A 288,358-nucleotide genomic window follows, 5' to 3' on the forward strand; every position below is an offset into this window, starting at 1 on the left:
AATTGTCCTATCTTTGACAATATTTTGATGTTTCTATATTTCGTCCTTGAGCACGGCATCGTAATTATCAGTTGCATTGTTCAATTCAGGTATTTTCTTCTCAAGTTTCTCTATATCCTCTCTCAGTTTGACTGATTTTTTTTCGACATGTTTCACTAAAATGTTCATCATTTTCGCTGAACTATTCCCATTCTTGCAAATTCTCACTATCCAGATCATCAAATTGTGGAATGTTAATATACGTAATCCCCTCAGCACTTTTATGTTTAGAGATTTCCTGAGTGTGACTCCATCTCACCATTTAGAGAGCTCCTGAGTTTTTAGCTTCTCTAATCTGGCAAATTTACTTTCCAAACCCTCTTTGGGGTTGATATTTTGTGGCTGCATTTGATTAGATAAGCCGGGGGTGCTGCTAAAAAGAGCCTTTGCCATTTCCTCTCTGTTATCATCATATAATGTAATCTTTAACTAAACGTCTTGTTAAAGAAGGGAAACTGGTGTTTGTTGTAGGATCTTCCACTGCTTTGTTATCAGGGTATATGCTCTGTTCTACTACTTTGTTCTCAGGGTCTATACTCTGACTGCCATGCTGGGGTTGGCGCTGGGCTTATGGGCAAGTAGGAACATAAGGTTTCAAGGAAAATGAATCTGTGTGCTAAGGGACAGGTCCCAGTATGTTGATGTTTAGACAATGCCACCACAGTGTGGCATGCTCTAAACCTCAAACATTTTACACTTGACCCTAGCATGCCTGATCCAATGAGGCAGCTGCCTGTCAAGGGGTCCTCACATCTCCACAAACATCAATCTAACAGTGGCCTCATTAGTTAAAATGTAAACTATGGAGTAAACTACGGGAATGTCTGTCAGTTTATTGTCTATGCGTGCTTGGTAATTCCACCGACTCAAGCATCATTCCATCCGTCCATCCAGATTAGTGTCCTTGAAGCCATTGTGGGTCATATATTAAATATTCTGTCTCATGAAATCCACGTTTTCCTCCAGAGATTTAGGAACTATTATTGGCTTGGAAACTTTTTTAAGATCTTGTCCCAATTTCCCTGGGATATCCTGCAAGTGTCATTAAATTGTAAAATATGTCCCACCCCTCTAACTTATGATTGTGAGAGATTCATCTAGGGCTAAACCCAGGGCTAATTTTGCAGTGTCTGGCTGGCTGCTAAACCTTAGAAGTGATGGGCTTGCTGAACTTGCGCCAAACAACTTGATAATTTTTTGTCCTTCACTGCTGTTGATGTCCTGTTTGGCACCGTACAGTACCTCAAAGCACATATAACTCAACAAAGAATAACACAGACAGGAGACAAATATGAGAAACCTGCACAGCATCTCAAGTGCCCTTTTCCTAAATGTGCTTCCAGGACGCTTTTCCTATTCCTCTAAGATGGAATGAGAAGAATCAATATCCATGCCAGCAGTCCCAGCCACATGGCCTGACAAGAAACCACAATGTTTTCTACAAGTTAGAACATTGGACTCTCTCTCACTGAGAAAGGAAATGCCTTTCTCATCACAGGGAAATGATCTTCAGACATTAACACGAACGACACGTACAGCGTTATACATTTTCATAACTGTGGCTCATTCAAACCCAGGGTGACCCCGCAGGTCCATGTTGAGAGAGTCTTGGCCAATCCCTGGTCACGTAATATGAATATGATGGACCTTATGTGGCTGTTCACTGCTGGGATGAGTATGTCAATAAATCATTTTGCTTTGTGGCAAGACATTGGATGTAGGAACTTGGTATATGGGATGTATCAACATTGTGTAACATTGTCAATAAACTTGGCCAAAGAGCTTTGAAACATGTTATCAACATTAAATATACAGATCTTACCACTGAGAAACAAAACAATCAAGGCTGATAAAACATGTGTATCTGATCATTTTATGCTAGGACTAAAGAGTTTGCAGGGGCTGTACAATATCCAAACACATTTATACATTTTTGATATTTAAATTAGTAACAGAAAACACTGTTTGCATAATGGGTAGGATCTGAATATTGACATACAAGAATTTTGAGGACAGAATAACGGGGAACAAAATATTAAAAGGTAGGAGCACATAGGGGTATAGATGTACTATTCCTTACTCTACATCTATGTGCCTTAAAGAAATATGTATCTTGTGAGTTAGGTATTGGAAATCTATACTTACTAACCTGTCATTATTTATTTTTGATATTTTGTCCTCGATATTCAGTACCACCGTTATTCTGATTTCGATATCTAATATTCACATCTTAAGCACAAAAATACTTACTGCAGGCAATGTATCACTCATAGCCCATAGTTATCACCACACAAACATGCAAAGAACACATTGGACCTGCAAAATGCAGCTTGTCATAAAGTTAATTTGAGACTCCATACATTGCCCAAGGAAAAAAAGGTATGGTGCAAGGGTACATTTAAAATCTTCTCTGTTCTGCTTGACTTTCACTGTAGAATGGTAACATTTCAGGAGTGGCACACTTGAGAGGGTCTACACAATGGTCACCAGGATCTAATGCAAGCATTCTGTACAAGTTGTTTTGGACAAGAATGTATGCCGTTACAATGCATACATTTGCAACGCATGACTTTACAGCACCGTTTTTACATCGCAACATCCTTTACAGTGCATACATTTACATTGCATGCCGTTGCACCACATTTTTTAAAACTACATTTACAACACATTCCATTACACTGCATTATACCTTTACAACACATACTATTACAACGCATACCATTACATTGCATTCAAGGTAAGTGTTGGATAGTGTAGGGGTAAAAATTACTATTCTAACTCCAGGGGGTGCAACAGTAGGGTAAGTGTTGGATAGTGAGGGGTAAAAATTAATATTCTAACTCCAGGGGGTGCAACAGTAGGTTAAGTGTTGGATAGTGTAGGTGTAAAAATTACTATTCTAACACCAGGGGGTGCAACAGTAAAGTAAGTGTTGGATAGTGTAGTGGTACTATGCGTTGTAATGGTATGCGTTGTAATGACATGCAATGTAATGCCTGCATTGTAGTGACATGCGTTGTAGTGTCATGCGTTGTAGTGACATGCAATGCAATGGCTTCGTTGTAGTGACATGCATTGTAAAGGATGAAGGATGTTGCGATGTAATGACTGTATTGTAAATGTAGTGCGATGTAATGACTGCATTGTAAAGGTTGTTTCCAGTTAGACAAACTAGTTGTCACTGTGGCCAAATCAATGTATCCAAAACGTGAGTCTCTCTGTCCAAATCTCTGTGTACTTGGTAGCCAGCTGCGACTAAAAACCACAAAGCAGGGGCAGGATGATCATGTTTCAGAAGTTCAATGTAAATTATTCTAGATCAAATCCCATTCAACCAGAGTCAGGCAAACCGTAGGGTAAGAGAGAATATTAGCTACCCATCGGGGGTCACAGGCACTTATTTTGGGGCTGTCAATGCTCCTGCGATCCCTGGCTTAAGAGGTTGTTACAGTAGGAGTGATTCATTTGAGTTGGTGGTTTCCAGTACTCAGCGCAGTCACTTAATCATCGACACCAGCACTTTTCATGAGCACTAGTTAAGGACACATTAATTTATGGGTAGATTACGCAATTTGCCCAAAATCACAGGATGTTGAGCCCACGCTGAGACTCGAACCTGGTTTCCCTGCCCCAAAGTCGGCAGTTCTGTCCATTACGCCACATCCTCAGCTCACTTTCATGGTTAGTACTTGCTTCTGTTTTAGGCAGTGCTAACAGGAAAAATGGGCTTGTGCAAGCTGTCTCCTGAAAAGAGCACCACACCTCTGTTTTTTTAAAATAAATTAACCACTATACGGTAGTGCTGGGATCAGAGGTTTAACAGTGCTCTCAGGAGCTTTTCTAAACTCACCTTAGCTAGCAAGTGAGAGGGCAGAGTGCTGTGAGGGCAGCAGAGTGTGTTCTTAAGCAGAAAACAAAATAAACTTGCAAAATAATTAATTTATTGTTGCTGGTTGAGCAGGACAGACAAAAAGAATTCTCAATTTCTGTGGCTTTCCAGGGGTGTTGTCAGTAGAGGGAGAAATAACTAAATGGAGAGATGAAAGACACCATGGAAAGTAGATGTAATTGTGAGTGGGAGAAATAGAGAAAGAGAGAAACAGCTGAGATAGATAAGGGGTACAAAAGGGGGTGGTGATGGACGGAGCATCTGAATCAATCAAACACTCCCACCCACTCAAAAGATCTGGGTTTAATCCATCACCGTTCTTTAGCCCACTCTGCCACCCCAGTTCAGACATGGCTATATGCAAATCAGTCTGACCCTGTGCCTCATGGGAACAGTCCAGCCCGAACTGCAAAGCCATGTCTTCCCTGGACCGGAAACAAGTTTCAGCCGTCTTCAGCCCGGCTTGCTTGAATCCAGTGGCAAAGTGAGCAAGGGACTCACGTCTGGCGGCCAAAAGCGGTACAAAAGGGGGTGGTGATGGACGGAGCATCTGAATCAATCAAACACTCACACCCAGTCAAAAGATCTGGGTTTAATCCATCACCGTTCTTTAGCCCACTCTGCCACCCCAGTTCAGACATAGCTATATGCAAATCAGTCTGACCCTGTGCCTCATGGAAACAGTCCAGCCCGAACTGCCAAGCCATGTTTTCCCTGGACCGGAAACAAGCTTCCGAGGACCGGTTTCTGGCATTCCAGCCGTCTTCGGCCCGGCTTGCTTGAATCCAGTGGCAAAGTGAGCAAGGGACTCACGTCTGAGCATACCCTGCCACACTTATGGCGGCCAAAAGCGGTACAAAAGGGGGTGGTGATGGACGGAGCATCTGAATCAATCAAACACTCACACCCAGTCAAAAGATCTGGGTTTAATCCATCACCGTTTTTTTAGCCCACTCTGCCACCCCAGTTCAGACATGGCTATATGCAAATCAGTCTGACCCTGTGCCTCATGGGAACAGTCTAGCCCGAACTGTCAAGCCATGTCTTCCCTGGGCCGGAAACAAGCTTCCGAGGACCGGTTTCTGGCATTCCAGCCGTCTTCGGCCCAGCTTGCTTGAATCCAGTGGCAAAGTGAGCAAGGGACTCACGTCTGAGCATACCCTGCCACACTTATGGCGGCCAAAAGTGGTACAAAAGGGGGTGGTGATGGACGCAGCATCTGAATCAATCAAACACTCTCACCGAGTCAAAAGATCTGGGTTTAATCCATCACCGTTCTTTAGCCCACTCTGCCACCCCAGTTCAGACATGGCTATATGCAAATCAGTCTGACCCTGTGCCTCATGGGAACAGTCCAGCCCGAACTGCCAAGCCATGTCTTCCCTGGACCGTAAACAAGCTTCCGAGGACCGGTTTCTGGCATTCCAGCCGTCTTCAGCCCGGCTTGCTTGAATCCAGTGGCAAAGTGAGCAAGGGACTCACGTCTGAGCATACCCTGCCACACTTATGGCGGCCAAAATCGGTACAAAAGGGGGTGGTGATGGACGGAGCATCTGAATCAATCAAACACTCACACCCAGTCAGAAGATCTGGGTTTAATCCATCACCGTTCTTTAGCCCACTCTGCCACTCCAGTTCAGACATGGCTATATGCAAATCAGTCTGACCCTGTGCCTCATGGGAACAGTCGAGCCCGAACTGCCAAGCCTTGTCTTCCCTGGACCGGAAACAAGATTCTGAGGACCGGTTTCTGGCATTTCAGCTGTCTTCAGCCCGGCTTGCTTGAATCCAGTGGCAAAGTGAGCAAGGAACTCACGTCTGAGCATACCCTGCCACACTTATGGCGGCCAAAAGCGGAACAAAAGGGGGTGGTGATGGACGGAGCATCTGAATCAATCAAACACTCACACCCAGTCAAAAGATCTGGGTTTAATCCATCACCGTTCTTTAGCCCACTCTGCCACCCCAGTTCAGACATGGCTATATGCAAATCAGTCCGACCCTGTGCCTCATGGGAACAGTCCAGCCCGAACTGCCAAGCCATGTCTTCCCTGGACCAGAAACAAGCTTCCGAGGACCGGTTTCTGGCATTCCAGCCGTCTTCAGCCCAGCTTGCTTGAATCCAGTGGCAAAGTGAGCAAGGGACTCACGTCTGAGCATACCCTGCACACTTATGGCGGCCAAAAGTGGTACAAAAGGGGGTGGTGATGGACGGAACATCTGAATCAATCAAACACTCACACCCAATCAAAAGATCTGGGTTTAATCCATCACCGTTCTTTAGCCCACTCTGCCACCGCAGTTCAGACATGGCCATATGCAAATCAGTCTTACCCTGTGCCTCATGGGAACAGTCCAGCCCGAACTGCCAAGCCATGTCTTCCCTGGACCGGAAACAAGCTTCCGAGGACCGGTTTCTGGCATTCCAGCCGTCTTCAGCCCGGCTTGCTTGAATCCAGTGGCAAAGTGAGCAAGGGACTCACGTCTGAGCATACCCTGCCACACTTATGGCGGCCAAAAGCGGTACAAAAGGGGGTGGTGATGGACGGAGCATCTGAATCAATCAAACACTCACACCCAGTCAAAAGATCTGGGTTTAATCCATCACCGTTCTTTAGCCCACTCTGCCACCCCAGTTCAGACATAGCTATATGCAAATCAGTCTGACCCTGTGCCTCATGGGAACAGTCCAGCCCGAACTGCCAAGCCATGTCTTCCCTGGACCAGAAACAAGCTTCTGAGGACCTGTTTCTGGCATTCCAGCCATTTTCAGCCCGGCTTGCTTGAATCTGGGTGTGAGTGTTTGATTGATTCAGATGCTCCGTCCAACACCACCCCCTTTTGTACCGCTTTTGGCCGCCACTGGATTCAAGCAAGCCGGGCTGAAAACGGCTGGAATGCCAGAAACCGGTCCTCGGAAGCTTGTTTCCAGTCCAGGGAAGACATGGCTTGGCAGTTCGGGGTGGACTGTTCCCATGAGGTACAGGGTCAGGCTGATTTGCATATAGCCATGTCTGAACTGGGGTGGCAGAGTGGGCTAAAGAACGGTGATGGATTAAACCTAGATCTTTTGACTGGATGTGAGTGTTTGACTGATTCAGATGCTCCGTCCATCACCACCCCCTTTTGTACCGAGATAGATAAGGGGACCTGTTCGAAGGCATGGATGGGGAGAGACAGATGAGAGAGATGATAACGACAGACATAGGTTAAAAAGAGGCTGCACAGAGCTGAAAAGGTGGAAAAGTGAGAGATGAGAAGGGCATTTAAACAAGAAAGGTGCAGCTGTGATGTGAGACTGAAATAGATGGGTAGACAGGTGTTGTAACGAGGCACTAAAGAGAAAGCATCAAAGAGGGGGCTGCTGAAAAAGAGACATGAGAGACGGGTTGTCGGGTGAAAAAGAGACATCACAGAAGGGGAGATAGAGGAGAGGCAAGGAAGAACAAGATAGGGAGGAATAGTAGTGGACAGGTGTAAGAAAAGTAATTAAGAAAGACTGATGTGAGAGAGCGTGAACAGAGAGAGAGAAAGAGAGAGTTGGATATAGGTTATAGCGACGTGTAATTAAAAGATAAACTGGATAAAAAGTAGGAGCTGAGAGGAGAAGGAATGGACTTGGGTCACTAGGACTCACACTTGCAACCCCTAAATTGCCCCTTTCGACCCTGGCATTGCATCTGCAACCCCAGGCCTCAGAGACAGCAAAAACAAAGGGGTGTCCCACTCTTTTGTGCATTGGGTCTCCACCCTCCTTGTTTTCGGTCCTTTTTCTATTATACTGATAATAAATTATAGATTATTCACCTTAGTGTACTTTATATAGTGCACCGTTTGCTGGAAGGGACATTCGTTTACAGCGAAGGTATTACAACATTCTTTTACATTTCTGTTTTGTTCATGCGTGCTGGGAAAAGTGTATTTGTGTAAGAGAGAATTTCTGCATGCGTGAGCATATGTCCATGTGTAAGTGTGTGTGTCTGTGTGTGTGTCTGTGTGTGAGACAGAGAGTGGAAGTGAGATAGAGTGACAGGTAGAGAGTGAGACAGAGAATCGGTGATAGAGTGTGATTGAGTCAGAGTGATTGAGAATGAGCGAGTGAGCAAAGGAATTACTGGAAAATGAGTGGGAATAAATAAGAATGACTGCGGGAAGTGTTAGATAGTGTGAGGGAATCAGAATGAGAAAGAGTGAATGAGAATTATTGACAGTTTTGGACAATGAGTGAGTGTAACTGTGAGGCAGATTAACTAAGAAAGAGTGAGAATGAATAAGTGACGGTAAGAGTGACATGGAGACAGTGTGAGATTCACATTAAGAGTGAGTGACAGTAGGAGTAGGTGTGCGTGACAATGAGTGTGAGTTAATGAATGTAAGTGAGTGTGAGTGGGAATGTGTTATGATGTTTTCCAGTCTGTAGTTGACCCTGGCACACTGAAGGTGACTCTTGGCTTATGATGGCACCTGTGGCAAAATGCTGGCACTGGAATACTGGAGGCACGTTTAGCATGACAGGCATCTGTGACAAACTACTAGACCTGACACACTAGAGGTAATACTTGGTTTATGGGAACAACCATGACAAAATGCTGCTGCTGGCATATTGATGGTACATCTGGCATGGAGGCATGATCGGAAAAATGCTGGCGCTGATTACTGTGGGAAATTCTTGGCTTTAGGGGACCCATGGCTGAATGCCGGTGCTGAGATATTGGAAATAATTCTTCACATAAGGGAGCACAGCAGTGAAACTGTGCCATAAGGAAAGGAGGCAATGGGCAAAATTACATACTTGAGATACCTTTTGACACAAGGGCCATCCGTCTGATCTGGACGACACTAATGACAAAATTCTAGGTCTGGCATATCTTACACCATTTTTTGTCCAAAGGGGTCGCACAAGGCATACGTATGACAAACTGGTAGACCTGGCATAATTAAGGTATTTTGGACATATGGGGGAACATTCACCACATGTTTAAAAAATATAGTCAACTTATAGAGAAATGGCCTAGTTCAGCACGAAAGATCTGAATACTTAAAAGCGTACTTTCAGGGCCTTTTGTGAGATTTTTTTTTTAATTTATGTGAAAATTGTGCTTGACAATGCACTGTGTGGCTTAATTTTTTCAATATTTTCTGGGTGGAAGAATCACTCCCTGGCCCCTCCTGGAAGAGAGTTGGCTCACTCTCTATACTCTCAACCACGTGTCATCATGGTTAAGGTCATGTGACATCACTTACTGGGATGAGTCAGGGTCAAAGGTCATATGATGTTACTTTCTGTGATATAATTAAGGTCAAAGAGCGTGTGGTGTCACTGCCACTAGCCCTGGCATTCAACCTAATAGAAATCTAGTTAAAAGGTAACAGAGCAATGTACAGTGTCACAGGCAAAAACTAGGTTTACATGCAAATGTAAGGGTAGCTTGTTTCAAAGAGCAAATGTGGACTGTGCATCATGATGTAGTGTTCTTGAAAGATTTGTACCATGAGCTCTTTCCTGCATTAGACATGGTTGGTTGAATGTTATTGGTATGGGTTCAATATCATGAGAGAATTGTTGGAAACACTTCATACCTTGTTTTTTTGTATTGCACTACTTTATCTCTTGTTTGATGTTTTTCTGAGTGCAGAGTGCCAAGCCAAGAGCCACCAGAGACAGGGATCTTGTCAGCCAGATAGGAAGGTGTGCCTTCATGATGACTTTGTAGGTGATGCAACTGGTTTTCAAGATTGGGTGGGCCAGGCAAGTGGAGCAATTAGAGTTCTGGGTTGCATGTAAGGTAATCATATTTCCTCAGGTCTTTAATGAGGCACGCTATGACATTTGCATGCTCATAGGGAACACGTGCGGAGTCGTGGAGGCAGTGAAGCAGAATATTACCATATTCCAGATGCAAGAATGAGAGGGCCTGAAGAACAATTCTGAAGCTTCTGGCAGGAATTGAATTTGAATTTAAAATATTTATAAAGTGCACGACTACCAAGCGGTTTCTTGGCGCTGGTATGGTTGGAATGGTTTCTCTCTCTTTAGCAGAGAGAGGGTTAGTGCCCAGCTGTCTTGCCTTTTTCGGCGACACGTTCCTGAGGGTGATATTGGTATCCCTAGTGAATCTGAGAGACCTGGCAATGAGTGAAAGTTGAGTCTGATTCCAGCCAGGTTCAAGTATTTGTTGTTCATTGTTAATGATGAAAAGCAACAATTCTGTTTTGGTGTGATTCGTATCAGGTGCTTGACATCCAGGACTGAATAAGGTGTGAGCAGTTTGTGATGTTGGATGTCTGGGGCTGAGAAGACGGTCAAGTATAGTTGAGTGTCATCAGCACATTGGTGAATTTTTATGTTGCAGCATTGATTGCAGACAGGGTTAATTTTTCTCTACCTAAGGGCTTCTTATGGTTCCTAAACTCTGGTCCCAAACAATGTACTTTGAGAGGGAAACCTGAATTTACAATCACATTGAGCATTTCACTGCTTAAAATTGAAGATGATTTAAGAAAACAGGAAAATCAGGGTTTGCCCACAAAGCAGCAAAATATTTGCCCTTCACACACATATAGATCAGGTTTAGCATTGGTAGCAGTATTGAAAGATTCCTTAAATCAAGAGTAAGTACACCATGAGCAAACACAGTGTAAGTGTCCCTTGTCCCTAATCATAGAACAGGAGCACATACCGACACATACACGCACACACCTCACAGATACATGACAGAGCAGTATAAGCTTCCAAGGTAGGCAGAACAGACACAGCAAGTGCACTTCAGTAGAAGTTTCATTCATAGAGGGAACAACATAACCGCCTACTTTACCCATGTCTTCTGTGACATGTTCTTCCAGTCCCGGATTTAGACAACCATACTTTGCATGCTGGGGCTGTTAAGTACATACTTGAAATGGGGAAAGTGATATAATGTAAGGTCCAGTGGGATAAAGCCCAAGACTGGCTGAAATAGGTGAGGCTACTTGACAACACTGTAACAGACAACAGCATTGTCTGTTTTTTCCAGACACCAGTACAATTGCATTCTATTTCTATTTCATTTATGCTTGCAGTGTCACTGCACAGTTCCAATGCATAATAAACACATATATTCTGGTCAGCAGGAAGGGTACAGACCTCACTGTCACACACTGTCAGACACACTGCAAACACATTATATGCAGAAGCAATACAAGCTTCACTCACACAAAACAGATACACAAAGGCAACAGGACAAGTAGATGACTCACAAACTGACCAGGTACAATACAGGTAGCAGTAGTGCCATTCTGCATGTGCCCACACACTCACACAAATACATAATGATGCACAAAATTGTTTTGCTCTCCGTCAGTCCTAACAGCCACACTTTCCTCTTGCTCACTACATTCCCCCCGCATGGCTTCTCTCTCACGCACACAAACTCATTTTCTCATCTTTACCATTTCCCCAACCATCACACTTTCTCTTGCTAACTACACACTCTCATTTGGCCTCCAACATGCACACGCACTCACGTACATGCACTCGCCCTCGAACATGAGTTATATTAGTTTAAAGTTGTGATGGGTTTGGCAAGGGAATGAGAAGATAAGGCTGAAGGCAGTCAGTACCTATAGGAGTAGAATCTTTACATACACTTGTTTAGGGTGCCATACATTAGTGAGTCCCCCTTGATTCTGAGGCTGTAGAGCAAGCTCCCGTAAATAAATTTTCCAACCTTTAGTCTACATGTGCGATTCCGCTCATATTGATTGACTGGGATCTACCATCAATAGTTAACTTCCACTGGGCATCTAAGGATTTAAAAAAGGACCTCTAATGAGATTCCCATCAACTGCTGATGTTCATGTTACCATCAACAATTATACACATTTTGAATGCGCGTCCACTGGGTCCTGGAACGAGTGGGCCCAGGAAAAATAACTTTTGTTGTGCTGCTCCACGTTTCTGACTGGCCAGAGCAGCAAGACTTAAGAAAGTAATTTTGTAACAGCAGTGTCTTCTGTTTTTTATCTTGAGATTGAGTCATATTGTACCTCTGTGTTTCTGTGCGATTCATATTTAAATACAAGTCTAGGCCTTCTACCAACCATCCTGCTGGAAATTAGTGTTGTCTCTCCCTCTCCAATCCTAAACCCTCTATTTCCATTTTTAGAATCAGGTGCTTCCTACTTTTCAGGAGTGTGATACAGAGAAGTAAGACCAACTAGTTGGGGAGAAGCGTGGATTTACCTCGCTATCCTTTAACCTGAGTCTCAACGTTGTGACACAGTTATACCTCAGTGTCTTTCTAACAATCACATCTAATTTAAAGAGCTTTGACTACCTGACTATAGCTACACACCATGTCAGATGCTCAAGCATTCTACTTCATTGTTTATGGACTGGTCCTAGTTCTTAGGAAGAAAGGAGCCTTAGGCTTATTTTTTAAACAGTATTTTAATGCCTTTCACGAAAGGAGCAAGGAATGTTAAAAATTTCAAATGGAATCACTAGTTAAAAGTATCTCTTTAAGAGGAGGCACTAAATGGGCCTGACATTGGCAAATTGAGCAGCCTGGGATCGGGGATTCAGATATTATTTAAACCCAGTGAAACCAGGTCTACATGTTAGCTCACAATTAGGGCAACATAATTCAAAATGGCTGGATTTATTGGGGTAGTATACTGGAATTGGAAATTCCTTCCCCGCCACATTGATACATCTAATCTGGCCTACTCATAAGGAGGCCCATAGTGGCTTGTACAACACAGTATCAACAGTGCAACAATATTGGTTTACTAGAATATAGTGTCATAAGTATGGTCTACAAAATTATTGAGTTTCCATACTTTGAATGTAAAGTACCAAAGACTTGTGTCAAAAATATTATTAACCTAGATATTAAAAAAAGGTAAATATGCAGAAATGCCACTATATATAGCTGTATAAGTAAAATGTTAAGCTACAATATAATAAAAAATATTTTAAACACGTAATGTAAATAATATAAATAAGCATATACATACATGTAAATATATAAATATATATATATATATATTCTTTGAAAAATATAAAAAAATTAGCAATTTTAAACAGAATGTTTAATTAAAAATATTAACATAAAAGTAAAAATAAACAAATATATAAATAACCAGAACATGTTTTACATAATTTAAATATTAAACTGACAACAAAAAAATAGGTTAAATTAATACCAGCCTTTGCAGTGGTTCAGTAGCGGTCTCATCGCCGTACTTGTATTGCTGCGGGTGGATCGCCAGTCTGGCAGTCCAGGGACCACCACCATGGGTTTGGCGCCCCCATCGATCGCCCAGCTCATAATCAGGCTAATAATCTTCCTATGCCTACAAAAATGTGAAATGTATTTGTGCACTTGATGGTCCCAATGATCTCCCAATACAATCTCTATTGCTTTCTAGCTAGGTTAGCGCTATATAAATACCAATACATACACGCATACGTAAATACATACATACCTCAAATGAAGGAGTCAAAACAACTGATATTGCACGACATTGTCTTCTGCATCCACAAACCCCACTGACAGCTATACTCTCTCTAACCTGGAAGTAAACTAAGAGTTCTCAGGTGTTTGGGCTATTGTGTTTCAGACCCTATCCTGGAAGCTGTTGTCCTCCATGACTGTAAACTCCATTGCGGCTTTCTCCATCATCTCCTCACAGTATGTTTCCTAACTCTCTTGTGTGGAATTCCACAATTTCCCATTCCAACTTTACCTTGTTTCCTGCTTAGTGCAATGCACAGAAAGACAAGCCTGCAAATAAAGATAATCACTAGTTAATGAGAGCTTATCTGCAACAACTGAGGAAAGTAACCAGTCTCAGGCTCTAGAAAAGGAGTTTGATCCTTAGACCTACAAACCTAATGAATTATGAACCTGCTTCGTGAAGAGACAGTTCAAGAAAATGAGTCTGATTTCGACATTGGCAGGCAGAGTAATCCTATTCAAATGTACCTTGTTTGCCAAACTGATGGTCCCCCACCCCTATTTTGAGTCAGTGGCCCGTCATGTTTCAGACACTGGTGCCCTCAACTGACACTGCCGTCAGAAGCCCTACATCAATGGCCCAACAGAATTGTGAATGTCGGTGTAGGTGGTTTAGACCATTCAGCTTACTTAGGGCCTGATTATGAGTTTGATGGTCCACGGACCGCCAGACTCATGGTGATGCAGCGGTGGTGGTCCAGCCTCTGTCCGCACCGGTGGTCTGACCGCCCCATTACAAGTAGGACGGTCGGATCGCCATTGTACCACAGCAACCAGTGGTTGCTCTGTAGTCTTGAGGCCACAATGTGCTTGGCGTGAGTGCTGCGGTCCCACCAAGCATGTATTAGTTTCCTCTCCACCACGGTTTTCATGGTGGTTCCTCCTCCATGACAACCATAGCCTCTGGGCCATGGGGTGCATGCAGGAGGGCGCAGCATAAATGGCACGAGCCATGCCGTGCAAGTACTGAATTTGATGTTTCCATTGCGATGCCTATTTCATAGGCACTGACATGGAAACGCCAAAGAACCACCCACCAGGGACTAAAAAAGTAATAATCTGGCAAGCAGTGCATACACATGTTTCGGCGGTGTAAGAGAGGGGTGGCGTTGTGCCGGTTCCGCTCCTGCACCGCCCAACTCGTAATTAGTTCCTTAGAGTGGACTGTCCCTTTTTTTGCAGCCCTGGACAGAAAGGGAAATAATAATAATGTAACAAAGAATGGAGTTTAATAAAAATGAATATATATTCTGATTTGTAATGTGGCAAAATGTAAATAGGTGCACAAAACTAATCCCGCAGACTATCACTCAAACCTGGAATCAGGTGGTTATAGTTTACAGTAAATACTGCACCCTGATGTGCTGGTATTAACTCTTTCGATGCTGATGACGAAACCGCTCCGTCATCAGCTGCGGTGGCGCTGTGCTGATGACGGAGCGGTTCCGTTATGGCCCGGCCGCCGCGCCTGCGTGGCATGGATTCTGCGCCTGCGCTCGGCGTTCTATTGAGCGGGCGGGGCCATGACGGAACCGCTCCGTCATGAGCACAGCCGAACCGCGGCTGATGACGGAGCGGTTCTGTCACCAGCATGCGCCCGACGTGCGGCCGCCCCGCCTCCTTAGCGCTGCGACGGAATAGCCGCCGCAGCGATGTGGTTAACAGGATGTGGTATTACTGCATCAAAGACTGGTGCACTTAAAGTGAAAACCTCTTATGGAAAATGTCTTTATTTCTGTAGTGTCATCTGCCGAATGCGCTCGCTTCAGTCATATCATCACTGGCCTCAAAGATTGGAATTTGAGTTTCCATCAAATAAAATTCAACATCATTGGATGCAGAAAGAGACTCTTTCAATGTCTAAACACGGGTATGAACGTCATCAACGAAATGCCTTTCAATTGTGCACCACTGATCCCATAGACCCTAATGGAATGTATGCCCATAATTCCAAAATTCACTCTTTATGCCATTTCATGTGTGTTTCGGAAAAGATAAAGCACACTTTACTTTGTGGATTGGAAATTGCATGAGACTATATCGAGCGTCAGTGAGAATAGCACAGAAGGTTTTAACAAACAAATTGAGGTTAACTCTTCACACTTTGGTCAGTAAAAATATACTCTTGGTCTCTGTTGCCATGCCAGCTGGGAAGGATTGTAACCACAAGCTGGTGCCCCCTCCTGCCTTATGTGATTTCATTTTAATCGGGGAAAGAGGGTGGTGTGTTTTACGTTGCAGAACACACACAACAAAGATTGCAATGCATCATCACAAACACAGGTCTGTGTGTCATGCAGCCGTGTGAGGGTTGATGTAATGTCTGGCTGGACACAGGGGCAGTCCAGGCGCGGACAGGGCGATTCTTTTCCAAGCTCAGCTCGGCAAAGACTGTCTCTCCTGATTCACTCTCGTGGTCCAGGCAGACACCTCGCCCTGAGCAAGTTATTGTGCAAGCCTGCAAGTGAATAACCTCATTCAGCGAGGGAAATAGCAATGGAGAGTTGGGCCAGGTCCTGGAAGCTCTTGCATGAGTCAGGGTTGAGTGTCCCCCTTTAAGTGTCAGTTTCTTCCTGAGTAATTAGTGGAACTGTTCATAATTCTATTCCATTTTAGAGCAATAACACATTCAGGGCATAGACTTGTTGAATGTTTCTTTCTGATTGAGCTGAATGGCAGTGAGCTCTATCCAACACAATCAATCAATAGACCTGGGACCTCATTTATGAGGCCGTGCGTCAGTTTTGCGCTTCCGATGCGCCACTTTTTGTGACGCATCGGTGGCGTAAAACATGCCTCCTGTTGCGCACTATTTACAAAGTGACGCTTCTAAGCAGATGCGTCACTTTGTAAACCCCTGCGCTACATTCTACCTGCGTCAGGTATAATGTATGCAGGTGGGGGCGTTCCCCCGCAAAAAGCCTCGTAGAAGTGACGCAGTGAAATCTATGAGATTTCACTGCGTCACTTCTAGGACGCAAATGCGTCAATATCTTATGCCTGCCTCACAGAAGGCGTAAGACTGACTCAGGCCCTTTAACATGGGGCTTGCCCCATGTGAAAGGGCGCGTTGCTGGAGTTGCATCACTTTTGTGACACACTCCAGCAATGTGTCACTTTTGCGCCATAAATATACGTCAGAAATACTGACGTATCTGTAACTCCTTGAGACATGATGCGTCATATTATAAATATGACGCATCCAGCATGTCGCAAGGAGGGCGCAATGAAAAGTGACGCATCGCTGTTCTCACGCAGCGATGCGTCACTTTTCATAAATGAGGCCCCAGGGGAGCAAGGACCAGGCAGAGTTTGTTCCAGGTCACAAATGGACAGCCTCGAGCTCAGCTTATTCCACTCTACCTGGTTGATCTATGGTGACAATGTTAGTGGAGATATTGTGCAAGAAACGAGGCCCTTGTAAGCGGAGTTGTCTTGCTCAAATTACCATAACCATCACTGTCGAGTGTGGAGCTTACCAAATGGTACAGTCCACAGACACCCAAGCTGTACATTTAGAAAAGAGGCCCTTCATGATGAGGCTTTAATGCGGGAAGTGGCACATATTCGACTGCATTGAAAATACGGGCTGATAGAGGAGGGGGCAACTCTCCCTTCCTCCAGTCCCAGAAATGCCACAACATTCATGTAGAGTAAATGTAAAGCTCTTCAACTGATGTGATGACCTTGCACAGTGCACAGTGTACAGTAAAATATTGATAATTTCTAGTAGATAACTTAGAATCAATGATGTCTCAAGGGTCATTTAATTTGGTCAAGTCAGGATTCAAACTTGGATTCTTGATCGCGAACTCTGAAACCAAATCACTCAACTCCATGTCGAAAAAAAGAAATCAGATAAGTCACTCAAGCACGAATCAGACAAATATATATATATGTATATTGCATGGGTTCTGCACTATTCAGCACAACTCCATTGAGCAAAATGTTTTTAAAATTGTCTAAATGTAGGATTTTGTACTAGAATGGCATACCTCCTATGCAAAACCTACACTAGTCAGCACTTTGCACTGTAAGGCAAAGATGTGCATGTGTCTGAAAAGGAGTCCCAGACTTACGTAGGTGAGGAACATATGTTTAATGTACCATCAGTATCCACAGTACAGCAGCAACTGTCAACTGTAGAATTCTTCACTCCTTTCTGCATTCTACGCAGGGAACTTGTTCCAACATTCTATATTCTTTTCATTACATAACCCTACATACACCCTTCCTTCACAAAATTGAAGAAAAAACATCATTAGTTACAAAAATAAAGATTTTGAAAAAATATTGAATCATAAAAATATGCAAAAAATGTAAAATCGGGATTCTAACACAAAAAGTAATCACACCAATTTCCATAATAAAAAACTATATATAGTAAAAGATATAAGGTCATTCCAGCTGGATTCCGATGGGCTCAAGGAGCCCGTCGGCAAGTAGGAGGCCTCACCTTAAACCCTCTGGACTGTGTTTCCGCCATTGGGATTACGTTTACGATGTCGGTTTTGTTGATTTCTTTCATTTACAACTGAGCATGTTCTGTGCTTATTGCCATTGTTAATGCTGTTTCTAAATCTAGATCTTCCGTGGACAATAATCTCTCTTGAACTTTCTTATTGCCAGTTCTTTCTATAAGTTGGTCCCGTTCAATCATATCCATCCTTAAACTCCCTCTAGATGCATGTGCATGCTAGTGTTCTTAATCGGACAGCAAACTCATATACGGATTCAGTGTGCTGTAAAAACTTGTGTCGCTCTAGGACAATATTCTTTTCTTATGATTGAATAGTCTGTTAACGGTCTTCAGTACCGATGCATATTCATCAACTATGTTTACAGCATTGCCATTTTCATCTGTTCCTATGTGTGCGCTTACTACTTCTATAGGCAGAAAGTGTCTCCATCAGTGGCTTATAAACAAGCTTCAAAAGCTTCCTGCCACTGTTGCCAACTGAATGTGGTAGACCAGATACTTGAAGAAACAGTGAAGGTGCAGTTATTTTCTTCATTAAGGTGATCACCCATTGGTGAGTTGCTGCTCCCATTAACTATACATAGTTGATAAAAATCACTTTTTATTATATATAATTTCAACTTTATTTTCAAGTCAACCTAGATACTCCTAAGTTTAAACTTTAAGTGTGTCTTTCACTTCACTGATATAGCAAGCAAAGTGTCTGAATTTGTGTTGACAAAGGTATGTTTGTCACTGATTTGCAAACGTGGGCCAAATTCATATTTATGTATTTGCCTCAAAGACTTCTCTCACCAATCTCAGCCTCTGACTCTTCTCCCCCACCTACCGCTCTCTACCCCTATTGATTTTTATTTTTTTCCCGTTAACTCTGTAAATATGTGACATATACTTGTCCAAGCCTAATCGCTGGTAAAATGTAATCCTGAACAAATCTACTATTTGTATATATATATATATATATGTACTAGCAGCCCATCCCGACGTTGTCCGGGTATGAATTGCTGCCGGCCAGTAGTATATTGTTTTGTAGGATTTCGTTTTGATAGCATATATTATCTGTGTCAGGCCTGTGAAACGCTCCGATTCACAGTGCACTGCTGATGCACTTAAGAGTGCGCGTTCAGTAGTGTGAGAACTCGAGTTTCCCTACTTTATTTTTCCTTGCAATATTATATAGCGCAAACTCGACAACATGGCATGAGCACAATTTACATTACAGAAGAACACATTCATTTGTGGTAGGCACGGGGAGACAAAGCGATTTGCGTGGAATCACAGGATGTTGAGCTGATGCCGAGATTCGAACGTAGCTCCACAGCTCTAAAGTTCACAATTCTAGAACTTGTGGCGGGAGGTGTGTCTAAAAGTGTATGTCGGTGCTGGCCATCAATGAGAGAGACCTGTGCATTTTTCAAATCGGTGGTGAAAAAATATGAGTATGTTGCTGGAGATGTGGGCCGCCGTGCCACCAATGTACTTACCGGGGGGAGGGTAAACACCCATTATTCCGCAACTTTCTTTCCGCATACCATCACTCTGCATACTTTCATTACGAAAGTAACATGACTCCGCAATGCCATTATAACGCATGGCATTACATTTTTTATGCTTTTACCACGCATACATTTACAACGAAATTCGTTGTAAATGCATGAATGGTAAAAGCATGTTTTTTTTAATGTTTGGATAATGTAAGTATGGGTATAGGGGTATATGTTTTGGGCTACTGAGGTATATGTTTTGGGGTGTTTGGGTATTTTAAGGGTTCAGATATAGTTTTGGGTTATGGGGTACAGGGGTAATTTTAGGGTTTAGGGATAGGTATGGGTTTTGGGGTACAGGGGTATTTTTAGGGTTCAGGGCTAGGTTTGGGTTTTTTGGTATAGGGGTATTTTTAGGGTACAGGGGTAGGTTTGGGTTTTGGGGTACAGGGGTATTTTAAGGGTTCAGGGCTATGTTTGGGTTGTGGGGTACAGGGGTATTTTTAGGGTTCATGGCTAGGTTTGGGGTACAGGGGTATTTTAGGGTTCAGGGGTAGGTTTGAGTTTTTGGGTACAGGGTTATTTTTATGGTTCAGGGCTAGGTTTGGGTTTTGGGGTACAGGGGTATTTTTAGGGTTCAGGGTTAGGTTTGGGTTTTAGGCTACAGGGGTATTTTAAGGGTTCAGGGCTAGGTTTGGGGTTTGGGGTACAGGGGTATTTTAGGTTTCATGGGCAGGTTTGGGTTTTGGGGTACAGGGGTATTTTTAGGGTTCAGGGCTAGGTTTGGGTTTTGGGGTACAGGTGTATTTTTAGGGTTCAGGGTAGGTTTGGGTTTTGGGGTACAGGGGTATTTTTAGGGTTTAGGGATAGGTTTGGGTTTTGGGGTGCAAGGTATATTTATAGGGTTAAGATGGGTTAGTGTTTAAGGGTGTTGGGGTATTGTTATGATTATGGGGTGCAGGGGTATTTAAAGGGAGCAGGGTGGACACCCGGAGCTGGAATGTACAGAACCTGGGAAGAAAAAAACAATGAAATATTGGGCACAACACTCGCTTTTTTTTCCCGTAATCCCGCGTCCAGCACATGCCCACACGCCCACAGCACACGATATGAGACATGGCATGAAGGGCGGAACGTACCACACGCCCCCAGCGTTTGTCACGCCCCCAGCACACGCCCACAGCACAATGCAGACACGCCCTCAAGGGACTACTTTGCTGGCACGGTTCTTTTACCTTTTAAATGTATATGGTGGGCGTCTGCATAGCCTATGTCCTTCTGCTGCAACTGCCCTTTCCAACGCTGCATTGGGTGTTGTGATTGGTGCTGTGGTTCCTGAGATTACCCGCCTCAAAGGTTTGGGCTCTCTCTTTATTATATTAGTACTAGCAGCCCGTCCCGACGTTGTCCGGGTCGGCTTTGCTAGAGTACTCACCAGCATCGCCGCTCCTCCCCCAGCAGCATCGCCGCTCCTCCCCGCCGCTCCTCCACGCGCTGGGCACTCCAGTATGTCGGGTGTCGGTCCCGCGCCGCCGCTCCTCCCCGCTTGGCAGTACATTAGCTGGGCACTTCAGCATGTCCGGTGTGGGTCCCTTGCTACTTCCAGCGCTGCTGTCCGGACCCCGAACGGCGCGTTTCCGTAACGCCCCGCCCACACGCCATTGCGCCGACGCATCTCTACGCTCTAGCATGTCCTCGCATCGTGGACAATGTAAACGCCCACATCTTGCCCCTCTTAATGTTAACCCCCACATCTCCTCGCACACGCTCTAATACTGTTTTGTTTTGTACTGTTTTTTACCGTGAAGTGTGCACTGCGCTGTAATCCTGTTTGGTTTACCTGTTGTAATACAGTTTGGTTTACCAGCATCTCCTCGCATCGTGGACAATGTTAACGCCCACATCTTGCCCCTCTCAATGTTAACGCCTCATATCCTTGCATCGTGGACAATGTTAACGCCCACATCTTGCCCCTCTCAATGTTAACGCCCACATGTAACGCCCACATATCCTTGCATCGTGGACAATGTTAACGCCCATATCTTGCCAGATTAACGCCCACATCTATTCACACGCCCACAAGGGACTACTTTACCACTGAGGGTGCCCCCCCTTTTTAATGTATATGGTGTCCATATATATAGCCTATGTCCATCTCCTGGACCTCCCCTTTCCAACACTGTATTGGGTGTTGTGATTAGTGGTGTACTTTTCGAGTTTACCCGCCTCAAAGGTTCCAAGTTCTCGCTTTATAATAGTAGTATAGATAGATATAGAGATAACTCTAACCACGAGTATATGTAGTAGACCCTTGTACTCACTACCATTCCTATGTAATTCTTAGAGTTAATCCATTTGTATCTCTTCCTTAAGTGACTTTTCAACTTGTACATTTGGAATTTTTTTCTGTTTGTATCTTTTATGTAATTCATGTAATCCTAAATCCTTATGTATTGCAACTGGTTCTTTTGTAAAGCGCTCTGGCACCTCTGGGTAATATTCACGCTATATAAAATCGCATTAAATAAAAATAAAATAAAATAGAAGTGTATTTACAATGTGTTTCTAATTATATTCAACGGAAAGTTTACCAACTTTCCAAAATGGCCACTGATAAAGTAGCTGACAAGCTGTTTCAAAGGTTAGTAGAAGTTAATTCCTTCCCAACCTCTCAACTTGTCCAAACATTCTATATTCTTTTCATAACATATCGCTACAGCGTCACTAAGCAGCCTGTTTGTGCATCACCGCAAGGAAGGAGAGCAGAAGCAGGCCATATTTAGAAAACATGAATAATCTGTGCTGCTCTCTCCCCCTTGCACAAAGCAACACAGGAAATTTGGTCGATACACTGCATTGAATTATAGTAATTCTGCCCCAATGATTTTACAGATATGGGATTCTTCCAAATTCAAGGGGCACAGGGGAGGTGGAATGCAGCTGAGGTACAGGCTCCAGTTTGACCTACCCTGTCTAGGCCACGGAGATCCAACAGAGTAATGGTGGACATAGTCAAGAAGGTTTTTGGAGAAAGTATGTTGGGGGCTTCACAGCGATCTGGCCTTCTGTCATTTCTCCATCACCGTACAAGGTCTCAATCATATACGTATTTGAATAGTTATCTTTCAAATGCTTCCTAAAAGGTACATAGTTATCTTGTGTTCTAATTGCTGGTCCAAGGAATATTCAGATTTTGGGACTTTGCACAGTGAAGGTACTGTTGTCTCAATTTAGATTGACGAACATGTGTTTGCTTGTCTGAGTTTTCTCGATAGGCTGTAGTAAGGTGGCCAGATCCATGATTAGATGCAGACGTAAGAATCCTTGTCCGCATAGTGTCAATATATTAAGGGCAAGTATAGAAGATGATTAGACCAATATCCTCTGGTGGATACCATTCCACTGGATCACGAGATCCCGTACCCATATTTACCACATGCAAGAACACTGAATCCAATTTTACAAGCTGGAAAAGCCGGTCTGAAAAAACAAATGCAGATCGCACAGAGGCTGTGGGCATAAGTGCAGCCTGGCCCTAGCTTGACACCACCTTATGACGAAAGGGAGTATAAAATGCTCCTCTCAGCTGGCCCACGGTCTACACTTTACCCTTCACACCATCCTGTTACTGCCCCCACTTCGCAATCTACTAGCCCCCACCCCATTCTCAATGACAGCCTGCAAGTCCCCAAAGTCCCCAAATTTGGATATACCCATGTTGATCTGGAAGACCTGGTAATTCTGGGCCCACATTGTAATTTCCCATTCGCAGATAAAACTCATAATTGTGTGTTAGAGTTAAGGGTTAACACCAGGCTGGTTTCCTACCAGGACCACTGGTATTTTGATGGTTTGGCTGGTACAAAAATAAGCAAGTTCACCTAAAGCTGGTATTTTTAGCCTTTATCTGTACATACTTCAAACAACAAATAGAAATAGAAAACACTTTTAAATGTGTTCTAGATCTGTGCTAATTATCCATGACTAATAGGTAAATTTAATAGGGACAGAAAAGTCATATTACAAATGAATGCATACGGTTTTGTTTACAGTCCTATGTAGTAATCACGTCCACGGCTGTGCAGACTATTTAAACAGCAACAAATGGCCTGTGTTTTTGTCTCTCGGAAAGGTGGCAATGCCAAGTGCAGGATGCAGTCAGTGGTCAAAACCAGTCATTCTAGCCATTTAGGCATCCAGCCTCAACCAACTCGTTATAGGAGCCTAGCTTTATTTGCAGCGGCCAAGACCTGCCTGCCCTTAGCTCGAACACTCCTTCACATCGCTTGCAGGTTTTTTTTTTCCCTTTCCCTGTTTTCCTCGTTGACATCACCTCGTTGCTTTACTTTCCTATCAAAGCCCACACTGTGTGCGCTCGCGGCTCCTGTGTGCCTTCCGGAAAGAGCTGTTTCCTGCGATTGGCCCTTGTCCGGTGTTTGCGAGAGGGTTTCCCTCGCCGCATAACTCAGTACAGGAGAGTTGAGAGGCCAGGAAATGTTGATTCTCTTCCCAAACTTCCCTCTCTCCGTGTGTTTTGCAGAACAAAATTATTTGGGGAATTTTCTAAATGAGGAGCAAACTGCTTCGTCACAAACAATCTGTTAAAAAAGTTCGAGTTCTGGGATAAGGAATAATAGCCCAAGTGCGGTTTAAAGCATTATATTAAAATCAATTATTGTTATTACTGTTTAATGGAAACGAATAACGGAATTCTGCATTCTGAAAGAATAAGCACTGCGAACCTCTTCAGAGAAAGTCATAAAAATAGTTTTTAATTAAACGGGTGCACATTTGCATGTATGTTTTGGTATGATAAATCTGAAAATGTGCATATGTAGAATTCACTAAAGTACCTCCTTGATAGAATGACCATGTCAACATTTATTTGTGTTTGCACAGAAAAATGCAGAGAAGCAGTGCTTCAGTTATAAAAAATAAAAAACATGAATACGCTCAGGCCCCAGAGTCTTTCTTAGGAGCCCCGCCACCAGCGCTGCAGAATGCTGTCGTTGTTGAATGGCAGTGCTGCCAAACACTTGGGGGCAGATTTATGTGGCTCAAGCGCCTCCTTGCGCCGCAATTGCGTCACGTAATGTGACGCAACGGCGGCGCAAACAATGCGCCCTATTTACAACGTGACGCATCTAGGAGATGCGTCACGTTGGAAACCCCTGCGCCATAAGGAGGCGTTCCTGCGCAGGGGGGGGGGCGTTCCTGCGCAGGAACGCCTCCTAAAAGTGGCTGAGTGAAATCTATGAGATTTCACTCAGTCACTTTCTACGTCAATTCCTTACGCCTGCTTGAAGCAGGCGTAAGAGTGACGCACCATACATTGAATAGGTGGCCCCTGTGCATTGCAGGAGTCATGTCGCACTTGCGACATGACTCCTGAAATGCGCCGCCCGTGCGCCGAGAGATGCGTCACGCATCTTCACTTCCTTGCACCATGGTGCGCCGCATCATAAATACGGCGCACCATGGGTGGCGGAGCAGTGGCGCATTGTGGTGCATGTTAACTGGCGCATCCCTGGGGATGCGCCAGTTAACATAAATCTGCCCCTAAGTCTTGATTGCACATTACGCCTCTTTCTACCACTACCCTATGCCTTCGTGCACGGGCAGCTCCTCTAAGGTGGAGGAGCGTCGCCCCACTGCTTTTCAGCACAGCAAAAAAGGAAAAATAAAATGATACTAATGCAATGTTATTATAATTTTGTTTCCCTGAGCTTAGGCAGTTCTGCATGGCAGGGCTGGGTTGGGCAGTGCAGGGGGGTAGGAGTGGTGGCACACTCTAAGTGTGCAAGACTGTTTATCCAGCCGTCCTGGCCAGACAAACAGTCATGCATGTTCTCCACCGGCTGTATTGTACAGTTTGTGTGGTGAACATGCGCCGGCTCCCTGTTCCCATCTGAGCGGTGAACCATGGCGCTCAGACCAATCACAATGCTCAGTGGCGTAGCTGGGTCAGGTGGTACCCGGTACAGAACATTTCTTGTCACCCCCCCCCCACACTGAATATTGAATACATATATTTTTTTAATTGTCGTAAGCCTCCAAAAATGTTTTTATTTTAAAAACACATATTTTGTCACCCTCTTCAGTGATGACACCCGGGGCGGCCCACCCACCTTTCCTACGACCCTGACAACGCTGCATTGTGATTGGCTTAGGGTAACCTGTGTGCTTCTACTTCCGGTTCACCCAGAAGGAAGAACAGAGGAGAGGTGGCCCGGCCGGCAGGTAAGTGATGTTTTTTTAACCCCCCCTCGTCCTCACCCCACTACAGATGCCCAGGAGGTGTCTCTTTATCTCACTCATGTAGGTTCTAATTCTATGCATTTCAGAACAGGTAAGTTAATATATGAAAGGAGACACTCTCCTGAATCGTGTTTATTGACATGTTTGTATTCAGTTCAGGCTTGTTAAATGTTAAATGTTAAATGTCGTATACTTGTAAAGCGCACAGCTGCCCCAGCAAAGGGGCGTCCCGGCGCTGTATACCGCTGGGGAACCCGTCCTGGCTTTCCCTGTGGGATGGTCCCTACTGGGAATCCCCAAGGTGGAGCCAGGCATCCCCGGCGTTGATGGGGCCATTGTGGAGATTAGGCAAGCTAATGCCCAGAGTTGCCGAGTGTGATCCCTGGTTAGAGTAGGCACCAAGGTGAGAATTGTTGAGTCTGCTGACCCTGGTCCACAACCCTGCCGCGTTGGGAATTGAACCCTGGTCCCAGGCTGACTTCTGCTCCCGGGTCTGCTGCCTCTAACCAGTGAGCCACACCACTCCACCTTGTCACCTTAGGATTGCCACTAACACACTATGCACTGTTCCCTCAATGAACTAACTGCCACTCAATCAATCAATCAATCAGGAGTTTATAGAGTGCACTACTCCCCTGTGAAATGCTGCGGGGGCGCGGGGTACAGCTCCGTGATCATCCGAAGAGCCAGGCCTTGCGGTCCATTCTGAATAAGTGTAGTGCTGCGCGTCATCTGATGCTGAGGTGGAGTTTGTTCAAGGTCTTGGCCTCCATGTAGGAGAAGGCTCTGCCACCCATTTTGGCCCTGTGGGTGCGGGGTACCGTGTCTAGGGCTAGGTCGGAGGAACGAACGATTCTCTTGAGGGCGTGGAAGAAGATTCTTTCGTTGAGGTAATGGGGTCCGGTATTATGGAGGGCTTTTTAGGCATGTGTGAGCAGTTTGAAGGTTATTATTTTTTTGATGGGGAGCCAGTGGAGGTCGAGGAGGTGCGGAGAGATGTGGTCTTGTCATGGGATGCTGAGAACGAGACTGGCTGCAGCGTTCTGGACGGTCTGGAGATTGTGAAGGAGTGTTTTGTTGATTCCGGCACAAGAGCGAGTTTCCGTAGTCCAGTCTGCTGGTGATGAGTGCATGGGTGATGGTCTTCCTGGAGTCGGGGGGATCCATTTGAAGGTCTTGCAGAGTACACGGAGGGTGTTGAAGCATGGGGAGGACACAGCGTTGATCTGGTGGTTCATGGTGAGTGAGGAGTTGAGTATGATGCTGAGGTTGCAGGCGTGGTCCGAAGGGGTGGGTGGGTTTCCGAGGGCAGGGGGTCACCAGGTGTTGTCCCATGTGGAGGGGGTAGACCAGAGGCTGAGGACTTCCGTTTTCTCTGAGTTGAGCTTCAGGCAGCGGCTGCTCATCCAGGATGCAACGTCCTTCATTCCTTCTTGGAAACTGTGCTTGGTGATGTCGGGTTCCTTTGTGGGAGAGAGGATGAGCTGAGTGATACTATGTTGAGTCCGTGTTTTCTGATGTTGGTGGCGAAGGTAGCCATGTAGATACTGAAGAGCATGGGGCTGAGGCAGGATCCTTGGGATACTTCACATCTGATCTCTGTGGGCTTGGAGAGGAAGGGGGAACCTTATTCTCTGTGTTCTGCCTGAGAGAAAAGATCAAATCCAGTCTAAGGATGTTCCCTGGATACCGGAGTCGTGGAGTCTGGCGGCTAGTGTGTTGTGAAAGACGGTGTTGAAGACTGCTGAGAGGTCTAGTAGTATGAGGGCTGCAGGGTGAGGATGTCGTCAATGGTGGCTGTGAGGACAGTCTCAGTGCTGTGGTTGCTGCAGAATCCAGATTGAGAGGAGTCAAGGATGTTGTTGATTTCTATGAAGTACGCTAGCTGGGTGTTGACGACTTTCTCAATGACTTTGGCGACGAAGGGGAGAAGGGAGAAGGGAGATGGGCCTGTAGTTCTTGAGGGCAGTCGTGTCACCGGAGGGCTTCTTGAGGAGGGGTTTGACTACGGCGTGTTTCCAGTCATCAGGGAAAGTGGCTGTTTCAAGGGCACTGTTGATTGTCCATTGTAGTTCTGGTGCGGTGGCAGCCATGTGGAAGATGTTCGGTGGGCAGGGGTCAGTGGCTGCTCCGGAGTGGATGCTTTTCATTGTCTTTGCAGTGCCGTCTGTTGTGAGAGTGGCCCAGGTGAGGAGGGTCGGCTGGGTGGCATTGCTGATGGAGGGTGTAGGGTCTGTGCTGTGGTCTTGGTAGTCGAAGTTGTCATAGAGTGTCCTGATCTTGTGGTGGAAGAAGGAGCTGAGTTTGTTGCAGAGGTCTTGGGATGGAGGGGCGTCAGCAGTTTTGCTGTGGGGTCTTGTCACTTCTCATAGAAAGGCAAAGATTTCCTTGGAGTTGTGGATGCTCGAGAGAATTCTGTCCTGGATGAAGTTCCTCTTCGTTGATTTGATGAGTTGATGGTGTGCCGTGGTGGTGACATTGTAGGTGGTGCATGCATCTGAGGTTTTGATGTTTCCCCATGCTTTCTCCAGTTGTCGGCACGAGCGCTTGGATTCTTGGAGGTCTGTGGTAAACCAGGAAAGAGACCACCTTCCCCCCAATCTCCCTGATACGTTTTGTTTTGTTTTTGTAGTTGCCACATGTGGTGCACATCCCTATTTGTACTAGGGCGCCCACCATGCACCCCTTAATCTTTTTTTAAATTCTTTTATGAGGTACCCTCCATACACCTGCTTTTCCCCTCTGATTTGTTTTCTCAAACTGCACCTCCTACGACGTACTACCTCACAATGTGGTGCAAGTGAGAAAAACTCCATTAGAAAGATGGAAGTGGTAACTAGACCACATAATTAATTTTTCTTTCCTGCGTTCTCCCCTTGATTTCCTGTATTTATCTCTGTCCTTTTTTTGTCCTTTTCTGCTTTTCACCACCAGCTGTTTCCACTGCAGCGTCCAACAGCCACTCCAACCAAACAAAAACATCTTCCTTCACACCATGTCAACTACACATTTCACTGTAAGTTTTCTGCCACTCTACCCAACAACCTTACCAGACCTACCACCCGTAACCACCACCAAAGTTTAATCACTAACTATCTCAAAGTAAGGGCCAACCATAATGTTGAAATGAGGTTGGTGTGTGTGTGGGATACCAACCCTTAGGACCAGCAGTCTTAGGTATCCTGCAGGTGGACCAAAGTAGTAGTCACCCCACCCAACGCATCCTTGCAACTCTTTGCTTGGATAGGTCGGAACTGAATAACCATGGTCAGTGCAGTCACCTCCAAAAGCAGACAGTCCTAGTGGACCCATAAACTAGAGCTTTTTTTAAAGAAAATGGAGAATCTTGTTATATATGTATCCAGGACTCCACATTTTATTTAAGGTTATCTGTAAGCAAAAGACCTTTAGACAAAATCGTTTCTTTTGGTGTGTGATTCTTTTTAAAAAAAATATTTGTATTCATTTTTCTTGAATAATACAGCGTAACTTTTTTTGAAGCATATACAGTACATTTTGCACAATATCTTCCCACCAGAAACAGTTTCAAGTATAATAAAGTCACAAATATACATTATTCCAACAGTTGAGGTCAGACTTCTCACAGCTCATCGTGTGTTCATGGGTCTATTCCGAATCTGAACTATCATCCTCATTATCTGATGGTGGTTCGCAGATATTGCCTCTGTAGGCATTCCATGCCCCCCAAATTTTCTTCCATTTTTTGGGGCAACCCCTGCTGCTAAACACCGCCCTTTCTGTTATCATGGCCGCATCCATATCCCCTCTCCATGCGGCTAAGGTAGGTTTCTCTGCTCCACCCCATCTCTGTGCTATATTTCTTTTAGCCACCATCATACCCAGTGTCACCCAACTCTCTCTGAACGTGTAAGATCATTGGGTTCCCATACATTTAGAAGACAACGCCTGGGTTCCGGCATCAGTGAGATTCTCTCTGATTGAGACATAGTCCTTAATACCTGTGTCCAATATTCAGCTATTCTGGGGCAGTCCCATATGGTGTGGTAAAAGAACCCCTCCTCACCACATTCCCTCAGGCAGTAGGGATGATCTATCCTTCCTATCTTATGTAGAGTGCTTCTAGTGTAATAGGAGCGGTGTAGTATGCGTAATTGTACCAAACGGAGACGTGAGGGAATGCCCACTTCCTTCGGGGATGCCAGTGCCTCCTGCCACTCCAATTCATCAAGCTCCCCACAGTTATGAGACCATTTTTCACGTAGGGTTCCCGTTGGATCAGGTAAATTATTTCCCAATTTACGGTAAATTAGGGATGTCGCCCTCTTTGGCATGTAGTCAGTTAATAACATGTCCTCTAGAGGAGACGCCTCCGGGACTTCCGTGTCAGGTGGTAGTGCTGTCATTAACGCGTGTCGTATCTGTACATATCTAAACTGTTCAGTGGGGGCCTAGTCGTATTGCTGTCTCAGTGTATCAAAGGAAATTACTTCTCCTTTCTCCCACATATCCCCAATCGTCGATATTCCTATATCATCCCAACGATCGAAACCCTTGGTGTGCCTAAGTTTCCCTAGCCGCTTTGTGTCCCACAGTGGAGTAAGCTGCGTTAATACCCCCTGCCACCCCAACTTTGCCTGTGCTGTATGCCATAGTGTAAGTGTGTGTCGCAGTGGCCCAAACTTTGTTAGGGATAATATTTTATCGTAAAGAGGAGCTAGTATACCAGACTCTCCTAACTGCTCTCTGTCCGCCTTTAGCGCCGGTTCCGATTGTGGAAGATGTATCCATTGATTAATTACTTTTAATTGTGCTTCCCAATAATAAAGGTATATGTCTGGAAGCGCTATACCACCATCGTACCAGCTTCGTACCAGCTTGGCCTGTGCTTTACGTGCGGGCTTATGGCCCCATAATAGAACAGAGTCCTGCGCCGCAATTGTTTTGAAATAGGAGGCCTGCACGGGATAGGGCGTATTTTCTAAGTTATATAGAAAGCGAGGCAGAGCCATCATCTTAAAAAGCGCTGCCTTGCATAGCAGGGTCAGTGGTAGCGACTCCCAGTGTCGTACGTCTCACTTGAGACGTTCGAGTGGTGGCTGCAAATTCCTTTTGTAGAATTCGTCAGAGTTAGCTGTGATGTAAACCCTTAATTATTCAAATGTGTTTTCTGCAGTCTGTAGTGGACAGCCGCCTGGTAGGCACGGTGGCGGATGATGGAGTACGTACATGGTGGATTTAGACCAGTTAATGGAATACCCGGATGCCCGCCCATAGGCCGTGCAGACATCCAAAAGTGTGATTATAGAACGCGTAGGGGAAGCGAAATATAGCAAGATATCATCTGCGTATAGGAAGATTTTATCCTCCCAATCATATGTCCATTTGACGCCCTTAATAGTCGGCTCCCATCTTATCCATTCCGCCAGGGGCTTCAATACCATGGCAAACAATAGTGGCGACAGCGGGCAGCCTTGACGCGTGCCCCTGGCCAGGGGAAAATCTGCCGATATATGGCCATTAGCTGTGACATGTGCCATGGGCTTCGTGTACAGCAGTCGGACCCAGGCACAAAACTTCGGTCCGAATCCCAAATGGCGCAGCATCGCAAAGAGAAAAGGCCAATGGACCATGTCAAACGCCATATGTGCATCCAATGAGAGTATCACCGCCGGCTCCTGCTGATATACTGCACGTGCCATCACCCCGTGTAGTCTTCTTAAATTTAGTGCTGTGTTTCTGCCGGGCATAAAGCCTGATTGGTCCCTATGCACTAGCTTAGGTAGGTGTGGCGTGAGTCGTAACGCTAATAATTTGGTGAGGATTTTGGCCTCAGCATTCATGAGAGAAATAGGCCGATATGATGTACATTGATCCACCGGTTTCCCAGGCTTTTAGCTACTATGGTGCCCCTGCGTTGGTCCGGTGGGAGTTCTCCTACCTCTAGGCTTTTAGCAAACATATTTAACAGGTGGAGTGCGAGTGAGTCAGTCATTTTTTTATATAATTTGACCGGTATGCCATTGGGTCCCGCCGCATTGCCCGATTGTAATGCCTTAATAGCTATTGCCACCTCCTCTGTCGTGAGGTCACCTTCTAATAATTGCGCTTCTTCAGGGGTCAATTTGGGCATTTTAAGTATGTTAGCGCTTCCTCTTCCGTGATTGTCGAATCGAAGGAATATATTTTCAGGAAGTGTCATGCTAACATGCTTACTATTGTGTGTGGTTCCGTAGTGAGTTGTCCTCCCTCCATTGCAAGCTGCGCTATCCACCTGACCCTCTTCTCTGGTTTGTCCAGCCACGCCAATAGTTTACCTGGCTTGTCCCCAACATCATAAACTTTATGTCGCGTGCTTGCAAGTTGCTGTCTGGCCACTTCCGTCAGATATTCCTTGTGTCGGCGCTGTGCAATCTGCAGGTTACGGGCCGCATCGGGGGTTGGGTCATTAGTTTGTTGTGCCTCTGCAGTAATCACCTCAGATTCTTAAGCTTGTAGTTCTGACTGTCCTTCTCGTTTATGAATTACAATGGAGGCTATTGCCTGCCCTCTGAGAACTGTCTTATATGCCTCCCATAAAGTGACAGAAGAGGTTACTGAACCAACGTTATCTTGAAAATAATGCTTCGTCACCTTTTTTAGTTCCCTCCTAATCTTGGGATAGTGGAGATATTCAGAGCGTATTGGATAAGTCCATCGCCTTTTCTGCTGGTGAAGTATGTAGCTAATCACCAGTCAGATATGCCCCTTGGTTTGATTTCTACACTGCTGATATTACAAAGGCTACCCAACGACCCCATGAAATAATCAATTCTGGTGAGGCTGTTATGAACACTGGAGTGATAGGTAAATTGACGGTCAACGCGGTGATACTTCCTCCAAATGTCACTAATCCCATAGCTGCCATGAAGCTTCCCAAACGGGACGTCCCTGATATATTTGCTCACCGAATTAAAGTCTCCCCCAATGATCATCTCACCCTCTGGCAGCCCCAGTAAAAATGCACTAAGATCCGGGAGGGCCATCGCCTGTTATGCTGGAGGTATGTAAACAGAAACAATATTTATAGGTCTCCCTTCCCACTGCGCATGTATGGTGGCAAATCCACCTACATCGTCAGATTTAACGTTGCTGACAATTAAAGGGAACTGCTTCTTTATCAATATACCAACCCCTCTAGAGCCTGAAGTAAATTCGGAGTGAGCCATCATTCTATAACCCCATCTATCCATAGCCTTAGTAGATGTGCCTGTGAGGTGTGTCTCTTGAAGTAGTACCACTGCTGCGCCTCCCCATTTTATGCATTCTAAAACCAGGCCTCGTTTGATTTTATCGCCTAGCCCGCGTACATTCCACGTGAGTATGGACAGGGATGGGGTCACGGCATCAGAGCCCCCCTGCAAGCTAGCTAGTGAGGCATATTCAAAGGATCTAGAACTGTAAGTGACTTGTCCTATATTAGGGCTAATGTGTTTTGAAAGGGGAAGAGTGTGTATTCCGTTTCTATGACCGTATTATTTTTAAGGCTAAATCCTGTTTTCAAAGTGTTCCATTCAAGAAACAAGATTGTTCCAAATTTGAACAGGAAATCTTTATTAGTGCATTTTTGAACATGGACAGGACATGGATAGGGCTAATGTGTGTTTCTGTGAGTAGTGACATCGTGCAACAATATCCACATCTGTTATGTTAATACTGCTCTTTTTGAGCGCACGGCTACCCAGGACGGGTGTCCCGGCGCTTTAGCAAAGAGGCCTGAAACATAACCAAGAAAACCCAGAAGCGGATACACTATCGACGCACAGGTTATGCAGAGAAAAGGACGGTCTTCAGCTCCTTCCTAAAGGCCAGAAGATTGTTAGCCTTGCGAAGTGAGAGAGGGAGCTCATTCCAGAAACGGGCTGCCATAAACTGGAAAGACCGGCCTCCCATCCGCACTCGTTTGATCACTGGCACCTCCACTTTAGCCAGGTCGGCAGATCTCAATTTCCTCCGGGGAACGTAGAAAGCAATACGCTTCCTGAGGTAAGCCGGGCCCGTCAAGTGGAGGGCTTTAAACGCCAGCGTGAGGATTTTAAACCTGATTCTGCAAGGCATTGATAGCCAATGCAGCCTGCCACGCAGCAGAGAGGCGCTGACTCTCCGTGGGAGGCCAAAAATTGCCCTGGCCGCTGAATTTTGGACAGTTTGTAATCTGGACACCAGATATTTAGGCAGTCCGGCAAAAAGTGCGTTAGCATAATCTAAACGCGATCCCACAAGCGCTTGAACAACATTCTTGCGGTATTGTAGGGAGAGCAGTGGGAGAAATTTTCTCACCATTTTAAGAATGCCGAAGCATTTCCCCGCTAAACCCGTAATGTGTGGACAAAAAGAAAGACTGTCGTCAAACACAACTCCCAGATTTTTTACTTGGGAGGAAGGTTTCTCGGGAGGAAACATGTCAGGGGGCCACCACGACTTCCAGCCAGGGTCAGGGGCACAGCCGAAAAAGAGCAGCTCGGACTTATCCGAGTTGCATTTCAGGCTCTGGTGCTGAAACCATGCAAAGACTGCACTCAAACAGTCTCTGATTCTGCCGCCGTCAAAAACCTCTCCCTTCCTGCAGGTAAACAGGAGCTGGGTGTCGTCAGCGTATGAAATGACCCGGGCTCCAAATGCCTCCGCGACCTTCGCCAAAGGGGCCATATAAATGTTAAAAATGGTGGGGCTCAGGATAGATCCTTGAGGCACCCCCACCTCTAGCGAAGGCATTTCCGCGGAGAACGGTGGAGCCCAGATCACCTGTCGACGGTCGGCTAAGAACGATTGGAACCAATCCAACACCGTCCCCCGCAGTCCTACCTCCTTGAGTCTTAAAAGGAGGCCTGCGTGTGGGACGGTGTCGAATGCCGCCGACAGGTCCAGCAAGACCAACATAGCCTTTCCCCCAAGATCAAGCGTCTCCCTGATGGCGTCGGTCACCTCCACAAGAGCTGTCTCCGTGCTATAATTGGCACGGAAGCCAGATTGGGAGTCATGCAGCAGTTTGTTATTCTCAATAAAGGTGGTAAGAGTATGCTGAACATGTTTCTCCGCCACCTTCGCCAGAGCAGGGAGGAGGGAGAATGGTCTATAGTTGGCCAGCTGCAAGGGGTCAAGCAGAGGCTTTTTAATCAGCGGGAGAATGAGAGCATGCCTCCACTCTCTAGGGACCACTCCGGAGCTCAAAGACATGTTGAGCAGGGGGTTCAGCAGGTTGTTTACAGCTGACGCCACATTGCTCAGGCATTTAGCCGGACAAGCATCCAAGGGGGATCCAGATTTCAAACGGGAAAGCAGCTCAAGTGAGGTTTCGCAGGAGAGCGGGGGAAACGCCGATAGCGTGGGCCCAGACTCAGTTTCAGCAGAAGGGGGGAGCTTTAGATCGCTCTCCAAGGCCACGGCAGCTTTCAGAGGCACCACCCTACCAAAAGAGTCCTGAATCTTTAGGATCTTAGCCACAAAGAAGTCAGCGAGCTGCCTGATCCACTCCTCCGTATGGGAATGTACACGGGCGCCTGCAACAGGATCCACGAATTCTTTCACAATTCGGAATAGTTCCCGGCTCGTATTGTCAGCCTGGTCTATTCTATGCTCGAAGTAGATCTTTTTGGCTTCGGCAATCTGTTTGTGATATAATTTTATAACACCCCTGTACTTCAGTTTCTCCTCAGGGTCGTACTTGCACCGCCAGAGCCTTTCCGCCCTTTTACAGTCCTGGCGCGCTTTCCGTAAAGTGGAGGTAAACCAAGGAGCAGAGTCCTGACAGGGGGCTGTCCTAGCCGGCTTTCGAGGGGCAAGCTCTTCAAATCTTGCCTGAAGCCAGTCTTGGACTAGCAGCAGATCGGCTTCTAGGTTACCTGTCATGGTACAAGGGTGTGAACAGAGTGCGTCAGCGAGCATATCAGCTGTCACCAGGTGGAAAGCTCTAGATTGGCGAGACCCATCCTTGTGAGTTCTATGGCTAGTCTGACACTCGGCCAATAAAACGAAATTTATTAAGAAGTGATCAGACCATAGAACCGGTAAAGGGAGGGACACCTTAATCGGCACGGTGGAAAAGATTAAATCAAGCGTGTGCCCTTTGACATGCGTGGGACTGTCGATAAAAGGAACCAGCCCAAACATCTCGGTAATATCCCGTACTTTGGACGCTTCAGCGTCAGTTGTTGAATCCATATGCAGATTTAAATCGCCCAGCAGCACACAGTGCGCCAAGCGCATACAGGGTACTGACAGCGCCGCCTGCAGGTCCTCAAAGAACGAGCCTGTAGGCCCTGGAGGTCTGTAGACAAGAATCCCTGTGCAGGTATGTGAAGCTGACAGATGGAGAATAAAGCCAAGAGCTTCACATCCAGCGATGTTGTCCACAGGGAAAGAGGAGCATTCCAGGGACTTGTCGACAACCAGGGCCACTCCGCCACCTCGGCCTCCCGTTCTGTCTCTCCTTAAGATGGTAAAGTTGGGGGGAAGGGCACTAGCGATGTCCGGTTCAGAGCCCGCCCCCAACCAAGTCTCTGTCAGAAAAAGACAGGAAATTTTAGAGAGCGCAAGGAGGTCCCAGATCTCCACCGAGTGACGCGCCAGGGATCTAGTATTTAACAAGGCGCAGTGACATTCTAAGGGAGGAAAGGACAAGATACGAGGTGGTAGAGGTACAGGACGCCAAGCACAACCAGGACATCCTTTGCCCAGTTGGCGACCACCAGGAAAAAGAGATTTACAATCACGCCTCACAGGGCGAAGCGCACATAAAGCGGCCGCGCTGTAGACAATCATCCTTGACAGCCTACCCGAAAAGCCAGAGTCCCGCCTCGCCCGCCTCCGAGACGCTGACGAGCGCAGACGGGCAGGACTCTGGCACGACTCAGGCGCAGGGAAGGCGCACCGCTGCGCGTCACCGCTGCGCTGGTCAGGCGAGCTTTAAATAGCGTCGTCTTGGCGTCCCAGGTGACCTGGACGCTCAAAGATGGCGCTCGCACTACTCCCCTCACAAAGATGGCGCTCAGTCCAAACCCTCCCGGTAACCCGGATCCGCCCAACAGCGGTGGTGTTCACCAGATTTACAGTGCAGGTAAGGGCCAGAAAGAATTAGTAGCAGGGAGGCAGGCTAAAAAATTAATAAACAAAATCCACAAAAAACGAAGGTTTTTTTAAAATTGAAGAGCAAAAAAACGCGCGACCAGCGCGGTCAAAAGCGAGGCGCCAAGTGCAATCTTGGCCTCAGGAACCCTAAGCAGGCTCACCTTGCAGCAGTCTCGCCCTAAATAGCGTCGTCTCGGCGTCCCAGGTGACCTGGACGCTCAAAGATGGCGCTCGCACTACTCCCCTCACAAAGATGGCGCTCAGTCCAAACCCTCCCGGTAACCCGGATCCGCCCAACAGCGGTGGTGTTCACCAGATTTACAGTGCAGGTAAGGGCCAGAAAGAATTAGTAGCAGGGAGGCAGGCTAAAAAATTAATAAACAAAATCCACAAAAAACGAAGGTTTTTTTAAAATTGAAGAGCAAACAAACGCGCGACCAGCGCGGTCAAAAGCGAGGCGCCAAGTGCAATCTTGGCCTCAGGAACCCTGAGCAGGCTCACCTTGCAGCAGTCTTGCCCTAAATAGCGTTGTCTCGGCGTCCCAGGTGACCTGGACGCTCAAAGATGGCGCTCGCACTACTCCCCTCACAAAGATGGCGCTCAGTCCAAACCCTCCCGGTAACCCGGATCCGCCCAACAGCGGTGGTGTTCACCAGATTTACAGTGCAGGTAAGGGCCAGAAAGAATTAGTAGCAGGGAGGCAGGCTAAAAAATTAATAAACAAAATCCACAAAAAACGAAGGTTTTTTTAAAATTGGAGAGCAAACAAACGCGCGACCAGCGCGGTCAAAAGCGAGGCGCCAAGTGCAATCTTGGCCTCAGGAACCCTAAGCAGCATCTGTTCATTGCACAGTCATTAAACAAAAAACATGTATAAATCCCCCCCCTCCATCCCCCCTCCCTGCCTCCCTGCCTTGCGGACTTAAAACTGCCTGCCACCCCAACTCAGCAGAGCGCTTAGTACCCCCACCCTGAAACTTTGATAGCATGTATGTACAGGGGTGGAAAAGTCCAAGGAAGGCCAATCACCCCCCCAGTCCCTGAGTCCCGAGCTATCAATAAATCCATTGTCGTTAACAAAAGGAGGTGGGCCCTAACAGGCAACTAGGTGTGTTTCTCCTATACAGAAAGAAAAAGGAAGGGAGATACTTCCCTTATGCGTGGGTAATTCAGTCCCTGGAGTCCTTATGTATCTGTGCCCACTTGTCTTCGCCTCCTTCCCAGTCGTCCTGACCTCTCCGCCGGTCACCACCCCTCAAGCCAGTCGTGTGCTTCTTCTGACATGTCGAAAAACCAAGTTTTTTTGTCCGCCACCACTCTGAGTCTTGCTGGAAAGAGCATAGAATACGGCAGTTCACAGGACCTCAGTGTCTTTTTTACCTCAAGAAAGCTTCTGCGGCGCGCCGCGACCGCCGCTGTGTAATCCGGGAAGAAGGAGATCTCCGAGTTTTGTATCCGTATAGGCGGTGCCTCTCATGCCGTTTGGAGAATAGCGTCTCTGTCCCGGAACTTAAATATGCGTGCTAGTACTGGCCTTGGAGGAGCTCCTGGTCTTGGACGCCCTCCTGCTACCCTGTGAGCCTGCTCCACAGAGAAGAAGGTTGAGAGGCCCTTAGGTTGAAGCTTGGTCTTTATGAGATCTTCAACGTAGAGGTCCATGGCAGGTCCCCCCTCAGATTTCGGCAGCCCAGTTATTCAAACGTTATTACGGCGGGGGCGCCCTTCCTGTTCGTCCAGCTTCGCCGCCATATGCCTGTTGTCCTCCTCTAGTTGCGTCACTCTCTTAATCAGGAGTGTAGTGTCCTTAGTGAGGGATGTCGTCGCTTGTTCTACTTCAGTTACTCTTGTCGCCATTTTCTGTAGAACTGTTGATAAGAACGTGAGGTCCGTTGATATCGTACCGACCGTGGTCTGTACCTGGTGGAGGGCCGCCATTACGTCTTCTAGTGTCACTTTGGCGCCTCCTTCCTCCTCCGCGCCCTTAGTCCCAGCCCCTTTTCGATCCGGCAATGAGGGAAAGTCCTTAGCATATGCAAACTTGTCAAGTTTGCCTTGTTGGGTCGTGCGAGAGCCTTTGCTGCTCATTGTGGAAGGAGCAGTTTCTACAGTTCTTTACAGCACTTCCACTGAGTCGTCGCGGACTTATATGGACTGTATAGCTTGTAGGTCGGCACCAAGGGGTCTCCGTGTCTGCTCCGCAATTTCCTGAGGCACTGGTCTCGTGCTTTGATTACTTTTCTTTTTGTTTCGCTGTTTATGTTTCGCCCCAAATTATATATGCCTTACATTTGCACTGTTGCGCGGCTCCGTGTATCTCTGCGTTGATATACGGTCCTTCCCTTCCGTGAACCATGCAAAATGGGGATATCGTATGTGCTGTCGTTGTTCCAGGCACTCAGCAATGCCGGGGGTAGCCCTTCCTCTTTCACACGTTGGGGTATCTCTTGCTGCCGCTCACCCCAGGCCCTTAGGAATGTGCACCGTACTGCATTGCTCTTAACGGGAGTTCTGCGGGTATATCGTTGTGTCTCCCGGTGGCAGGGGTCCTTCTCCCACTGCTAGGCCTCTCTGACACCGCTGGTGTGCTGTTAAGTTTACCCCAGTCTCGCTCCCCGAGCCTTCCCGGCTGGAGCCGCCTGAGACAGGTGTGCTGTATATGTCACCATCTATCTAAGCACCCTGTAGTTTTAGGGAGACTGTCCCTCCTCCTCACTTACCGGAGCTCTTCTCGCCTTCAATCAAGCCCCCACAAGTGGCCGTTACATTGCGTGGTGTGCTATGACTGTTCTGCAAGTATGTTGTGGTGACCCCCAATGGTGCTGCCCCCAGGCCCTGCCCAACGCTGGTCTTCACTCCCGCTGTAAGTCCATTTTTATTAATGCCTGCCATTCGTCACCATTAGTACTGGGGGGGGACAACTCTCACGCCGTCACTCTGTTTTGCAGGCGGTCTCCGTCTGAGCTGACAATGGGTGCTTCTGCCGCGTACTCTCACCTCTGGTATGCAGCGCCGCACTGTCCTCGTGCTCAGCCGGCCGTATTGTACGCGCGTCTGGATACCTTCAGAATTGAGCCCGTGGCCTGAAACGTGCATACAGGCCGCAGTGGTTCACCCGCCGTCACTCAATGGTCCGGGAACGGAGAGGCCTCAGACTGGGATCATCCGGGTCCGCTTCACCTCCACAATATAAATATCAGCTCTGGGACGATATAGTAAACGGATGAATGCCCGGATTTATGGGGGGAGTCGGTCTAATCCTCGGAGCTCCTCTATGTTGCGGCCATCTTGGTTGGCTGCAAGCCACGCCCCCTCTTGGTGTGTGATTCTTGTAGCTAGTTAAATACCCTGCGAAGAAAACTGGCTTGAAAAATACAACCTTAAAGTTTAAGATACTTGTGAAGTCTAGATCATTATTACACTGGAACATGAAGTCTAGAAAATTCTCATGTTTCAAAGATTCTCGTGTCCGATCATGACGTCTCAATGATTCTCAGACTCAGTCTCAGAGAAAGCAGAGGTGCAACAGTTGCAAAAGAGAAGAGTGGACATTTTCCCAAACCGAAGGATGAATCACAATCAAGGCACATAGGGCGAGACGTACGAAGCTATTTAGCATTACTAATGGACCGAATCGCTATTTAGGCCCACTAAGAAATGCTAAATAGCCTTTTGCCATGTACAAAGGCAGTTTGGGAATCTCAAAATGCGATTTCTACCCAGTGGGTACCCAAATAGTAAATCTCAAAAGGGGATTTCCTATTTTCGATTTCCAACGCACATGTACATAGTAAATCTTAAATGCGAATTGGGCATTTAGGAAATACTATTACAATTGACTCAAAGTCAATGGTAACCATTCAATTTTTTAAAAAGCACTCCAAAATGTTTTTTTAAAGTGCAATAAAGTGCACTCATGCCCCTAGGGCATTTGTGCGCTTTACATGTGCACCACTTTTTTCGGGGTACAGCAGGGGGGCATAAGGCTGAACATCACCCTTGCTTCAGCATTTCCTATTAGCGGTATCCTGTTAGGAAATCGCAAATTTGACAATGCTAAATTATTCATACATATAGGCTTTTAGGCCAATATGGACGAATGGTTTGGTATTACCTCAATAGCATTTTCCTACTCTGTAGGAATCGCCATGAGGTAATCTCTATTTTTGTACATACCATTTTGCATTTCCTAAATAGCTATTTCTAAGGATTTGCTCTTCACGAAATACAAAATGAGTATTTTTTACATCTGACCCAAGCTCTTAATATTCATTCTGATTCATACCCGCTGCATAGACAGTGGACTGGTATTAGCACATCAAGGGCACCGATGATGGAACTTGTCCCACTTTCCCAACCACATACCCAGATCATCTTATAGTTCTGGCATAGACATCCATAGCCCTTTCTGCTTACCTGTCTGACCTCACCGGATTGTCACAGAAGAAATGAAAGCCTGAAACAGGAGGCAAACACATCTCACCTTAATTGTCACACAAATCTATGAAGCCACATGTGAATAAAAGTGGTGCCATTGTATATATGGTGACAAGAAACAAATGTAAGATATAGTTGTAAAGGATATGATGTATATAATTGAAGAGAGGATAAAACAAGAGAAATAAAAAATGTGATTGATTTCAAATATTAATGATTAAACACAGCAGTTTTGAAAACAAGTAATTGCCTCCCTATTCATCAGAGACAGCCCACGGATCCGACGAGCCAACAGCGGAGGACGCTCCTTTTCGGACCTGGCTGCCAAGGCATGCAGGGGCGGTGCGCCACTTAGGGTGGGAATCGTTGCCCCACTCATATTTTGGGGCCCTGGCCCCACAATTAAATGTGAATATTTAAAGCAGAAAACTACTAAACATAAGGTCTATCAGCTACTGAAGAGTGACTGAGTCAGGTCCTGTAGATACCAGGCCCGGTTCCAGAAATTTTTATTTGGGTGGGCCAAGGGTGCATTTGGGTGGGCCACTGCGGGCTCGATTTGTCGCATATATGTCTAGGCAGGCCTGCTTCAGGGCCTTTCTTTATCTCTTCTTAGTCCTACAAGGCCCAGTAAAATGCATTCTTTCCCAAATCTCTTTCTAAATGTGTTCACTCTTAAAAAGTTTTTTTTCCATGTAATGTGCCTTTGATGGGGAGAGGAGGTTTCTGAGGTGACAGTATCAGGCAAGTGACACTTTTCGGGCTCCCTCTGTGCGAGCCTTCAGGGAGAATCTCTCTTCATTACTACCTCCACCTGACCCCGGACTCTGCAGCGCACTCCCTTACAGGCTTGAATATCCACAACTCCTCTCCAGTGCACCTTATCTCACAGATGGCCTTGGGCCCCAGCCCCATATCAGGCACCATCAGGCTCCACTTTAATTTTTCCCCGGTAAAAACATTAGTAAAATCACCTTCTAACTTAAAACATTGAATATTGTAGTAAATATAATTAGCACGCACTTTAAAGTATGTGCCACTGAAGCCCTTATGACCCGACTGCTAATTAAATGAACAAAAACAGAAAGGCCGGCTTCAGCGCTGATGCGAAAGTCTATTTTGGCATTGCATCAATAACCTCTTTCTCAGTAAATACCTTTACTCCCACCTTCCAACAGTGCCCCTCATCTCCCAACGGCCCCCTCTATTGACCTCCTCCTCGGATTCCCTCAAAGCCACACGCCACAAGGGCCCCTCATCTCCCCATAGCCCCTCCCCCTATTGACCTCCTCCTCGGATTCCCTCACTGCCACCCTCCACCAGTGCCCCATATCTCTCCCTAACTCCCCCCTCAACGGCATGACCTCTTTCTCGGATTCCCTCACTACCACCCTCCAACAGTGCCCCTCATTTCTCTATGTAGCCCTGCCCACTACCTCCTCCTCGGATTCCCTCACTGCCACCCTCCAACAGTTCCCCTTATCTATATACGTAGCCCCTCTCTCATATGGATTCCATTTGTTGTATAGCGCTACTCATATCAGTGTAGTGTGTGTACTTTTCACAACGCATACATTATACAGAGACAATGAATCATATAAGCATGTAAATCAGTCTATAGGGAATGTCATATAAGCCAATGAGGATTACAAGGTGTATGAATCACATGTCATCCATACTGGTGAGCAGGCTATTTTAAGAGGGTTTGGTCTGGTGAAACAGAACCTTAGGATTTAAAGAGTATTCCATGGGGTCAGCTTTACTGATAAAAATGTATATCTGCCCAAACATACTCATTTTAGCAACATTAGAATAATGGAAGACTGGGTAAGTTCTAACTATTTCACAAAACAAAAAAAAGCGACATTCTAACTATACCATTCATGTTTGTATGCAGCTCTTTGATGACAGTTTATTGGTTACTGTCCTATGTTAGGATTGTAACTTCTGTACTGCAAGTAACACAAAGATCTATGTGACAAAGGCAGTAACCCACTGAGCTATCCAGGGCTTTAAGTGGGCCTGGTCTCACTCGGTCTGAGCACCGGCAGTTTTTTTAAGGGGTCTCGAAACGGGTCTCTATCGGGCTCATTTTGTGCGCTGGTCGCAGGAAGTCAGTTTTTTCCGAACTGCAGTGACAGCAGTCTGCTGTCACTGCATTCAGGACAAAAGTACCAGGGCACAAAATGGAGCCCGATACAGACCCGTTTCGAGACAGCAGGCACATTGGTGTACCCTGTTCACACTACTCACAAGTGGAAAGTTACATCATGAAGTCATGCCAGGTGAGGGTTGAAGGGGGAAGCGAAATCCTTTAAAGAGAGTCATTTTCTCTCTGGATTTCGCTTCTCTTTTTGAAACCCAGGAGCAGCAACATTGTTGTGATGTCACCGGTGCTTTAAGTGGAAACTTTTGCAATATTATATACAAGCCATAGTTGCTGTTTTTATCTTATGCAACTAACAACCATTGACAAAGCCAATAGTCCTGACTTGTAGGTATGATGTTACTTGTTGTATCATATACCTGGATGCAATGACAGACACAGCAAAATACAAGTCGGGCCGCACACTGCTAAACACAGATTTATAACGTACTGTTTTTAAGCCACGTCCTCAATTACATTGGCCACGCCCCTTTGAGAGACCCCCCCCCAGTTTATTCATCCCACTTAAAGCCCTGGAGCATTCCACATAAAATACAGTTCATCAAAATTAAAAAACTACTAACAGACAAATTATTGCTCTCCAGCAGGATCATTAATCACCAGCGTTATCTGGGCATTCTGTATTATTATTGTTGTCATGCATTGGCCACTATGATGATAAAAACTGTTTAAAAGAAACACACACACAAAAGGTTAAAAGGTAATACTTTCAACAACATTTAACAACCAAACAAGTACAGTAAAACTAGCATATGCACTATTTGTGGTAGGCAGGGTCAATACTTCTGATACCCAACTAAAAGAGATCCTTCATTTACATAGTAAATTCATTTTAAGTATATAAAAAATATTGCCCAAGACGGAAACACCCGTAGCAATAATTGCCAAACTATTATTTGCTAAGGCACCAAAATATTTAGTTTCTTTCCTTGCTTGCCTTGCATGATAAAGTACAGCAGCATAACTAGGTTAGTGCCTCTTTCGACTTAGAGAGAGGGTCAGTGTGTTAGCTCAGTGTTTTTACACGCTTAGCACGTGATAAAAACAATACAAACAGAAACGAAGGAAAGAAAAGTTAGAGGTTGTGACAGTGCAAGTGAGAGCTGCCTTTCTTTGCCCCAATGGGTAATGCCAGAGTGATGGCCAATCCTTCCACAAACAAGTGCTAAGGCACAGATAAGGCATTACAATTACCAAAAAATGTTATGTTACCAGTCAGAATACTGACCTTTTGAAAATGGGACAGCTTTAGATTTCCATTGTACACCTATAAAGTGAACAAATCCAGCGCAAATTTAAAGAATTTAGAAATCTCAAATTGCCTAAATGATTCTGTCGAGATTCGTTTTGAGTGGAAAGACGGGGAACCACAGTACCTGTGTTCATCATACTGACCTTCTTCTTAGTTTACGCACCAATATAGATGAACAAATGTTAATTTGTAGAAGTACAATTCCCAAACCCTACTCAAGTTTTTAGTGTTAGATTCCCAACGACAGTCTACAAGTGTCATCGCAGCACCAACCGACACTGGTCCGGCTTGAAGTTAGAGTATCAGTGCACAATACAGAGCTAGCACTTTTTCATTGTGCAGATTTTAAAAAGAAAAAAATGTTGGAACACATTCTCTTGCCTACTCCATTAGTCAAACTTGGTGTCAGAGACGCACTGCAGGGGTCAGGAAAGGTGAATAGAAATGAACAAACTTCTTTTCTCCTGCACTGCATAGAAAAATAAATATCAATGCAGCAGGACAGTAGGCAAAGGCTACCGAAGGTTACCGTTGTCAAAGGATTTGTCACCTTTCAACATGCAGAGATGAAGGGGTGAAAAAATGAACAAAGCCTCGTTTACATGCTAATGGTCTTTAACTACCTGTGAAGTACTCGGGTGCGGCTGCCATCATCTCTAAAACTGTCTGTGTGTGTGTGCGCCCGGGAGCTGTCTCGGTCGGGGCTGACACACACGAGGGGGAGGGTTGAAGCACTTTGTTCTCAAAGGCGCTGCGCGCCTGCCCTCAAGCCCTCACTGCGAGGGCCAAGGATCCTGTTTGGGTAGGCCAGGCTCATGTTTGGGTGGGCCTGGCCCACCCGGCCCACCCGCTAGAACCGGGCCTGGGAGATACCAGTGCAGCGGGCCTGAGGGGGTGGGCTTACATTGACAAGCATGTATTCGGCAAGTTAGTACTGTACAAGCCAGAGGCAGCACGCTGCGCACACCTGGTCCCAAGTGTGCACGTCGGGTTGGACGCTGCTTTTTTCTGGCCAGCCCGACATTTGCACTAGAGGCATCTCAACCTGCGCATTAGTGAGCCGGGGGTGACTCAAAGCTGCAGCCCCTGGTTTCAGAAATGAGCGGTGAGGCTGCAATTCCCGAGCTAATCCTGGTGCTGCTGTAAAAGCAGGAGCAGCGCCTGGATTGGCTCAGAGAGACGCAGTGTTTTGATTACTACGGGCCTCTGTGTACGATGTGCTCGTGATGTCACATGAGGCAGCATGGCGGTGGGGGGAGGCTGTCTCTCACTCCCCCATTTTCGTGCGACACGATTAGAAAGTTGTTGGTTGTTACAGGCCTAGGGCATGCATTTAAAAAAACGGAGCCAAATCAGCTGAGCTGCCTTAAGTTCCACACTTAAGTAAACGTAAGTTTAATTAGTGACTTTGTTGTTGGTGACCGTGGATCGGAAAATTAATACACAGCATACATGCCAACATTTCAGAAGAGCAAAGAGGGAGATTAAAAAGCATGGAGCGCAATGGGAGGCAGAGAGAGGGTGATGTAAGTGTTGTGCACTGGCCTGGCAGGTTGCTGTCAGTGCATGCTCCCCCCGCCCCACCCCCCTGTGTGACAGCCCGGGCTGAAACAGCTTCCTAAGCACACACACAGCTGCCCCCCCCCCCCAGTACTTCAAAGGTCTTTAAAATCCTATTCCCTTGTTAATGAGGCTTTGTTGGTTTTTCACCCCTACTAGAGCCCCTGCATGGCCACTCTGACTATTGCTGGAAGAATTGGCACTTTACACAATACCAAGCCCTGTCAGCTGAAACCCCGAGGAATCGGGTTTTTGCTTGTAGGAATCGGGAGGCGGGAGACTAGCCTTCAAATCGGTAGTCTCACGCCTGAATCGGGAGGGTTGGCATGTCTGACACAGGAATACACTATACACGTCACAGAATGGAGTTTGAATCACCCACCTTGCTGTTTGCTTGACTACCAGAATTTGTGTCCGACCTGTGGTGGCGCTTTTAAATTAAAATGCCAATCCTCGTGTTCCGCTTTGCAGTGCCTGGTGGTGAGTAATGCCCTGCTGAAACTCCTTGTGATTGGATAAGATTTTACTCCGTACATCGTGTGCTGCAAGGTAGCTAAATGGGCTCCACGCCAACGCAGAAATCTGTGTACTTTGCAACCAGATACTTGCTACGGGCCGCAAGGAAATGGGTTGCCACTAGGGCTGACCATTCTTTAAGATGTGTCTTCGGAAACCGCGCTCTCATCATCGCCAAGAATGTAATCATTACCAATAAACTTTAATGTTTTGGAAATTGTTTTTTTCTGTGCAACCAATGTGCTTTCATTTGAATCTGGTTGCGACAGATTTCTGCAGCAGGCATGGAGTATATTCAGCCTGAATGGGCTCCGCACCTGCTGCTGTAATCTTCTGGCAACTAGATTCAAATAAAAACTAAGTGGTTGCACAGAAAGAAACGATTTCAGTAACATTCAAGTATCATGTTTCAAGTTTCTGCACGATTGACTTTGGGAACAGAAGGGGAGGCTTATCACCTGAGGAATTGCAAAAATCTCACGCAACAGCAATTAAATGGCAGATAGGCAAGGGGAGAAGGGAAGGTGCGCCTGGTCCAAATGGAATACCACCAGCTTTATACAAACAGGAGGCAACCTTCTGGGCAGAAGCACTGGAACCACTGTTTAGTGAAATTAGGACACTAAACACCCTGCCTAATTCTTGGAAAGGGTCAATCATTTCCCCAATTTTCAAATCTGGTGAAAAGTCGGCTCCACAAAATTATCGACTAGTGGCTTTATTAGACAATGAGGCAAAATATTTTGCTGGGACGTTATTAGAGGATCTCCAGGCATGGGCCACAGACAAATCCCAAATCCCTTTACAACAAACTAGATTTTTAAAACCAGTCGGGAACACAACCAACATTCTAAGCATAGCAATGCTCATGGACAAGGCTGAAGACACACGGACACCTCTATATGTATGTTTTATTGACTATAAGGCTGCATTTGACCATGTCAATCGCACCAAACTATGGTCCAAGCTGCACAGTTGGGGGCTGCCACAGCCACTATTAAATTTGCTAATAAACTTGCACACGGACACATGGCTGCAGGTGAAGTTGGGTGACGGAACTTTTTTGTCGAGACGCATCTTAATGGTTAAAGGGTTGAAACAAGGCTGCGTCTTAGCACCGACTCTCTTCAACCTATATATAGCTGACTTAGTACCACTCCTAATCAGCTATAACTCACATGCCCCAAAACTAGGAGATATTTTGATACCCTGCCTCTTATATGCGGACAACATAGTCCTGATTAGTAAAACAAAAGTAGGGCTACAACGTCTCATAAATGCAACTCGGGACTTCTCCAAAGCAAATTACCTAACAATCAACTTGGCTAAAACAAGAACCATGATGATAAGGAAAAAAAGGAGACAAACTGGAGCCTGGTTTTTGGGGGAAACCAAAATTGAGGATACAGCGGAATATAAATATCTGGGCGTGAAGTTGGACAGTGGGGGTCGTTTCGCATCACAGAAAAACAGCATTAGGCGCAAAGGCCTAATACTGGCTTCCACTTTAAAAACACGAAATTCAAGGTTGATGGGGCCATCGATCCTCCCTTTGATTGAGGTAGTTCGGGCAAAACTGCTGCCAACAATCACCTATGGCAGTGAAGCTCAGAAAGGCAGAGACGCTAAAATACTTGATGCTGTAGTAACAACTGTATACAGGATCATCTTTGGGCTGACCAAACATACCTCACCGGCACAAATTAGGCTGGAATTCGGTGTTAAAAAACAAACAGTTGCAAGGCAAGGAGCATTCATCATCTCATGGGACAAAGTACGAAAAGCTCGACATGGTACACTAAACGAACAGCTATAGAAGGAGATAGAACAACATTCCATATCACATACTGCGGAATATCTTTATAGCAGTTTAAATGGGTTGGACCTTTGCCAGCTTTGGGAAACATCAACAACTATGACTATTTTCAAAAAACTAGTGTGGAAAACAGTGAAACATCTTTCCTTGTTGGAGGACAAGGCCACATTGACAAAAAGGGCCCATAGCTGGATGACATTAAAGACATATACGGACTCGGTCGCCCAAGCCTATTTCAATCTGGGGTATGAGAAGAACATAAAAATTGCTTTCATGAAGTACAGACTAGGGCTGTTACCCTGCAGTCAACATCTTCCTCCCTAGTTAAGAGAGAAAGCGGGCACTGTGGCACTGTATGCCGCTTATGCGGTTCAGCATCGGAAGATCTGCTGCATTTACTGTGCTCCTGTAAAAAACTGCTTAAAGAACATAAACAACTGTTGAGGCTACACATTAATCAGCGGGGGATTCGCACCAGGAGGCAAGCTCTACTGGCATGCTTTGCACCACACGATCCACAACTGAATTGTAGCCTGGTATCTGAAATTGTGCGATAGTAAAATGCCTGAAATAGAGACCTAAGGAATTTTTGTAGGGAAAAACACATGGGCCAATGTTCTGAGGCGTACTCAAGAAAATTCCACTCAAAGAAATCAACATCTACATCTGCAGTTCGCGGAGATCGGACAGTACAGTACCTGAGGGCATGGTATGCGGAAAAGAAAGATTGGTTCTCCAAGGTCAGAAGGGCTTGTTAATGGTCGGCAAAAAGTTTGGCTGGATAGTATGGAATGCGGTGGCAGCAACTGGACTGAAATTATACATTTTGCTGTTAAAGCTGCTTCACATTGGAAATTTCATTCTGTTTTATTTTTAAGAAGCTTTTAAAATTTATAATTATGAAGGAATGGGTTGTAAATGTATATAAATTGAATTTTTTATCTTTTGATAATGTTGGCATTTTTGCAACGGTTTTAATTAACTATGCAAATAAATGTATACCTATACCAAGTTTCTGTGTAGTTCAGCTCAGTTTACCTCGCACCTTTTACTCTTGACCTAAGCAATGGACAATGATCCATTTTATTTATACAAGTACGATTATTCAATGTTTAATTGTATTTTATGCATAAACATGGTACATTTGAAAATTAATTATAATATTTTTTCAGAATGGAACATGTTACTTGTTGACTAATTAGGTTGCACAGTAGTTTTGCTGTGGGGGTCTGTAGTTTTGCTGTATGAGTCAGTAGTTTAGTCTGGTGAATTCTTCTATGATGACAAATATTTCCTTGAAGTTGTGGGTGTTGGAGAGGATTCTGTCCTGGATGAAGTTCCTCTTCCTTGATTTGATGAGTTGGTGGTGTGCTGTGGTGGTAACATTGTAGGTGGTGCGTGCTTCTGAGGTTTTGATGTTTCTCCATGCTTTCTCCAGTAGTTGGCACGAGCGCTTGGATTCTTGGAGGTCTGTGGTAAACCAGGAAAGAGACCACTTTCCCCCCAATCTCCCGAATATGTTTTTGTTTTGTTTTTGTAGTTGCCACTTGTGGTGCACATCCCTATTTGTACTGGGGCGGCCACCATGCACTCCTTATCCTTTTTTTAAATTCTTTTATGAGGTACCCCCATGCACCTGCTTTTCCCCTCTGATTTGTTTTCTCAAACTGCACCTCCTACGATGTATTACCTCACAATGTGGTGCAAGTGAGGAAATCTGCATTAGTATGAAGGCAGTGGTAACTAGACTACATAACTTATTTTTCTTTCCTGCGTTCTCCCCTTGATTTACTGTATTTATCTCCGTCCCTTATTCGTCCTTTTCTGCTTTTCACCACCAGCTGCTTCCACTGCAGCCTCCAACAGCCACTCCAACCAAACCAAAAATTTTCCTTCACACAATGTCAACTACACATTTCACTGTAAGTTTTCTGCCACTCTACCCAACAACCTTACCAGACCTACCACCTGTAACCACCGGCAAAGATTAATCACTAGCTATCTCAAAGTCAGGACCAACCATAATATTAAAAAGAGGTTGATGTGTGTGTGGGATATCAATCCTAAGGACCAACAGTCTAAGGTATCCTGCGGGTGGACCAAAGTAACATTCACCCTACCCAACGCACCCTTGCAACTCTTTGCTTGGAAAGGTCGGGGACTGAATAAACATGGTCAGTGCAGTCATCTCCAATAGCAGACAGTGCTTGTGGCCCCATAGACTAGAGCTTGGTTTAAAGAAAATGGAGAATATTGTTATATATGTATCCAGGACTCAACATTTTCTTTAAGGTTAACTGTAAGCTAAAGACCTTTAGACAAATCGTTTCTTTTGGTGTGTGATTCTTGTAGCTAGTCAAATGCCCTGTGAAGTAAACTACTGTCTTGAAAAATACAACCTCAAAGTTGAAGATACTTGTGAAGTCTAGATGATAATTAAACTGGGACATGAAGTCTCGAAAATTCTCATGTTCGATCATGAAGTCTCAATGATTCTCGTGTCCAATCCTAATGTCTCAATGATTCTCAGACTCAGTCTCAGAGAAAGCAGAGGTCCGACAGTTGCAAAAGAGAAGAGTGGACATTTTCCCAAACTTAAGGATGTATCCCAATCAAGGGACATAGGGCCAGACGTACAAACCTATTTAGCATTACTAATTGACCAAATCGCTATTTAGGCCCATTAAGAAATGCTAAATAGCTTTTTGATATGTACAAAGGCTGTTTGGGAATGGCAAAATGCGATTTCTACCCAGTGGGTACCCAAATAGTAAATCTCAAATGGGGATTTCCTATTTGAGATCTCCAACGCATATGTACATAGCAATTCTTAAATGCAAATCGGGCATTTAGGAAATACTATTACAATCGACTCAAAGTCAGTGGTAACCATTAACATTTTTAAAAAGTGCTCCAAAATGTTTTTTAATGTGCAATAAAATGCACTCATGCCCCTAGGGCATTTGTGCATTTTACATGTGCACCACTTTTTTCGAGGGTACAGCAAGGGGGCATAAGGCTGAACATCACCCTTGCTTCAGCATTTCCTATTAGCGGTTTCCTGTTAGGAAACCGCAAATTTGACAATGCTAAATTATTCATACATATAGGCTTTTGGGCCCATATGAACGAATTGTTTGGTATTACCTCAATAGCATTTTCGTACTCTGTAGGAATCGCTATGAGGGAATCTCTATTATTGTACCTACCATTTTGCATTTCCTAAATAGCTATTTCTAAGGAGTTGCTCTTCAGGAAATACAAAATGAGTATTTTGTACATCTGACCCAAGATCTTAATATTCATTCAGATTCATACCACCTGCAGACACAGTGGACTGGTATTAGCACATCAAGGGCACCGATGATGGAACTTGTCCCACTTTCCCCACCACATGCCCAGATCATCTTATAGTTCTGGCATAGACATCCATAGCCCTTTCTGCTTACCTGTCTGACCTCACCGGATTGTCACAGAAGAAATGAAAACCTGAAACGGGAGGCAAACACATCTTACCTTAATTGTCACACAAATCTATGAAGCCAGATGTGAATAAAAGTGGTGCCATTGTATATATGGTGACAAGAAACAAATGTAAGATATAGTTGTAAAGGATATGGTGTATATAATTGAAGAGTGGCTAAAACAAGAGAAATTAAAAATGTGACCGATTTCAACTATTAATGATTAAATACAGCAGTTTTATAAACAAGTAATTGCCTCCCTATTCATCAGAGACACCCCACGGATCCGACGACCCAACAGCGGAGGACGCTCCTTTTCGGACCTGGCTGCCAAGGCATGCAGGGCGGTGCGCCACTTAGAGTGTGAGGCGTTGCCCCACTCATGTTTTGGGGCCCTGGCCCAGTGTTAGAAGTGGGCGGGAACGGAAGGGCACGGCGTGCCCCTACTTCTAAAAATTATGCTAGTCCGTTCCCCTACTTCTTGTTTTTGAAAGGGCGTACCGGGACTGTAGGAATAGCCACTTTAAAATGACACCTTTTGTTTGTTTGAGTGGTGCAACGTGAATATTGACGAAGGTCGGGCGCGTGGTGCAACGTGAATATTGACGAAGGTCGGGCGCGTGGTGCAACGTGAATATTGACAAGGGCCTCTGCACTGCGCCCGACCTCCTCCCCTTCCCTGCTGTGTCTCGGGGCCTACAAAGTGAGACTGAAAGGGCCATCAGTGTAGCATAGCGCAAAAGCGGCTACCTCTGATGGCCCTGCTGCTGCCGTGAGACCGTGATTCACACATCATTTGTGAGGACACTGCCTGCCTGCCCCCCTGTGACCTGTGACAAAGGATTCTTTGGTGTCAAGCAGACTGACGGACGCCACCTGGGGGACTTTGTGACTTGCTGTAAATCTGCTCTTTCAATGTGTAGTGCCCTACTCAGAAGCCAGTGCAGTTGGCGGCACCACCCATGCCAGGCTCACTACGGGCATTTAAAATTCCTGGAGAGCACTATATGTAAAGCAGTGCACCGGTATTATTATATATAGAACTGTGATTGGTGCACTGGCGAGCACTGTATATAAACAGGGCCCAGGAGCGAGTACCTACAAATCTGCTCCCCAGAGGACGTCATATGTAACGCAGTGTACTGGGGTGATTATATATAAAAGCATTGTAGGAGAGGTACTGTATGTAAAGTGGTGTGCTGCCTGATTATATGTAACTAGAACAAAAGCAGGGTTTGGGTCCTGTATCCGAACTGGCTTGGACCACTCTAATATGCAAAACACAACAAGATAGCCAGACAGATTTCTTTTTTGGGATATGTTGATCCCACCCAGCAGTTTAGTTCTGGAGGGTCACCTATTTTATTTTAGTTATTTTATATTTTTAGAAAAAAACATTACACAATCTCATTTGTGTATATCTTAAAAAGGACAATCAGCAGACTGTGAAAATATACATACAAACCAGTGAAATGTGCATAAATGTACAAGTGCTATACAAGTGCTTGAAGAAGTATTATCAATTGGTACAAACAACACCGAAAACAATGAATCAACTAGGGCTGTTAAAATCTACATAGTGTTTTCCCTAGCTTTGCAACCCATCAATTTATTTTTCCCTTATTTTTCCCTTGGCTTAGATAGACAGGCAGGAAATGTTGTTGTATTGTTTTTTCCGCCTGTTTTATTGTACCTAACGTAAAGGACTGGTTTCTAATGTTAATTGATCATTAGTTATTTGATTCATTGTTTTCGGTGTTGTTTGTACCAATTGATAATACTTCTTCAAGCACTTGTATAGCACTTGTACATTTATGCACATTTCACTGGTTTGTATGTATATTTTCACAGTCTGCTGATTGTCCTTTTTAAGATATACACAAATGAGATTGTGTAATGTTTTTTCAAAAAATATAAAATAACTAAAATAAAATAGGTGACCCTCCAGAACTAAACTGCTGGGCGGGATCAACATATCCAAAAAAAGAAATCTGTCTGGCTATCTTGTTGTCTTTTGCTGATTATATGTAAAACACTATTTTAGGGCCCGTCCTTCTGTTTATCTTTGCCGTTTTGCACTAGCATCGCGCTGCCTTTTCTTGATCCAGATGTATCTATTACTTATTTCGTGGTTCATTATATCGTAATATATACTGTATATATTTCTACTTGTCATGTAAAGTGCTCTGATACTCGCAAGAGTCTTGTTCGCGCTATATAAAACCTTCAAAATAAATCAAATAAATACATGTCAATAGGCCCGATTTGGGCGGGAGACGCCCAACCTTTAAAGCCAAAACCAGCTTTATTTCTGCAGCCTGCGGCCTCTGCTTCTGCAGAAGTCAAGTTTATTTTAAACAAATCTCCCTCTTTACTCTTCTAAAATGTTGGCATTTTGCTCCACCGAAGGGCATCTATCCCAATCTGCCACTGCTCTCTGTGCTGCTGGTAGGGGCCCGACACTGCTGTCCTTGCCTATCTCAATCCAGACGTGCAGTTTAACCTGCAATTACAGTACAGAGGCTCTGCTGATGCCCTTCAAGTCTTTTTCATGCCCTCGCCCTATGTGCCCCATGGGCAGTTTGCAGTCTATGGATGAAATGCCAGGAAGTGAGGGTGGTGAGGGAGGCCCGGATGTGGGTATGCTAGAAGCAGGGTAATGAGTGATGCCAGGAAGTGAGGGGGAGCGAGGGGAGGCCAGGATGTGGGTATGCTAGAAGCAGGGTAATGAGTGATGCCAGGAAGTGAGGGGGAGCAAGGGGAGGCCAGGATGTGGATATGCTAGAAACAGGGTAATGAGCGTTGCCAGGAAATGAGGGTGGCGAGGGAGGGCTGGGCCCGAGTATACTAGAAGCAGGTTAATGATATGCCAGGAAGTGAGGGAGAGCGAGGGGAGTGCTGGATGTAGGTATGCTAGAAGCAGGATAATTCCAGAGAGCATGGGTGGCGAGGGAGGGTTCGATGTGGGTGCGCTAGAAGCAGGGTAATGAGCGATGTGAGGATGAACAATTGGGTATGCTAGAAGCAAGGTAATGGGTTATCCCAGGAAGTTTGGGTGGCGAGGGAGGGCTGGATCCAGGTATACTAGAAGTAGGGTAGTGAGTGATGCCAGGAAGTGAGGGGGAGCGAGGGAAGGCCAGGATGTGGATATGTTAGAACAAGTTTAATGAGTGTTGCCAGGAAGTGAGGGGGAGCGAGGGGAGGCCAAGATGTGGGTATGCTAGAAACAGGATAATGAGCGTTGCCAAGAAGTGAGGGTGGGGAGGGAGGGCTGGGTCTGGGTATGCTAGAAGCAGGATAATTCCAGAGAGCATGGGTGGCGAGGGAGGGTTCGATGTGGGTGCGCTAGAAGCAGGGTAATGAGCGATGTGAGGATGAACAATTGGGTATGCTAGAAGCAAGGTAATGGGTTATCCCAGGAAGTTTGGGTGGCGAGGGAGGGCTGGATCCAGGTATACTAGAAGTAGGGTAGTGAGTGATGCCAGGAAGTGAGGGGGAGCGAGGGAAGGCCAGGATGTGGATATGTTAGAACAAGTTTAATGAGTGTTGCCAGGAAGTGAGGGGGAGCGAGGGGAGGCCAAGATGTGGGTATGCTAGAAACAGGATAATGAGCGTTGCCAAGAAGTGAGGGTGGGGAGGGAGGGCTGGGTCTGGGTATGCTAGAAGCAGGGTAATGATATGCTAGGAAGTGAGGGGTAGCGAGGGGAGTGCTGGGTGTAGGTATGCTAGAAGCAGGGTAATTCCAGAGAGCCTGGGAGGCGTGGAAGGGTTCAATGTGGGGACGCTAGAAGCAGGGTAATGAGCGATGTGAGGGTGAACAATTGGGTATGCTAGAAGCAAGGTAATGGGTGATACCAGGAAGTTTGGGTGGGGAGGGTGGGCTGGAGTTGGGTACTCTAAATATAGGGTAATGAGCGATGCCGGGAGGACGGTTGAGGGGGATTGCATGATCTGGGTATGCTAGAAGTTGGGTAATGAGGGATGCCAGGATACAGAGGGGTGAAGAAAGGGCTGAATCTGGGTATGAAGAAGCATGGAAATGAGTGGTGCTAGGAAGTAAGGGTGGAAAGAGGAGAAAGGAACCATGTAAGCTAGAAGCTGGGGGAATGAATGATTGTAGGAAGTGGGGGTTCCGAAGGGAGGGCGAGATCCAACTATGGCTAGACCTAGGGTAATGAACGATCCCGGGCAGTAAGGGTGGCGAGAGGAGGGCGGGACGTGGGTGTTCTAGAGTAGGGCAATAATAAGCGGTGCAAGGAGGTAGAGGACGAGGGAAGGGCTGAACCTGTCTATGCTAGAAGCAGGGTAATGATGTCTAAAAAGTAAGGGTAGTGAGGGGATGGTTGGATCTGGGTATGCCAGAAGTAAGGTAATTTGGGATACCTTTAAGTAAGGTTAGCAAATAGGGTTTAACTCTAGTAATGCTATAAGCAAGGTAACTAGCAATGCCAGGAAGTAGCGATGGCACCGGAAGGGCTGAATCACTCCTAGAACTAAGGTAAAGAGCAATGCCAGGAAGTAAGGGTGGTCAGAGGAAGGCTGTACCTGGGTATCCTCCAAGTTTTGTAGTGAGTGATTTCAGAAACTAAGCAGGACGAGATGAAGGCTAGATCTAAGTTTGGTAGAAGCATGGCAATAAACTATAACATGAAGTTAAGGCGGTAAGGGTAGAGCTGAAGCTGGGTATGCTAGAAGCAAGGTAATGAGTGCCAGGAAGTAAGGGTGGTGATGGGAGGGCTGTATTTGGGTATGCTAGATGCATGGTAATGAGCAGTGCTAGAAAGTGAGGAGGGTGAGGGGAGAGCTGTCTCCTGACATCCAAAAAGTAAAGTAATTACCGTTGCCTTAAATGGGGTGGCAGCAGAATGGTTTGATCCTGGGGTGCAAGAAGTAGGGTAAAGGACAATGCCAGGAAGTAAGGTGACAGGAGGGATATAACCTGTATACAAGGAGTTGGGTAGTTAGTGAAGCCAGAACCTAAGGCTGACGAGATGAGGGTTGGATCTAAGTATGGTAGAAGCATACTAACGACTATGCCAGGGGCTAAGGGTGCAAGGGTAAGGCTGAACCTGGCGATGCCAGAAGCAGGATTGTGTTCAATGCCAGGAAGTGAGAGTGGGAGAAAGCAAAGCTGGATCTGGGTATGTTAGAAGCGGAGTAATGTGCGATGGCAGGAATTAAAATTGGGGAGGGCTAGATCTGGGTTTGCTGGAATCAGGGTTAAGAGTTAGGCCAAGATGTAGGTTGGCAAGGGGAGGGCTCAACCCTGCTCTGCCAGAAGTACGGTAATGAGCGATGCCAGGAAGTAATGGTGGCAAAGAGAGGACAGAACATGGGTATGTAAAAAGCAATGTATTGATTGATTCCAGAATGACGATGGGAAGGGGAGGCTCGATCTGGGGATGATACACAGGACTCTTGAGGCCAGTCCACCTCACCCATTGGTGCCTCCATTTTGCATTGCAAACTCACCAGGGATTTGCAATGCAGGAAGTGCCAATGAAAGAAACTGCATGGCTCGAAGACAAATGGCTTATGATTCCACTTATAAGCGTATTTGGAATATTCTGTGATTGGAAACATGTCCCACATTGTAAATGAATTAAATATAAACAACTTATATATTAAACCTCAAATGAACATGTTTATCGATTGTTTGAATTAAATAACGTTATAAGCTGTAACTGGTCAGTGAAATGCCAAATGCACTAAAAATTGGTATGTTTTGCTATTTTTAGCCACACCTCCGACTCCGCCCACTAATCCAATCCTCAGTTTATTCCCGCCCCCTGAGTCTCCGCCCACAGTTCCCCTACTTTTTTGTCCCCACTTCGACCACTGCCCTGGCCCCACAATTAAATGTGAATATTTAAAACAGAAAACTACTAAACATAAGGTCTTTCAGCTACGGAAGAGTGACTGAGACATGTCCTGTAGATACCAGTACAGCAGGGCCTAAGGGGGTCGAGCTTACATTGACAAGCATGTATTCGGCAAGTTAGTACTGTACAAGCCAGAGGCAGCACGCTGCGCACACCTGGTCCCAAGTGTGCATGTCGGGTTGGACGCTGCTTTTCTCTGGCCAGCCCGAGATTTGCACTAGAGGCCTCTCAACCTGCGCATTAGTGAGCCGGGGGTGACTCAAAGCTGCAGCCCCTGGTTTGAGAAATGAGCGGTGAGGCTGCAATTCCCAAGCCAAGACTGGCGCTACTGTAAAAGCAGGAGCAGCGCCTGGATTGGCTCAGAGAGACGCAGTGTTTTGGTTACTACGGGCCTTTGTGTACGGTGTGCTCGTGATGTCACATGAGGCAGCATGGGGGTGGGGGGAGGCAGTCTCTCACTCCCCCATTTTCGTGCAACTCGATTAGAAAGTTGTTGGTTGCTACAGGCCTAGGGCATGCATTTAAACAAACTGAGCCAAATCAGCTGAGCAACCTTAAGTTCCACACATAAGTAAACGTAAGTTTAATTAGTGACTTTGTTGTTGGTGACAGTGGATCGGAAAATAAATACACAGAAATATAGTATACACGTCACAGAATGGAGTTTGAATCACCCACCTTGCTGTTTGCTTGACTACCGGAATTTGTGTCCGACATGTGGTGGCGCTTTTTTTAATTAAAATGCCAATCCTCGTGTTCCGCTTTGCAGTGCCTGGTGGTGGGTAATGCCCTGCTGAAACTCCTTGTGCTACGATAAGATTTTACTCTGCCCATCTTGTGCTGCAAGGTAACTAAATGGGCTCCACGCCAACGCAGAAATCTGTTTACTTTGCGACCAGATACTTGCTACGGCCACAAGGCAATGGGTTGCCACTAGGCTGACCATTGTTTGATGTGTCTTCGGAAACCTCTCATCATCGCCAAGAATGTAATCATTACAAATAAACATGAATGTTTCGGAAATTATTTCTTTCGGTGCAATCAATTTGCTTTTATTTGAATCTGGTTGCGAACAGATTTCTGCAGCAGGCATGGAGCACATTCAGCCTGAATAAGCTCCGCGCCTGTGCAGAAATCGTCTGGCAACTAGATACAAATAACAAGCATTTACAATGCAATGGTTTCGCCTTTTGAAAAGTTTGAGCTATTGGCATTGTAAATGACAACATTTTTATTTATGTGCTAGTTTTGAAAACAGATAAATAAATGGCATTGTCATTTACAGTGCCAATAGCTTAATCTCTCGCAAATGCACACACTTTGGTAGAGAGAATAACACGCAGAGCAGCACAGGCTAATACAATCAATATCCGCACAGTTTTCACCCATTCCAAGAGGTGTAAACTCATAATAGGAGTGTAAAAGGGCAGAGGCGCTTTAACAGTAATCGCGGCTGGCCGGGGTCTCTGCCCATGCACTCCTGACTCATGATCTGAGCCTTCAGTTTATACTATGGTGGAGAAGGCACGCCTCAAACTCTCGCAGTCTAACCTCCTTCAAAACCCGAAAGCTCCAATGCATAGAGCTTCAGTAACGTACCATACACATACTGTTGCTTGTATTCTCACCCTTCTATGCCACCCTAAACAGTTACCCCACTAGCTGTTAACAGCGCTATATAAAGAAATAACTTGGCAGCAGTCCCCTTGTCAGCCGCTCCGTTGGCCCCCACCAATGTCGGCACCACCTGCGCCCCAGAAGCAACTCTGTTCGGTGTTGACGCATCACCAGCCCAACAAACTAAACACTACACCACAACAGAGCCGAAGCCATCTCCACAACATGCACGACAGCAGGGGAATGTCGGGGTGCAGCCGCCCGCTGTCCTGAGCCCTGCACTTCACTTCAGCATCCCAGTCACACATTCGCCCCCTCCTGATCCCGCAGTGAGATCACGGCCTGGGCCTCCCATCACTGCTGTTGCCGGGGTAACTGAGAACACAACATTGGCACGACTGCTGCACTGCGAGTCCGCGCGGAGTGGGAGGGCGGGGGCCACAGTAGAAGACGAGGCACATTTCTGAATGAGAGAGGTACTATTATGAAGCCGTGCATAATGGAAGGCGAAGCCGTGCATAATGGAAGGCAAATCGCAGTTGTCTCCGAATGACATGAATAAACAGCCCCTCAGTATAGAACTTCCTATTTGAAACCGGTGTGCAGCAGTCCTTCACCCATGCGGATTGCAGATCAAGTTAAGTCTATTACAATGCGCACATGCCAGAAGGCTAAGAATACCACATATGTGCAGAAAAAAGTAAAAAACTAAACCTTCAGAAACAACAATCCCTGGCTTTCAAACATATATTACAGATTGTGTAATGAAAGCAGTCACCCCTGCGGATAGACTTGATAACATAAGGCAATACAGGAAGCATGCCAGAATGGATTCAGCATAGTAGAAATATAGATGCCGCCGAAATTAACAATCGTGCCTTATAACCCCTATTAACTAAATAAATCTTCACTTACAGCAAGTCCGTGGCAAACAGTCACCATGCCAACGAGGTAGAAATCAACTGACCAGTTGGCGCCGAAGAACTATAAGGGCATACGTGAGCTGAGTAAGACGTGCGCTGATAGGTTAGCGCTATTGTCAATGGTAAACAAACACGGAACATTAAAGAACGCCGCGTCGTGAAGTAATGAAGCCATTGTGGGACAGTGAAAAATGAAAATAACGGTGCATAGACGTTCGCTGCATAGTGATGATAACAATGTCATCCTGAAATGGTAATAGTGAAAACAAAATAGAAATGAACCAGTGACGGTGCCGAAGAACGTGAGCTTAGTAAGACATGCGCTGATAGGGTAGCACTATTGCCAATGGTAAACAAACACGGAACGTTGGAGTCCGCCGCGTAGTGAAGTAATGAAGCCATTGTGCAATAGCGCTAGTGATGCGCACGCGTGCGCGAAAAAGTGAAAGTAATTGCCTGTGTGGAATAAAGTGGAATAAAATGCTGTTCTGCAGCGCTAAACAATGGGGCCACTGATTTACCAAGATCGAGAAGCAGCCATGGGCACCCTACAGTGACTGCACGAAGCTACTGCCCAGGCGCCATCTTCGGCGAAATGACCAAAAGAAACCCCCAAAAAAAACACCGCCCACCGCCGCATGACGTACGAAAAGGGGTGGGATGAGTAAAAATCGCGGGAACGCCAACGAATCTGCTCCGGCAATGACGGACAGATCTGTCTTCCAATGGCTACCCTCCATTGATGGAGCTAGTCAATGGAAGACAGAGGCGAGAGAAAGCTACATACTTGTAAACAAAAGTTTTCGCCTGCGCGATATTGCTTGCGCAGTAAACGCCAGGCGAAACCTAAAAACACAGTGGTTGCACAGAAAGAAACGATTTCAGTAACATTCAAGTATCATGTTTCAAGTTTCTGTGTGGTTCAGTTCAGTTTACCTCTAACTTTTTACTCTTGGCCTAAGGAATAGAGAATGACCTATTTTATTTATACAAGTACGATTATTCAATGTTTTAATTGTATTTTATGCATAAACATACATTTGAAAATGGATTATAATATTTCTAGAATGGAACAGGTTACTTTTTGACTAATTAGGTTGCACATGTGATAGTTTTGGTTAACGCATCGATAGGTTATAAAGAGGAAAACAAACAGTAATACCAAACATTAAAACATTGTTATTTTATGTTATCTTCAGGAGATAGTAATTAGACTTCACCTATCTAAAGAAAACATGAGTTTCAGCAACGTTCCAAGGAAGGACCAACCATCAGTAGATTTAATTTGTAAAGGTATTGTTATGTTCTAGTGTTGTGTTCTAAGCATCCTTGGCAGCAGGGTTCCTAGGTGACTGTAAGCTTCTACTATTGGAATGGAGCTTGTTGGATTCCAATAGGGAGAGGTGGCCGTAGCTGCAGGGAGACTGGCTGCTGAGGGCTGTTGTCCTTAACTCATTAAAACCTATTCAACATATTTAATGAGTCCGTGCTTCACAAAAATGGCGACGAGGATGGGATGGCTAATGTGAAAGGGATTCGTGGACAACGTACTTGAAGTGATTTCTTTTCTAAATCAGTGCCGGTAGACAGGGCCGGTCCTAGAACTTCTGGGGCCCCGGGCGAAAGGGAAGATGTGAGGCCCCTCTAATTTGCATGTAAAATCCTGTCGCGGCTAGCATGACTCGTGGGTGGGAGGTCCCACAGAGGTTCGCGCGCGGGGGGTAATTTAAAAATAAAATAAACGTACTTTCCCAGGTCTCGCGTCATCTCTGCTCCTGACCTGCTCTCTTTCTTTCCTGCCTCTGGCAGGAACAGGAAGCAGGCAGCCTCCCTCCCCTAAGCCAATCACAACGCTGCAATGGCAGCATTGTGGTTGGTTGGGACACCGACCAGCCAGGCACCTATAGGGAGGCCATTTTCTCCATGTAGGGTGCATTGGTGCCTTCATGGAGAAAGGCCAGAGTGTGCATGACCAAACAGTCAGGGCCCTTAGCAGAGGGCAAGGGACTCCTCCCCTGCCCTAAAGCAGACCCGCCTGCCCCCAACCAAACACTTCTGCTTTCTCGCAGTATGAGTAGCAGAAACATAAAATGGTAGTTTTAGCATTTTATGTTTCTGCTTCTCGTTCTGTACATGATACAATTTCCAGTTCTGCCTCATACAGGGGGGAGATCCTGTGAGGTAATGAGGCGCGGGAATCATTCAAAATATAAAATGACACAAGAGAAAACCTCACTCACTATGGATATAATTGCAAATTTCAAAAGGCTCCCTTATCTTTATGTGCCATTATTGTGCTACCTTAGGATGACATTAATACTTCGTAATTTGTTTTAACATAAATCCTCTCTCTCACCAGTATCCCACACGCACACGCTAAGAGACGTAGGACAATCTTTTCCGTGTGTAGGCTCTTTACTCGCCAGAATTATGTTAAGTGTAAAACACAACACATATAGTAAAAAACATAAGGCCCAAGGGAGAGAATGACATTTGGACATCGCAGAACAGGATCATGGCTGCAAGGTGTAGGAAAGCAGGCCAGCCGTCGTGCAAGCAAGGCAAATTGTGACTCCCCACTACCCTCTGGTCACTGACTAAGCAGTAAACTACAGCCATAATTTGGGTGCATTGGACACATAACCCCACAAGACCATGGTCCCATTGCATTTTCTACACTATTAATAGCTATGCCCTTCAGATGTTGCCTCTTGCCCTAAGCATGGAATTCATGAATCTGTGCTGTCTCTCGGCATTGGACAATGACAGTGAGGCCTAGGGGAGGGTAGGCCTTCCGTGAGCTGCACAGCAGTACTGGATCATGGCTAGGCAGTGCAAGGGAGAAGGAACCAGTGACATAGTAATGTTGTCATGGACCGTGATGCAAGAAAGAGCCCTGATGCCACTGCACCTGCTGCACTATTGTTAACTACACCCCCTGAGAGAGGATCCATGGGCCTCATAGCCATCTTCCAGTGCTGCTTATCTCATAGGAGGGTGCCTCCTCTTGTGAGTGTCAAACCATGGCTGTGATGCCCATGGGAGGTAGGCCTCTCGCAGGCCTCACGGCTCTGTCAAATGGCTGTGAGGCCCACGAAAGAGAGGGCTGTAGCACACCAGTGGTGCCATGGTGCAAAGTGAAAGCATCTCTCACCCTCGTCCACTGGCTGCACAGTACAGTAAAGCATAATATGGGAACATTGAGCTCTTAATATGCCTGAGCCTGGTGCCACGCCACCTGCTGCATTACCGATTGCTATTCCTGTGGTAGAGACATGTACACAGGGCCAGAGTCCAGCACTAGGAGAAAAATTTAATTGGACCCAGGGGTGGGGGCCCACACAATGTGCGCCCCTCTCCTGTGCCTCTCAGACATGGTGTAGCATTGAGAGGATTAGGATAGACCCATAGGCCTATCAGCACTGAAGTATGGCTATGAGGCCCAGGGGAGAGGGTATCTCTGCAAGGCCTTTCAGTGCTACACCATGGCTTCAAGATGTGGACCCCCCACGATGAGCCCGAGCTGTAAGGCCGAGGGGAGGGTGGTTCTTCCCCTTGCATGCACAAAGTTACGGGCCTAAACGCAAACTACAACAAATGGCCAAAAAAAGGCTTAGCACGGGGGAAAGGCCTAGCAGCAAAGGGAGTTAAGGACCTTGTACCCCCCAACAAATCACATTAGCCAGTGCTTGAACATGGGTGATGGAGTCCAAGCTCTAGCCTAAGAATTTGTACTGGGATAGCAGAGTTTAGGCTACAAACTTTTTGTAAAATCTTCCCTTTGTATACATTTCAAATAGGCCAATTAAAAATGGGAATATACTCAAGGGCTTAACTTGGGGTAGGCAATATTTGTATTTTATATATTTGCATTCAATGTTTTTCTCTCCATAGATTTGTTTTAAAAAAAAGTTGTAAAACGTAGCCTATGGCTTAAACTACTAGACGCGGTACTCCTCAAATAGACATAATTTTTCACAATCAAGTTTTTTCGTAACTACTAATTAAAAGGTAACTTTTTTTCCCCTCAAAGCTTTGGGGACGCCGCCTAACATTCATACAAATGAGGAGTAGTATGAACTCTCCACCAGTGGAGCCAGCCAAACATTTGCAAAACACTTAACATTTTTATCTGACCTGACACACAGCCCCTGGACTGAGAGAGCTCTTTGGAACTCAGAGATTGAAAAATATTGGCATCTAAATTACGGAATGTGCTCCTGACCCTGCATGGTGCATGCCCCCCTCGTGTGCCACAATGCCTTCCTTTCTGCCACTGACCAGCATCTCTTTCACAGCTCATCAGCATCTGAAAGAGTGAGAGTTGCTTGTCTTTCTAAATCATTACAACTGTCAGGCCCCAAAATGCGTGCTAATTGGCACTGGGGTGGGAAGTGGACGGCATCCCCAATCAGGGTCGGATTGGGATTGCAATTAGGCCCGGTCAGTCCCTAAAAAGTGGCCCACATTTGCAGGTCGTGCTCTTTCAGAAAACATCATTTGATTAGTCTCATTGGACTCTTTCTTTAGAGAAATGTTTGGTAACCTAAGCACTTTAAAGCCTCTAGAATTAGAAAGATTGGTGAAAACTAGAAGCACTGCATTTAGACCAGGCGGGCTAGGTGAAATAAAATGGCACAAGGGCCACATTACCTGATTTGGCTAGGGTTGCCAACTGGCTGACTTTTTTACTGACATGACCTGTATTTTAATATCCTGGCCGGTGTGAAAATTAAGAAAAATGCGGAAGTCTCTATTTTTTTCTCTGATCAGTATGTAAACAGTCAACGTATTTTTATTTATTTTTTATTTATTTATGCGATTTTATATAGCGCGAACTTTACCCGAAGGTGTCAGAGCGCTTTACATAGGACCCAGTTTCAACCATAAGAACTGATGGTTACATTCGGAGGAACAGATTTGCATATTTTTGACTTACATAAGAACCAGTTGAAAACATACGGATTTAGGATTACATGCGTACACAAGGAAGATACACAAATGGATATATTCTAGGCCTATACTAGTAATATCTCTATCAACATAGGGAGGGGATACACAAGGATATACTCTAACAGTCATATAGGGGACTAGTCGTTAGAGTTATCTCTATATACATAGGGAAGGGATATGACTGGATAAACTCTAAGAGTCACATAGGAATGGTGGAGAGCACAACGGTCTACAGCATATACTAGTGATTAGAGCTATCTCTATATACATAGAGAAGGGAAAGGACTGGAAAAACTCTAAGAGAGGGCAGGCACGTGAGATAACGAACTTTACCCGAAGGTGTCAGAGCGCTTTACATAGGATCCAGTGGACAACATAAGGACTGAAGGTTACATGCGTAAAATGATTGCAAAAATTTTGCATTACAAAAGAACCAGTTAAAAGCATACGGATTTAGGATTACAAGTGTTACAAAAAGGTATACAAATGGATATACTCTAGGCCTAAACTAGTAATATCTCTATCAACAAAGGGAGGGGATAGACATGGATATACTCTAAACAATCAAATGGGAGACTAGTCGTTAGAGTTATCTCTATATACATAGGGAAGGGATATAACTGGATATACTCTAAGAGTCACATAGGAATGGTGGAGAGCACAACGTTCTACAACATATACTAGTGATTAGAGCTATCTCTATATACATAGGGAAGGGAAAGGACTGAATATACTCTAAGAGTCACAGAGAAGGCAGGCACGTGGGATAAACGAGAGAGGGAAGCAGAGAGTGATGAAAAAGACAGTGAGGAGTGTGTCAGAGGCAACAGGAGAGACAATAGGAAAGTCGAAAGGTCAGTGGGCGATCACTAAAAAGGCGGAAGAGAAAGTTAGAAGAAGAGGCAAGTCATACAGAGAAAATGGCGGGGAGCACGGAGGTCCATGTCCGAAAGCTCAGGAAGAGGGCTGGCACAGCCAGCAGGTCCAGGGGGAGAAAGGCAGTCTGTAGCAAAGTCGCAGCCTCATTGTTCAAGAGGAGCTGGGGCAGAGGAGATCAATCCGGAGACCAGAGGAGGGTCAGGGGAGAGAGACCACAGGCGCCCAGGCAGAGATGGAGGGCAGCAAAGTTTGAAGCAAAGGGAAGGAGGGGCCTCTCACCAGAGCCCAGTTAAGCATAATGTGGGTGGTGGCGTTGAGCGTGTGGGGGGGGGGGAGATCGTGTTGGCGCTATGGATGCGGTCGCGCTGGCTCCCGGCGAGTTGCGTGTGAGTTCATCCTCCCTGGCATGTGTTCATGACCCTGGAGCCTGTGTCCGCCGGTCGCAGGAAGCGTGACCCCAAGGGCGCCATCTTGGAGTCAGGCACCATTGGCGCGAAACAGCGTGGTCAGCAAGGGGGGGGGCACATCACTGCCCTCGGGCCCAGGCCCGTCTGTGGCGGAGAACGGATGTATGGCCCCCGGAGCAGGTAAGTGGGGATGGTCACGAGGCGGCGCCGTCATCAGCAGAGGGCGCCGCCGTCAATCACCTGCCCTTTTCTGGAGTGCCCCTGGAATGACCGCAGAGTCTCGGCGGGTGGCGGCGGGTGGCAGCGGGGGACGCGGTAGGAGCCCTACATACCGCTCGGGTGATCAGCGCCTGTCAGACTCGCCCCCAGCAGGACGCCACAGGCTCCGCTCCTCGTCCTTGTTGTTTAGCCCGGGCTGGTATCGGGCGGCCGCCATGTTGGGTCCCAGGCAGGGATCGAGAGGAATCAACCAGCGCCGCTCCACTCCGGCGGGTGGCAGCGGGGGACGCGGTAGGAACCCTACATACCGCTCGGGTGTTCAGTGCCTGTCAGGCTCGCCCCCGGCAGGACGCCACAGGCTCCGCTCCTCGTCCTTGTTGTTTAGCCCGGGCTGGTATCGGGCGGCCGCCATGTTGGGTCCCAGGCAGGGATCGAGAGGAATCAACCAGCGCCGCTCCACTCCGGCGGGTGGCAGCGGGGGACGCGGTAGGAGCCCTACATACCGCTCGGGTGTTCAGCGCCTGTCAGGCTCGCCCCCGGCAGGACGCCACAGGCTCCGCTCCTCATCCTTGTTGTTTAGCCCGGGCTGGTATCGGGCGGCCGCCATGTTGAAAGCACTTTAAAATATGTTCTTAAGCTGCTTTACATAACTATGACTAATAGTTAAACAAAGACAGATAAGACATGTTAAAAATAATATTGATATTTATATATAAATAGTGCTCTCTAATTATCATGCTCTGGCCGTTGTAGAATCTTATAACATAAATAAATTGCCGTTTTATTTTCTCTTTGCTTTGAATGCTTTGCAGCATTCTCTTCATAGACAGTTTCTGTTCCTACACTGTCTCACCAAAAAAACACAGTTAATTTTACTCAGAGGCAACAAACATGCAAAGTAAAGAACAAGCATTCCGACTTTTTGTTCATGTTTTATTTTTATTAAAATACATAGTTGGAGAATAGCAAAGGCCAATGTGGATAATGCATGGAGTGCTATGTGCCAGGTGTATATGCAAATCTACATACGGTGCTATACGCATACATCGACACATTGAGCACAAAGCAAACTCAAGGCAAGTGGAAACTATGGCTTGGGGATTAAACTCCTTGTCGTTGCAGTGTGAGCAGATCAGGCAGTTAGTGTGCATTAAAATAGCTGGAATTGAGTAAAAAAAATGACTTTTTTTGCGATTGGTCCGTGATTTTTATTGTTTACATAAGGTGAACTCGGTGCTAGGGCATTGGGGTGATTTACATGGGCAACATTTACACTGCACAAGATCAAATGTATTTTTACTTTAGTATTTGGTGAGATTAAGTGATTTGCCCAAAATGACAGGATGTTGAGCTGATGCTGGAACTAGAACCTGGTCTCTGACTGCCAATATAGGCAGCTTAGGACACAACGCCACATCCTCTCTAGTTTAATAAAAGCCTAACAAAGGTTATCTCACTGCGAGGCCCATGTAAATACACCCACACCCTCCAGGAAGGCTTATCGTAGTTCACTTCTTCCTCAGCCCTCCATATCCTCAGGGTGATGAACTTGCAGGGGAGGGGGGTCAAGAAAAAGGGCACAGCTACTGCTGCTACCTTGAAGACTAAGGTGTCAATTATCCATAGTCAAAAACCTGCTCCCTCAGTGACGCCCCCTGCATACTCTCACCTGACCCCACCCACCATTGCCTGGCAAGGGAGCCGTATGGGGCAAGACACTTTTTTTGCCGGCTCCAATGGGGGGCTGAGGGAAGAATGACACAATAGAGCAATAACTGGCCACAATTACGGCATATTGCCACGCTTAACACTTTCGCCCCGCACACCATAGCCAGAAGTGTGATGGCCTGGGAGGCAGGAATAAAGCTGAGGCCCTTTAACAACCAGCCCACATGTCACACCTTTCAGCACCGGCCCATCGGCCAATACCCGACTGCTTGCCTTCGTAATCCGACCCTGTCCCCAATTATAGGTCAAACATGCAAATGCAGACGGGCCTCGCGCTACATGTGGGCTGCACGGCCCTGGGGAAAAGGGGCCCCCTCCCTGGGGATTAACAGCCATTGCCCAGTGCTGCGAGGCACCGGGGAGGGGGGCCTCTTACCCTATTCCTACACATGCCTGCGAAGCCCAGGGGAGAGGCAGCCCTTCCCTGGGCCACGCAGTGCTCACCGAAGGCGCAAAGCTGGTGGAGAAACACTTTTGCGAGGCCCCCTGTTGATGGGCTGAGCTCGGGGCCCTGGGCAGCCGCCCATGCTGCCCATGCCTAGCGCCGGCCCTGCCGGTAGAACTGCCAACACAAAAACAGAATTAACTCTTGGAGAAACTCTTGGAACATTATGGAGACCCCCGGCCGCCATTGAATCAGCAGTGTGAGTAACATACGTAGACTTCCACAGTAAAGTCTATTCAGAAGCAACAAGTAAGAGAGCTTACTTTTGAATTTTACCAATGTCTGGAGCAGGTGAAACGTTGTAGTAGCAGCATTTTGAATCATCACAAGTGGATGAAGTCATGCAGGGGAATCTTCGGTGAGTTCCTATGTTCTGGTGCTGCGAGGAGCGAAGTGTTCTGACAGGCGAGTGTGCCTCGGACGTCTGCCGTATGCTGACTGTGCATGACCTCATGTTGGCCGTGACCCCGCGTTGATCGAACCGCCATTTTTAATAAGGAGGAAGTATCTTCCAAAGCCTTTGTGTAAATGGGAGCAGTCCGTTTTTTTTTTTTAATCGTAGTGCGTGAAACTGACACATCTTCACGGCTGGTGGAGACAGTGAAGATTATCATCGTTCTGGATGACAATCATGCTACGAGAAGATTAAAAGATCGGTGCTAGGCACACCGCCTATCCTCAGATGGTAAATTGGAATTCCGTTTCCTGTAGTCACATTGTAAATTGCAGCTTAATTTTCTACTTCAATTTAGTAATAATTCAATCAATTTGGTAACCTGGGAATTGATATTTATTAACTGACTGTATTGCAGAGCAATTATTATTATCATAAACATACTTTACTGATTAAAGGTAACAATGGCAACACAGTCAATACCTCCACCGCTCACATTTCTGCAAGAGCCTGGTCCTACTTGCATGGACTGTGAAGACTGGAAAGAGTCATTTACCACCCATCTTTAAGCAATAGGAGGAGATGTGTACATAGCCAAAAGGAAACTGGCTATCTTAAATTAAAACATAGTTTGGGGGCAGAAGGAAGGATAGTATTAAAGACGCTTCCTAGACCAATATTGGAGGAGAGAAATGCTGATGCAGGATCAGACGATGAGGAAGAGGATGTCTATGAAATTGCCATAGCTGCATCAATTGATAAACTGAACAAATATTATAAGAAATCAAGAGAAATTATTAGATTTGAAGGATACTACATTAGAGAAATCTATTGAATGGTCTTGTAGTATGAGGGCAGTGTGGCCTTGATCAAGGAGGATGAGGATATCATCAATGGTGGCTGTGTGGATGGTCTCTGTTGTAATCAACTTGTATTCATGTCACGTGCTTCTGCCAGCGCATGACAGTAACTGCCTCCACTCTCCTGCGCGAGAGCATCCTCTATGTACACCTTCTCCCATTGGCTCTCCCAACATTCCAATGCCTCCTCTCCTCTGCCCCTATTCCCAACTGTCACCATTCTCTCCTGAGCCTAACTGAAGCACACTCTCTGTGGGGCTGTATTGAATAAAACTTGAACCTATTACCGTGTACCTTTTTTTTACCACAAGAAATCCCATCCTCGTCGCCACTTTTCTTTTGGTGTGTGATTCTTGTAGCTAGTTAAATACCCTGCGAAGAGAACTGTCTTGAAAAATACAAACTCAAAGTTGAAGATATTTGTGAAGTCTAGTTGATTATTACACTGGGACATGAAGTCTCGAAAATTCTCATGTTCGATTATGAAGTCTCAATGATTCTCGTGTCTGATCAGGACGTCTCAATGATTCTCAGACTCAGTCACAGAGAAAGCAGAGGTGCAATAGTTGCAAAAAAGAAGAGTGGACATTTTCCCAAACCGAAGGATGAATCACAATCAAGGCACATACGGCCAGACATACGAAGCTATTTAGCATTACTAACAGACCGAATCGCTATTTAGACCCATTAAGAAATGCTAAATAGCCTTTTGCCATTTACAAAGGTGGGTTGGGAATCGCAAAACACGATTTCTACCAAATAGTGAATTGCAAATAGGGATTTCCTATTTGCGATTTCCAACGCACATGTACATAGCATTTCTTAAATACGAATTGGGCATTTAGGAAATACTATTACAATCGACTTAAAGTAAATGGTAACCATTGAAATTTAAAAAAAACACTCCAAAATGATTTTTTAAAGTGCAATAAAGTGCACTCATGCCCCTATGGCATTTGCGTGCTTGACATGTTCACCACTTTCTTTGGGGTACGGCAAGGGGGCCTAAGGCTGCACATCACCCTTGCTTCAGCATTTCCTAATTTACGATTTCCTGTTAGGAAATCTCAAATTTGGAAATGTTAAATCATTCGTACATATGGGCCTTTAGGCCCATATGAACGAATGGTTTGGTATTACCTAAATAGCAATTTCCTAATAGTGATTCCTACTCTGTAGGAATCGCTAAGAGGGAATCGCTATTTTTGTACCTATCATTTTGCATTTCCTAAATAGCGATTTCTAAGGAATTGCTATTTAGGAAATACAAAATTAGTATTTTGTACATTTGACCCAAACTCATATTATTCATACAGATTCGTACCCGCTGCAGAGACAGTGGACTGGTATTAGCACAGAAAGGGCACCAATGATGGAACTTGTCCCACTTTCCCCACTGAATGCCCAGATTATCTTATAGTTCTGGCATAGACATCCATAGCCCTTTCGGCTTAACTGTTTTACCTCATCGGATTGTCAGAGAAATAATGAAAACCCGAAACAGGAGGCAAAGACATCTCACTTTAATTCAATCAATCAATCAATCAAGTCATTTATAGAGCGCACTACTCACCCGTAGGGTCTCAAGGCGCTGGGATGGGGGGGGTGCCGTTACTGCTCGAACAGCCAGGTCTTGAGCTTCTTCCTGAAGGAGAGGTGGTCTTGGGTCAGGCGCAGGTCGGTCGGGAGTGAGTTCCAGGTCTTGGCAGCCAGGTAGGAGAAGGATCTTCCTCCTGTTGTCGCTCTTCGGATGCGGGGGACGGCGGCGAGGGCGTGGCTGGTTGATCTGAGGAGGCGCTTGGGAGTGTAGAAGTTGATCCGGTTGTTGAGGTAGCTCGGGCCTTGGTCGTGTAGGGCTTTGTGCGCGTGGGTGAGGAGACGGAAGGTGATTCTCTTGTTGACCGGGAGCCAGTGCAGATCTCTCAGGTGTCCGGAGATGTGGCTGCGTCGGGGGATGTCGAGGATGAGTCTGGCCGAGGCGTTCTGGATCCGCTGGAGTCTCTTCTGGAGCTTGGCGGTGGTTCCGGCGTAGAGGGCGTTGCCGTAGTCCAGTCGGCTAGTGACGAGGGCCTGGGTGACCGTCTTCCTCGTCTCGGTGGGGATCCACCGGAAGATCTTACGTAGCATGCGCAGGATGTTGAAGCAAGACGAGGAGACGGCGTTTACTTGTCTGGTCATGGAGAGGGAGGAGTCCAGGATGAAGCCCAGGTTGCGTGCGTGGTCCGTCGGTTTGGGTGCGGTGCCCAGGGCGGGGGGCCACCAGGAGTCGTCCCAGGCGGAGGGCGAGGAGCCCAGGATGAGGACCTCCGTCTTGTCCGAGTTCAGTTTCAGGCGGCTGGTCATCATCCATTCGGCTACATCTCTCATCCCTTCGTGCAGGTTGGCTCTGGCGGTGGTGGGGTCGTTGGTCAGGGAGAGGATCAGCTGGGTGTCGTCGGCGTAGGAGATTATGTTGAGGTTGTGTTGGCGTGCGATGGCCGCGAGGGGGCTCATGTAGACGTTGAAGAGGGTGGGGCTCAGTGAGGATCCCTGGGGGACGCCGCAGATGACTTTGGTGGCCTCTGACTTGTACGGTGGTAGGCGGACTCTCTGTGTTCTTCCGTCGAGGAAGGAGGTGATCCATTCCAGTGCCTTGTCCTGGATTCCGATGTTGCCGAGGCGCTGTACTAGGGTGCGGTGGCAGACAGTGTCGAAAGCCGCGGAGAGGTCCAGGAGGATGAGGGCCGCTGTTTCTCCGTTGTCCATCAGAGTTCGTATGTCATCGTGGCAGCGATGAGGGCGGTCTCGGTGCTGTGGTTCGCTCGGAAGCCAGACTGTGAGGGGTCGAGGGATCCATTCGTCTCGAGGAAGGCGGCCAGCTGTTTGTTGACGGTCTTCTCGATGACTTTGGCCGGGAACGGGAGGAGCGAGATGGGACGGTAGTTCTTGAGGTCGGTGGGGTCTGCTGTGGGTTTCTTGAGAAGAGCGCTGAGTTCGGCGTGCTTCCAGCTCTCAGGGAAGGTGGCGGTGTCGAAGGAGGTGTTGATGATGTCCCGCAGGTGGGGTGCGATGACAGCGTCGGCCTTGTTGAAGACGTGGTGAGGGCAGGGGTCAGTCGGAGATCCGGAGTGGATGGAGTTCATTGTGCGGATGCTGATCGGAGTCCAGGTGCGGAGGGTGGTGGTGGGTGGCGTTGTTGCGGTTGTGGCTTGCGTTGGTTGGTTGCTGAAGCTGTTGTGTATGTCCGCGATCTTGTTGTGGAAGTAGGACGCGAGGGAGTTGCAGAGGTCTTGCGACGGGGTGATGTCATTGTTTCCGGCGTTGGGGTTGGAGAGCTCTTTCACGATGTTGAAGAGTTCCTTGCAGTTGTGTGCGTTGTTGTCCAGCCGGTCCTTGTATGTATTTTTCTTGGTGGCGCGGATCAGTTGGTGGTGTTTCCGGGTGGCGCGCTTGAGGGTGGTCATGTTGTCCGTAGTTGGTTCCCTTCTCCAGACTTTCTCGAGGGCTCGACAGTTCTTCTTGGAGCTCTTGAGTTCGTCGGTGAACCATGGTGTTTTTCTGCTGCAGGGTCCGCTGGGTGGGGTTCTCAGAGGGGCGAGTTCGTCTGCGCAGTTGTTGATCCACTTCGTGAGGTTGTCGGCGGCCTGGCTGGGGTTCGCTGAGCTGGCGGGAGGGTGCTGGCTCAGGGAAGCGGTGAGCTGGTCGGCTGTGATCTTGTTCCAGCTTCTTCGGGCAACCTGTTGCTGGTGGTGGTGGATCGTCGTTCTTTTGAAGGTGAAGTGGACGCAGCTGTGGTCCGTCCAGTGGAGTCCTGTTGCGTGGCTGAAGGTGACGTCTTTGCTGGATGAGAAGACGGCGTCGAGTGTGTGTCCGGCGAGGTGGGTGGGGGAGGTCACCAGTTGCTTGAGTCCGAGGTTGGCGAGGTTGTCGAGCAGGCTGATGGTGTTGCGGTCGCTGTTGTTCTCCAGGTGGAAGTTGAGGTCCCCCAGGAGGATGTAGTCGGCGGAGGGGAGGGCATGCGGGCTGACGAAGTCGGCGATGTCCTCGCGGAATCGTGTACGTGGTCCCGGGGGTCGGTAGATCAGGGTGCCTCTGAGGGTGGTCTTTGGGTCGGTGTGGATCTGGAAGTGCAGGTGTTCAGCGGTGGTTAGGGTGTCGTCGGTGTTGGTCGTGATGCGGATGGTGTCCCTGTGGATGATGGCGATGCCTCCTCCCGTCTGGTTGGCGGTGCGGTCCCTCCGGATGATCTTGTAGCCCTCTGGGATGGCGATGGCGATGTCTGGGGCTGAGGAGGCGTTCATCCAGGTCTCGGTGAGGAAGGCAACGTCAGGGGCGGTGGTGTCGAGGAGGTTCCAGAGTTCTACGGCGTGTCTGTGGACGGAGCGGGTGTTGAGCAGGATGCACTTGAGGTGGTTGCTGCTGGTGTTCGGCTTGGCGGGTGCAGGGTAGGTCCGGATGCAGGTGAACTTGCAGGCGGGGCAGCTGAAGGGTCCGTGGGTGTGCTTCGGGGCAGCTCGATGACATCCTGGGATGCGGCCGGTGTTGAGTGCGATGAGATCGGCGGCGTTGTAGGTTCGTCGGGTCGGCTTCCGTCGGTGGGGGCCAGGGGTCCTGGCACTGGGCGCGGTCCAGGCGCAGACGGGCTTACCTTTGGCGCGCCTTCGGCGCACAATCGGCGCGCCCGCTGCGCGTCAACGCTGCGCGTTCGCACGGTCGCCATATAAGGCGAAGTGCGCGGGTGGGCGGAGCAGCTGGGAGGCGGGAGCGGGGAGGGAACAGAAGAGAAAGGGGCGGGGCAACTGGCGGTGGCGGGAAGCGGGGAGGGAGAGCGGCGAGGACGGCGGGAAAAGGGGAAGGAGCTGAGTGAACAAACAATAATAATACTACAGGCCCTGATGGGGGGGGAAACAGATCGAGAACAGGAGGAAAACAACGTTAGCAGAGCACAATAAAATATCACAAAAAACAAGCACAAATTACGGCAAAAACAGCTGGGGCAAAACACAAGGGGAGACGCAAGGCGGCCGCGAGGCCGGCGCCGAGGCAGTAAGGCACAGCAGAGCAGAGGGGCACACGCAGCAGCTGGTGGCCGTGCGGCGCGGGGGTGTCCCACAAGTGGGTCATACAAATCTATGAAGCCAGATGTGAATAAAAGTAGTGCCATTGTATATATGGTGACAAGAAACTAATATAAGATATAGTTATAAAGGATATGCTGGCCCATGCATCAAGCATAAATAATCTTGCAAAAATTGTCATCGGTAAGAATCGTTAGCGACCGCAAAACAACACTTTACAATGCGAGAACCAAAATACCGAAAATGCAAGAAAATCGCAAAAATACCTACCGCAAAATTAGCGAGAAGCAACATTGCGAATCCTTAACAGCGACACATACAACAGCAACTGCAAATTGCGATTAGCAAATAAAGAATCGCAACGCAATGCATGGAAAATCGCATTTAGCGAATACCATGAAATTCCCTATTTAGCAAGTGCAGAATAAGGGGAATCACAATCAGGTGGTAAAGTAAAAAAAAAAAAATCGCACAGGTGCCTCTAATCAGAAACCCTTTAAAACTGACTCAGGACACCCCTGATGCCTTTCACAATGGCAGCCCTCTACATGATGGCAAAGAGAATGAATATCCATGCAGCAGCCCAACGCAAAAGGAGAATGCTTCTGCTAAATCACCTTGATGTGTGACTGAAGATGTGGTGCTGCCCGCACTGCGCCTCCTGGCCGTGGTCTCTGGCAACGACAGGCTACTAAGGCTCTTCACTCCCCTCCTCCCTTGTCAAGGTGATGCCACCCACAGTCCCGGCCTGGATATGTTCCACAGCAGTGGTCACTTGACCTAGGGCCCTGGCAACATCCACACAGAAATGTCCAAGATCTATTTGCATTGCCACGGAGCACCGTGCCAATAGCGCAGTGGTGTTGCAGAGCTTCTTGGTGGCCCTTGTATTGGCTGACATGGGGATCTTGCTCGGGCAATGCCTTCTCCGCTTAGAGCTTTTTCCCGCAAGCAGCGCCCGGGTGACCTCCTGTAGGCTCGAGTTTGTCTGCCTATTACCCTCAGCAACCACTATGGTCACCTCACGCACACTGTCTGTCATTGTGCTGATGTTATTTGCAAGTTTTGATATCTGGAGATTAATTGAGCCCATGTGTCTTCCCTGCAGGTGCTGCATGCGTAACATCTGGGACTCTACGCCTCCATACATATTCGGAGCCTGCTCTTCATGTGCAGCGATACGGGCCCTGGACCTGCGCCGTTGTCCCTGTTGGACCTGTGCTTGTGGTGTAGGTGGTGTTGCAACACGAGGCTGGTTGGTCCCTGTAGTGGGTGCAGGAGTCAGCTCGGCTTCCATTGGCTGCAGTGAGGGAACATGTGCCCTGCGTTTTGGTGGTGGGGTGGTGTGCATGCTGGGGAAACTGGAGTCTCAACATCGGTCTCAGCAGGTGTCTCTGATATGTGGAGACGGTCACTATCTTCAGAGTCTGCCTCAGCTGCATCTGTGATGTGAAACAGTGCAATGTTAATTTTGGTTAATCCTACAATTGTTTTACATTTGGCATACTTTGCTCACATTAAATCACTGACAGAAAACACTGGCTGCCATGCAGTGTTGGTGTGTTTTGCTTGCCATTGTTGCTTTGGAATGCCCACTTGGCTGACATGCCTACAACTCCCATGATGCATTGGTTGTATGAGGGAAAACGAGAACTGGAGTTTGATCTCTACACTGATTTGCCTGGGTGTATGTGCATGATTATACATTACGCAAAGGATTATGTTTGTATGCATCTTACCTAGTGGAGTACTTGCACTGGATGTGTCCCGCTGTGTGACTCCAACAACTGTCTCAGGCTGGAATGTTGCCTCCACAAGGTCCTCCATGGCTGTCTTGTTGGGTGCAGTTGATGGTCCTCCTCCTGTGGCACCTGCCTACTTCAGCCTTTCGGCAATGCGTTCTTTGGCACGTATCCTCAGGTCATACCACTTTTTTTTAAGTCATCGATGCTGCGGTGTGTGACACCCACAGCATTCACTTTGGTCTTGATGCGCAGCCATATCTTTCTTTTTTCTGCCTCTGGCATTTTCAGAGACATTTTACCAAAGAGCTTGTCATGACTTCTGCTGACCTCCTCAATGAGATATTCTAGTTCTCTCTCAATTAACTGTATCTTCCTCTGCCTGGGTGTGGCACTCTCCCTTGATGCTGTTTTGTCCATCTTGTGTCACACAAAGTTGCTGGATACAGATTTGGAAGTGTTTAAGCTCAACTCCAGTACTCTGCCTCCTCCTTAGTGCACTGAATGAAGCATGGACTGGATGACTTCCTAGCTGTGATATCATCAGCCTGCTTCCAATGCGACACTCTTTTTGCGACTTGCGCTAATAGCGATTTCGCAAATAGCGATCTCGCTAACTGCGATATTGCAATTTGGGGTTTCCAGTTTTTGCACCTTGCATTTGTGTCCTCGCAATTAGTTTTTGCGTTCATTTGCGAATCGGTAATAGTTTGCGATTGGCTTCATGCATTCCGGATAACGATTTTTCTAATTGCGATTCCTTATTTTTCACAAATAAAAAATCGCTATTTTGGCTTTTGATGCATGTGCCTGATGATGTATATATTTTGAAGAGAGAATAAAACAAGAGAAATTAAAAATGTGATCTATTTAAAATATTAATGATTAAACACAGCAGTTTTAAAAACAAGTAATTGCCTCCCTCTAAATCAGAGACACCCCACGGATCCTAAGAGCCAACAGCAGAGGACGCTCCCTCTCGGACCTGGCACATAAGGCTTGCAGGGGCGGTGCATCCCTTAGGGTGTGAGGCGTTGCCCCACTCATATTTTGGGGCAGACAACTACTAAACATAAAGTCTTTCAGCTATGGAGGAGTGGTTGAGGCAGGTCCTGTAGATGCCAGTACAGCGGGGCCTAAGGGGGTGGAGCTTACATTGACAGGCATGTATTTGGCAAGTAAGTACTGTACAAGCCAGAGGCAGCACGCTGTGCAGACCTGGTCCCAATTGTGCATGTCGGGTTGGAAGGCTGCCTTTCTCTGGCCAGTCCGACATTTGCACTAGAGGCATCTCAACCTGCGCTTTAGGGAGGCGGGGGTGACTCAAAGCTGCAGTCCCTGGTTTCAGAAATGAGTGGTGAGGCTGCCATTCCCAAGCCAATACTGGCGCTACTGTAAAAGCAGGAGCAGCGCCTGGATTGGCTCAGAGAGACACAGTGTTTTGGTTACTTGGGGCCTCCTTGTAGGGTGTGTTTGTGACATCATGTTAGGCAGCATGGGGGTGAGGGGAGGCAGTCTCTCTCCCCCCTATTTTCTTGTGACACATTTAATAAGTGGTTGGTTGCTACAGGCCTACGGCACACATTTGAAAAAACTCAGCCAAGTCAACTGGGCTGCCTTAAGTTCCACAGGTAAGTAAAAGTAAGTTTAATTAGTCACTTTGTCATTGGTGTCTGTGGATTGGAAAATAAATACACAGGAATATAGTATACACATCACAGAATGGAGTTTGAATCACCCACCTTGATGTTTGCTTGAGTACTGGAATTTGTGTCCGAACTGTGGTGGCGCTTTTAAATTAAAATGCCAATCCTCGTGTTCCACTTTGCAGTGCCTGGTGGTGGGTAATGCCCTGCTGAAACTTTTTGTACTTGGATAAGATTTTACTCCGCCCATCCTGTGCTACAAGGTAGCTAAATGGGCTCAACGCCAACGCACAAATCTGTTTACATTGCAACCAGATACTTGCTACAGGCCGCAAGGCAATGGGCTATCGCTAGGGCTGACCATTGTTTAAGAAGTGTCTTCAGAAACCGTGCTCTCATCTTCGCCAAGAATGTCATCATTACCAATATACTTGAATGTTTCAGAAATTGTTTATTTCTGTGCAATCAATTTGCTTTTATTTGAATCTGGTTGCAAACAGATTTCTGCAGCAGGCATGGAGCACATTCAGCCTGATTCAAATAAAAACAAAGTGGTTGCACAGAAAGAAACAATTTTAGTAACATTCAAGTATCATGTTCCAAGTTTCTGTGTAGTTCCATTCAGTTTAACTCTAACTTTTTACTCTTGGCCTAAGGAATGGAGAATGATCCATTTTATTTATACAAGTACGATTATTCAAGGTTTTACTTGTATTTTATGCGTAAACATGGTACATTTTGTTGTGTCATACTTTTCTCTTCCTTACTTATTGTCCCCTGTAGACTCCCGTCCCCTTCCACGCGTGTCCGTGCCCTCGCACATGCATTGTCATGACATCAGCTGGCATTCTAGAATGCCAGCTGACAGTTGCTCATTTGACAGTTGACAGTTGACGATTGATTGAGACCCAGCCAGTAACCTGTACGGAACGCTCCTGTTGTGCTGGTGAGTTGTAACCTATATCTTAATAAAGCTTAGACTCCATTTTAAGCTTGGCTACGATTCTTCTTAATAATTATGGCGACAAGCTGAACTCAACAACACACCAGGGAGTCCACGCAAAATCACAGTAATAGCTACAAGCATATGAATCAAGACTGTTACTTGATCATGGGCCACAGCACTCCGCTGTGATTTCACAACAACATTCTACCGAACTACAATCAGCGCGAAGGTAGGTTTACCTTAAAAGATAAACCTCTAGATTGAATTCTGGTGCTGTCCGTGCCTTCGACTGAAGAACGGAATACATGAAGAATGTAGCAACGTGATCATGAGAAGACGACAGGAGGATGTAAGAAGAAGAAGTGAGTTGCGCTGCTTTAAGAAAAAAACTGGCTTGAAAAATACTGTGAGGAATGAACACAGCATCTATTGAAATCAGAACTTTCTCCTCAGAACTGAAGTGCGCAGAAAGGCTAGACATCGTGCTTATGTAGCACGTTAAATGGTGCCATCTTGGAAGGTAAAAAAAATAGGCAGTCCAGACTTTCTCCTGATGCACAGGAAACATGACTGCCACCATGTTGAATGCATCTCAATCTGTGAAACCATCGCAGATTCACCGGTACCTATAATCTCTTCACTTGGCAAACAAGAGTACTGCAGGCTGCACCGGAGCACAAGATACAGAGGCGAGGACAAACTGACCACCACCCTCGCCCTGGGACCACCTGCCGACCCCACCGACCCCGACACTACCGCCATCAACCTCAAACAGAGGATCAACAACTGCGCCGACACCCTCGCCCCACTCAATACCCCCGCCACCAATCACACCAACAATAAAGCCGCATGGTTCACCGAAGACCTCCGGACCTCCAAGCGCACCTGTCGGAAGCTGGAGAAGAGCTGACTCCACGACCAAATACCAGACAGCTACACAGTTCACAAGAATGCCACCTGCAGACACCACCAACTCATCAGGACCACCAAGAGGACCGCCTTGAAGGACCGCCTAGACAACAAGGCACACAACAGCAAAGAGCTCTTCAACAACGTGAAAGAACTCTCCAACCCCAGCTCCAACACCAACGACATTCCACCATCACAAGACCTGTGCAACTCACTGGCCACCTTCTTTCACCGCAAGATCACCAACATCCACGACAGCTTCAACACCGCCACCCCCACATCCACCGCCCAGGCCACCACCCCTGCGACCACCACCCGCACCAGTCGCCTGACCGCCTGGTCCAACGTCAGCGACGAAGACACCATCAAGACCATGAACTCCATCCACTCCGGATCCCCATCTGACCCATGCCCTCACCACGTTTTCAACAAAGCCAGCACAGCCATCGCACCCCAGCTCCGGAAAACAATCAACATCTCCTTCGAGACAGCAACCTTCCCAGAGAGCTGGAAACACTCCGAGATCAGTGCCCTACTGAAGAAACCCAAGGCGGACCCCAACGACCTCAAAAACTTCCGGCCCATCTCCCTGCTCCCTTTCCCGGCGAAAGTCACGGAGAAGATCGTCAACAGATAGCTGACCCGCTACCTTGAAGACAACAGCATCCTAGACCCATCCCAGTCCGGCCTCCGCAGCAACCACAGCACCGAGACCACCCTCATCGCCGTCACCGACGACATCAGGATCCTTATGGACAAAGGAGAAACTGCCGCCCTCATCCTTCTGGACCTATCAGCAGCCTTCGACATGGTCTGCCACCGCACCCTAACAGCACGCCTCCATGACGCCGGAATCCAAGAGAAGGCCCTGGCCTGGACCACATCCTTCCTCTCCGGCAGAACCCAGAGCGTCCGCCTCCCACTCTTCCGCTCCAATTCCACCGAGATCATCTGCAGCGTTCCAGAGGGATCATCCCTCAGCCCGACGCTGTTCAATATCTACATGGCACCACTCACCCAGGTCGCACAACAACATAGCCTCAACATCATCTCCTACGCTGACGACACCCAGCTGATCATATCCCTCACCGAATACCCCCACACCGCAAAAGCCAACCTCCACAGAGGAATGAAGGCCATTGCCGAGTGGATGAAGGACAGCAGGTTGAATCTGAATTCAGACAAGACAGAGGTCCTCATCCACGGCCCTACCCCCTCAGCCTGGGACGACTCCTGGTGGCCAACATCACTAGGAACAGCCCCAGAACTCACCGACCAAGCACGCAACTTGGGGGTCACCCTCGACTCCACCCTCTCCATGACCAAGCAGGTCAATGCCGTCTCTGCTTCCTGCTTCAACACCCATTGAATGCTCCTCAGGATCTTCAAATGGATCCCCTCCTACACGAGAAAAAATGCCACCCAGGCCCACGTCACCAGAAGGCTGGACTACGGGAACGCCCTCTACGCAGGAACAACAACCAAGCTCCTGAGACGACTGCAACGCATCCAGAACGCCTTAGCACGATCCTGACCCTCGACGTCCCCCGACGCAGCCACTTGACACCCCACCTGAGAGGCCTGCATTGGCTCCCCGTCAACAACAGGATCACCTTCAAACTCCTCATCCACGCACACAAAGCCCTACACAATGCCGGACCAGCATACCTCAACGACCGACTCAGCTTCTACACCCCCCACCCGCAGCCTCCGCTCTGCCAACCTCACCCTTGCCACAGTTCCACGCTTCTGGCAAACCACCGACGGCAGCAGATCCTTCTCCTATCTCACCACCAAGACCTGGAACACTCTCCCTACCAGCCTACCATAGACCCAGGACCTGCTGGCCTTCAGAAGACTTCTCAAGATCTGGCTTTTCGATCAGTAGCAGCCCCCCTCACCACGCCCCCCCAGCGCCTTGAGACCCTCACAAGTTTGTAGCACGCTTTACAAATGGAATGATTGATTGATTGATTGATTGATTGATTGAGCACTTAACAAGTGAAAAACAAAGGAAATTGGAGAATTAAAAAAAAGTTATACAGTGGGGTTAGCCTTACTCTTGGAGCTCTACGTTTTTAACACAACAGTAGCAGAGCTTTACACACTTTTGGAGTATCAATAAGAAGACTGTAGAATAGTTCATGGTTCGTATATTCTAGCGGACTTGTGCTTCTTTTGGGTTTGACAAAATATACAACATGGCAACTGGCAACAAATATAACTTGACGCTCCCGCAATCACTTTTAGCTCGATCTGTGGAACCTCAAATAAAGTGGGAAGAATGGCGGGAGTACTTTAATAACTATATCTCCACCTTTGATAAGGCAGATGAACCTCTTTCAGCAGGTGAAAAAAAATCCTACTTTATTTGCTTGGGTGCTGGTGGACTGAGAGTGTATAACAGCATTAACAAGACGGTGCAAGTAGGAGAACAGGGAGATGTTTTTCCTAATGCCATGGATGACTTGGATAGTTATTATAAGCCCACTGTCTGTGTTGCTGTAAAAAGACATACATTTTACAGACGGAAGCAAGGGAAGGAAGAGAGTATCGAGGACTACGTCTCTGTACTTAAAAATTTGGTGCTCAAATGTAAATTCGAAAACATGCATGATGATCTCATAAGAGATCAGATAGTGATGTGTGGAGAAAATCCCAGCATACAGGATGCACTGTGGGCCAAAGGTGAGAAACCCCTCCAAGAAGTGATTGAGATAGTTAAAAAGCAGAAATAACAGGAAGAAGTGCAAAAGCTGTTCTAAATGAGGGTAAAGGCAAACCGGATGAAGCCAGTGTAGTGGCGAAAATAAGTGGCAGCAAGAAAAAACACACTGTTAATAAAAGCAGTGTAAATGTAGAGACTGGAAATAAAGGAGGAACGAAAACCTTTACGGAACTTAAATGCTATCGCTGTGGTAGCAATCGACATTTAGCGAATGACTGGAAATGTCCTGCACGGAACAATAAATGTACACAATGTGAAATGGTGGGGCATTTTCAAAAAGTGTGTTAAAGGAAAGTAAGAGCAAACGTAAAATTGGTAGAGGAGAATGATGAAAATGAACAGGATTCATCTGATGACTCAGAGTACAACCTGTGTGAGCTCAATGTAACTGAAGCATCTGAAAATGACACACAAGAGAAAGGTAATAGGAAAAAACCTTTGTGCATGGTTGACATTGGAGGATTGAGCATTGAGATAGCAGCGGATTCAGGGTTACCTTGTACTATTGTCAACAGAAATGTATGGAGGGAGAGATTTCAACATTAACTAGGTAAGTTCTTGGAATCACCAGATATCACCTAAAGAACATTTACGGGGCAACCCATTCAGCTGGTAGGTTGTAGAGAGCTTGAGTTCACTTTCAAGGACAGAACTACCACCAGTAAATTATACATCTCTGCCACGGGTCCCACTGTACTAGGATGGAAGGATCAAGGAAAAGTAGGAATCACTCTCAATCCCAACAGTTCAGAACCCGTACTTGTTATGCTACAGGACAATCTATGCGAGTCCACCATTCCGGCTAGGTTCCCCAAAGTCTTCAACGGCACCATAGGGAAGTTGAAAGGATTTCAACATAAAATAAAGCTAAAAAAAACCACTGACCCATGCATACACAAGGTAAGACACATTCCGTTCTCACTCAGGGAGGAGGTGAAAACGCAAATTAGTAATTTACAAGATGCAGGCATCATAGAACCCACGGAATCATCAGAGTGGGTCACACCCTTGGTCGTTGCCCGCAAGCCCGACGGCAAATTGAGGTTGTGCATAGACTTGCGCAATCTCAACAAAAGTATCCTGGTTGACCAGTACCCCCTCCCTAAAATAAATAAGATGCTCTCCCTGACAAAAGGCATGAAGATTTTCTTTACAATAGACCTTGCTGCGGCATACCATCAGGTCCCTCTGCACCCTGAATGCAGGCACCTCACCACCTTCATTTCACCATTTGGGTGTTACAGGTTCAAGAGGGTACCCTTTGGGTTAGCTTCGGCTGCAGCATTATTCCAGAGGTTCATGCATGAACTTTTTAAAGGAATCAAAAAGGTGTTCATTTTTCAAGACAACATTCTTGTAATGGGCAAAGACCAGGCGGACCATGACCAAAAATTGTTATGTGTTCTAAATATCTTGGAAGCGTGTAGAATAACTGCAGAGTAAAGAAAATGCAAGTTTGCAGAAAAAACAGTCACGTACCTAGGGCATGAAATCACACCTGAGGGAATAAAGCCCAAGAACGAGTTACTCAATGCTATCAGAGATGCACCAGTTCCACGGAACAAAGAGGAACTCAGAGCATTTTTGGGGCTGGTGGAATTTTATTCTAAGTTTGTGAGAAACTTTTCCACAAAAACATATAGCATTAGACAACTTTTAAAATCAAGAAACAAGTTTTAATAGTCTCAAGGTTGCAATGAGAGTTTCAATGCCCTTAAGCAGGAAATTTGGGAGGCACAGATCCTGCAAGGCTTCGACACTAGCCTAAGCAGCATTGTCACCCTAGATGCTAGCGGAAGAGGTAGGTGCAGTCCTCACATAGGCAAGAAGCACAGGAAAGTAAGTGACCATCACGTTTGCATCCCGCTCACTAACCCCCATGGAGGAAAGATACTCTGTAATTGAGTGGGAAGCATTGGCTTGTGTGTGTGGACTGGAACACTTCCGGCTGTTAACTGGGGAAAAAGGGTCACTTTATGATGCGACCACTCACAAAGGTATTCATCATAAAAGGATTATACAATGCATCACCTAGGCTGGCACGTTTGTCTGTGAGACTGTTAGACTACAATTATGATGTGCAGTACCTGCCCAATGGCAAAAATGTAGTTGCCGACTTCCTAAGTAGACTACCCCTACCAGACCGTGAGGATCCAGGGGAAAGGGAGGACGAATTTTGCGTGGCAAGCATCAATGAGGCATTCCCCAGCATATAAAAAGATGACTGGACTAATGCATACCTAAAGGATGAAACACTACAGGAAGTGCACAGACTCATTGTTGGTGGATGGCCCAGCAAGAAGACTATAAGAAAAGAGCTGAGACCATTCTGGAAACTCACAAATGAATTGTCTGTGGAAGGCGAACTTATTTTGAGAGAGGGCAAGGTGATACCAGCTGTCACACTAAGGAAAATAATACTGGACATATTCCATGTAGGACACCCGGGCATCAACAAAACAAAAAACAGGATTAAGAGCTGGTATTGGTGGCTAGGCTGCGACTTAGAAATAGAACGTACAGTGAGGAACTGTGTCCAATGTGAAAATTCTGACAAATCTCAGGTCACAATGAAACCCGCTCTGCAACCATTACACTATCCTGGTATGCCATGGGAGAGACTGGGCATAGACATTATGGGACCCATATGGTACAAGGAGGAACAGGTATACATAGTGGTCATGGTGGACCATTTTTCAAAGTGGTCAGAGATAAAGTATGCCACAAGGTTGAGACACAGGACATAGTCACATTCCTTCATGGCGTTTTCATGAGGGAAGGCATACCAAAAACAATTGTTAGTGACAACGGCAGCCAATACACCTCTGTGTGCTTCAAGAAGTTCATGGAAAGGAATGGAATAAAACACAAAATGACTTCTGTGTACCACCACGCTGGGAACGGTGCGGTGGAACGTTTCAATGGAGTAATGAAAGGCACTATACAACTAGCAAACAACAATTGGCTATGTTGGAAGAAGGAAGTGTACAAAAGGATTTGGGCATACATGATAGCACCAGGGAAGAGTAAACACTTCAGCCCTTTCGATTTTATGAGAGGCAGGACACCCTTATCAAAGGACAATGTTGGATGGTTCAAAACAGCCAGGAGAGCAGAGTCGTCTAGTGAAGTGGTAAGGGAGAGCATCCAACAGGCACAAGCTGCATGTAAGGAAAGATATGATGCTTAACATAAGAGCAAACAAATCAACATCAAAGAAGGAGACAGTGTGAGAGTGAAAAGAAGTGGCTTTGTTGAAAGAGACAAAATAGGTTTACCACGTCGTTAGTGGTGGAGAAAGTCTTTTGTAATCCCGCCCGCTCAGTGATGGGAGGGTGTGGCATGCCTTTGCGCTTTCTGCCTGTGCCCGAAGTGATGGAGGTAGAGGCGGATGAGCAAACAATCAGGGCGCTGCCAGATCACCACAATACGAGGCACATGAGTACACTAACAAGAAGGACAACTTTGACTGGTTGCTCAATGAAAGATCAGGGTTGGATGAAGAAGAGAACGGCACACCTGTGCTATCCCAAACCAATGGCACTGAGGTTGGCACCGAGCAGGAACACATTGATTCAATTGGAGAATACAGAGACATAAGCACTAGTAGCTCGGATGATTCACATGGTGTGGAGAGTCCTTGCATTCAGAGGAAGAACAGGATCCTGAGGAAGTTATTGCGGAAGTGGGACACCCAATCAATAGTGATACTATGGATCCTCCTGGTGCAGAGAGCACCATCGAGTCAGAGGAAGATTACAATCCAGAAGGGGATACAGCAAAGGAAGCAGGATGTATCAGTAGACATGGCCGAAGCGTTGTAAAACCCAGCAAGTACAAATATTTTGTTTGTGAATAACAAACCTAGCCGCACTGCGCTTCTTTCTCCTTGCAACGGACCCTACCTTTGTTTTTCTCTGTGAGTTGTGTCGTAATTTTCTCTTTCCTACTTTTTGTCCCCTTTAGGCTCCCCTTCCACTTGGGTCCCTGCCCTCGTGCATGCATTGTCATGACATCAGCTGGCATTCTAGAATGCCAGCTGACAGTTGCTCCTTTGACAGTTGACAGTTGATGATTGATTGAGACCCAGCCAGCAACCTATACGGAACGCTCCTGTCGTGCTGGTGAGTTGTAACCTATATCTTAATAAAGCTTATACTCTTCGTTAAGCTTGACTACGATTCTTCTTAATACATTTGAAAATGGATTATAAATATTTTTCAGAATGGAACAGGTTACTTGTTGACTAATTAGGCTGTACATGTGATGGTTTGGGTTAAGGAATCAATAGATGATAAAGAGGAAAACAAACAGCAATACCAAACATTAAAATGTTATTTTATGTTATCTTCAGGAGATAGTTATTAGACTTCACCTATCTGACGTTAAAATGAGTTTCAGTACGATTCCAAGCTAAGACCAATCATCAGTAGATTTCATTTGTAAAGGTAATGTTATGTTCTAGTGTTTTGTTCTAAGCATCCTAGGCAGCAGGGTTCCTAGGTGACTGTAAGCTTCTACTATTGGAATGCAGCTTGTTGGATTCCAATAGGGAGAGGTGGATGGAGCTGCCGGGAAATTGGCTGCTGGGGTTTGTTGTCCTGAACTCATTAAAGCCTTTTCAACATATTTAGGGCCATATGTAGGTAAATCAAGAATACCGAATCCTTAATACCGAATTTTACCGATTCGGTATTAAGCATTCGGTAAACGCGATGTAGATAAAAATTCGGTAAACATTACCGATTCGTTAAAATTCAGTAATAAATACCGAATGTGAACGAATCGGTAAAAAAATAAAAATACCCAAAGACAAATACCGATTCGGAGTTACAGAATACATTACCGATTCGGTAAATACTGAATCGATAATTCAAAAATTCGTAATTCGTGGAATCAGCCAATCCTGTGCACCCAATTACCTCCCAAACAGGAAGTGGCCACACCCAGGCAGGTGCACAGGACCTGGAGCTCACTGTGAGGCAGGCAGGCAGGTGAGCTGAGGAGCCAGCAGCAACAGAGCCTCACAGCTACTAGCAAGAAATTCAAAAACAAGACATCAAGCATTGAAATGGCAAGCCAGGACAGGGAGAAGGAGGGAGGTGATAGGAAAAAAACTGAAGTTCAGTGACAAGGAGCTGGAGGTACTGATCCAGGATGTCAGCCAAGACTATCACAAGCTTTTTGGAGCCCAGTCCCACCAAGTGCCCGAGTCACAGAAGAGGCAAATCTGGAGTGGCATTCGGGACAAAATCAATGCCATAGGTGTGACCCAGCACACCATAGAGGACATCAGGAAGAGGTGGTACGACCTCAGGAAGACAGCAAAACTAAGGATGGCAGAGAGACAGAGGCAGGCTGGCAAAACAGGTGGAGGAAAAAACAGAGCCCCAGTACCAACACCACTGGAACTGATGGTGGAGTCCACCATCCAGCCGGAGAGTGTGAGTGGCGTGGGAGACGCAGACAGCTCCGCCAGAGCAGCAAGAAAACAAGGTAAGAAGCATGCATGCTGTGCTACCCCCTCCCCAACCCCAATCCCCATAGTGGCATGTGAGCTCCCACTCCACACCATGTCTTACTGATTACCTGCAATGCATCATGGGTGATGTAGTCAGCGTGAACTAATGTATAGGACAGTCAGGCTAGCAAACACAAAAGCATGGTAAAGTAATTGGCTACGTCAGGACAATCACTGTGCTCTGTAGGCAAGATGTTTAATGTAATTCAATTGCAGACAGAGCAGTGAGTATATGTACATTTGTGTCATTACAGGCGAGTCATCTCGCAGTGCAGCAGAGGGCAGCAGAGCCAAGTCAGCCAGGCCAGAGGGGAGGCAAAATGAGGATGACAGCATGCCTGCAGGGACCCCAAGCTCGGCCCCATCACAGCCATCAAATCCTCCACCACAGCCATCACCACAGCGCCAGGGAAGTCCGCAATCCCCTCTCACCCAGTCCCCACTGCGACAATCACCAACACCACCCCCACCACCACAGTCAAGCAGGAGGCATGCCGTGGCCACCCTCCAGCAGATGGAGGAGTCGTCAGAGGAGGGCACAGTGGGCGAACAAAGTCCAATACGTGAGAGATCCACCAGGGAGAGGGCTGGTACTCCATCCGAGGGCGCCCACATTTCATCCAGACGCCGCGGGGCAAGGCCGGACAGTCCAGAAGCATCCGAGCAGGGTGAAAGTGTGTTCGCTGGACTGGAAGGCAACATGCTGAAGGTCCAGTGCCTGCAATGGAGGGAGATTAAATCAATCCACAGGGAGGTGGCACACATGAACAAGCACATGCACAGGATGGAAAAGGGCATCAGTGCAATGGGAGAAAACATGTGTGCGGGAATGGAGAGAGTAGCGACCTCTGTGGACAACCTCTGCAGCCAGCTGGAGCAGGACTGTCTTGGCAGGCGCAGGAGGAGAGGCAGAGGCTCCAGGCCTATGCCAAGTCTGTGAACCGGCTGGCCACTGCAACATCACTGATGTGTCGCAGGTCCATCGCCATGCAGGAGGAGATGGCGCATTGCAGCAGGGATGTGGCCAGGGGGATGGTGTCTATGACCTCAGCTTTAGAGCTCCTGCAGACTGCTAAAGTAGCCACAATGGAAGGGGGGGGACAGTGAGGAGGCTACCAGCCGTGGTAGCATTACGCCCTCACCCACGGAGTGCAGGAGGCGCAGTGAACGCCACGGGGCTGCACAGGAACAGTCCAACACACCAGACAGTGTTGATAGGGAACATGCACGTGCAGCGCGTGGACGCAGGAAGTAGAGACCTATGCCTGTTGCCATACTTTCAGGGTGATGTAATCCAAGTCCAATTGGACATTGTTCACAATACTGGAGGTGTGCTTAATAAACACCTTAACATGTAACTGTTACTGGCTCTGTCTCGTTACTCACTCAGAAACAGTTTAACGTAATCTCTGCCCGTCTCTGTCTACTAAGGGTGGGCGTAAAATCCGTTTCGCAGGCGAATTTGCGGATTTTCCGCAATTTCGCGATCCGCGAATCTCGCGAAATCGCGGTAAAATCCGCGAATCAGCGGGGACGAATTTTCAGCCAAGCAAGGGTTACAGCAGCAGGTGCAAAAGTTGAACCTAATTTCTTTGTAACCTTTTACAAAAGGGTTAGAAAGAAATTAACTTCAACTTGTGCACCTGCTGCTAAGTGCTTCCTGGCGCCTCGTTGCCTACTTGCAACTATTCTCTGACCCAGCTCTGACCCTTGAAGCAGGGTCAGAGAATAGTTACAAGTAGGCAACAAGGCACCTGTCCCAGGAATTAAACCTCCTCAGGAAGCACTTACAGATATAAAAAAACAGGAAGAAGGGAGAGGATGGCAAATACACCCATTTTGAGTTGTCAGGAGGGGTTAAACTAAAAGAGACCTTTACAGCACAATTTTCATATGCATTTTGCTAAAAATAAAAAGCTGTATGTTCTGTAGGGGCAACTCAGGAATCTAGCCCTTCAGAGATCCGGCCTCTCTTTCTTTCTCTCGTTCTCTCTCTCCCTCTCTTTCTCTCACTTTCTCTCTATCTATCTCTCTCTTTCTCTCCTTTCTTGCTTTATTTATCTCTTTCTCTCTCTCTTTCAAGTTCTTCCTCTTTCTCTGCTTATCTCTTTCTTTCTCCGTTGTTCTCTCTCTCTTTCTCTCTATCTCCCTCTCTTTCTTTCTCTCTCTCACATCCTCTCTTTCTCGCTCTCTCTTTCTCTCTCTTTCTTTCTCTCTCACTCTCCCTCTCTCTCTCTTTCTTTCTCTTTCTCCCTCTCATCCTCTCTCTCTCTCTCCCTCTCTGTGTGTCTTTCTCTCTTACTCTCTCTCTTTCCATGTCTCTCTCTCTTTCTCTCTCTCTCTTTTACTTTCTTGCTCTTTCTCTGTCTCTCCCTCTCTTTCTCTTCCTTTCTCTCTCTCACATCCTCTCTTTCTCGCTCTCTCTTTCTCTCTCTCTCTTTCTTTCTTTCTCACTCTCCCTCTTTCTCTCTCTCTTTCTCTTTCTCTTTCTCTCTCTCATCCTCTCTCTCTCTCTCCCTCTCTGTGTGTCTTTCTCTCTTTCTCTCTCTCTTTCCATGTCTCTCTCTCTCTTTCTCTTTCACGTTCTTGCTCTTTCGCTGTCTCTCTCTTTCTTTCTCTCTCATTATCTCTCTCTCTGTTTCTTTCTTTCTTTCTTTCTTCCTTTCAGAAGGGCACAAAAAAACAGTCTAACAGAGGACAGAAGGGCAGAAAAACAAGGGAGAAACGAGTCTAACAGAGGGCAGAAAGGCACAAAAACGAGTCTACAGAGGGCAGAAGGGCACAAAAAGTGAGTATAACAGAGGGCAGAAGGGTACAAAAAAAACAAGTCTAATAGGGGGCAGAATGAATCCCGCCCTGCATGTTTGTCCACGAAGATGCCACCTTTTTGTGCAATACCTCTACTCAACTGGAGTACTTTCTACTGTCTAATCAGTAAGTGCTCCCTCGTTGGCTAAATGTATAGGGGCAGATTTACAATAACTGGCGCATCCCCAGGGATGCGCCAGTTATTGTGCGCCGCAGCTCCGCCACCCATGGTGCGCCGCATTTACAATGCGGCGCACCATGTGGCAAAAACGGCACAGATGCGTCACGCATCTGTGCCGTAAAAGCAGCGTATTGCTGGAGCTGCGTCGCGCTTGCGACGCAGCTCCTGCAATGCTCTGGGGGTGCCCTATCTCCCCAATGCTGCATCAAGCCTTGCGCCTGCTTCAAGCAGGTGAAGGGTTTTGACGCAGCATTGGCCTAAAAGTGACTGAGTGAAATCATGTAGATTTCACTCAGCCACTTTTAGGAGGCTGAGTCGGAGCGCCTCCTGATGGCGCAGGGCTTTACAACGTGACGCATCTCACAGAGAGATGCGTCACGTTGTTAATACCCAGCACCATGGTGCATCTTTTGTGCTGCCGCTGCGTCACAAAAGCTCTCGGTAGAGGGTGGCAGTGGTGAACCAGAGGGTGGCAGTGATGAACCAGAGGGTGACAGTGATGAACCAGAGGTTGGCAGGGGTAAACCAGAGGGTGACAATGCTGAACCAGAGGGTGGCAGTGCTGAACCAGAGGGTGGCAGGGGTGAACCAGAGGGTGGCAGGGGTGAATCAGAGGGTGACAGTGCTGAAACAGAGGGTGGCAGTGCTCAACCAGAGGGTGGCAGCGGTGAACCAGAGGGTGGCAGGGGTGAACCAGAGGGTGGCAGTGATGAACCAAATGTTGGCAGGGGTGAACCAGAGGGTGGCATTGGGGAACCAGAGGGTGGCATGGGTGAACCAGAGGGTGGCAGTGGTGAACCAGAGAGTGGCAGTGGTGAACCAGAGGGTGGCAGTGCTGAACCAGAGGGTGACAGTGGTTAACCAGAGTGTGGCAGTGGTGAACCAGAGGTGCTGTGATGAACCAGAGGGTGGCAGTTGTGAACCAGAGGGTGGCAGTGGTGAACCAGAGGGTGACAGTGCTGAACCAGAGGGTGGCAGGGGTGAACCAGAGGGTGCTGTGCTGAACCAGAGGGTGGCAGTGGTGAACCAGAGGGTGGCAGGGGTGAACCTGGGTGGCAGGGGTGAACCAGAGGGTGGCAGTGGGGAACCAGAGGGTGGCAGTGGTGAACCAGAGAATGGCAGTGGTGAACCAGAGGGTGGCAGTGCTGAACCAGAGGGTGACTGGTGAACCAGAGGGTGGCAGTGCTGAACCAGAGGGTGACAGTGGTTAATCAGAGGGTGGCAGTGGTGAACCAGAGGTGCTGTGATGAACCAAATGGTGGCAGTCGTGAACCAGAGGGTGGCAGTGGTGAACCAGAGGGTGACAGTGCTGAACCAGAGGGTGGCAATGGTGAACCGGAGGGTGCTGTGATGAACCAGAGGATGGCAGGGGTGAATCAGAGGGTGGCAGTGGTGAACCAGAGGGTGGCAGTGCTGAACCAGAGGGTGACAGTGGTAAACCAGAGGGTGGCAGTGGTGAACCAGAGGTGCTGTGATGAACCAGAGGGTGGCAGTCATGAACCAGAGGGTGGCAGTGGTGAACCAGAGGGTGACAGTGCTGAACCGGAGGGTGGCAGGGGTGAACAAGAGAGTGGCAGTGCTGAACCAGAGGGTGGCAGTGGTGAACCAGAGGGTGGCAGGGGTGAACCAGAGGGTGGCAGGGGTGAATCAGAGGGTGGCAGTGGTGAACCAGAGGGTGACAGTGTTGAACCAGAGGGTGACAGGGTTGAACCAGAGAGTGGCAGTGCTGAACCAGAGGGTGGCAGTGGTGAACCAGAGGGGGGCAGTGGTGAACCAGAGGGTGTCAGGGGAGAACCAGAGGGTGGCAGGGGTGAACCAGAGGGTGGCAGTGGTGAACCAGAGGGTGGCAGTGATGAAGCAGAGGGTGGCAGTGGTGAACCAGAGGGTTCTGTGCTCATACACGACTGCATGGGTAACTTCGCCACGCAAGCGGCCCGCGAACACGCAAAAAGCCGCGCGGACATGCAAAAAACCCCGCGAACACGCAAAAAAACAAAAATCCGCAAATTCGCACGAATTCGTGGATTTTGCGGATTGCGAATTAGTCCATACCTACTGTCTACCATCATGTTCAATTGCAACGCCAGCTGCGCAGGGCTCTGGCTGAGGATTGTCCTCGTCCTCATCCTCTGAGTCAGTTAGTTCCACTGCTGTTCCTCTTTTTGTGGCCAGATTGTGTAGCATTGCACATGTAGCAATTATCTTGCAACATTTGATGGGGCTGTACAGACGTGCACCTCCAGTTTTGTGGAGGCAACGGAATCTGCTTTTGAGCAATCCAAATGTGCGCTCCACCACGTTGCGTGTGCTCCTATGTGCCACATTGTATCTCCTCTCCCTTGGGATGGTTGGGTTGAGATATGGTGTGAGTGGATAAGGCCGGAGGGCATATGCGCTGTCACCTATGTACAGATGAAAGTGGCATTAATTTGTGTGACCAACAGCTCGAGCCAGGGTGTACATCAGGGTGTGTCACGTTGACTTACCTAGTAGGTATCCGTCTCCAAATTCACGAGCAAGCAGACGTGTATGGATGCCACTGTTCCCGAAGATGTACGAGTCGTGGCTGCTCCCGGGGAATTTGGCCACCATGTCAGTTATAATGTACTTGGCATTACATAACACCTGCACATTGATGGAGTGGGTGGATTTGCGGTTTCTGTAGATGTATTCACTTGCTGCAGGTGGGCAGATGGGTATATGGGTCCCATCGATGCAGCCAATTACGTGTGGGAACTGCGCAAGTTGGTAGAACTCCAGCTTGGTCCTCTGCAGCTCCGCCTGTGAACTGGGGAAGGTAATATAATGTTCCATTCTGTCCATCATGGCATCCAGGAAGGTGTTGAGGAAACGGGATAGACAGCTCTGTGACACACCACCCACTGCGGCAATCACACCCTGAAAACTTCCTGATGCAAGGAGGTGCAGGCAACAGAGTACCTGGACATGGGTGGGGATTTCGTGGGCCCTTGGTGTCTGATGCTCCATATAGGGTTTTAGGTCCCTTATTAGGTCAAGGATGGTATCTGGGTGCAGTCTGTACCTCTCATGGATTTCTGGTTCAGTCAATTGGAACACTGTGATGCGCAGTCTGTACACCTGCTCTTCCCATCTCCAGATCCTCACTCCTGCTGCTCTCAAGCGTAGCCGCCTTGCTATGAGGTAGAGGGCCGCCATTGTGTTCTCACAGATGCATTTTGGGCCTGTTTTTATGCACTGCACCTGATTACCACTTGCTCTGGAAAAGTGGTAATTACCGAATCGGTATTACCGAATTTGGTCATATTCGGTAATACCGAGGTTTGCTACATCGCATTTTTGGTGGTTTTACCGAATCGTTATTTCCGATTCGGTATTCATTGTTTCTGTACTCTCCAATCGGTAAATAAGGAATCGGTAATTCTTTACCGATTCGTTATTATAGATTCAATTCAGTATTACCTACATCTCACATGGCCAAATACCGGTCGGTAATGCCGAAAACGACCCATTTTTGGTGTTACCGACCGGTATTTGGCCACCTACATGTGGCCCTTATGAGTCCATGCTTCACAAAAATGGTGACGAGGATGGGATGCCCATTGTGAAAGGGATTCGTGGGCAATGTATTTGAAGTGATTTCTTTTCAAAATTGGTGCCAGTAGAACTACCAACACGAAATCAGAATTAACTCTTGGAGCAACTCTTGGAGCATTAGGGAGACCCCCGGCCGCAAGTGAAGCCGAGTCACATATGAAGATTTGCACAGTAAAGTCTATTCAGAAGCAGCAAGTAAGAGAGTTTACTTTTGAATTTTACCAACGTCTGAGTTGGAACGGGCAAAACGTTGTAGTAGCAGCATTTTGAATCATCACAAGTGATTGGAGTCATGCAGGGGAATCTCCGGTGAGTTCCTATGTTCTGCCGCTGCGAGGAGCGAAGTGTTCTGACACGTGAGTGTTCCTCTGAGGTCTGCCGTATGCCGACTGTGCGTGACCTCACGCTGGGCGTGACCCCACGTTGAACGTGCCACCATTTTTAATAAGGAGGAAGTATCTTCCAAAGCCTTCATGTGAATGGGAGCAGTCCGTTTGTTTTTTTCAATCGTAGTGCGTGAAACTGGCACATCTTCACGACTGGTGGAGACAGTGAAGATTATCATCGTTCTGGATGACAATCGTGCTACGAGAAGATTAAAGCATTGGTGATAGGCACACCGCCTGTCCCCACATGGTAAATTGGAGCTCCGTTTCCTGTAGTCACATTGTAAATTACAGCTTCATTTTCTACTTCAATTCAGTTACAATTCAGTCAATTGGGTAACCTTGGAATTGATATTTACTAACTGACTCTATTTCAGAGCAATTATCATTATTATAAACATACTTTACTGATTAAAGGTAACAATGACAACACAGTAAATACCTCTACCTCCCACTTTTCTGCAAGACACTGGTCCTACTTGCATGGACTGCGAAGACTGGAAGGAGTAATTTCCCACCTATCTTTAAGCAATAGGTGGAGATGTCTACATAGCCAAAAGGAAACTGGCTTTCTTAAATTAAAACACAGTTTGGGGGTAGAAGGAAGTAGGATATTAAAGACGCTTCCTAGACCAATATTGGAGGAGAGAAATGCTGATGCAGGATCAGGCGATGAGGAAGAGGATGTCTATGAAATTGCCATAGCTGCATTAACGGAGAACTATGGAGAGAAATTGAGCATTGTTGTGAAAAGTTATTTTCCCGCAATCAATTACAGGGGGAGAAGACTGAACAGCATATGGCAGTTTTAAGGAGATTAGCTGTCATTTGCAAGTTCAAAGATCTTATAGGTGAAATTATTCGGGATCAGTTGATAAACTGAACAAATAATATAAGAAATCAAGATAAATGTTTTGATTTGAAGGATCCCATGTTAGAGAAATCTATTGAAGTAACCAGGCGCATTGAATATACTTCACAATATGTAAAAGAAATAGGAAGTGTGGAACCTAAGGTTAATTTAGACACACATAAGGTGTGTGAAGTAAGTAACACTAAGAAAGGTTTTGCGGGTAGAGGAAGGTAATAAAAGCAACAATAAGAAACAAGTTACAAGTTTCAAAAGAATGTGCTTTAGGTGTGCTAGCAACAGGCATACTGCTGAAGTAGTCCATTGTCCTGCTTTGAAAAGGAGAAGGTTAAAGTGTAAGAAACTAGGTTATTTTTCTAGAGTATGCAAAGCAGATAACATGTCCAGTGCTAAACAAGCTATAAATGTGATAAAGAATGACACTGACGCTAACCGAGAAAGTGAAAGTGACATAGAAGTATTAGTGGTTAGTGATCTAAATTATAACGTTGAGGATATGTGCAACATGTATTGTCCACCTGAGTGTAATATATGCATTGACAATGAGGAAGTACAAATCTGGGCAGAATCCTGTTCATCATTTACGGCTATTGACAAACATGTTTGGGAGGGTTTAGGTACGAGGAAATTTAATGTTTTGGATGTGAAACCAGAAGGGTATTGTGGTCAAAAGTTACCTGGTTATGTGTTCTTGGGTATTTTTCTGCCAAAATTGATTGCATTCCAAAATAGAGAATCCTTGGCTAAAATGTATGTGGTAGAAAAAGGTCGATCCTTGCTTGGATGGAGAGAGCAAAAAGCCTTGGGAATCGTGCTTAATCCTAATCATAATCAGCCGGTGTTGTTAACGGAGTCACACAGTGAGAATTAATGGATTTCGGATTTCCAAATCTTTTCAAGGCGGAGTTGGGTTGTCTGAAGAAATTCGGACATCGCATTATTCTTGAAAAAGGGGTTGCTCCTAAGGTGCTTAAAGTGCGGAATGTACTCTTAGCTCGAAGAGAACCTCTGAGTTATGAATTACAGAGATCATGTAAGGAAGCCATTATAGAGCCTAGAGAGGCATCGGAATGGTTAAGTCACATTGTTATTGCACGCAAACCCAACGGCTGCATCCGCATGTGTGTGGATTTTAGGGATTTAAACAAATGCGTTTGGGTGGACCATCATCCACTACCCCATATAAATGAAATGCTAGCCAGTGTGGATGACGGTATATTTTTCACCACACTTGACCTTTCCAGCGCATTTCACGAGGTATTATTGCAACCAGAATCTAGACATTTGACATCCTTTATTACTCCTGAAGGAGCATTTCAAGTCATTTGTTTGCCCTTTGGTAACACAAGCAGTTTTAAAGGATATACCCAATGTGCTAGTATTTCAAGATGATGTTTTGGTTTGGGGAAAGGATAAGCATCAACATGATGATCTTTTGAAGAATGTGCTTACCAAACTAGAGGATGCTGGGCTTAGCATTAGTTTGCAAAAGTGCAAATGTTGCAAATCACAAGTAGATTATTTAGGCCACACGTTGTCTCCTGATAGTATCAAACTAAAACTGAGTCTGGTGGACGATTTTATATTTGGTACCAGGGCCCATTTTCTGTCCCAGCCCAACCCTGGGTAGAATAAAAGAGATTTAGAGCGTGGGTGTGTAGAAGGGGTGGCGAAAGTAAGCTCCTCAGGCTGATCACTGGTCTTGTGCAGTCCTGAATCGCATAAATAATGGCAGCAGAATATTAGATGGTGCAAGTTCAAACTCTTTTTAGTCTTAAGAATTACAGATAAAGCCTTCTCACTATAATCCATTTGTTGACTTCAGTCTGTCCAGGAATGATTGTGCTGCTTCCACACATGAGGACAAGTATATCTTGTTCTTTGTGCCAGACTCATAGGGCCAGATGTACTACCACCGTACATGAGAAATCAGCCAGTTTGCAGCCGCAAAATTAGTCTGCCTCAAGTACAACCCCTATTTTGCAGGTCGGTAAGCAATTACCGACTCGCTACATAGGGTTTGCAACTTGCTATTAGGAAGAGGAGTGCCAAGGGCGTCCCTTAGTAATAGCGGCTCGCACTTCAATGTATGATTGTTTTGTGACTGCAATTGCGGTCGAAAAACACTTGCAATTTACCACCTACTTCGAGTAGGTGGTAAGCCACTCGCTAATGGGAAGAGCAAAGTAGACCTGTAGAAGGGTAGGCAGTGGTCCCACAGACCACTGCCTTCTCTTAAAAATGTGAAACAGAAACTTTCATTTTTTTTTTTTAAATGCATCCCTTTTTCCTTTAAGGAAAATGGGCTGCAATTGAAAAAAACTGCTTTATTTAAAAATCAGTCATAATATGGTGGTCTGCTGACCCCAGCAGGCCACCATCCCTCGGAGTGCTAGCCATTCCTAATGGGGTCGCAAATTGCACCTGCATCATGGATATTAACGACGCATGCAATTTGCGACACCATTAAGAATCATAAACAGTGTGTGAGACACTGTTGTACATTCCTATTTGCAAGTTGCAAATTGCAAGCTGCAAAAAGACGGAATTTGCGACTCACAAATTGATGGGGTCGTACATCTGGCCCTTAGCCTTGCTGTGCTCCACACTGCTGGTCTTACTTCAATCAGATTTCTTCTTGAGGGTCACATCATCACAGTGGTGGAACAGAACAATGTGCTAACTTAACTCTCTGCTTTAAGATCCTCTCAGAGAGAGGCTACCCTCCACAGAATCGGGCCTCTAAGACTACTGCAGCTGGGTGTAAATCTACATTATTTTGCTATTCACCATTTCTGAGTTTAGATTTATACTTAAATATAGAATTATATGTCTCTTCCCCCTTGTGGAGCCGCATGCAACAGGATTTACAAGTGTAATGTTACTACTAGTAACTTTTCAAACATAGGGGAAAGTAGAGGGAAAAATATTAAAGTTTATTACTCTACTAATAACATTTTTGGAGCAATGAATCTTTAAAAAAGAGTACCCTTATTTTTATATAACTTATAATTGTCAAATTAATTACAATTTTGATTATAAAGCTAGAACTGTTAAAATATAATGTTAGAGCACATTAACTCATTCAGATAAATGTGTATTAAGTTACTAATTCATGGAAATAGATTTACAAAACATGATCCTTAAAGAACAATGGGGCATATTACCAAGGGCCATTATCGCCGCTTTAGCAGGACTTTTTCCCGCTAAAGCGGCGATAATTTTATCGCCCTATTACCAAGCTGTCACTAACACCAGTTAGCGACAGCTTGTAGGCGATAGCGGGCATTTTGGAGCCGCTTTGCATGTCAGCGATAATTATCCCTAATGACATGCAAAGTGGGCGTGCCAAAATGTCAGCGACTGAATACAGTCGCTGCAATCGCTATCGCCTATGATCAACACAGGCGTAGTTTTGGAAATATTCGCGCTAAGCGCGAATATCTCCAAAAGCTAACGCCTGCCCTGACCACTTCTGAGCCATGTTATCCAATGAGAGGTGGATAACATGGCTAAGAGCATTGTCACGGTAATGCCTGAATATCGCTGCATTGACAGCGATATTCACGCATTTCGCCTGTTTTTTATCGCTCCTGAGATAAACCTTGCTAATATCAAGGTATCTCAGCGATAAAAACAGGTGAAGGGCAGCAATAGAAATATTCCCGCTAAGCCAACTCAGCGATAATTATCGCTAGTTGTTGGTAATATGCTCCAATGTTTTGTAATTTGCACCTAAGTAAAAATTCCTATTTGTATTTTTATTTGCTTTGTAGTAAATGTTGTGAAACTTTAAGTGTAGAATACATTGAAATCATTTTTCATTTTCAACAAAAGTTTAAAAGTGCATTTTCATTGTATTTTTTACATCACATCCTCTGATTTAGAAACATTCATAAACTACACCACGCAATCTTTACTCCCACATGTGGTTATAATTAGGGGGGATGCTAAGTTTTTACTATGCATGCATAGTTCAATTTAAGTTGAGAAACGTTTCCCTTGGCAAAGGCAGGGTAATTTGCCCTAACTAGTCCTTTTGTGGGACATCCAGAGCAGCAAATTGTTATGGCAACAAGCAAACCTCAGTCCTTTCATCCAGGTAAGTGTGCCGGTGACAGAAGCAAGAAACTGCCGAATACATTAGGTGTAAAGGGGCGGAGGTGGCAGGGGCCTGGGACTTTGCTAGGTTGGGACAGAGTGCTCTGAGTATGATGTTGGGTAGCTGCCAAGTGGTTAAACCCCGTAGTTACCATGAGGAGCTGCTTGCAGCAGTCGGAATGTTTTTCGCTACCCCAGCATGCTTCAGTGGCTGGCCCCTGGTTTTTTTTGTTTTTTTTTTACTTTGCAATCTTTTCACTTCATGAAGTTCACAAATGTTTAAAGGAATTTTTCAAAATTGTTAATCAGAACACTTCCCAGTGTTCAGCAGACCTATGCATAACGTGTACCTGTTGGGATGAATTCCAAACATTTCTACCTTATGCGTGGATATTTTTCCAAAGAAATTAATTACTAGTACAAGTATATACTATACTACTCCTTAAAAGTGTTGCTTCTTTCCTGTTATTGTCCATCGGAATGTGCACTCAAAACAGTCTACAGAACAAATGCCTTTCGCTTGAATGTTTGTGGAATTCAATTTTTTATTGTTATTAAATATTTTTTCATTGCAGATTTCCCCTTCCTATGCTCATTCTACGTCGCCTGAAAATTTTCTCATACTTCCAACCACACTTATGCCTTTACTTTCAGTTCAAATTAGATATACAGACCATTATGAGTCATAAATTGTAAAATATTTGCAAAATACACAAACCTGTCGCAGTGTGTCCGTTCACCTCATTTGTACTGTATTTCCCGGATATCTCCTGTGACGCTTCTCTGGGAAACCAACAGTAAATTAAAAACTATGTATGAGAAGAGTACACATGCAAAAATAATTCTTAAGTGCATGCCCTTATACATCCTGTTTCAATCTTTGACAATCATGTGAGATGTAAACATGAGCATTAAATATGTGGCTTTACCAAGCATTAGTCTGTGGAGAAATATTTGTTAATTGGTCCATTGATATTTGATTGCTTATTTTGTTTTTCGTGTTTCTGATTTGCAGTTCCAGAGAAATAGTTCATGTTTTTTCAAAATGTATTGTAACACATCTTACTCTAATTTTGCCATATACTGCTGATGGACCATTTTGTAGGCCTGCCATTTCTTCAATTGTACTATGATCATCCATGATTCATCTGCACTGCCAAGAACAGCATTGAAGGCTTGCCCCATGCTACCAACTGGGTGTGTTGCTGTGAGTAACTAAAACTAAGACGTTTTAGACCGAGGCCACAACAATACATGTAATTGCAGCGTGCAGCAGCTTATTTCTATGTATAGCCATGGTCTTCAGCTACTAGTGTTTGGCCAATTTACAAACATTTAATTCACAGACTTCTCTAAAAATGATTTCACTTATTTTTCTAACCATAGATATGTATTCTGTATGATACTCAATTCACATACAGACACACAAATATCCAACCTGAGTGCAAACATACTACTTTTGTAAATTCTCAAATCTATTGCACTTTACACCCAGAAACAGGTGTGGCCGGTACAAGTAAGAGCGGTTGGGCGGGTGGGGCGCGGGGAGTCCGCATACAACGGGATAGGGAAAATAAAATAAATAAAGAAAAATACTTACCAGGCATTCACCCCTTAGCCGCGTCGGCAATGCGGCGAGCGCAAGGTAGGTGGTTTTATTTATTTATTTATTCTATATTGACTATCCTGGAGTATGTTGACTTCCCCTGTGCCCGCCCACCACCCCACTGCTCTTACCGGTACCATGATATGTTTTGAGAAATATATTTTTGCATGAGGAAAAAAAGAGCAGGTACACTTTGCTTACTTTGAACTGGTAGTTGCGGGCACTTATTTCTCCTCATCAGATTTTGGCCCAGAGCAAGGGAGAAAAGTACAAAAGGAGGAAAGAAGAAGGAAGAGGAAGTCGGAAAACAGTAACAAAGACAGAAAGCAGTAAGGAAAAATAACATATGTGTGAGATAATTTGGCAGGGAGTTTCTGGTACTGGACTACAGAGGCATGGGGTGGAAGGAAGTCTACCCAGCCTTGGGAGTCAGCACCTTGACCTTCAGTAGTGCTGGCTTCTGAACAAAATCTTAGGTCTGGCACTTATTCATTTACAAATTAAGCACAGCTAGTGTAAAGGTACTTGGTTAATGTTTAGCTTTTTTGGACTTCCTGGGCAAATCCTTTACCTCACACTTCTCCAAATGTAGGGTTGTTCCCATTGCCTCACAGTACCAAAAAGGAGCTTACTTCCACCATATGAGGTGTAAATCTCCAAAAATGTACAGGGTGGGAATGGCTTACAGTGGTGCTTGTGAATGCCCTCACACATGTAAGTGTGTAGGTGCTCTCAAACTGCCAGGCATTAGTTTCTGGAACTTTTACTCCCCTTCTGTAGGAGATGTGCTCAAAAACGACTTTTGTCAAGTGCAAAACTCAATTTGAACGTATGAAATATGTTATTTTCACCAGAAATCTTGATGTGAAAGCTACATGTGAATATGAATGTATGAAAGAATCCTTTGCTCTTCCGGACACAGGAACTGAAGAGTTAAAAAGACACTCTCAGACCCATGTGGTCCGGTGAGCTCGGGCCTGCCAGCATCAGCATGTCTCTGCCATGTTAGCCAGGTGGACACTGAGAGCAAATGAATTATATAGCAGTACGAGGTTGAGTCAGGAAAGGCATAACAGAACTTGCACTGCCCACTTGGCTTTCCTCTCTGCTTGCAGGGAGATTGCACCTGCTCAATCAGGAGGAGAAAAAGGTCATAGTATATGTGCTCATGGGCGGAGCTTCCATTAGCGCAGCAGGTTATGTTATGTTATGTTAGTCCCTTTTTTATAGCGCACGAATCACCTGGGGGCATCTCGGCGCTTAACTCTAGAACAACCCAGAAAGCAGAAAGCACGGAAAGGTAAGGAGAGCGTTAGAACAGTAGGGCCTTAAGATGTTTCCTAAACATCAGATAGGAGGGAGATTCCCGCAGGGATAACGGCAGACTGTTCCAGTATTTAGGCGCAAGGCATGAAAAAGCCATGCCCCCAGATCTGCGAAGTCTGGAACGAGGTACCACCAGTAACTGTTTGAGGCTTGATCTCAAAGAGCGTGAAGGGATGTATCTTCCCAGTTTCTTCTGGAGATACTCAGGACCTTGCCCCTGCAACGCACAGTAAGTAAGGCAGCAAATCTTAAAAAAAGACCTCTGTTTTATAGGTGCAATGGCCACTGATTGTACGACTGTAGTTCTGTGCATCTTCTCCTTAAACAATGCCTCTCGAGATCAGGCGAGAAATGTGGGTTGATCACAAAACTAAGATGTTCATTTAAGACTTAGTGGCATGGCTAAAACAGTCACTAGTTTAGCAGAGGAATTGTTTCCACCAGACTGGAAGCAGTTGGGTTTCCAAATTTAGAGCTGCCCTCTAATGCTCCAGGTATTTTCTGTTAGGGAGGCTCCCTCCTAAACTGGTGAAAGCTGCCTCTGGTGATAAAGGTTTATGGTAGAAGGACCACTTCCATGCTGTGGGGGCATGGAGGGGCCGTTAGTACAACTATGGATTCCCTAAGTGGACTCCTAGTGTGGGGTTCCACTTTCAGGTCCCACATACAACATATCTCTCATTCCCTGGGAGTTTTCTTTCTTCATGTGGGTAGTACTGCTGTAGTGTAGTTCCTCTATTACCAATAGGCTCTGCGCATTGGAATAATATATCCTATGGATTAGACGTAGGACTGCCCTCAAGAACGCCACCCGCAAAGACCACCAGCTGATCCGCACCACCGAAAGGTCATCCTTCAGAGAATGACTGGACAACAAAACCCACAACAGCAAGGAACTCTTCAACGTCGTGAAAGAACTCTCCAACCCCAACGCCAGCAACAACGACATCACGCCTTCTCAAGACCTCTGCAACTCTCTGGCCACCTTTTTTCACCGTAAGATCGACGACATACATGACAGCTTCGGCGCTCACAACTCATACCCCACCACCAAACCTACACCCCCCACCACCACCCTGTGCGCCTGGACTCAGGTCAGCACGGAAGATACCACCCACACGATGTACACCATCCACTCGGGCTCCCCAGCCGATCCCTGCCCACACCACATCTTCAACAAAGCACCCAAACTTCGGGACATCATCAACAACTCCTTCATATCTGCCACCTTCCCGGAGAGCTGGAAGCACGCAGAGATCAGCGCCCTCCTGAAGAAACCCACCGCAGACCCCTCAGACCTCAAGAAGTTCCGCCCCATCTCGCTCCTCCCCTTCCCTGCAAAAGTAATCGAGAAAACCGTCAACAAACAGCTGACAGCCTTCCTGGAGACGAACGGCTCCCTCGACCCATCGCAGTCCAGATTCCGAGCAAACCACAGCACCGAGACCGCCGTCATCGCGGCCACCGACGACATCCGGACCCTGCTGGACAATGGAGAAACCGCCGCCCTCATCCTGCTCGACCTTTCGGGTGCGTTCGACATGGTCTGCCACTGCACCCTGACAACCCGCCTCTGCCACGCCGGGATCCAAGGAAAGGCTCTGGAATGGATCACCTCCTTCCTCTCCGACAGAACCCAAAGAGTCCGTCTCCCGCCCGTCCTCGCAGAAGCCACCAAGATCATCTGCGGCATACCTCAAGGCTCCTCGCTCAGCCCCACCCTCTTCAGCATCTACTTGAGCCCCCTCGCAGCCATCGCACGCAAGCACAACCTCAACATCATCTCCTACACCGACGATACACAACTGATCCTCTCCCTCACCAACGACCCCACCTCCGCTAGAGCCAGCTTCCAGGACGGAATGAAAGGCATCGCAGACTGGATGAAGCTCAGCCGCCTGAAACTGAACTCAGATAAGACGGAAGTCCTCATCCTCGGCCCATCCATCTCTGCTAGAACGACTCCTGGTGGCCCCCTGCTCTGGGCCCCTCACCCAAGCCCACGGACCACGCACGCAACCTGGGCTTCATCCTTGACTCCTCCCTCACGATGGCCAGGCAAGTTAACGCCGTTACCTCCTCTTGCTTCAACACACTCCACATGCTCCGTAAGATCTTCCGCTGGATCCCCACTGGAACCAGGAAAACGGTCACCTAGGCCCTCGTCACCAGCCGTCTGTACTACAGGAACGCCCTCTACGCTGGGACCACCGCCAAACTACAGAAAAGACTCCAGCGCATCCAGAACGCCTCAGCATGACTCGCCTTGGACATCCCCCGACACAGCCACATCTGCACTGGCTTCCCATCAGCAAGAGGATCACGTTCAGACTCCTCACCCACGCACACAAGAATCTCCACGACTTGGGCCCCGAATACCTCAACAACCGCCTCACGTTCTACACGCCAACCCGCCAGCTCCGCTCCGCCAGCCTCGCCCTCGCCACCATCCCACGGATCCGCAGAACCACCACCGGAGGAAGATCCTTCACCTACCTGGCGGCCAAGACCTGGAACACCCTCCCCACCCACCTATGACTCACCCAGGACCATCTCTCCTTCAGGATGCAACTCAAGACCTGGCTTTTCGAGGAGTAGCAGTCCCCCCCCCCCCCAGCGCCTTGAGACCCTAGCGGGTGAGTAGCGCGCTTTACAAATACTCTTGATTGATTGATTGATTGATTGATTGACTAAGGTCGATTAGGTTTCTATCGAATATACTAGACTTAATTGTGTGTGCCAGCTAGCTCAGAGGTCACTAGAAACTTTCTCGAATTCACAAGAAGGGATTAGTCTCTGACAACTGCATAAACATGACAACTTTGTTTCCCCAAGATAAAACGTATCTTCAGAGTCGTGGAAACAATAGATAGATATTTCACTCAGTCAATCGTGCATGCTTCTTTTCACTAGAGGTGCAGAGAAAGTAGAAAGACGGGTGTTTTCAATCAAAGTTTTTATTGAACAGTCTTCTTTCTTAAGCATAAGAAATGAACTGCTACAATCGTAATACTATTTGTAAAATATAATGCGTACAGTATAAATAGTAGAATAAAATAATACTGTAAGAGCATTGTATGGTTCCTAAACCATATATAAATACATACATAAATAACAGAGGCTAAAAGTACTCAACTGGTGCTTCTAAAATACGCCTACCCTGGTGTACCTAACCTAAACTTAGTACAAGGGAGGAAGTAAGTGAGGTCTAGCATAAATGTAGTATTGTTTTGCCCAGAATCGGCCCAAGATTTCTCTAAGGGTCTAATCAGCTCCGTACCTTAGTTTAGAATGGAGAAGGCCAGTCTCGGGACTCGATTTCCCAATCCGCAAGGGTAGCTTGGAAACACTGGAGCTGGATTTCTCGGCAGGAGAAAAGACAGTGTCTCTCTCAGTGCGTCTGCTGGAGGGTCAGCTTCCTTCAGCACTTGCTGTAGCAGGGCTCATCGGGCAAGTAGATAGTCGAACTGCTCCAAAGCACTGTGTGTTTGCTTGGGCGAGTGTGGGCATATTTATACCTTGAAGGTGCCGAGTTTGACCTACAGTTGGACATAATAACGTTATCAAAGAGTCTCAGCTCTTTGAAAACTCCATGAGTTCTTGGACAAATCAATATTCAAGCAAGGGGATGTCCCCGGCTGCTGAAGCTGAGTTTTCAAGAAATCGTTGTGGATTTTCCGAACTAGTGGAAGTATCCCTGCCGTATTTGGGCTGCATGAGCTATGCCTAAATATGGTTATGATTTCTATGCCTATATAAGGATATGGTGATTTATACCTAAATAAGGGCATGAATCTGAAAACTTACAATAGGGTCCTAAAATGATACATAACACCTACTCCGCGTTATCATGTTCATCTAAGTTCAAGCACTAAAACATATATTCTAGAGCATGTGTTTACAACACCCAAAAAATCATATGAAATGCATTTGAAATGGTTGCACACGAAAAAATGATATAGTATAGTACACATTTAAGAAAAATTACTTCACAGTAAGCATATGATATGACATTAGTAGTGCTAACTGAATGAATCACGAAAGTTACATTTATGAAATGGCTCTTAGTTACAGAAGAAAAAGGTCGAGACCATTCCATAGCAGAATATACAAACTGGTTTGGTTTGTGGATTACGCTAATATTGTTTCTAGGAAGTGTTCAAGGAATTCTTGTTCTCTAAGAATAGTTCTACTTTAAGCAGATTACTTTTTTTGTGCCAACATTTTTTTTTTGGGGTGGGGGGTTAAGTCAAATAAATCTGTCGAAAAAATAGAGTTCCAAACTTGGTAGCTTTTGTTTTGAAAAAAGTGATGGTCGAATTTCAGAGTTCGAAAAGAACGCTGTGTGCTAATTTCAAAAGTTATTCTCGGTGTCAGGAGAAAACATTAAGTCATCAAGGCTGGCAAAGAAATCGTCTACCACGGTAGATGAAAGTTCGACTACTTCATTAAGAAGGTCAATTGTGCACATATGTGAAGCATCGCCGTCAGTGTCAGTTGCCGCGTAAACAATGTTCATAGCAGATGGTACCTGTGTGCCTGTTGATCTGCGTATCTCACCTCCTGTTGGATTTGCCGGTGAGATCTCAATGAATGCCGTCATCAGGATTGGTAGCCGTTGGGGCAACACAACACATGAGCCGTTACCAGACCCAGTAATGCGTCAGCATCCGTTGGCATAACCGATGGTAGTGTTAGACAGACATCTAACACGCATTCCTCTCCACAAAGCAGGCATCGTAGAACAGGTAAGATGCAATCTTGCCAGATTGGTCTGAATAACAGGAACCATGTGGTATTCAGATCTCTCAAACGAGCCAAGCCAAGGATCTGTGTTATTCTGTCACAGTACTTCATAGCCTGCAGCGCATTTTCCATGCTTGCTTGGGTATCGCTGGTGGCCTGATTTGCCATAACGAAGCAGGAGAAATAAAAATAAGATCCCTGCTACGAGTCCCAAAATGAGAGGCAGGCCGCCGAACACAGAGTGGACGAAGTTAGGAAAAATGCCCAGGACTGCTTCAAAGGGTGCTAACAGTCCCGAAAAAATCGTCTTAAATACATGTGCAATACCGCTGGTATCAGACATGTTAAAGGTACGACCTAACATTTCTGAGAAATGTAGTGGGCAGTTTGTTGATAATAATGCATGTATCTCTGCAGAGGACCTTGTAACTTGCAGATCATACGACTCTCCGGACGAGGTCAGTGGCACAGTTTTTTGCAAAAGAATGGCTTTCATTCTGCTTAAAGTATCAATTCGTATAGAAGAGATGTTCAGTAAAAGCCATAGTGGTGACTCCACGTCTGTCTTGGTTTTAGGAAACAATACTTGCATACAACAAATGATCCTGGCTGACACAGTAACCAGATAGCTTATTCCTGGCATCATTCCACAACAGCTGTGATCATTTAATATAACGTAGCTACCATTGGAAAGCGGCCTGAAAATTGGATCTATCACCGCTGTGGGCGAACCATGCAGGTGACAAGAAAGTTTATTGGAAGAACCTTCGCTGGCTCCGTGTAAATTAATACCTTGACACAATAGTCTACCGCTTAGTGAGTTTTCACAATTTTTACCACGAAGTAATACTTCCTTTACCCCACTCCAACATTTGTATGTGTATGGTAAATCCCAGGTCGACTTAAAGTATTCTTTACCCAACCCTTCATACAGGCCTGCTGGTATATGTTTTAAGCAATACTGAAACTGGAAAGTTGTCACTGGTATCGAGATGGTGCCATGTATTATCCATTCAACTGATGGTTTCTCAGAAACGGTCAATGGTAATCTCGCCAGTTTTTCAATGCTCAGCACCGTATAGTCTGCTCTCCTTTGTGCCAACGAGATTTGTTTATCTGTAAGGTTAAATACAGTAAACAGTGACGTAGTGTTGATTAAACACCAAGGCACATAGCCAGAACGAAGGTTTTGCTACGTCGAGCCTAATAGCATTATAGAACGTAATTGAGACTGGCCATGTTGTAGCATTAGCAAGTCCAGTTCCATTATGTCTATGGCAGATGATACAATGCTGTCCAAAGAATATATTCTGGATGACAGAGTTGTTAACCCATTGTAAACTACAGAGAGTGATTTCTATAAATGAATACGATCAATTTCTCGTATTCGTTCAGCTGTTTCCATTTGCGTGACTTTCCAAGCTTCATTGTAAGCAGCATATATACCATCGAATATGAAATATTTATGACGTGGATTACGAGGTCCAAGTAAGAATTCTCATAAATCAACGCCATCTTTAAGCAAAGATAAGTGTTGTTTTATATCCGGTAGTGTGGAGTTCTGTAGCCATACAAGGCATAGTTTTCTTACACTATAAGCTGTTATTATCCCTGGATGTTGTCTCTGGACATATCTCGTAAACCCTTGTGTCTTGTTCAGGAATCTATCTTGACAGTTATTCGTGTCTGTCGGCCAGATTAACCATTTTTTCCATTCAGGATGTGTTATGTTCTGTTGTAAAATATAATTTACGTCTACCTCCTCATATGAAGTAAAATTTCTATCAGGTTTGGGTTTAGATATGGACGGTTTGTTTAAATCTTTTATCTTAGCAATGCCAAGACAAGATGTCTGTTGATCAATGTCATTTAGGAACATCTTTTGTTCTGGGATGATGCAGGCTCTGAACAATGCTTCTAAGCCTTGTACCTGCCAGTCTTTTGTGCCCCAAACAGTTTTTGTCTCGATTTTGTCTTTCCAAAAGTCAAAGCCTAAGGTGGACAATTGAGCATAAAAGGCAGCAGAATAAATTTGTTTAGTATTTGTCAACTTACTTCTCATGCCTGTCTTATTCACATTTTTAAAGTAAAACTTTCCGAGTTTGTAACATTAAAAACTGTAAAAAATTGACATTTTCTAGGAAACGTTTTAGAACTACCCTTTGGAGGTGTTGGACAAGTTCCCACTGATTATAAGTTAAAACATTTCTAGGGTTTGCAGATTTATGCAAGTAATGATGGCCAAAATGATTAAAATAATACATTTCTTCATAATTTGATGAACCTTCTAAGTATTCATGTTTTGTACATTTTGCTGACATTTCTAAGTCTCACATCATGTTATTAACAGTCTCAAAGTCCCAATCATCAGAAAATGTGCTAGGTGAGACAAAATCGCTCAAGGAAACCTGAAATTGATGAGGAATCTTTAGCAGCTCAACAAGGCCATAAATGTCATAATCAGTTGTATCCCATGCTATTTCACCATATAGTGGGACCGCTGTGATGTTCACTGATGACAGGTCTTGTTGTTCACGATGAGATGATTTGTGTGGCTTCAGGAGCAAGTTGATGTTCTTACTTGCTGTGTCCATTTTAATGTGCTTTCTATCTATCAGCTTTCCCAAACTTAACACAAGAATGAGCCATAGCAGGAGATAAAGTACACCTAACACAATCCAAAGTTCAACTCAAGGTGAAACCAGATATGTATTTGTAAGCTCTTGACCAAGTTCCTTTACTTTTTCCTTGAAAGATTTGTTTGCTGTTGTAGTTTCAGGTTCACTGGGATCCTCAGAAAAGTTATCCAAGTTGATAAAATAGCCAGAGGCAGTTCTGTCAATTGTTGGTATCGCATCCGGATTCTTTGAAATCGCTGGAGCTGTTTTTTCCCTTGACATGTTTGTATGCTCAGATGCTACATCATTGTAGACTGGAGTTTCTTGACGAACTGTTATTTGGGGTTCAAGAAGCACAAGTTCCATGGCTTTATTGCATAGTCCTTCTTTTCTTACTTTAGAATCTTCAAAGGTGATGAGTCTTTCAGTTTGAACCTCTTGGATAGTAGCAAGATTTAGTCGTCTGCTACATCTTGGGAGTCCACTGGGCCTACTACTTATTATTGGCCACATGGCGTGGTTTTACCAGGTCAATTGACACAGAGCGGTTCTCCTTTTTTCCAGCAAGGGGTGGCAGTAGTACTGTTCTTGATCCTTGGATTGCTAGTACAGGTACTGGTTTTCTGTAAGAAGGCCCAAATTCCTACTTGTCCGCTATTTTCTCCCTGACCAGATCCCCAATCTTTGGAATCCAGACAGGTCTTGCTGGGACAGGTGGTTTTTCTTCAGTGGTCGTTGGCTTTTTGCTGGTATTGCTTAGACTTCTTTTTGTTTCATTTAAGTCCTGTAAAACAACCAAACGATCTTTGATATCAAGGGTTTTTTGTTCCACCACTGAAGTGTGATGATCGAGGTCTTCAACCAACATTCTAGTACCAAAAACGGATTTCATATGGAGTGATTCCACCCAGAGAATCTGTTGGCAGGTTATTAAGACTACGTTGGACATTTATTAGATGTTTGAACCACCCATCACCCAAACCTAATACCCTAGCTGTTATAGATTGCTTTCTGTCACGGTTTTTACTCTCCACACCGAATTTCCCTCAGGATGGAATGGACTCGAAAATCACGATGCAACGCCCAAGCTGGCCATGGCCTCCTTGTAAGCCCTAGAGCTAACGCAGGACCCTGGTCAGAATATAGCGTGCTGATTGCGTATGTGCCGATAAAGACTCGCAAATCTTTTATAACAGTTCGGGTGTCAGCTGAGCGCTGAGGCCACATCCAAAGGAATCTCGAGCATGAATCCACTGCGTCCATGATATATTTATAGTTGCCATCCCTTTGTAAGGGACCACAGTGGTCCAGGTAAACACACGCTAGTGGTTTATCTGAAATCAGAAGGGGCGTCTGCACCGGGCATTTCACTGTAGAAACTTTCATTTTCGAGCAGATTTCACATTCCAAAACATAGTTTTTGGTTTATTTCCTCATGCGCGGCCACCAGTATCGTTGTTTTAATAATGAAACTGTGGCAGAAACACCTGCATGTGCAGAGGCAAGACCTTTGTGTGCTGCTAAGATTAGTCCTAACCTGTGTTCCATGTTTGGGATTACTCTATCCCCCACTCCAGGAATTCAAGCAAAAGGAACATTATTCGCATCAGTTATATATGAGTACTTGAGTGGAAAGCCCTTCGGTAGTGTTTTACCGCTGTCTTTTATTGAAGCAGTGATTGCTTGCATTATTTCGGTGTCTATTTTCGTTTTTGAACAAGTAATTGCAGCTACGGAAGCCGTTTGCACAGCTGCCTTTGCGGCTTCATCAACCAATGAATTCCCTTCAACGTGAACGCCATCACGCTGATGACTCAGTGTATGGATCACATGAGTCTTTTGTAGTTCTTTCTGCAAAAGAACTACTTGTTCCCAAAGCATTTTATGCTTGATTGTGCCACCTTTTGTGTCTTTAAAACCATTTTGAACCCAGGTCTGCAGATATTCATTGTAAGACTGGATGCAGTAATACGAATCGCACACTATGAGTGTGAGGAGTTCGCGATCGGTATTTTCAAGCGCCACCTTGAATGCCTGTAGTTCAGCTCGCTGAGCTGTACAGTCTTCAAGAGATTGAGTTTGTGTGACCATAGGTCTGAATTTACCATGGTGCCAGCGACCTTTTACAATCGCGTACGCCACTATAAGCTTTTTTACCCCCAATCGCGGGCTGTGCTGATCCGTCTGTATATATTATACAGCCGAAATGTTCTAGAGGCAGAATTTCAGTAGGCAGAGGACATTGTTGTTCGTATTGGAGAAATTCTTGTGTCTTCAAGTAAGGGTCAAAAACATATTCAACTTATTTTGCAGCAAGAGAATTAACCCATTGTATCCATCCTGGATGTAGAGCTTTTGCATTTGGAATGCTTGCCTTCGTCACTGCCTCTAAGGCAGGTACAGGTGTAACGACTTTAATGCATTTACCCTGTGCAAGGGCTCTCTCCTTTGCTACAGCAGTCTGAACCGCTATCAGAATTTTTTCTGTTGAAGTGAATTTCATTTCAGCTTGTGTGTACAAGTGTGATTTGTAAGCTATTGGTACCTTTTCATCTTCAGTAAAGGTTAGGTATGTGAATCCGCATCTCCCTGGGATGATTCGGATAACAAGGTTGTGTACATTGTCGCGTGTTTGTTGCCAACATGTCTGTTTTTTCTGAACGCAAAATTTCTGTGTGTTTTTGAGTCCAATTAGTTGTTTTGAAATCAGGTTTGATTCGTTCGTAGAGAGGTTTAACTCTTTCTGCATAAATCAGAATGTAAGTTCGTCCGAAGTTTAGGAATCCTAGAATTGACTGTAAGTTTTTCACCATTTTTGGAGTTTGGAGCAGCGCACATTTTTCTAAAAAATTTGCTGCCAGGGTTTTGCCTTCACTCGAAAGTTCGTATCCCAATAATAAGATGTTGAGGTGGGCAATTCTTAATTTTTTAAAGTTGAATTCATACCCTTCTGAGGCGAACCCAAGTATTATGGTGTTCACCCTGTTCAAGTGCCTGTCCAAATCATCATCTGTAAGGTAGATGTCATCGACATAAGATAATGCCTCATCATCATACGTTTGTAGTAACTCTATTACTCTGGCTGAAAATAACCCAGGACTGTTCTTGAATCCCTGGGGGAGACGACAGAAGTGTTGGTGTGTCCCCATTATTGAGAAAGCGGTCAAGTACCTGCTTTCTGGTGCAATGTTTTGACAGAAGAAACCGTTTGAAATATCTAAAATAGTTTTATATTTCTTCCGAACGATATTATTCATCAGTGCTGTACTGTGTGAATTTTGTACTGCAAAAGTTTTGCAACAAGAGTTTAAGGGCCATATGTATCATCAAACTATTTTGCATTTCCTAAATAGCGAATTTTAAGGAATCGCTATTTAGGAAATGCAAAACGGTATGTATGTACAAAATCGCTTTTCAATAGCGATTCCTTAGCATTCCTAATTTGCGATTAGCAAATTGCTAATCGCAAATTACCCATTCATTTCCATGGGAATGAAAGTGCAATTTGCGATTAGCAATTTGTTAATCGCAAATTAGGAATTTTTTCAAGGGTGCAGGGGTGTCTCAAGAACACCCTGCTGCACCCCTGAAAAAGACATTTGGGGCATATGGCGCACATACACGCCCTAAGGGCATGTATGGGCGTCATATGGCACCTGTGTTTTTTTGTAAAAAAGCTTTTTGAAAAGAATTCGCAACTTACCACCAACTAGAAGTTGGTGGTAATTTGTGAATCCTTAATGGCAATTTTTGAATATTTTTTGTTTGATACATTGCATTTAAGGAATCGCTAAATTTGCGATTCCTTAAGTGCAATCGCAAAATAAGGAATAGCAAATTTTGCAATTCCTTATTTTGCATCAAACATGTTTGATACATACCATTTATCTAATTAGCATTCGCAAAGGCCGAAATTCGCAGAATTTCGGCCTTAGCGAATGCTAATTAGCTTGATACATATGGCCCGAAATGTCTGTAATCCAAAACTAGATGATATGTATTGTCTGGTTTGGAGACAGGAAACAAAGGATTGTTCATTGACGAGGTGCATGTTTCAATCACCCCTTGGTATTCAAGTTGATCTAAGATCTCCCTGACTTGTTTTTTAGCTTCCTGCTTTACTGGATATTGCTTCTGAGCAGTAGGTTGATTTTTCAACTGGATTTTATGGTGAGGAGAATCCTCATCCCATCCCACATGATTTTTATATAATGCTGGAGCCTGGGCCACAGCCCATTTTCTGGCATAGGTGTATTTTTTATGAATAGGAATATGATTAGAGAAGGCTGGCATAATGATCTCTTCGCATGTGGGAAGCTCCCTGACAAATTCAGGTGGCCAGTCTTTTTCAGCTAGAAGGAGTTATAACCCTTAGATAATTTTTCCCAAAAGAGTGCTTTTATCTTCCTAGTTATATCCCCCTCTATTCAGAATGTTACTTCATATAACTTATGGGGTACACTAACCATGGTGTCTGCAGTTTCAACCTGAATGCATTCATTCAGATCCACTGTCTCCAGATGATGTTTCAGGATCCTGCGAGCTATGGTGACCTCTGCTGCGCTGTCCAGCATTGTCTGGGCCCACCCCCCGTTCTTGAGTTGTGTCCTGAATATCCTCGGCATGTCTAATTTTAATACTTGCTACCTTCTTTTTTAGAGAATTGAGTTTTCTTATTATTTGGAACGTGTTGTTCGTCTTTGGACTTCAAGCATTCTTCTTTTTGTTCTGATCATCCTCTTCTTTCGGATTTCTGCGAGGAAGTCTGAAAGGTACGAGAGGATCGTGTATCAGTATCTTGATATCTATCAGGTTTTCTTAAATTATCCCTATTTCTAAGGTTATATCTCTTTTCAGAGTGCCCCTTTTGAGGAGATCTACCTCTGGACTGAGAGCGCTTCTCTTTAGGAGGTGACTGTCTACTATTTTCCCATTTCCTTTTAGGAGTAGTTAGATTGTTTTTGATAAAAACTTTTTCAGGATTTTCTGTTAGTTCCGGCTTTACAGGTTTCCCTCCAAAACTATCTCTTCCTAGTTCTTCATAGGATTTTTCAATAATTCTGGCACGTTCATACGGTTGCTCAGCAATATCGAGTTCTTTTAATTTTTGGCGGATTGCCACTGATGCTGCTTCACCTTTAATGTTAGCTAATAAGATAGCTGAAACCTGTTTGACATCTTTCAGTAATTTCATACCAAGATTCAAGGTTGGTTCCGGACCGTATTCATTTTGAATCTGTCTCAGAACGTCTGGTATTACCGCATAGACGGGACACCATGTGTTTTTGTGTAGATTGAAGGAAAGACTGTACCCCAAGTGTCACAGTCCTCTACGTGTGGTGCAATCCCCATTGGTAAACAGATTGTTAGAATCCTGTGTTTCTCATGAGGTGTACTATCGGGAAATACTGCCTCTATTTGAGTAATTTTCTGGGCTAACCATTTTGTTCCCTTTTTGCGGGCAGCTTACCGATTACTGGCTGTATAGTCTGTGGTGTGATTTTGTTGATGTTCCCCTGATGAGGGGTGTGCTGTGGAATTCTTATAGCAGGTTGGACTATTAAGGTCGGCATGACATATGGTACCAATTGTCGATGTATTTTAATTAATTGTTTTAGCTGAGCTAACAGTTCTACATCTGACATTCTTTCAATGTTAGGATGTGGTGTATAGCTGGCTAATACCGGCCATGTAGCTCCTGGTCTACCTAGTTGACCGAGCCTGGTAATGTGATTTTGATGTTGTAGGGCACCATTAAACCAGAGCTAATGCTCTTGGTAAGTTAGTGGAATTTCAACGTCCTCGAAAGGAACGTATTCCGCTGGATGTTCCTCCATTTTATAGAAGTGGAACTCATGTGTTACTGGATTTGTTTGTGGAAAGACAATCCATGAATAGAATACCTCTGTCTGACGATATTCATGTGCTCTATTACAAATATTACCTTTCCACCTCTCGATGATACTCCATTATTTATGAGTTTGTAAGTTATCATTTTTCTTACATTTGCATGGATGTGTATAACATCTGGGTCATTTTCATTAAAACCTGTAGTATTTAGGTTTTGTGCAAGTGCTGCTGCTGCAGCTCTAGCCAACTCTTCGTCACTCTCCGTAATTTTTTATGTAGGTTTGCAGAGCAAGTTTCAAGAAAATAAAGATAAGATGCACAATATTTTGGAGCACTGTATCCTTCAACGTTGCACAAAACCAAAAACTAATACATAGGATTTTTTTGTCCTACTCAGTTTAAGGTGTATATTTTACCCTTTAACCCACTCCAGACGTCTATTGGAGTTTTTACGGGATAAAGGGGTCTCTGTGAAAAGCACGACTGAGTTACTCTAGTATCTAGCGTTAAATTAGTGCCTTACCAAACGTTGGGCGCCATGTAGTGTAGTTCCCATATTCCCAATAGGCTCTGCACATTGGAATAATATATCCTATAGATTAGACGTAGGACTGAGGTCGACTAGATCTCTATCGAATATACTAGACTTAATTGTGTGTGCCAGCTAGCTCAGAGGTCACTAGAAACTTTCTCGAATTCACAAGAAGGGATTAGTCTCTGACAACTGCATAAACATGACAACTTTGTTTCCCCAAGATAAAACGTATCTTCAGAGTCGTGGAAACAATAGATAGATATTTCACTCAGTCAATCGTGCATGCTTTGTTTCACTAGAGGTGCAGAGAAAGTAGAAAGACGGGTGTTTTCAATAAAAGGTTTTATTGAACGGTCTTCTTTCTGAAGCATAAGAAATGAACTACTACAATCGTAATACTGTTTGTAAAATATAATGCCTACAGTATAAATAGTAGAATAAAATAATACTGTAAGAGCATTGTATGGTTCCTAAACCGTATATAAATACAAACATAAATAACAGAGGCTAAAAGTACTTAACTGGTGCTTCTAAAATACGCCTACCCCGGTGTACCTAACCTAAGCTTAGTACGAGGGAGGAAGTAAGTGAGGTGTAGCATAAATGTAGTATTGTTTTGCCAAGAATCTGCCCAAGATTTCTCTAAGGGTCAAATCAGCTCCGTACCTTAGTTTAGAATCGAGAAGGTCAGTCTCGGGACTCGATTTTCCAACAACCCGCAAGGGCAGCTTGGAAACACTGGAGCTCGATTTCTCGGCAGGAGAAAAGACAGCGTCTCTCTCAGTGCGTCTGCTGGAGGGTCGGCTTCCTTCGGCACTTGCTGTAGCAGGGCGTGTCGGGCAAGTAGATAGTCGAACTGCTCCAAACCACTGTGTGTTTGCTTGGGCGAGTGTGGGCATATTTATACCTTGAAGGTGCCGAGTTTGACGTACAGTTGGACATAATAACGTCATCCAAAGTGTCAGTTCTTTGAAAACTCCATGAGTTCTTGGACAAATCAATATTCAAGCAAGGGGAAATCACCGGCTGCTGAAGCTGAGTTTTCCAAGAAATTGTTGTGGATTTTCTGAACTAGTGGAAGTAGCCCTGCCGTATTTGAGCTGCATGAGCTATGCCTAAATATGGTTATGATTTCTATGCCTATATAAGGATATGGTGATTTATACTTATATAAGGACATGAATCGGGAAACTTACAATAGGGTCCTAAAATGATACATAACACTGCCATTCTTTGAATGGGCCACTTGAATTGGGGGTTCTGTCTACTACCATCCATGGTAGTCTTCGTTCTACCAAACGGGTGTTCTTCTTGATGAACACGTTGGCTGCTCCTCCATCAAAGTACGACTTGGTGGAGCAGGATTTCCGCAAAATAGACCTGCTTGGATTAAACCTCCTTCTGTGTGGAAGGTATTAAGAGTCATGAAAATTAACTGATAAAAATATGAACATAGGGTATTTGAAAAGGGAATCGAGAAATGTGCAGGAGAAATTTACAAAAGATGTTTGTAGGCCGCAAATGATCTCTGCATAAAAGGTAGCAGAGAAATAATGTTAAAAGATTTGAGCTTTAAGAGTGCAAAGTAAATGAAACGTGTTAATAAAATAACTTTACATGAGTGATATTAAGTAAGTAAGAATTGTATTTGTCCTTCATAATGATTTCTATGTTATTTTCTTGTTGATGGCTACATGGAAGAGATAATAGCAGAACTTCCTTACTGTCAGAGGAAATGTTTACTTTGCGGGTAACTGTTCAAGTAAAATGTTGCAAGTATTCTAAAAATGTGCGCAAGCCTCGGAAGGAGAATATCATGATTTCCTCTGCTAAAGGACGATGATAACAGCCTCGCTCTAACAAAGAACTTTTAAAAGTTAGGTATGATGAAAGTGGTGTGATTGAACACCCTATGTTCCTGGACCAATGAGAACTGTGAAATGCTCTGACTTTTGATACAAATTAGGGATGGACTTTAAAAGTTAGGGTATAATTGCTAGTGTTAGAATTAAGTCTGGGAGTGAGCATTTTCTTTAGAGCAAGCATCTTTGTGCGTCGAGGCGAGAATGAAGCTGTTTCCTGGGAGGAGGGAGCTGTGTTGCTGTCCCCTTAAGCTTCCTTTTTTGGCTGCTGCTGTCTGATCCTGGCTCTTTAACTTTGCTCCTCATACCTTTGTGAGGTTGCCCAGCTTTCCCTTCTGGCTGGAGGGTTAGCTCTTCAGACTATTAGCAGGCTGTGATATAGTTTTGTCTATGTTCGTATGAAACTCTGTAATTGCATTGATCGTAATGCAATGCTCTTTTGTCTCTTCTCCTATCCACTCGCTCATGCTTGTTATATTAGAATTTATTGTGAATTGCTTACTTTCTCTTGTGTGATGATCTGTGATTCAATGCTGTGTCGTTTGATTGACCATTCATATGCTTAAGAAAAAGATATAAGCAAATTGATAAGTATTCAGAGTCTGCCATTAATGATGAATATATTTAATGTGATTTGTACATTGTAAGTTTTAGCTTCTTCGTAGAATATTCCTCATGTTGTAGGTTCTCTTAAGGGGGATATTATACGTCTTGACAATAGTCAATCCCTATCAACTCTCAAAAGATTCAACAGAGGACCCAGTTATTATAAGTATGTGCCAAATTTAGTTTATGTAGAGAATTGACAGGTGGTTATTGAAATTCGTCATCAGTGGTAAAAATGTTGCCCCCGCTTCCACTGCATCAGACCTTTTACAGCCCTCTGAAGGGGATGGAGCAACCCAGTTTAGTCAGAAGGCATTGTGGTGTGTGGTATCCTAGACTACTGTATTTTCGTGTAACCTGGTGTTGACATCAGAGGTCTGATGTCAACCTTAGAACTGAGCAGATGCCAGGGATTTGAATGTGTACTTTCAAGGGAGAGACTGGTAGAAAGGACCTGATTAGAGGTCCTGGTGGATTAAGCTTTGTAAGAAGACTTCTTGAATAAAACCTCCTTTGGATTTATTACAAGGTTGTTGGGTCATACTTCAATATATCATGGGCCTTGGGCCAAAGCATTACGGGGCCTCTGAAAGCTTATTCTGTTTTTGGCAAGTGCCATAAACACCTGTATCATAATGTTAATAAAGAGAAAGAATGGCATCTGCTGTCATCTAGTGGTATGGCCATGTTAGCTGCCTCATTATTAATAAAGACTGCACAATTGCTTAAAGTTATTAATCTATAAATGCACTTTATTGAAGAAGCATGGGGTCCTGGTAATTGCAGAGGAAGTGACAAAATGTGCACTCCACCATACCCTTGTGGGGACCAGTGAGTAGAGCACATGGGGCATTTGCTTTCTTTCATGGAATACCCATGATTGAAATAAACCTGAACTAAGGAAGTATTTTGAAAAACAGAAGAATCAGGTGAAAATGTAGATTCAAATAGCAATCAAAACATATATTACAATGGGATATTATGTTTCATATAGGTACCCCAATATAGGCTCAGGTAGTCAACTAACCATTCACCTATATTCTCAACTACCTTTACACTACATAACAGTTCTTGAGACTGACCTTTTACCTAGCTATGGTACTGCTTACAAGACATCGGGTGTTCTCTGAAAACTAGCTTCATCCATTGTGTATGTGGATTCTTGGAAACTCAGCAGGACTACCATCTCCTGCATAATAACTATGTCTAAGGGTCATTCCTTCTGTCATCCTAAGTCGACATGACACAGCACAGTAGAAACCCTGAGGGTACCACTTTGGGTATATATATATATACACCATATCTTTGCTGAGGCAGGGAGAGGAGAAAATGACTTCAATGCAAGACGCTGAGGTTCCTGCATGCAGGCACTCCAGCTCGCAGTGGTCTGACATCCCTTGCGGGGTGTCCATCTCGAGACCAAGACCGGGTCCCAAAGTCTCTCACTTCAGGTAATGGGGTTGACTTTATCCTAGAGGGGTTCTTAGCTTTACACCCACATACATGCTAAGTACACTTAGGTACATCTAGTTAGGGTCACATCGTAGGAGTACGCATTTGATTTTCATGTATTTTTATACCTGCCTGTATTCATTGTTTTAGCACTATGATAGAAATCTACCATTCTTTTACTCTGTTGGTACTTATAATCATTTATATCTGTTTCTGTCTAATGGTTGTTTCAGCACACCTATTTTATACTAGAATGATGCTGGTTCAAAAAATGCTTATTGAAAATGTCCCCACTGTTTATTCTGTGCATCTCTCTGATACAAAGTGAGCATGAGTGACTGAGCGAAAAGTATTGTACTTTTACCACAATCCCTGATGGGACAGAGTTGTCATGTTCGATAGTTGCCAAGAACTATTCTCTCCTTGGTAAAAGGTGTTTCCAGTGGAACTGTGAACTAGGTGGTATACAGGCTAACATACCCGGTGGGGATTTCTAGAATCGGTCTGGACACCAATCATACAGTGTCTGTTGTCCAAACACACAGATCCTATATAGGTTTCTAGGAACTACACAACAGCTTCACCTGACAGAATGGAAGGCCTTGTCACAAAAACTAGAGCAATTTTCGTGCAATTGTCTAGTGGTAGGAAAACCTACCCCAGCTAGCATTTTCAGGTCGAGGGATGGACAGGGTCTTATTTGCTTAGGGTCGCCCCATCATATTCAGGCCCCACATACTGATTGATAACTCTGACCTTGTATATCAGTTCAGTGTGACAGAGGAGGAATTGGAAGACATACCACCTCCTCGACTCTAAATGTGTTTTATGTTTGCAGGGTGACCGGTAGGACACTGAGACCGATATGTCGGCTGGTTCTAGGGGGAAACCTTCCATTCTCTAGGAGGTGTCATCGATTCCTCTCTCCAACATCACATAACCTCCTCTTCAATCAGCAGAGACGTTTCTGCTCAACACCCCCATCTGGCAGCTGTCAGCTTGCTTTTTTTCCTCACCCACTGAGGATAAAAGGGATATAACTACGTGCAATTCCCTCCTGCCAGGCAATTTCCACCAGGAGGAGAAAACATTATTATATTCCAAGCAGGTGTTCTTTTTCTGTAATAAGGACAAGTGTTTGCATGCTTCTAGAAATTTTTGAAGAGCATCCTGGTGCAAAACCCCCCCAAAAAACTATTTGGGAAGAGTTAAGAGTTGAGCCTATTCATTTGAGGGGAACGGAGGAAACAGATTTCACTACGAACCATATTGAATACACAAGGGTATAATCGGGAAGGGGCAAATATTGTGACATTGTCAGAAATTGTGTTCTGCTCTAAATATCATACTGCTGCTGCTCGGGGCAGTGAGCACATTACTCAGAGTTGCTTACCCTCTTCCTGTTGCACCGACTTCCAAGCTGTGTACTTCCCATCTCCTGTAAAGTAGTGGTGTGCAAAATGTATGTAAATTGCTTTGCGTAATTATGTGAAATTTCAGAAAAAGTATACAAAATTATCCATAATTTCATGAAATGTGAAATTGTAATTTCACACAAAATGTTCCCGCTCTGAGGATGTATTTGATGTTAAAAAACAAGCACAAAAAAACACAAGTGCTGCAAACATTCGGGGCTCGCATTATGGTCATTTGAGTTATTCCTGTGCATTCACGCTAAATCTTTCCCACCAACTGTGACCAATTAAGAGATATTGCGTAAAAGGATAATTTGGGGATTTTCTAGTTACACGTACAAAGCAAAACTACCAAAACTGTACAAGATTACAATGGTGTAATGGAAATTTCACCCTTCAGAATAGATAATTTTCATCCATCTTTGTGAGTTACAAACTTTCTTACTGTCGTGTTCTAATTAGCGCTGGCGCTATTAATAGCGGCGCTGGAACAGCAAAGAATACACGGAGCCGGTTTCAGTTTTAATCGCGGCTCCGGACTGACTCTGCGACCACGCCCCTTTATTTTTGTAGCGGGCGCGGGACGACATGCGCCTACGCTAACGTGTCCTCGCAGGCGCGGGTAGGCTAGAACGCTACACTACGCCGCAGGACACTACATTCCTTCTAACCTTTATTTGAACAAAAACACAAACAGCATTATAGAATTAACGAGGGTCTGTTACCAGTCTCTTGATTTCCAGTCTCTGGGCAGTCACACCATGAAATCAGCTAGCCAGGATGATGGTGTTGGATTCCGGCCCAAGCCATACCTGGATTGCTCCCCTCGTGATAGTGGCACGGACATTGTCACTCGCGGCGAGGTCCCACTTGTCGGAGACTGCACGGGAGAGCTTGGCAAGCTCTCTCCTGTCGTCTCCGGTATTGGCTGGGTGTCTTGGTCCAGTCGGTTCTCAGTTTCAGTGGGGTACTGCCATGGTAATTCATAGTCGTCTTCATCCGCTTGCTGGCTGGGCCTGGCTGGCTGGCGGTCTGGCTCTTGATGAACTGGTGCTTCGGGGTGTGCCTTCTTGTAGAACGAAACGTTTCTTGTGACAACTTCAGATCCTCTCTGTGTGGTCACCATTGTGCCAGTCCGGCGTAACACAGTCCAGGGCTTGTGCTCGAACGGGAGCCGGAATTTGCTCCCGGGATATCGGTCTCTGATGAACACGCTGTCTCCTTCTTGGATGTCCGATTCTCAAGCCCCTCTCCTAGCACTGGCTTGGTTGTTGGGTTGGGTTCGGTTTGCTAGGGCTTTGTCTACATCCACTCGAGCGGGGACCCAGTCTGGGTGGTTCGGGAGAGTGTCCTTCACTACTCGGCCCATGGGCCTGGGGCCTGGAGCTGCTTCGGTAGTGAGATGGGGTGTCTGCCGGTACTCTCTCAAGAAGCTGTAGATGGCTCTTTCCACGGGAGATCCATCTGCATGTGCAATGCGTATTGTTTTGTTGAGCGTACGCATGAACCTCTCCACTTCCCCATTGGCTTGGGGCCAGCGGGGAGTCCCTTTCCGGTGGTTGATCCCCCAGCTCTTTAGGTAGTCCGCAAACTCCTTTCCCTGGAAGGGTGGGCCATTATCTGTTTTGACCATCTCAAATATTCCATGCGTGGCAATGTTTTTTTTTAACTTGGTGATGACTTCCGTGGCTACCTGACTCGCTACAATCTCCACCTCTGGATATTTCGTAAAGTCGTCGATGATCACCAGTGCATAGCGTCCATCCGTAAGATGCCCAAAGTCTGCACTTACACATTCCCACGGTCTTTTAGGGTTTTCCTCCGTGATGATCGGGTGGGGGCGGTCAGGTTGTCCTGCTGCTTGATACCAAGTGCAGGTCCGGACTGTCTGTTACACCATTGCGTCCATTCCTGGGAACCACACTTTGGCCCTCAGCCTGCTCTTGGTTTTTACCATGCCTTGGTGTCCACGGTGTGCTAGGTCAACGGCCTGCTGGGCCAGTCTGAAGGGCATCACCAATCGCGGTCCTCGCAGGAGGCAGCCTCGACTGTCGACTGACAGTTCGTCCTTGACTTGCATCATGGATTCCAGTGCCTCTTTTGCTTGTGATGTCCGCTTGTTAATGGTGGTTTGGATCGGGCGCCAGTCATTTACTTGGACAGCCTCAGCGTCCAATTGTAGACACTTGTCTCCCCGTGTGGCTTCGATGATGGCTTCCAAACTCATTGGTAGGGGTCGAGCCCTCTCCAGTACCAGCCGGACATATTCTTCAGTATCTTCCGCTTCCTCTCTTTCAGCTTGGGTGGTCGTCCGGGGATGTCTCGAGAGGTAGTCTGCGAGATGCAATGATCCAGTTTGTATTCTACTCTGTAGTCATAGCCTTGGAGCTGAAGTATCCACTTCACAATCCATGGTGGGGGCTTGGACACCGAGCCTTGAAACAGGGGTATGAGCAGCTTGTGGTCCGTCGACACGGTGAAAGGGTGACCATACACGTACACGTGAAAGTGTCGACAGGCCCAGTGGATGGCGATTGCTTCCTGCTCTATCTGCGAGTATCTCTGCTCTGTGTCCGTTAAGGAGCAGCTGGCAAACACAATCGGGGCCCATTCTCCATTGCCCTGTAGTTGAGTTAGGACTGCTCCTAGCCCATAGGGGCTGGTGTCTACTGCGACGTTGGTGGACCGGGACGGATCAAAATAGGACAGGGTTGTGTCCGCTGACAGAGCCCGTTTAGTGGCTTTAAAGGCTTGCTCTTGTTTGGGACCCTACTGCCACGTCGTGGTAGATTTTGTCAGTTCCCTCAAAGGTTTGGTGAGGTTGTAAAGATCGGGGATGAAGCGTCCACAAAAGTTCACCATGCCCAGGAAGCTCCTGGTTTCCGAGATGTTGGTGGGGGCCGGGGCTTCTTGGATTTCCCTCACTTTTTCGGGGTCCGGGGCAAATCCTTGATCCGAGAATGTGTACCCAAAGAAGCTGATTTTATTTCTCAGAAATTGACACTTCTCCCGGTGTAGCGTCAGGCCGGACTCTTGGATCCTTTGTAGCACCCCCCTTAGCCTCTGATGGTGATCTTCCACCGATGATGCATAGATGAGCAAGTCATCGCTCACGTTTAAGACTCCTGGGAGCCCACTGAGGACTTCCCGGATGGTGTTTTGGAATAACTCAGCGGCACTCGAGATCCCAAAGTTGAGGCATCGGTATCTTCTGAGGCCTACATGCGTGGAGAAGGTGGTTATATATCGGGAGTCCGGGTGTAGTGGCAGCTGGTGATATCCCGACCGGAGATCCATCTTGGAGAACCATCTCGCTCCGTTCAACTCCCCCAGTATGATGTCGATGGTTGGGGTTAGATGTCGCTCCCTCTTCACGGCGGCGTTTGGGAGGCGCATGTCCACACAAATCCGGACTTGTCCCGGCTGTTTCGGCTTCCGAGCCACCACGATCGGAGACACCCACGGGGTTGGCCCACTTACTTTTTCGATAATGCCCTGTTTTTCTAACGCCTCCAGTTCTTCCTCGACCTTTTTCCTCAAATGGAACGCGATGCGTCTGTGTCTCAGTGCCACTGGTTGGATCGATGGGTCGATGTGGAGGGAGACCTCTTTCCCTTTCAGGCATCCGATGCCTTTGAAGACGTCCCCAAACTCTTCTAGAATGGCCTCCAGCTCATCCTCTAGAACTGCCATGGCGAACGATATGAGCCTCAGCTCTTCTGCTGACCGTCCGCTAATCAGCATGCCGCTGCCTTCTTTGGTGACGTACACAGTGGTAGGGACTTTGAGGCCCTGGTGTTGCAGATCCATTTTGAAGCACCCTATGAGCGGAATTGGCGTCTTCTGTCCATATGCGAATACCCTGATCCTTGCTTCACGGAGAGTTTTTTTTTTACTCAATTGGTTGTACACGTAGGCTGCCATCAGTTCAATGGATGCTCCTGTGTCGATGGTGGCCCTCACCTCTTGCTGATGAACTTTGATTCAGCATTTTGGTAGACGTCGCTTCTTCCGCCGCGGTTGGTTGATCGCAAACACGTTGTGGACCGGATAGTCACTTGTGTCGTCGTCCATATCTTCGCTGTCTCGCTCCTCGACTACTGCTTGCGCAGCTTCCTTCTTTGACTTCGTCGACCGGCACACTGCTGCATAGTGATTCATCCACCCACATGCGCTACACCTCTTTCCTTTTGCTGGGCAGTCCTGCATGCGGTGGGGCGGTCCCCCACAGTATCCACACTCTGTATGCTTGTCCGGCTGTTTCCTGCCAGCATATTGGCCCGCTTTTGGCCTGACGACGTTCACGTTCTCCGCCATGTTGACTTGCTCCGTTTTGATGGGACGGTGGAGGGCTGCTTCCATGTGAGAGGCTCTGACCGGCGATAGCTCCTTGGAGCGCCCCAGCTTGAGGATGTCAGCTAGGGGCTTGCCGTCTTCCTGGAGGTTGGTGACCCTCATGTTGGAGGAATAGGATCCTTGAATTATCTGTCCTCGAATTTCCTCCTGTTCAACACGGAATCCACACATGCTGTCCAACTCTTTCAGTCTCCCGTGGAAGGCGTCCAATGACTCCTCTGCTTCTTGATTAGCCTGGCGGAAGATAAACCTCTCATAGTCTTTACTTGCCATGGGTTCAAAGTGCGCGTTTAAGGCGTTGAGGAGGGTATGATACATCTTCGGCGTGGCTTCCACTATTGTTTTGTATATACGGTGGATATCCTTTCCTCCCAGGTGAAGAAGTAGTGCTCTACGCTTTTCTCGGGCCGTGCCTGCTCCCTCGAAGTGGATTTGGAGACGGTCAACCCAGTCCCTCCATCGTGGAGCGAGGGACGACGGAGCCCCATCGACGACAAACGGCTCTATGGCGGGAATCAGTGCCATTTTGGCACGTGCGTCGCTCCGTGGCACGTGTGCTGTTCACCCACCTCACAGGCGCGTTGGCGGACGTCTGGCCGGGGTCGGTGGTGACTCTGTTGGGTGGAGCTCGAGTGGCCGGACCTCCCTCCCTTCTCTGCAGATGGTCCCTGGCCTCAATGGTGGGCTCACGTGACACTCCACGGTGGGCTACCTGCAGGGTATGGCGATGGTGTGTTCCTTGTGACTGTCGCAGTGCTTTTTCCACAGAGGCAGGCTGAAGTGGGGCTGCACAGGCCCTCTGGTAGCAGCAGGCAGCACCAATGAGCCAGCAGTAGGTTCACACGAGGCCCTCGTGGTCTCGCTGGGCCTGAACACTATGGCTCATGAAACAGGCCCAAAAATACCTCAGGGGGCGGGGCTCCCAGCACAGCATGGGGTCGATAAGCCCCTCGTCACCAATGTCGTGTTCTAATTAGCGCTGGCGCTATTAATAGCAGTGCAGGAACAGCAAAGAATACACGGAGCCGGTCCGGACTGACTCCGCGGCCACGCCCATTTTTTTATATAGCGGGCACGTGACGACACGCACCCGCGCTAACGTGTCCTCGCAGGCGCGGGTAGGCTAGAACACTACCCTGCGCCGCAGGAAACTACATTTACCATGGCCAATTTCAGAGGCAAAGGTTTAGGGGGATATTCACAAGGAAGTGGCGGAGAGAGGCGTTAGCCTTCTTGGCTTAAAGCCTCTCTCTGCCACTTCGGAATAGCAAGGCTGCACCATATTCACAAGGAGACGGTGCAGCCTTGCTTTTCCCCCTGTGATGGCACTAAGTTTCACAACCTAGCGCCAATTCAGGCACCCTTGCACCAGAGTGCAAGGGTGTCTGCAAGCAGGGATGTTTGTTTATGTACTGGAAGGTGTACCTTCCTGTACATAAACAAACCTAAAAGGCCAGTTTGCAACTTACATGCGGGCTGCTTCATGCAGCCCACATGTAAGTTACAAAACAGCATTTAAAAAAAAAGGTTTGTTTATGTACAGGAAGGGACACCTTCCTGTACATAAACAAACCATGGCATTTTTTGCATTTTCCATGTGTGTTGCACAAGGCAGCACACATGGAAAATGCAAAAACGAGGAGAAATAAAGCATTTCTCCTCGTATCACCAACTTAAGACCAGGGTTTTCCTGTTCTTAAGTTTGGCATTAGCTCCTGTTTATGCTGCCCTTGGGAATAGGGGGCAGAGTAAATATCAATGGGTGTTGCGGTGGAATGCCCACCACAACATCTACTGCAGCACCTTTCACACTAAACACAGCGTGAAAGGGTGCCTATTCACAAGGCAGCGTTAAGTGGCTTAATGCTGCCTTGTGAATAAGGCGAGGCCCCTATCGCCACCACAACGTTACTAAAAGTGACGTTGTGGTGACGATAGGGGCTTGTGAATATACCCCTTAATTTCGCCCAGAGCGACTTTTAATATGAAACACTGAAGCAAATTAACCCTACTATTTTGATATCAGCAATTTCACTCAGATCCATACACTATACCGAATAAAAGTTAAATAAAGTTTTTTTTTCCATAAGATATCACAGTCATTAACATTTTAACAGCAACTTAAAAGTAAAAGATTAAAAGCCAGAAGATATAAGAAGGGTTTTAGCTAAAACCTCCAAGAAACAGGTGTGTTTTCAGTCTTCAGTTAGAAACAAAGGAATCCAGTGTGATCCGCACACCTGGAGAGAGAGGATTCCTCACATAGGCACATTGCTCTGGGCCAGGTGTATTTACTCTGATTACCCAAAGTTTCACTGAGCTGCAGAAATTAGAGGGTGAATATTTCCTGTTCAAAATAGGGCAAGTTTGCCCAATGCACTGTGTGTAAAACCCATGGGAAATACAAGTTAATGTGAAGGCACTGGGGGTCAACGAAGCCCCCACCCCCATACAATCACATGGGAATGTCAGGGCCTCGAAGGCAGAATCCTACTTTTGGAAGAAAGAGGCCAAGATTCACTATTGTTCACACAACAGAGCAATCACTGCGTGTAAAATTGACGGTCTTTGTGCACCACCAAGGATAAATTGTGCTGTAAAAAATCTACACGGTGGTATGTATTGATGATATGATTGGCAGTGCACACTCAAAGGTTAGTGTTTAGTGCGTCACTAACTTTTAGGCAAGGAACACCCTTGAGCACAAATTCCTACTTCATGACAGCCAGCAAGGATAAGCCACTTAAAATGTGTAATTCTGCTTAAATTGCAAATGGTACGTAGAGGAATATTATACAATTTTCCAATTGTCCATTTTTTACACCTGGTTTGATTAGTTGTTAGGATTTCGTCCACAGTTTGATGACTATATATTACTTGCTCAATGCAAGGTGTTTTTTGACAACTTTTGTGGGCAAAAACAAAATGCTGGTTGTGTGGCTTAGATACATACAACTGGGACACTCCCTAATGCATTTTATACGTGAAGGGGAATCTCTATTGGACAATTCATTAGAAGATAGGTTACTTACTGACCCCTTCAGTGAAAAGGCAATAAATCCTCAATAATTCCTCCGACACACTAGTGTCATTGAGGACCGCCTGGGAGGGAATATAGATGATGAGGAATGGATAGAGGCGGTTCAGGTGCCCCAGGAAGTAGCGTTCTGAGCCAGATTTCACCTAATCCGGTGAAAAGTCCTGCATCGAGTATACTAACCCAGGCCATTACTTCACAAATTAGGTTGAGCAGAGAATAGCCTCTGCCAGAGGGGCTGCAGACAGGATGGTTCCTTCCTGCATACACTGTGGGAATGTCCAAAGATACAAAGTTATTGGACTAAAGTAAGAGATACCATGGCTGGGGTGGCAGAAGTGGGTATCCCGCTGCAACCCAAATGATTTCATGAGATGAGGACTAGCCCAGGCATACGAGAATATGGTTGACCCTGGCTGCGGTGGTCACTAAGAGCAATATAGCAAAACAATGGGGAGCAGCTAAACCCCCCAAACTGTCAGAGTAGAAAACTGACTTAGACTGGTACCAACAAGCAGAGCAGACTAAATACAAGGCATGGGGTTGCTCACAGAAATGGGAGAAAGTTTGGGGTCCATGGCAGGCTTTTCGTGGTTTGTAGGCCTGGGAGGAGGGGGAGGGAGGGGGAAGGTGGGAAAGCTTTATTACCTATGTATTAGTAACTATTCAGATATAATCCACGTCTACTCATCCTCCTGTAACCAAAGAATGACTCAACCATCTGAAATGTATACGGTATCTGCCAAGTTATTTACTGAGCACCAAATATTAAGAAGATTTTAAAAAAATGAAAAAATTATGGTTGCTGTTTGCTACCGTGCATTGTCCACCAAAGGGTGGTGGCTTGCAAGTGCCGGTCCTAGATAATTTGGCCAGAGAGTTTTTTCACTATGAACAGTGGATCAGAAAGACCAGATCTAAACCTCCCAGAGAGCCGTGACATTAACATGACTTGTCGAAATTGGTGTTGACCAGCTGCACATGTTTTTTACTTGAACCTGCTATGTCACATTTATTTTTGGGCTATTTAGATGAATGAACAAAAGTTGTTTCCTTGCTTACATGTACTTTGTGCAAATGTGCGTAAAAAAGTACAAAACACAAAGCCCTGTCCTGAATAGGCACTCACGTGGGTAAGTATAAGGGACAAGATACATACGTATCTATCCACAAAATTCCACTGCACACCATGCCACATAATTCCCCTACACATATCCACTCCACACCACACAATTCCACCACATACAATTCCACAACTAACAATTCCACTCCAACCCACATAATTCCACTCCACACCACATACATCCACTCATCCCCAAACGAAAATGCATGGGTAAAAGACATTGTCATTTACAGCACCAATTGCTCTAACTCTCACAAATGCGAGGCTGATTGCATTGCAAATGCTTGTTTTCTTTTCTCGCTCCTTTAGACATGGAGTCCGGATTTTCTCACAGCAGTCCATAAAGGACATGTTCCCTCTGGATAAAGTTGGTGTTCAAGCCCTGACGTAGGTGTAAAGTGCCCTTTCCTAACCTCCTCTCACATACTGCCGAAGGGACTCTGCAGAACAGGGTAAACAGTGTTTACAATGCAACTTTTACCACGCACTACCTTTACCACGCAACTTTTACAATGCAAGTCATTACAACGACTTGCGCTGGGGGGCGCTGTAGGATAGGGAATAGTTTAATTTACTATCCAAAACCTTCCCTACTCTCCACGGGGACTGGAGTTGGAATAGTAAATTAAACTATTCACTATCCAGCGCCCCCCATCGCAAGTCGTTGTAACGACTTGCGTTGTAAAAGTTGCGTGGTAAAGGCATGAGTTGTAAAAGCATGTGTAGTAACGACATACATCCGCAGAACAGGCATATCTGGTTCCTAGTGTAGTATATCCTATACAAAATTTGCAATTGGACCAGTATGAAGCAGGCTCTTATTTCAAACTATCTTGGGTATATTTTGCCTCTTCCCATATCAATCTTCAAGTGGACTTGGGTCTTTCTTCTATCTCGATCTCTGCAGGGGCTACTCCTCCGGTGGCACTGAGGAATGTCGCCCCACTTAAATTCCCCCCAAAATCCAAGAGGTGAAAAATAAAATGGTAATTTAGTAACATTTTAATTTTAAATCCTGTCCTGAACAGAGCATCGGGATTGGGGCAGGCCACTGCTGAGTGACAGCAGCAGAGAGGAGGGTGGGCTGTCTATGCACTGTGTAAAATGTGCATGACTTTTGGCAAGCCATCTTCCGACAGCCAGCCACACTTGCACACTTTAAACAACTCTAACCCAGCTGTCTTAAGACAGCTGGGTTAGAGTTGGCAGGAATCCAGAATGCTGTAGAATGCCAAGTGATGCAGCTCCCTCCAATCAGGTCACCGCTCTCATGCTGCATGAGAGAAGTGCCAGGATTGGTCAAGGGAGGTGTTGCATCCATTTCCTGTGAAAAGAAGAGGACTGGAGTGGAGGACGTTATGATTGATACGTTTTATTAATTTCTATTTTATTTTTGGCACATCGGCCCCCTTCCTCATAGATGCCAGCCACCACTGGATCTCAGGTAGTTGTGTTTTTAGGGAATGGTGGGCCACTTTTTTGTATGTAAGCTAGACTGCCTTCTGCACCAGTGGTTCCCTAAAGAACTGTTTTATAGTGGTGTGTAACCGAGGAGACCCACACTTTTTTTACCTATCTTTACAGACATTTTAAGTACCCAGAGAGCTCAGTGCTTCTTATATCATACTTGTTTTGCAGTTGATCAGAAATGTGAGTTGATTACTGCTCCTTCTTCGGACAGCCTGATCACATCCCATCTCCTGAACCCTCCATTTATCTGCAGTTCTCATCTCACACCCACCTGCCTGCTTACACAGGGGTTTTTCTAGGAATGCCCAACACAATTCAGTCACAGAGGTGGCTACTTGTCAAGATTGCACCACCACCTTTGTGAAGCCTGGTGGTCTTGTTGGAGTCTCTCGCTATAGCATATTCTCATTTAGGCTTCATCTTACAGTGTTAAAAACATTTCATTTACACACAAAATTACATTTCATATTTATGTGAATGATTTAAAACCAAGTCATCACAAAATTTTAAAACCATACATAAAAACAAATTATAAATAATATTCTGACGGAGAAATAAACTTTTGAGGCGACGCTTCAGTTGTACTTACAATGGTTCATCCCACCTTCTTCAGGACACAATATTAGTACAAGAGGATGAAATCACATGCCACTACTCCTGATAACCCCGAAATAGCTCCTTGTAAGAGCAAGATGATTGTCTCAACATTGTATTGTTATTCACTCTTTTTACTTAACGGTTCACTACCTCAGTGCTGTATTGTATGTTTTTCTTTTGATCTTCGCATAACCTGTAAAGTGCTCAGATACCTTGAGATCAAGCCAGCGATATATATAAAACTCAAAATAATAAATAATAATAATGTATCTCCAGAATGTAGGGCATGCACAATTGTGTGGTAAGGGGGGCTTGGCAGTGGGCATTACCAGATTATTTGAGAAACATAATTTGGACCAAGACACTCAGTGACACCACAAGGATTCATTGACCACATTTTTCATTTTTAATATAGATATATAGAGTGCACTCAGTAAATTGGTATGTTCAAAAAACAACATCTAAAAAATTCTTCTCTGACTTTATGAGCATAGAAGTGCGTAATTTGAGTGGCGGGTGCAAGTAGTGGGGACCAATTTTCATTTTTGGGACTGGTACTTTTTTTTCTTCATCAGACTTTGACCCAGAACATAAGGGCCAAAAGAAGAAAGAAAAGAAATGAAAACAGTAACAAAGAGAGAAAACAGGGATGAAAAAGAACCTGAACCTACACAAATTAGGTCAGAGCGCTTTACATAGCACCAGTTACGTTACATGAGGACACACATTCATTTTTGTTTGGCACAGGGAGATTAAATGATTTGCCCAGAATCACAGGATGTTTTAGCGTAATTACCGAGACTCGAACCCTGTTCCCCAGGTCCGAGGTCAAGCGCCCTAGCCTAGGCCAACTCCTCTCCCCTACTGTATGAATTATTTGTCTATCATTAGTTTTCTCAAAGAGATGTTTCTCCGCGAGGGGTTTCCTGAGGAATTAGTGACCGACAATGGGACCCACCTGGTGTCTTTGGAAATGGAACCTTTCCTTAGAGAACATGATATTAAACACGTTTTAACTTCACTTTATCGCCCCCTCAGTAACGGTTTGGTTGAACGCTTTAATCATGTTGTCAAAGATCAATTACAATTGGCTTTAGTGAATGGTTTGCACTGGTGTACGGCCATTGCAGATATGTTGTGGCCGATTAGGACCACCCCTCATATTAGTAGAGGGATGTCCCCTTTCACCCTGCTCAGGGGCAGGGTTGCTGGTTCAAAGTTGAATAAAGACTGGATCTCCAGGAAAGAAGTTGATCAGAGTAGACTTGGCAAGGTAGCGGATGTGAGATCTAGAGTTCAATCGAAGTACGCCACTGTTTCTGGAGGAGTTTCCCCTGTGTGTGTTGGTGATTGGGAAAGAATTAAAAAGCCTGGTTTCATTTGCAAGGGAAGTTCTCGATTTTCTGCTCCGGCTAAGGTAACGGAGGTGAAAGATCGTGTGGTGGTGTTGGAGAATGGAAATGTTTGGAACAAGTGTGCCATTTCTGTTGTTCCTCAATCCAAAGCTGTGGATGTTGGTGAGAAGATGGGGGTTCATGTTGGTCCCTATGATCATTCTGCTTGTTCTGGTTTTTGTTCTGTAAATGTAACTACTGTTCATTCAGGTTGTTCTTCTCCTAATGTTGGTCCTTCTTCCAGGAATGTTCACTCTGACTACTCTTCTTCCAAAAGATGTTCTTCCAGAGCAAGGTCAACTCCTATTAATTTTCAAGACTATGTTATGCATTGATCATGCTGTGTTTCCTTTGTTGTTCAATCTCGTTTTCTCTTTATTTTGTTATTTATTCCTTTTTTCCTTACATTTCTCTTCCTTTTGTTCGTTATTGTGTAGTAAGGGAGGTGTGTGGGGATCTGTGTAGAATACAGAATGTCTCTGCCTCACTGTATGCTTCATGGCACTGTTTCGTGCGTGGAACATAGAATGTGTTATCTCTGGTAGTTGCTGCCTGGGAGCTGATGTGATGAGACACATTAAATGAGGTACCTACCGTGTCCAGTGTTGTACTTCATTTCAAGCACTCAGGCACGGAAGACATGGGCAGGGAAAAATTGTGACAGTCACTGCACCCTAAATAGAATTGAATGAACCACTGTGACCTACTGGTGTTGTGGTGGATGGCCACCAGGTCAAAGATTTACACTGGCACAGCCAGCAGAGTCCCACCGACGTAAACCTTTTGCTTCCGCTGACTCAAAATTGAGTGGGGAAACTTTCAATGGACAGGAGTATTGCTAATATCAAGTAGATCCCTACATTGCACTGTAAATGAATCTGAATGTCCTATAAAATATTGTTTTGTGGGATAAAAAAATCTGCACGTCATACAAAAAGCAATTAAAGATGACAGTTCTCAGTGCAAATAAGATAAACCACCTTAGGGGTTTTTCTACTTAATTTCCAGTAAATTAATCCGGCAAATTTGAAATACTGCAGACTTTTTCACAGCAAAACAAGTTGACTTCCTTAGAATATTTTGTCACTCACACAGCTTGTAAGAACCCTAGAAATGCACTTTTCGACAAAAAAAAAGCACCAACACAAAATGGAAAGTTTGCGAGATGTTTAATTGGACAGATAAATTAATACATTTTCATTTTCAGTTAGGGCAAATGTATATCTTTATCTGCCAGCACCAATAAATAAAACCTTTTATACCCTTATCAGTGCTAAAATATGTATTGGTCTTGATTTGGTTAAATGAGCATTTAGTCTGTTCGAGTGCAAACATCTAACCCCTTTCTAAGCCCAGTTTACACAGATATCAGTAAATAATATGAGCATATTGAAATGTATGAAATAAAGCACAGTGTGCAGCTAGGAAATGCCAAACCCATATATAATGAGAGTGTGAATGTAATGCAAACGTTCCATTGACATCAGATACCACAAAGTCACTCAGCAAATACTTGATACCACAGGAAACCCAGTATATATAATTGTATTACCATAATTATATACCTAGAAATAGTTTGTAGCTTACAAATGAATTGGTTAGATGCCGCTAAAAGTCAGAGCATATGAGGTCACTTTATGCATTGAGTAAAGATGGGCATCTCTCACTAGCCATTCAGAGGCATTTCCTAAAGTTGGGTTTGCTTTGTTAGGCACTTCTGTGATAAATTGTAAAAGTACATTTAGGTCTCACTTAAGATAGTTAATGCGCTGTCTGCTGTGAGGCATATTGTTATCATACAGTAGGGTTAAAGCCTGCACATCGCTTGCCATTGGTTGGCTTCATTGCCACTCTCATTTTCTTGCTGCTTATGCATTAGCTGTGTGGAATTTCCTTTACCTTCTTGTGTTTATTGCGCCTCTGGAGAATAGCTGCATTACTATGTCCCTCCTGTGTTCACTTTTTCAGGACCTACTTTTTTCTTTTTTTTAAGCTCTGTAAGAGAGTACATGTGTTTTTCCAGCTGTCTCACTCTTTTCCTCTATCCCTCCTCTCCACTGTACTCCGTGTTCCTCTCTTTCCCTCACGTGCTTCTCCCCCTCCAAGTGCCTTATTGCCTATTTGATTTCTGTGCAGCAGCTCCATGTTGCCTTCTTTTGCCTGTTTTATCCCCAACCCATGCCCTCCATGCTGCTTCCACCCCTCATCCCCGTGTTGCTCCTGCCCAACACTCATGCCTCCTTGTAGCTTCCACCTGAGCTTTAAAAAAAAACACCTTTACCCTCTCCTGGTGCTGCTTCTGCCCCTAACTAAAAAGAAGAAAAATCCAGGATGCTGCGTTGCATGTCTAAAACCATTGGCAAATCCGATAAATCACAAATGAGAAATTTATCGGATTTGCCAATGTTTGTTTTCTCATTCCGTTTAGCAGTTTCAGAAAGTTCTACATTGTTGTAGGTAGATGTCTCATTGAAGCTCAATTACATTTTAATGTTTGGCACAGAATTCGGTGTTTCAATCGCATGCTCACAAAAAATAATTCACATAATTTTCTACAGTGTCCCTCATGCACCTTTGGTCTCACTACAATTACTAGACTGCAGCATGTTTTTCAAAAGATTACAACTGCATTACATTTTCTGAAAAAAAATCATAATATGTTTGCATCAAAGGCTAACGTTTATATATGAAAGACCTCCTGTTTACAGCTGTTATTTTTTAACTGCTCTTACAAATGGTTTTATTTCAATTAGAGATTGGTAATATTGACCTGCTCATATATTAGCTTCACAGTATTAACTACCAACATGTCATCAAGGAAAGCATGCAGAAGGAAGAATAGATTTACTATTCTTGACTTCAATTCTGCCTACCTTGACAATATGTTGATAGACAATTTGTATAGTCGATGTAAATGTGGGCTGTATTAAAACTTCAGTAATGTGGTAGCACACTCTAAAAAGCACTAGAGTCACATTACAACTTGTTTACCGTGTTGACCGTGGCGCGAATTCCACCATGGTGCGGGTGATTTATGGCATGGGCGTGGTTCGGACGACCCTCGGCCTTCCTCCGCACACACCCACGTGACGTCGGACAGCCGGTGGGCGTACGACGCACGCAACGGGTTAAAGCATCCCTTGTGTAGGTCCTTGGTACCTCCAGTAAGCACCACACAGCTGGATTGCAGAGAGGTGGTCCAAGGCCACGCCCCTTTTTACACCACTCTGCAAATGCGCCTCTTGGTGCACTGCTGGTGGGGTGATGAGGTCCTCTTGTGTCCTGAAGACTTCATCCCTGAAGCAGCAGTGCGCCAGGAGCCGCGTTTGCAGAGTGGTGTAAAAAGGGGGCGTGGCCTCAGGCCACTCACTGCAATCCAGCTGTGTGGGGCTTAGTGGAGGTACATGGTGGGCTAGTTGGTCCCCAGTGACCCTCATGAGGAAAGGGGACTTCATCCCCCAACCAAGAGCGTGCCAGGAGGCGCGTTTGCAGAGTGGTGGAGAAGGGGGCGTGGCCTGTGTCCACCTCACCGCAATCCCACTGTGTGAGGCTTACTGGAGGTAAGAGGTAAGCTAGTTGGCCCCTGAGGACCCCCAGCAGTGAAGGGGACTTCAATCCCCATTAAAGAGCACGCCAGGGAGCGTGTTTGCAGAGTGGTGGGAAAAGGGGATGTGCATTTGTGTGGAGGTAATAGGAGCAGTAGTTGGCCCCCAAGGATGTCCTTAGGGGCCAAGTACCCCTCTTGTTACGTCCAGTAAGGTCCACAAAGTAGGATTGGTAAGACATCTTAGGAGGCCATGCCCCCTTTCTCCACCACTCTGCAAACACGCCCCCTGTCAGACTACGGGATGAAGTCCATTTTACTCCTGAGGGACTTTGGGGGCCAATAAGTCCTCTTTGTACTTCCTGTAAATCCTACACAGCGGAATTCTTGAGCGCTGGTCAGAGGCCCAGCACCCTTTCTCTACCACTCTGAAAATTCAACTACTAGTTAAAGTAGCATGTTTCTGGACCTCTGAAGTTAGAGGTAGTTTTAATCTCCCTGCCCTACTATATACTATGGCCTTACAGGGGAGGTCATGCCAATCACAGGGGTACCGCAACCCAGGGTGTACCCTAGTGTATGTAGGTGTTTGCACTGTATTCTAAGTGTCTTTTAGCATAGCACCGGCTCTAGGCCTGGTTAGTCTGAGTCAGTTACCACCAGTACACGTCAGCAACAAAAGTTGGGGGCACAGGATGACTTTGCAACAAGGCCTCTTTCTACACCTCTGTTGGTTTAGTCTACATATCTTTTGCTTCTTTCTGCACCTTTCTTTTTCTTTCTGGACTTCTGTTGCCTCTTTCAGCATTTCTCTTGCTTCTTTCTGCACCTTTTTTCCTCTTTCTGCACATGTCCTACCTCTGTAGGCATAGTTAGAAATTAGCATTTAAAAAACCTTAGGAATTCACTGAAAAATCCATAGGTTTCAGGGCCGTTATAGTTAGGAATTAGCATTTAAAAAACATTTGAGATTCACTGAAAAAAACATAGGATTCAGGGACGTTATAGTTAGAAATTAGCATTTAAACAACGTTTGAAATTCACTGAAAAAAACACAGGTTTGAGGGACGTTATATTTAGAAATTAGCAATTTAAAAAAACTTGGAAATTCACTGAAAAAACCACAGGTTTCAGGGACGTTATAGTTAGAAATTTGCATTTACAAAACCTTAGAAATTCACTGAAAAACCATAGGTTTCAGGGATGTTATAGTTAGCAATTAGCATTTAAAGAACCTTTGAAATTTACTGAAAAAAACATAGGTTTGAGGGACATTATATTTAGTTTGACAATTCACTCATTCACAACCAGTGAAATTCGGCCATTATAGTTAGTTCAGCTAACTATAACTCGCACTCCCGCAATGCACTGCTGATGACTTCACATATTATATCAACGCTGACATCTCAAATGACATCAGTGAATTTCAAAGGTTTTTTAAATGTTAATTCTGAACAATAACGCCTATGAAACCTACGTTTTTGTAAGCTAATTTCTAAGATTTTTGAAATGCTAATTTCTAACTATAACATCCCTGAAACCTGTGTTTTTTTCAGTGAATGTATATATATATATATATATATATATATATATGTATATACTTTAAACATTAATTGCCCATTAAACTCACGGAAATATTTTTTTTAGAATTCGCCCATGCCTCTTTAGTGTGGTTTTGCCCTTTTGCACACGTTTAACCCCTTGCAGCCTAGATTTGGTTAAATGTATTTTTTTTGGTAAATCAAATAAATATAAAAAAAACTGTCTTTAAACAATATGTGGAGATTCACACAATGTAATTTTTTATTTAATATTGTGATAGTTGATGAAAGGCAGAGGCATGGTAACTCACTTGAGGCTCCCCACCTTTTAAAAATGGTAAACAATTAATGAACAGAATCACAACAAACCAAGAAAAAGACGCTTTGTGAGTAATATTTTTCTTTCGTACAAATTTGAATGTCAAGCCACTCAACCATTTTCGAAATGTCGTTCGGTAAAATTTCCTGTGGGAGCTAAATGGTAATTTATTGCTTTTTCAGCCCCTGCACCTCTCCCTGGACCCTTAACTTTTTTTCTGTGGACTTAGCTTCACAAAACTGGCATGGAGAAACTTAGCTGACTAATAGATTGCCAAGTTTCATTCATTCATTCATAATAACTTTATTGCGACTATTGCAGTCATGAAAGCACGGAAGTTAATAAAAATGGACTAGACATTTTCAGAAAAGCTAAAAGCTAAAAACCAATTACAACATAGACAATGGTTTAGCACACAGACTACCAGTGGTTTTCAAATGGTAAGACAGTTTTAGAATTATGTCCAATTTTTTAAAATATAAATTAAGATAAAAATATTAAAAACGTTATTAACATTGTAGAAAATGGTTAAGAAGCGCTCCAAGTGTTAACAGATAAATAATACAAACAGAGCTCACTAAATATCAATTTCCATAAGGTGCCTTCTTTTAGCCACATTGCCTGTAAAAATTTAGAAATTGCAACCACATACACCAGGTCCATATCAGATTTTAAAATTCTAAAAGAGACATGATAATCCCTAATGCCCAAGTTCCTACACAATTGTATTGTCCATTTAGACCTAGCCTGCTTATTTGCCGGGCAGAAAAAAAATGTGAATTTCTGTTTCTTTTGCCACTCGACATCCGGGGCAAAGGTAACGGGCCTCATCTGACCACTTATTAGTTGTTACAAATAGTGGCAGGGTCCCGTATCTAAATTGGAGGAATAACCTCCTCATGGACAAAGGGTTTATAGAGTCTAAGACCTGTTCAAATTGGTATTGAGTTTTAAAATTCAAGAACCCATGGGTCAAACTCAAACCACTGGTTGCTCGAATTAGGCTATCCAGATTGTGATTTCTGATTTCTTTGGATAACATTTTTTCTGAAGTGGCTGGACACGACTCCTCTGAACAATCCCACAGGTCCTCCCTGCCAATGGCACAAAGCAAGTCCTTCACAAAAGACAACCAAGGAATACTACCCACGGCCCCCTATAAGACTAATATAGCTTTGAGTTCCTCCCGGTAGTGGCTCAACTCAGCTGTACTCCAAAGCCGACGCCAGTATAGCACGGGACGGCTCGAGATTAAGTCCGCTACCGGTAGGATTCCCAGGTCCATCCTAAGGGGGACCAGTGGGGTATTTGTTGGAAGGGCAGTAATACTTCTAAGAAATGTATTTTCAGTGAGGGTCAGTTTGGTTAATTTGCTGTGTTCCCAGAGTTCTGCGCCATACATAGAGGCCGAGCGTGCTTGAACCGTATACATTTCCAAAGGGTGGCTGATTGCTTTTAAAACACAGCCTTTCTGGACTTTCCATAGTCCCCCTATTGCCTGCGTAAGTTTCAGATTTGCCCTATCAATTTGTGGGGCCCAGACCATTTTATCATTCAATGTTATGCCAAGATATTCAAAGATGTGGACTCTCTCTAGCGGAACACCGTCCATTAGAGGATGCGGATAAGTGGTTGGTTTGGCATTGAAAACCATGTATTTGGTTTTACTAATATTGACTAGCAGTTTTCTCCTTTTACAAAACTGAGAGAACTCCCTCAGGACTCTCTGCATCCCCATAGGTGACTTAGAGAGGAGCAGAGTATCATCCGCAAACATCAGTGCAGGAAATCTGCCGGATGATATTTTCGGGGAGTCCAGGTCTTTCGCAAGGAGTAAGTCATCTATTAGTCCATTAAGAAAAAGTGAGAAAAGGGTCGGCGCGAGCACGCAGCCCTGCCTGACCCCCTCATCAACGGGGACAGGATTTGTTAATTGAGCATCTTTGCCATATCTCACTCTGATTGCCAAGTTTCATGAAAACTCCCCCCTCGGATCAAAAAGCTATAGGCAAATCAGAAAATATATTATATAATTGAAACACTGTCTCAAACATAACTGCACAGTGACTATTACCACTGTGTAATGCATACATACATTACTCTGGCATACAACTGTAATTTGGCGCTGGAATCATGTGATCTACGTAATATGGTCCATAGTGTTTTATAAGTATCCTCAAGCACAGTAATAATGTACACAATTACCATGTGCAGGAGAGGGCTGTCCAACAGAAAGACTAGTTTCAACTTAAACCCATTTTAATGTGCGTAACCACATAGGGCCAGATGTAGGGAGCCAAATACCGGTCGGTAATGGCTGATTTCGGACGTTACCGACCGGTATTTGGCTTTTGACATGTAGGTGGCTCAGAATTTACAGAGTCGGTATATTTACCGATTCGGTAAATTTACCACTTATATATTTTTCCGAATCGGTAAATATACCGATTCTCTTAATCCATATGTAGGTGGCACAGTTTGCAGTGCCACAGGCCCTTAGGATTTCTTATTTTACCACCCAATCCTATTCCAGTGTACATGCACATCTGTGCATGTACACCTATGCCATGTGACACACAGACATGCCCTTAGGGCATGTCTGTGTGCCACATGGCACACAAGCCTGCAATTGGGGTGCTACAGGGTGTCAAAGTGACACCCCATTCCCCCTGCCAGGATTCGGTATTTACCGATTCGGTAAATACCGAATCGGTATTTCCCATTGATTCCTATGAGCTTCAAGGCCCATAGGAATCAATGGGAAATACAGATTCGGTATTTACCGAATCGGTAAATACCGAATCTTACAGAATCGGTAATTGTAAAATAAAAATTACCTACATCTGCCTACTTCCAATTTACCTACTCTTAAATACCGAATCGGTATGATTCGGTATTTAAGAGTAGGTAAATCGGAATTACCTACATCTGGCCCATAATGTAGAAGGATTCTGTCATGTGGTGGAAGCTGGATCTTTAAATGGCACTGAACTGCCATTGCTTCAAGATTTGGCTGATCTGTTTGCAGCAACAAGACATTAGAAGTTGTTTTGTTTTCAGGAAACCGCTATTTTCAAACCGATGGTCTCAAGTGGCTGCTGATCATAAATGGTGTGGTGGGAACAACTCTCCTCTTTACATTGTTTCAGTGATCTTATCTTTCACAACACTGTCTACTGGTAGAACGTTTCCTTGTCGGTGGTGAAAGCGACCCTGTCACTTACAATACAAGCTACCAACACAGCCTGGAGTCACTGATTGTTCACACTTGAGGGAAAGAGCCCCACATCTTAAAATAAGCGAGGTTCTGGAGATGTTTTTTTCTCAAATAGACATTGACCGACTTAAGATTGTGCAGTGTTTGTGTACATCGGAAAGATATACAGTATTCTCGCTTCAGTCCTGCAGTAAATTCTCTTGATTTAGTGTCTGATACTTATAAAGGAAAATACAGCATGCCTGTATTTTCAATGTACCCGTTTTTCCCGAGCACACATTGAGTGTCCCAGTGAGTACTTTATGCATAGTTTGTAACCTACGCCAGTGTTGTCATTTTGTCAGTGGGCTGACCTTAGTCAGCAGTTCTCCTTTACTTAAGCCATTTTTCTAAATTCTGATTTGTATGAAGCAAAAGTCATGATGGTACGGGTGGTGACCAATGGACACATTTCAGAAAAAAGAATAAACAAATTATTTGGTGGCAAAACCTATGAGACCCCTCTCATGGCTTAGGGTAAGACCAGTTTGTGGCAGTACTCTCAATTGCAAGCTCGGTCACTGTATGAAAGTGGAGTATGTAAGAATGTGCAGTATTTATCGGTGAGGCTGGTTAGGGTTCACTATGCAATACTCTCACAATTTCCCCAAAAAGGTCCTTTGGATTCACACTAATAAATCCATAACTCGGTGCTGGCAGTGTGTCGCAGAGCAGTCAGGCTTTACTAGAGGAACACCTGTTAAGCATTTCAGAGTACCAACCTGGACGATAAATAATTGACAGGACTCCAAAATAATCCAACACCAATTTATAAAAATGAAGCAGATTTTTATATAAATTAAGACACCAAAAGGAAGACGATCACATGTGTAGAACCAGAGTTATGGATTTTTAAAGCAAAACGCAATCAGTGCATTTCACTACTTCAAAACTTTAACGTCAATGGGAAAAGCATTGGAGACAATCGGTCACTTGCAGGTTGAGTTGAGTGGAACCCACTGGGGTGAAGGTGATGTGGGTTCCAGGACCAGGCCACGATAGTCAGTTGAATTTTACCTTGCTTGTAGGGCCTGGGTGTAGAGTTGTCCTGTCTTATACTGGTGCTAAAGCGTGAGCTGCGGGGGAGCTGTTTTACCACTTAGACAGTGTTAGTGAGAAAACAGATGCAAAAACTCAACAACGGGGTGACTGAGGCAGAGGGTTGAAGATGCTGCAGTGTTTCCTTGAGGCAGTCGTCGAACAAACGTAGTGATAGCCAGACTGGTCACCAACAAGGCTCAGCAGTGGCAAGCTCAGCTTGGAGTTACTTCGATGATCTGGAGTTCGGGGGAAATCTATAGCCATCTGAAAGTTGCTGTAGGTCATGACGATATTTCCCACAATGCATTAGACCATTTACTCTTAGGCAATCCCTAGTAGCCAGTGATTCTTTGGTTCTGGGAGCGTGTTTTACCTGCAGGCTGCAAGGGACTAGTGCCTCCAGTCCAAGGGAGTGCTGGAGTTGCCTTTGGCTCTCAGAGAGGTTCCTCTCTCTTGGGGAACTGGTCTTTGGCATGGGAGGGGTCACAGTTTGGCAGTTGCACGGTGGTTGCCACAGGTGCCGAAGATCATGCCTTTGCTTTGTGCAGTTGCTGAAGTTGCAGACTTGCGTCTCTTCTTTGTTCTTGGTTGCAAGTCCAATCAGATCTTAGGTTCTGGTGCCAGGGGTTCCCATTAAATCCTAGATTTAGTGGTGTCAGGGATGTGTGTCCAATGGGCTACAAGTCCCAGCAACTAATCTGCCCCTGAGGTGACCACATCTGGGGGGGGGGGGGGGCACTTTTTCTACCCAGAATCCTATATTCTTCCACTTTTAAAAGGTGTGGCAATCTTCCATGGCTTTACAGTCCAGGTAGCCCCCCCTCCCCACCCCCAGGCATGTGGCTAGCCTTCTGGGGTATTCCGCCTCCTGGCTACCTAATTTTCCAACCTTCCTGAGAGCAAATGTACCTGGGGCAGGAGGTTGACTGCTTTCTCCTTTGGAAGGCAGCCTGGATGTATGTCAGAGGCGGTGAAAGCTTTGAAGCTCACCGCCTTGATGTGCCACTTCAATAGCCATCCTATCAGGGAACGAGGTGTCACCTCCTTCCGGGGCAGGCCTTTGTTTCTGAGTCCTGGAAGTGTTCATACCATCTGGTAGAGGGTCCAATTCCTGTCTTGGCAGCAGCAGCTGCAGGCTGTCAGCCAGGACACAGGTAAGGCTGGGGCAACCAGGTGGGCAATCTCTAAGGTAGCCACTTGGGTATATACCGCATTAAGTCTGACTCTGTGAGGAAGTCAGATTTGATAAGACAAGTTTTTTTATTCCAAACATGAAATTTTTCAGTGGGACCATAATGCAGGTGGCAACCTTGGGAGCCTGGGCACCAGTCCATATCCTATGCCCTCTGAACACTTAAAGCAGCCCTTAATGTAAAAAGGCTAATATAGGGACATATAGGCTTGCACTTATATGTCCACACCTTCAATTTAAAAGGAGGCCTATCTTTGTTGTTGTCAACATATATTCAAAATAGTGCTGTGACCTTGCCACTCATGCTGAGGGCAAAGTCAAGTTTGAGCAGTTCGCACTGCTCATGCAGGCTGGAATGGCAGGACTGCTGTTTTCTGTTTTTCTGGGTCACGCTGGGTGGCACAGTCAGTGCTTAAGGCCCTGATAATCCCTTTAACTCTCATGCCCTGGGTACAATTGGTACCACTTACCAGACTTATAAGGCACTTAAAGTCCTTGTCAATTGGGGTTGCCGATTCAAATATATCATTTTTAGGAATAGAGCATTGGCACTGGAACCTACTTAGTAGGCTCCAGTGCACTTTCAGAGTGACAACCATCAGCATTGGGGCAAAAAGTGTGGGGTTGACTATACAAAAAGGGCCCTTTCTCCTACTGTCATATTTACGGTGGAGGAAATAGTGCTAGGAGTGATAAGTTGTAGAGGCCCAAGATGCCTGTAATTTCTTTACAGACATACAGAGAATGCTTGGAAGTAGCATTGCTTGCTCTTGTAAGATTCTGGGCAAGCATAGAGCCTGACAGATATCTCTCAGAGACACCATCTTGGCTATGTTTCGGTAGTGCTATTTGCAGCCACCATGTGCTACATTTAGCAGTCTAGTCCTACTATTTGCATTATGTGGAGGCAACTGGCGGGTTCTTAACATAGCTACACTAGGGACTCACTGAACGCACACCTAAGGAAAGCCTGTCTGTAACCAACCAAAGACGAAGGAGACCGTCAGTCAGAAATGATAACTCAGCACAGTCTCAACAATCCTCTTATGCCACAAAACAAGGAATGCATATATACAAATCTTATTCATCTACATTCCTGCTATCATGATTTCCACCCTCTGCAGATGTCATTTTTACTCTTCATGAACTGAATCGCTACCATGAGATCATCACACAGTTTTCTCCATCTCATGCAGACAGAACAACTGGAATATCAAGATCAAAGCTATGTTATGTAACATAAGATCAGCGATCAAACACAAGCTTGAATTTGCCATTCTATGTACCAAGGAAGCTTTGGATTTGCTGTGTATTACAGCGACTTTACTAGTCGAAAATGTTGCCCAATCCAAGGGGAACTAGTTCCAACAGAATACAAATTATTTAACACTGACAGTGAAAATCAAGTAGGGGGCAAGGAAGCAGTGATTACCCAGCTTGGAGATCCCACTGCTCCTCTACCAATCAATAAACAATTGTGACATTTTTGGTTTTTTCGGCTAGAAAGCGCAACACTAGAATATATATTTCATTGTAATATAACTGCGATCCAACTTCTCCATCTCCTAGCTTCCAACTTTAACCCAAGCGCTAGGGCAAATCTCTGGTTGAACGCCCCTTCATCCACTTCCTGTAAATTTCTGAATGGCCTAGAAGTCTTTAACTTGGAAATGCTTAGCAATAAAACTACCCATAAAGAAGACCATCTTTTATACCCTATTTGGTCTCCTTTAAAGCCTATTGTGTTGATTTACTCTCTCCAGTTCATTTGAGTCAACCACGCAGGCATTCCTTTTATCATTAAAGATATTAACACTCAAAGCCAACAGATGGGTTTTATTTCATTGCACTGTATGCAACTGGAAAAGCTTTTAACTCCTCTCTAGTTGGTTCAAAAATGAAAAAGAAATTAGACATTGACAGATCCTTCAGTATTGGTAATGATCTCACCTCCCTTTTAAATCGCAAGAATAGCAGTATCACCACCATTCTAAATCAACAATTGCCCTTCTCGGGTAGGAAGCAACAACCCCAGTGAAGTTAACTTTTAGTTAAACTGAAAGCTACGAATCTAAGGGAAAGCTATGTGCCAGGCTGAAAACGTAATTGTGTGACATATTTATTTATTTGTGAGTTTTTACCGCGCTGGAATCTGACTCCCAAAGGAGTATCTCCGCGCCATGGTGAACAACCTTAACAACGAAACTTTTACAACGCACTACCATTACAACGCGGTCATTACAACGCAAACCATTACAACGCATTGCGCTGGGGGGCGCTATAGGATAGGGAATACGTTTAATTTACTATCCAACACCTTCCCTAGTGTCCACGGGGACTGGTGTTGGAATAGTAAATTAAACTTTTCACTATCCAACACCCCAAAGCGCTATGCGTTGTAATGGATTGCGATGTAAAAACCGCGTTGTAAAGGCAGGCGTTGTAATAGCCTGCGTTGTAATGTCATACATCCCCGCGCCATATGCCTTGTGGAGTGGTCTACAGACAAGAGGACAGTGTATTTGGGAGCTACTAACATTGGAATAAAAAGGTTTTCAACTTTTTCCTAAATGCTAAGTGATCACTGCATTGCCTGAGCACCAAGGGGAGTTTGTTCCAGAGTGCTGGACCAACAGAGGACAGGGCTCTTCCACCTTGTCTGGACTTCTTTACAATGGGTGCCTGAAGTAGGAGCTGGTTGGAGGACCTGAGATTACGGGAGGGGTTATAGGGGATACATTTTTCGGCAAAGTAGGAAGGTCCTAAATCATGCAGTCCTTTATGGACAGTAGATGGCATTGCGTAACCAAATAATCCTACACGTTAAAAAAAAGTTACTTTTTTCATTTCATCTGGTCACCCCAATCCATGCACTCTGTTGTTAATCTCTCGACGGTAATTATGTGATGATTTACCCTCAATTTTGAAACAAAATATCTAAAATCAGAGATTCCATCCATTCTGAGGCCATTACCCACTAGATAATATCAGGGTAGAGCAGGTCCCACCATCTACCATGAACCACTTACTACTACATATCTGAGAAATACAATCTCTCAAACATGGCTCTTCAGTTGCCCAAATTATCAATGCATGGCAAAATAAATAAAGCAGCTTTTTGCCACTTGAGAGTTGGCCTGCTTCTACTTTTTGACAGTTCCCATTCCATGGTCATAGTTCATACAGAGTAGAAGCAAGTAGTGGCCTAATCGTAACTTAAAAAGCCTTCATTTAACCTGGAGGATCCTATCAATCGATCATTACTTGAAGAGCACGGCTAATCACCCATTAAGTTATCCAAGTGCCTGGTTGCTGGGTTTAGGGATGAACCTTGAGGGATGCTGCAGATGGTGCTCATGGGTTCTGAGGTGAAGAGAGAAAGGCAGATTCTCTGCGTACGTCCCATGAGGAGTGACGTGATCCATCTGTGTTTGTCTCTCTTGATCCCAATTTGGTGCAGTCTCTTGATGAGTGTGTGGTGGGATACGGTCCCAAAATCTGCAGAAAGGTCAAGGAGGATCAAGGCCGCCGATTCTACTCTGCCAATCAGAGTGCGGTTGTCGTCCGTGGTGGCGATTAGGGAGGTCTCAGTGCTGTCGTTTGTGTGGAAACCGGATTGAGAGGCCTCAAGCAGGTTGTTTCTCTCTAGGTGTTCGATGAGCTGTCAGTTGATAGCCTTCTCTTGGACTTTGGCAGGAAAAGGAAGAAGCAAGATGGGGCGGTAGTCCTGGAGTTCGCTGGGGTTTGCAGAGGGTTGCTTGAGGAGGGGTCTGATTCTGCGTGTTTGCATGCATCAGAAAAGGTGGCTGTGGTGATGGATGCATTGAGGATGGAGGTAAGTTGGTGACTGATCGCGTTACTTCCTAGGTTGAAGAGGAAGTGGGGGCAGGGGGCAGTGGGTGCTCCTGTGTGGATGGATTTTATGATGGCTGTGGAGTCTGGTGTGGTTAGCTGTTCCCATGCAGTGAGATGTTGGTCGGTTGAGGTTTCAGTTAGAAGGAGCAGGCTGAGGCGATCGGTGGGTTGGGGCTCGATGTTTCTGTAGATGGTGGATATCTTGTTGTGGAAGTGATTTGATAGAGCATTGCAGAGTTCCTGTGAAGGAGGGATCATGTACTCTTTGGCTGTTGGGCAGAAGAACTCTCTGACAATAGTGATGGGTTCCTTGGTGTGGTCCGTGCTTGCCTCGATATGTTCTGCAAGGGCATCGTTTTTCACGTCTTTGTGGATTCTAGCAACTTTCAGCCAATGTATTTGCTCTCATATTTGAGCAAAACACTAGACAAATATGTTTGATGCCAAATGCAGAATTTCTGTGAAAGAAACTGGCTGTTTGGCATGTTCAAAGCAGGCTTCAAACCTAATCACAACTCAGAGTCAATTTTACTAGTTTTACTCTAGTACCAGAGGATTTGTGAAGACTGGTGGACAAAGGTAGCATTGCTTCTTTTACACCTTTTGTCTGCATTTAACACCATCGCTCACACTATTCTCACTAATACCCTTTAAGAGATGAGATTCTCTGACATTGTACTAAAATGAATTCAGCCTTTCAAGGCAGAGAGTATGCTCTGTATCTCTTGTCCCTTTCTCTTTAAGGCACACACCCTTGCAGTGTGGCATGCCACATGGTTTACTCTTTTTCTGTTGCTTTTCACTTGTAAATTTCCCTAGCAAACCTACTTCACCAACAGAAGTCACAATTGTATATGTACATGGACGATAAGCAAATCCTATTTCTTGTACTGCAAACAATACTTCCTTCTTTGAAAGTCAATTCAAAATGATTAACTGTTGATTAAGGAATAATCCACTGGTAGATAGCGATCTGTTTTCTAAAATGAAATAGTTCAAAAACTGAAGCCTTACTTCCCCCTGCGAAAGCAGGACGGTGCAATAACTTTTGCTGACTTCTAATAATGGGACTATGACCAATAGCTCTCAACAGTGTAAGTAACCTTGACAATTTTCCAGACTCTTCTTGGTCGCTTGAACACGAAGCCACCAAGGTTACCAGCAGCTGTTTGTCCACTTGAAGATTATGAAAAAATGCTAACCTTGTTGCCAATTCAGTTTCACTTACTAGTTGTCAACTTCATTATCAAGTATAGATAATGTGACTCAGTATGTATAGTCTATCCGGTTCGACTCTGCAAAATGCGGTAGCTCACCTGGTTGGAGTCCCCTCGAAATATGACAATATTAATTCCCATCCTAAGGTAACTTGATTGTGCCCTTTTGCGTTAAACTCATTTTGAAGTCTATTACCATTCTGAATAAAGCTCCTTACCAGGACACTCCTGCTCTGTTAGCCTCTACACTCTCGTGGCATTCGCCCTTCAGAGGTCTGAGTATCTTTTACAGACACACCCAAATCTAGACTTTGTCCTGTGGTGACAGAGCATTTATTATTATTGCTGCCGGCATTTGGTATTGGAGACCTCTATATGTGGGTTAGGAATCTCAATTTTAAATTTTTTGAAAATTGCAGAAAAACATGGGGGCATATTATCAAGGACGGGCGATACATTATCGCCGCTTTTATCGGCAGGAAACTTCACATCTAACATGGGCTTCGATAGGAATTCATAGAGCATATTATCAAGCCCATTATCGCCGCTTTATCAGCAGTTTCCTGCCGATAAAAGCGGCGATAATGTATCGCCCGTCCTTGATAATATGCCCCATGGTTTTTCAAACAGTAGTTTCTTAATTGACCCTTTCTGTGTTTTTGGTTTTTCTATTTTTAAGTTTAAGTTATGGAGATGGACTTTAAAATGGCAAGACGCTCAGCTCATGCGTATGCGTGCTCACAAATAAACTTAACATAACATAACTTTTCTGGCTGAGTGACCATAGCTTAGCTATTTATAGTGTAGCTGGTGCTGTGTCGTTTGCGATCAAAACATATGAGGGGCCCATTCAATAATAGTTTTCACTAAATACCCAAAATGGAAGCTTTGGAGCTAAAGGCCTATTGAAGTGAATTTAAGGAAACATATTCTAGAGGAGTGCCCCTATAAGTATGCTGTAACTGCCAGTAAACAGATCTGTAGTCTGGATGGTCAGCATTAAAGACCATGGGCCACATGTATGAAAATGTCCATTTGTGATTCTCAAATAACGATTTTGTTCAGAATCGCCATTTGAGAATCGCAAAACGCTATGTATGTAGGATTTGCAATAAATTTTGCGAATCCTACATATTCCTTAATTGCAAATCGCAAATTGCGATTTGCAATTAAGGAATACCTCCCCATTCATTAGGAATGAATGGGAAGATATTCTCAATTTGCGATTCTCAATTATAGAATCGCAAATTGAGAATGCAATTTCAAGGGTGCCAGGGTGTCAAAAGGACACCCTGTTGCACCCCTGAAATGAGCATGGGTGCAGATATGGCGCACGTATGTGAGTCACATGGCACTTTGAAAAATGCAAAAAAGTGCATTTTTCAAAGAAATCGCAAATTACCACCAACTTGAAGATGGTGGTAACTTGCGATTCCTTAAGTCCAAATTGCACTTTTTCTGTGCTTCTTACATTGCATTTAAGGAATCGCAATTTGCCATTCCTTAAATGCAAAAAATTTGAGATTCCTTATTTGCACTGTGTGTTTTGTGTCATACTGAACACTGCTGATTTGCGATCGCAAACGCCGAAATTCGTCGAATTTCGGCGTTTGCGATCACAAAATTGCCTTCATACATATGGCCTCATGTTCATTCTATCTCTTAGCAGGCACTCTCCTCTTAGTGATGTTCTGCAACTGTAACATGTAATGAGAGCAGTTCGCAAAAGAAACTTGCAGTACTTTATCTTTCCTGCTACAAGGAAGCCTGCATTACGGATAATGGACACAGCGTTTGTGGCAGAATACTTCTAAATTGTGGCTTATTCCAATTTATCTTGGGGTTTTCAGTGGATGAGGCTTAAAGATCACCAAGGCACTGATGTTTTAAAACAAACCCCAGTGGTCTCACTTCCCCATTAAGTAGTCTAAATAAAGTGTTGTGAATAATGAAGTACACTACTGACCTGTAAACACGGATAACCAATCACTCATATCTAATTCTGACAGTATCTCTGCAGAGAGGTACAGACAACACAATGGGGCCGATTCCGATCCCGTAAAATAATCCGCCGTACAAATCGCATTCGTATCCGAATCCGTACGAATGGGAACTTTACGTCCGACCTGCGAATTCCGATCCGTTCCCGTATTTCCGTACGAATATCATCTAACCGTCCGAATCACAGTCGATGATCCGTACAAACATGCATCGGGAATCCTACCGTACGATTCGTAAACTACCCGTACTAACACACAAGTACGATCCGGTACGAGAAGCCTGACAGCGATTCGGACGGGACAAAGTATTCGGACATAAACAATGATTCGTATGGCAAATATCGGGTCGCATCAAGCAGCGTCAAACCATACCACACGTGTACCCCTCGCACAAGCACAAGTACGACACGCACACCCCCTACGCGAAGCCCCCCACCCGCCAACGGCCCGTACAAGTCAACCGCATGCACAAGTACGACACGAACACCCCCCAAACCAGCCCCGCGAACAGCCCCAACCGCCAACGGCCCGTACAAGTCAACAGCACGCACAAGTACGACACGTACACCCCCCTACGCGAAGCCCCCCACCCGCTAACGGCCCGTACAAGTCAACCGCACGCACAAGTACGACATGCACACCCCCCAACCAGCCCATGCGAACAGCCCCACCCGCCAACGGCCCGTACAAGTCAACCGCACACACAAGTACGACACGCACACCCCCCCAACCAGCCCACGCGAACAGCCCCACCCGCCAACGGCCCGTACAAGTCAACCGCACGCACAAGTACGACACGTACACCCCCCAACCAGCCCACGCAAACAGCCCCACCCGCCAACAGCCCGTACAAGTCAACCGCACGCACAAGTACGACACGCACACCTCCCCAACAAGCCCACGCGAACAGCCCCAACCGCCAACGGCCCGTACAAGTCAACCGCATGCACAAGTACGACACGTACACCCCCCTACGCGAACACCCCCACCCGCCAACGGCCGTACCAGTCAACTGCACGCACAAGTACGACACGTACACCCCCCTACGCGAAGCCCTCCACCCGCCAACGGCCCGTACATGTCAACGGCATGCACAAGAACGACACGTACACCCCCCTACGCGAACACCCCCACCCGCCAACGGCCGTACCAGTCAACCGCACGCACAAGTACGACACGCACACCCCCTAACCAGCCCACGCGAACAGCCCCACCCGCCAACGGCCCGTACAAGTCAACCGCACGCACAAGTACGACACGTACACCCCCCAACCAGCCCACGCGAACAGCCCCACCCGCCAACGGCCCGTACAAGTCAACCGCACGCACAAGTACGGCACGCACACCCCCCCAACCAGCCCACGCGAACAGCCCCAACCGCCAACGGCCCGTACAAGTCAACCGCACGCACAAGTACGACACGTACACCCCCCTACGTGAACACCCCCACCCGCCAACGGCCGTACCAGTCAACCGCACGCACAAGTACGATACGTACACCCCCCTACGCGAAGCCCCCCACCCGCCAACGGCCCGTACAAGTCAACGGCATGCACAAGTACGACACGTACACCCCCCTACATGAACACCCCCACCCGCCAACGGCCGTACCAGTCAACCGCACGCACAAGTACGATACGTACACCCCCCTACGCGAAGCCCCCCACCCGCCAACTGCCGTACCAGTCAACTGCACGCACGAGTACGACACGCACACCCCCCAACCAGCCCACGCGAACAGCCCCAACCGCCAACGGCCCGTACAAGTCAACCGCACGCACAAGTACGACACGTACACCCCCCTACGCGAAGCCCCCCACCCGCTAACGGCCCGTACAAGTCAACCGCACGCACAAGTACGACACGTACACCCCCCTACGCGAACACCCCCACCCGACCACGGCCGTACCAGTCAACCGCACGCACAAGTACGACACGCACAAATTACGCCAACACCCAAAGCAGCACAAGGACTTACCAAACAGGTCCCACAACAACACTGAACATGTCTCCTGTGTACACTCCATTGAGAATCACTGTCCTGGTCACAGCCAAACAGAGGTCAACACCAACACCCACCCCATATAACACCCCCCCCAATTCAAAATAAGCCACACCCACATTTTGGCCAATAAAAGGGTCCACACATACAACCCATCATCCTTAGCAACATACCCATTCTTGCGAGGAAACTGAGAGCACACCAACAATTGCAGCCACATACCTTCACACATACACCATCACATCTTCACCCACACCACCCCTTCACAATTACAACCACACACCCTCATCCATACACACCATCACACCCTCAATCACATACACCCCACACCATGACCACAGCCAAGAATCCAAAGTTCACTAACCCGGAGAATGAGATACTCACAGATGAAGTCATCAGAGTCGAGCCACAGCTGTTTGGCGCATTGGTCAGACAGACCAGCCTGGCAGAAAAAACACGCCTGTGGGAGAGGATTGTAGACCAGGTCAATGCTGTTGCACCCATCCGGCGCACCAGGGTGGAATGCCAGTCCAGGTGGTATGAGCTGCGGAGGATGGTCAAGAAGAAAATGGACCAGGACTACGCCTCTGCACACCACACAGGAGGCGGCGGTCCCCGCAGACCTCCTGTATACCATCCCTGGGAGGAGAGAGTCATGGCCCTGCTGCCACCGGTGGGAGTACATGGAATACAAGGAGCCGTTGAGTCTGGTGAGTGTACAAAAAATACATGTCACATGGGTGGACTTACAACAGTGCCCAGCAGCATGGAGTGGGTGGCCATGAGTCCTAGCAGGACACATCTAAAAGTGGTTTGTTGCAAGTGGAACCCACAAAGGGTGGAAGGTGGAGGGTAGGAGGCTGCACTCATCCCATATGTCCCAGGGCCTCACCCAGGCACCATGCCCAATGTACAGGGATAGGGAAATATCACACAATATAGTAGATCACAGCTCCTAATCAATTTCATGTTGTGGACACACCTTCCCGAGATGCAATATTTTGTGACACAGTAAGGCAGTGTAGCAAGCAAACAAGCACAAACAACCTGTCTCCATCCCTGTCGCCCTCTCCCTCTGTGGCCCTCTCCCTCTGTGGCCCTCTCCCTCTGTGGCCCTCTCCCTCTGTGGCCCTCTCCCTCGGTCGCCCTCTCCCTCGGTCGCCCTCTCCCTCTGTGGCCCTCTCCTTCTGTGGCCCTCTCCCTCTGTGGCCCTCTCCCTCTGTGGCCCTCTCCCTCTGTGGCCCTCTCCCTCTGTGGCCCTCTCCCTCTGTGGCCCTCTCCCTCTGTCGCCCTCTCCCTCTGTCGCCCTCTCCCTCTGTGGCCCTCTCCCTCTGTCGCCCTCTCCCTCTGTTGCCCTCCCTCAGTGTTCCTCCCTCTGTCACCTCACCGCAGCTCCCTGGGCACACACACAGTTGCTCCTAAGCACTGCACAGGCCTAACAAACACCATAGATCTGAATGTAAAGGGATGTCTCACAAGTACCACCAGTCATCTGCTATGTGCCTGCAACACACCCACCATTTGCAGTCCACACTGTACTGTGTTAGGACACACTTCTCGGAATGCTCTGTAGTACACAATGGGCACAGGTGTAGGCAGCACAAGTCCCTCCTGTGATCACTGCTAACACAAACACCAGGACAAGGTCACACATCCTGGGCACCAACACAAAAACACGATCATGCCAGCATGATACATCAGGGGACAGCCAAATCATGAACGATTGACGCTTCCAATTCCCAAGCTAAGTAATAGCATGCCTTGTCATACACCCCCATACAGAAAGTCAGCCCCAGGGGACAGGCAATGGAGTGCAACACTGTCCCAATTGTCATGTACCACAACAAAACACTCACTCATATGAATATGCATACAACTCATACATGCACATAGCAGATGCTCTAGTCCATTGTGCCTCTCAAACAATGCACGTGTCCCATCTCATGAACTTTGTGTATGCACGTAAGTACTGACATGGACATGGGTATCGACAAGGTGATGCGTGTTTGAGAAGTGCCAAGTTCAAAAGCCATGATCTATAACTGTGTGTCTACAGGTCCAGGTGTGTTGGCATTGTTTTCCCAGCATGGGACAGCAAAAGACATCCAAAGTAGTAGAGGACATGCAAATTAATGATGCTCTGTCTCTTACATCAACACGCTGCATATGAACTCTGTGCATGCATGACGCAGACATAAGGATTTACACCGTATCCTGAATGTTGCGTGAAAATGAGCAATGCTTAACACGTGTGGTGCCGGCAACACAAGACACAGCAATGGCTGTGTCAGTCATTGTCAAGACAAATGAAGAATGTAAATAGCCCAGAGTACATGTAAATTTTGGACCACTACATACACAACTTAACAATGTCAACAATGTCAAGCTTGTGGAACAGTGATGCTGATAATGGATAAGTTAACAAGATGTCACTTGATAGTGCCTTAACAGTGTCTGTCTCTCCCACACACAGGGGAACGTGCGGCGGTCCCCCCCAACCAGGGGGGAGAAGGATCCCAGACCCAGGCTCAACAGGACCCAGACCCCACCAACAGCGCCGTCCCTCAACGCACTGTGGATGACCCCAACCAACCTGGCTCCTCTGGATCCCAAACCCCTGCAGCAACTGAACCAGCTACATCTCAGCCAACCACCGGACCCATTCCCACCACATCCCAGCAGACAGGTCAGAGCCCTGCCCATGATCCACAAGAGAGCCAGTCTGAAAATGAGGGACACCCTTTGTCGGGCGCCCCTGAGGATGGTGACGACCTCCACCCTGCCAGCAATCGGGGGGCCCGTCGAGCGGATGTGCCCACTAGCGCAGGCCCTGCTCATGTGGGTCAGGGTGGTGGGAGTGGCGGAAGGCGGAGGCGAGAATCTGGACAGTCAGCTGCAGCACCCGGTATGCCTGAACTCGCTAACATCCTGGAGGCATACCGGCGGGACACCAGGGAGGTAAGCCAGCTTGCGGAGGCCCTCAACCATGTCAGACAACAGCAGGCAGAGCAAATAGCCAGGCAAGACCAGCATTATGGACGGGTGGAGGCCCACCAGGCTCAGCTCTTGTTGGTGCATCGGGACATTTGCCATATGCTACGTCAGATGGCTGCCAACATGCGGCCCCCTCCCTGTGTCACAAGGCCAGCAACATCACGGCAAAGTGCAACACCAGCCACAGGGAGGGAGGAGGAGGAGGAGGAGGAGGTGGTACCCTCTGAAGTAGCGTCCCATGCACCGTCCATGCCTGCACATGAGGGTCCCCCAAGGAAGGTGGGTCGTCCACGGCGAAGACGTTGAGGGGCAGTGGGCCATGGACATCTCCCAGGACACTGGACCTGGCATATTGCCCCTGGGTGCAACAGCATCCCCTATGAGACTCTCCCACATGGACTTGCTGGTCACAGTCTGCCCAATGTTGCCAATCACTGTGGCCTGGACTCTGGTGACTCAAACTGTAAGGCATCTCATCTCCAGCAGTGAACTTTGGATTCCACCCCTTCCTGTACAGCATCTATTCACGTTTCCTGCACAATATCACCCAATAAATATTCTACACCTCATACGCTTTAGGTGAGTTATCTTTTAAACAGCATAAACTGATATGTGTGTGCAAATGTATAAAATGCAAGGGTATACAACAAACAGCAGTCAGCCTCACACTTCGATCAGATTTTGAGTGAGGACACACATTGGTCAGAAAATCCTATCAACTACATACCTGGATGGAAATACACACCTGCGTGGGACAGTAAATGCTGGAGGGGGGTATGGATCCCAAAAATTCCATCACAGGCTGACCCAGGAGAGTGTCTTTGAGGTGTACATATCAGTGGCACAAAAGTAGTGGTCCACGTAGGGAGTACCTACAACTGTGTCCTCAGGTATGTGAGCTATCATCAGCATGATGCAGTACTGTGGATGTGATGTGTGGCGCACAGGACAAGGCTGGCAGGACAGACTGTGGGCAATGGGCTGTAGCACTCCACACAAGCACACCTGAATAGGTGACCTACCCCTATGTAGCTACAAGTACTATACTACTGTAATGGTAGCTACGCATACAGAACAACTACACACGTCTGACAAATACCTACACCAGAACGGGGAAATCACACCACACCCAAGAGACATGCTCATGGTGTGTGTTCCATGTGGCAACTTGACTGACTGTGACTGCCATGTTGCAGTGGTGTGAGCAGGTTGTGTACAGCCACGTGACTGTAAGCAAGCACTTTAGTGCTATAGTGGTGTTAACAAGGTAACCCTGTACAATATTGTGCCGTGGAAGGGGGGCTGTGCTGGACACGGCACATGACCTGGTGGTACGTAGACCCAATGTCATGTGAATCTGCATAGTCGTGCCAGTATGTGTCGCACACACAGGCATAGCAGCAGCAATGGCTGAGTCGGAAGCATCGTGATACCAGGATGCTGATTGTCTGGTTTTGTCTGTGTGTAGGGTGGCAGGAGCATGCTCCATAAATGGATGTAAGGAGGGTCATCCTGTAGGTGTCAGTGTTCCTGAATGGTGTGCGCTGCATGGTGGCTGTGTATGCAGCAGCAGCAATGACTGAAGACATGACGGCAGGAGGGGTGTGACAACATGCAAAACAAGCACATACCACAACGCCATTGGCAAGCCACAAAGTGACATGTGTATGTGAAGGCTGGAGTGTCTGCCTCACTCAGGGTCACTGAAAAATAAATGGCACAGTAATCACCAAGGTCACTGGATCAGGGACATTACGGACAAGTGGGGCACAGGACACACAGCATCATCAGGTGTAGACTACAGCTAGTGTTTCCAAAGCTAAACAGCAGCTACAAAGCCATCTACCTCACACACAACATAGTATACTAGCCTTCCCCAACCCCATGCGTGTGCTCACTTTACAGGTAAACACTAAACAAGCATAAGCTAAGTTAATGACAAATAGTATAGATGCACATTAGAAGGACATGTGCGTTGACATCAAGGCGGCACAATATTCCGTAGAAGTCAGACGTCATCAACATCATTATTTACATTGTGAGCCCATGGAGCATCATGAAACATACATGTGCATTGGCAAGAAGTCCAAATTACAATATTATTGATGTCACCTGTAATGCAGCAATACTATTACCTACTAGCCTGTCAAGGACTGGCCATACCTTTCTTCTTCAGAGTGGTGTGATGCTCAAAGGGTTCCACCTCCAAATAGCCCCTTGGTCTGAGTACAAACGACAGACACAAAAGGGTGATCAGGCGAGGGAAGGAGAGGATGGGAACTGCTGGGAGGGAGACCTGAAACACAGGCATATAACCATTAGGATTACATTCTCATGTCACTGACATTTCAAATACCTCATTTGATACACTGTACCACTCACACCTGTGAAGTGTACTAACTGGAGACAAGTTTAGATGATTAATCATGCCATCACATGAGATCTGATGCTATGACACGGACACATAAAACCAAGGACAGTCTGTCATCCATCAGAGTCATGTGTACCGCTCACAACTGAGCTACCATGCAATTAGATCTATGTTGTGAAAAACTCTTTCACTGGCTCAGATGAGGTGGACCTGACATACAAATGGAAACATATGGAAATGCTACTTACCCTAACTGTAATGTCTGTCTGATATTGGTTACCCATAAGGGCCATGTAGGCAAACTTTACTTCAGCCACAACAGCTGTAACTATCACATATGTAGAGGAAGCTAATGACCAACATGTAATGGAGGCACTCTGTAGCCAGTCTTTTGATCTGTCAAGTTAGCACTACTATGCAATACATCACATGCCAGTAGAAGAACTATAAAGTGCTAGTGATGTTGATCCGAGCCACATAATGAGACCTTACCATTACACAGGAATGCAGCACGGGACTAGAGATTCATGTGAATGACTGCACTCCACTGGTGCAACACAATTTATCACATATGCATCATCACAACAATTAGACTTTACATGCAAAACATACTTGGCATCATGTGAGTCTAAACAGCACTGCTACTCACTGTGAAGGCTGGCGTAGCAGTATTCTCAACCTGCACTGAGGTAACGACATGACAGTGACATGATATACAGCGACAAGGGGCAATGCATCCATGTTAACTGATTCACAGGACAGTTGTCTTAACATGTGGAACATACACTGGGCCACACCCACACCACATAATTTCATGGTAATCAAACTGGACTGGGCCACAAGCTGGAGGTGAGGATCCAGTCACAATCTAATGCACACAGTGAGGCTGCAATCCCCCACAGAGTCCGTGGTTGTGACCTCTGACACAATGTAAACCCAAGGTATTTGCAATTTTGCAGTGCCAATGTCTACACACATTGATGCATTCACCAGAGTCTCTAACTACAACAGATGACAGTCAGATGGGGTGAATATCCTGTCATGGGAGTGGGCATACATGTAATAAGTAACATAAAGTAGTTGCATGTATGCATGGTCTCACTACATGCACATGAACATGTACCACACGTTTCTAAACATACCAACGCTAAACAGCCTCATATGCGTCCTTACCCAAATTGACTTCTACACATGTCCATGCATGCTCCGTTGATTTGGCTGACGTTGCAATCATAATGAGCGTTATCAGGATGACCACGATGACCCCAACGGACAACAGGCAGGGCGAGCTATGGATGAGAGTGGCACACAAGGGGTCAAGTTCTGTATAATGTCATTATCACAATGTCCTGTTGAATAGCCAGATGTTGTAGAACACCTGTACATTCCAAGTGCACACTTAGCACGTATGTGTGTTGCATTAGAACTGCACATGTGTGACACTGCACAACACACATCCAAGTGACGTTGCATACAGTCTGTTGCATACACAGCATGCTACCCATGCTACTCTAGAGTCAATCTGTTGCTGAAAAGCTGCGATGACTCACCATTATGCAAAAAAGTTGCGGATGAGGTGACTCCGGATATCATCTTCATCCTCCTCGTCACTGGCATCCTGGGCAAGGCCTTCATCCTCAACGGGCGGATGTTCCAGCTCATCAGGATCAAGGTAGAGTGGCACGGCCTTCTCCACTGCCATGTTGTGTAGCATGCAGCACACGGTGAAGATGTCACACACCTTGCGTGGGCTGTATTGGAGGGCTCTGCCTGTCTTGTCCAGGCACCTGAACCGGCTCTTCAGGAGTCCAAAGGTTCGCTCAATCACCCGCCTGGTCTTGCCATGGGCATTGTTGTACCGCTGGTCTGCAGCTGTCCTGGGGTTGCGTAGTGGAGTCATTAACCACGGCATGTTAGGATATCCAGCGTCTCCTGCAAATAGACATCAAGTATAAAAGTGATTAATATGATGCAGATCATGAAGTTGTGACATACTGACATACAGAGCTGACAGTGTATACTCACCAACTAGACATGCCCGGTGGTTGTGCAGCTGCAGCATCATCTGTGGTACCCTGCTACGCCTCATGATGAAAGCATCGTGGCACGCTCCTGGAAAACGTGCACAAACATGTGAGATAATCATGTTGGCAAGACACACCACCAGGGCATTTATCGAGTGGTAGTGTTTCCTGTTGCCATACGCTTGCTCCTGAGCCTGTGGTGGCACCAGAGTAACATGTGTACCATCAATTGCACCAATTACATGTGGCATGCGGCCCAGGGCATAGAATTCCCCCTTGACATCTGTCAACTCTTCAGGAGTCGGAAATCTAATGAATTCATCTAGGTGTATCAACATGGCAGCCAAAACATCAGTCAACACCCGGCTTATCATTGTCTGAGACATCCCTCCCACATCAGCTATGGTAAATTGGAACGTACCTGTGGCAAAGAAATGGAGGGCTGCCATCACCTTTACCTTGGGTGTCAGTGCAGTTGGATACCTGTGGCGTGGTTGTAGGTGAGCCTCAAGCCTGTTTGTCAGCTCCTTGATCAACTGCCTGTTGAAGCGATAGCGACGAATACAATTGTGCTCCCTCATGGCTTCCAAGTCAGGCAACGGCCTTTCCAGAGGGGGTGCCCTGCAATACACAATTTATTGGAAATGTCTTCAACTGTCTGACTGAGACTGTAACAATGTACATGGCACAAGCAAGACTGCTTAAAATAATCTAGACAATTTGGAGTGTGGCGTGGCATACACACTGAAGTAACGTGTGCCAGCTCCCAGCCACTCCTCCGTGAATAATTAAAGACCTGTGGTGTGTGGAATGGATATGACATGCATACAAACAATCTGATGGAAAGGTCTTCGTGAGCATGACAATGTATCATGTCAGTGACAAAGGTCATGTGAATGTCTGTAGTAGGTTGTCTACACAACCATACATCTGACAGCAATAAACACACACACACACCACATGTGCCATCATTTGCACACTTCTGCCTTAGTCATGTTGCGGTGTGTAGCTTCCCTAACTATTACATATCCATCATCATACAGCATAAATGTGTTATTCTCACAAATGGTCTGTGATGCCATCACACATATGAACAGGTCATTAACACACGTGGCATGGTGCGCGTACATTAGTAACCCTGTCATCACGGCAAGGACACTACATAGATGCTCCTACAGCAGATGTAATGAACAGTAAGGATGGATTACTTCCCTATTGTAACAAAATATCAGTAAGCAACAGTAGTTAGAAGCATATTCCCGACTTTCACACAGTGAGTCGGGGGTATCCAGGCCACACCGGAAAAATGACAGTGCCGCAGATTGGCATCCTACAAGGGCGTGCCCAAGTGTTGCCCGTACCTTCAACGCACACTCTGCCAGCAGTTACACAACCATGTCCCACCGAGAGTGTTAGTAGCTGACTAAGATGCATGTAATGTTGGAAGACCTCAGTCCCAGACTCAGGGAGGATGATGACATCTTTCCGTAGTGCCCATACTTCTTGGATACCCTCTACAGCAGAGCTAACGGGAATGTGGACTGTGATTGGGAGGCCTGGATGCCCATGCTCTCTGGGGTGGGGTGGGAGGAAAGGGAACATGGTCAGTCCAGGGCGGGGATGTGGGGGTCTGACAAGGTGCCTATCTATAGCCAAACATGATGCGTGGCTGTACAGGATGCCCAATATAGATACAGTACATTCCTCAAGATATGCCTGCAGAGGATCAGCTGAGCCGGAGTGAAGTTTAAGGACCTCAGTGAGGAGTTGATCCTCATGGCAGCAACGGGGGGATGAAGGGCCAAGGCTCCGGCCTCCCACGTTAACACAACACTGTACGTTGCCCGCTCATCCTAAGACACGTTAGGAGTAGAGACATCACCAGTGTCTGGCTAGGTGTCCAGACCACTTGCATCCCCCACTCCACCTGTCCTGTTGTCTTGGGACTGACACTCACGTGCCAGTGGTTCCTCATTACCCTCCCAATACTCATTGACAACCATTGTAATGAGCATTGACCGGCTCATTGAAGTTAAACTCCCCATGCAGCATTATTAGGGGTGTTCTGCTGCACATTTCCCTCGCAGGAGCCGTACAGTGTGTGGTATCGGGGACATCACCACCCGAGAACGGCGCCACGGCTGACACCTGGGTGATAGTTGCCAGTGAGGTTGCGAGTTCAACCAGCGGGGACCAGGATGAACATTCAGATCCTGTCTGTCCCGGCGGTTTGGGACATATGCGCCGCCTGCGTCCTGTAGTAAGTGAGTGATGGTGTCAGGGGCTATTCAAAAGACGCGCTAGTACCCCCAGACGGGTCCGCTGTGCCAGAAGCTGACGCGTAGGCCGTTGGTGGGGTGAGGGACATCATGGACATGAGGAACTGCACTAACTCATCCTGCGTCACATGCAGGGCAGGGACCGGAGGTCGTGGTGCTGGCTACAGCGGCTGCAATTCTGACAGAGCCGCGTGGTTGGTGTCACCCGAATCCCATGCAGCATTGCACGTGCATTGTGGTGATTTGGATTTGCTATCAGATATATCTGACTTATTTAGTTAACGGGACAACTTTGCCCGGGAGCACTGATGTCAAATTAAGGGGCAGTGATGTCTCAACTACAACGCCCATGCACTCGTCCTACGTCCAGCCCATGAGCGATTGTGGTGCAGTGCCAACTGCTGGAGTCAGAGTGGCTTGTGGGACCAATCACACCTGGATTCATATGTCTGGTCCCGGCAGTGGGAGCTGCTCCTGTTGTTGTGCTTGACGTGATAAGAGTGGAGACACAGACGGTGAGGGTCAGTCACCAACATGACTAGTTTGTATTCCTCACAGGCTTTGAAAATGACATCCCTATTGGCACCGGCCAGAGTCAGAGAATCCAAGGTAAAAGGTCTGAAGTGATTGTACTATGAAAGTGGCAACAAAAGTGTGTAAGGTTACACTTATACGGGACCAGCGCTGGTGTTGCTAAAAAAGCGGACCTGACGTGTGCACGCAGAGGTGACGTATGAGTACTCTGACAACGTCATCACGGCCCACATGACGCCAACAACCCATGCAGAGCCACAGGACATGCCTACCGACACACAATTGTACTACAGAACGGAAATTGACATATCCAGGATGACATGTGGGGATATTCTAAGGTGAGTTATAGAATACTGACCTGTTCATTTCATATGCAAACGGCATGCACAATGTCGCTCATGGCACACACATGACGTGGTCACACAGGGTCATGCTGTGCAGCTATTACACCTCAGTGACAGTGGGCATGTTGCTGTCATCATGTGCCAGTTCCCTGTACTGAATGGTGAGCCATTCCAGTGTTGATGTTCCTTGCAACATGTTGCTGACGTTACTCCGGTGCAAAGTGTTGACTGCATGTGATGCAAATGTGCAATATGATTGATGACATGTCTCGCAAGCTCTTCACACATCAACTGAGGCACAAGGTCACAATCCCTGTGCTTCTTCAATGTCTGCCACACCATGGGCATCCTGATGTATGTATGCCATGCTGATGTATGCACCACATCATCGACATGAGTGTAGACTACATCCCTGCTATGTGATTTCCTGGTGTGATTCTCCCAATGGTGACATGAAGGTGGACAGGGACTCAGGCTACACAACCCTTCACTTGACCATGTCTGACGCACTGTACCCCAAGGTACGTGCGTGTGTACGCCTCGTTTCCCTATTGCTTTTCGGCCATGCGTGAGCAAAGCGTACCCCAAGGTACGTGCGTGTGTACGCCTCGTTTCCCTATTGCTTTTCGGCCATGCGCGAGCAAAGCGTACCCCAAGGTACGTGCGTGTGTACGCCTCGTTTCCCTATTGCTTTTCGGCCATGCGCGAGCAAAGCGTACCCCAAGGTACGTGCGTGTGTACGCCTCGTTTCCCTATTGCTTTACGGCCATGCGCGAGCAAAGCGTACCCCAAGGTACGTGCGTGTGTACGCCTCGTTTCCCTATTGCTTTTCGGCCATGCGTGAGCAAAGCGTACCCCAAGGTACGTGCGTGTGTACGCCTCGTTTCCCTATTGCTTTTCGGCCATGCGCGAGCAAAGCGTACCCCAAGGTACGTGCGTGTGTACGCCTCGTTTCTCTATTGCTTTTCGGCCATGCGCGAGCAAAGCGTACCCCAAGGTACGTGCGTGTGTACGCCTTGTTTCCCTATTGCTTTTCGGCCATGCGCGAGCTAAGCGTACCCCAAGGTACGTGCGTGTGTACACCTCGTCTCCCTATTGCTTTTCGGCCATGCGCGAGCTAAGCGTACCCGAAGGTACGTGCGTGTGTACGCCTCGTTTCCCTATTGCTTTTCGGCCATGCGCGAGCTAAGCATACCCCAAGGTACGTGCGTGTGTACGCCTCGTTACACCATTGAATGGGTTGCATTAGCAACGCTATGTCACCATACTTGTGTGGGCATTTTAGATAAATAATAGTGAACAACTAGGGGAACAGTGTACTGATCAAAATGCAACCAGGTTGTCATGGATACAGGGTTTTTTGAGGCTCCTACAGGTGTTCTAGAAAAATCAGTTTGGCTAAAGTATACAATGTTGCAAAAGTTGTTGTTCAGCTCAGGCTCAATTTTCAAACCATGCATATGTGTGTAATGGGCTTATGTGTGATGTGATTGGATGGAACATAGGATGCTAACTATGGTGGCCTATCACACACTACTCCTTGGACTCACAGACCCTCTGCAGCACAGATATAAGGCAGCATGTGGCTGTGGGAGGGCACTTGCCTGCACAACATTGGTGTGGTAACCACAGCTGCTGTCTCTGAATCCTCTGGACCCTGATTAGCTGAGCATGGAGAGGGCACCTGCATTCACTGATGCTGAGAACAAGGCCCTGCTGGATGCCCTCCTGCCCAACTACAGCAAGCTGTATGGGAGACCAGAGGATCAGGTGAGTGATTGGTGCAATACCTTGGAGTGTGCACCTGTTGTGTGTGTGACATATTGCCCACTGTGTATGTATGGTGTATAGATGCAATGTTGTTGGGAGTGAATGCCAGGGTGTACAGTCTTGTGTAAAGAGGGTTATTTCTTGTAGTGGGGTGTGTGACAGCGTGTCACAGGCTGCAGTGCAACCTGATGTAGCATACATTGCTCTGTGATTGCTATGCTCTAAGAGTGTTTAGCCCACGTCATGTCATCTGTAGTCTTTCAATGGCATGTAATGCAGCAGTGTTTGCTCACAGGCCACATACTCCTGGACAATGATGCTAATGTGTGGAGCCTATGATGCCCTGTTGTCATCAAGTCTTTTGTGCACATATGTGTGTCTTTTGAACATGGACCAGGTGTACTGATGCTCTTTAACTTTACATTTGTGACAGGTATCTGCCTATGAGAAGGGTGAAATCTGGTTGGACATCGCCAGGGCTGTCAGGAGTGAGGCGGGGCCTCGCAGGAGGCTCAGGAACATCAAGAAGAGGTGGCAGGACATCCGGTGCTGGACCCGCCGCATCGCCAGAGTCCAGCTGCATCTGGAAGCTCCACGCCGGCATGGCGGCACCCGCCACCTCACCCCCAACATGCTCCGGGTCCTGGAAGTGGTGTTCCCAGACCTCCATAGGCAGTTGCAGGAGGGACAGCAGCAAGTAGAGGGTAGGTACATGTCTGTTTGTTGTCATGTGTGTCACATGCTCCCTGCAGTGCTTCATGGCATGTTCACACTCCCATAGTTTGAGTGGTGTGGTCAGACAGGCACTCCATGCTTTGGCATTAGAATGTCCCAGGTTCTGCAGCTGCTTCTTTGCATGCCTTGCCCTACTCCACATTTGCCCTGCGCTTTGGCTGATGTGTATTTTTCACATGTACTCCTATGGTGCAATGTCTCAGTATGCATCTTCCTTTGCACATCATCATGTTTGAGGTGGGTCTGTGACACCTGTTGGTACATTACATGTAGCACCACATGTTCACAGTGTCTGCCATTCTTCATATTTTTGCACTGATCTTGAGTCTAAACATGTGTTTTCTGCACTAGTCTTCCTCAGTGGCCTTGGACCATGGTACTCTTTCAGATTGTAATGTGTTGGATACAGGTGCACAATGTACATGTGCAATATTTTGGCATTATGCATACTCACACTGGGCAGTGCGTGTGTGCATATGCGCCAAATATGTATAATGTTGTTTCTAACTAATAATGATAGTCAGCCACACAATGAGGCTTTGGGTGTCAACAGCTGTGATGCCAGTGTGAGGTGATGTTACACTTGGTTCAGGTCCCAGGATGGCATAACATTTCAGTACAGGCAGCACTTTTCCCATGTGGCACAAGGTCTAAGCAATTCCAACATGTCCTGTTCTGGGTTTGGGTGGCAGGGTGGGAAAATGAGCAGGGATGTATAATCAGCTATCCTGTTGCCAGGCAGTGGATCATCATTGTGTATCTCATACTAGTTTTTAGCTTACATTTTGCTTGTATCCTACTGTACATTGAGCGTTGTGTCTCTCCCAATTGGCCACAAGTAGACTTTGCATTGTGCAGAGTTCTGTGTAATGTGCCTCATGATGCATGCCATGTTTAGAAATGAGCCATAATGTATTGTAGCTGATATGTCTGATGTGTACAAGTGACTGATATGTTATTGTTGTTCTCCTTGCCCACAGCATCATCATCTGAATCTGGAGGAGACACAGGCGCGGACCAGGCCGAGGGACCCAGCGACAGTGCCACCTGCTTTGAGGTGTCAGAGGGAGGCAGTGGCACGGAGGATGAGGAGAGTCTGCAGGCCGGACGACATGTGACTGACACATCTTACCATGCCGACGACTCCGAGTCAGACTCTCAGGAGGGGGTGGAATATGCAGCAATGGTAACATCTTCTTCGGCTGCCCTCCCCTCCTCCAGTACCATCTCCACCCTCCCAGTCGTTAGTGTTCCTAGGGTCCGTGCTAGCCCCCGTGTCTCCTTTGTTCCCGGCACCGCAGCCCCTGCCCCTGTGTCCCCTGCTGCCCTCAGTGCTGAGACTGTGGACCTACTCCGGCAGATTGCAGTAGGTCAGATATCCATGCTGACTGTCCTCCATGGACATACACAACTGCTTACACAGGTGATGTCGTTCATGGAGAGCATGTCATCAGCCATGTCTGATCTACGTCGGAGTGTGGCTGCCATGGAGTCAGCACTGACGGCAGCTGTGTACACCCAGCAGCATCTGTCCCCCCCCATCCTTCAGACCCATCCACCTCTGCCTCTCACATACCTACACATCATACACGCACACGCCACAGGTCAGACACACCAAGCGCACACACACAGCATAAGAAGCTCAAAGCTCCACGCACCCATTCTCAAGGGGAAGTAGGCACACCCACAGGGAGAGGGGAGACACCTCACACACGCATCCACACACCCAGTAGAACTGACTCACAGCCCTGTACCTCCACCCCCAATGTGTCCCCGGGTTCAGGTGGTAGTTTTTCCGCACTGGCTGAGGTGTGCAGCCAGGTCTTTGAAGCTACTTTCGGCGATGACCCAGCCAGTGTGGATGAATCCACTACACCTGCACCCACTCCACCTGTCCTTCCCTCTCCTGTCCATGCGGTGCCGGAGGATTCCACAGATGGTGCCCCCATAGTCACCACAGCGGATTAAACGCCATGTGCAGGCAGGTTTAGGTGTGATGACACCCATGGAGGCACAAACTGTTGCAGAGACTTTTTTGGACTGGCCATTGGCCTCTAATGAGCGAGGACTCTTATTTGCTTTGCTATTTTAGCACCAGCTGAATAAAGCTATTTGTTTCCTTTTCAGAACTTTTGTTTGTGTGAGAATGTCTGTGACTGCTGTGTGCCTGGGAGCTGATGTGATGTTAGAATATAAGTATGATGACATGTGTCACTCTCCTGATGGTAATGTGGTTATCAATGGTAGGTTTGTGATGTAAAGGTTGGCCACTGGTGGGCAGTGGGGGGGGTCTCAGCCACCCACTCTGATGTTGGGCACTGGTGGGCAGTGGGGGGGTGTTAGCCATACACACACTCTGATGCAGGGCACTGGTGGGCAGTGGGGGGGGGGTTAGCCATACACACACTCTGATGCTGGGCACTGGTGGGCAGTGGAGGGGTGTTAGCCATACACACACTCTGATGCTGGGCACTGGTGGGCGGTGGGGGGGGTCTCAGCCACCCACTCTGATGCTGGGCACTGGTGGGCAGTGGGGGGGTGTTAGCCATACACACACTCTGATGCAGGGCACTGGTGGGCAGTGGGGGGGGGGGTTAGCCATACACACACTCTGATGCTGGGCACTGGTGGGCAGTGGGGGGTGTTAGCCATACACACACTCTGATGCTGGGCACTGGTGGGCAGTGGGGGGGGGGGTCTCAGCCACCCACTCTGATGCTGGGCACTGGTGGGCAGTGGGGGGGTGTTAGCCATACACACACTCTGATGCTGGGCACTGGTGGGCAGTGGGGGGGGGGGTCTCAGCCACCCACTCTGATGTTGGGCACTGGTGGGCAGTGGGGGGGTGTTAGCCATACACACACTCTGATGCTGGGCACTGGTGGGCAGGGGGGGGTCTCAGCCACCCACTCTGATGCTGGGCACTGGTGGGCAGTGGGGGGGTGTTAGCCATACACACACTCTGATGCTGGGCACTGGTGGGCAGTGGGGGGGGGGTCTCAGCCACCCACTCTGATGCTGGGCACTGGTGGGCAGTGGGGGGGTGTTAGCCATACACACACTCTGATGCTGGGCACTGGTGGGCAGTGGGGGGGTCTCAGCCACCCACTCTGATGCTGGGCACTGGTGGGCAGTGGGGGGGGGGTGTGTTAGCCATACACACACTCTGATGCTGGGCACTGGTGGGCAGTGGGGGGGTGTTAGCCATACACACACTCTGATGCTGGGCACTGGTGGGCAGTGGGGGGGTCTCAGCCACCCACTCTGATGATGGGCACTGGTGGGCAGTGGGGGGGTGTTAGCCATACACACACTCTGATGCTGGGCACTGGTGGGCAGTGGGGGGGTCTCAGCCACCCACTCTGATGTTGGGCACTGGTGGGCAGGGGGGGGGGGGGTTAGCCGTACACACACTTTGATGCTGGGCACTGGTGGGCAGTGCGGGGGGTCTCAGCCACCCACTCTGATGTTGGGCACTGGTGGGCAGTGGGGGGGTGTTAGCCATACACACACTCTGATGCTGGGTACTGGTGGGCAGTGGGGGGGTCTCAGCCACCCACTCTGATGTTGGGCACTGGTGGGCAGGGGGGGGGGTTAGCCGTACACACACTTTGATGCTGGGCACTGGTGGGCAGTGGGGGGTCTCAGCCACCCACTCTGATGTTGGGCACTGGTGGGCAGTGGGGGGGTGTTAGCCATACACACACTCTGATGCTGGGTACTGGTGGGCAGGGGGGGGGGTCTCAGCCACCCACTCTGATGCTGGGCACTGGTGGGCAGTGGGGGGGTGTTAGCCATACACACACTCTGATGCTGGGCACTGGTGGGCAGTGGGGGGGGTCTCAGCCACCCACTCTGATGCTGGGCACTGGTGGGCAGTGGGGGGGTGTTAGCCATACACACACTCTGATGCTGGGCACTGGTGGGCAGGGGGGGGTCTCAGACACACACTCTGATACTTACACACACAATTACTTAGCAGACGTATGTCCCACAGTCTATTATACTGGTGAAGTGCGGTATCGTACGTCGATGACGTACAAGCGGCACGTATTGCACTGGTGTTGTGCGGTGACGTACCATACCCCGAGGTCGATGACGTAGGTGCGGTACGTCTCCGTATTGCACTGGTGTTGTGCGGTGACGTACCGTACCCCGTGGTCGATGACATACATGCGGCACGTATTGCACTGGTGTTGTGCGGTGACGTACCGTACCCCGTGGTTGATGACGTACATGCGGCACGTATTGCACTGGTGTTGTGCGGTGACGTACCGTACCCCGAGGTCGATGACGTAGTTGCGGTGCGTCTCCGTATTGCACTGGTGTTGTGCGGTGACGTACCGTACCCCGTGGTCGATGACGTACATGCGGCACATATTGCACTGGTGTTGTGCGGTGACGTACCGTACCCCGAGGTCGATGACGTAGGTGCGGTACGTCTCCGTATTGCACTGGTGTTGTGCGGTGACGTACCGTACCCCGAGGTCGTTGACGTAGGTGCGGTGCGTCTCCGTATTGCACTGGTGTTGTGCGGTGACGTACCGTACCCCGTGGTCGATGACGTACATGCGGCACGTATTGCACTGGTGTTGTGCGGTGACGTACCGTACCCCGAGGTCGATGACGTAGGTGCCGTACGTCTCCGAATTCCACTGGTGTTGTGCGGGAGTGTGTGGCGAAACATACCCAGACATTACTGTCGTGCAATGGAGATGTGCGCGTGTGGCAACACGTACAGGCATGTTGAAGTTCGTTGTACTCACCTTCTGCGCCGTCGTCGGTTTCTAAGTACGAGGTGGTGGCCGTACAGGATAGGGATGAGACGGACGATGGCGTTCATGTCCTGCTTGTCGCGTACCGGCGTGCGGTTCGTGCAGGAGTGTGGTTTTACGGTAGTTTAGAGCTCTCGTAGAATAAGAGCCGTACGGAGTGTGTTCTACACGGATCGTACTTCCTGGTTCGGGAGACGTGGTCTTTTTACGTCCGAACGTTGCGTGTAACGTCAGCCGACTGCAAATCGTATGGACTTTCGATTCGGACGGCGTTTTTTCCGAGCCGTACGGAGTGACGCTTTAGATTGTGATCGTACTTGCAGATTCGTACGTGGACGCCTACGGGTACGATTCGTACGGGGAAAAATGCTCCCAAACGCTATTTGGAGCGCTTTTTCACGGATCGGAATCGACGCCCGAGTGTTACTTAACAAGATCACGTCGTTTGATGTCCTGATGAATGCACGTGACAAACTGAAGCAAGCAATAAGCACAGAAACATGTTGACTTCACATTACTCACAGGCTGTGACTGTAGACCCTCGCTAATTTCTAGCCATGTTGTTGGAGATTTGCAGCTAGATTCATCAAAGTCCCGTTTTGCGAGTCTGTAATAGCGATTCATAAGGAATCGCTATTAAGGATTTGCAAAACGGGATTCATGTAGGAATTGCAAAAAATATTGCGATTCCTACATCTTCCTTATTTGCGATTAGCAAATTGCTAGTCGCAAATAAGGATGCGATTTCAAGGGTGCCAGGGGTGTCCAAAGGACACTCTGTAGCACCCCTGAAAAGCAAATGTAGCCAGATGTTGCGCACACACATGTCCAAAGGACATGTGTGTGTGTAACATACCACTCAGAAAAATGCACTAAAGTGCATTTTTCTGAGTTTTCGCTATTTACCACGAAGTCTGACTTCGTGGTAAATAACGGCCAGAAATAGCGAATTCGCAATTTAAAAATGGTTAATGAATTGCATTTAAGGAATCTCAAATAGAGATTCCTTAAATGCAATTCCTCGCAAATATGCGATTTCGCAATTAGCGATTTTTGCATTTGGGATGATGAATCCCAAATGCAAAAATTGCACTCGCAAAGGGCCAGATTCTCAGAATCTGGCCCTTTGCGAGCCGTTTCCGGCTTGATGAATCTAGCTGTTGGTTCGCTCTAACACATTTTTATTTTTGTGGTTTACCCTTTTAAGCCACTGTGACAGGACTAGTACTGAGCAGGTAAATCAAAAAACAGCAACTGAGTGTCACACAGGCACCAGAGTTAGATGGAGAGCTTGTGGGTGAAGCATGCCACCACACCTGGGTTCAGGCTTATTTCCTGTGTTTTCAGATGTATAAATGAAGGCATGGAGTTATTTATCATAGGATATTTCCTCACTTAAATATGTTGTTTATTAGTAGGCTAAGATATTTCTGTATCAACATATTTCTATCATGGCCATTCATGCACTTTTTGGTGCATTGTCAATATTTTTTGGGTCTTGGAAGCATATTCAAAACTGTGGTGGATGACCTGCCAGCCCAAAAGATCAGTGGAGGCCCTAAACTCCGCTCCCCTGATGGAAACCCACCCTCTATAATTAAAACCCGTCCCCTTACCCAGCCTGGAAGAGATTTCTGTGCCTTACCAGTGGATGCTCTAAAGCCAGGGATGGATGCTAAACTAAAATCGGCTCTTTTTGGCCACTCAGCATTTATTTTTCTTTTACAATAACCCCAAAGTGTGAGTTTGTTTCTTTAAAACAAACAACATCAAAAAAAAATCTGACATACAGGGAATTGTGTCTAACACATGAAAGCAATTGCAAGTTTTCCCAACCAAGAACTGCCATTATTCACATGTCAGACCCAGCCAGGAAAAAGAGTGATGATTGGCCCATCCTAATTAGGATTGAGTGACCATCACTGTGAGTTGGTGGCCCTTTGCTTGTCAAGCTGTCATGTCAAGGGTTTTCGAAGATGGAGCCAGCTGAGGCTGTGCCATTGGATAGTGGAAACTGTAAGGTTATCGAACCGGACATCTGTGTTTGTGGGTGATGGCCAGAATCCACCAACCTCTAAATAATCCCATAAACCATAACACATGGATTTATATGGAAACGAAGTTCCCTGGGCGCAAGGAAAGAAATTGAATTGCGGAGGTTTTGAAAGCTGAATACACATTTCTATATTGTTTGGAGAGGTGGAAAACATTTAACATCATATAAATTCCCCCTCCACCCTATCCAACGTGCATCTCTGTTTTGCCTTTCATAGTAATTCTTTCATCCACGTATTAATTTTCATCACGTTGTGAGATCATCCTAACTCTACATCCGTGTAGAATAACAAAATCATCAGTTGCAGGTGGCTTTGTGAGCATGTACCCTTATCACTAATGCTCCCCAATACACTTCTTTATTTAGGAAACAGAAATCCGAGGGAATTGAATACATACTTCCTGAAAGATATATATACCCAACCCCATTCTAAGTATTCTCGGACAGATTAATTTTCTGTTCTTCACCATACATTCCTACAATATTTGGAGCAAATGCGGTTGGCGCCCTGGTTAAAGCCACATCTGGCACCCTTGTACACACACTGTTCCGTTTACTGCTCAGGCTTTTAATTAATCTATTGGGGCTTCCTTTAACACACTTGTACTTGTACTTTGAGTAAAATTATTCTTTCCTTGCCTTTTCGATATAGAACCGTGTTTGATATATTTCCTTATTTTTTTATAATTTTCAATCAAGAAACCAGATTTAAATATATTTTAAGTTTGCAGATCAGATTTTGAATGTCAGTCTATTTCCATATTCGAGGAACCCAAACTTAAACTCATAATTCTACTGACGTCGAGGTTCCAGGCTCGTTGATTCTTTGTTTTTACTGCAAATTTTAAGATCCAAAGGAAAACAAATAAAACAAAAACAAAAACACAAAAATAAATAACTTGAATAACCTGGCACACTTTTAAGCCTGTGCAGTATAACATTTCCAGTAACCAAACCTGATTACTGCAACCAGCATGCAAAAACACAAGGGTTGTTCCTCAAAGGTGACCTGTTGGAAGCCGGAGTCCCAGTCCCGCACCACTGTCACCAAATGCGGGACCCGGGACTCCTCACTCAATGTTAGGCCAAGTAAGGACACCGTTTGAGATAGCCCAGCTCACCCCCTTAGTAGCTTGGCACGAGCAGCTAGGCCTATCTCCAAGGCACGAGTGGACTCCACACGAGTTTGATAAAACAAGTATAAACTTTATGTAAAAAGATATACAATCAGACCACACGATACAAAAACCAACATATAATAAAGGGTAATTTTAATTCCGGCTGGCTGGTAGGTTTAAATCCAAACCACTGCTTTCAAAATGCTATGCTGATCGTAATGCTAGAATCACACACGTTGCAATGGACAAAAAATAGTGAGTTGCATAACGATAACATCCTGTGCTGGACAAAGGAGAAATAATACAATGCGTAATGATACAACCCGGTACCGTGCAATGGGAGAACTAATGCAATGTGTACCACTACAATCATGTACTGCGCAATGAAGGAAGAATGCAATGAGTCACACCCCAATCATGTACTTTGCAGTAAAGAAATTATGCAATGTGGGCCGCTACAATCCTGTACTTTGAAATGGAGAAATAGGGCAATGCGTAGTGCTACAATCGTGTACTTCGTTATGCAGAAATAATGTCAGGCGTCATAAGACAGTCCAGCAGTTAGTTAGCAGCAATATTGGCAATGTGATTTACGACAGTCAGCCTCTTCGATAACAGTTGCCCCCCACATGGATCAACGATGACATAAAGTACAGCTTCTCTTTCTGGCCCCAGTACTGCTGCTCCTTTGGTCAGTACGGGCCCCAATCTGAGCCGAAGCAAAGGCCTACGTCGCTTGATGGACTGGGAGGCCAAGAGAGTGTCCCTGCGAGCCCGCACCCGGCCCTGGCAGTGATCCACGTTACCTGGGGGGGAGGTCACAACCTCACTCTCCTCTCCTCCTTCAGCGAACTGGGCTTTCCATGCAGAACTTTCTCAATGGGCCTCATTGGCTCGGCCTGGCAGCTCAACTCCTCCTGGGATGCTGGCCTGGGCTGCGACTGTTAAGAAGGTCTCAGGCGGCTGCAGGCCTCTGAGATTACGTTACTCAGGGTGCGAATCACTGACAGAATATCGACTCTAAGAATATCGACCTACAGAAACATCGACGCTGGAATATCGAAGGTAAGTATATCGACATCATATCTACAACAAGGTAAGTACAAAAATATCGAAACTAAAATATCGATGTTAAAAATATCGTTTTTTTCAGTTAAACATAAATGTGTAAAATAAAGTAAATAATACTAATAAATAAAATAAACATAGTTACAAATATTTAATAATGTTTAAAATTAATAAATGATACATATATAATAATAAAACATTAATTAAACATATACATAAAATATATAATATATACTTAATTAATAATAACTTTTAATAATTATTTTAATTACTTACCAATTATTTATAAATACTATAAATTACAAATACATCTACACACATAAAATAATAACATAAATAAAAAGTATATAATTATTTAATAAATTAAAAAAATTAAATATACCTACAAAATATTCTACATTAATTAAATACTACATTATCTAAAATGATACAAAAAATGTTAAATAAAAAATAAATAAAACTACTATTTAAAGTCCAAAGAAAACTACAGTAATTAAAATATTGGATAGCGTAGAAAGTAAAATTACTATTCCCACTCCAAAAAATGCAACAGTAAGGAAAGCGTTGGATAGCGGGTGGGTAAAAATTTCTATTCCAACTCCAGAGTGTGAAACAGTAGGGAAAGCTTTGGCTAGCGTAGGGTTAAAAATTACTATTCTCACTCCAAAGAGTGCAACAGTAGGGAAAGCGTTGGATAGCGGGAAGGTAAAAATTACTATTCCCACTCCAGAGAGTGCAACAGTAGGGAAAACGTTGGATAGCGTTGGGGTAAAAATTACTATTCCCACTCCAAAGAGTGCAACAGTAGGGAAAGCGTTGGATAGCGGGAAGGTAAAAATTACTATTCCCACTCCAGAGAGTGCAACAGTAGGAAAACCATTGGATAGCGTAGCAGTAAAAATTTCTATTCCCACTCCAGAGAGTGCAACAGTAGGGAAAGTGTTGGATAGCGGGTGGGTAAAAATTACTATTACAACTCCAGAGTGTGAAACAGTAGGGAAAGCGTTGGATAGCGTAGGGGTAAAAATTACTATTCCCACTCCAAAGAGTGCAACAGTAGTGAAAGCGTTTGATAGCAGGTGGGTAAAAATTACTATTCCCACTCCAGTGAGTGCAACAGTAGAGAAAGCGTTGGATAGCCTAGGGGTAAAAATTACTATTCCCACTCCAGTGAGTGCAATAGTAGGGAAAGCGTTGGATAGCATAGGGGTAAAAATTACTATTCCCACTCCAGTGAGTGTAACAGTTGGGAAAGCGTTGGATAGCGTAGGGGTAAAAATTACTATTACCACTCCAAAGAGTGCAACAGTAGGGAAAGCGTTGAATAGCATAGAAATTAAATATAACATACTTATAAATAATGTTTGTATTTAAAATAATTAATAATTTAAATTTGAAACCAACATCATTTACAAGTACCCATTAAATATTTGAATAAATATAAATTAACAATAAATACCAATACAAATTAATTAATCAATATTAGTTACCAAATAATATATATTGAACAATGAAATATTTTTCAAAACAAAACACATATTTATTATTAAAATTTGATTAGCAATTAAAAAAATTTAAACAATAAAATTATTTTTTATACAAAAAAATACTTTTTATAAATCATGAATTACCAATTATTAAAAAATAGTTTCCAATTAAAATAAATTACTTTCCAATTAAAAAACTTAATTACCAATTACAAACATTAATTACCAATTACAAACATTAATGATCAATTACAAAAACGCAATTACCAATTATAAAAATTAATTACCAATTACAAACATTAATTACAAATTAAAAAATTAATTACCAATTACAATCATTAATTACCAATTAAAAAATTATTTACCAATTACATACATTAATCACAATTAAAAAAGGAATTACCAATTACAAATATTAATTACCAATTAAAAAAATGAATTATCAATTACAAAAATTAACTGCCAATTACAAACATTAATTATCAATTTAAAAAATAAATTAACAATTAAAATAATTAATTGCCAATTAATTCAAAATGAATTTATTATCAATACCAAGAAATTAAAATAAATAATTATGTATTTACAAACAAAATACTTCCCACCCAATTCCCCTATAAACTCACTACCCGCTACAAAACTTAAATGCAAAAATTAATTAAAATTAATTTGTAATTCCTAAAAAATAATAATTAATTTAATATATTTAAATTACTTCCCACCCTATTCCCCTATAAACCCACAACCCGCTCCAGTACTAAAACATTAAATTAACATTAAAATATCATTATTAATATATAAAAATAGTACACATGTAATTTAAAACAAGTAAAATACTTAACAAAAAACATATAACACATACATATTAAATACATAATAAAATACATAATAGTAATACAAATATCGATATTAGTAACATCGAAATTAGTAACATCGATATATTTGATATCGAAATTACTGACTTCGATATTACTTACATCGATATAAATAAATTCGATATTACTTACCTTAGGGTCGATATTCTGTCCAACGATATTCTTGACCTCGATATTCTTTAGCTTCGATATTTCAGACTCGATATTTCGGTAGGTCGATATTACACACTCGATATTTAGACTGTGTTCATCCGGGTGCATGTTCAACACAGCACCCTCTGGGTCTCCTCTGGCACGTAGCCACACACACAACGCTGTTGGGACTTCACGTCGCCTCCGATTGCACATTCACCAGGCACTCCTTCCTACGGTCTCAGTTGGCACCAAGACATGCACACTGTGCTGCAGAGACTCACTTTCTTCTGGTGCCCACAATGATCAGGCGCTCCTCACCAATGTCTCCTGTGCACCACGACATGGAGCATGTGCGTCCAAGACTCACTTCACCTTTGATGCACACGCCGACCAGGCGCTCTTCACCAATACCTGCGCTGCACCATGGCACACTCCCAGCATGTCCGAGTCTCACTTCACCTTCGATGCACAAGCTGATCAGGCGCTCCTCACCAATGAGTCCTGTGCACCACTACACGCACCATGCACGTCCGAGACTCACTTCACCTCCGATGCGCACGCCGACCAGGCGCTCTTCACCAATGCCTGCGGTGCATCACGACACACACCCAGCGTGTCCGAGTCTCACTTCACCTTCGATGCGCACGCCGATCAGGTGCTCCTCACCAATGAGTCCTGTGCACCACGACACGCACCATGCACGTCCGAGACTCACTTCACCTCCGATGCACACGCCGGCCAGGCGCTCTTCACCAATGCCTGCGGTGCACCACGACACACACCCAGCATGTCCGAGTCTCACTTCACCTTCGATGGACACGCCGATCAGGCGCTCCTTACCAATGACTCCTGTGCACCACGACATGCACCATGCGCGTCCGAGACTCACTTCACCTCCGATACATTCGTTGACCAGGCGCTCTTGACCAACACTTGCGGTGCACCACTACACGTACCCAGCACGTCCGAGTCTCCTCCATGTGTCCAAGATCACAGGGAACAACTTCTGAGGGTCTCAAGCAGCCACAAAACATGCCCACCGCGTTGCTTGAAACTTCTCTGGAAACTTTTATATTCCTGTGTTGCCAAACAGGGAGCCAGCTCATCTCAGGCCCTTGGGGTAACAAGACACAGCACAAAGTCAAGTCTTCTTCGAGCAGGGGGACCCAGCGCACAAAGCACAGTCCCAACAGCCTCTTCCTTGGTTAAAACATCAAACTGCAGACCAGCCCAGATCACAAAGCAAGGGTTGTTCCTTCCCAGCAGTATCTTCAGTTGTATCTTCCTTAGCAGAGGTTCCTCTTGACCACGAAATGGGTCTTTTCAGTCTCAATCCATTTCTATTCCAATGTTCAGGGGTCTTGGCGCTCATAGTTATATCCCTAAATGTCTTTGAAATTTGTTGTGCTCAGGGGTCCCTGGCCCCTGCCTCAATCAGTTCTGGGTGACTCCCTCCCACTGTCATCTTTCTCCCTTTGATACTGGGGGTCTGGATCCTTAATCACTCAGCGGGAGATGGGTCAATAGTTTTATAGCCGCAACCCTGTCCTCTCTTTACCTCCCGGGCTTCTCCTCCGCCTACTCTCCAGATGCAGGTCAGGCTGGTGCCATCTCAACCACTCCCTTGGGTCAAGACCTACCCCAGCTCCTCTGACCTCTCAAATCCAGACAGTCAATCCACATTCAGCAAAGACACTCAGAAATGCCTAAAGCACAAAACTCAGCCACTTTCTAAAATAGTGGTTTCTGAACACACAGTGACAAAACCACTTTCATAGAAAGATGTGTTATCGCACTGTGAGTTCACACATACTAAACATCACCTCTCCATTTTAAACGTATGGGAAACTAGGCTAACAAACGCAATACCCAGCCTCTCCCATTCTGTCCTATGGGCAGAATGGCCTTTCACCAGTGAAAAATGAAATGGAGTGTTTTTCACTGCCAGGACATAGCACACACTTCAGTATATGTCCTGTCTTTTACTTACACTGCACCCTGCCCAGGGGTTACCTGGGACTTACGACAGGGGTGCCCACTGTGTATACAAAAAGGGAAAGGAAGGACTGACAAGTGGTTGCACTTGTCAGGACAACATGCTACCTTAGCAAACTGCGCGCAGACCGTATACTGCAGGTCTGAGTTCCCTTCTCTGCGCACCTTTGCATTTCTAGCTCTGGCACACACAGTGCACATCACTATGGACTTTACCAGTAAGGCAAACATACCAATCATGGTCAACCAATGACCATTACACTTTACACAGGGAACCCTTTTACTTTGACACTGATCAGCAGTGGCAAAGTACCCAAAGCATCTAAATTGGCAACTCTATGTCAGGAAAACGGTCTAGGGTGTAAGCAAAAAGTTTAGGGAACTGTAGCCAAAAAGGCCAAGTACTACATGACCCTATTATAGTTTAATCGATGTTCCAGCCCAGCAGATAGAGTGAGATCCACGTGGTCGGATCAAAGTGCCCTCACACACCTGGTGGGGTGTAATGTTCCATCAGTGGGTGCTCCTCGTCAGGCCGACACTGCAATGCTTAACAGGGCCTGTAGGCTCCTTAACGGAGATCTTTTTGCTCACTTTATGCCATATGATAAGTGGAAGTGAGGGGAGTAGGGATAGGGTGGTGAGTGAAGTGATATAAAAAGGTCTAAGGAGGACAGAAAAAAGTTTTTAATAGGGTGTTGGTTTCTTTGACTTATCAAAAACAGTGGTGCTATCTATGTCAATAATGTACTTTGATAGCTAAAGTGTAAAAAAACGAATATTTTAGTTAGATGTAGTGGGGTAAACATGTTTCATGCCTCAGTTGCCTGGAGGATCGAGTGGCATTTCATCAGTACCTTGATAATATCTACAACTATGTGGTATAGCAAATGGGCTCTTTTATTTTTTAGCAGATACCACATTTGAAAACAAATAGAACTGCACCAGTGGTGGTGTAGTAGGGGTGATTCCATCCCGAATACAGGGAAGTTAAGCCCCTTAGGTCTGGCAGAGGTCAATGGTTTGGCTGTTTAAGGAAAGCTGATCCTTACCAGGACATTGTCCGGGACCTACCCTCCGCTACCAGCAGTCATTCTGTTTTATCCCTATCCTGCTTTTTGGGTATTTGAGGCAGTGAATAAACAAATTAGGGAGTATAAAGCATCCTCATCTGAGGGCTAGCTGTGCATGAGTGGCTGGTGGAGCCAAGAAGTGCTGGGTTGAGGGTTGAGAACAATCCTCGCCATTGAGGATTGCACTGTACTTTAATCAGTAGAGGAGGATCCGAAATTTGTCCGATAGCTGAGTAGTCTGTACTGGTTGATTAGGAGTGGAGGCTTCTAATATCGTCTTAAGGCTGACTACTCTGTACCTGTCGGTCGAGAGCGGAAGTTTCTAATATAGTCTGATAGTTCACTACTCTATACTGGTTGGTTGGGGGAGAGGTTTCTTATATTGTCTTATGGTTGACTGCTTTATATTGGTTGGTCAGGAGAGAGATTTATAATGTAGGCTGATGGTTGACTACTCTGTACTCGTGAATTGAAAGATGAGGGTTCTAATATAGTCTGATGGTTGACAACTCTATACTGGTTGGTCAGAAGAGAGGTTTCTAATATTGTCTTATGGATGACTACTTTATATTAGTAGGTCAGGAGAGAGATTTCTAATACCGGCTGTTTGTTGATTACTTTTTACTTGTTGATCAAGAGAGGAATTTTCTGATAGATGATTACTCTATATTGGTTGGTCAGGAGAGCGATTTCTAATATTGTCTTATGGTTGTCTACACCGTACTCGGTGATAAAGAGTGGTGGGCCTAATATACCCTGATGATGGTATACACAGTAACGGTAGGTGAGGCAGAGCAATATGGCTGATGAAGGCTGCACAATACTCACTACTTTGGAATAATTTGATTTTGTGATAGACAACAGAGGACAGTGAGAAGGCTGCATAATACTGGCTATTGAAGAATGTGCAATACTGTCTAGGAAAAATTGCATAATATTGTCTGACAAGCAGCTATACAGTACATTTTGATAGAAATGCACACCTTACTTTCTGATAGTGGACTGCACAATGTTGGGTGATATTATTCAGGATTATCAGAGGCTAGACATCATTAGGCGACAGGATATGGCACACTACTGCCTGGAGGCTGTGTAATATTGGCAAATAAGGGTTTGAAGAATAGAAAATGGCAGTGTGGTGCTTTGCACTGTGAGACACATCATACTACGTTATGGTGGGCTGCAGAAACAAATTGGATAATGTCTCAATAATATTGTATATTGGCTATTAGTGCAGCCCAATAATGGCCTTTGTGGGTGGGATAATATTGACTGAAGAGGTGTTAAACAATACTGACACATGAGGAGGTTGCATAGAACTGGCAAATGAAAGGGCTGCATAACACTAGTTTATGATGGGAATTGGGAATACTAGATGATGAGGCTGCACAATATCATATGACATGAGATTGTACAGGTCTGACAGATGGTGACAGCGCAGAAGCAGATGATGAGGATGCAAAATGCTAACGAATGGTAGGGGTGCCACAGCAGAGGATGATGGTGGGGAACAGCATACAGGTTAATGTTATGACTGTACAAGGACCCAGTGTTTCATTGGTGGTTGCTGGTGGGGACCACAGGCACTCCTTTTTGGGGACTGGCACTTATTTTTCCTCATCAGACATTTACCGAGAGCAAGAGAGGGAAAAATTCCCAAACAGGAAAGAAGGAGGAAGACAAAGACGGAAAAACCATCACCATGGAAGAAAGCAAGAGCTTGCAAGTGTGAGAATAAAAGGCAGGGAGCGTCTGGCAGCGTATTACAGAAGCTGGAGGTGGATTCAGGACTACATGCGATTGGTATTCAGAGTGCTGACATATAATAGCACTGGTAGCATACTTCCAGGTACCACTTTTGGCACTGGTACTCATTATTTTACGAATTAGGCACTGCAAGGAGCATACATAATGAAAACACATTGAAAGGTGCAGGGTTGAACTGTATTATAAACTTATCTTTTTGATCTTGGCTATATAAAATGTGTACAGGAAAATAATTTGGGGTCTGATGTTCAAAACAGGATGGTCATAGCACAATGTTTTGCCTTGCAATCTGGCAATTTTCTCCATTTGCAGTGTGAAGCATGTACTAAGTACTTGTAGGGCAAAGGAACAGGTTGCAAAAAAATGTCAAACTTCTCGTCTCATTAATAATAATGGTATGGGAATAAGCTTGTGATGCATTGAAACCCACTGTGAATTCTGGGATACAGGCCTGCATGACAAGGCAGAGCTCCATTCCTACATTTGCATGTTCAAAATGCCCTTTTAGGTTGAAGCCTAGGTTTGCTAATGCCATCTTGGGGACATTCTGAAAGCTTCCCGGAGAATACATTCAGTCCATTGCTTACAATTGGTTTTGTGTTTTGTAACTCACGTTTTCTTCCTTTCTATTTGCTGGCTTTATTTGTAGTGGTTTATCCACCTTGAGTTTGTCCTTACTGTTAAGTATAGGTTATTTAATGTATTCTTCGAATAGTGCTTGCTTTCTGTAAACAGGCCTCCAAATACGTATTCTTATCTTGTCACATTTGCTGTGTATTCAAAGACAGAGGTCAAATGTCAGACTCTGTCTTCCAAAGGACCTTGGTGTTTACTTTTCTTTTTCTGACTTCAAAGTAAGAGTATTTATGTAGCAATCTTGCTGTGAAAGCAAAGGCCTTTTTTCTAGCACATAATAACGTAAATCTCTGTAAATAAACTGAGCAGCTATTTATGAATACATCAGAGTTAGGAAAGCACAAAGGAATCATTGTTTTTGTAATTCTCAAGTGTAGTAGAAAGAAATATTGTAATATCATCAAAACAAATACACTATGTGATGACATTTTCAGACATTATTGTTTCTGTCCTTTATACTTTGTCCAGTAAAAATGGCTATTTCAGTTGAAAATGTGTTGTCTGTATCGGCAGTGCGCTACTACATCACACATATGCCACACTATGTCACCCCACTCTACACCACTCCATTCTACTATACTCTATGAATCTCCACGCCACTCTACAACACTCCACGACACGCCACTTCAATCTATGTGGCTCCACTCAATGCCACTCCACTCTACGACACTCTACTCCACTCTACGCCTCTCAACTCTTCGACAATCTACTCCACTGTCCGCAATTCCCTCTATGCCACTCTATGCCACTAAACTCCACTCTACTCCACGCCACACTGTGCCACTCTACAACACTCTACTCAACCCTCCACCCCTCCACTATACTCCATTCCACAACACTCTACTCTCAACACAACCCTCCAAGATACACTTTGTCCCTTACAACACTCTACTCTACTCTATGCCACTCCACTCTATGACACTGTACTCCACTCTTCATCACTCCATTACACAACACTTGACTCCACTCTATCCCCCTCCACTCTATGATCTTCCACTCTACTCCTCTCCACTCTACTCCCTCAAGGACACTTCACTCCACTCAACTCTACTCTACGCCACTACACCACTCCATGAAACTTGACACCACTCTATGACATTCTATGCCATTTAATTCTATGACACTCCAGTCCACTTCAATCTTTTACAATCTACTACACACCACAACATGATAATCCACTCTATGACACTCTACTCCACTGTACAACACTCCACTCCACACCACGGCACTGTACGATGCTCTACTCCACTCTAAGCCCCTCCATTCTACGCCCTTCCACTCTACTCCACTACACTCCCTCCATGGCACTCCACAACCCTCCATCCCACTCCACTCCAGGCAACTCCACAACATTCTACTCCACTATACACCACTACACAACTCTCTACACCACTCCATGACACTCCACAACACTCCTCTCTACGTCAACCCACTCTACAACACTCCACTCCATGCCACTCTCTTCTATGGCACTAACCTTTAGCCATTTTGAACAGCAGCCATGCTGGTGTACACATGGCTAAAACACATAGGCAAAGCTTATAGCTCTCGCATAGGTGAGCCCTGGTTACTTTGCCAATGCTTGTTTATTGAAGCTGCTGTCCTTTAAAAGGAAAGTCACTGATATAGGTCAAACTCATGGATAGTGTTCACTTTGCAGATCCTATGCCACCTCCTTTGAGAGGGCTGTATGGCACCAATGGTGTGAAACCACGATTACAGTTCTAAAGCACTTATACTTGTCATTACAATTCTTTAGGGGACGGAAGCATGTCCATTTCAATGCACCTCAATCCGAATCGGAGTATGGCACAAGTGCGCAGTGCAAGTCGGAAAGACATTTAAGACTCACAATGAATGTGCCGGCACTACATTGCATGTTGAGGTTTTGTGATTGAAAAACCTGTGATTTTGTGAATCACTACTTCTGTGGCCACAAAAGCATTTAGTACATCAGGCCCTTAAATTGGAACACTACACAATGCACTTTATATAGTTCGCTCTGTCCCCTCCTTTCTTTCTCTTCATCTCCGTCCAACTCAATATTTCCCTGTTTTCTTTTTCCCACCCATGATTTATTCACTTCCTCTTCTGCATCACATTTTCCTTCCATGATCTCCTCTTTCAGTCTCCCCCATCTCCCTGTAATTCTCTCCATTCCCTCTGGACTTTCTCCACACAACCAAGCATCCAGCATGTAACTGTATCCTCGTAATCTCCAGGAAACACTCACTTCCAGGCTGCCAGGGTTTGGCTTGGATCTCAGCTGGGCATACCTTCTCTGTTGTGTCACATGGCTCTGTGGCATTGCCACTCTTCTATTCTTTCTCCAAAGCACACAAACCCCAAACTGAAAGAATGCAGTAAACTAATATGCTGTAAAGGTCAATCTTATTTAGTTTTATTTTATTACGACACCAACATATCTGCAGCTGATTGATGCAGTTCTATTGCGTAAAACAAAGCACAGCACTCTGCTACAACATCAATGTGAATGTTAACTAGATCATGCTTCAGACTGTGGGTTTGTTCTCCCAGACTTGGCAGACAAGGGCAGCGAGGGGAAGAGGGAAGAACGCCCAATTTACAAAAGGAACCACAAAGCTAGTCGGTATGTGCTTAATGGGCTACCATATGGAAGCAGAAAGGTGAGCTATGCTGAAGAGTCCATTGCCTTCATTTCAGCCCCCTTTTTAGGTTTCGACTGGGGAACGGAGCGTAAGCTCCGCCCCCAGAGAAATCTGTAGTTTCCAGTAAGGACTCTTGAATACGCCCCTCTGTTCGATTGGCTAGCTCCATAAATGGAGGCTAGCCATTGGAACAGAGAGGCGTCCGTCATGGCCGGACCAGATTCGGGGGCGTTCCCGAGATTTTGTGGCTTTTGGCTACGTCATGCTACGTCAGCCAAAAGCCGGGAACGCCCCCGAATCTGGTCCGGCCGGGCCGTGCTTGCAGCTGTCCTGCCTTCCTCCGTGTCCCTCCTCCCGCCGTCCCCCCTCCCGCTGTCCTTTACCCCCCCCCCTCCGCCGCTGCTGTCCGTGTGCCCTTCCGTCGATGTGACCCTTAGCACCTGCGTTTGAAAACTGCTGGACCCGGCCCACTTAAAGCCCCTCGTAACAGTGGTATATGCGCATTAGCAGTGAAGGCACATGACACCTGACCTGTGACTAAGCAACAATTTCCAAATATCTGTCTTCTGGATGGGGCTTCGTGTGCTACCGAGACTTTCCGTGCAGCATGTGCCAGACGAGACCATGACCCAGAGCGGGGCAGGGTTTAGGGAGGGAGGCAGAGGCGGCAACAAAGAGCCAGATATCTGCTCACACGGGTAGAGGGAGGCTATACTGCAGATGGGTACGGAGCCGCAAGACCAGAGTGAGGCTGAGGATGGCGTTCCACGCTGCCTGTTTAAGGGGGCGTGCAGTGTACTCATATCCCCGTGCGTGTAAAGCTGCCTGTGAAGGAGCGTAGCACATGGCCCTAGAGCTTAGTTAGCCCGCAGCACACCAGGGTCGCTGTGTATTTTCTGCTCTTTGTTGTCACCAGTCGCCACCGACCAGGGAGGGGTGGGTGCGGGGTTAGTGTAGTCACGTGCGGGAGGCAGGTTGGTGACGTGAGGCGGGCACTCCTGGCTATGGCGTAACGGAGGAGGTGGGTGGGCTCCTCAGTGTAAACACGCTCTCTGCTCCTGCTTGCAGCTCATCGTGACACCGTGCTGTTCCCTGATCCACCGCGCTAGAAAGAAAGCTTCATGCGTGGCTGTGCGAGGACGACTATGTTCTGCTGCCACAATAGCAAGCTTCCCAGTCGTGCTGAGCCTACGCTACTCTAGTAGCTGTCATCTTCCTCGTGTCAGCATTACAATAGGCAGGTTTATTTGCCCAACTAACTGTATCTGGCATGCTGGGACTTGTAGTTTTATTTTTGCTCTATAATTAGTTCTAGCTATAATTCCCAACATGCTTTGTGGTTACCTGCAAGAACAGCACAATCATAAGTTTTCCCCCTCGACGTTGGGGAAGTTGCCAACAGTGGAGTGGACTTATCATACCCGACTTGACATACACATTACGCATGTTTATATATTATTTCAATTTTTTTGACAAATCACTGACTTAACACTAACGTTCTATTTCTAGGTTTTCAGAATATTTTCCTACCCTGTCATTAACATGATTAACAATGGAAACAACCCCTAACCCGCTGTCCGTGTGCCCTTCCACCCCAAGGAGGTGAACTGGAGGGAATATGAGAGCAGTCTAAGAGAGCAGGGTTAATTTGTAGGCAGAGAGCACTCCAGCCCTCATCGCGTTGTTTTCATCCCCCTTCCCACTCTCTGGTACAGTACCCAGCTCCCCTCGAGGGCTGGTATTCATTCCCCACCCCCGTCATACAGTAGCCTTATCTCAGATCACTTCCCTCCTTTCAAGTTCCCCATTGGACTCTTGTTTTCTCCTCTCTCTGTAACTTGACCTCCCCTATGAATAAGGGATTTATTAACACCTCATTAACTTTCCACTAAAACTTTCACTCCCCCCTCCCACTCACCTGGGAGTGGAGAGTGCATAGGGAGTGAAGAGTGCATAGGGAGTGCAGAGTGCATAGGGAGTGGAGAGTGCATAGGGAGTGGAGAGTGCATAGGGAGTGGAGAGTGCATAGGGAGTGGAGAGTGCATAGTGCATAGGGACTGCAGAGTGCATAGGGAGTGCAGAGTGGGGAGTGGAGAGTGCATAGGGAGTGCAGAGTGCATAGGGAGTGCAGAGTGGAGAGTGCATAGGAAGTGAAGAGTGCATAGGGAGTGCATAGGGTGTGAAGAGTGCATAGGGAGTGAAGAGTGCATAGGGAGTGCAGAGTGCATAGGGAGTGCAGAGTGCATAGGGAGTGGAGAGTGCATAGGGAGTGGAGAGTGCATAGGGAGTGGAGAGTGCATAGGGAGTGGAGAGTGCATAGGGAGTGCAGAGTGGAGAGTGCATAGGGAGTGGAGAGTGCATAGGGAGTGGAGAGTGCATAGGGAGTGGAGAGTGCATAGGGAGTGGAGAGTGCATAGGGAGTGGAGAGTGCATAGGGAGTGGAGAGTGCATAGGGAGTGGAGAGTGCATAGGGAGTGGAGAGTGCATAGGGAGTGGAGAGTGCATAGAGAGTGGAGAGTGCATAGGGAGTGGAGAGTGCATAGGGAGTGGAGAGTGCATAGGGAGTGGAGAGTGCATAGGGAGTGGAGAGTGCATAGTGCATAGGGACTGCAGAGTGCATAGGGAGTGCAGAGTGGGGAGTGGAGAGTGCATAGGGAGTGGAGAGTGCATAGGGAGTGGAGAGTGCATAGGGAGTGTAGAGTGGAGAGTGCATAGGGAGTGAAGAGTGCATAGGGAGTGCATAGGGAGTGAAGAGTGCATAGGGAGTGAAGAGTGCATAGGGAGTGCAGAGTGCATAGGGAGTGCAGAGTGCATAGGGAGTGCAGAGTGGAGAGTGCATAGGGAGTGGAGAGTGCATAGGGAGTGGAGAGTGCATAGGGAGTGCAGAGTGGAGAGTGCATAGGGAGTGGAGAGTGGAGAGTGCATAGGGAGTGGAGAGTGCATAGGGAGTGGAGAGTGCATAGGGAGTGGAGAGTGCATAGGGAGTGGAGAGTGCATAGGGAGTGGAGAGTGCATAGAGAGTGCAGAGTGGAGAGTGCATAGGGAGTGGAGAGTGCATAGGGAGTGGAGAGTGCATAGGGAGTGGAGAGTGCATCGGGAGTGGAGAGTGCATAGTGCATAGGGACTGCAGAGTGCATAGGGAGTGCAGAGTGGGGAGTGGAGAGTGCATAGGGAGTGGAGAGTGCATAGGGAGTGGAGAGTGCATAGGGAGTGCAGAGTGGAGAGTGCATAGGGAGTGAAGAGTGCATAGGGAGTGAAGAGTGCATAGGGAGTGCAGAGTGCATAGGGAGTGCAGAGTGCATAGGGAGTGCAGAGTGCATAGGGAGTGCAGAGTGGAGAGTGCATAGGGAGTGGAGAGTGCATAGGGAGTGGAGAGTGCATAGGGAGTGGAGAGTGCATAGGGAGTGCAGAGTGGAGAGTGCATAGGGAGTGGAGAGTGCATAGGGAGTGGAGAGTGCATAGGGAGTGGAGAGTGCATAGGGAGTGGAGAGTGGAGAGTGCATAGGGAGTGGAGAGTGCATAGGGAGTGGAGAGTGGAGAGTGCATAGGGAGTGGAGAGTGCATAGGGAGTGGAGAGTGCATAGGGAGTGGAGAGTGCATAGGGAGTGGAGAGTGCATAGAGAGTGCAGAGTGGAGAGTGCATAGTGAGTGGAGAGTGCATAGGGAGTGCAGAGTGGAGAGTGCATAGGGAGTGCAGAGTGGAGAGTGCATAGGGAGTGCAGAGTGGAGAGTGCACAGGGAGTGCAGAGTGGAGAGTGCATAGGGAGTGCAGAGTGCATAGGGAGTGCAGAGTGCATAGGGAGTGCAGAGTGGATAGGGAGTGGAGAGTGCATAGGGAGTGCAGAGTGGAGAGTGCATAGGGAGTGGAGAGTGCATAGGGAGTGCAGAGTGCATAGGGAGTGCAGAGTGGAGAGTGCATAGGGAGTGGAGAGTGCATAGGGAGTGGAGAGTGCATAGGGAGTGGAGAGTGCATAGGGAGTGGAGAGTGCATAGGGAGTGGAGAGTGCATAGGGAGTGGAGAGTGGAGAGTGCATAGGGAGTGGAGAGTGCATAGGGAGTGGAGAGTGGAGAATGCATAGGGAGTGGAGAGTGCATAGGGAGTGGAGAGTGCATAGGGAGTGGAGAGTGCATAGGGAGTGGAGAGTGCATAGAGAGTGCAGAGTGGAGAGTGCATAGTGAGTGGAGAGTGCATAGGGAGTGCAGAGTGGAGAGTGCATAGGGAGTGCAGAGTGGAGAGTGCATAGGGAGTGCAGAGTGGAGAGTGCACAGGGAGTGCAGAGTGGAGAGTGCATAGGGAGTGCAGAGTGCATAGGGAGTGCAGAGTGCATAGGGAGTGCAGAGTGGATAGGGAGTGGAGAGTGCATAGGGAGTGCAGAGTGGAGAGTGCATAGGGAGTGCAGAGTGGATAGAGAGTGGAGAGTGCATCCCCTCTACTTCTCTTCTATGGACACTTGTACTTCTTCTACTTCTCCACCAGCACAGTGTGTGCTTCCACTCGCCCGTGGCACTGGAGACTGAAGCACATCCTTCTTAGGGTGACAACCGTCTAGCTGGTCATTATGGACACTCTTTCCAGTTCTGTACTTTTATGTTAATCACACTATGCATTATGGGGGGTGTAGTGTTGTTTTGATTCCATTAGAACACAGCTGAAAACAATGATTTGTAGATAAAAACTCTAGTCCCACTAAATCTTGGAAGTGCTTATTCACACACACACACATGCATGCACGCACATATGCAAACACACTCTCTCTCCCTCAACAGGTGCACTACCTCCTCACAAGCACGGACAGCAAGCGTCGCCTTAATGTGCCACCCCAGCACGGTTTAACCCCCTCAGCTGTCAATTGGCCGTCTGTCACGTGACACCTGCAGACCAGACTCTGATTTTCTTCAGTGAAATCCAGTAGGGTACAATAGGTCTTACATTTGCAAGAGATTAAGCTGTTGGCAATGTAAATGACAATGCCATTTATTTATCTGTTTTCAAAACCAACACATAAATAAAAATTTTGTCATTTACAATGCCAATAGCTCTAACTTTGGCAAAGGCGAAACCGTTGCATTGTAAATGCTTGTTGTTTCTATGTGAACTGAAGCTTGAGTGGCAAGGAAGCCTTCATTAAAATAGTCTATTGTGTCTTTGATTTAGAAAGAAACGGAGGACTATAAAGAATGTCCCCCCTGCTCTTCTAGCTTCATTCCAAATAGAAACAAAAAAGAGAACCGTAATGATGGCAAGGGATTCTATGCATACTCGCTTTGTTTCTGTGAGAAGTAGGCATTTGCAGAACAAGTAGCTTGCCGGCAACTCTGTGCATGTAGCTGTAAAACTCCCAGGCAGTGTGTGTGGATGGAGAATGGTCACGGAAGCAAAGGAGGAGAGGCAAAGGGCGAAATGTAGCCTGTGGAGGAAGTGTGGGCAAAGAAGAGAACAATCAGGGAGGCTGAAGCAATGGCAGGAGAATGTTTTTTTTCCTGTTGCATAGGGATAGCAAAGTTTGTTTACATTATAACACACTCAAACATACATAAAACATAGGGACTAATGTAGGGGTATGCAAAATTCACATAGTTTACCTTTGTGCAATTGTGTGAAATTTCTGAAAAATTACGTAATCTTATGCATAGTTATGTGAAATGCAAATCCATCATTTGGCACTATATTTTAGCCTAAAATATGCCCTTGTGTCAATGTTTGACGTGACAATGCATTTCTCAACACAAATAGTGCAAAAACATAACAGTGCTGCAAAGAACAGCCACTCACGTTCTATTGTTCCCATTACTTTTTAAAGCAAATGTATTTATGCCGGATGGCATAGTGGAGTAATTTCAGAAATTTCACATAAGAAGCATAACTCTAAATTCTCCAAATTATACGGGTGTTGTTTAAATTTCACCCAGGAGTGGACCTTTGCAGACAAAAGTCTGTAAATCAGAGTGCTGGATGCCATTATGTCCACCTTCCACACAGACTACTGTCTGCTAAATTTAGAGACCAACTCTAAACTCTTGATGAGCACAAAAAAGGGCATCAGACCTTCTGCCCTATGTAGGCGGGTGGTGTGATGCCCTTACGCCCACGACCAGCACTCTGTCAGGCCAACGGAGTATGCTTTGCATTAAGGTAGCCAATGGGGGCACCACAAATGGAAAGCTGATGGTGCGCCAGACTTTTAATATGGTAAGTGCATAGGGCACATAGGGTACTCCATTTTATTTGTAACGGAGTACCGTGTCTGCCAAACTCCAAATAACGCCCAAAGAAAGAAAAAATATATTCAACTTGAAAATGTCTCCATGACGCATGGCCTCTATTCTTAAGACATAAGAGACAATAGTTAAAGGTGATATTATGGTACTCATCATCATCCTTAGCTCTCGAGACGAGTGTTGCTTGACAGATGTTACAGACAGCAGATGCGGTGACATCAAAAACATGTGCACAGCTGTGAGTTGGTGCAGAAGAATGCTTTTCATAATTGTCCACCATCTGTGCTGTTGCACCCACTGGGGGTTTCACAGAAATTAAAATTCTAGCACCATTTTCTTCCTCCGGAGGCTTAATGAAAACAACTTGATAATCTTGTCGATGACAGATAGGTCTCACACCACTTTACAAATATTAATGTACTAGCAGCCCGTCCCGACGTTGTCCGAGTATAAACACGCCCACAACGGAGTCCTGTGAACGCTTGTTTTGCAGGATTTCCGCGCCCCCTTTTTGCCGAATGCTTGTTGAATGTCGCGCCGATTGCTGTATGGCCACGCCCACACATGCCCACAACGGAGCCCTGTAAACGCTTGTTTTACCTGATTTCCGCCCCCAGATTTCCGCCCCCAGCACAACGCACACGCTTGTTTTACCTGATTTCCACCCTCAGATTTCCGCCCCCAGCGCAACGCAGACGGCCACAAGGAAGTACTAACACGTAGCATTGGCCACGCCCCCACATGCCCACAACGGATCCCTGCAAACGCTTGTTTTACCTGATTTTTGCCCCCAGCACAACGCACACGGCCCCCACTTGCCCACAACGGATCCCTGCAAACGCTTGTTTTATCTGATTTCCACCCCCAGCACAACGCACATGGCCAAAAGGAAGTACTACCACGTAGCGAATGCCGCGCACATCGCTGTATGGCCACGCCCCCACCACAACACACACGCCCCCAGCACAACGCCCCGAGCAGAACGCCCACGCCTACAAGGGACTACTTTGCCCCTAAGGTTCTTTTACCCTTCGAATGTATATGGCGGCCAGCTGTATAGCCTATGTCCATCTGCTGCAACTGTCCTTTCCAGTGCTGTATTGGGTGTTGTGATTGGTGCTGTGGTTCCTGAGATTACCCGCCTCAAAGGTTTGGGCTCTCTCTTTATTATATTAGTATAGATACTACGTGGAATGCACTCCAAAGACTGTTATTGCATATGTCACTACAAAGTTGTTCTGCATAAATTGGACAAATAGATGCAACAGAACAAATGACTTCTAAAAAATGTATCTGTTGGCTAATTCCAATTCATTCGTTGAGAAAAACAACTAAACAGTTTATAGCTAAAGTGGAACAATTAGTAGGTAGTTCAATGCCAATTCATCAACTCGGGTGGTAGACTTTCTATTTGCCAGTGCATGGCTAAGTGTATCGTTTATGGAAAAACTGACAATCAAAAGTGCAAATTGCTCATAATCAACACCATTGTGTGCGTTCCTAGCAAACAGAAGTGCACATGCAAATGTTAATCCGTGTAAAATGGGCAGACTTTTCCTTAGGACAACACTCAAAAGTAGCAGCAGTCAAAATTAACTTGGCTGCAGCCTAGCTGAAGTTGACATGTTGAGTCGTCCTTTCTCCAACAGTTTGGTTCCATCAGTATTTCATGGTCCTGACTCACACTCTAAGCGTAAGCTTTGGAAAAGCAGAAAGTAAGTGGTTAAAGCCAAATTTAGGCAGAAGTAGCAGAACTTGAGGGCACCAATTGCAGTGGTGGCTCCTTTATTTGAGCGTGGGGGCATTACCCCCCCCTATATTTGGCCCTCCACCCCCGAATTTAATGTAAACGCATCTACAGTTAAAAAAAAAATTTTCAGGCAGGGTGCGCTGTGCATTTTTTTGTATTGGCCACGACATGAGTCAGGTTGCTTAGTGATGAGTGGGTGGGGCTTAAAAATACAATAAAGGCTCACATCCTGGCCTCTCATCATCTGTGCATAGCACGGGGGGTGGGACGGGGAGCCACATACGCCTGCACTTAGAATGAGCTCTGGGTGCACCTGCCCGATCCAATCCTGGCGCTGCTCTCAGCAAGGGAGCAGCGCCTGGACTGGACAGGACTTGCGGCACTAACAGCATTGCACAAGAAATCCGTGGAGAGAGTCTTGGTGGTTCTAGCCAAGTACCAAGCTGACCAAAGGCAGCCCTCTGAGACTGCACAAGACACCCACCACAGGGGAACAAATATGAGGTAATTTGACACATTTAAGCAGGAGAGAGATGTAGGTATTCAAAATCGCAACATGAGAAGCGTAGCACTGTTGCTTAGCCATCTGCACTCCCAGGGCCGGACTGGGAACCAAAACCGGCACTGGCAAAGTGCTCGGCTGCCCCCCCTCTCCCCCCTCCCCGCTCCCCACTCGGGGGGTTGGAGGTGCTGCCGAGCGCTTTGCTAGTGCCGGTTTTCGGCCGACTTTGTTGCAGGGCCGTATTTGCAGCTATGCTGAAAAAACGGCCCTCTAACAAAATCGGCCCCCAGGAGCTCAAAAACAGCCCCCATCCTTGCGGCGCACCGGGGGATTGCCCGGTGCCCGCTATGGCCATTCTGGGCCTGTGCACTCCTCTTTATTGGATTATTGCCACATTAATGACGGGACCCACACCCCGCCTGGCGTACCGACATCGTTAGAGTGGATGTGCTCACCTTCTATAGGAATTTGGGTGGATGTTCGTAACTGTTTTCATAATTTCTGTGTGGGAAAGTTGGGGGACGACCAGGCTGGAGGGGGTGCTTGGCCCACCCACGAGAGTGAGGTACCATTTTAATCAGAAGCCCTGGGGGAATGATGGGTGGTAGGAAATTTGTGTCAGAACGGTGATCCCAAAATTTTCCCATATAGAAATTTGAGAAAAATTAGATTTTTGTCAGCTAAATTTGAGGTTTGCAGGGGATTCTGGGTAGGAAAATGTTGGGGGGTCCACACCCACCTCCTTGGACTCCCCGGGTATCTAGTTTTCAGAAATTTGCGGGTTTGGTAGGTTTCCCTAGATGCCTGCCGAGCCCAGGGGTCAAAAACCCAGGTGACTCCCCTTGCAAAACCAGGTTGGTTTGTAATAGGTCATTTTGATGTCTCCACAGTTCGTTTTGGCATGTTTCCTGTCGTGGGCACTAGGCCTGCCCACATGAGTGAGGTACCATTTTTATCAGGAGACCAGCTTGGATAGCTGGGTGGTAGGAGATTTGTGGCTTGGGCATGCCCATTTTGGGCAGCCCCACAGGCGTAAAAACAAAAATCCCTGGTGCCTCGTATGCTTTCTCCTCCCCGGGGGGGGCAGATTGGGGGCTATTGCCCCCATCTGCCTCCTATGGGGGCAGAAAGACTGTGGACTTTGGGGGGGTGGGTGGGGGTATTGGTAAATATAATCACAGTCCAAATGAAACCACATTCGGAAATCTCACCCACAAAGTGGCTGCAAAAGAATAAGGGTCTAATTCACAATGGGATGTATGACTCATATAGTTATGAGTACAAAGTCTCCGCTCTCGGGCAGAATCCCCATACTTGTGGAAGAATCTCTGCACTCGTGGCAGAATCCCTACACTCGGGGCTGCACTTGAGAGGAATCTCCGCACTGCAGTACTCAGTGCGGAGATTCTGCCAAGAGTGTGGAGACTCCGCCTACCGCAGCTCATGCAGGTAAGAGCAGTGGGCGGCAGGGCCGGGTGAGGGGCCATTTCGACAGACGATGATGTCGAAATCACCCCCCTCCACCCAGCCCCACCGCCCTACCGCTCTTACCTGCATGGGCTGTTGCTGGACTCCGCACTCGTAACCTTACGAGTCATAAGTCCATTTGTGAATCTAGACCTCAGAGGTTAAAAGTTCTTTGCATTGAGAGCAGTAGTAAGAGAAACTGTGTGGAAAGAGGCCTGAGTCTGTGGCGGAACATGTGCATTGGCACAAGGAGCCTTGAAAAGGATGTGCTACTCGGCAGTTTGACAAGAAAATAATTTTTAAGGTACTATACTGCCACGTCGATCATTAGCGCCTGGAAATAGCTCACAGTGTACGTGCTATTCGGGGCAAAACCTCCCCTCAGAGCCCAGGTCTGGGCAAACCTGCAGTCTTGTGTTGGCATTCGCTGGTCACAGACGTCCTCTGATTCTGAACCCATTGCAGACATGTATTTTGAATCTGAGCCCAAGTTTGTCAGGCCTGTTCTTTGTTGTTTTCTGTGAATTGTTTGGCAGGCTATCACCACCAGAAGTAAACTGTGAAAGCATTTTTAATTCTTCTGGAATGCAGTGAGTACACATGGGGCTCATTACTGATGCTATCTTCCAAAATTGGGACTGAAAGACGTCCTTGCAAAGGAATGCATCCGGGTTGCACACCGGAATACGCGTATCAGAGTAAGACTTGTCACCTGCCTCCCTGGCACCACTCATTTCTTAGTGTTTACTCATGCCTTTCAGGGGATTTTTATTGTACTGTTAAACTACAATACAGTAGAACCTTTTCCACTTCCTTTTCTTCTTACTCCCCACCTTTGCTACACCTGCCTATTCACTCATCCTTTTATCCACTTGCCATTCCAGTGACTTCTACCACCCACTTCAGACAATACAAATCACAACAATTACCTTCTACAATGACTACATCAACACACCCACGTAGCAATCAAGATGTTATGGGTGCTCGCAATATCATTTCCCCCAGTAGGTGACTGGAACATGATCCTGGAACAATTGGTAGGTACGTCGGGTAAATCTGACTTGAGGCAATCCCGGAGGTAGATACACTCTGTAGGATATTATCTCACCTACTAGAAAGAAACTATAACTTTACCTTCTACATGTGACTCAATCACCATTTTCTGCCAGGGCAACTCTTACAAGGTGTAACAGATGGCTAGCTTGTACCAAATAGTGTCTCTTTCTATGACATGATTATCTCTCAGTTAGATATGGGCCTTATTTGTCCACCCACCAACTCTTGGTGAATGAAGATACATAACTACAGATTGGGAGAGCATAAGAAAAACTTAGATAATTCCCCTTAACATATGTAAAGAAGAATGAAGGTTCAGTCACTTCAGCACAAATCATATGGACCCCTGGGAAAGCATACATGTAAGAAGAAATGATGAGGGGTTCATTAGTAGCTAGGAGAAAATGTACAAAAACTCAAAACCAGCTTTTATCCTAAGAGCTTTAGTTAAAGCAAAATATGAATTCAAACCTGTACCTACTTCTAAAGTGGAGCAGGCTTTTATTAAATGAAGGAGCTGGGATTCTTATCTAGATTTTTATCTCATCAATCCTCCAGAATCCCCGGACAGGTTGAATGAACCTTTTTGCCTGCTAAGAAATGTAGAGGGGAGGTTTCTAAACTCATAGTCAGAACAGCTTTGTAAATCAGCAATTAAATGCAAACTAAAGAACCACTGACTACAGCTAAAGTTTAAGAATTTATTACAAAGCCAAAAATAATTGGACATACAAACACCTCAGCAAGAGGTTCAAAAGGTAAACTGGCACTAATACAGTCAGAATCCTACGTAGGAGTCTCAATCGACTCAGAATAAAAAGCAACGTTAGTTCAAAAAACATTAGGCATCCAATTACCGTCCCTACTTGAAGTCTGGACTGCATTTACAAAAAGGAAAAGGTTAATCTGTCCCTACACTAACACTAAGGTGACATCCCTACTTAACAATTCCCTTCAGGCAAGAGTAAAGGTGTCAGCCGTGAAGACTCCCTAAGAAGTACATTCACATTTCTTGGGTAAGCAGCCTAAACTGCTTAGCTCGTTCTAAGATGCTCCTTCCTACCCCCCACTCTGCCCTAAGTTCCCTCGACGCTGTCTAAGATTGCCTACATCCTGCTCTTGCAACCTCCTAACAAAATCTGCTCTCCTCCCTCGGGTACTGTCCCTAATACAAAACTCCCAAAATCGTAGGTACGCCCCAAGGCACACCGCTTTGGGCAGATGACGGTTTTCGGATTTTTCCAGCATGGCATCCTTCCATCCAGCGTCCGTTGAGGTGTCCTTAGATCCCAGGCACCATCTCCGCCAAATGTTGCAGATGGACATTCCTCTGGCAGTTACTCGTCCTCCCTCCTACCGGCCTAACTTCTAAACAACGGATCTTTCTACCTAACGAGGTCCATGGCCTTGCACCTGCAATTGAAATAGGTGAGAAGCAATCTTGTGCACATCCAAAGTTACAATTCAATATTCTCTGAGAACAGCACCCTTCCCAGCAAGAAATTATTTAATGAGGACTACCAAAGCTAAGTAAATAAATCCCGGCTAGGCCTCTACTGGCTTCTCTATGTCCCAAGCCTTTACACGATTAAATGCATTTGTAAATGATTCTACATTATGAGCAATGCACTCTATTCCATAAAAAAAAACCATTACATTTCAACTCTAAACGCAAGTTCTTTTCCATGTTAAAGCGTCACATTCTCTCTTCTACAAGTGCAACTCTCAATATGGCACGTTTACTAATTGAACAATACACACGTTTAATAGCATTTCTACATTATTATATCACACTCCTATTAAGGCTCTACATTAATCTGCTAACGCTATGAATACTCTTTTACATATTGCACTGATCCCCGGCCTACTGTTACATCTCTAAAAAGCGTACATTAGTATGTCCTCTAAATATGCGGGTGCTGACTACAAGCGATTATGATGCACCCCTACAATTTTTTTAAGTAACATGGTGCTCTCTCATAACCAAAAACAACATAAAAAAGGATAGAATGTTAGCAGATAAAATCAAAAGAATCAACATACTCCCTCCCTCAATACATGATAGACTACTTCCTTTCTTGACAAATCTGGTCGAAATTACTGATCCCTTTGCCCATGCTTACCGAACATTATATCATTCTGATCATGCCAATACCATTATTTCAGAGAAAGCATTTTTTGTTAGATCAAAAAAGAATTTGCCCACTCTTTTAATGGAACAGAGACAAACATTGAAAGGGAAAATCACCTAAGATGAAATAAAAACCCTAAATTATATGAGTAAGAAAAGTGTCAGGAGAAAATAGACTTCTGGTGGAGTTTTACAAGATAACACAACATGTCTAGTACTGTTTGCTATATCAAGTGTACCGTGAGGCAAGAGAAAAAGGTATGACACAAGAATATAATAAAGTTAGAGGATCTCTCATACTGAAACCTGAAAGAGACATGTTATAGTGTGGCAATTACAGAACAATGTCACATTCAGATATACAGAGTAAAATATTTCCAAGGTAATGGTAATTAGACTAAAATTGGTAATACTATGTCTCATTTACAACACGCAAATTGGATTTTTCCCAAATCTTTCATCTACTACATATATAATCACACTACTTTACATCTTGTGACAGGTTAAGGATGATGACATAGAATAACTTGCTCTGTCATTGGATGCTGAAAAGGCTTCCGATTGTGTAGAATGGAGGTACTTATCTGAAGTAAAAATTAAAATAGGATTGGGAGAGGTCCTCATTCATAAAGTGAAATGGCTATATAAAAAACCATTACAATAAAAATCAAGGAGGCCCCCTTCTGGTTACGGTCTGGGACCAGGGGAAAATACTGAAAAAAGGAACAAGAAGTCCCCAAAGGAGCCACACCGGATGGTCTCCAGAACTCACAATTGCCCATATATTACCTGTTTTTTACAATAATACCAATCTCACAGAAATCAACAGAGCGAAAGACCGGACATTGAACCCCCGATACGCTGTCCAAACAGGAGCAGGGAGGCCGACTCTATGTAAGAAGACATCGCAGAAAGTGAGGGAGGTCAACCCCCTAACTAAGAATTGCTGACACGAGAAACTAATAGAAAAAGTCCGTGACTGCATTGATTTGCCACACAGTGACACATGATACTCTTAAGTGGATAAAAACCTGATATCGGTGGCTCCTGTTAAATCAGCGTGAATCAGTAACATAATACACGAAGAACCTTTATCGTCAAGATATGCCTAAAATTTAAGAATTAGGATATTGGCTCTGTTTCCGTTGTGCCCTATCCAGGACACGGTCCTAGCCCACCCCTGAGATAATCATATATCCCAGATACTGAGAAACTGTCCTGAAGGTTTTAAAATTGTTTTACCGAAACGCCGCGTCGACACCTGTTCCTCACGAACATTTTATGTACTGTCATATATTGTGTTTTTATATAATTATGTACTGTGTACCATTACTATATGCATCTTTTTGATCGTTTTTATTTAAATTTGATTGTTAAACTATTGAATAAAGACATATATGTTATAAACTTACAGACAATTGTTTTTCCGCAGTTCTTTTCTCTGCTGAATTTACGAAAATGCTTTTTGGACTAATATGATATTGTGACGTGATTAATTGGGTGATATTCTTATACTACACTTGGAGGCACTGTGTAATTGGAGGTGTTGATTTCTGTGAGATTGGTATTATTGTAAAAAACAGGTAATATATGGGCAATTGTGAGTTCTGGAGACCATCCGGTGTGGCTCCTTTGGGGACTTCTTGTTCCTTTTTTCTATATAAAAAACCAGCAGCAGTGGTGAACTTAGGAGGCTTCTTGTCACACTCCTTTGAGGTGCATAGATTCACCAGACAAGGCTGTCCACTTTCACCGTTCATCTTTCCAATAGCACTGGAACCTCTAGTGACTGCAATTCGCCAAACTAATATCTTAACAAGAATAGACAGCAGCAGGAGGATTAAAATACTACTTTATGTTGATGACACCATGATAACCTTATCAATCTCATTCACCTCTATCCCAGCAATGATCCCATTCATGTTTGCGTTCCCCAAATTCTCAGGGTATAGAAGTAATACAATATGATATATGTATAGAAATATGTGTATAGAAATAATTGGTAGAAGAATGAGGTTTTACCATTGACAAGAACCACCATGAGAATGTCTTTAGGTAATATTTATTTTCAATGAAACGATTCCTAGTTGAAAGATTCGAGAAAATTAGTTAAGCAGAGTTGGAAAACATAATGAGTGATAACCTAAATCCATTAATAGTGGGAAACTCCACACAATTCCTCACATGGTCTATATTCCAATTCTCCCTCTGGTGGGTGTTACATATAACAAAACCAAGCATAGTACCATATCTCAGTCAAGTTTTTGGCATAGTACTTTTATGAATCCCCAAAGACTTGTTATGAAATGTAACAGGAAACATTCAGACATTTATATAGGGGATTCCAAACCATAGCTCAAGGCAACTCATGGCTCCTCAGAGTCTGGTGGTCTGTGGCTACCTCATAATGGAATGTTATTGAATTGCTAATCAACAACTTCAAACAAATTGTATGATTACCTTGTGTATGGACATCCCAGCCTAGGTGACATAGCAAGAGCCCTTGGGGAAGAGACGGCACAAATAGACATATAAGGACTGAAAGTGAGACAAATACAAAACCCAATAATCCATTGATTTGGTTATGCCTGGCCTAAACACGTCATGTTAAGAGTGAACAGCAGGCCCTATGCATAAGCACCGATGTGGCAAATTAATGAAATCATCATAAACGCAAAGTCAGTGCCATGGAAAGTGTGAAGAGATTAAGAGATAAATTGATCAATGTATTGACTGATTTAATAATTGATGAGTATTTTAGATCATTTGCTGATCTACGGCAGGACTTTAAACTGCCCTTTGTTCAAAAGTGTAGATAATACCCACTCATCCTTACTGTACAAAACTGCCTAGATCACGTGCCAGGGGAACTTAAACCGTCACTAATCCTGAAATACCTTCAGACATGGAGGCATAAAAGGACATGATATGGCTGTGTTAAAATTAACATCCCCGGCAGACTACTCCCACAAAGTTTTGCCTTCACTCCTTCTATTTTGTTGACTTCCATGTTGTTGGCTTCTGGACTCTGTGCACTTTACCACTGCTAACCATTGCTGAAGAGCGTGTTCTGACTCCATCAAACACAGTAAAATTGGTCTACACCGAATCGGTGCAAGTAATTTACCTGCAATTGCCTAGTAAATGGACCTACATGTACCCAGGACCTGACAAGTAAATGTTTCTAGTGGACCTTCAGCACTCATTGTGCCACCCACTAAAGTAGCCTTTTAAAACATGTTGCAGACCTGCCACTGCAGCCAGCCATACAGTTCAAATCTTCAGATTCGACCTGACAAAATAAACTGTATGCCAGGCCCAAACCTTTCTTTTTTTAAACCTATAAGTCACCCCTAAGGTAGGCCCCAAATGCAGAGTGCATTGTATTTAAAAAATAGGACATGTGTGCTTAAGCTTAACATGCCCTGGCAGGGAAAAACTCCTAAAGTCATTTTTTGCTGTTGCAAGATCTAGCTCTTCCATTGACTAACACTGAGTTACCTTATGACATTTAATAATGAACAGTTTTGGATTGGTCGCAAATAGAAATATGCTGTTTCCAATAAAATGGATTGTAATTTAAAATTACCTCTAATTGCGGCGTCAGATTTTAAGTCACAATGCTGAAAAGTTCACTTTAAGAATGCTGGCATTTTCTGGTCCTAACCTTTTGCTAGAGTCCTATGTCACATTCCTGTGAATAGTTCTGCTATTGAAGTTTGTGTATTGCTTCCAGACAGTAAGACAAAGGGTGCTTAGATGTGGAAAGGATGGCTGTGGGATTGGGTCACTTGCACTTCAAAGGGCCTTACCTTCTACACACCTAAAGAAATCTGACACAAGGCCTACACTGTCTTTTGTCACCCCAGGCTTTATTGGGGCCTTGACACAGGAAGGGAAGAACTTTACAGAACCAGATATGGGGTAGGAGAGTGTGTCTCTACGAAGACAGAAATGCTGGCACCAGGTATAAATATTGGACCTCCAGAACCACTCATCGGAACACTCCTGAACTTGTGGACATTACAGAAGATGACTGCTGGGCAGTTGAGTACTGCTTTGCTGTCTTTGAAAAAAGATTGGACCTGCTTAGCTTCATCCCAGGCTAACCTAAGTGACTCCAAGGGGGAGTTGGCTGACTTCCTGTTTAAACTACAGGGAAAGATCGCACTTGAGAGGCCTCTCTACAATGGCCGAGCTGACCTGCTGCAACTCAACCTGCCTGGACCTACAACTAGACCTGGCCCAGCCCTGCTGGCCTATGCTAAAGTGAGTACTGGTCCCCAAGAGGTGCCCCCAGATCCTGCACACTTGGCTGGCATCAGTCTGAGCTTGTCCACAGATTAAAGGGGAAATCTTGAGGTTTTTAGCTTTTCAGGACTGTGCACAGACCCCTTAGCACCGTGACTCTTCCACCAGCGACGACCGTCAACATGAAGCTCCGTTGAAGACCGGAGGTTCGCGCTACAGAAACCAACAGCAACGACCAGCAATGTGAGATCTGAACTTTGCTCTACAGCAACGATGGTCCACGCGGTTTTCACCAGCATGAAGCTCCAGCAACAATTGTCTGAAGAGCTTGACCAGCTCTTCATACTTTAGCAACGACAGCTCACACACCCATGTCTGCCATCTGCGCTACAGCGACTACCATCTGTGACGCTATCCTTGCTCCTCGTGTAATGTAATGTAATGTAAATTGATACTTGTATAGTGCACTACTCACCCGCAAGGGTCTCAAGGTGCTTGTACGAATACCGCTGTGGAACCCATCCTGGGCACCCCCAAGGTGGGGGCCAGGCATCCTTAGCGTTGTGGGGGCCGTTGTGGAGATTAAGCAAGCTATTGCCCAGAGTTGCAGCGTGGGACTCCATGATTGGAATAGGCACCGAGGTGAGAATTATCAGGTCCGTGGAATTTTGAGCCCAAGACCCGCCGAGGCGGGGAATTGAACCCTGGTCCCGGGCTAGACCTCTGCATCAGGGTCTGCCGCTCTAACCATTGAGCCACACTTCTCGTGGTGTCCTCCATTGCAAATAGAACTCTTTGTAATGGACATTGAAAGGGTACCTCTGTCACAGGGACTAACCTGGTCACTGTATCCGACCCTCTCCCCACAGTAATCCTTAATTTCTGACTTTACCCCGGTCTTGCACGAAGAGATGACCACAAGTGGTACTTTGTGCTTTTAGGAGCTATACTACTAAAATGTAATATCTTTCGTTCTACTGATTGGATTTTGGTTGTTCCGGAATCACTTCGATTATTAAAATTAACTCTATTTTACTAAATTGGTTTGGGATTTTTCTTTTGTTGTGGTTTCACTGTATTACTATTTGTGTGCTGCATAAATACTCAGTAGCGGCCCGTGGTGGGAGTGCTTCTAGGTGCTGACGTGGTGCGGGGGAGGGGTAGGGTGGGGGGTAGTAAACTACGAATTACGGCCGGTTAGAGGTAAGTAAACATATGAATTAATAAAACTAATTTTGTTGCGCGTGCTGCATCGCCAAATGCGATGCAGCACGCGCAATGAAATTTGTTTTATTTATTTATATGTTTACTTGCCTTTAATTGGCCGTAATCTGTAGTTTACTACCCCCACCCCACATCAGCGCCCGGCAGCACTCCCACCACGGGCCGCTGCTGTAGATACGTTAAAAAATTTCTATATTTAAACCTGACTGATTTGTGCCAAGCTACCAGAGGGCTAAGCACAGGTTAATTTAGTGACTTTTGTGGTTCATCCAGATAAGGATTGTGGTTGTTGCCGGAGTGGGCTTACACCTCCTTAACCAATAACCAATTTCTTGCAGGCTGCATTGGGCTCTTATTGAACAGAAATTCTCATGTGAATGGAAATAAATTCTCATGTGAAACAGCACAAGTCTTCAAAGACTGATGGTAAAGCTGATTATCAAATATTCTAAAGAAGACTGGGAGGTACTGTTGTAAAAACATGATAAAGGAATGATAGAAGCAAGGTGGAAGTTGAGCTATTCTAAAATATTGCATAATTAGCACTGGTCACCACACAATGTACAAACAGGAGGGCTGACCACAATGTCCTAGTGTTAGAGAAGTAGACAATCAAAGTGTGATATGCTGCACATTTTGAGGGAATGTATCAAGTTGGGGCACTATTTAAATAACATATGGGAGGACATAAGAGGGGAACTAGGGATAGTTTTGCCATTAAATGCATTTATAGCTATAAAACACAATACCTCCTCTATCTGGTACATTACGCTGCGGTTTTAGAGATGGTTCACAACATCTTTGGCAGTGGCTATGATTATTATTATTTTGATATTATGGAAATCCCCAAGAATCCCAACATATGACTCAGTGATAACAGATGTGTTCAAGACGGCCAAATATGAAAAGTGGATTGAAAGACTGTAGACAGATGTACATACATTGGATCCACTCAAAATAATCACAATTTTCGCACCTACTTTTAGCAAATCCAATAATATTTTGTAGACAGACCTTTGTATTATTGGGTTGGTTCAGAAAATACTGAATAGTAGTAAGTTGCAATTCAACCTAGCTCATGTATATTAATGAGGTAGATCGCAAATTGCTTACGACTGTGATTCGCTGTCATCACAGGAATGGTGGCCTGATGAGGTCAGCAGACCAATACGTCTGGGATTGCTTTAAAATAAAGCAATCTTTTTTGTAATGCAGCTTTTTGGGATGGGTTACAAAAAAAGAGAAAAGTTTGTAGAACTATTTTTTAAGAGGGACCACTGTCTACTCCTAATACATGTTTTTGGGGTCATTCCCAAAGACTAAGAGGTCTTGGTCATTTGCACTTTTCATGTCTGGAAACAGATTACCACCTCATTTGAGGGGTCAGTAAAATATTAATGTTTTGCAACCTTATTGTGGTTGCAAAATATTACTACATACCTTAAGGAATCAATATTTGGAAGGGAAGCTCTAAACACGCCTCTTCCAAATAACGAATCCTTGTGATTTCCTGAACCCATTTAGCAATTTTGTACTATGTTACCAATTCTTTAAATGGGTTTAGTACATATGAAAACCACATTTTCTTATCACAAACCCTTAACTGAATTACAGGGTTTGCAATATGAAAATGTGTTAGTACATCTGGCAAAAATGACCAAAGGTCCAAATTCGAGGAAATATGGGGCATGTTATGAAAGCAGCAGAAACCAACGTCAATGGTAGATTGAGCCAAAAACAGGATTACAATCTTTGGGAGGTCGTGGAGGAATGTAGTCCTTTATGGTGAGGGAGTGAATAACAATAATAAAGCTCGTGGGGTCTGTTATAGTTATGTCCTGTATTGCTTGTCTAACTGTTGACATCAATATCTGACTAAGTGCATATGGAAAACTATAGTTCTTTATCTGAGGAGAATATTTTTGCCTTACTAATAAAGAATGGCATTAAAATGTTCAGGATTCGGCTTTGGGTGATAATTATCACACCTCACTGTTTCTAAATCTGCTGAAATTTAGGAGCAGAAAAGTCTTGCAAAAAAGGAAAACATTAACAATTTTGTGTGTTAGGTATTTAGGTGTTAATTCTGCATGCTATGAGTTTCCAATTTGAAACCCAGAATACCTCTCCTTGTACGTAACTCATTCTGGGGTTATGGTAATTATGGATATGGTAAATACCTCGTTCTACTGGTATTACCTGGAATTAGCGCCTAACTGATACAAGTAGGCAACTGACCAGAGGTTTGGCTTCCATTGGTGCAGTGGCACCGTGGCCCAGAGGCCGGAGGTGCCCCTTGAACCCTGATTATTGCTGAATGTTATACTTCAGACTTCAGCCATGGGGCCCATTTCCTTGCCTGGCCTGGCGCCCTGCCCCCTGGCTCCCCTGGCTCTCTGGCTTCACCACTGCATTTGGCTCAATTTTAGATTGGAATAAATCCAGTTCTTAATTTGAGCCGGTGGTGCAGGTGGGGCCCTTGTTTTTGGCTTATTTTCTTAATTAAACTTTGAGCTAGAGCAAGAGAGGGAAATCAGGCAAGGGAGAAAGAGGAAGAGAAAGTCGGCAAACCCGTGACAAAGGGGAACCAGAAACCTGCAGTGAGGAAAAGGGGCAGGAGTGTCAGGTGATGGATTCGAGAAGCATGAGGTGGAAGCGAGATTACCAGCCTTGGAATCCAGCATTCTGACATTAAATAGCATCTGCCACGGGTGTTCTGAGCAAAACTTTTGGCCCCAGCATTTATTCTTTTACTAATTAAGAATTGAATAAGTCGAAAAAACAATTTGACGAAATTGAGTCTGGCTTTAAAGTTGAAAAATATGAAAAGAATTATTAAAATAACTGAGTTAGATTGTCATGCGGAGCCACTGTGCTTGTTTACTCTAGGGCAAATCAGTCTTACTGATACTCACTATAACATTCCAGCCCTTTGACCTGAGGTTGCAGCTTAACAGCAGCGATAGAATCCTCTTCTGAGGCCATAAAGGTATTACTTAAACACGTGGTTTGGTCCAGAGTTGGCTGAGGCACACAGAGGCTTTGTTTCTACAGATAGTGAGGCTCAAAACACCACAAGGCGCCAAAAAGAACACTTGACAGAAACCCCACAGCCCTGATGTTTGGGCTCTAAGTCGGATCATAACTTACAACACACAGCGCGAGGCCTGCATTGAGTGACTCGCCACCGTGTGTTTAGAACAGGACGTCCAGCAATCTCTGGAGAAACAATGGCGCAGGAAGGAAGCTGGCCACCGCGCGGGTTTCCCTAAGGATACCGAGCGGGTGAGCTGGCGAGACGGCATATTTTTGTACTAACGTGTCCTTGAAAACAACCTTTTCATGAAAAGAATCCAAACTGAGATATGTATTGGGTCAAGATTAGCATGGAACGTGTTTTGCATACTTTTGTGTGTGAATGTAAAATGTATTCTAAAAGTCCAAAATGGGGTTCAAATAAACTGACCTTATCATCAAAGAAAGTATTAAAACCCCTTCTAAAAACACAAACATCTTTATGAATTATTGTTCAGTAAGCATTTGAAGAAGCATGTTTTACCTTTAGTTTCTTCTGGTGACCAAGATGAATTTTGCTGGGAGGCAAAGGCTTGGTGATCCATCATGTCTCCAACCATTGTGAGTATTCTGTACAGCCCTCACATTTGCAAAACAGGCTGATCAAAGCAGTGCTTCATTTGTAAAGAAAAATAAGTGCCAGGGCTCTTGTCGGGAGGCCACTACAGCTTACATCACACCTTGCTCCTGCCCTGCTTCCAATGATAGTAACAACACAACTACTAACCATCCCTCCCTAGAAATGTGACAATTCGGAATATTTCAGACCCCAAAGCTATCATTTTTTATGAATATAGCATTAAAAATTAACTGTTGTTGCTGTCATCTCTAAATTATCTAGACAGCGCCACCTTGTGGTAGGTTGTCACAAGTTCTGGTGCTGACAAGTACGTCACGGTGCTAAGCACCACAAACCACCGGCTCAAATTAGGCACTGGATCAAAGCCTCTAATCAATCACACCTGCCAATTTTGATTCACGTGTTTGTACCTGTTAAGTCTGTGATTGGGAAGGAACAGGTCACTCTGCATGAAAGGTCTGTGTGGAAGCTTCACTTACACATGGCTAGTGTGCAGTACTGTTCAGAGGAGTCTGTCCACAAGAAGAGTGCCCATGCACTCATTTCATTGTAGCTCTTTCGATTGATTGCTGCCTGTGACATCACAGTAGAATGTTGGCGCTATGTCAGAGAGGAGAATCACTTAGAAGTTTATGAGGCTTGGATGCTGAAAGCAAGACGGTTACCAGAACTAGGAGCTGAAGCTAGCAGACGCCTGGAGTGCGGCAGGAGAGCAGCCCAGATCAGAAGTCACTTAACTTACAGTTCCTTTGGCATCCTCTTTTTGGGATTAATGGATGCACCTCACGCACTCTCCTGCGTGAGGTCTGGTGCTACTCCCCTATTGTACACAGAATTAGAAGTGAGGTGGTCTGAGCAATGGCTGAATATCAGGTGGGATTCACAATTCACAATACTTCTGGGTGCATATAGAAGAAGCTTGATGGGTGCAGGGAGGGCAGAAAGAACAGACAGCAGTGAGGAGTAAGCGTTTTCATGATTTTGTGACTCAGTATTTAGACAATAAAAAGGAGCAACCCTACTACTCAAGATAGGGACAGGGTAACAAAAGCAAAGAAAAACACGTCCCTAAGTAAATATGTGGATCAAATGTTGTATTCTAGTTATATACAGTCACAGTAGGATCACACAAAAAAACAGTTGCCAAAATGTCTCCTCACACTGCTGAACCCCATATGTCAAGGTGTCACAGTCACAAATAAATACAATAAAAAATAGCAGAAAAACAGTAATGCCAACTCAGTATTTTCAAATGTACAAAATCAGTCTTTATTCATAGTTATAATTTGTAAAAAGACAATCTTCACATATTAAAAAGCATATTAAACAACATCACAAATTAATAGTTAAGTTAAAACAAGAAAACTATATAAAAGTCAGCTCTGTGATGAGACATTTTGGCAACTGATTTTTTTTGTGATCCTAGTACTGTGTCTGTATATAACTATAATACAATATTTGATCCACATATTTACTTAGGGACGTGTTTTTCTTTGCTCGTGATTCAGTATTTACCAGGAAACAATTGTATCCATGGTATGTTTAAGCAAGGAGAACTTTTGATGAACCCAATTGCCGCTCAGACTTGTTGCCTAGATATTGATTCAGAGTGTTTTTCCGAGGTTGTTGTTTAGGTTCTATCCCCATTTTTAGAGCCATCTTTTTTATTGATGTTTCAGGTTGAAAAGTGCATAGGATAATTGGTTTGCCTTTCCCGGAACAATATGTACATCATTGATAGACACAGTATTTTGAACCATGCAGCGAAGTGTCCGTTAGCAGACTAAGGGGCATATTATCAAGAACAGCATTACAATTATCGTCGGTTTAGCGGCAGAAAACTAGAACAGATGGCCCCGCTACACCCAAGTGTCCTGAAGCAAAGTTGGGCACCACGGTGCTTGCAGCACTTTATTGTATCGAGGGATCGATAGCTTCAGCGACCGCCAGAAAACACACGGCACCATTGGGGAGATATTGGTATTGTACCTATTTGGGAACACAGTCCGCATTGACTGCCCCTGCCCAGCGGATCAACTGTGTGCTGTCTCTGGCTGTAGCGGTATGAGGGACCAAGGACAAACAACCGTGGACATTCTCCGGTTTCACGGATGCGAGCCTACCACCACCTACCTGTTTCCAGCACAAACCTACCGTTCAACTAACTCCTCCACACCACCCTCCCGGACTGACCGCCTCACTGCACTCTGGGATTTGTGGTTCCAGACTCCACACGGACTACAATGGGTGTGCCAACAGCTTTAGGGGGAGGAGACTCACGTGCTGGGTGGTATTTTACGCAGGAAGGAGCTATTTGCGGGAGGACATACCACAGTGAATGGGCGCTGAAGAAGGCTAAATGCTGAAATGCATTCGCCGCCACTGGAAACCTGTGCATTAAACGATCTGTTTGCCTTGAACTCCCTCTGGCCTCTGAGTTCTTCTTTTTGAGGTACTTCACCGTCATGTAACCTGCGCCTGCCAAACTACATAGAACAGATGGCCCCGCTACACCCAAGTGTCCTGAAGCAAAGTTGGGCACCACGCTGCTTGCAGCACTTTATTGTATCGAGGGATCGATAGCTTCAGCGACCGCCAGAACACACACGGCACCATTGGGGAGATATTGGTATTGTACCTATTTGGGAACACAGTCCGCATTGACTGCCCCTGCCCAGCGGATCAACTGTGTGCTGTCTCTGGCTGTAGCGGTATGAGGGACCAAGGACAAACGACCGTGGACATTCTCCGGTTTCACGGATGCGAGCCTACCACCACCTACCTGTTTCCAGCACAAACCTACCGTTCAACTCACTCCTCCACACCACCCTCCCGGACTGACCGCCACACTGCACTCTGGGATTTGTGGTTCCAGACTCCACACGGACTACAATGGGTGTGCCGACCGCTTTAGGGGGAGGAGACTCACGTGCTGGGTGGTATTTTATGCAGGAAGGAGCTATTTGCGGGAGGACATACCACAGTGAATGGGCGCTGAAGAACGCTAAATGCCGAAATGCATTCGCTGCCACTGGAAACCTGTGCATTAAACGAGCTGTTTGCCCTGAACTCCCTCTGGCCTCTGAGTTCTTCTTTTTGAGGTACTTCACCGTTATATATATATATATATATATATATATATATATATATATATATATATATATATATATATATATATATAATATATATATGTATATATATATATATATATATATATATATTCACTGAAAAAACCATAGGTTATAGACCATATATAGTTAGGAATTAGCATTTAAAAAACCTTATTTTACTCACACAAAACCATTGAAATTCCATATATAGTTAGTTGCACTAACTATATATCGCGCACCTGCAATCCACTGCTGATGATGTCACATATTACATCATTCATGACATGGTCAGTGACATCACTGATGACATCACTGATGACATCTCAAATGACATCACTGATGACATCACTGATGACATCTCATTTGACATCAATGACCACATCACTGATGATATCATTCATGTGACAATACAGTGCATCTCCTCACATTTTAATATAACCTCTGTTTCACCCAGTGTTAAATACAGAATATAATTTTTGAAACCATTGACACACCAATACTAGTTACTACATACGCACTCACTGATTCCTACGTCTACACACACCTTCACTCATTCACCCATACTATCATTCATACATACAATCACTCATCTTTACAACACTATCATATGCACTCATACACCTATACAGACACTCACAGTCTGCCACTCATCCATGGAGTTACTCACACACCTAGTCAGTCCTGTAAAGAATCAATGACACTTCCATTTTCTTGTCTATACAGTTAAACATAGAGCACCTTACATTTTCAAACATATACTAACACATACTTACCTTGTTATACAATCATTGATACAAGTACACATTGATCTGCACAGAGTCACACACCTCCCAGCCAGCCACACACACACTCAGTCTCCCATACAAATACTTGGACAATCAATCAGTAACCCATATAGTTAATTATATAGCTACTGATCAAAACATGCAGCAGTTTACAGAACAACAGACATAATGATGCACAAATTAAGACACTTTAGTCACTAACCCATGCACTCAGTGAGACACATTTAATCACTCACTCATGCATTCAGTCATGCACCTACTAAATCCTTTGTCCAGACACTTATACTTCCACTCATTCTTCAATATGTAAGACACATTTTAACTTTACAGAAACATACAGTCACTGGATGTTGTCATCAGTGATGTCATCAGTGATGTCATTTGAGATGTCATCAGTGATGTCATCAGTGATGTCACTGACCATGTCATGAATGATGTAATATGTGACATCATCAGCAGTGGATTGCAGGTGCGCGATATATAGTTAGTGCAACTAACTATATATGGAATTTCAATGGTTTTGTGTGAGTAAAATAAGGTTTTTTAAATGCTAATTCCTAACTATATATGGTCTATAACCTATGGTTTTTTCAGTGAATTTTCAAGGTTTTGTAAATGCTAATTCCTAACTATATATGGTCTATAACCTATGGTTTTTTCAGTGAATTTCAATGGTTTTTTAATAGCAAATATCATAAGCTGTCGAATGTCAAGTACGTGGTAAGTGAAAACATTTTCGTGTTTATGCACACTGATCTGCTTTGAATGGTGCCCCCCCCCCCTCATTTCTATTAGGAGTACTCTCTCTTTGCAGATAGTGAAAGGTAGTTAACGCAGGTCTTTGCCCCCATTGTAATCCGTCGTGCCTGCTTCTCTCTCCATTTGATTAATTGTTATCCAAGTATTTACTGTTTTAGAATTAGTTCTCTTTGGTTCATTCTCTATTTACAAACAAACACAGAGTCGCAATACTCTGTTTAGTCTTTGCAGATAACGAAAAATCGTGTAAAAAAAAAGAAAAGGAATCGAGCAAAATCAGTAGGCCACTAATAGGATCTCTTTTTGACCTCGCTAAAATAGAAACATTAGGAACAACCCCTCATGACAAATACAAAACTAGTGAGATGAACTGAACTCCACACAATGATGGCTGCAAAACAGCTCGGCTCCGCCACCCACCCCGCCCAAAATAACGATAAAGAACGGCTGCCATGATTGGTTGCGGAATGACCACGACGGAGCTACGAAATGGTGCTGCTCTCATGCTAACCCCAGCTTCAGTCTGAAACATCCAGAAACACTGTAGACTACCAATTCGATCAGTTCCGGTAGCGCCCCAATGTAACCCGGTAGAGAAGAACTAGCCCTCCCCTCTTTGACTGATGGTTCTTGTTGCCTGTCCCTTCTGTTGTCATTTAACAGAACTATTTAGCCTGCTGAAAGGGGTTGTGTTCCGACCGCTGGTTGGTGGAGACATTTTGACTATATTCTGTACCTGCGTTGTCGCGTAATGCGTCATATGACGCGCCGCGTTAGCGCATCCGGAAGTCATCCGGGGCGCGCAGCGCGTAACGTAAGCATAACAAGTCATGTGACTTGTTAATAAAACTTTTCATTGGTTCATTTTACTTTTCTTATTGTAATGATGAAAGGCTTGGTCATATGACCTAAAAATTACGCTTTTCATTACTTCCGAACATTATTTTTTCTTAAATATATGTTATAATGTTCCAGGCTAATGTACTTTCCCGGAAATTTTACAACTGTCCTGCAAGTAAAATATATTCTTTTTTCGAGAAAAAGAGCGTTTCTTCGTCCCATGACGGAGCCGTTGAGCAAAAGAGGGTCGACCTGCTGTCTTAGTCGCCGATACGCCTGAATATGAGATTCTTATCGATCACTTTATGTTGCAGGAATAGAAAACACAACAGCCCTTGACCATTTATCTTTACTGCGTTCCTTCGTATTATACCTTTTACCCTTCATGTAATTGGTCTGCTTTATTTCACTTGCCTTTTAATGATTCTAAAACAGTGACTATTATTAAAAACTTTACCAATGTATATACTACTACCATGTTTTCTTTTAAAAACCTTTATTGTGAAAATTTCATTATACAAATACGAGCCTATAACCACGTGGGCCGGCCACGGAGCAAACTGTAATCGTATATGATGAATAGACATTTACACTGTAGAGGAACGTAACGGGCGGGCCATTAGGTTGCAAGAACTAAGGTGTCTAACAGTTACGGAATCGGTGGACGTACATTTTATAATTAAAATACGACAGGGCCAGTTACAATAAAATTATCTAGATATACATTTGCGGGCAAGTACCATGGGTGACGTTAATTCGAACTTTCAACAGTACAGTAATCAATAACACATCAGAACTTAATATCAATAGGGATGTCGAAATATTCAATCAATTCTCGTCCCCGCCCGCCATGTGCTTCAAAACTGCATACGTATCTCGTGATTTCAAGGTTCTGCAACCAGTACACAACAAGGAGTTACGAGTCCCATTTATTCTGGCGCCATTTTGGGCGAGGACGGGCAGGTCCAGGATATAGTCAAAATGTCTCTACCAACCATCGACTATGATGATGTTCATATGCTGTATTTATTAGAGTAACACTCATCTGTCCACATGAAATTAATTTGCCACAATCTAAACATGTCATTTTAATCTTTCCAAAGTTCTTCTAAATATTTGGGACCGTTTCCCTTGCCTCTGAAGCTCTCAGTGCCACTTCTTTGATGAATGTACTAGCAGGTCACGGGTTCTCCTCCAAATCTCTCTTTTATGCAGCACTATAATTAATTGGTGCCACCTCTCCATATGACGATGCATGGTATAGTTACCACAACTATATTTTTTTTCGGTTCCTCTGGAGAGTTCATCGTGGCAGATGAAGCGTGTAACGTACCGGGCATTTACCTTTTTTTGCATGTACAGGAAAGGAAAAAAAAATCGAGCGTCCGAGTTCTAAGGTGTCCCAGGGCCATTTTAGTGGACCAGGCCCAAATCCAAAGAACAGGCCGCCATTTTGAGAGTCCTGTTGCAGCCGCCTGTCGCTGTAGCATCAAGAGCAGCTGAAACTCAGCTGAATGGCAACTGAAACGGTAAAGGGGCGCCCCACTACAGCAGACGAGCCAGGCCCAAATCCAAAGAACAGCTATCTCACAGGCTAATGGGGCGACCCACGCCGAGTTTCAGCATTGTAGGATGACCACACAAGTACAGCAACTTGCTAGACATCACCTCGGTGCCATCCGGATCTCGGCGCCCCACTGCAGATGAAGTGCCTCTCAACTATGAAACCACCACGGTGACATCCGGATCTTGGCGCGTTGTGCTGCCTTCGGCCTATTCGCACATCGGTCCGCTACTGACGCCATCTCACAGGCTAATGGGGCGACCCACGCCGAGTTTCAGCATTGTAGGATGACCACACCAGTACAGCAACTTGCTAGACATCACCTCGGTGCCATCCGGATCTCGGCGCCCCACTGCAGATGAAGTGCCTCTCAACTATGAAACCACCACGGTGACATCCGGATCTTGACGCGTTGTGCTGCCTTCGGCCTATTCGCACATCGGTCCGCTACTGACGCCATCTCACAGGCTAATGGGGCGACCCACGCCGAGTTTCAGCATTGTAGGATGACCACACCAGTACAGCAACTTGCTAGACATCACCTCGGTGCCATCCGGATCTCGGCGCCCCACTGCAGATGAAGTGCCTCTCAACTATGAAACCACCACGGTGACATCCGGATCTTGGCGCGTTGTGCTGCCTTCGGCCTATTCGCACATCGGTCCGCTACTGACGCCATCTCACAGGCTAATGGGGTGACCCACGCCGAGTTTCAGCATTGTAGGATGACCACACCAACTTGCTAGACATCACCTCAGTGCCATCCGAATCTTGGCATCTCAACGCCTAGTGGTATCTTCCATACAAAAAATATTGTTACGCTGCCTTTGGCCCCATTCGCACATCAGTCCGCAACTTAGACATCACCTCGGTGCCATCCGGATCTTGGCATCTCAGCGCCTTGTGGTGTCAGTCAGAAAATATTGTTGTGCTGCCTTCGGCCTATTCGCACATCGGTCCGCTACTGACGCCATCTCACAGGCCAACGGGGCGCCCCACGCCGACTTTCAGCATTGTAGGATGGCCACACCAGTGCGGCAACTTGCTACACACCACCTCGGTGCCATCCGGATCTTGGCATCTCAGCGCCTTGTGGTGTCTTCTACACCGGAAATATAGTAGAAAATATTGTTGCGCTGCCTTTGGCCCCATTCACACATCAGTCCGCTACTGACACCATCTCACAGGCCAACGGGGCGCCCCACGCCGACTTTCAACATTGTAGGATGGCCACAGAAGTGCGACAACTTACTAGACACCACCTCGGTGCCATCCGGATCTTGGCGCGTTGTGCTGCCTTCGGCCTATTCGCACATCGGTCCGCTACTGACGCAAACTCACAGGCCAACGGGGCGCCCCACGCCGACTTTCAGCATTGTAGGATGGCCACACCAGTGCGGCAACTTCCTACACACCACCTCGGTGCCATCCGGATCTTGGCGCGTAGTGAAGCTGCAGCAGCTGCAAATAAGCTTCAGACAGTGTTACAACCGCTGCTCAGAACTCTCAACTATGACACCACCTCGGTGCCATCCGGATCTTGGCGCGTTGTATTGCCTTCGGCCTATTCGCACATCGGTCCGCTACTGACGCCGCCTCACGTGCCAACGTATTTTCTCCGCATTTTATACCCTATGCCGCATAACAGGTCATGTGACTTGTTTATAAAACTTTTCATTGGTTCATTTTACTTTTGGTTTCCTAATGATGGAAGGCTTGATCATATGACCTAAAAACAACACTTTTCATTGGATGAAAACTTTTTTTTTCCCCCAAACGATGAAAGCCCCACCTTGTTTCTGGATGTTTCAGACTGAAGCTGGCGTCAGCATGAAAGCACCACCATCTCGTAGCTCAGTCGTGGTCATTCCGCGAGCAATCATGGCAGCCGCTCCCCACCAGAAGCCTGCAGGAGTCGGAGCCCCCAAAACTTTTGATGAATTCTCAAGGCGGAGGGGACGCTTTCGAGAATGGGGTCCAAGACCTAGCAGACAAGCGTCCGATTTCCAAGGTGTCCCAGGGCCATTTCAGTGGACCAGGCCCAAAAAGGAAACAGCCTGCCGCCATTTTGAGAGTCCTGTGACAGCCGCCTATCGCTGCACCGCAAGAGTGGGCGCAACTCAGCTGAATGGCGGATTTTGACACAGTGGACCAAAAGCGGACGGAATGGCAACTGAAACGGTAAAGGGGCGCCCCACTAAAACAGATAAGACTCCACCTGGAGAGGCCCGTTCACGCCGCCTCCCCCGGGGCGCTCCACGCCGTTATTCGGAGCAGCATTGTAGGATACCAAAACCAGTGCGGCAACTTACTGGACATCACCTTGGTGCCATCGTTCTGCTGCCTTGGAACTATTCGCACAACAGTTTGCTACTGATGACCCACCCCCCGCGACGCCCCACGCCGTTATTTGCTGGGTGGCAACTTACTAGACATCACTTTCGTGTCATCTAGATTTCGGCGCGTTCTGCTGCCTTGGAACTATTCGCACAACAGTTTGCTACTGATCACCCACCCCCCGCGACGCCCCACGCCGGAAATCTGGACGTTGTGCTGCGTTGGGACTATTCGCACAGCCGACCGCTACTTCGTTGTTTTTCTCTAAAAATGTTTATATGTTATTACTATTTTTGTTTTCTTGTGTATATTTATAAATTATTAAAGTTTTATAATCTTACTACTTTGTCGGAGTGCTATATATTTTTAATGTGACACATAATTGTAAAAACTTTGATGTACAAAGAGTCATCCCTGGAATCTTCCGCTTCACGCTCGGTCCCCTCCCCAATCACAATACAGGATGGTTTTCAAATAATAGCAACGCTTCTGCTGTGACGGATCTCATCGAGTGTGGGCCTTGATCTACTATAACTCCTTTGAAGAAGGGGGATTCTTTACAGCTGTGGCCATAAACTACATCTGCAGGGCTAGCTGATAGCCTAGGACCGGCCTGGACAATCGGACACAGAGGAAAAGGAGTGTCAGAGGGTGCGGTAGTGAATAGGGCGAAAGGGAGGTGTCGGGCGGGCACAGGGTGTGATTCTCAGGGAAGAACAGCGCAGATGGGGGGAGGTTTATTACCCATGCATAAAACAGAGAGCGGGGGTGACCACTGCCTGGGGGAGATGCTTGCGAGGGTGGGGAGCCATGCTAAGGATCGACAGCGTGCACAGAGTGGATCTGGTCAAGGCATCTAAAATGGCTGCCGTGCACGACAAAAGTGTGGCATTTGAAAAAAGACAAGATGGCGCACACAATGTTTTTCAACAATTCCTGATTTCCTTCGAATCGAACGTTAACAGACGTTGGGGCATATTACCAAAGTTAAGCGATATTTATCCCTAACGATGCATTGCAAAGATTTTTTTACCGTCAGAAATTATCGCAGATAAACCTTGCTATTATCAAGGTTTATCGCAAATACGATAAAAAACGAGCGCAATGCATTAATATCGCTGAAAACTCCGCGATATTCATGCATTACCGAGCTAATGCTCTTAGCCATGTTATCCACCTCCCATTGGATAACATGGCTAAGAACTGCTCAGGGCAGCTGTTACTTTTTGGAGATATTCGCGCTTATCTCGAATATTTCCAAAAGTTGATAATAGGAGATAGCGATGTTAGCGACTGTTTCCAGTCGCTAACATCTTGGCATGCCCACTTTGCATGTCATTAGTGATAAATATCACTCACATGCAAAGTGGGACCCAAGATGGTCGCTATCTCCTACTAGCCGTCGCTAACTGGTGTTAGCAACAGCTAGGTAATACACATATAATTTTATCTCCGCGAAGCGGAGCGCTGTTACAGATATATATCTTGTTTTTGTACGTTAATTTCTCAAAATGCACTGAAGCACATATATTGAGACATAGCAAAGGCACATCGGGCTACCAGTCCCTAATATTTTACCAAGTTTCGTGCAAATCCATTCAGCCGTTCGATTATTATTATTATTTTTTTTTTTTGCCCCGCGGGGCCCTTTTAAAACCTCCACATCAAACCTAGGGGGTCAGCGAGGATCTACTATGCCCCCTTATGGTCATCAGCCGTTCGATTATTATTATTATTTTTTTTTTTTGCCCCGCGGGGCCCTTTTAAAACCTCCACATCAAACCTAGGGGATCAGCGAGGATCTACTATGCCCCCTTATGGTCATTTGCCCCTTCGCTTTGGCCTCCTCTTGTCTCTCGATCCTACCGAGAGACAAGATGGCGGCCGCTACGTACTGTTTGGAATGTTTACAGACACCGGAGAGCCAATCAGCTTCGCTTCGCAAAGCTCCGTAACGCGAAAAGTACGCGAAGCGGTGCGCTGTTACAGATATATATCTTTTTTTGAACGTTAATTTCTCAAAATCCACTGAAGCACATATATTGAGACCTAGCAAAGGCACATCGGGCTACCAGTCCCTACAATTTTGCCAAGTTTCGTGCAAATCCATTCAGCCGTTCGATTATTATTATTATTATTTTTTTTTGCCCCGCGGGGCCCTTTTAAAACCTCCACATCAAACCTAGGGGGTCAGCGAGGATCTACTATGCCCCCTTATAGTTATTTCCCCCTTTGTTTTGACCTCCTCTTGTCTCTCGATCCTACCGAGAGACAAGATGGCGGCCGCTACGGACTGTTTGGAATGTTGACAGACGCCGGAGAACCAATCAGCTTCGCTTCACAAAGCTCCGTTGCGCGAAAAGTCCGCGAACCAGAGCGCTAACCGGTCCGCTGTTACAGATATATATCTTTTTTTAAACGTTAATTTCTCAAAATCCACTGGAGCACATGTATTGAGACCTACAAAAGGCACATCGGGCTACCAGTCCCTACAATTTTGCCAAGTTTCGTGCAAATCCATTCAGCCGTTCGGGCTAAAAGTGAGGCCAACCGCCCTATGGAAAACTCAATGTTAAAAACACGTTTCGGGACCCCCCTTTTTTCTCGGCCCCCACTGGACGAACCCCCCCCAAATTTTCAAGGGCTGCTCAGAAACAAAATGTGCCATTTTCCTGAAAATTTCAGCCGATTCCGTCCACAAACGCCAAAGTTATTAGACATAGAATTTTCAAAAAACCCATAGAGAAAAAATCCTAACTATATATACCTACTGGCGACCGCCAGTAGGTAATATATATCTCCAGCCTTGTTTACGCCCAAGCCACTTGTAATGGCGGGCCAGGGCGGGATCGCAAATCCCAAAAATCCAAACAAGTATCGTTTTCAGCTTTAAAACACAATATGCCTGGCCTCGATCCTCTTTCAGCGTGAAGATTTATTGCATTAACCAAGTCACTCAACGCGTTTCGGAGCGTCCTCCTCCTTTTTCACGAGTAAAAGTATATATATATACCACCAATCTTAAATGCCTCACACAGGGCTCTTGCATCAAAACAGGTTCTTTGTTGAGCTGTCCCTATTCCCCTACACCACAGCATGCTTCAGAGCAAAATACAGAGTAGGATTTCATCCCTCTCAATCAGTCACACAATTTTCTACACAGTTCTTGATCACCCCCCCCCCCCCCCACTGTATATATTATCCAAGTGCTCATACACCTTTGCCACTGCAGTATTCACATTTTCAAGTTTCCAGAACAAAGGAGAATGAAGTGTTAGAAATTATGCACTAGTGTATTATTAAGACACCAGTATGGGGTAAATGAACTGCGACCCAGTTTATCTGCGAAGACAGTTCTTTATGTTTAAGAAATTAGTGTGTTGGTGTTCAACTATTACTAATATATAACACCAATCAATCACAATGATTCAGGTGCTTATATTGTTTTATTTAAGCATATGAATGTTTCATAGATGTGCCCTCAGTTGTTTGCATATGAATGTATTCTTTCTTTCCCTTCTCTATCCCTCTGTACCCACTGACCTCCTTGTTCTCCCTCGATTCTCATCAGCCTATGTTAACTACATCTCCCACTCCACTCAGCTTACTCACACATTAACCACACCTACCGGCCCCTGCTAACCTGGTTAAATCCTACTCCACCTCTTTGAGCAGGAAGAATGGCCATCCCTCTTAGCTTCACCCTTTTTTGTACCACCCTGTACATTTCCACTCCTTTCCACTCTATCTACCTCTGCTCTTCTAGGCCTGGGACTTCCTTTTCCCTGATGAATACCTATTATTCTTCCCATCTGCTTCCCTTCTCTTTCATCCTTAGTTGAGCTGCCTGCTTATCAATGCTCGTTCATTAAAGAAGAACCAACTATAGTCATGACATGACCACCAGTACTGCCAAAGGCAATAACCCTTGCAGATAAGTGATGATCAGCGTCAGACCCTCACCTGGTCTTTGTTGCGCCTAGCGTGATGCTGAGTACAACTTTCTCCAGGCTCCACTATGCTAACTCACAATAGTGGAAGTAAATAGGGTAAAATCGGAAACTGGCACCAAAAACATAAGAGAAAGAACTGTAGGCAAATTGGAAGGAACCAGCTCTAATGAGAGAAAAATAAACAAAGCTTAAACAAATCATCTCATAACGAATACACCATCAGCAGTCTGAACTAAATAACAACTATGAATATAACTGCAAGCATGAGAGTGAAACCAGGAAATGAGCTTAAATAGAGGAATAAGACAAGCACTTCCTGGTTTTATCTGGAAGAGGCCATCCCCTAACTTGTATTCAGTAAACTTTTGTAAAGCAAACTTTGCCATAATATCAAAATTTGGTCACCACATAAAGTTGTACATGCGTGACGAAGGGCTCTCATCTCTCATAAAGTTTATGAAGCCAGGCAAAGCCACCCTGCGTGGCTTTGAGTAGCCTCATAAATCACGAGTAAGGCGATGAGGCAAAAAACGCTGCATCGCCTTAGTCTGCGCCCGGGAGGTATTCCCCGGGCATTGTGGTGGGTGTTCCCATGAAACATCCATGTAATTAAACGCTGCCCCAGATTTACAAAATCATGTAAACCTGTAGTAGCACCAAATCTGTATGCCTCCCAAGCTGAGGCGTAACGGGGAAAAAGAACTTCATTTCTCCTCGTGTTTCCCTCTTTCCATGTGTGCTGCATTCTGCAGCACACATGGATAGAGGAAAAGGCCTCTTAGGATTGTTTTTGTGCAGGAGGGTGTCACTCCTATACAAAAACAATCTTGCCTGCAACTGAGGCACCTTTGCACTATGGTGAAAGGGTGCCTGCGTTGGTGCTAGGCTGGCAAAACGACCCCAGAGCAGGCAGAAAAGACAGGAATGCACCATAATGCTTAACGCCATGCGTGCAGCGCATTTTCCCGCTGTACATGAGGTTTTTAAAAACCCGCGGTTCATGACGAGCTCAGCTCGTCATCAGCGTACGAGAGGTGTACGTCATGATGAGCTGAGCTCGTCATGAGCGTCGAAGGGGTTAAATACGGTACATGTCTGCCCTTTCACATTCGTTTAGGGCAGCACAGCAAGGTGCCTTGCTATGCTGCCCCATGCTAAAATACCATAAATTAGGCCCCAAGGGGCTTTTTTATGAGAGGCTTGTGCTATCGGAGTGTCACTTTTTCAGAAGTTCCCGCTGCGCAACCCTCTCAACCTTATCTACCAGGCCACACAAAGCTCCTGTGTGTGGCTTTGAGTGGCCTCCTAGATATGGAGTAAGACAAAACAGTGAAGTCACTGCCTTGCCTTACTCTGAACCAGGGAGACATTCCATGGGTGTAGCGGTGGGTTTTCCCACGCAACACCCATGGATTTTGACGCTGCCCCAGATTTACTTAATCATCGAAACCTGGGTCAGCGCCTAAACCTTTAGCCTCCCAAAGCAGGCATAACACAGAGAAATATTTGTATTTCTCCTCGTTTTTTCCTCTTTTGATGTTTGCTGCATTCTGCAGCACACATAGAAAGAGGAAAACGCCTTCTTCAGATTGTTGCATTCAACGCAGACACCCTCGCACCACGGAGCAAGGGTGCCTGCGTTGGCGCTAGGTAGCAAATTGTGTGTCTTTTCAGGGGGAAAGAACAGGAATACACCGTATTTCATAAATATGTTGCATTCCTGGCCTTTCACATTGCTGCCCTACGCCAATCCCCCATAAATGAGGCTACAAGTATCAGTAGCAGCTGAAAACATAATACAGAGTCAAGCTTTGAAAGGCATTCTTGTGCTAAGTGCAACTGTACCAAAACAGAAGGGTGGAAGGATTGAGAAACACCATGTCACTGTGCATGAGGAGTGGGCTGAAGATGGATGAACTGAAAGGTCTCAGTCTTGCGTTAAATTGTTTGCGCCTGCCAGATTTGTAGGTTGCCGGGAAATAAACAATAGCGTAGATCAGTAAACTTCCTTCAGCTGTGGAAGTGCAAGCAGTGGAACGGAGGACCAGCAATGTAGTTCTCTGCAACCTGAGAGAGGCAGAATCATGACTCCAACCCCAAACGCTGGCTTCCCGAGTCCGCCGAGGCCACCTGTCAGAATGGCATACATTCATGCTAAGGAATGAGGCATAACATATGATCTCAAATCCTGTCCTGCATTATTTTCAAATCATATTAGCAGTTGCAGCTCCTCCGCTGAGGCGGAGGAGCGTTGCCCTACTGCTTTCAGCAGTGTAAAGAAAGGAAAAATAAAATGATAATAACTGGTTGTTATCAGTATATTTTTTCTGCTGCGGCACCTTTGTGGGGTGGGACTGCTCTGCTCTCAGAGTAGGGGGAGGAGTGGTGGGCACTCTGTAAGTGTGAATGTTTGACCAGCCATCTCGGGCCAGCCACACAGTCATGCACACTTTGCCTGTTCTCCACCCAGGCTGCATTCCAGCCTGGGTGGAGAACAGGCCCAGGCTTCCAGTCCCTGGCTTAATGTCAAACCATGGCGTTCAGACCAATCACAACTCTGCATTGCAGCATTGTAATTTGCTTAGAAGAGCCTGTGTGCTTCCTGTTCCATCCGGGAGAGAGCCGAAGAGACGACGGAGGAGAGACGCGGCGAGGAGGTAATTTGTTTTTACCTTATTCCTCCTCCCCCACCCCGCCACTGCAGCTGTGAAGAGGAATTAGAGTTGGAATTAGAGCGATAAAACAATAAGCCCCAAGCCCGACACAGTTGCTTTTAGGAGTTCTCTGAGGAGCTGGGCAATGTATTCACCTTCATAATAATTACATTAAGGTAAATACTTTGCCCATACATCAGACAGTGCTTTTGAAAACAACTTCCCCAGCAGAGACCTCTGTGTGCTGAGCGAGTAAGGTAATTACAGGGTAGACTGGGAATATGGAATTCCCAATATCGATGGTATAGAATATTGATACAACAATATCAAGGGGCTAAACATTAAGCATCAGAAGCAAGTTGGTCTGCACATCTGTAAGTCAAAACCACTACTCAGTGACTTCAGGACAGTTTGTGCAACATTTAAGAATGACAGGAGGGAAACTGATTGCATTGAGGTATTCAGATGTCACAAGGACAAAAGAACAAGCAAGTTCGGGTGAAAACGTTTTCTACCCGTATTTAAGAGACACCTTAGGGGTCTCTTTAGTTCTCGTCCTATCACTATAGAATGGTCTTTCATCGGCACTGGGAGGAGACCTTTTAATTCGGAGAAACATAAAAGGGCTCATAAGAATATGCTGGACCCCTCTCTAAAATGCGCTAACGCTATCAGTATCCCTGTCATGGGATTGAGGCGCTTGTCGTCAGGATTAAAGCCAGGAATGTTAATGTTGTAAGCAGTGCTGACAAGCCGCTGCCGTTCTCTCCCTGGCATACCTACCACGCGCAAGAATGCGAAGAAGCCAGGCTAATGTGCCAACTAACCATGTCACCCGTCAATCCCTTCCAATTTATACATCACGAGGCGTCCTCTCCGGCTTTGGAAGTGCAGTGACATCATCTCTTAGCAACCCCCTGGAGTACAACATCCTGACCGAGTAGGGAGGCACTCATTTTGCAATCTGTTAGGTACTTTTGCCTGATTGGCTCTCCAGTTTAATGTTGATTCTTTGCATCTAACCCATCCATGCAAGTAACTTCATGGATGACTCATGTTACTAAAGCATCTTCAGCCAATCCTACCTTTATAGCAAACAACACTTACTCTGTTGGGGCACTCGGGAATACACTTAGAATGGGACAAACTCAACTACAGCTCCCTAATGAAATGTACTGCTGATTAAACATTTAGAGAATGTTTTATGTCAAATGTTGAAGCTTGGAATCTCTCTCTGTCTTGCTTCTATGTCTCTGTCTGACTCGTAGTGCAACATAGGCAACTTACCCAACATGAAGAACATAGCATGCACATTAATAAATAAACACACAAGACATGTTTGTTGGGAAAAATTTTGCTGCAGGTTTTTTTTCATACCAGAAATATGCCAATGTGGTGGGTTAAAGTACGGGCGATCCAAGGGAAGGCAACAGTGACTAGCCTAAACTGCCTTGCCTGCCTGATGTGCCAGCTGCACCATGGCCAACCCAATCGGCGCTACCATTTTGTGGGGATTATCCCCCTTAAATACAGTGAACCACCAGTCCATCCCTTTACTCACGCCTTTTTAGGGGATGAGCGTGTCCAGGCAAGTCCCCGGTTGCTCAGGTTTACAACTGCCTGAAGGACTAGTGGGGCACTGTCGCTTTCCTCCAGGGTCCTGCTGTAAAGACTCCCGGGGTTGTTTGGCTTATGCACCCTATTGTGCTCCTGACGAGGGTACCCCTATGTACCATTCAGCCTCCGGATCACCCTGTAACTCCACCTGCAACACAAATTAACAAGTTAACATGCTCCTACCCTAGCTACGCCCCCCCAGCCAACACACTGGGTATGCGGTAGGGAGGGAGATGGCGTGACCAGAAGGCACAAAAGGAAAGCCAGTTGGATGGGGGCAGGTTAAAGTACCTTGTCCCCACCCTCTGATGTGCTGTCCGAGACGTGTGGCCCGCGCCAGACTTTGGGGACCTGCAGAGGGTCCCAACCACTAGACATGATGTAGTGCCTAATGTGGCCCTAGGGTGGCCGCCCTCTTGAGTGGGCACACTGCGTGTGCCGCAGGAAGTCTCAATTTCTCTCTTGATCAGTTATTTACTCTCTCTCTAACTCTATTCCTTTTTGTTTTTCGGACTTTCTCTCTTAATCGCTCTCTTTCTCTTTCGTTTATTCTCTTTCTTTTTAGGTTTCGCCCTGGCGCTGCAACTGCGTAGCAGTTGCTCCGCCCAGGGCGAAATCTCATGATCCTACATATGGGGCTTTGGTCCCGCCTCTGTCTCCCATTGGCTAGCTCCATAAATGGAGGCTAGCCATTGGGAGACAGAGGCTGTCAATCACGCTTTCCTGTGAAAACGCGATTCGGGGGCGTTTCTCTGTGTTTTTTTTAAGTCCCGCCCCTTTGTCCTGGGCCGCGCTGTCATTGGCTGCCGGCCCGGGACACCCCCGTGACGTCATTCCCCGGGCCGCGCTGTGATTGGCTGGCCGGCCCGGGACCTGACTTGTTTTCAGTGGGATGGTTGGCGAGGCAGATGCTTTTGGTGTAGTGATCACTCCTTGGACATCTGTATTCTGTTTGCCCCCGCAGCAAGTCAGATTAGGCCAGTACATAGCAGCCTGAGGTAGCGTTGCAGTTACCATCTCCTTAAAGTAGTATCCTGATCAGACCTCCTCTACCCAAAAATGTGCCTCCTCCGAGCGCATCTGCAAATTTTACCCACAGTTAAGACCGGTTGAAACTACAGGGTCTAATCCAAATATCAGACACTTCCTTCTCTTTGTGCATCTTTCCAAACCTATCTTCTCGACAAGTATACTTTACCCCAGGCATAGCTCGTGGTTATAAAGCAATTTCTTTGCCCGCTGGTTTAATAATTTAGTTGCCCACTGTACGTGCAGTCGCTTATTTGATGAAATAGCTGACAGTCAAAAATTATTTATCCAGGATTTTTTTTCCATAAAATTGCATCGGTGTGCAAATTAAAATCTAGGTAATATGACACGTATAGGCAGCACTGTCTTTTTCTCTAATGTGCTCAATGCCTTTGAGTAGGCAAGTTGGGCCTGATAAGCTATTACATGCATCAAAATATCCATCAATTACTCGAGTACTACCTCACTGCGCATGTTCTCAGTGGTTAACAGGAGTCACCAAAGGACTGTTCCGATTTACAAGCACTGTGGGGCATGACATTCGTATTTTTTCCTGTGCACATTTCACCAGGAAAATGTGCGTTGGAAGATGCGAGAAAAAAATGCAGGATTCAGTGAGGAAATTCTAAATTCTATTGAGGAACTCTCAGACTAGTGTGATAATAGTGCAGCCATAGATGACACAATAGTAGTATCGGGAATTACTGACACATTTCCATTAATGACATCCTAAGGTCAGTAAAGGGAGTTCGGAGTACACCAGGACATTTTGAAGTTCCTACGAGCCGGGTGGTACTGTGAGATATTGTGCCTTGGCACAGATGTAATTCTTTCTACTCATATGATAAACAAGAAAAGGCATGCAGTTCCTGAGTGGGTCAAAAAAGGTTTTTTTTGTAGTAGAGAGAGGTACAAATAGGATGATGTAGTCCTATGTCATGGAGTGGGATATTACCCCTTCGGAATTAGGGCCCTCACACACCCAGCCAGCTAAGTGTCATGCTTCATCATTGGGTCTGTTCCTCGTCGGGGTGGCGCTACCATACCCAATGGGCACCCAATGTGGGGCTCTTTAGCCGAGATATTTTGTTCCTGCCATTTGGTGAGGTGTGAGGAAGGGGCTTAGGGAAGTGTAGATGTGATGTGGTGAAAGTGTGAGCTAAAAACAGGTTGGGTAGTCCAAAGGTAAATTTAATAAGATGGCTCCCACCTGATTAAAAGAAGGGAGAGAGGCGACTTATCTGAATGTAATATTTCCAGATCCTAGCGCTCTACTCTAAAAGGGTCAACATGTTTCTTGTATAATTCATCCTAAGGATCTAGCGGCAATTCATCAGGACCATGTGTAAACTATCTACACCCAGTGGTAGTGGTAGACCAACCTACCTACCACGTGCAAAGGTAAGGTACCTAAGAAATTTCAACAAGCTCTAATAGCCAGGCTTCAACAGTGTCCGGCGGAGCTGTGACACCTCTAGGTGTGGTGCCCTGAAATCAGCGTCACTGCACCGTACGACCTACCTCTGCCACCGGAACTGCTAATATATGACCATTTAGTCATGATGAGTGTGCAGCAAGATTTCTTTCTTAAATTACGGCCTGAGCTCACTGGTGTGGGCAAGGTATGATGTGTATCCCTATTATGAGGCTCTACAATTGTTCTCAAATGGGTAGTCCAGTGGTTAATTTGTTAAGAAAATAAGTGCCAGGGCTCTCATCAGGAGGCAGCTTGCACCAGCCTATTTCTCCTGTTAGCGCCCCCTAAAATAGAACCAACTACTAACCATGAAAGTGTGGAGAGGATGTGGTGTAATGGCCAGAGCTGCCAATTTCGGATCTGGGGATCCAAGTTCGAGTCTCTGCGTCGTTGGCTCAACATCCTGTGGTTCAGAGCAAATTATTTAAGCTCCCCGTAAACAAATGTGTCCCTAACTAGTGCTCATAGAAAGTGCTGATTTTGATGATTAAGTGCCGGTGCTGAGCACGAGAAACCACCAGCTCAAATTAAGCACTGGGGGAGTCCTGGATCTCAACTACCCTGCATGACTGCATCACCATTGCTGAATCTCAACAAGCATCCTGATACCACACCGTGACTGGGGATGTCTTATGTGCTCTTAGGTTTCATACCTCAGTAATTGAAGATTTTATGCCGACAAATATGATGTCTTTGATATGGCACTGTGACATGGCCACTGTTGGCAGAAAGAGTAGCAATGAGCCATCTCTGAATGAATATGTAACATATTGTTGACATGTAGGTTTCCGTTCTAATGTCATACATGCAATTGCATCTGCAAAGAATTGTGGTAAACATGTAAACAATTTATCAGAACATTCATTGTTTTCAGCGCTTCAGAATGACACATGGAAAGCACATTTAGAACTAATTTTTGCAATGCTAATGAACTGTTAGTAAAGTGTGGCTGTTTGCACTGCTATTCTCAGAGTATATGGACCCACCACAAACACAGGCCCCAGATCGTCTGTCAGTCACACTGCAGAGACACATGGGTGACAGCCCATGGAGAGATTAAGGAAAGCATGTAGTGCAGTTCTTGGGGTTTTGAAGACCCAACTTTAACCTGGTGAAAGTGAACAATGCTTGATTTTGTTATGACCTGACAGCAAACGATAACATCATTGGCATGCCGAGCCCAATGTCTCCTACTTCCTATATGCTTTAGGGAAGTCAGATACAGGAAAACTAGTGTACATGCACCACACATTAGACCCTAGAGGGTTGTGAAGCTCCAGAGCTGTGCATTGATTGGATCACTGTGGTCGTCATCCCACACGACCCCTACTTTAAGTGGCATAAAAAAGGTGGAGAGGTTGAAAAAGGGTCATTGCCAAAGAAGTGTCACTATGAATCATTTCCAAGAGGCTTGGCCTATGTAATTAAGAGTGTGGTTTAAAACATGAAACGTATAATCCTTTCCTTTACAAATCAGGCATCCTGGTCAGTTTTTGAATGCCTCTCTGTGAGTTCTATGTTATTGTATACAGATATATGACACAACAACAGACAAGTGCCTAAAATGAAACCAGACCTATTGGTTTTGAAAATGCTTGTTAAAAGAAACAAATAAATGAGTAACAACCATGATTTTGTTATGAAGAATTAGGATTGAAAATGTTTCAATTCTCAAAATGTGAGATTGAGTTAAACATTGCTGAGATCTGTGGAAGGAGAGGTCTTCGGAGAGCCTCTTTCACTCCTGTTCCCCTTTCTCCAACTTTTTCTACTGTCTCTCTGTTAGGCACTTGCTCCCTTTTTAGGTTTTGTATGTGACAGTGCATGCACTGCTTGTGCATATACTCTCACTTTCAAGAGATATTGTTTACTAGAAGGGAAATGGAGGACACCCATTGCTTACCATTTGTGGACTTTATTGTCTTTCTCATTGGATTTACTTCCTCTTCTTTACTCTGGAGCATGGATCAAGTACTGATCGCTTCATCTTGATTAGGGTCCTTCCATTGCAGGCTCTGAGATTGAGGTATTATTTTTATTTCTAGCTAATGATGTCGTCCCTTTGTTTGCCCCCCTCTTGTCTGTGTTGCTTCTTCCTCTCAAACCCAACCATCTTTGTGCATGTTGCTTTTTCCATTCCAATACAATACCAACCACCATTGTCCATGTTACCTCTTCCCTCCTACCACCCACCCTCCTGTTGTCTTTATTGCCCACCTATTGGCTTTGCAAATACTTGTTCTCCTCACATCTTTCTGAAATTTTTCATCTGCATATATCAAACACTATCATTTTCCTCTTCACACCGCATTGCCACTCTCTTCTTCTGCATGTACTTCTGTTCTTTTTTTAAAAAAATTATTCTTTTTAGAGTTTTATATAGTGCAAACTAGACCTGAGACATCGGGTATCAGAACGCTTTACATGAGCACCAGTTTTGTTACATGAGAACACATTCATTTTTTGTTGGGCACGGGAAGATTAAGTGATTTGCCCAGAATTACAGGATGTTCAGCGACGTTGCCGAGACACAAACTCGGTTCCCCAGCTTTGAAGTCGACAGCTCTAGCCATAAGGCTACATCCTTTTAAAAAATGTTTTACATTTTATTTATATAAGGCTACATCCTTCATTCAACCACCCCCCACACCCAAGCTACCAATTTAGCTTTAAGTACTGCATTTTATTTTCCTTTGGAGCTGCCAATATTTTGACAGCTGTGTATGTCCTACACACACTTTGGCATAAAATCACATTTAAAGTTGGCACTTATATTATGATCGATCTGTGCTCTCTGAAGAGAGGCCTAGAAGTGCATGCGCATTAAGTGGAAGCACCTCTATGACACACTGACAGACACTGAGAGAAATTCTCACTATCTTCAAACTTATCTCCAGAGCTCTCATTTGTGCCCTGCCTTGAACGCTACGATACCAAAGGGGAAGATGGACGGAGAATTTGAGCAAATCAAACACTCACCCCCTGTCAACTGATCTGGGTTCAATCCATCATCATTCTTTAGCTCACTCCACCACCCCATTTCAGACATGACCATATGCAAATCAGTCTGACCCTGTGCCTCATGGGAACAGTCCAACCCGAACTGCCAAGCCATGTCTTCCCTGGAACGGAAACAAGCTTCCTGGGACCGGTTTCGGGTTCGTAACCCTCATCAGCCAGGCTATATTGAATCCAGTGGCAGAGTGAGCAAGGGACCCACGTCTGGGCAAACCCTGCCAATTTAGGGCAAACAAGGCGATACCAAAGGGGATGATGGACGGAGCGTTTGAGCAAATCACACACTCACCCCCAGTCAACTGATCTGGGTTTAATCCATCACCATTCTTTAGCTCACTCCACAACCCCAGTTCAGACATGTCCATTAGCAATTCAGTCTGACCCTGTGCCTCATGGGATCAGTCCAGCCCGAACTGCCAAGCTATGTCTTCCCTGGACCAGAAACAAGCATACCGGCTTGAACACTAGCCACAACCAGAACTCACCGAGAGACCAAGTGGTAACTTGGTTCACACAAGAGAGTTATATCTTGCATGAAAAAAATTACAAAAACACAAAATATGGAAAAACCAAATTCCCTTAGGGAATGCAAGATGAAGTAAAAATAAAGTGTAAACAGGGACTGTTTCACTGTTATGGATTACCTCAACGCTTTCTATAGTCATTGTTTGGAATTCGCTAATTGTTTTTGCCTGGAAAGCACATGAATTTAGAATGAGATAGGAACCCATTTAAAGACAGTTTTTAATTACTATCTTACTTGAGCCCTGGTAGTACCCTAAAAACCTAAAGCCCTGAAGGAGGCACACTGATGTGGAGTGGGTGATGGGCAGGGGCCAAATCAGGTCTGTTCATTTGGTCCTGCCACACACATCTTTATACGTCACTCTACCATCCCAGGCTCAGTCTTAGAGGTTGGTGAGCCACTGAAAGCTTGAGCCAGATGTTTGGCTCTGACTCATATTGAGGTCCTCTTGGACCCTTGAGCTCAAAACAAGCTGAGCTTTCATGTGGCTTCTAATGCCACCGACATTTTAAAGTCATTCACCAAGAATTAAAGACAGGCAGTGGATTTTTATGTAAAACGGGTGAGAGAACAAGATACCAATCTAGTAGTTGAATTGCACAATGTAAAACCAGAAAATCTGGGCTCAATCTCAGCTCCTCCACTTGAACAAACTGTGCAAATATTTTATTTCCCAGAGCCTCAGTTTCCTCGTTGTCACACATGAGAGCCCTGTCAAATATGTGAATTCAATGTCTTTATGTTTGATTTAACAGACTATGATGTTACCTCATCTATAATAGGAATCTAGGCCACATACCAGGTACACATTCACAACTGACCTGCCTCTAATTTAAACACCAGCATTGTCATAAGGACAGGAGTGAGGAATCATTTTTTCTAAGTTGATGTTATAAAACTATCACATTTAATGAAATACCTCCAAATGCAGCAATATAATCTGAAGTACTAGGGTGAATCAATGCTGCATGCTAATAAAAAACACTTAAAAAAAAGAAGAATTTAAGCAATTTTATCATATGTTTAAATTATGTTTGTTGCATGATTTACATGGCAAATATTTTCATGGCTCAGTTAATGCATGGACTCTTAGACCCAAGCCAGTCCCCTGGCACTGCTCTCCAGGTTAATATATTGGATCACCCAGTCTGCAGCCACAGTGACTTGATGTCACTGTGGCTGCAGACAGCCAATTTGCCCGTCACTGTCAGGTCAAGGCCAGTGCTTAATTTGAGCAGGTGGTTTACTGTGCTCGGCACCGGCAATTAAATGTCAACACCGGCGCTTGATCCAGTCTGCGACAAGGTGGCACTGTTTAGGTAATTTGGAGATGGCCACAACAACAGGAAATTATTAATTTACTATACATTGAAATGACTATTACCTGCCGCCCAAGCCATTCTTATAGATTTGGAGGCCCGACATAGTCTGAATTGTCACACTTGTAGGAGTGTGATGGTTATGAGTTGTGTTGTTACTATCATCAATAGTATGGCAGGGACAACGTGTGGTGCAAACTGCAGTAACCTCCTGATGAGAGCCGTGGCAAGTATTTTTTTTTTACAAATTAGGTGCTGGTCAAGGCCAGACTAAGAAATTATTAGGTTAGGTTCCCACCCCATACACCCCCACCCCTGAAGCTACGCCCATGAGAAAACATCAGGAGCACAGTGCTACCAGACATCTTGTAATCTCTGTTTGTCTGGCAACTCATTTTAGTGGCCGAATCAGGATTCTCTTCCATGTGTAATGATGGTCTAATTCCATGTGTGTGCTGTGAAAAGGAATGCTGTCATCTACATGCAGGTGTCTGACTGGCTTTGAATGCAAAGCAAATCAAAAGGGGATGATGGACGGAGTGTTGAACATTGCAAGCACTCACCCCCAGTCAACTGATCTGGGTTTAATCCATCATCATTCTTTAGCTCACTCTGCCACCCCAGTTCAGACATGGCCATATGCAAATCAGTCTGACCCTGTGCCTCATGGGAACAGTCCAGCCCGAACTGCCAAGCCAGGTCTTCCCTGGAACGGAAACAAGCATCCTGGGACCGGTTTCTGGCCAATCAGCAGTCATCAGCCAGGCTAGCTTGAATTCAGTGGCAAAGTGAGCAAGGGACCCACGTCTGGGCATACCCTGCCAACTTAGGGTGAACAAAGCAAAACCAAAGGGGATGATGGACGGTGTGTTGAACAGTGCAAGCACTCACCCCCAATCAACTGATCTGTGTTTAATCCATCAACATTCTTTAGCTCACTCCGCCACCTCAGTTCAGATATGGCCATATGCAAATCAGACTGACCCTGTGCCTCATGGGAACAGTCCAGCCCGAACTGCCAAGCCATGTCTTCTCTGGACCAGAAACAAGCATCCTGGGACCAGTTTCTGGCTAATCAGCCATCATCAGCCAGGCAAGCTTGAATCCAGTGGCAAAGTGAGCAAGGGACCCACGTCTGGGCATATCCTGCCAACTTAGGGCGAACAAAGCAAAACCAAAGGGGATGATGGACGGAGTGGTGAACATTGCAAGCACTCACCCCCAGTCAACTGATCTGGGTTTAATCCATCATCATTCTTTAGCTCACTACGCCACCCCAGTTCAGACATGCCCATATGCAAATCAGGATGAACCTGTGTTTAATGGGAACAGTCGAGTCCGAACTGCCAAGCCATGTCTTCCCTGGACCAGAAACAAACCTCCTGGGAGAGGTTTCTGGCTAATCAGCCGTCCTCAGCCAGGCTAGCTTGAATCCAGTGGCAAAGTGAGCAAGGGACTCACGTCTGGGCATACCCTGCAACTTAGGGCGAACAAAGCAAAACCAAAGGGGATGATGGACGGAGTGTTGAACATTGCAAGCACTCACCCCCAGTCAACTGATCTGGGGGTGAATGCAACAATTGCTAGTGTTTTGAGGATTAGTAACATTTTCCACTTTAGTAGTTTTGTGCTTCTGACAGGAAGGTACACGAGGACTCAGTGTCTTTGAATTAAGCTTCCATGTTCATAAGAAAGTCTTTCACAGTTTCCGGCCCATGCAGTTCAGTTAAGTAGTATGGGTGTGAACATCTTTCAGAACTTTCCAAGTTGGGCACTGCCACTCTGTCGGAAGGAAAGATAAAAAGCAGGACAACAGGGTTGCAGACTGTGAAAGAGGAGACAGCAGGCGGTGGAGAACTAATGGACAGCTCTTGTGAGAAGAACTGCTCCCACAGGCCTCAGAAAATGTGACTGCACAGGAAGAAAGCCCCATGAGAGGTAAAGAGAGAATCCTGACTTCAGGCCAGTAAGCAAGGAAGTTAAGGATCCCACAGAAGGATATATTATATATATTCAATAGGCCAGCAGCTAACAACAGACCTATTGGTTTTTGCGAAAACGTGTTTCTTCTTGGCAGCTGGTGAGGCCATCTTATGTATTGGTGGAAGCAACTTTTTGAATTATGAAGCAAAATTACCCAAAAATTCTGCGTGGTTATGCAGAAATTTGTGAGAAGGGTGATTTTGCCTTTAGCGAGATTTTCCTAGCACCCAAATGCCCTCTCGCATACAAACTAGACGCGATGATGCATTTTGCGCTAATAGCCCTAATGCAACAGAACATGAATAGTGAGTGAGAGCAGCAGTTCACATTCGCTAAATGTGCACTTGAGGTAAGATTTTCGCCCCAAATTAATCCCAGCATTTAGCGCAGGTTTGTTACTGCAAAATGCACCCTAGTATCCAAGTGGACATGAAAATGCATTTTGCGCAACATACAACAGAACATAAACAGCAGCATAAGCAGCAGCTCACACTTGCTAAATGTGCTCTTGCAGTGAGGTGTTGCCCCCCTAACTACTGCCAATTACATGAACGGGTGTAATTATATCATTACTGGTAACATTGCATCAGAGTAATGCATAATTACCAAAATTACTCCGATTACTCAGCATAATTGAAATTCTGCCCAGGTCTATTCTTAAGTAACTGAACTGTGCAAATGTCTCATAATCAGTTAAAAAAGCCATCCACTTTTCACACTGAGTCCTGTTCTTGCTTCTAAATCTGAATGTAAAAGCAGAAATTTTGCTTCTGAAAATGTCCCGTTATTCCAAGTAGTCTGGTTAGATTCTTGAGGAGGGGTATATACATCTGACTCCATCCACACTGTCACGGTAGTTCAACATGAAAATTGCACAGTATCACACTGAGGGACATATTTACAAGCCCCTATCGCCACAGAAACGTCACTTTTTCTGGTGTTCCTGTGGCGATAGGGGCATTGCCTTATTCACAAGGCAGTGTTAAGCAACTTAACATGGGCAATGGGTTTTGCAGTGGGCGTTCTTCCGCAACCCCCTTTTTTTTACGCTACCCTATCTTTACAAGTGTGGCGTAAATTTGGGGCAGCACCAAAATTAAGACCAGGTCAGACCTGGTCTTAAACAGGCAAAACGAGAAGAAATGTGTTATTTCTCTTATTTTTGCTGTTTCTATGTGTGCTGGATTGTGCAGTAACACATAGAAACAGCAAAAATGTAGGATGGTTTATGTGCAGGAAGGTGTCCCTTCCTGCACATAATCAATAATTTTTAAAAGGACGAGTTAAAACTTTTTGTGTGCTGCACGAGCAGCACACATAGAAGTTACAAATTGTCATTTATGATTGTTTATGTGCAGCAAGGGACATCTTCCTTCACATAAAAAATCATTCCCCCAAGCAGGCACCCTTACCCTGTACTTGGCGCTAGGCAGTTAAATTTAGGGCCAGCGAAGGTAGAAACGTAGGGCTGCACCGTATTGTTGTAAATACGATGCAGCTCTGCATTTCTAAAGAGATGGAGCATGGCGTTAGCCTTCTTGGCTTAATGCTGCGCTCCTCCACTTTAGTTGTAAATATGCCCCTAAGAGTCTTTGTGCCATGGTTTTTAGATTACCGCCGCCCTTTTGCTCCTAACCAGCTAGGAAAATCTAGCAAGGTTTGTTTCAGGAGAAGCTTCATAATCAGCATTACAATTATATTTCTATCAGACAGGGTTCCCTTTTAGACTCTGATAGAAATGGGGTGTATGGCTATGGCATGCACCTAAGCCAGGCAGAACACACCACTCTAGTCAGGGCAAGTAAGTTACACACCAAAGATAACCTATGCTCACCCTCTTGTAGCTTGGCGTAGAGCAGCTAGGCTTATAATCAGAATAGCAATGTGTAAAGCATTTGTGTGACACACTCACAAAGAAACACAATGAAAACACCACAAAAGAGACTCCACTCAGAATTATATGAAAATACATATAAAATATTGTGCATAACATAGATCAAAACAACGTGAATCATAAATACTGTGCATATTGTGCAATCCTGAGATAGTACTCGATATCCGGACAATACAAAAATCAAAACGACATAATTAGAAAACATCAGGGCATGATTATAAGAAGGTACATGTATCCCTACATTAGTCTAGGTACGGTATCCTTGGTAGGAGACCAAAGACATGAGACATCATAAGTCACTATAAAAGCAATGATCACAAAATATCCCCATAGGAATATAGGGTGGAGTGCACCTGCACTTCAATTACAGGTTATATGGAAATGAGAGATCCCATGTAGAGCCCCAAGCATGAATGTCCCTACTATACAGGTTATGGTAATTTCAGTGAATTCCCTGAATCAACGAAGTAGAGGTCTCTGTCAACGTCTCAGCCCGTATTGCCACAGTCGAGAAAATGCCCCTCATGGGGTGTCTTTCCAGGTAAAGGGGACACAAACTGTAGTTTTAAGTGGGGAAGCCTTGCTGGGTCCCACCTGCGTGTAGGATTACTAAATGCAGCTGCCTGCAAGTGTGCAGGGCAGCTGCTGACCCCCAGGTACTGCGGCGATGTCAAGGATAAACTAATGGCCCCAGCGGGAGAACAGTACCTCACTAGTCTGGCTGGTGCAGGGGAGCGGACGACCTCACTACCCATAGCCACATCATGGGGGGGCGAGCCCCCAAGAGGTGGTCAGCGTCGGTTGACTGGGTGGCTGCAGATCTCCACAGCAGGCATGGGTGGCAGGTCTCAGGCGAGGAACCCGGGTCTTAGAGCTCCCTGCAGCTCATGTCCCCAACCCAGGGGTGGGGCCCACAGGATGGCCATAATCCTTGGTGAACCGGAGGCAACTTGATGACTCACAGTGTGGCGTGAATGGGACATGCCAATCTCGAACCGACGATACGTGGTGCACAAACAGAGCGAGGCGCTGGAGCCGCGCTGCTCTTTGAAGGTACTCACCTGCGCTGGCCCCAAATATGAGGAGCTCCACAGGTACTGGGCACAAAGGAAAAAGAGCAGAAAACAGTGCTCACCACATGCTAGGTTTTGCAGACAAGGAGCGGTTGGCCACAGCTCCCCATGAAGCACATTGCTGCCAGAATCCCTAGAGGTAGAGTCCCATGGCAGAGGGGATATGGGGCAACCTGTGGTGGCTCTTGGAGAACACTTGATGGAGGCACACAAAGGAAGGTAGCAGGTTGCAGGCCAGCACAAAGGGCAGCTACCAATATTCGGTTTCTCCTGGCAGCACTGCAGTCCTCTGGCAATGTGCAAATTGTAGAGCCAGCAGCATCTTGTTACAAGTCCATTGAAGTATCTGGTTAGACCCGAGTCATGGACAGAAGGTAGTAGACAAGTTGAAAAGCAGTCCAATTAGTCCTTTAGGCAACACAGCAGTTAGCAGGCAGCAGGACAACAAGCAAAAAAACAGTCCGCATGAGTCCTTTAAGCAGTGCCGCAGTCCTTCAACATGAGGTCAGAGCCCCTGTACTTATAATCAGAAATGTCTTTTGTTCAAGGGGAGACTTCAAAGGAACCCTTTCAATGCACAACAATCCCCTTTTAAACTAGCTCTGGCTCCAGATGTCAGTAGGGTTAAATCAGCCCTTTGTGTGAGGGCAGGACACAACCTATACAAATGCAAAGTGTGAACGCCTCTCCCTCTCCCTGCCCAGGAAAGCCATCAGTTAGCAGATTAATGTAGATGTATGGCAGTCACACCCAGTCCATCCTTAGTTGTGGCTGTCCGAAAGTACACACCTAGTGCAGCTGCTACCCAGCCCTAGACGTGTATTGGAGTCAGGCTGCAAAGCACAAAGGGCTAGATGTAGGTAAATGATATTTACTGATTCATAAATACAGAATTTTACCGATTCGGTATTTATGAATCGGTAAATATTAAGGGGGGAGATGTAGGTATTTCCAGATGTTGAAATACCGAATCGTTAAAATTCGGTATTTACCGATTCGGTAAATACCGAATCGGTATTTCCTATTGATTCCTATGGGCTGTGAAGCCCATAGGAATCAATGGGAAATACCGATTCGGTAATTACCGAATCGGTAAATACCGATTCCAGCAAGGGTGCAGGGGGTGTCACTTTGACACCCTCTGGCACCCCAAAAATAGGCATGTGCGCCATGTGGCACACAGACATGCCCTAAGGGCATGTCTGTGTGTCACATGGCACAGGTGTGCATGCACACATGTGCATGCACACCTGGATTCGGTATTTTACCACCCAATTGGAATGGGTGGTAAAATACCGATTCTTAAAGCCCTGTGGCACTCTGACATGTCCCAGCTACATCTGCATTTACAGAATCGGTATTTTACCGAGTCTGTATTTACAGATTCTGTAATTTTACCGAATCGGTAAATACAGAATCGGTAAAATACAGATTCTGTAAATGCATGCCCTACATCTGAAAACCCTAATACCCGTCGGAAACGGCCAAAATCATCCGTTTCCGACCGGAATTAGGGCTCCTACATCTGGCCCAAAGAGTCATAAGCACAGAGAAATGCTCACTTTCTAAAAGTGGCATTTTCTAAAATAGTAAATTAAAATCCACCTACACCGATAAGTGGGAATTACCACTACCATTCTAAACATACCAAACTTAGTAACACTACTATTTCCTTATGAGGAATTACCACTTAAAAATATATAAGGGAATTCCCAATGTTAACCTATTAATGGAGTAGGCTAAAAGGCTGTTTGTCACTACCAGGACTAGCCACACATAAAGGCACATGTCCTACCTTTTACTTACACATCACACTGCCCATAGGACTACTTAGAACCTACAGTAGTGGTGACCTATGTGTAATAAAAGGGGGGTTTAAGGCTTGACAAGTAGTTTTAAATGGCAAGTTAAAGTGGCAGTGAACTGCGCACGCAGGCCCTGCAGTGGCAGGCCTGGAACAGGTTTGAACGGCTACATCTGTGTGTGGCACAAGCTTTGTTGCAGGCCCACTAGTAGCATTTAATTTACAGGCCCTGTGTATGTGGGATACCACGTTACAAAGGACTTACAAATCAAATATGCAAATATACCAATTTGCCCAAACAAAGTGGTGCTTTGTACAAGAGCTTCCTTTCTTCCAAAAGAGGTCACTGCATTTCACGTAGGCAAAATCATCACTATGCATACTTTTTACGCTCTGCCTCATCCCTCTAAAGAAGAAGAGTGACTTCACCTTCTGGACCCAAAAAGTGAGTTGTCATTTTACCTTGACCGCACACGAGGGTTCCGGGTGGACGACCAACTCTTTGTGGGGTATGTCAGAGCGACGAAAGGACGGGCTGTACAGAAGAGGACCATCTCACTATGGATCATTCTCTGTATTAAAATCTGCAACCCAATGGTTAAGAAGCAACCCCTGAGGGTTTTCATGCTCATTCCCCCAGAGCTAAAGTTGTCACAACTGCATTAGCTTGCGAGTTCTGGTCTTGGGCATCTGCCATTCAGCACTGTGGGCTTCCCTGCACATATTTACCAAACATTACTGTCTGAACAGTCAGGTCTGTAAGGATGGGCATTTAGTCCATTCAGTCATGCAGGACTTCCTTCTGTGAAATTGGTCCGCAGACCCACCTTCCTGGGAGGTATTGCTGAGGTATCTATTCGAGCGCCATGAGACCTCACGGTGATATGTGCGCTATATAAGAACGTTTGACATAACGTAAGGAATGTGCGGCTAGAAGTCTGTATCATATGAAAACGTTACTTAACTTTGGTAATTCCTTATCCGCAGATTCCTTACTGACCCACCCATCCTCCCCACTCTGTGAATGAATTTCTAGGGACAGTGCTTTCCCCTTTCAGGACCCTAGTTTCCCACACAAGTGGTCAGTGTACTTTGTGGCTCCTGACTTCTGAGGTGGAAATTTACAAAAAGTAAGTGACTCAGCGCGCCAAGAAGGCACCCATATAGGCACTGTGAATGTCACTTCTGGTGCGGATGATGCCAATAATACCACGTGGAGCTGAACGATGCCACCTACCGGCGAGCAGTGGTACTACTCATGAAAACTTTCAAAATCCAGTCTGACGCCTGGGGATAATTCTAAGGTAAGGAATATGCAGCTAGAGATAGTCTCTAGCAGATAAGGCATTACTGAAGGTTAGTAACTTGTTCTTCAAGTGCAAAACTAACGATTACAAATTCCAAACATGGCAACTTCAAGCACTAACTTAAGTATAGCAATTACTATACCCACAGCATGAGCCTCTTCCTCCGAACACTGAAAAGAAAGTAGAGGCATAGGAATTTCAGTGTAGGGCTGCCGTTCTCCTTACATCAATGGGTCCATTTTACCAGCTCCTACCTGAGTTCTGCTCCGAGTATACTGAGTAAACAGTGAATAATCCAAGCACAACTAACACTGAGCATTATTGGCAAATAAACAGGTAAATAGACCTTGGACTGCATCTTCAGTTTCATGTAGATGGTAAGCCAAAAACCGATTGTAGAGTAAATAACAGAGCTGTCCCATGGCGACTGTGTGTCTAGAACATTACTAGAAAGGAATGCGCAGTATATGAAGTCATGTTCTCAGCTCCGGTTCAATCTAGGTGAAATCAGAAGCACAATCCTTCCAGTAATATGAATTCATATATTCCATTCATAGTTCAGAATTCAAGTTTGAAGCACAGAATTCAAGGTAGGCACTCAAAACATAGTGTAACAGTAAATAAAACTAGTATATAATTCTTCATCGTATTACTGCATGCTCATCTGTTTTATTTTCATATGCTGACATAGGGCTAGATGTAACAAGGTTTTGAATAGCTATTTCAGAATTGCAAATTTAATCGAATCGCAATATTGAAATCGCTATTCTTAATGTATCATGGAGACCATTCTTCAATTTGTGAATCAATGTATTTCGCATTCGAAAATTAGTGATATTCTAATACTGAATCAATAAATTGTGATTCGGTAAGAAATAGCAAATTTCAAAAGTCACATTCAGGAATAGCTTTATGACATCACAATGAGGAAGTGTTTCCACACATGCTCTCTACAGTACTGTGAATGAGAGAGGAAGGCAGGCCATGTGAGCTCAGTATCCTGGTTGCAGTTTTGAACCTTTTGGAGCAACATTTTTACCACAATCAGCCTGATTCATGTACGGGCCGTTTTGCGTGGCCCTAATAGCGAATCATAGCGACTCGCTATTGAGGACACGCAAAACGGCATTCATGTAGGAATTGCTAAATCAATAGCGATTCCTACATGTTCTCTATTTGCGAGTAGCAATTTGCTACTCGCAAAAAAAGGAATAACTCCCCATTCATTCCTATGGGCCAAAAGGCCCATAGGAATGAATGGGGAGTATCCCTTATTTGCGAGTAGCAATTTGCTACTCGCAAATCAGATAGCGATTTTAAGGGTGCCAGGGGTGTCCAAAGGACACCCTGTAGCACCCCTAAAATGCACATTTGAACAGGTGTTGCGCACACACATGTCCAAAGGACATGTGTGTGTGCAACATGCAACTTAGAAAAATGCTTTTAAAAGCATTTTTCTATGTTTTTGCTATTTACCGAGAGGTCTGACCTCTCGGTAAATAGCGGCCCAATTTTGCTAAATCGCAATTTTTGCAAGTGTCATGAATAGCATTTAAGAAATCTCTAATAGAGATTCCTTAAATGCTAATCCTCGCATATTTGCTAATTCCTCATTAGCGATTTTTGCATTTGGGATTGTGAATCCCAAATGCCAAAATTGCACTCGCAAAAGGCAAGATTCTGAGAATCTTGCCCTTTGCGAGTGCAATTTTGCTTCATGAATCAGGCTGTATGTCCCGAAAGGAGAGCGAAAAAGATACTGGAGGCCGCAAAAGAAAGCTGAAATTCAGTGAGAAGGAGCTGGAGGTGCTCACTGAAGGATGTGTTTTGCATTATGATGAGTTATTTGGCAAAAGACCATTTCGGGTTGCAGGTAGACAGAAAAAAAGATCTAGAAGGCCATCCAAGATAAAATGAATGTGGTGGAAGTAATAAAGCATATCATTGAGGATGAAAGGAAGTGGTGGTTTGAAAAGGTAGCAAATCAACTTCCGTTGGCTCATCGAGAAGCGTATGAAAAATACTCCTGATAAATGCTTATTACTACCTTTATGATGCATTATAAGTGATGTAGTCCATAGAGTGTAAACGTGTTATTAAATTAAATATTGAAATGTTTAAAAAAAATTAAAGACATTTATTAATGTTAAAAACTAGTTCAAAACACATTTTTCAAAAACAAATCAATTTAAAGTGTTTTTAACAATAAAAATGTGCTTTTAGATTCAGTATGCTTCCAACTTTTTTGCATATCTCAGATGTCCCATCCTCAAAAGGTGATGATTCAGGCTATGAGGCACCTCAAGACAATCCATCAGACGTGGAGGAAAACAATGCAACACCATCACCAACGCCACCTGTGTCATTCAGACACAGGGTCGCAGTCTCTACACTGCCAGATTTCCTTCAGCAGTCAATGGACGAAACAACAGGCATGAATACAATACAAACTGCTAGCAGAGACAGGAACAAATGTCAGAGGCTTTTTCTGTGATGACGCAGTACTTCCAGATTGAGAGGTACAGGTGTTGTTTGGCCTACAGGTGATGGAGACACTACAGCTTAGGTGACTTGGAGATCAGAATATTGGCAGTGCAGCACCTACAAACTAAGAGTATTAAATTAATTAACACACAGTTAGTCAGTGGCGGCTGCTCGGGGTTCGAAGTGGTGAGGCAGCAGGGGCAGCAGGGTGAATACAAAAATAAACACAGACACACATACAAAAAAAGAAATGAAAACATAAAACTTTACTTGCCTGCCCCCACTGTCTCGGCATTGCACCTCTCCCCAGCCTCGACTCCAGGCCTGATGCCAAGTGCGCAGACTCCCAGATTCCAATCATGACGCTGCCCACATGCTGGGAATAGTTTCCCAGCATGAAGAGGAGCACTGGGATTGGTCTGAACAGCCTGTTGTGTCGCTCAGACGGTGCCTGGGAGCATGTGGCTTTTCTCCACTAACTGTACAACACAGCCAGATGGAGAAATGCTAAGTGTGCGCATGACAGTTTGACCAGCCGTCATAAACACTTAGTAGTGCCCATCACCCCTCCTCCCCACTGTTGTCATAGATTGCATGGCCCTATCCCCCCCCCCCCCATGACACGGCTTGCTAGCAACCTGCACGTAAGAAAAATATAAAATGATAATAAGCTTGGTTTATTATCATTTTATTTTTCATGTGTTCAAATCTGTTACCACCTAGTGGGCTACGGAGGAGCTGCCCCTGCAGTTAGTGTCTGTGAATGAAAATATTGCAAACATCAAAGATGGCTTAGATAAACTAAATGATGAGGAGTGTCAAAAAGTGATTGCTGATAAGTTGAAGTGACTAACACACACTGTAACCATTTTATGTACAGTTTTACAACAAGATAATATAACTAATAGGCGCCGCCATCATCAGCTTATGGGCCAATTAGAAGGGTTCACAAGGTCTGTCCACTGGCACAAGACACATGCTACTGGCACTTTATCAAGGCCCATGCTCAACATGGGGGTAGAAATAGGTCACTTCAGTGAGCATATAGCATGTGGCCTTGTTTAAGACACCATTGCTTTAGAGAATATACAAACCTCATACATCTCTGCAACCGGTGAATAAGGTGGGGGTGAAAGTGAAGAGGCTTCAAACTGCAGTAGCATCTCTGAACTAGAAGCCATGAGTCTGCAACATATTCACAAACAAACTACAGATAGTTATTTATCAGGAACTCATAATGTAGAAAAAACAGAAAGAGCAAGTGTTGTGAGAAGGAGAAAGAATCATTAACAACATGTCTTATCTATAAGTTGTTATACTCATTCAATTTGTTCACAATTTTACTATATACACTGAAAAACCTTTTATTAAGGCATTTAATTAAAGTTTGTAGATAATAAAACATTGCGATTATGCCTGTAGCCTGAATGAAAGGTAACAAAACTTTAAGGTAAATGCAACATTGTTGTGTGGCTTTTCATCAACAATTTTAATGTCATACTTACTTTAGATATAATTCCTAAAAATCTCAGCATGTCACACTCTTCTTTCATCTGCCCTTGAGCAATCCTGAGGCTGATGTTGTGGTATTTGCAAATCATCTTCATCCGAATCTGGCTCTGACAAGATGATTGGTACGCTCATGTATATTGTAAGGTTGTGCAATATAGCACATGTTGCTACTGTGTTGCAGCTTGTATGTGGTCAATATTGCATGAACAACCACGTTTATGTAGACAGCAGAAACTACTTTTAAGCAGCCCAAAATACACTCAATAATACTATGTATAGACTTATGGGCAGCATTGTACCGGGGCTCACTTGGTGTTGCAGGGTCCAGAAAGGGTGTTGAAATCAAGCCCAAAGCGTAAGCAATGTCTCTTACAGGGCCCGATTCACAAAGGTAAAGTTAGTCAAAAGTCTAACTTTACAACTTTCGGTATTCACAAAGGACATTTACTACTCATAAATGCACTTTATGAATACTGAAAGTCGTAAAGTTCGGATTTTGGTATTCACAAAGGGCATTTACGTGTAGTAAATGTCCTTTGTGAATACTGAAAATCGTAAAGTTTGACTTTAGGTCTAACTTTACCTTTGTGAATCGGGCCCACATGTTTAAGTTAAAAATATATTAGAAACAAAATTTAATGAACCTCTTCATCATACACCAATGTAATATGTAAAAAATTACAAAGTAAATATCCATCTTCATATTCTCTGGTAAGAAGTCATGCGTAATTCTGACTTTTTCCAAATATAAAGAAATCATGTGTACTTCCATGGAATCTTGCCACTATATCTGTTATTACGTTTGATGCATTGCAAACAACTTGAATGTTTAGAGACTATGTAGTCTTCCTATGTCTAAATATAAACTTATTCTGAGATGGTGGGCATATTGAACCATGAGTTCCTTAAACACAGCCAATGACGTGTGGAAATTGCGCTATTTGATTCAAGTTTTATTTGGTTAACTGCAATTCCTGTGAAGTTGTTGGAAATGTAATATAATAATTAATTTTCAATAGCATTACATCAGAAAAAGCTCTGAAAAACTGGGAGAGAGCACTTTGTGTTTTTTTCTTAAAACTTTTTTCCCTTATTGAGGAAAACGCAGTGTACATATTGAGAAAGCGTAATAACCTCAAGTGGTAGAATATACAGCATAACCAAATGTAGAAACCAACATATGATCATAACATAACTAAAGGGGTGGGGAGAGAGAAGAGGGAATCCAGGCATGATAGAAGGCCGATAAGGACCCACAACTGTCGGTACTGTCTGTGGGGGTCCAGTAATGGGTATAATAAAGGTTCCACGTAGTCCTTAAACAACTGGAATAGGAGGTTGATTGGGAAGCATGGAGGTGCGGACATGGTCCCATAAGCATGGGCTTGGGGCATGGAGAGGGACATAAGCACCAAGGAGGTTGTATTATGGGTCACCAAGAAAAGAGGGGGGGTAGTACGACCATGGCCACATCTATAGAGGTTACCCAGTACTCATGCAAAATCCAAGGGGCCATTCTTGCTGTATATGGATCTACCCATGTGTAACTCAGGGACTAAGTTGCATAGAGGCAGTAGTAATTAGAGAGATTGTAAGGGCCCAGCATTGGTCTACAGGTTGACAATTAGGTGTGGGTGAGGGGTGTGAGCAGGGCTATGGAGGACCAAATAAAGGAGAGGAAGGGGATCATGGGTCCTGGAGAAAGTCTCTTTGTGTGTCCAGAAAATTGCAAAAGTGATCAGTGAGCTTGGCTATAACCCACTCATAAGTCCCTGCAGCCACTCATCGAATGTTGGGCAAGTGGGTACCCTCCAGAGTCTCAGAATACACATCTTGGCAGAGGCCAGCACTGCGGCTAGTCATCACTGTTGATTCTTAATGGCTCGGCATTGAGCAAAGTCATGAAGGAGAGCTGTTTGAGCTTTCAACGCCCTGGTGAGGGATGTTGTTCGTCTGAGTATAGGCATGATGGAGGACCAATAGGCTGATAGAGCATGGCTTTCCCAAAGTATATGAACAATGGCACTGTTAGACCTGGCATCCTTGGTGTGGTTTCCCCCTATCTTTTTGCCTCTGCTTCCTGTATTTTTGCTGTGTGCTGAATTTCATTTTTGCTGGTCTAGATGCTTTGGGCACTTTGCCACTACTGATCATTGTCAAAGTGCAAGTGCTCCGGCTGTATGTTGCGAATATGGATTGATGTTTTCATGATTGGCTTATTTGACTTACTACTAAGTCCCTATAACTGTGCACTGTGTGTGCCCAGGGTCTGTAAGTCAAATACTGTTAGTGGGCCTGCAGCATTGATTGTGCCACCCACATGAGCAGCCTTTCAAAGGGATCTCAGACCTCCCACTGCAGCGTCTGTGTGCTGTCTCTACTGCCATGTCGACTTGGCAAGTGCCCCCACTTGCCAGACCTTAACCTTCCCTTTTCTAACATATGAGCCACCCCTAAGGTAGGCCCAAGGTACCCCTGTCGGCAGGGTGCACTGTATGTGAAAGGTAGGACATGTACTGATGTGTGTGATATGTCCTGATAGTCATCTGAGTTCCTGGTGAGGGAGAGGATGAGTTGAGTGTCATCGGCATAGGATATGATGATCACCTATAAAGCGGCTATTGTTTATAAAGCGCTGATGCATTTTGGGGCTGTTTGTATTCCATCACCTGTTTTGAGATGGTGGTAAATTACATGTGCAAAACGAGAATCCTGCAACTAGTCGCAATTTGTGACTGCTTGGTATATTTATATCGCAATTCAATAATATGAAATCACAAAATGTGACTTGCAATTTTAAGTCACAAATATACCAATTTGGTATTAATTTGGTTCACAAAAATAGAGAAGAGAATGTATTAAATGCATACCAAAAGGCCTTTAGCGTTCGCAAACAGCCCAATTTAAGGAATCTGACTATCTGTAGAGACAACAAATGTTGGCACATCTAGCTCACGGTTCTGAATTTTAGTGCTACCTAATCTCTGCAGCCATGCACAGATTTCCAGTAATACTCCTGGAATATTTGAAATATTTAAGAAAAAAGTCTGACATTTGCACCAAACATATGTTTAAAAGAAATATGTTTTTAAGAAACTTATGGTCTAGACCCTGCTTCTGCTTTTACAATTGTCTAGATAACAGTGGGAATAAAGACTCTAGAGTGACCAGTTAACCCAATATCTGAGCAGTATAAAAGGGTTGATTGTGCCACATTGATGAGGGAGGCATCATGAAAACACTGGAGTTCTACAAGCAGGCTGGCTTCTGGATGATTACAGAGATATTTCCAAAACATAGCTTGTTCTTCATCAGGTAGAATTTCTAAATAAGACAACAGGACACATGGCTCTGTAGCCAATCTAGCAACGGTGTGTTTGGTCTATTTATCTGCATTTGTTTCTTGATTAGGGATCTTGATGAATGTTACATGTTGAAGTAGGTTCAGAGTAATGACGAAAAGATCAATGCTTTCAAATTCAATATGCAAGATAGACTTTTGCATATTGAATTTAAAAGGTATGCTGCATTTCAATTTGGTACACAATAAGAAATGTGGATGATATGCTATGGTGTTTGTCAAGTAGAAATTAGAGGTGTGTAAAGTTGTGTAGCTTTTTCCTCATGCAGTGTGTGAGAAGTTGGCCTGATATATGATGCTCACTAGTTCTAGTGATCACCTTGTATCATGCCAAGCAACCCTTATGGTGCAGGTTGTAAAGTCAACCTTATAGACAAGCTATCCTAGGGGTAGCATGGACTAAGCAGTCTTAGGCTAAACTCTGTAAAGGCATGTGAAGCAAGCTGTTTTACCATACACAATCCCTTGAATACCAAATGAAAGGACACCACACAGATATATATTGAAAATATATATGGATTTATTACTACAAATATCCCTGATACTCTTTATGAGCACAGAAGCAAATGCGTTAAAACAAAACACAGTTTAAATACACAAAAGTTGCACAATATGGATGAGCCCTAGGGGCCACCTAAACCATATACTAAAATAGTGGTATAAGAACCACTATGGGGAAAGTGAAGAGGCCTAGGGCCTGGGGAATCGCTGGAGCGGTTCGGGACTAGCAGTGAAGAAGTCGGGAAAGGCCCGCAGGACTCGGGAGCAGTGCGGAAAGTGCACGCTTTACCAATGCAATGTCAATGGTGCGTAAAAAGTACAAAGTTAGTTATAAAGAAACCTTCCGAGTGACCTAGAAAGCTGAAACTTGAGACACAGACACTAGAGGTGTGTACCAGTGTGGAAACACCGGCGGAGCTGAGTTACCTCACCCACAGGAAGCGGGTGCATAGGGTCGAAGTAGTGTCGGGTTTCGTCACGCAGGTCGATGGTGCTTGGAGCTGAAGATGCTGCAGGCGGCTCGATGTGAAGAGTTCCGGTGGATCCAAGGGTGGATCTGAAGAGGTGAAGACCTGAAAGCAGAGGGGACAATGTTCAAAGTCACTAGCCAGTGACTACCGTGGAACCAGAGTGGAACCAGGCGATGTCGGGTGCAAACAGGCATCGAGGTGTAGCTTCTCTCTGCAGCCACGTAGACACGAGGGGTCAAAGACGTCCAGGAGTCGGTCAAGAGCTGTCCCACGCAGGCTTCTCGCTGGTGGCGGTGTCGGCGACTTGATAGAAGCAAACAGGCCTTGGCTAATGCAAGCCACGCAGGAATCGAAAAAGGCTTGTTACTCGGACCAGCAAGGTCAGAGCAGGTACTCCTTTTTACAGGAGCAAGGGCAAGTCTGGAGCAACCAGACCCGCAGTGAAAGTTGTAGGTTTCGTTGCCAAGATGGTCGCTAGCCACGTGGCAAGTGGCCGGGATGGCGCGTCGAGTGGCACGATGCAAAAGGGCCCCACGCAGATCGTGGAGATGCTGGGGGGTTGATCTTTGGTGCAAGGGCTGCTCGAGGTTGGGGCTTCTCAAACCCCAAAGCACAGCGTCGAGGGTGCCTCTGATGCTGCGCAGTCAGCGTCTCGGGGGTCTTCCAAGATGTCCGGTCCCACGTCTCTCGGTGCCTCCACGGGTCCCTTCTTTGCAGGGACTGTGGATCGGGCTGTGAGAAGTCTGGGAGTCTGGGTCTTGTCAGGCTCTGGGCTCGGGCTCCGGCGGGAGGCGGCGGCAAAGCAGACGTCGAGTTGCTGGTTGGTGCCTGTGTTCACAGGGTGGTCACTCCTTGGCCACAAGGGAGATTCTCTTCCGTCTTCTGTGCAGCAGAATGTCGAAGTACAGTCTTCTTCTGTATTTCAAGTTGATTCAGGATGATCTGAAGTCTCAGGACACAGCTCCCACTCTTATTCGAATCTGGGGGGCCGGATCACCTACTAGGTCCCTCCTCTGGGTGGAACCAGGAAGGGGGGTGGTTACACCCCCTTTCCTTTGTCCAGTTTCGCGCCAGGACTGGGGCTGGAAAGCCCCAGCACCGGTTTGAACTGGCCTATGCACAGGGACACCTTGTGTGCCCCAGGCATGTCTGTTTCTTTTCAGCCCTGTCCTACCCAATACACAAAATCCTGTCTGGAGTGGTGCTAGCACCTCCCCAGGCAGGAAACCCTTTGTCCAAGCTGCCCTCGCTGGAAGGACTCCCAGCAGCAGGAGGTCAGACTTGTGTCTGTGGTGGCAGCATCCATTTTGTGATGCTAAGGCTCTGTTTAACTTTAACCGGGGTTCAGGCTAGGTACATGTCGTGTCCCTCTAGAAGGGTGGAATGCTACCCCCGTCGCCAGAACTGGCGAGGGGGTAGTATTCCAATTCGTATGACACCTTACTCGACATGTTTTGATAAAGCCAAACCTAAGATAGCATTTAACCGCGAGGTTCATAATGCACTTAAGAGTATATGGTATGGCAATATCATGAAACAGCTAAAGGTCATGGTTCCGAAAGCTGCAGACAGGCTCAGCTCATGCCAGAGCACCATCTCACATATTTCCAAGCACTCTGCCTCCAGGATTGATGAGGCCTTCCATAGGAGTGACTGATAGGAACATATGTGTCCATTTTAGGTTAGGTATAGGCATACTACACCTAAGTAAGGGGTGGTTACACCGACTTACCCCAGCTGAGTGATCAGCCAGTTGTGTCAAATATGGAGGCCAGGCCAGGGGTGGCACAATACATGCTGCAGCCCCTGGTAGGCCTTGGAAGCACCTATGCCCTGGGTACCTGGGTACACTGTTACAGGGGCCAATAAGGTGAACCAGTTCCAATTTCGTTATGCACCTAAAGTACATGGGTTACAATTTAGAGAGAGAACAGCAGGCTGTTGGTCTGATTAGCAGGCCCACAGCCACAATAAGTCATAAACCAGTGAAGCAAAAAGCAAAAATTTGGGGTGACCATAGGATAGCAGACCCTACTCTCCTACACAACCCCCCCCTCAAACGCAGGGACATTAGACTAACCTTGACCAGTTGTGTCTTCATGTTCTAAGTGGAAGTACCTGGAGAGACCATCTGCATTACCATGGTCAGTCCCTGGGCGGTGCTCCACTGTAAAGTCCATCCTCTGTAGGGAAATGGACCACATGAGCAGTTTGGGGTTTTCACCCTTCATCTGATTAAGCCATAAGAGGGGCTTATGGTCGGTCTGAATCTTGAAGTGAGTGCCAAACAAGTATGGTCTCAACTTCTTCAGGGCCCACACCACAGCAAAGGCCTCCCTCTCAATGGCTGACCAACGTTTCTCTCTGGGGGTCAGCCTTCTGCTAATGAAAGCAATGGGCTGGTCTTGACCATCTACATTAAGTTGTGAAAGCACAGCTCCCACTCCCAACTCAGAAGCATCTGTTTGGACAATAAACTCTCTGGAGTAGTCAGGACTCTTCAGGATAGATGCAAAGCACATGGCCTTCTTCAGGTCATCAAATGCCTTCTGACAGTATTCTGTCCACTGAACCTTTTTGGGCATCTTCTTGGATGTCAGATCATTAAGAGGAGTCACAATGGACCCATAGTTCTTAACAAACTTCCTGTAGTACCCAGTCAGGCCCGAGAAAGCTCTGACCTGAGTCTGGGTAGTTGGAGGAGGCCAGTCCTTTATGGTCTGAATTTTACTCTCCAGTGGTTGAACTTGGCCTCCACCCACAAGGTGGCCCAAGTACACAACCTTACTCTGCCCTATCTGGCACTTGGTTGCCTTGATAGTGAGGCCTGCCTTTTGCAGAGCCTCTAGCACTTCCTTCAGGTGGACCAGGTGATCCTCCCAGGTGGAGCTAAAGACAGCAATATCATCCAGATATGCTGCACAAAAGTCATCCAACCCAGTAAGGACTTGATTCATCAACCTTTGGAAGGTGGAAGGTGCATTTTTCAAACCAAAGGGCATCACCACAAATTGGTAATGCCCACTGGGGGTAGAAAATGCTGTCTTGGCTTTAGACTCCTCAGCTAACCTGATTTGCCAGTAGCCAGCTGTCAAGTCGAATGTGCTCAAATACTTGGCAGAAGCCAATTTGTCTATGAGCTCATCTGCTCTTGGAATTGGGTGTGCATCTGTCCTAGTGACAGCATTGAGTCCTCTGTAGTCCACACAGAACCTCATCTCTCTCTTCCCATCTTTGGTGTGAGGTTTGGGGACCAGAACCACTGGGCTAGCCCAGGGGCTCTCTGAAGGCTCAATGACACCTAACTCCAGCATCTTTTGTACCTCAGCCTTGATACAGTCTCTGACATGGTCAGGCTGCCTGTAAATATTGTTCTTCACAGGAAGACTATCACCAGTGTCCACCACATGGGTACACCAGTTAGTCTGACTGGGTGTCAGGGAGAACATATGTCGAAATGACTGCAAAACCTGTCTACAGTCATGTTGCTGATGTTCAGTGAGGCTGCCATCTAAGGCCACACCATCAACTGAGCCATCCTCAGGGTTCTGAGTCAGCAGGTCTGGGAAAGGGTCACTCTCTTCCTCCTGCCCCTCATCTGTAGCCATGAGCAAGCCCATGTCTGCCCTGTCAACATATGCTTTCAGCCTGTTAACATGGAGCACCCTGTAAGGGCTCCTGGGAGTTCCAAGGTCCACCAAGTAGGTAACCTCTCCCTTTTTCTCCATGATTGTATGGGGTCCAGACCATCTGTCTTGGAGTGCTGCTGGGGCCACTGGCTCCAACACCCATACCTTCTGTCCAGGCTGGTACTCAGTCAGGACAGCCTTTTGGTCATGCCAGGCTTTCTGTAAAGCCTGGCTAGCCTCAAGGTTTTTGGGAGGCCTTCTCCATATACTCAGCCATCCTGGAGCGGAGACCAAGTACATAGTCCACTATGTCTTGCTTGGGCTTTTTGAGAGGTAACTCCCATCCTTCCCTCACCAGACATAGGGGTCCTCTTACAGGATGTCCAAACAACAATTCAAAGGGGCTGAAGCCAACTCCTTTTTGTGGGACCTCTCTGTAAGCAAACAGAAGGCAGGGCAGAAGGATATCCCATCTTCGCCTGAGCTTCTCAGGTAATCCTTTGATCATGCCCTTTGAATCTCTCAACAAGTCCATTGCATTGTGGATGATAGGGAGTGGTGAACTTATAGTTAACACCACATTCCTTCCACATAGCTGTCAAGTAACCTGACATGAAGTTTGCACCTCTATCAGATACTACCTCCTTAGGAAACCCCACTCTGGAGAAAACTCCAAGTAAGGCCCTGGCCACAACAGGAGCTGTTGTGGTCCTAAGGGGAATTGCCTCTGGGTACCTGGTGGCATGGTCCACCACCACCAGTATGAATCTGTGCCCAGATGCTGTAGGGGGATCCATTGGACCAACAATGTCAATCCCCACTCTTTCAAAGGGCACCCCCACCACAGGTAGTGGTATTAGGGGGGCCTTTGTGGTACCACCTGCTTTGCCACTTGCTTGGCAGGTTACACAGGAGCGACAAAACTCCTTTGTATCTTCTGACATGTGAGGCCAGTGAAAGTGACAGACAAGTCTGTCCCATGTTTTGTTCTGGCCTAGGTGCCCTGCTAAGGGAATATCGTGTGCCAAGGTAAGAAGGAAGCCCCTAAATTGCTGAGGTATGACCAACCGCCTGGTTGTACCAGGCTTGGGGTCTCTACCCTCTGAATAAAGGAGCCCATCATCCCAATAAACCTTATGGGCACCTTGAGAATTCCCAGCAGCCTCAGCAGCAGCCTGCTGTCTGAGGGGTTCAAGAGAAGGACAGGATAACTGAGCCTGCCCCAAGTCTGCCCTAGAAGGTCCCCCTGTCCCCAGAAACTCAACCTGATCAGGTTCAAGTTCTATAGGGACAGTTCCTTCAGGGGTCTCAGAATCATCTTCCTGTGAAGGCTGATCCTCACTTGTAGGCATTTGGGAAGGCACAGCCTTTGCCCTCCTGTTCCTTGTCTTGGAAGGTACTTGGTCCATTGTTCCAGGATCCAAGACCTGAGGTTCAGAGAGGCACTTTTTGGCCTGTGACCTGGTCACAGCAAGGACATGTGATGATATCCCTAACATCTCTGCATGAGTCCTGTACTCAACTTCTGACCATAGAGAGCTCTCCAGGTCATTGCCCAACAAACATTCTACTGGGAGATCAGCACTAACCACAACTCTTTTTAGGCCAGTTACCCCTCCCCAGGAAAAGTTAACAATTGCCACACTATGTGTAGTAGTGACATTGCTGGCATTGGTCACCAGGTAATTATCACCTGATATGTACTGTCCAGGGTCCACAAAGCTAGGCGTCACCATAGTGACACTGGCACATGTGTCCCTGTATGCTTGAGCCACTTTTTCATTAATTAATGGTGTCTGTCTGTACTTGCCCAAATTATTGAGACTGACAGTAGGGGAGAAATCAATCTCCCCATCACAGATCAGAACAGCCTGTGTGGGGACTCTGACTAGGTCAGAATCTCCATCAGTTCCCAAGGTGATACCCACTACCCCCTTAGTCTGTGGTCCAACACTGCCAACTGTACTAGTGGGTGCAGGTGCCTTAGGGGCTGCAGTGTTGGTGGCTCCACCCTTTTTACAATCACTTGTCCAGTGAGTGGTGTTTTTGCAAAAGCTACACCAGGGTTTTCTTTGACCTTCTTTCTTCTTCTTCTTGGAAGTTTGGGACCCACCCTCAGTATTAGTTTGGGGCCCTGTTGAAGACTTCTGGTCTTTAGCTTTCTGCTCCCCACCCTTCTGGTCTGTTTTCTTTTGGTCACCACCCTGGTTCTGGTTCTGGTTCTTTTGCTTAACTCTGGTTCTGACCCATTTGTCTGCCCTCTTTCCCAATTCTTGGGGAGAGGTTAGATCTGAGTCAACCAAATGTTGATGCAACTGCTGGTTCTGACAGTTATTTAAAATCTGTTCTCTCATAAGCAAATTGTACAATCCTTCATAGTCTGTAACCTTACTTCCCAGCAACCAGCCCTCCAGAGCCTTAGTGGCACATTCAACAAATTCAGACCAGTCCTGAGTCTGTGTCTTCTGGGTATCTCTGAACATTAACCTGTACTGTTCAGTGGTTAAGCCTAACCCATCAATCAGAGCACTCTTCAGGACCAGGTAGTTTCTAGACTCCCCATCACTAACTGTGAGGAGTCTGTCTCGGCCTCTACCTTCAAAGGAGAGCCACAAGATTGCTGCCCACTGCTCCTGAGGAACCTGCTGTACTTTGCAAGCTCTCTCAAGTGCAGTCATCCACTTGTGGATATCATCCCCAGCTTTGTAGGGGGGCACAATCATACTCAGGTTTCTATTGTCATAGGACCTGTCTTTATCCTTAGGGATAGTGCTGCCACCAGTGGAATCTGATCCACTCTCTCTAGGCTGCCTTGCTCTAGCAAGTTTCTCTTTGGCCAGGGCAACTTCTAATTCTTGTCTCTGGATCCTAAGTTCAGCCTCTCTCATTTTGGCCTCATGTTCCCTTCTCTGAGGGCTAGTCAACTCCCTTCTGGAGTTGCCATGAGAACCTCTAGAAACATGGGAAGTATTGGATTCACCTGAGTGATTCCTCCTCCTCCTATGCTCCTGGTTAAGTCCATTTGGGGGTCTGAATGGGTTGGACCCACCTTCAGTCCCAAATAAGCTTAAGTTAGCCTGGTTAAGCCTGCTGACTAACACCTGGCTAGTCCCATCATCAGATTCACTCTCTTCCTCCTCCTCCTCCTCTTCTTCTTCCTCAGGCTGAGTATTCCCAGGGGTCTGGTTTTCCTCATCTACCTGAACTACAGGGGCAGGGGCATCAGAGTTATCATCTTCAGTGGGGGATCCTCCATCTCCAGTCCCTGAGGGGCCTGGTTTCGAGTCCCTTAGAGCTTCAGACTGGTCTAAAAGCTCTCTGAGGTGTCCTGCTGTAGGAGAAGGACCTGTTTTGATTCCTCTCATGGAACACAGTTGCCTCAGTTCCTTAAATGGAAAGGTAGCAAATTTGGATGGTGCCCTTGGAGGGTCACTCTCAACAGAGATGAGTCCAGTGGATCCCTCTGCTCCAGACATTGCTCTAGTGTGGTGGATGTGTTGCAATCTACCTACACTGGTGTTTTCCTACAAAACCTATCTAGTAGTTGTAGTCAGGGTGTGCTACTCCCTATCCTCTACAACAACTAAGTTCAGTAGAACTTAAGTATATCTAGTCTTGTTTTAGTGTACCTATCAGGTACCTGTATGATCTTTCAAATGATATTTTCAAAGATTGTAATGGTAAAACAACAGCAAGCTCAAATCCCACCGCTGCCACCAATGTGAGAAGTTGGCCTGATATATGATGCTCACTAGTTCTAGTGATCACCTTGTATCATGCCAAGCAACCCTTATGGTGCAGGTTGTAAAGTCAACCTTATAGACAAGCTATCCTAGGGGTAGCATGGACTAAGCAGTCTTAGGCTAAACTCTGTAAAGGCATGTGAAGCAAGCTGTTTTACCATACACAATCCCTTGAATACCAAATGAAAGGACACCACACAGATATATATTGAAAATATATATGGATTTATTACTACAAATATCCCTGATACTCTTTATGAGCACAGAAGCAAATGCGTTAAAACAAAACACAGTTTAAATACACAAAAGTTGCACAATATGGATGAGCCCTAGGGACCACCTAAACCATATACTAAAATAGTGGTATAAGAACCACTATGGGGAAAGTGAAGAGGCCTAGGGCCTGGGGAATCGCTGGAGCGGTTCGGGACTAGCAGTGAAGAAGTCGGGAAAGGCCCGCAGGACTCGGGAGCAGTGCGGAAAGTGCACGCTTTACCAATGCAATGTCAATGGTGCGTAAAAAGTACAAAGTTAGTTATAAAGGAACCTTCTGAGTGACCTAGAAATCTGAAACTTGAGACACAGACACTAGAGGTGTGTACCAGTGTGGGAACACCGGCGGAGCTGAGTTACCTCACCCACAGGAAGCGGGTGCATAGGGTCGAAGTAGTGTCGGGTTTCGTCACGCAGGTCGATGGTGCTTGGAGCTGAAGATGCTGCAGGCGGCTCGATGTGAAGAGTTCCGGTGGATCCAAGGGTGGATCTGAAGAGGTGAAGACCTGAAAGCAGAGGGGACAATGTTCAAAGTCACTAGCCAGTGACTACCGTGGAACCAGAGTGGAACCAGGCGATGTCGGGTGCAAACAGGCATCGAGGTGTAGCTTCTCTCTGCCGCCACGTGGACACGAGGGGTCAAAGACGTCCAGGAGTCGGTCAAGAGCTGTCCCACGCAGGCTTCTCGCTGGTGGCGGTGTCGGCGACTTGATAGAAGCAAACAGGCCTTGGCTAATACAAGCCACGCAGGAATCGAAAAAGGCTTGTTACTCGGACCAGCAAGGTCAGAGCAGGTACTCCTTTTTACAGGAGCAAGGGCAAGTCTGGAGCAACCAGACCCGCAGTGAAAGTTGTAGGTTTCGTCGCCAAGATGGCCGCTAGCCACGTGGCAAGTGGCCGGGATGGCGCGTCAAGTGGCACGATGCAAAAGGGCCCCACGCAGATCGTGGAGATGCAGGGGGGCTGATCTTTGGTGCAAGGGCTGCTCGAGGTTGGGGCTTCTCAAACCCCAAAGCACAGCGTCGAGGGTGCCTCTGATGCTGCGCAGTCAGCGTCTCGGGGGTCTTCCAAGATGTCCGGTCCCACGTCTCTCGGTGCCTCCACGGGTCCCTTCTTTGCAGGGACTGTGGATCGGGCTGTGAGAAGTCTGGGAGTCTGGGTCTTGTCAGGCTCTGGGCTCGGGCTCCGGTGGGAGGCGGCGGCAAAGCAGACGTCGAGTTGCTGGTTGGTGCCTGTGTTCACAGGGTGGTCACTCCTTGGCCACAAGGGAGATTCTCTTCCGTCTTCTGTGCAGCAGAATGTCGAAGTCCAGTCTTCTTCTGTATTTCAAGTTGATTCAGGATGATCTGAAGTCTCAGGACACAGCTCCCACTCTTATTCGAATCTGGGGGGCCGGATCACCTACTAGGTCCCTCCTCTGGGTGGAACCAGGAAGGGGGGTGGTTACACCCCCTTTCCTTTGTCCAGTTTCGCGCCAGGACTGGGGCTGGAAAGCCCCAGCACCGGTTTGAACTGGCCTATGCACAGGGACACCTTGTGTGCCCCAGGCATGTCTGTTTCTTTTCAGCCCTGTCCTACCCAATACACAAAATCCTGTCTGGAGTGGTGCTAGCACCTCCCCAGGCAGGAAACCCTTTGTCCAAGCTGCCCTCGCTGGAAGGACTCCCAGCAGCAGGAGGTCAGACTTGTGTCTGTGGTGGCAGCATCCATTTTGTGATGCTAAGGCTCTGTTTAACTTTAACCGGGGTTCAGGCTAGGTACATGTCGTGTCCCTCTAGAAGGGTGGAATGCAACCCCCGTCGCCAGAACTGGCGAGGGGGTAGTATTCCAATTCGTATGACACCTTACTCGACATGTTTTGATAAAGCCAAACCTAAGATAGCATTTAACCGCGAGGTTCATAATGCACTTAAGAGTATATGGTATGGCAATATCATGAAACAGCTAAAGGACATGGTTCCGAAAGCTGCAGACAGGCTCAGCTCATGCCAGAGCACCATCTCACATATTTCCAAGCACTCTGCCTCCAGGATTGATGAGGCCTTCCATAGGAGTGACTGATAGGAACATATGTGTCCATTTTAGGTTAGGTATAGGCATACTACACCTAAGTAAGGGGTGGTTACACCGACTTACCCCAGCTGAGTGATCAGCCAGTTGTGTCAAATATGGAGGCCAGGCCAGGGGTGGCACAATACATGCTGCAGCCCCTGGTAGGCCTTGGAAGCACCTATGCCCTGGGTACCTGGGTACACTGTTACAGGGGCCAATAAGGTGAACCAGTTCCAATTTCGTTATGCACCTAAAGTACATGGGTTACAATTTAGAGAGAGAACAGCAGGCTGTGGGTCTGATTAGCAGGCCCACAGCCACATTAAGTCATAAACCAGTGAAGCAAAAAGCAAAAATTTGGGGTGACCATAGGATAGCAGACCCTACTCTCCTACACAGTGCATGTAATTCTTGCATAAACCACGAAAACCACGTGAAGAGCCTGTAGTTCAGCTCCAGGGGTGCTTCCATGTGAAAATCTGGACTATCGAAAACATATTTTGAGTGAATGTTACTAATATTGAGTCACACACAAGGAAAAGCTAAGCATTAGGCACACTCATATGCACTTGTGAATTGCCACCGCAACATAGTTTCAAAGTACGTGAATGAAGAAGGCAGGCAACGCATTTAATCAAGTTACTATCACAATATACTGTACGAGTTCTTATTAGAAAAAAGCTAAGTAAAAAATGCAATGGCAGACAAAATGCTTGCGAATTAATTACATCAACTAACAGTTACAAGACAAAGAATACAAATGAAATTTTGTAGAAGAAAAAGGACGCTCTTTGAGGTGCAGGAAGGCTGATAATCGTAAGCTCTCCCAGACTGCATTGTATATTAAAGCCTGGGATAGACGTAATGGAAATAGACATATGGCTCCATTTTTTCCTTTTTCCTCTATTTAAAAATGTCAAAAAACAGCTTTGAAGTAAATAAGAGTATGTAGGAAGCTCTGCACTGGTCGGTGAGGTCCTGTGTCCCAAAAGTGGGCAGAGTACTCTTGGGCTGTGAACTAAGGAGGCAAACCTGGTGCCTCTGTTCCTGCACGTGCAAAACTGCACTTACAGAGAGGTTGTGTCCCTTGGTTGCTCACTATAACATTTGAAAAATGGGTCTTGAGGCTGTGAGAGTGGTTCTCGACCAACTTAGAGAACAGGAGAAGCCAGCTGACAGAACCCCGCCCACTCTTTCACAGCGGATGCTTAAAGACAGCCCGTTTGGGTACCCTTTGTTCTCTTTCTCTCTCTGGGCCCGATTCACAGAACTAACTTAAGACAAAATCCTAAACTTATTACCATTTTGTTATTCACAGAAGGCACTTACTCATTTCGGTATTCACAGCAGTTAGGAGTCCTAACTTTAGGACTCCTAAATGCCTTCTGTGAATACCGAAAGTCTTAAAATTAGGATTTTTCTCAATTTAGTAGTAGTAAAGTTAGGAGTCCTAACTTTAGGACTCCTAAATGCCTTCTGTGAATACCGAAAGTCTTAAAATTAGGATTTTTCTCAGTTTAGTAGTAGTGAAGTTAGGAGTCCTAACTTTAGAACTCCTAAATGCCTTCTGTGAATACCGAAAGTCTTAAAATTAGGATTTTTCTCAGTTCAGTAGTAGTAAAGTTAGGACTGCTAACTTTAGGACCCCTAAATGCCTTCTGTGAATTCCGATTTAGGATTTTCATCAGTTTAGGAGTCTTGAAGTTAGGAGTCCTAACTTTACTACTACTAAATTGATAAAAATCCTAATTTTTATGAGAGCATTATGAGTTGGGAATAAATAGTGAGAGTGCCTCTTTTTAATAGGCACACGTTAATATAAAAATAAATATATACATATGTAATGCACACACATGTACACTAACACGTCATAGCCACACCCCCTATCACACGCCTGTCAACCACAAACCTTGAGATAAAATTCTCCTTTAGGCTAAAATTCTTCAAGTACCCTTTAACCCTAAACTCTAATTTGCCCTTCATTTTCTAAAAACCTAGTTAGGCCAAGCATTGGTTGGGTGCCACTGAGATATTTTATAGATATTGGGAGTGGAGTTATGATTAGTTATGCTTGGTCCCCTTCAAACTCTTTCCATTCCTGCCAAACGTGCAACCCCTTTAGTAAAAGAGCCATCATTGAGAAGGTGAATGAAATTCGAACTGTAGAAGGTGATGTGGACCGCGATACATCTTTTCCTTACACCTTTACTAGCGCCAGGATGCCCGATAGGTTGCAGTGCGCTTTATACATTTTTTTTACATTACTTACATTACAGTAAGTATTCCGTTTCAAAATGGAGCGTGACAACATCTTTAATATGTCCAGCTGGGGCAGGATTCACATTCTCTGTTTCTTCTGTAACTGCTTACAAACCCATCCCTACCTCCCACAACACCCCGCTCCTCACGAACACTTTTACTCAACCTAGCAATTCAACCACCAATGCAGTATACCCTCCCCCATATCTTCTGCACAGCGCTCTCCTGCTTAGTAGCTACGTTCATGGCTTATAAATCCGCATACATTGATAGATACACACATAATGCATTCTATCAGCCAAGACATCTTTCCAAGTTACTGTGGGGGTCACAATCTTTTTATGCTCTCTATATTTTTTCAACTAAAATGATTTATTCTGTCAAATGTCAATGAACTTCTGCTTTAAGATTTCAGTTTTTTAATCAGTTTGCCTTCTTTCTTTGATGATCAATATGATCATGTGAAGGACGCACATCACTTGTTGTGCACATGGCATTTTAAAATTTGGTGACTGGAAATAATTGATATATTTTGTAATGAAATGTGGACAGTTTCTATGATGCAAAGGTTAAGCTAATATCAATGTAGTTGATTTTGGGGGTATTTCTGAGATGGTTTAAAAAATAGGCATCATTCTAGTTAGAAAGTTGTGGATTTGACAAAGGGGAGGCATGTGGACTATATCCATTTAGGGTCTTATTGCAAGCTGGGCAGTGATCAATGCTGGAATTACTGGCCTAGATTTAACAATTCCAGCCAATAATCCCTCCTCTGTCTAATTACAAGTTATGGTGACTGGAATGAGGAATAGCATGTGGGTCCGGTCTATTGGGTGAAAATTGGCATGCAGATTGCCGTTTGGTGCTTTGAGCAGGTGGTAAATAGAAGCATGGGATTGCTGCATTCAGGGTGGCTGAAAAGTGGAGTGCCCTGGTACTGGGAAGGCTGGTGCCAGACAACGGTGGAGCCTTCCATGATCCCACGTGGTGTAAGGGTGAGTGGGGGTTCAGGTGTTGGCTGGCTGTGCTTGTAAAACGATCTGACAAGGGTAATAGCCATATTCTGTCGGTGTCTTTGGGGAAAACCTGAGTTTGGGACCTTTTGTGTTAAGGAGTGGCTCACAGATTTTTGTAAACTGGTTTACACGGCTCGATGACTGTGTTTTGACTAACCCTGGGCAAAGAACTACGCTACGCTCGCTTAGTTTGCGCTACTTCACACTACGCAAACTGTACGTAGCACAGTGCAAACACGCGTAGCGTAGTGCAGCGGTCATTTTTTGCTTGCTCGCGGTCCTCAACGTCAAGTTGGCGACCGCGAGCAAGGAAAATGACATCCCAGCGAGACTTTTTCCTTGTTCGCGATCAGCAACATCAAGTTGCTGATCGCGAGCATGGAAAATAAACCTCCCGGCAAGATTCTCAACGCGGGGAGGTCAGGTTTCTCATTGCGAGTGGTCGCGTATGCTCGCGACCGCTCGCGATGAGAAAATACCAGTCTGCGTTGAGAAAGCTGCCGCTCGAGTAAAAATCTACTTGAAAAACTACAGCTCGCACCTTGCAAGATGCCATTTTCATTGATTGCACAGTGCCGGATGCTTGTCCGCACTGTGCAATCATTGAAAATTGAATTTTGCACAGTGCGAACAGGGTACTACGCAGGTCGCGTATTGATACGCGTAGCTCGCGTAGTGCGAAGTGCACTTTGCATAGCTTCACGTAGCGCTACTTCACAAACTACACCTAGCCCTAGTTTTGACCATTGCAATTAGGCATGGTGTGGTAAGCGAAGTTAATGATAATATGCCAGAGTTACAGAAATTAATCTGAGTTAAATAGACCTTCTAAGTGCCCAAAATTTTTAGCATAATGCGCAACCATAACAAAAACAATGTAACATATTGTGGCGTAACATAACACTAAATAAGGTAATATACCAAACCCTAAAATAAAATATCATAACAGAAATTGGTGTGAGATAGATTGATCCTCCAGCTGCTGAAAGATTTTACTTTTACTTTTTACAAGTTCTAAACATCTCTTTCTGTGAAACCTGCAGCAATTAGCATGCAATGAGCAGTATATTTATTACGATTTGACAGTTTTGCCCCAACTTCTGAGAACAGTAAGGAAAACAGTAAAGCAAGTGTATTGTTAACGTGGGATTTCTAGTCTATAGTTATAGATCTAGATCCCAACTCAGGTCGTCTGAACCGTTGGTACCTGTCATTGAGTAAAAGGCAATCCACTACTAGGTTAATCAGTTAAAGACTTACTCCACTCTAAAGAACCACTGAAGCTTAAAAGTTTTAAAAGTTTATTACAAAGCCAAACTTAACTGGAGATACAAACATCTCAAAATAAGATTCAAAAGATATACGGGTATCAACACAAACATGAATTTTCTAAATGCTCTTAGTCGGCAGAAGAATATCACTAAAACAAACTCTAGAATTATCAAAGTTACGAGGATAAACACAAGCTGTAGCTTATGTGTCATTTACAGAAAGGAAAGAAATCAGATTAGACTGTCCCTACACTAGACTAAGTGACATCCCTATTTAGCAAGATCTTAACCTAAAAAGGTGTCAGCAGTGGTGACTTTCAAAGAAGATCACGCACTTCCCTTAGTCTTTGTTCCAAAACGATGTCTCGCAGTTCCCTGTCTGCCTACCCATCCGCTCTCTTAGGTTCCACAGATCATCTGCCTTTCTCCACCCAGGGGTGCTGTCCCTAATACAAAATCACATTTACATTAGAAACGCCCTTTAGAGACGCCCCTCACGTGGTGTGGGTGCTCCATGCTGGTACTCCTTCTAGGCCCATCGTTAGCGTTGACCTTGCTTCCCAGGCTTCTCTCCGGCAAAACGGTACCCCCAGGAAATTCCTGACGACTCCTCCAGGCCTGTACCAGGCTCTCTTGAACAAAAGTCTATTCATCACTTTCCTGATTAAACCCCCTCGCACCTGCAAAAGACACTTTCTCTGTGGGCCCCAAATTCCAGGCCTCCACCATATCTTTAAGTCGTAAACCATGTAACAGGCTCTGCGTCTTGTGTTTAACCTGACCTTTCTCTAACGAGCACATGCAGATCAAAAGAAATGACTTTATCTATTCAGGCCTGTTAGGATTCCATGAAACGGGCCTATGCACTTCTGCAAAAACATTTAATTTCTTTAGTTTAAACAATATTCTAACTTATTACACACAATGATTATATAAACGTCTATAAAACATATATATCAGTCCTAGGTTCAGTAATACTTGAATCATAATAACATTAAAATCCAGATTATGTGGAAATACATCAGTTTCTTGTACTCTTTGTGAACTGCCATGTGGCCTACACATTTCTACGTTTTAGCCGAATTACATTTTCCCTTACAGTCACACAACATAGAATTTCAACATCTCTAACATCTCTAAAAACATCTACATTAGCTTTTCACACTCTATATAAGTATTCTATTCTAATTAAACACTATTATGTACTTTCACTCTATAATTTCGACACTCTTATATAATGTTTACTAAACTAATACAACGTGCTTGTAAATATGGTGCACTTCTACAGTTTTTCTTAATTTGCGCTCTCTCAATCCCCCCTTTGATGACTTTCAGTAGTCATCACCCTCAAAACACCATCCCTGAGGTATGGACTGAGTCAAACTGAAGTTGTTTCAGCACTCCCTCGTTTCATCGTCTCTAGAGACTTTAGGCTCCTGTACTGATTATCCTGCATCGCAGTCAATCTCCTCTCTTGCCTTCTCATGGTTCTTTGCAACTTGTTTGATCTATACCATTGATACAGCCGCACCAATCCCCACAAAGAGATTATACAAATCACTATTATGATAATAGGTTTCAGTATGTACCAAATGATATTCTTTCCTAGGTTGGCAAACCAACCTCCAACTTTACCCATTCCTTGACCTACCTTTTCCCACACTGTTACCTTTGTCAAATCCTCAATTTCATGATGTATTTCAGTAATGTTTCGAATGTACTTTTCTAAAGGTTTTGAATTGTCTGGAATGTAAGTGCAACATTCCTGGACCTTCAAAGCCTTACAGACTCCTCCCTCTTTGGCTAACAAAACATCTAGAGCAAGTCGGTTCTGAAGAACCATTGCCCTTATCGATTGCATTTCTCCTTCCACCAGCATTAGTGATCTAGCAGTACTGGCGGACAACCTATCTACAACTGTTGCCAATCGTCTTATCTTAACATCATTTAGTGCTATCCCTAAAATAGGAAACATAGCACCAAATACGTCTCCAACTACTTCCTCGGTGCTGACATCTCTTCTTTCTCTACCTTGTGTTTTCCCCTCTATGATTCCTAAATCCTTAGCATGGTATATTTTGGGGAAGACAATTGCCAAATAACATGATCCATACCAATTATCTGGTAGTTTCACGTATGCGTTTTTCCCACAGACAAAATATACATTTGGGATCACCTGCATTTCTTTCAAGAAATCTTTAGAATAGTACTCTAATTGGAAAGCATGTTCACAACTTACTTTTCCCACAAACACATTCTCGTAATAAGTTTCACTTCTGTGTATGCACAGTTTCCCCCTTTTCTCTCTATCTAGAGCTATTGGACCATTGCTACCCTTTCTTTGGTGTGCCCTTTCTTCCTCGGTCCAATCTGTTTTCCATTGACCTGAAGATTTTAAAATCTTTTGTCTCCTGTATCGATCATCCACCTGTCCTATAAACTTTTTCTCAATTTCTGACACTTTACAAGTCAAATTATTTCTTCGGGCATGTGAAGTATCTAATGTTTTCCAAGGAAGGAAAAATTTCTGTAATCTGTCCTCACTCTTATAATAATCCCATTTGTTTAAATGTTTGTAGTTCGGCACTTCTGGTAGCACTGAATCAAAGTTCGAAAAATAGTATTCGAACCCATCCCGTTCATAAAATATGCTCAGCAGCAAACTACATGTGATTCCATAAGTCAATGGAAGATGATGGTATCTGATACCTTCGTCTACAGAGGCTGGCAGTTTCATGCAGACATAACAATTTTTAGCCTCCATAGCATCAACATATTCGTATAGCAATTTAGCATATGCATTCGATTTAAAGTTCCCCTGTGATTCATCTACATGTAACCTACGAGTCTCAGCTGCTAGTAAAGCTTTGTCTTTCCCTGTATTGTCCCCCTTTTTACCAGCAATAGTAGGTTTCTGTGTCGATGTAATCTTTTGTTTTGTTGTTGCTTTCTCTTCGTTTTCATGTCCCACTACATATGATATTGTAACCACTAAAGCTATAAGAAAAATCACTCCCACTAAAAGTGTGCCTATTATACATTTGGCCCTGCGGTTCGGGTTGCCAGCCTCCATGACCTCAAACAGTGTAGTTCCAGTTTTCTTTCTCAGCACAATGTCTCTAGTCGAACCACACCTGGAAGCTGATAATCTTCTCCGCAAGATCAATCTTTGTGTTCTATAGCAACAGACAACCCTAGCCCTTCTCCGTCCACTAAATGGAAGTCCCTAGTTTCTTCTTCCACTCGGCGCTAGGTTATCTCTTCTTTAATTTATCTACAAAGTCTTTAGCATTCTGGAATTATACGTGTTCCACCGACTCTCATCACACCTTCTAATATTTCTAAACGAAGAAGGAGCTCCTCGAGTATTGGACTCCTTGAACAACAAACCGGAAATTCTACTGTGTTTAAGACCAAGTCTCTTATTCCACTCAGGAGAGGAGGATAGACAATATTGAGAGTCAGCAATCCTTCGACCTCCACTCCTGGTATCAGCAACTCTATTTCCACTGTTATGATGGGGTCAATTCTGGTCAGGGTCACTTGCCTCACCCTCCCAGTTCTGCGTGCTTCTGACATCTGCAGCGAGGTAGGTCCACTCAGGAGTAGAGTATCTTCTACAAGGCACTCGCACCCTCCTTGATCTCCTTGGACCTTCCTGTTCCTGCTCTTGTACACCTTCGTCCAGATCCGAGTCTTCGGATATAGGAGCAAGAGTTTCCTCTCGAGCTGGCTTCAAGCTTGGCCTCTTTTTTCTTTCAGGCCAAGTAGCTGCTCCACGCCTTGTTCTCCTATTTCTTGTCCTCTCACTCTGTTCTTGATCACTCTGGACTTGATCTGTGTCTGAGTTGTTTTCACAGCAGCTTTCTCCTTCAGTGGCAACTTCAGTTTCACTGCCGTTCTGTCTTTCTTCTTCTGGATCTGTAGCGCTCCCAACTTCTTCAGACACCCCCACAGCTTGACTGATCCCCTCTAGTGGCTCACCGTCCACAACTGAATCTTCATCGGCGAGAGGAGCTGTTTCTTCTAGGGGTGCTGGAACTCTTCGAGTATGGGAAGCATGGATCCAATTTGGCAACCCTCCGCACTTCACAGCGGTATTCGTGGTAAGGATGACCTGGTAGGGCCCCTTCCAGCGCATGTCTAGACAGTTCTTCCGGACATGTTTTTTCAGTAAAACCCAATCCCCTGGGCACAGATCATGACACAAGTCTCTGGAAGATGGAACCTCAGCAGCCTGCACCTGGAAGGACACAGAATGAATGGCGTCAGACAGTCCCTTGCAGTAATCCAGGATTAGGTCATCTGTAATGTTCAACAAAGCAGTGGTTGGGACAGTTGGAAGTCTCATTGCCCTCCCCATCAGGATCTCATGCGGAGAGAGGCCTGTCCTCCTGTCTGGTGTGCTATGCATACTCATGAGCACCAAAGGCAGAGCATCAGGCCAGCTTAAGGAAGTCGATGAACATACTTTGGCTATTCGGGACTTCAACGTGCCATTGATCTGCTCCACGATACCTGAAGCCTCTGGTCGATAGCTACAATGCAACTTCTGATCAATGTTCAATGCAGAGCAAAGCATTTTCACAACTTCACTGTTAAAATGAGTTCCTCGATCTGATTCCAGGGAGTTTGGCACCCCGAAGCGCGGGATCAACTCTCTAAGCAACAACTTTGCTACTGTGAGTGTATCGCACCTGCGTGTAGGGTATGCTTAGACCCATCTGGAAAATATGCATACAACCACCAGAACATACCTGAGGTGGTTGCTTTTTGGCATTTCAATAAAATCTAATTGCATTCTGTTGAAAGGCCCCCAGACCTCCCAATGTGACTCATTGTAACTGGTGTTCTTTTCCCTACGTTTAGTTGCTGGCATGTGACACATCTCCTACACACTGCTTCTGCTGCAATCCTAAACTTAGGGCAATACCAAGTCTGCCTGAATACCCTCAGCATTGCATCTCTTCCTAGGTGTACTGGACCATGTATCTGTCGTGCCATTGGACTCACTAATTCCTCAGGTAACACTGCTCTTCCATCTGCTGAAACCCAGAAATCCATTTCACTTTTCACACAACCTGCTGATTCCCATGCCTTTTTCTCAGAATCAGGTGCATTTTCTTGCATGTTTTTCAAATCCTCCCAAGTATCTACTGTTTCTAACATCATATTTAATTCGGTCTTTTCCTGAGCCCCACCTACTTCCACCTCCGTGAAAGAATATCCTTGCTCCGCACAATAGCGGGCAACTTCATCTGCATATCTATTACCTTGCGACACAAAATCTGTATTTTTGGTGTGGGCTGTGCATTTGACTATTGCAATTTCAGCTGGACCTGGTAATGCTTCTAACAGTAGTCGCACACATTCTCCATTTCGAATAGGCGAACCAGAGGAGGTCATGTAACCTCTCTGAGACCACAACTGCCCGAAATCATGAACTACACCGAAACCATATTGGCTATCTGTATATATGGTGACTCTAATTTTGTTTCCTGCTATACAGGCATGTGTCAATGCAATGATTTCTGCTACCTGAGCGGAGTGTACTCCTTCCAGGCAAGCCGCTTCCACAACTCCAGTAATGGTGCAAACAGCATAAGCCGCTCTCAACCGACCAGTATCGTCTCTTAAACATGAGCCATCAACAAAGAAAATTTCATCAGGGTCGATCAACGGCTCATCCACGATATCTGGTCTTGGCTTCGTGCATAGTTCAGTCACATCAAGGCAGTTATGATCTTCACATTCCTCGCCTTCAATATCATTAGGAAGTGACATCAATGTAGCAGGATTCAAAACAGAGCACCTCTTAAGGGTCACGTTCTCTGCAGCAAGAATAACTTGCTCGTAGCGCGTGAGCCTGCTGTTGGTCATGTGCTGTGTCTTGGTCCTGGTCATCAACAATTCTACAGAATGCGGTACATACACCACTAACTGGTGTCCCATGACAATATTTTCACACTGTTCAATGCTGACACCCGTTGCAGCAACGGATTTGAGACATCCGGGCAACGCTGCGGCTACTGGATCTAAGGTAGCCGAAAAGTATGCAACTGGTCTACGGGCATTTCCATGAATTTGTACCAAGACTGACAAAGCACAGCCTTCTCTCTCACAGCAGAAAAGTGCAAATGGTTTCTCATAATCTGGCATTCCCAAAGCCGGAGCACGGCACAAATCCTCTCTCAGCTGCAGGAATGCCATCAAACAATCATTGTCCCATGGTACCGGATCACTCACCTCCTTGTGCGTCAGTTTCTGTAAGGGTTTTGCTTTCAGTGAAAAGTTAGCTATCCACTGTCGGCAATAACCAACCATTCCTAGGAACATCCTGACTTCTCTCTGTGCCGTAGGCGCATTCATTTTCATTATCGTCTCTATCCTATCTGGTGACACCTTGCGCTTTCCTTTTTCTATCCGGTGTCCCAAGTACTGTACTTCTGTCAGACAGTACTGCAATTGGCTCGGAGATACCTTGTGTCCATTTTCAGCTAAATGGTTCAGCAAGGCAATGGTATCTGTCTTACAAGCCTCTTCTGTTTCTGACGCAACAAGTAGGTCGTCTATGTACTGGACCAGAAAACCGAGTTCTGGGGCAGTACCAGACTTTCAAGATTTTTCTTCAACAGCTGGTTGAAAATTGATGGGCTATCTGTAAACCCTTGGGGGATACGACACCATGTTAAAACTCGACTTTCCATTTTAAAAGCGAAAAGGTCCTGGCTCTCTTCATCCAATGGGATTGAAAAGAAAGCCTGACAAAGATCTTTCACTGTGAACCACTCAGCTTGGAATGGTATCTGAAACAATATCACTGATGGATTCGGTACCACTGGACAACATGAAACAACTATGTTGTTAATTTTCGAAGATCTTGCACTATTCTAAATTTCCCACTAGGTTTCTGCAAACCCATAATCGGGGAGTTGCATGGACTTCCCACGATTTCCTTCAGTATTCCCTGTTGTATCATAGAGTCGATTATGGGTTTTATTCCTGCAATCGTCTCCCGGGTCAGTTTGTACTGGGGCGTTCTTGGATATTCAGCATTTGGTTTAACCATAATCTTCACTGGTTCTACTCCTTTGATCAGTCCTATCTCTTCCCCAGTAAAATCCCATACCTCGGATGACACTGCATCTCGTAAATCCCATGGGAGCTCCTCCACTGTCAGGGTAGGATACAGCTCTATGCATGTTCTCGAATTTACAACTTTGAAGGTAGCGTCATCGTCTGTAGTCTGTACCTCTACTCGCTGAGGTGTGCAGTATATCGTGCAGTTCAGTTTGCACAATAAGTCCCTTCCTAACAGACACACAGGACTAGAATCACATACCACAAACTGATGTTCATCCGTGTAGTTTCCTATTTTTACTGACACTGGTTCCGTCAAAGGGCTATTCATTCTCTTATTTGCAACTCCTACCACCTGAATCGTTTCCCCCGACATTGGCAGATCTGGAACCACTGCCGATCTCAGAGTTGATCGAGTAGCTCCAGTATCCACCAAGAATGTTGTAGGACACCCTGCCACTTCTGCCTCAACAAACGGTCCTCGTTGATCCACTTCTAGAACTGCCCCGAGGGTACAGTCCTCCTCTCTACTTACACGCCGTCCCGTCAATGGATCAACGTAGTAACACTCTTCTTTACCTGTGAACAAAGGCATTTGTCTATAGACCTTTCCTCCTGTCGTAATCTTTGGTGGCTGAGGGAACTGAGCTCATGGAGCCGAAGTCCCCCCTTTGGCCACATTACTTCTTGACACTGTCACCCTTTGAACTGGAACTTCCTGAACTTCCTCCTCTACTTCTATTTCTCCATTTTCAGGTTTGTAGGGACACTCGCGTCTCCAATGTCCCACCTGGTGACACTGGTGGCGAATCTATGACATAATATCGACAGACAGAATATCTACATACAAAAATATCGACACAAAAATATCGAAATCAAAAATATCGTTTTTTTAAATATATTAATAATAATGTCAAAATAATTGTAAAATACATATAAATTTCCAAATATTAAATAAAAACATTAAAACATAATGAAAATTTTTTAACTAATACATATACATTTAAAATAAATTAAAAACGTAATAATTTAATGTAATTTTATTTTTTATAATTTCATTTAATTGATTTAATTTAAATATAAATGTATTTTATTTTTACCCTGCACGCCTGTACCTCAAAAACCCCAAACTGACCCTGAACCCTAAAAATACCCCTTTACCCAAAAACCCAAAACTGACCCTGAACCCTAAAAATACCCTTTTACCCAAAAACCCCAAACTGACCCTGAACCCTAAAAATACCCCTTTACCCAAAAACCCAAAACTGACCCTGAACCCTAAAAATACCCCTTTACCCAAGAACTAAAAACTGACCCTGAACCCTAAAAATACCCCTTTACCCAAAAACTGAAAACTGACCCTGAACCCTAAAAATACCCCTTTACCCAAAAACTGAAAACTGACCCTGAACCCAAAAAATACCCCTTTACCCAAAAACTGAAAACTGACCCTGAACCCTAAAAATACCCCTTTACCCAAAAACTGAAAACTGACCCTGAACCCTAAAAATACTCCTTTACCCAAAAACTGAAAACTGACCCTGAACCCTAAAAATACCCCTTTACCCAAAAACTGAAAACTGACCCTGAACACTAAAAATACCCTTTTACCCAAAAACTGAAAACTGACCCTGAACCCTTAAACATACCCCTTAAAAAAACTAAAACATATAAAATTTAAAATATTATTATATACTTACCTATACTTACGTTGTAATGGTATGCGTTGTAAAGGTACCTGCGTTGTAAAAACATGCGTTGTAAACACATGCGTTGTAATGGTTTTTGCGTTGTAAAAATTTCGTTGTAATGGTAGTGCGTTGTAAAAGTTGCGTTGTAAAGGTTGTTTCCCCGGTGGATAGCGTAGGGGTAAAAATTACTATTCACACTCCAGAGGGTGCAACAGTAGGGAAAGCGTTGGATAGCATGGGGGTAAAAATTAATTCCCACACTACTCCCACTTTAACACACAACACACTACACATATAAAAAAGACAATTAATATAAATTTCAATTAATCAATTAATAATAATTAATATTACTAAATTGATGTAATTATAAATGAACTAATTAACACATATTAATTACTAATTAATTAACAATAAATACCAACAAATAAATACAATCGCTTTAATTTATTAAAATTAATTATATCACACCCTATCCACCTATAAACACACAACCCACTACACATAAAAAAATCACATCATTTAATCACTTAATAATTATTAATTAACAATTAATTATTAATTAACAATAACAAAAACAATAAATATATTAGCACATTAACTCTAATTAATTTAATTAAATAATTAATAATTTTAATTACCAATTAATTATTAATTAACAATAACAATAAATTAAATATATTAGCACATTAACTCTAATTAATTTATTGTACTAATTAATATTATTTAATTACCAATTAATTAATTAACAATAACAAAAATGTATATATATTAAAACATTAACTCTAATTAATGTAATTAACTAATTAATATAAATTAATTACCAATTAATTATTAATTATTAATATTTACAAAAATATATTAATTAATTAATTATTATTAAATTACTTCCCACCCTATTCCCCTATAAACCCACAACCCGCTCTGATACTAAAACGCAAAATGTAAACAAATTTACTAATTTTCAAACATACATTACAAAACATATTTAACAAACATATAAACAAAATAATAAAATACATAACACTAAACAAATTTTAGATATTACTAAATTTCGATATTTTATTAACATACATACCTTAAAAAAACGATATTCTGTCTGTCGATATTTTGGACATCGATATTCTATACCATCGAAATTAAAACATCGATATTATTGTATATCGATATTTTAATTTCGATATTTTGTCTCACTACCACTGGTGGCACTTTGTCGTTTTTTTTCAATGTAGCAAGATCTATCCTAGGTCTAGGGTTTTCCTCGTTGTCCCTATTCTGACTGTTTGATTTCCGTCCCATGGTCCCTGTTCCCTGTTGCTGCTGTCCTCCCTTTGCAGCTGACTGCATCTGCACCACCATCAATTTTTCCTTTAATTTCTTTGCTTTGGACTCTATCTCATCACTGCAGTATCTTGCGTATCTCAAAATCTCATCCAATGGTTTGTTTTGCCAACAAATTAAATGCTGCTGAATCATCAGACAAATATCGGGTCTCAACCCCAAAACAAACTTTGATACAAACTGTCCTATATCTTTGGGGTCCATTACATCCAGTCCACTGTATTGTTTGAATGCTTTCAGCAATCGCTCATAATACTCATGAACTGTCTCCTTTGGTTCCTGTCTTGTTCGGTCTATTTTTACCCAGTCTATGTCTTGTGGTGGCACTTTATCCTTCAACCATGTAATCACCCTTTCATATTTTAACATTACACTCTCTGACGGTCCATTAGTACGAGGATCCCTCTCTGGTTCTACAGTTGGCCAATCGACACTAACCTTGCATGCTATCCACAAGTCTCCTGGAACCACAATATCAAACAAGGTGTTCAAATCAATCCACAACACCTTTGAAATCTTGACAAACCTCTCTACCTGCTTGTACCACTCTACAGGATTCTCCCTTAACTTCGGAAATGAGTTGGTAAATGCAGCCAAATCTCCCCTACTCCAGGGCACATGTACATAATTCCCATTTGATATTTCCCGCAAAGGGAATGCCTCCATCTGCATTAGCCTTCCCTCTGGAGACATCACATTCGCACTCCGCCTGACAGTTCCCTTCTTGGACTACCTCTCCTCCCATTTGTCCAGATCTCTCCATGCTCTTATTCCTGTGATCAGTTCCCTTATGTGTGTTTTTAACCCAGTTGTCCTCCTCTCATCTAAGTCCTGATCTGAATACTGCAACCTGTGATTACCCTGTAATGCCTTGGTTCTGGACAAATCTACCATATACTTGTCTGCCAATTCAGACAGTTTCTCATGAGTTGCTCTGGCTTTTCGAGTGATGTCCTTTGCTATAAACAGTAGCTCATCTTGTTCGTACATGTCGATCCTTTCTAAAGACAATGTACCGTCTATTATATCGTTCAGATCAGATCTTAAGCTGGTCACATCGAGTCTTTTGGCTTTTATCACAGCTTTCAGTATACTATCTTTAGAGAGTCCAATTGTATCTCTCCCATCACAGCTCTGAGTCCTACGTCTGGGCTCAGGCGTGTTATGGGGAGTCCTCCCATGCTCCCATCACTCCAGGTCCCATGCAGTTCCATCCTCTCTAGGTGGGTAGTGAAACACTCCCCTATTCCCCATAGTTCCACATTTCCCATTTTGCCTGGCTTCTCTAGGTGCATGGTAAGACATTCCGTTATTCCCCATCTCTTCACCATTTGCCGGTGGTCTCTGATCAGTCGGCACCTGACAAGATCCTTCACTGTTCCCTATGCTCCCACGACTCCAGTGCTGTACATTATCACTGGGTGCATGGTGAGTGCACCTAAACCTATCCCTGTACTCTTGGGTTCTTTGTCCTCCCTCATTTTGAGTGAAACGAGATGTCTCCCCACACTCCGTACTTCTGCCTCTTTGCTCCTGCTCATTTCCTCTGTCTGTATGACGTATAACTCCTCTACTCTCCTGACTTTTACCATCCCACTCCTGACTGCCTTCGCTAGCCCCGCAATGAGATAATGTTCCATTGCCTCGACTTCCCCATTCTGCTTCTGATCTTGACCTGTTGTTCTGTGCTTCTGTCGACGCATCCCATTCTCTCAAGTCAGCCCTCAGCTCTTTGTAGGATTTCGGCCGTGGTCCCCTCAGATCCATTGGTCCTCTCTGACCCCCTTGCTCTGTTACGGGGCCCACTGCTGAATCCAATGGGGTGCTCCAAGTTATTGGTCCTGGCAATTGCCTCCAGGCATTGGTCGTGTTATTCCTTCCTTCTATCTCAACTCTTTCCCTGTCCAGCTGTACCTGGTTTTCCTCTCTCACTTTCTCTGGGCTATAAATCGACCGTATAGGACCTATGGTAACAGGTACTTGAAGAGCCTCTGGCAATCCATGAGACTCAGCCCTCTCTGTTGCTGGCGTCTTCTGCACCACAAACCTTCCGACTACTCTCTGTACAGGACTATGTTGAAGTGTCCCTTCATCTTTGGTAGGTACCCAATCCACTAAAGGGAGTGGCCTATACCCTTCTATGCCAACCCTGTCTTCTTTTGGGAGCCCCGTACCTTCTGTCTCCATATTGTCCGGAGGTGGTCTATCTATCAACAACCTATTTATGAGGCCGTCCTCCCACTCGCTCTCATCATCCTCTTCCATGGGTTTCTTTCCACCTGTAACCTCTCTCAAGGGGTACAACTTATCTACCTCAATCACCTGTACCCTCCACTTCTTGGCTTCTGCATCCCATTTGGCGTCTTGCACTGCCCTTACTGATCGCCGTACCCTTTCTTGGCGTCTGTGCTGACTTCTGTCGTGCGCCGCCCTAATCCACGCATTAAGGGCCTCAAACTGTGTTGGTCTAGGCAAAGGTCTCAGTGAGGACATGACTGCTTTCAACTGATGCAACACCTCTAGTCTAAACGTTCCGTATTTCGGAAAGGTCAATTCCTCATTCCCTTCTGTAATCTTACTCCAAGTCCCAAGCCACAGTATAGTATGCAACCCAACATTCGTTGCCATATAGTGAGCTGGTGTACCCTCCAGCGGCGCCTCTTCCCCGGAATAAGATTCTCTTCTTTTTCTCTTAAAAATCCCTCTCAAACATTTAAAACACTTCATGTTCAAACTCTACAAATTTCTATTTCCCCCGCGTTCGTTTACTTCCTGATGACAATCCACCAATCTCAGCGCGGTTTTCGCTAACTGGCCTATCACTGCGTGGCTCTTCGCTGACGTCACCCCAACCGCCCTATCACAGCGCGGCTCTCGCTGACGTCTCTCGTCCCAGCGCGGCTTCACACTGACCGCCCTATCACAGCGCGTCTCTCGCTGACGTCACTCGTCCCCCTTTGCAGCAGTTCCCCTCCTTTTTCCGCTCGTCTCCCGGTCATGCATGCGTCCCATTCATACTCTGAAAAATGATTACTTCCGACCAAGCGATCACCTTTCTCTGACTGTGTGTCCACAGTCTAACTGTAATTGTCACCTTAACTGATGAAATGTCTTTCCGTATACGTCCAGACAATCGCCTTCTCTGATAGGTTACTTGCACACGGTAACTTTCGACCTGCGTCCGTTACCCTCACACTCACTCTTGCATTCCCCCTATCTCGGTCCTGCGGGCGATCAATGGTACCTCATGACCCCCTTACTCTGGTCGACAACTACTCTGGATGTTCGATACACCCGATCCACTTAAGCTCTACCCCGAACTTAAGATTTACCAGGTTGCGCGCGCTCACAACCCTCTCACATTCACTCTACAGGCATTCAACTCCGCATGACATTACAATACAAATACAACACAAAACACCGCAATCTGTCCACGCATGACCCTTGTTATACTCACTCTCGTCCAATTCTGCTGCTTTTCTCTCGCGCCGTCAGCACCTTCTTCGGCAGGCCACCTCTCGATCTAGGGACCTTGGGGTAAACTTAACCTAGTCTAGATCACCTTCCTCAAGAAGGTAACCATCCTCTGCTACCAACTGTTAACGCGGGATAGTTATAGATCTAGATCCCAACTCAGGTCGTCTGAACCGTTGGTACCTGTCATTAAGTAAAAGGCAATCCACTACTAGGTTAATCAGTTAAAGACTTACTCCACTCTAAAGAACCACTGAAGCTTAAAAGTTTTAAAAGTTTATTACAAAGCCAAACTTAACTGGAGATACAAACATCTCAAAATAAGATTCAAAAGATATACGGGTATCAATACAAACATGAATTTTCTAAATGCTCTTAGTCGGCAGAAGAATATCACTAAAACAAACTCTAGAATTATCAAAGTTACGAGGATAAACACAAGCTGTAGCTTATGTGTCATTTACAGAAAGGAAAGAAATCAGATTAGACTGTCCCTACACTAGACTAAGTGACATCCCTATTTAGCAAGATCTTAACCTAAAAAGGTGTCAGCAGTGGTGACTTTCAAAGAAGATCACGCACTTCCCTTAGTCTTTGTTCCAAAACGATGTCTCGCAGTTCCCTGTCTGCCTACCCATCCGCTCTCTTAGGTTCCTCAGATCATCTGCCTTTCTCCACCCAGGGGTGCTGTCCCTAATACAAAATCACATTTACATTAGAAACGCCCTTTAGAGACGCCCCTCACGTGGTGTGGGTGCTCCATGCTGGTACTCCTTCTAGGCCCATCGTTAGCGTTGACCTTGCTTCCCAGGCTCCTCTCCGGCAAGACGGTACCCCCAGGAAATTGCTGACGACTCCTCCAGGCCTGTACCAGGCTCTCTTGAACAAAAGTCTATTCATCACTTTCCTGATTAAACCCCCTCGCACCTGCAAAAGACACTTTCTCTGTGGGCCCCAAATTCCGGCCTCCACCATATCTTTAAGTCGTAAACCATGTAACAGGCTCTGCGTCTTGTGTTTAACCTGACCTTTCTCTAACGAGCACATGCAGATCAAAAGAAATGACTTTATCTATTCAGGCCTGTTAGGGTTCCATGAAACGGGCCTATGCACTTCTGCAAAAACATTTAATTTCTTTAGTTTAAACAATATTCTAACTTATTACACACAATGATTATATAAACGTCTATAAAACATATATATCAGTCCTAGGTTCAGTAATACTTGAATCATAATAACATTAAAATCCAGATTATGTGGAAATACATCAGTTTCTTGTACTCTTTGTGAACTGCCATGTGGCCTACACATTTCTACGTTTTAGCCGAATTACATTTTCCCTTACAGTCACACAACATAGAATTTCAACATCTCTAACATCTCTAAAAACATCTACATTAGCTTTTCACACTCTATATAAGTATTCTATTCTAATTAAACACTATTATGTACTTTCACTCTATAATTTCGACACTCTTATATAATGTTTACTAAACTAATACAACGTGCTTGTATATATGGTGCACTTCTACAGTTTTTCTTAATTTGCGCTCTCTCAGTATAATGGAGAAATGTGCATCCAAAAGACACATTATTCCCTCGTTTCTTCTGTGCAGAAAGGAGTGTGGTTCATGATTACTCTGTTTTTCTGTGCCTTTGACCCTTTGTACGTGGAAATAGAGTAGTGTGTTTTTAAATAGGACATTGCTTGAATCTATGGGCACACCCTATGTTCCCATTTCCTGACTCCTTCTCCATCTCTGTCTCTGAAAATGAAAAATATGTCCTCAATCTAGCTGCTGAGAGAGTGATCAATGGAAAAAGTAACCTGGAGCCAGCCAACCAGCAATTCCCTTGTCCTTACAAAGTAGAGTTTGAGGGGAAGACAGCTATAATTCACTATAACTATGGACGTTCGTTATAAGCAGACTCGCTTTTCTTTCAACTCTGGAATGTCAGCAGAGGCTCTCAGCCCACCCCTGGTATAATGCTGGCCACTGCACTAACATGCACACTTGCACATACCTGTGGGTAGAGGTGGGCCTACAATAGTAAAATCCAATTTCCCCCTTCCAGATAGGAACAGGGTCCCACCTATGTACCTAATCTTAGTATTTGGTGCAATATGCATGTTCACAATAGTCATGTTCTAGTTCGTAGAGCTACCAGGATTCCAGAAGCCATCTGATCCTGTACATTCATACAGCCAATGAAAGAAGGGACTAGTTAGGGCTGGTCAAAATCCATAAGTAAGTACAGCATAACTTGGGTAGTATGCAGTGGCGGCTCCTCGCTAAGGTGTCACTCCACTGCTTTTTAGCAGTGAAATAAAGGAAAAATAAAATGATAATAACTCAACATTATTATCATTTTATTTATTCCTGCGCGGCAGCTTTGCAGGGTGGGGCGGGGTTGCTCTGCTAGCAAGGGACTACGGAGGGAAGAGGCGGCGAGGAAGCGGCAAGAGGGTAAATTATTTCTTTCTTTATGTTACATCCGCTTCTCCCCTGTCCCCGCCTCACCACCTCCAAAACCATGCCACTCGCCACTGGTGGTATGTTTACACCACTCCCCCAAAATCTTTCCTACAACCCGCTAAGGGCCTGTTTTAAATTAAGAAAGGCATGAGCAGGCAAACATGTTAAGTCTCTGTCTAATGTTGTGTAGATCATCAGTCAGTGCTAACGTTATTAATATATCAAAAAAAATTTAATCCCCCCTTTAATTCCACTACCAATGGAACCGTACAAAACCTGAAATACCTCTACTGGGGTGTAACCTATTAGTCGTCTGCCACATTTGATGCAGCATCATCAAACAGTGGCAAAGTAATGAGCAACTGAAAATGTGAAAATGTTCTCACCCTTGATGGATTGGAACAAAACTTGACATACTGAAAACCGAACTATCCGTGCTTCTGACAAATGTTGTGCACATTGAATGTTTTTAGCAAGTGAACATGTTTTTTACCCCATCCTTTTTAACTTGCCCCCCATGTGGGTGGATCGGAACAAACTTAAAAATTCAATATGCTATGCCCCTGCCAAATTTCATGCAGAGACATCAAACGGTGGCAAAGTTGTCAATAAATCATATTATTTTTTTTACCCCCGATTTAACTTTGCCCCCTCTTGCTATTTGTCATACGTCACCCAATTACAACCGAGGTGCAAAAACAGTGACATTCAGATGGAGGTGAGTTCAGGTTACCATCATGAACATCCTTTGCACAAACTATGGGGCATATTATCAAGGGGGTTTATCTCCGCTTTTTTGGCTTTAAAAGCCAAGAAAGCGGAGATAAAATTATCTCCCTATTACCTAGATGTCGCTAACACCAGTTAGCAACAGCTAGTAGGAGATAGCGACCATCTTGGGCCCCACTTTGCATGTCAGTGATATTCATCACTAATGACATGCAAAGTGGGCGTGCCAAGATGTTAGCGACTGGAAACAGTCGCTAACATCGCTATCTCCTATTACCAACTTTTGGAGATATTCGCGCTAAGCGCAAATATCTCCAAAAACTAACACCTGCCCTGAGCAGTTCTTAGCCATGTTATCCAATGGGAGGTGGATAACATGGCTAAGAGCATTAGCTCGGTAATGCATGAATATCGCTGACTTTTCAGCGATATTCGTGCATTGCGGCCGTTTTTTATCGCATTTGCGATAAACCTTGATAATAGCAAGGTTTATCTGCGATAATTTCTGATGATGCTTAGCGTTAAAAAATTCGTTGCTAAGCATCGTTAGCGATAAATATCGCTTAACGTTGGTAATATGCCCCTATATCTCTGCCCAGTTTCTCTCTGAGTCAATGAAAGCATTCCTTTTTTAGGATATATGTCCAGCAGGTTATAATGGACGTGCCAAGTGTTTTATATTGAATGGCTTCTAAACCACGGTGGAGCCCTTGATGTTCTGGACACTTTCAAAATGATGGCCTCTGAGACAATGCAGGAGTAAAGAACATTTGTTACCATTTGGCATTCCAGCTAGTTGTGTAGTTTGTCTTGGAAGACGAGCTGGGAATACAAGGCTTGAAGTGCACTATATCCTTGAAGGTTTGCTCTAGCTTTCAGAGCTCCCTCACCATCTGCAAATATTTAGTCAACAATGTCCATGGAGTAGACACACTATTAAACACACCTGCCTAATAATGATTTCTAGTTTTCTAACTGTTTCTCCTTGAGTGTAGAGGCTGCTGACTTTAAAATTGCTATGCCAAGGGTAGATTATATGATTTGTATCAACGTTTACTATTGTTGGCACAGATTTATACCACTCCGACCATCTACAGTAACCCTGATAGAGCGCAGTGAAACTCTGGAAATTATAAGGGTACAATATATTCACGAATAGTCCGTACCCAGAGATATTTTTATGTGTGTTCATTTTAGTTAGTAAATTGTGTTGGAATAAACAATGGTAAATGAAGTGTTAGAATGAGTAGTGCCATTCAAGACAGTAAAATGGCATTTAGAGGGAATCATGTACTTCTCGGTGTTCATTGCAAAAGCTTAACAAAGTAGCTCATGTGTAATGTAATGCATTAGATTTAAACGTGAACCATATTAAAGTCTGCACACGTAGAGATGATTAATTGTGCCTTAAACGTGATGAAATGTAGTGCTTGTAGATGCAACATTTATAAATGGGTATTGAAATTGATGTCAAAGGCCCAGATGGAATATTTACTATTTGTGCTATAAAGGCCTATTCGTATTTCTTATGTTAGCTGATTTGTGTATGCCTGAAATGCATTTTCCCTGGTATAGATCTCATTTGGAGGCAGTTAGCGAAATTCATGTGCGTGCAAGGTTGTTCTGTTCTCATGATTCTGTTGCATGTGCAAGAACACTGTTCTTGTTAGTTAGACTAATGCCTTTTGTTTTAGGAGTTAGACATGGAGGAGACCTATTACAAAGTATTCAGGAGTGCCGATAATTGGGAGCCGATATTTTTCTTGCTGAAGAAGCCTGGGACACAAGGACACATCAACTGTTGTTGGATCGAGCACAAGTTATTTTTTTTGATAATCAAGTTTATTAAATTTTCAAAGGTCAAAAGAATACATTGGTAGCCATCAGACACAATATTCAGATATAGTGCATTAAAAAGAAGATGATGTAGACTCATACTGCACTTGTGCACGGAGCGCTGCCCCCGCCTGTTACTCGCCGCAAACATAACCACTTGAACCCTTCGAACTGGCAGTAAGTTGAACCATTTGCCCCATATTTTGCCGAGTACAAGTTTTGGTTGAAAATTACCTACGAGAGGTGCCTGGCCAGAGGAGGTGTTTCAGGGGTGTGTCAATGGACAGGCAATATTTGATGTCACTAGTGAAGGCATTGGTGATGTCATTTGTGATGGCATCTTTGACATTCTGGCAAGATGTTGTGTTGCTCACCATTATTTCGACATTTTAGCAAGTGATTGTTGGATTGCTCACCATAAACTGCTCACTGCAAAATAAAGATGTAATGCGCATGGCCTGCTCTGAGCATCTAACTGTACATAACTCTGGCTATACACAGCAGGTGGTGAGTGCAGGTCCAGCAACCAGTCCCCATGTGTACATCACCTACTTCTGCTATGCCCATATTCCTAATATTTTATAAAATGTGTCTGGCCTTTGATCAGCTTTTTCTGCACATAGACTATTGCACACCTCCTTTAAGTGTTCCGCTCAGTGCCTCCTTGAATTGTGCTGGTTGTCCTTAAAAATATATATATATTTTAGGGGGATTGAGGCTCTCCAGAGACAGCTCCTATGGGACGGCAGACCCCGAATTGCATTTGTCAAGTTGACTCTCCCATGGTATGATGGTGGGATCGGTCTTCCTGACTTAAGGAAGTACTACTGGGCTTCACAATTGGCTACTGTGAATCATATTGTTTACGGACCCCCCGGAGACCCGGGATATGCTATGGATCGAGGTCAGGCACCGGGAAGGATGATAGATAGGGCTCTATACGCCAGGCCGGGGAAGTTTGAGTTAACAGGCCCGACCGCACATGTGGTGCAGGTGTGGCATGTGGCTAACAGGTGTTTGGGGTGGGAAGGTAGGCTCACATTGGCCACTCCCCTGTTGAACTCAGAGAAATTGGGTAGTCTGTGGAAAACTAAGGGGTTCAACAAGTGGGACACAATTGGAATTACTAATGTAAAGGATGTTTGGGGAAAGACGCGGTGCACACATTCAAATCTGTAAAAAAAATATATAGTTTGCACAAGAATGAATATTTCCGATATTTGCAGGTGCGGCACGCCCTTGCCACACATGTCCCTAAGGACTCGATACTGCCTGAGTCGTCGCCCCTTGAAGATCGGGTGCTTGACGGACATATTCCAGAAAAGACTATCTCACTGATATATAGAAAGCTGATCAACAATATGGAGAACCCATTGGGGCGAATCAGAGCCCAGTGGAATATGGATGGGTTAGAATTAGATGATGAAGACCGGGTGGAAGCAGTCTCCTCTCCTAAGGTTGTGGCGATTCAGATGAGGCTCTCCGACTAGTGCAACTGAAGATACTGCACAGGTTATATATCACGGGCTTCGACTGATACGAATGGGACAAGGAGGGAGTGGTGAGTGTAGGAGAGAGTGTGGAGAATCCGGCACCCTAATTCACATTTTATGGCATTGTGTGGAGGTACAGACTTTCTGGATGAAGATTCACGATGTATTAAGAGATGTCCTGGGGGTGGAGTTAATACCGGAAGCCTGAAGGTGTCTGTTGAACGTGTGGGAGCCTACGGATCTGAATGTGTATCAGAAGCAGTGGGTCACCCTGGCTTACATGGTGGCCAAGCGGAATATTACCCAGCTTTGGGGTGCTAGTCAGCCGCCCCAAGTCACTAAGTGGGCGGAAGACCTTGACTGGTGCATGTTCAGAGTGAAGTCAGTGTTTGTAGCCAGAGGATGCCAGAAGAAGTGGGCGAAAGTGTGGGGAGCATGGAATACTCACCGAGAAGAGATTTGTGAGCCATCGCTGCTAACTCTGGGAGTGGAAGTGCAGGAATCCTCATGATCCTAGCATTGTATATTATTGTTTGTGATTCTGTACCCAGCCACAATGACCCATGTGTTGAAGACTGTATGTGATCACCTGATGTCTTTATTATTTGTTTCTTTTGTAGAGTCCTTGTTTTGTTCAATAAAAAGATTTATTAAAAAAAAAAAAAAATATATATATATATATATATATATATATATATATATATATATATATATATATATATATATATATATATATATATATATATATATATATATATATATATATATATATATTATAATTTACTCTGTGGTTCCAGAGTCCTGAATCCGAAATAAAGATACATGGAGAGGAGCAGCTCTCTCTGTGGATTCTTTTTCAGATACACAATAGGTATGATCGGAATATGGCAGATATCGATGTGTGAAAATCCAGAGGCTTCCATATAGATCACACATTGGTAACCATGAGCTTATTTTCGTTTTTAGGGGTAATGTCTACCCCTTATAGCACCCTTCACATGCCCAATGTGGGCATGGGATACTACGGCGCGCCCCTTATACTACATTTCACATTTTCTTGTCTCTATATAACCAGGTCCAGATCTCTGGAACTAAAACATTGCTTTGAGCCAATGCTTTAGCTGACTGCTTGAGCTTTACAAATTTGAGGTTCACACATCCAAGATGGCTTTGTGAATTCGTGGTTGGGGCTACAAATCCCACTTGAAAAACTCTGTGACTTTTCCTTTTTTGAGGCACTAAATGTCTCTCTGGGATTGCCTCCTGCCACACAACCTTCCTCGAACCAGATGAAGCTGTATGTCCTGTTACAGTTTTTATTTAAACTCAGGATCCACAACCGGTTACAGATCCCTCAGACTATAGGGCTTATTTACAAGCCCATTGCTACAGCACGTGTGTCACTTTTTTTGAAGCACTGGTGTCGCAGTGTGCCTCCCCATATTTGCAAGGCCACTTAAAGCCATCCTATGTGTCTTTTCATGAGCTTGTAAATATGGCCCCCTTTCACACATTACTTTATCTGAAAGGGTGTTCCATAGGTGTTCTAACGCAACATCTACGGAACCTGGCGCTTTCCCACATTTATAAGGTTTCGTAAACCTGGTAATGCGTCAGATTCCTACGTCTCCCCAGGGGAGGCGTAAGGGAGGCACAACGAGGAGCGATGCCTTTATTTCTCCTTGGTTTTCTTTTTTCTATGTGTGCTGCATTCTGCAAGGAAAAGGACAGGAATGTGCTATCTCTTGTAGCTATGGTGCATTCTTGCTCTTTTCTTTTGACGCACGGCAGCACAGAAGTAGGGCTTCCTGCGCTGCCATGCGTCAAAGTATTGTAAATAAGGCCCCAAATTATTAATCTTCTTAGTTTCGATTGAAAGGATACTGGCCATTTAAATACATTTATTTATGCTTTTTTATTAATTGTATTTCCTCTTTGGTGTTGGTTCTGTGAATAATCCAAGATAACTTAAACAGTTTGTGACACAGATATAAAAAAAGATCAGCAAACAGATTCACCTCAAACCAAAAACAGCGTACATTCTGAGGAAGGTTTCGGATTTAAGCCAAATTTGGGGCAATTCCTCTCAACATTTGGCTGTAATAGAGAGCCAACATTTTTGTGGGTCCTCCCTATTTTTTTGCCTTCTATCTTTTCCTACCTGGCAATCAGTGCAAAACCTGATATGCCAACACTAAGTTGCACATTATAACGTTATGTTACATTTGCAGCAGAATTGCCAATTAGTTACAAAGTTATTAACAAGTCAAACAATATCTTTTAAATGGAAACTACAACTGAATCTGTAACTAACAAGTTGCTGTAACTAACAAGTTGCTACTGCTGACACTGTGATAAAAATAACATAAAAAATAATACTTGGTTAAGACAGGAGTCAGAATTCCAGCACAGTGGTTTGATCTGTAGCTCCTCATTTAATCCCTTCCTGTGTTACACCAAGGTGAAACATCCGAAAGCAGCCAATAAACTATACAGCCACTTTACATATTTGAAACGACAGGATGTTCTGGACCCTTATTTATCACTGTGTTTCTGATGACATGGTTTCTGTGAAAAATTATTTCCTGTAATGTTGAAAATGTAACAACTGAAAGCCAGAGAACTGTTTTAAGCGGGATGTAGTTTTGACTCAGTTGACATTTTCGAAAGGCAGTATCCTGCAACTTCTGCGGGAAAAGATCTGAATCTTGACCAAGAGTTGACTTGGACTATAAATATATTACTGTAGACAAATAGCGGTGCTGCATGAAATCAGTCAGTAAATATTGCCATTTCCTTTTGCATGGTTCACTACTGCTTCCACATTTATTGTCATCTGTAAAGCCATGTGCAATATACATCTATATAAATAAGTAAATACAGAACAAGATAGTAAAAGGTATTAGAACTTTCAGAGCTGTGGTGGTTTGAAACCCTCTCTGCCTCCAGAAGGCTGGATTTTTTTAAATTAGGTCAGTCCACCCTCATGTGGTTGAACATTTTAATAGCCTTACAG

This window comes from Lissotriton helveticus, chromosome 5_1 (genome assembly GCF_964261635.1).
Source record: "Lissotriton helveticus chromosome 5_1, aLisHel1.1, whole genome shotgun sequence".
In the NCBI taxonomy this organism is placed as follows: domain Eukaryota; kingdom Metazoa; phylum Chordata; class Amphibia; order Caudata; family Salamandridae; genus Lissotriton; species Lissotriton helveticus.